This window comes from Pleurodeles waltl, chromosome 8 (genome assembly GCF_031143425.1).
Source record: "Pleurodeles waltl isolate 20211129_DDA chromosome 8, aPleWal1.hap1.20221129, whole genome shotgun sequence".
Lineage (NCBI taxonomy): Eukaryota > Metazoa > Chordata > Amphibia > Caudata > Salamandridae > Pleurodeles > Pleurodeles waltl.
In genome coordinates this window covers 580662488-580950845 of record NC_090447.1, presented here as the reverse complement: position 1 = coordinate 580950845, position 288358 = coordinate 580662488, and positions in this window count along the sequence as shown.

Sequence of the window (288358 nt, the reverse complement as noted above, 5' to 3'; positions counted from 1 at the left end):
CACCCTATCACGAATTACACAGGCAGGACCTCAGACTAGCAGCCAGAAAAGGCAGACCACCAGTGGCGCAGTGTCTTGGAAATAGGTGGTCTGACCTCCAGCGCCAACGGCACAGCGACCAACCACTGACCATATCACAAGCACAAAGTTGCCATGATGGTCAGAACCACAGCGGTCCCCGGTCAGCAAAGTGATACACAATGGCACATTTCAAAACAGCACATCTGATACACATTGCCACACTGGACACACCTGCAAAGGACACTATAAAACACAGCTTTGCACACACCACAATCCTTTGCATTTTAACAGAAAGACTCACCAAGACAGAGCATTTACTAATCCACACACCATAAATTATGCACCCCTTTTTTACTATCACATACAACACACTTCACTCTATTCACATCCTAGTTCACTACCCCTGTTAGGAAGTCACTTTCATCTGTTTATATAATTTCTTTCCACCATGTCATGTTTAAAACCTCACAAATGAAGTGTACTCACCTGGAGGGACAACATGTGGATGGTGTGTGTAGTAAAGGGACTGACATGAATGAAACTCCCAGGAGGGTCTGATACTGTTACCCCAAGCACCAGCATAGTGTCCCCCTCTCAAAATACCCTTGTTTGGTAACTCCCAAATTAAGTTCACTCACCTGGAAGGGTGACGCATGTATAATGTGTGTAGTACAGAAAGTGATCGAAATGCAAGGCACAATAGGCCCTGTTCCAGTAACTCCAAACACCAGCACAGTGTTCCCTTGTCCAAAAACCCCTGTTTGCAACTCACAAATGAAATTTAGTTACCTGAGGGGCTGACATTGGTCAAGTGTGTGAAGTAGATCGAATAACCCAACTGCAACTCCCAGGAGACACTGTTTCTCTGACTACAAATGCCAGAACAGTGTACATTCAAACAAAGAACCCGGTTTGGCAAATCACAATGTAAGTTTACTCAGATGTGAAGGTATTGTTTGTAAAGTGTGTGTAGTACAGGGAGTGACCTCACTCCTAAGGCAGGGAGGCTCTGTATCTTTAATTCCAGACACAAGCCCAGGGTCCATATGCCCCAATAGTCATGTCTGTGAAATCCCAATTGACATTCACTTGCCTGAGAGGATACCAGATGCAAAATGATGGGAAGTAGAGGGAGTGGCCATAATGCAAATCCCATTTGTCCCTATTTCCCTAACGTCAACAAGAAAACCATTTTAATTCCCCAAATCTATCTAGTAGAGAACTCCCAATTGTACTCTACACACCTGGGAGGATGAAAATTGTCAAGTGTGAGCAGTAGAGATAATGACATGACTGTAACTCCCAAGAGGCACTGTTTCCTAAACTCTAAACACTGCCCCAGTGGTCACTTGATCAAATATCATTGCCTGCTAAGCCTGATTTGAGGTTTTCTCATCTGAGAGTGTCAGGATACAGATCAATCCCATCTCTGAGATGTGTCAAGCTACCTAGCTCCATCTTGACCTGCTAACCCAAGAAAAAACTATGAAGGACAGGCAGGAAAGCCTACCCGGTGTGCAAAACAATGATCCCAAAGGCCTCAAGATGCATAATCATAATGGTATTGGTAGCAGACACATTCACAATGCACTGACCCTATGATAGCTTCTGTCACATGTTACAACTCCTGGGTCTCCCTGCATCACATTCGACTAGGCCTCAAAATGGGCCAAAAATCTACATTGCCTAGTCACAGTTTAGCCTGTACTGATGGTAAGATGACATTCTCAGGCTTACACCCCAACGGACAATGACTTGCACATCTCAGCAGCTGTTTCAGGCAAGGAGATCTGGCATGTTTCACAAATCTCATGTCAATAGAACAGATGCCATGTGTACATGTCACAAGAGGATTACCTGCAAAACAACTATATACAAGGTATTTGCAAAATGTCTCTGAAAACATTTGGAGGTAGGTGTCACAATACAAACAGTGACATTGTATCTTTCAAATCAGCAGGTCGAGCTGCCACTGGCCACACAGAGGCCACTGAAGAGACTACCCCTGTGGGTAAAGCCCTTAGTGATGAAGGTACTCCTTGACATCTGGACGTGGAGGACAGTTCTGGCCCATCTGGGCAACATGGGCAGACACCAATAGTGAGTCTCATTGTGGGCACTACATCACCTCCCAGCCTGGTTGCCTCCACATCATGGGCAACCATGAGCCCCTGTTACCTGTGTCCCTAACATGGTGTTACCATTGTGGGCCCCAGTCCAGGATCCTGAGTCGTAGCACAACACCTCTGACAATGATGGTCCAGTAACCAGTGGGAGAGGGCACCCTGGGGAGGGATGCTTTGGGCCAGCGGGGTGAGGCCACTGTGTCTGATCTTGGCCAATACACTGTCAGCCACATCTTGGGGGTCTTAGGAGTCCCAAGGTATGATGGAACTTTAAGAACACCAGGAATTGAAGTAGCTGCAGAGGGGCTTCCATCTGTAAATGCCTGAACAGTAGGAGGCTCACAATGCCAACATTGCCTCCCTAAAAAGGGTGCTGAGGGACATTAACACCACCCTGAGTAGGGATCGGCAATAACAATGTACCCCTTCTTTTGGTGTATCTACATGAGGTCCTTCATCGGTGCCAGCAACTGGAAGGGAGGCGCTGTCAGGGAAAGAACTTGCTTCAGACACCCCTGCATCTATAGCAGCAGGTCCCCCCAGGCAATTGTGGACATCCAGCAAGGAATCCAGGAGGTGCGGATGGCAAGACACTCAGCAATGCCAGAAATTGACCTCTTCCGAAATGACCTCCTTTGTGTGCCACATATTCACTCTGTTGACGGTTCTTTAACCACCTTCCATTTCTAATGAGAGGAGTGCACTGTACCTTGGACTGCCAATGGTGTGGCATCTACTCCAATGATTTCATCCACCATGACTGAAACCTTCACTTTTCTGTTCCATCAAGCAACAATGTTTTGTTTCATCTCACATTTTCACTAAATCCCCCTCTCACAAAGTCATTGTCTGCTTGCCTCTGTTCCACCTTTTTTCTATGTAGAGATGTAAGACCAAGTGAAGCAAATGAGGAAGACACAAGATACTAATGCAAGGAGGGATATATTATAGGTACAGTGTCCTGCTAAGTATTACTACCAACACACACAAATGCATTGCTACAAGTGCCTGGTCACACCAAACATTTTATTGCACTGTACAGCACATAGGCTGTAGAAATATGTGGAGTGTCATAGCCAAGAATGGCTGACTCACATTGAGGTAAGCTACACATACCAAGGTACAGCCCCTCAGACCAAGGAAGGAAGGGCCTCGTCACACATTGCTTGTAAAAGAGGCAAACAGAAAAGTGGATAGTGTCACCAGGTTGAGCCTTATCACATACCACACCAGAGTAATCCACCATCACATAAACCAAAGTACAGACAGAGGGCTTTACAACAGTCCCTTATCACAGGCCCATCATTATCAAATGACCATGCATCTGGTGGTATGACACAAGCATATGTCAGTGTTGTGAAACAGGCACTGCGACCTGCAATGAAGAAATATATCTACAGCTAAATACAGGTGACACAAGAAGATTATTTAGCCAATGTGAAGGGTGAATGCCTTGCTTGTAATTGTGGACTACATATTTCATGCCCACATGATGACACACATGATGCAATTGGCCCAACACAGCACACAAAACATGTCAAAACTGTACTTCAGACCTTCCATCCAAACATTGTGCAAGCTGCCTAGGCTCAGGTCGCATACACCCCAAAACTGTGACCTGCATTACCTGAAAAAATCCATGTCCGCTCTGTGTGTCAGAACAGCATCAGATACCTGAAAATATCACAACTCTGATATGGCCACATGAGCATGTCATGGTGCAGGATCCTATACAAAGACAGAACAAAGAATATAGGCTTGAAAAAATACCTATAACACAAATCACATAGCAAGCATCTGGAAAGGAGATTACATTGTAATAGGTTTGACACAAACAAAGCAGGATCATCAAGGTGGGGATATGTAAAAGGCTAACTCTTCAAACAGCTTTTGCCTAAGTATCAGCTCCCTGGTTGTTGCCAAAACACTCAACTCCACACGACACTTTCTCAGACTTACAGTACATTGTACAGTGACAGTCATTACATCACATTACATACTTACACTCATGAAAAGTAGCTGTTGAAGAGACCTTCGAGCAAGTCAGCTCCTTCCCCTTCATCACTGTCATCCTCACTTGGCACTTCAGGAGTCTCACTCGGGGACCCTGCAGACTTCCCCTCCTCTGGGGTGCACAGGATATGCCTCCCCAGGACCAGGTTGTGGAGCATGCAGCATGCCAGTGTCTGACTCACTTTTCCGAATGAGTAGAGGAGGGCTCCACCGGTCTGGCCCAGACAACAAAATCTGGCCATCAGGAGCCCAAAAGCCTGCTCTACTACCCACCTTGCTCTTTCATGGGCCTCATTGAAGCGGACTTTCCCTGGCATTGTTGGATTTCTTATTGGCATCAACAACAAAGGATGGTTTGAAATGCAGATTCTCCTGTTAAATAATGATACATTTGTGCAACAATGAGTCACTCACTTCATGATTGTAGCACCAGGCATTGCAAGCACACAATCAGGACAGATGTGACTAACCAACCAGCGAGACCTTCTCAGGGTACAGTTGTGACATCAGCTGGGGTATGGTGCTGTTCTGCATTATGAAGAAATCATGGGCTGAACCTGGAAAATGGGCACACACCTGTGAAATGTATGGATCTGCCAAACAGACAACTTGCATGTTGATGGAATGGAAGTTCTTTCTGTTGTGCTATCATTGTTCATTTACCTGCAGTGGGACCAAGCAAACATGTTTGCCATTAATGGCCCCCACCACATGTGGGATGTGTGCAAAACCATAAGAGTCAACTTTCACATGGGCTAAATCCTCACCTCAGGGAAACTCAATATATTTTTCCAGGTGTTTCAACATTGCTAAGAGGACATCCTTTAACACCAGACTGAACATAGGTTGGGACAGGCCAGCTGATAGGACCACTGTATGTTGGAAGGGCTCTCAGGTCTGGCTCCAACTTTCGACATAAGTCAGATTCAAATGGAAGTGCAAGATTATGTGGCATTCTTCCATGGTATGAAGGTCTGGCAGTGGATAGTAGACAGGATGTTGTCACCTCTTCCTGTGTACCTATGTATGACAAGAAATGATTTCTAGCATTAGTCAGTGTGTCCACAGCAACATGCACAATGCATTCCAATGATATCATGTGAGAAGGTATTTTTAGAATGGATAAACATGGCAACATGTAAACATCATAGCTGCAAATAACACAAGGGTCACAAGTGGCCAGCATGGTGTTCCACACATGTGGTCACAATATGGATGTGGGCCACACTCAAAGATTTACATCACAATTGCCCCTCAAAATGTGACTGGATATTCCTACATCTGAAAAGACTGTCAACAGTGGTTGACTGTGCCCCACTGTAAAAAGCCATCTGTGCTCTGCAACATACTACAATGATGTTAGAATAGTAGGACCTACATGACAAGACAGGATAAGCCTGTTTGTGAGGTCAAAAATACATTTTCACAAGTGTGATGCCATTTATATAGCCCAGTACAGAATTTCAGGCTGCCAAACTGGCGGCTTTCTGATGGATACAACTACCTGTGGATTCCTCACCTCATGAATACTCCCATGGCGCCAGCATTCTACGGAAATCTTCTTACTAGTCTCTGCACGTCGACGAGGACGTCACTGTCTCGCACGCGACGCCGTCTGACGTCATACAGGCAATAAGAGGTCCTCGACGACGTGCGGACGTCAGTTCCCTTTTTTCCGTGCATTCGAAACGGTTATCTTCGAGGGAGCAACTGTTACTCTTGCGGTTACAGTGTATATCTTGCTGCGTACTCTTTCTCTGTGGAAATAATGTCGCAGAGAAAGTCTGGATTTAAGCCTTGTCGTGAGTGTGGAGGCAAGATGTCGGTGACGGATCCTCATTCCGATTGCCTTTGGTGTTTGAGCTCCGACCACAACGTCTCGACTTGTGATTCGTGTCAGCACATGAATCCGAAGGCCATTAAAGAACGCGAGGCGAAGCTGTTTATGGCCAAGTCAAAGGAGAAGCATCACAAGAAAAAGTCTTCTCCAAGACATCGGCGTCATCGAGACTCCCGGCGCCGTAGAGAATCTCGGCGTCATTCAAGGGAGGCTCGTTCCAGGTCTCCGGATCGGCGCCGGAGGACATGGGAGGTCAGCCCCACGGTGACGCCGCATCCTTCGACGCCGTTGCTCTCTCCGACGTCTCCAACTTCGCCTGGACAGGCGTCGGTGATTGAGGTATTGGAGCCTCAGGTGTTTTCTCCGGCGCAGACGCCGAGGCCGGCGTCGGGGTCGCCTCTGAGTCAGGCACCCCAGTATCCGGCTTTTCCCACCCCTGGAGCCGATAGTTCCGCATTCTTGAATGCGATGTATGCCATCTTCCAACAGATGGCTCCAGGGGGTGCTCCGGCTGGGCCTTTGGCCTTTTCTTTGGGTGATCCTGCGCCTCTTCGGCCGGCACCCTTTATGCCCTTTCTCCCGTTTGGGAACGTGGGCTCGGCGCCAGTGTCGGCGCCGGTGGCCGCTCCGATGGCTTCGGAGGGATTGGCCCCAGGGATTTCCATCCCGTCGACGTCGAGATTTCGGCCTGTGACTCCGGTGGGTCCATCCGTTTCATCTGCTCTTCAGTCGGCGCCGAAGTTACCTGTGGCGCCGGATGCGGCGTCGGTGGCTTCGGAAGATCGGCGCCGATCTCCGACTTCGGCGGAGGTGTTGTCGACTCCGCGGATTGAGCAACGACTGCATTCAAGGAGGCGTGCTCTCCGGGTACTAGAGGAGCAGGAGTACCAACGAGCCCTAGAGGAAGGAGAGCTAGAGGACTCGGGTGATGGGCTGCGTGGACTGGAGTCGGCCAGTGGGCTGGACACTTCCCCTGAGTGGGACCTTTCGTCCCCGGGGGAATATACCGAGGAAGCTGCTTCCTTTCATACAGTGGTACGGAAGGCAGATAGTTTTTTGGACCTGCCTTTGCCGGTGGTGGAGGCGAAACAAAACCTTTTGACAGAGGTGTTGCATCCGGCCTCAGCCGCGGCGGAGCCTCTATTACCTTTTAATGACGCTCTGCTGGATCCGGTTTTAGAGGTGTGGAAGAAGCCGGCATCTTCCCCAGCAGTTCACAGAGCCGTGGCCAGGAGGTATCGGACGGCTCCAACTGATCCTGGTTTCCTATCTAGGCACCCTACGCCGGAGAGCTTGGTTGTGCAGGCCTCCTGTTCGTCCAAATCAGCGCCTGGTTCTTTCCCGACGGTGCCTGGGGACAGAGACTCAAAAAAGCTAGAGGCGCAGTCGAAGAAGATTTTTTCGTCCTGCAGTCTGGCGTTAAAAGCCACTAATGCGACCTGTATCCTGGGGAGGTATATTCATGCTCTGATGGATGACATCTCCTCTTCGTTTACAGAGCTTCCCCAGGGTCTTTTGGATCTTGTCTCTGATGCCCAGGCTGCTGCGACCCAAATTATCCAGACGGGACTGGATACCACCGACTCGGTAGCCAGAGCAATGGGCACAACTGTGGTGGAAAGGAGACAGGCCTGGCTACGTAACTCGGGCTTTTCGGCAGATGTACAGTCCACATTGTTGGATCTCCCGTTTGATGGGGACAAACTGTTTGGGGCTAAGGCTGATTCGGCCTTGGAACGTTTTAAGGAGAGCAGGGCCACGGCTAAGTCGTTGGGACTCCAAGCTCCTTCTTCCACGGCCTCTTCCAGATTCTTCAGGAGGTTTCGTGGATTTGGGCGTGGCTCTTCCTCCTCTTCCTTTCGGGGAAGATATCAGCAACCTGCCTCTTCCCATCCCTATAGATCTTTTAGGGGGAGGGGTAGGGTCCGCACCAGGGGAGCCTCTCAGCAGCACTCTGCCTCTTCCTCATCCTCTGGCGGGGTGCAGCAGGGGAAGCAGCCTTAGGCTTCCACCATTTCCCACTCACTCCTCTCCTGTAAGGGGAAGATTACAGCATTTTCTCACCAAATGGGAGACTGTTACGTCGGACACTTGGGTTCTCAGTGTTGTGGGAAAAGGCTACACCCTTCCCTTTCGGGAGTTTCCGCCCCTCATCCCGCCCCGCCCTTCGTATTGTTCACAAGAACACCTCCTGTTGCTAGAACAGGAGGTAGAAGTCCTCCTTTTAAAGGGCGCGGTGGAGTTGGTCCCGGAGCAGGAAAGGGGTCAAGGAGTTTACTCAAGGTATTTCCTGATTCCCAAGAAGGATGGTCGTTTGAGACCAATTCTGGACCTGAGGATTTTGAATTGGTTCCTCAAGCAGGAAAAGTTCAAGATGCTGACTCTAGCACAGGTGCTTTTGGCGTTGAACATGGAAGACTGGATGGTGTCTGTCGACTTGCTGGATGCTTACTTTCATATCCCGATACTCAAGTCACACAGGAAGTATCTCCGGTTTGTGGTGGGATCGCAACACTACCAGTTTGCGGTCCTTCCGTTTGGTCTTACTTTAGCACCTCGAGTCTTCACGAAGGTGATGTCGGTGGTTGCGGCAGAGCTCAGAAGGAAGGGGATAGCAGTATTCCCTTACTTGGACGATTGGTTGATCAAAGCCAAGTCCCCGGAGCTTGTGTTGCGTCATCTGCAGTCAACAACCCAGTTGTTGTTCGACCTGGGCTTTTCGGTGAACGAGCCCAAATCTCACCTGGAGCCCTCTCAGCGCCTCCTGTTCATAGGGGCAGTACTGGATACGACATTGGGTCGGGCCTTTCCTCCGCCTCAGCGGATTCAAGATATTCAGGATTTGGTTCCAATGTTTCGAAATGGAGCGGTAGTTCCAGTCCTCAAGGTCCTTCGTCTGCTCGGTCTTTTTGCCTCCTGCATTCTGTTGGTCACGCATGCTCGCTGGCACATGAGGGCTCTTCAGTGGTGCCTCCGAAGGCAGTGGTCTCAACACAGAGGGGATCTAGAGGGTACTGTCAAGATCTCCAGAGATGCTGCTGTGGATTTGAAGTGGTGGATTGCAAGCAACAATCTTTCACAAGGAAAACCGTTCCAGCAGTCGCTACCAGTGGCCACAGTCATAACGGATGCTTCCACTCTAGGGTGGGGAGCTCATCTGGGGGATCTGGAGATCAAAGGTCTTTGGTCTCCAGAGGAACAGATTTTTCACATCAATCTGTTAGAGTTACGGGCTGTACGTCTGGCTCTCAAGGCCTTCCTCCCTTCCCTTCGTGGTCAGTCGGTACAGGTCCTAACGGACAATACTACCACGATGTGGTACATAAACAAGCAGGGAGGACTGGGGTCGTACCTTCTCTGCAGAGAAGCTCTTCGACTATGGTCCTGGGCAAAGGACCATCGGATTTGCTTGATAGCAAACCATCTGGCCGGAGTCTTGAACGTGCGTGCGGACAGTCTCAGTCGCCACTTCTCGGCAGACCACGAGTGGCGTCTCCATCCAGATCAAGTCCGTTTAATCTTCCAGAAGTGGGGGTTTCCTCGGGTAGATCTGTTCGCCACTCGAGAGAACGCGCATTGTCCGTTGTTCTGCAGCCTTCAGTATCCGATGCAGGAAGCATTGGGGGACGCGTTTCAAATGACCTGGTGCGGCCAGTTGCTTTACGCGTTTCCTCCCATACCCTTGATTCCTCGAGTATTGAGGAAGATTCGCCAAGACCGGGCTCTAGTAATCGTAATAGCTCCGGATTGGCCAAGGAGGGTGTGGTACTCCGACCTTCTCCAACTCTCAACATGCCCGCCGCTCCGTCTCCCTTTCAGGGCAGACCTCCTCTCGCAGTCGCAGGGGCAGGTTCTACACCCCAACCTCCAGAGTCTGCACCTACATGCCTGGAGATTGAACGGGGCAACCTGAGTTCCTTCTCTCTCCCGCCTGAGGTAGTGGATGTTATATTAGCGGCCAGGCGACACTCCACTAAATCTATCTACGCTAATAGGTGGTCTAAATTTGTTGCGTGGTGTGGAGAGAGGCAGATTGATCCTTTACAAGCTCATCTATCGGACGTTTTGTCTTTTGCTCTATCTCTGGCGCAGAAAGGTTGTGCAGTGGCTACCATTAAAGGTTATTTATCGGCCTTGTCAGCCTTCATATGTCTTCCAGACCAACCATCTTTATTTAAATCCCCTATTGTTATCAGATTCTTGAAAGGTCTTCTAAATCAATATCCTCCAAAGCCATTCGTTATGCCGCAATGGGATTTGTCCTTAGTCCTGACTTTCCTTATGGGGTCCCCTTTTGAACCTATGCATTCTTGCCCCTTGAGGTATTTGTTTTTAAAAACAGTCTTCCTGATAGCTATAACATCAGCAAGGAGAGTGAGTGAGTTGCAGGCCTTATCAGTAAAACCCCCTTATACAACTTTTTATGGGGATAAGGTGGTGTTGAGGACCAAGGCTGCTTTCCTCCCGAAGGTTGTTTCACCCTTCCATTTGGCTCAGGCAATTACTTTGTCCACGTTCTATCCTCCGCCTCATCCTTCCAAAGAGGAAGAAAGACTGCACCGTCTGGATCCAAAGAGAGCGTTGAGTTTCTTTATCGATAGAACAAAGGATTTCAGGCTGGAGGATCAGCTGTTTATTGGATACGTGGGCAAGAGGAGAGGAAAGGCAGTCCACAAGAGAACACTATCCAGGTGGGTTGTTCTTTGCATTAAAATATGTTACTCTTTGGCAAAGAAGGATCCTCCTGAGGGCATTAGAGCTCATTCCACCAGAGCTAAGTCGGCCACTTCGGCCTTAGCCAGAGGTGTTCCTGTGGTCGACATCTGCAAGGCCGCAACTTCGTCGTCCCTTCACACTTTTGCAAAACATTACTGTTTAGATTCTGAGGTTAGAAGGGACGGCCATTTTGCACGGTCAGTGCTGCAGGATTTCTTGGTTTTACCATTTAGGCACCCACCGCCGGGCGTGGTACTGCTTTGGGACTCTATTCATGAGGTGAGGAATCCACAGGTAGTTGTATCCATCAGAAGAACGAGTTACTTACCTTCGGTAACGACTTTTCTGGTGGATACATTAGCTACCTGTGGATTCCTCACGGTCCCACCCGCCTCCCCGTTGCCTTTATGGTCTTGCCAAGTAATCCTTGAGGGCGCTCCTCTTGATCTTTGAGGGTGCAATAGATGTATATATATAATATGTTTATATATATATATAGGTATATGTGGATATATCTTTATGTATATACTTGGTGTGTGTATATATTTTTAAAAGAAAGAGTTTTATATATATATATATATATATATATATATATATATATATATATGTACATAAAAAAAAATAGATTTACAGTTATTCATACAATGTGGTGTATTTTTACAATATAATGGATGTTGCTTTGTTCTTTCATTGCATTGCCTGGTTGTTCTCATGCACGTAAAAAATGATTGGTACTGACGTCCGCACGTCGTCGAGGACCTCTTATTGCCTGTATGACGTCAGACGGCGTCGCGTGCGAGACAGTGACGTCCTCGTCGACGTGCAGAGACTAGTAAGAAGATTTCCGTAGAATGCTGGCGCCATGGGAGTATTCATGAGGTGAGGAATCCACAGGTAGCTAATGTATCCACCAGAAAAGTCGTTACCGAAGGTAAGTAACTCGTTCGTCTGGCCTACTCCACTGGACATAAGGAACCGCCCGTGACTGCTGGCGGAAGTCATCATAGCAGTAGCCGGTTGCAACTATGGCAGACACATCCATAGACTAATGTTGTGTATGGCTTTGTCTGCCGTCAGTGACAACTGTGTAGACTGTGATTGTGACTGCCATGTTCTGCAAATTTACTTACATGACTTCTGACACTGCTGCCAGCAACACCTCCATGACCTGAGCTGCTGTGTGCTGCCTCTGGGAGCAACTGTGCCACATCCCGTAGGTGATAGGATCCCTACCTACTCTCTAGAGGAGATGGAGAGGCTAGTGATTGAGGACCTCCCCCTCTATGAACAGCTCTATGACTGAACAGTAGAGCAGGTAAGTCCCTCAAGTGCACAATTTTCTCTGTACTTCACCATCCTTTACCTCCTCACAGGCTAGAATGTGCCCATCTGTGCCACTATGACAATTCATGTGCCTGCTATTGAAGTCTGTGTAGCATGAATGGGAGGGACAATGTGAAGGTATTAATAGACAGAGCCATATGTTAAGTTCAGTGTGTTATGTGAGGTTGTTGATCCTCCTTGTGTTTGATGCACATAACTAGGTGAGGAGACATTACTGCCATCAACTGACATCTCTTTCCTCATGATTTGTGTAAATGTCAGACAACATGCATGTGTGTGACAGCATTAGCTGTGTATGCATGCTGGATTAATCAGTTGAGAGTCATGTGAGCAATGTGTAAAGTGCCACAGATATTGCAAACCACATCTGCCCTTGCTAAAGTGTTGTTAGGAAGGCATATCATGACTCACTGTGCCCTTCAGGTTTCCACACACAAAACATGCCAAATTGATGTTGGCTACATGATGTACAGTCATGCATGGAAGTGATGGGAATGGAGTGTCATGTATGTCATGTCAGCTCAGTTTGAAGAGACTAGGGCCTGTCACATGTATCTCCCAGCATGGACCTAGGCCAGCCTGTGGGAGAGCCCATGTAGCTATGCAACTGTGGTACTGTGCCCACTCTTTGTACCCCAGCATATCCTGTCATGTGGCCAATATGAGGCTCTGATGACAAAACCTGCCTTGAATGCCCCCTTTCTTAGACTAAATTAGGAATGTGAACAGAGGTAAATTATTGACCTAGTCCGTATGTGCACTTCGCATCATTTTCAGTGTGTGTCTCACACTTAGGACAGGTCCCTTACTCCCACTGCTCTGCTGCCACCTTCCCACAGGTTATATTGTTCCTATACTGGTTTGTTGCATAACTGAAAGTCCTGCAGTGCAAACAGTGTGTTGATTCCTGGGAAGTCATGACATGTGGCTCAGTAGCTTGGTCACATAGCAAAAACTGTACAGTGCTTGCCTTGTTTGTTGAATGCCAGCCCATATGTCTAAAGAAATGTCCTGTGGTGCAGTTATGTACCACAGGACACACACCCTCGTGTGGGATTAGTCTGCTTTTGTTATTCCACATGTCCACACGTAGACAAGGATTGCACTTTCTGTGCCCACTGTGCCAGTCCCCTTCATTGTTACTCATGTGTGATGTTTGAGATTGTACTATAGGGACTGCATGCAGTGAGTCATTCTCACAGAGTGATGAATGTGTTGGCCCAGTCATGCCTAAGGAGAGTAGCCTTCAGAAGCCACATAGGTGTGTACAGTTTCATAGTGGCTCACATCACAGTGCAGGTTGCTAGAGGATGGGCTACCTGATGTCAGTAAGCTTGCTAAGTCACCGTAGGCCACTAGCTGAGTAGTGGGGAGTCTGCAGATGGAAATATATGTATATGTGTAGTTATGTCACTGTACTTATTGGTGTGTGTGTGTCACATTTGGGGAGTATTTAAAAATAGAAAAGTCTTAGCTTAATGTTACTGACATGCATGTGACTCACCCATTTGTGATGCATTTGTGATCATGATCTCTTGATTTGTCTTTTGCATCTATGCTGGTCAACACCCATCAAAAGAAGGCACTATGTAGAGCCATTGCCCGGAAGGTGTGGACCCTGGGGGTTTACAGCCGGCGGGTGCCCACTGCAGGAAAACGTGGGAAGACCTGAGATGCTGGGCCAGGAAAATCACTAAGGTCCATCTGGGGATGTCCTCCCAAAGTTGGCAGGGTGCCCATCGGACCAATACCCCCTATTGGCCTGCATTCTGACAGTGGGCTATCCAGAGCTTGATGGGCATTTGAGGGCAGCAGAGAAGCCACAAGGGGCAGGGTACAGGGCCTATATCTGCCTGTCACATTGCTAAGTGAATGTGTTAGGTTCTGACAGCTGACCCTGACAATTAGGGATGAGCCATGTGTAACACAGTAGAAGAGTGATTGTGTAGACATGTCATGTGTTGTATATTGATGTGCCTTGCCTTTTGGCTGAGAGACGTAGGACACAAGTGTGTATAATCCACAAACAACTTGCTCTCCAGGGATGACATAGGGCTCTGTACAATGATCTACAAAGTCCTATTTGTTGTTGTAGTGTGTGTAACCTCTATGCAAAAGACCACTACTCCTCAAAGTTACAGGCCAAATGTAAGTAAGTGATGGATCACTGTCCTCAGCCTTGTGTCTGGATAAATGAGTATAATGTCATATGCCACCCAGAGGCTAGTTGTCTTCAGTGTATGATGAGTGCCGGTGCCTCACTGCAGTCTGTAATGTGAAGATGGGCATCACACATGTGGCAGAGCCTACATTGCACTTTTGGTGCAGCTACCGATCAATAATTTCCCTTGGTAAGTGGGGAATGTCCATTGACATGATTTCTATGCCATCACTGTTCCCAACAATCCATGTACCTGCATGTCAGCATGTGTCCCTATTTGTTTTGGCGAACATTTGGAAGCTGCTGTTTCATGCATGGTCTACCTATGTTGATGGGATGATGTCAGTATTCCCCCACATATATGGGCATGTCAAACTGTGTGTGGACTAACCCATTTATAATGTGGGTACATTTCATGTTGTGCCACATATAGGTTTGTGTCACCATTGTTTATTGCCTGACACGTTCCCTCATGTGTCATAGCATGTAATTTGCCATTTACAACCACAGTAGCAATGAGGAACATGACAGGTAGGCCTAGAGGTTTGAGACACAATGTGCATTTCTATGCTCTTGATGTGGGAGCATGTGGAAAGGTACACTGCACATATGTAAGGTAAGGTTTATGATCTACCTGTTGGCATGCATCATGGAGTGACTTACAGTTATGTTAAAATCACATGTGTTCGGGTAGAAGCATTCATCCACAGACAGACATCTGGGTCTGTATGAACATATGGACATAATAATATAGCTTCTAATTGGGCAACATGTTGAGTGTTTTCAACAAGTACTTGCAAATCTCTGAGCCTTTCCAACATCCATGGGACTAATGGGGTCTACTGATGGGGTCAGGCTATGTCATTGTAAAGGGTGCCAGACATTAGTGGTGTTACACCTGACAGCCTTAGGGTGGTCACCCCTAACTTTCTGCCTGCCTCCCTCAACTTTTTGCATACTGTTTTTGGAGGTTTTAAGACTGAGCACTTTACCACTGCTAACCAGCACTAAAGTGCAAATGCTCTCTCTCTTTAAACATGATAACATCGGATCATACCCATTTGGATTATTTAATTTACTCATAAGTCCCTAGTAAAGTGCACTATATATGCCCAGGGCCTGTAGAATAAAAGCTACTAGTGGGCCTGCAGCATTGATTATGCCACCCACATAAGTAGCCTCCTAACCATGTCTCAAACCTGCCTCTGCAGTTCCTGTGTGCGCAGTTTCACTGCCACTTCGACTTGCCATTTAAAAGTGCTTGCCAAGCCTTAAAAACTCCCCCTTTCCTACATATAAGTCACACTTAAGGTAGGCCCTAGGTACTCCACAGAGCAGGGTGCTATGTAGGTAAAAGGCAGGACATTAACCTGTGTGTTCTATGTGTCCTGGCAGAGTAAATCTCCTAAATTTGTTTTTACACTGCTGTGAGGCCTGCTCCTTTCATAGGATAGGACTGGGGCTACCCTCCTATACTGTTTGAGTGGTAGATCCTGATCTGAAAGGAGTAGCCAGGTCATATGTAGTATGGCAAGAAGGGTGATACAAAATCCTGCGTAATGGTGAAGTTGGATTTTATATTACTATTTTAGAAATGCTACTTTTAGAAAGTGAGTATTTCTCTACACTTAAATCCTTCTGTGCCTTCCAACCCACATCTGGCTAGGTTTAGTTGACAGTTCCCTTGTTCATTCACTCAGACACACCCCAAACACAGGATACTCAGCCTCACTTGCATACATCTGCATTTTGAATGGGTCTTCCTGGGCTGGGAGGGTGGAGGGCTTGACACTTACATGTCAAAGGACAGCAGCCTGCCCTCACACAAGGACTGCCACACCCCCTCCTGAGACCCTGGCAGACAGGATGGAACTGAGAGGGGACCTTGTGCACTTCTAAGCCACTCTATGAAGTCTCCCCCACTTCAAAGGTGCATTTGGGTATTTAAGCAGGGTCTCTGACCCTATCAATTGAGACACTTCTGAGGTAGACACTTTACCTGACAAAACACTTCCTGGAGAAGAGAACCTGAACCAGAATCTGCAACCTGCCCAGACGAACTGCCTGGCTGCCCAAAGGACTCACCTAACTGCTTTCTGTGAAGGACTGCTGCTTTGCTGTTGCCCTGCTTCCTTGCTGCTCTCTGGCTGTGCTGAGAAGTGCTCTCCAAGGGCTTGGATAGAACTTGCCCCCTGTTCCCTGAAGTCTCAGGACCAAAAAGACTTCATCTCTGCAAGAAGGCCTCCTTGTGTGGTGAAAATCAACGCACAGCCTGACAGAAATGATGCACAGCCTGCATTGTGGTGAAAAAATCACTGCACGCCGAACTGGAACGATGCAGCCTGACTTCGTCACGAGAAGATCGATGCAGCGCCAGTGTAGCGACTGGAAATTCGACACACAGCCCACTGGATCAATGCACATCCAAGCTGGAAAAACGCAGCCCGACTACCAAAGAGGAATCAACGCAGTGCCTGGCGTGCGGTAGAAATTTTAATGCAACTCCCACTGGAACGACGCAGCCCCTGTGACTTCTTCCTGTCAGCATCGGAATCCATGCATCGTCCCTGGGGCATCCGAAAACCCAACTACCTGAAGAAGTTCTAAGACCGAGCACCGGAAATCGACGCAAACCCTTCCCTGCTTGAAAACTAAACGACACATTGCTGTATGCGGCCCGGGAAATTAACCCACACCTCCCTGTTTTCCACGTATCTCTTCCTCTACAGTTCTTTGCGGAGATTTTGAACACAAACCAGGTACTTTGTGCTTGAAATAGACATTTATTGCTTTTCAGAGACTAAAAGACACTTTATATCATTTTTACAGTGATATTTCAACATATACTTATTGCATTTTAATCGTTTTGACCTGCATCTTATCAGATAAATATTATGTATTTTTCTAAACACTGTGTTGTGTATTTTTGTGGTGTTCTACTGTGTTATTGCATGATTTATTGCACAAATACTTTGCACATTGCCTTCTAAGTTAAGCCTGACTGATCAGTGCCAATATACCAGAGGGTGGGCACAGGATCATTTGGATTGTATGTGACTGACTCTGACTAGAGTGAGGGTCCTTGCTTGGACAGGGGGTAATCTGACTGACAACCAAAGACCCCATTTTTAACAAGTGGTTATTACACTGCGGCTTGCTGATTCATTGTGTTGTAGATTTTGGGGACATCTCTCCTTGATATATTGCACATGATGTCCACAATATCCATTTCCATGCCACATGTGTGGCCTATCTGAGCAACATTAATACTACCTCTATGACTCTACGGAGACAAATATCACTTGGTGAAATGTGCATTGTTGTCATGTTTCCAGGGTGACATGAGTATTTCCATGTCATCTCCTCCAGGCTTTTTCACTTTTGTAATCAAAAGAGCAGGATTTTGGAGCATAATTTCTTATTGTTGGGCCATTATATACATGATAAATAGATGTATGCATGACCCTGTATGGGTTCTGTGCTAATGCATTTGGCATTGGGCTACTATTGTATGACAACAGGTAACTGAGGTCTGCTCCATGGGGCAAAGCTTTGAGGGTGTTGAGGTCTACTACTTGTTGAATGGTTACTGTGATTGCACAACTTCAGCCATGCAATTGTAGTTGTCTGTGATCCTGATTCGTCTGTAGGCAACTGTCGACAATTCAGATGGCATGCATACATATGGTATGGCACATGTATGGGCCAATTAGGTGGAGTTTGTTGCAGTGCCCTACTTGATATCATGGTAATGTTTCCTAATCAGAGCTGTTGATCAAGTGTGATCAAGGACATGGGGTGACCCTATTTCTCTTTGTGTTTGCAGCATCAGCACTAGCAAGCAAAGGAGGCAGAGCGCAGCCAAGTGGGGAAGCATCTGGCCATGGAACCTCTGGTCAAGACACCACTGACACAGAGGTACCCAGTGGCTCAGAGGGTGAAGGGAGGGCCACAGGGGAGACGGAACATCCTCTTCATCATCAGATTCTTCCTCCAGTGGACACTCTCTAGTGGTGGCGGACCCATCAGGGCATCCCCCATGCCATCTTTGTCTCCCACCCCTGTTCTATCACCCCTCCTCCCTGTTGCTCCCCACCCAGTTGGCCGTGTCTGCTCACCCAAGAGGGTGAGCCTCTTCTTTACCGCAGGCACTTAGGCCCCAGCTCCTGTTATCCCTGTTGCCCTCGGTGAGGAGTCTATTAACCTCCTGGGAAGTATCTCTGTGGGCCAGAAAACCATTCTGAATTCCACCCAGGGATTGGCAAGCCAGCTGAAGTAAACAAATGCATTCCTGGAAGGCATTCATGGTGCAATGTCTGGCCTATAGAGATCTTTTCAGGCTCTGGCCTCCACATTGACAGCAGCCAGTCACCCCCCACCTTCTGTCTCCCTCTTACCAATACAAATCCTGCCTTCCCCTACCTACCTAAAGCACACAGACCGATCTGCATGCATCTAGAGCAACACACAAGAGCAGCATACACAGACACAAGCACCACAAAACACACCGGCATGCAAGCTATTAAAAGACAACCACAGACACAACAGTCACCACTTTCCCAGGCACCTCTGCCTCCCCAGCATAACACACACAACATCAAGCATACCCACAGACACCACCACAACAGTCAGTTACACACCCACCATACCCACCATACCAGCAGACACCACTCCGATAGACACCCAAACATCCATCACACTAAGCATACCTGCAGCCACCACACACAGACATGTACACATCCACCACTTCATCCCTCAGCGCATCCACCTTCCAGACCCCCAAGACACACAAACACACTCACTCACCTATGCAACAGACACCACCCAAACACAAACAGACCTCCCAGAAGCACGCACCCACAACATCCACATCAACTCAGCAGACGACCACTCCCTTGACCTCCAAATCCTCATTCCCTTATGCTGACCGTTCCCGTGTACCTTAGATGTTTGTTTGTTTGACCTTGTCCTTTCCTCTGTTCCCTCCAGCCTGTCCCAAACCATAGAGGCACCCAACCACCTCATAAGCCCTCCCATTCACCTCCCAGTCCTCCACTGCCCCCCCTGCAAGCACCCATACGCCTCCCCCCAAAAAGAAGCCCACCCCTCCCGAAAAGCAGTCCACCTCTCAAACCCAAGACCAAACGACCCTCCTAAATCCGACTCCCCAAAGATGATCCCTGAGGTGATTCCCTGTCCACTTGAGGTCCCTTTTTGTGGAGGTTCCCTGACTGTTGGGAGTCAAGTGACAGAACCACGATGTGCCTGTGCCAAAGCATATGGACTGGCCAATAGCCTTGGACTTTTGGAAGTTGATTAAAAATAAACCCAAACAGTTGTTTTTTCTTTGGGTATACATTTGCCCTGCAATTCCTCTTCTACCTTTATATTGTTCCTAAGTGACTTGTGTTTGGTGCCTACAGTTGTGTGTGTTTTAGCCTGCTTGCTGATCATTTGCTGTTGTTTGCAGTGTCTGACTTTGTGGGCAGTGCTGGTGTCCCCCCAGACAAGGGTATATGTTACCGATATCAGTATGTGGGTGCAAATGGAATGGTGCTATAATTGCATTGTGTTCTGTTTGTTATGGTAAATATTGCATCTTGGGTTGTCCAATGTGAGCATGTATGGTGTTAGACTTGTCCCCATGATATGGATTATGTATTCATCTAATGTGTGGGAGCTTGAGTTTTGTTTGTGCAGACATGGAGTGTGTTCAATTGTGCTACCTTGGTTTGCATTTGAGTGTGGATATGTCCATTTAGCTCTGTGTATCTAGCAGCTACTTCATGTAGCGGTATGTCCCATGCAGTTGGAGTTGTATGTGTTTTGTTGACTTGCCCTTCCACATTGTGCAAATAGGTATGTCATTTGGATCTAGTATTGTTTGCTCCTGAGATACCTGGAAGGCCATTTCCTGTGCAGATGTTGTTTTAGGGCTTTACGTAAAGTGATATGTGGGCCACTGCAGCCTCCTTGCTTAAGTGTTCTTGCTGGCCTCATTCCTATTGTGCAGGTATTGTGTGCATAGTGAGCTTTGTATATTTATCTTTCTAAATATTGCCCATTCCATTGCCCTTCCATTGTGTTGCACTGTGTGTGATATATGTGTCCATTGCAGGGCTATTTACGGGGAGTGTTGTTTATGTTCCATGCCACATCCATACATATGTGTATTGAATGTGATGACACTCCATGGTATGTGTGCAATGTGAATGTGTGAGTTTTATTTCTAGATATAGGCCCTCATTACAACCCTGGTGGTAAATCCCGCTGGCCTCCATCCCGTCGGCCGCCAATATACCATGTCCGCGGCGGAAATCTGCTACGGGTATTATGACCCACAGTTAGAAATCCTCCACTATACAGACACCCACACAAGTCCGCCACACCAAAGGTCAGTAATAAACTGGCGGTGCCAAAACCCAAACTGTTACAACAATAGGAATACGCCAACACTATCACGACCCACGAATCAACGCAGCAGTCTTTCAACCACGGTAAACCATTGGCGGTACACACTGCCACACTCAAAATACACGCACACTTACAAAACACAACCACATTGGACAATTCAAAATACACACCTGACACACATACACACACCACACACCTACACCACTATAATACACACACCCACATTACCCACAACCCCTTACAATTACATTTTTGGAAGAAGCAGAGAGACAGAAAAGCTAAGAAAACACCAGCATCCAGAGGCACACAACAGCATCACTCATACACCATCCATGCACAACACACCACACACCCCAAAACATCACCCCACACATCACAACAACCATCACCTCACACATCACCCACACCACATCATGGCATCTCAAAGACACCCCAGGTTTTCTGAGGAGGAGCTCAGGGTCATGGTGGAGGAAATCATCCGGGTAGAGCCACAGCTATTCGGTTCACAGGTGCACCAGACATACATTGCTAGAAAGATGGAGCTTTGGTGGAGAATTGTCGACAGGGTCAACACAGTGGGACAGCATCCAAGAACACTGGATGACATCAGTGTTAGAAATGGGGTTTTTGATTGGCAGTCAGGTTACCCCCTGTCCAAGCAAAAGCCCTCACTCTAGTCAGAGTAAGTCACACACAATCCAAGATTATCCTGTGCCCACCCTCTGGTAGCTTGGCACGAGCAGTCAGGCTTAACTTAGAAGGCAATGTGTAAAGTATTTGTGCAATAAATCATACAATACCACCATATAGCACCACAAAAATACACCACACAGTGTTTAGAAAAAAATATAATATTTATCAGGATAATTGTAGGTCAAAAAGAATAAAGTTTGCAATGGGAAATTGTAGAGATATCACTGGAAAGTGATATAAAGTGTCTTAAGTCTTTAGAATATAAACAAAGTCTCTTTCAAGCACAAGTACCTGGTTTAGAGTGGAAAAATCTCCTCAGAGGGCCACAAAAGAAGAGGTGCGTGGAAAAAGGGTGTGTGCGTCGATTTCTCCCCAGCACACACGGACTTGCGTCGTTATTTTCCACGCGGGGAAGTCGTGTGTCGTTTTCCAGCGCGCGGACAGTCTCTTTTCGTGGATCGCGGGGATTACCAGATGTCCCGGGTCTGTGCCTGGATTTTCCTGCTTGTTTTCCGGCTGCGCGTCGTTCTGCGGGGCTGCGCGTCGAAATTACGATCTCACGGCAGGCGTCGCGTCGATTTCTCCTCTAGAGGTCGGGCGGCGTTGTCCTTGCGAAGCCGTGCGTCGGATTTTCGGTCGTCCCAAGAGCGTTGCGTCGATCAGCGTCGGTGTGCAGCGTTTTTCTCGCCGCGGAACAAGCTGTACGTCGAAATTTTCGGGGCACGGAGCGTCCAAGTGAAAGAGGGAAGTCTTTTTGGTCCTGAGACTTCAGGGAACAGGAGGCAAGCTCTATCCAAGCCCTTGGAGAGCACTTCCACAGCCAGACAAGAGTTCAGCAAGGCAGCAGGCCAACAGCAAGGCAGCAGTCCTTTGTAGAAAGCAGACAGGTGAGTCCTTTGAGCAGCCAAGCAGTTCTTCTTGGCAGGATGTAGTTTCTGGTTCAGGTTTCTTCTCCAGCAAGTGTCTGATGAGGTAGGGCAGAGGCCCTGTTTTATACCCAAATGTGCCTTTGAGGTGGGGGAGACTTCAAAGAGTGGCTAAGAAGTTCACCAGGTCCCCTTTCAGTTCAATCCTGTCTGCCAGGGTCCCAGTAGGGGTGTGGCAGTCCTTTGTGTGAGAGCAGGCCCTCCACCCTCCCAGCCCAGGAAGACCCATTCAAAATGCAGATGTATGCAAGTGAGGCTGAGTACCCTGTGTTTGGGGTGTGTCTGAGTGAATGCACAAGGAGCTGTCAACCAAGCCCAGCCAGACGTGGATTGTAAGGCACCGAAGGATTTAAGTGCAAAGAAATGCTCACTTTCTAAAAGTGGCATTTCTAGAATAGTAATATTAAATCTGACTTCACCAGTCACCAGGATTTTGTATTACCATTCTGGCCATACTAAATATGACCTTCCTGCTCCTTTCAGATCAGAAGCTGCCACTTCAACAGTGTATGAGGGCAGCCCCAATGTTAACCTATGAAGGGAGCAGGCCTCACAGTAGTGTAAAAACGAATTTAGGAGTTTTACACTACCAGGACATATAACTACACAGGTACATGTCCTGCCTTTTACCTACACAGCACCCTGCTCTAGGGGTTACCTAGGGCACACATTAAGGGTGACTTATATGTAGAAAAAGGGGAGTTCTAGGCTTGGCAAGTACTTTTAAATGCCAAGTCGAGGTGGCAGTGAAAGTGCACACAGGCCTTGTAAGGGCAAGCCTGAGACAAGGTTAAGGGGGCTACTTAAGTCGGTGGCACCACCAGTGCTGCAGGTCCACTAGTAGCATTTAATCTACAGGCCCTAGGCACATGTACTGCACATTACTAGGGACTTATAAGTCGATTAAATAGTCCAATCAGGTATGATCCAAAGTTACCATGTTTAAAGGGAGAGAGCATATGTACTTTAGCACTGGTTAGCAGTGGTAAAGTGCGCAGAGTCTAAAAACCAGCAAAAATGAGGTCAGAAAAAGAAAAGGAGGAAGGCAAAAAGTTTGGGGATGACCCTGTCAAAAAAGCCAGGTCCAACATGACCCCCTCCCAGCCTAAAGCCAGGGTAGACTAATCAACACTCTGATGGACTTCCCTGCTTAAGGCGATAGAACATGGACAATGGCCCACTACTGCAGGGGCACTCGCCAGTTCTACGCCTTTCTGAACTCAGTGAGGCTTCTTTGTCTATACTCTCTGGGGCCACTGATCTGGCCCATGGGGAACCCTTCTCATCACCTGAGGACCCCATCTGTACAGCTCCTAACTTTAATTTGCTTACAGATGCATCCCAGTATGCAGACAGTATCACCATGGCAAAAAAAGTGATGTGGCCCATTCCATTCCTTGGGTCTGACTTCTGTCCCCAACCCAAGGAAAACTCTGCCCACAAGGACAGAAACCAACAGATGCCACTGACAGCTGTCAGTGTTATGAGCCAGGCCCCTGACCATCCACTGCTAGGTGGAGACCCTGAGGGGGGCCGTTGGCTGAGCTTCTCCTCCAACTGGGGGACTGGTAGGGAGCTCCCAAGGGATTCGTGTAGCATCCCAGAATGGGGGATATTAACCCCAGGGGTCTTGCACCCCTTCTCCACTCTCACCAGGTCAGGGGTGGGTCCCTGATACTGGTCCCTCAGCCCAGGGTCTGTACTCTGAGGCTGAACAGAGGACAGGGGTGAGTCCTTCCTCCCCGTGCCTCCCCATCGGGGCTTACATACCCTCCTCTGGGGAGTGGTACTGCCAGACATCTGAACTGTTAGGGCACCCTTGGGGGTTGGCCCTCTCAGCTCTCCTGACACTAAGGGAAACTCATTCCCCAGAATGCAGTCAATGGGCAGCTGGGGACTAACTATGACCCGCCTCTGGGTCACCTCCCCACCCCACTCTAGGGACACCCGGGCCATGGGGCGGAAGAAATCTTCCCCAATGGCTGGAGTCACTCTACACACCTGTCCGGTGTACTGCTCTGGTGACACTAGTCTCTCCACCATCATGGTAAGACTAGCCCCTGTGTCTCTCAGAGCGGTGACTGGGATCCCATTCACTCCCACCTGGTGGAAGTGACGGCTCCCACCCTCAGGGATCACCAGTTTACCCTCTGAGTCCACCTCCCAACTAAAGGAGATGAAGGCATGGTCTACGACCTGCCCCTGGGGACTACATTCCCCTAAGGCCACATGGGCCACCCCTGTAGAGGTCCCAATACTGGGTGAGTTCTTTGGACAGACAGAGTCCCCCTTCCTGTGTCCTATCTGGGAACACTCAAATCAGCGGGGTTGGGAATGGGATGCTTTGGGCCACTGCCCACCAGAACCCCCACCCTGTTTCTCAGATGAGGTATGGGAACCCTTTCTTCCCCCCTTACTCTGGGACTCGTCTGGGTCATTTCTAACCTCCCCCTCACTTTGTTGGGGGGAACCGGAACTACCCTTTTCGGGGTCAGTCCCAGATACCTTTTTAGACACTCTGGTGCTTGCCCAGAGGTCCGCCTCCTCAGCAAGCTTCCTGGGATCAGTCAGCTTACTATCTACCAAGTGCTGGCGCAACTCTGTAAAAGTAGTATTAAGCATATGCTCTCTCAGAATCAAGTCATATAACCTTTTATAATCATTTACTTTGTTGCCCCGCACCCATCCATTCAGTGCCTTACTGGAAAAGTCAAAGAAATCTACCCATGTTTGTGTGTTTTGTTTGGTGCTGTCCCTGAACCTCTGACGGTATCCCTCAGGGGTCAGCCCAAACTTGGCAAGTAAAGTGGCTTTCTGAAGTGGGTATGTGTTTTGATCCGGTTGATCCAATGTGAGAAGTGTGTCCCTCCCCAATGGCGGCACATAACCCCACATAGCTACCCCCCATTGCCCTTCAGGAACCTCATGAGCCCTTAGTGCAACTTCATAAGCAGCTAACCATTTATCTATGTCATCTCCCACCACAAAACTGGGCACCACATTTTTGGGTATACAAACCTTCTTTTCTCCAGCAGGTCCTGTCTGTATGCTGCCACCATTATTGCTGGATTCAGACTGTCTCGCCTTGATCTCCAGCTCCTTGAGACTCAGTTCATGAGCCAACAATAGTTTATTTTCAGCCAAAGCTCTTTCAGCTTCCACCTGTTTGGCTGCTCTTTCAGCTTCCGCTTGTTTGGCTGCCCTTTCAGCTTCTGCTTGAATCTGTTTGGCTGTTCTTTCAGCTTCAATCTGTTTGGCTGCTCTTTCAGCCTCAGCTTTTTTGGCTTCTCTCTCTGCCCTTCTCTCCTCCTGTTGAGCCTCAATTTTCAGTTTTGCCATTTGCAATTGGAACTCCCTTTCCTCTCTCCTTTCCTCTGCGGTCAGGCTTTGCATAGAGACACTGCTCCCTGGTCTGGAAGGGGGCACAATTGCAGTGGTAACACCATCCACAGATAGTGAAAATTCCTCTGAGGTGCCATTTTCTGACTCCTCTTCCTCATCATCCTCTAAATGGGCTTCTGCCCAGGCCCTCAGCGCCACTTGAAAGTCCTCCTTTCTGGAGGCCCCTTGGGTGGGTACCCTCAATGCCCTGCAGAATCCTCTTAGTTGTTTGACCGTATATGTATCCAACTGGACTAGGTCAAAGTCCCCTATCTGGGACCCAGTCAGAGACATGTTGAGTGAGGATTTAGTTTTTGAAAATTGTCAGGAAAAAACAGATTTGCAAAAAGAGATAAAAAGCCAAGTTGACCTTCAACTGTGGGTAGGTAGTGAAATACTTAGCTACTGTATGTCACTGCACAATACAAGTCCTATCCTCACCGCTGATCACCAATGTTAGAAATGGGGTTTTTGGTTGGCAGTCAGGTTACCCCCTATCCAAGCAAAAGCCCTCACTCTAGTCAGGGTAAGTCACACACAATCCAAGATTATCCTGTGCCCACCCTCTGGTAGCTTGGCACGAGCAGTCAGGCTTAACTTAGAAGGTAATGTGTAAAGTATTTGTGCAATAAATCATACAATACCACCATATAGCACCACAAAAATACACCACACTGTGTTTAGAAAAATATATAAGATTTATCAGGATAATTGTAGGTCAAAAAGAATAAAGTTTGCAATGGGAAATTGTAGAGATATCACTGGAAAGTGATATAAAGGGGGTCATTCTGACCTTGGCGGTAAAAGGGCCATACTGCCGGTCAGAACTCCGCCATACTACCGCCGCGGCCTCGGTAAACCACCACGGTCATTCTGACCACCAACTGTGAATCCGACAAAAACCCGACATCCAAGGAAGGCCGCCTCATCAGCGGGCCGCGGAAAACTGGAGATGACCAAACCTCCACCGCCACGCCAACACAAACACGCCCATGCCATTCTGAACCACCAATCCACGCGGCGGTCTTTCAACCGCGGTATTCCATTGGCGGTACACACCGCCGCGGTCAAAATACACACACAGCTCCAAAACACTGCCACATTGGGCAATTTGAAATACACACACCTGACACACATACCAACAACACTCCCACACATCCATACAACTATAAAACACACACCCACATCACCCACAAACCCCTACGACCGAAGATCACAGACGAAGGAGAGAGAGACACATCACAGAATAGAGAGCTACATCACACAGAGGCACACTACACCATCACACACACCACATAGAAGCACAAAGCACCACACACCAACACACTCATCACCATATACACCACCCCACACTTCATCCACACCACCCCATGGCACCCCAAAGGCACCCACGCTTTTCGGACCAAGAACTCCGGGTCATGGTGGAGGAAATCATAAGAGTTGAACCGCAGCTCTTCGGCTCACAGGTGCAGCACACCACTATAGCCAGGAAGGCTGAGCTAAGGCAGCGGATCGTGGACAGGGTCAACGCGGTGGGACAGCATCCCAGAAATCGAGACGACATCCGCAAACGCTGGAACGACTTAAGGGGAAAGGTGCGCTCGATGGTCTCGCGACACAACGTCGCAGTGCAGAAGACTGGCGGGGGACCCCCACCCACTCCACCCGAATTCACAGCATGGGAGCAAGAGGTACTAAACATCCTGCATCCTGATGGCCTCGCTGGAGTACACGGAGGAATGGACTCTGGTAAGTACAATCTCAACTACTTCACCCCAACCCAGCATGCTAACCCCCACCACCACCCTCACCCCCAACCCCCCATCACACATCCTCCCTGAGAATGTCTCTCCAGCACAACCCACCCAACACCAACCCCTGCATGCCCCCACAAACTATGGACACCCATCACCCAAGCATGACCACTGCACATACCCCCCCCCCCCAAAACACCCCCACAACACCTCCCCCAAGGGAATGGCAGCACTGGGGGACAAGGGCACCAATCAATGGCACGCAATAGCACACACAGAAACAATAACCATACTCTCTTACCCCATGCAGGACCCGAACGCCAACACACCGGCCAGGAGGGTCCAGAAATGTTCATCCCCCCCCGGAAGAGGCCCCCAGTGATGACAGCAGCTCTGTCGACCTGGAACCTGATGACCAGCCCGGACCATCGGGGACCTCTGGACAGTCGGTTCCCCACACACAGGCCACAGCAGACCCAACCCCCTCTGGGAACAACAGCACAGCTCCCACCCAGGTGGGCCCATGCCTCTGTCTCTAGGACAGGTCAATCAGCGGTGTGTCTGCCGCTACAGGGCACCCAGGCTAACCCACCACCCCAACAACAACAGGGACCTGGGGGCAGTGGTAGTGGGCACACCGTCCAGGGGACAGAGGCCGGGGGAAACAGGGCAACTCGGAGGGCTGCTGTGCGACAGGGGGGGAGGAGAGGCCCAGGGAACCCACTCTCCAAGAGGCCCTCACCACCATCATGGCAGCCTACCACCACTCCCAAGAGACGATGGCGACGGTACTGGCCAGGTTCCAGGAGCTCCAGGCACAGCAGGAGGAACGGTACATGGGGTTCACCAATCAACTCACCAACATCTCTACCGCTATGGGGAGCATAGTCCAGGCCCTCAACCGGATAGAAGACACGTTGCGGACCATGTGGCACCACACAGGGCCCCTGTCACTAGCCAGGAACAGCCTACCACCTCCGCCGGCGCTAGTGGACAGGAGGCCCTACCACAACGACAGGCCACCAGAACCCCACCTCCTGCTGAAGAACAACCACCCCGCAAGAGGAGCCTGAGATCAAAAAAATCGACAGAGTAGGATGTCAAGACCACCGCCAGCTTGAGACACCCCCTGAAGTCATCCCACTGTCCCACATTGCCACCATGTCCAACCTTGAACTGCCCCTGCTCCATCCTTCCACAGGCATATGGACAATGCACCTGTGAGACTGAGAACTGGACTCTGCCATGGCCATTACTCCACCCCCACCCATCACTGTGTTTATATCATGTACCATTATCTAGCACAAAAAATAAATCACTCAATGCACTGAAATCAAACAGGAGTCAGGCTGTATTATTTACAAATGTATAACACATTACCGATCAATTATGTTCTGTTAACTTTGTGCTGAACACATACCGAGATCAATAAGCATTAGCCCATGGGCTAACCAAGCAGTAGTCACGGAGTGGGTCATACAGCACTGAAAAGGGAAGGGAAAATCAAACATCAGTTTAAAAGAACTGGGGGGTCATAGACAAAGTTGAGAAGCAGGAGGCTTGCTGGAAAAGTCAAATGGCGTGGTTGATTCTTACCTGTGTGCTACTGAAAATACTGTTGGATAACTCTGTCCCTGTTGTCTGTGTCGTCCTCTGAGTCTTCCTCCTCTTCACTCTCCGCAGGCTCCACAGCTGCTTCAACACCACCATGTGGACCATCCTCCTGCAGGAAAGGCACCTGACGTCGCAATGCCAGATTGTGAAGCATACAGCAGGCCACGATGATCTGGCACACCTTCTTTGGTGAGTACATCAGGGATCCCCTTGTCATATGCAGGCACCTAAATCTGGCCTTCAGGAGCCCAAAGGTCCTTTCTATGATCCTCCTAGTTCGCCCATGGGCCTCATTGTACCGTTCCTCAGCCCTGGTCCGGGGATTCCTCACTGGGGTCAATAGCCAAGGCAGGTTGGGGTAACCAGAGTCACCTATTAGCCACACACGTTGTCTCTGTAGCTGTTCCATCACATAAGGGATGCTGCTATTACGCATCACATACGCGTCATGCACTGACCTAGGGAACATGGCATTCACATGGGAGATGTACTGGTCAGCCAAACAGACCACCTGGACGTTCATAGAATGGTAACTTTTCCTATTTCTGTACACCTGCTCATCGTCTTTTGGGGGGACTAAGGCTACATGGGTCTCATCAATGGCACCAATGATGTTGGGAATATGTCCAAGGGCATAAAAATCACCCTTCACAGTGGCCAAATCAACCTCCTCAGGGAATATAATGTAACTCCGCATGTGTTTCGTCAGGGCAGACAACACTCTAGACAAAACTTTGCAAAACATAGGCTGAGACATTCCAGATGACATGGCCACTGTTGTCTGGAATGAGCCACTTGCAAGAAAATGGAGGACTGACAGAACCTGCACCAGAGGGGGAATTCCTGTGGGTTGGCGGATGGGGGACATCAGGGCTGGCTCCAGCTGGGCACACAGTTCATGGATAGTGGCACGGTCAAGTCGGTATCGTAGTATGATGTGGCGTTCTTCCATTGTCGACAGGTCCACCAGCGGTCGGTACACGCGAGGATTCATCCTTCTCCTCGCAAGTCCCAGCGGACGGTGCCTAGGAATGACAACATGGAGCACAGAGTCAAGCCAATCACTGGTACGTTCACCACAGCTTGCATAGCACACGGTTAACTATGTTTTGAAAGGCGTGTATGTGTGGCAATGCAAGGCCTAGGCCTGTGTGTCGCAGTAGAAATTATGCCATGTGGGCCCTTGAAATGGCGGCTGCCTGACCTGTGAAGTGGGACAATGGGATGTGAGGTCAATGCGCTGGCGGAGCACACCGTGGCGGTAGGCGGTCGAAGACCGCTACACGGAGCCGCATTGGTTAACATTGAATGCTATGGGTTTCAGGAGCCAATGACGATGTGCGCCGGCGGTAGCGGTACGCACCGCCGTGGTACGCACCGCCGCGGGCGTGACCGCCATTTTCTATCTGCCTAATCACTCGAGACCTGATCATCCACAGGAGAGGACCTATACTGCAAGTGCTGCTGTGACCTCGGTCTGGAAGTGACAATGGCTGCTGCGACTGGGGAAAGGGCCCCTGCCTTCACGTCTGAAGAGTTGGAGAAGCTCGTGGATGGGGTCCTCCCCCAGTATGCGTTACTCTACGGTCCTCCAGACCAACAGGTAAGTACACCGGGTGCACATGGAATGGGCGATGCCTGTGTGGAGTGGGGTGGATGTAAGTTGGTGGGGTGGGGGGCGAATGATGAGTGCAACGCACGACAGATGAGAGCATGTGCCATATGGCAAGGTTGGGGAGGAGGGGCCAATCACATCTAACATGCAGTAAGTTGATGAATGTTTCCTTCCCACCCTGTACATGTCACATAGGTCAGCGCCCATCAGAAAGTCGAGATTTGGCGTGCCATCGCCAAGGAAGTCCGGGCCCTGGGGGTCCACGTCAGACGGGGCACCCACTGCCGCAAGAGGTGGGAGGACATCCGCCGCGGAACCAGGAAGACCGCCGAGTCACTGCTGGGGATGGCCTCCCAACCTAGGAGGGGTGCCAGTCGTACCCTGACCCCCCTGATGTCCCGGATCCTGGCGGTGGCCTACCCGGATTTGGATGGGTGCTTGAGAGCATCACAGCAGACACAAGGGGGTGAGTATCAGCACATTCTGCTATCTTTCTGCGCAGTGGAGGCGTCTGGGTGGGGGAGGAGGGTTGTGGGTGACATTAGGCCAGGGCGCTTTCTGTAGTGTAGTCCTCTCCCTTAGGCATGGCCCTGTGCTCCCGGCCCCCACCTCTGTAGGGTGACAAGTACAGCTATTGATGGTCTGGCCTCACACATCTGCGCGTTTGTCCTCTCTTGACCTGTTGTCTTAGTCAGAAGTACTGAGTAGTGTACCCCGAATGCGCGGCTTAGTGCATGAGGCTCCTGTGTCTGTCCTCTCCGCCAACGGTGTTGACATTGCATGCACTCAACCTGGTCTTCTTTTTACTCCCCCCCACTTCTTCTTCATCTTCTTGTGCATGTGTGCATTAGCATCATCAGGCGGAGGAGATTTGGCATCGGAGCACGAGGGAGCTGCAAGTCACAAGGCCCCGGTGGGCCCAGGAACAGACACCGAGGGCACCAGTGATCCGGAGGGCGAGGGGAGCACCACAACGGGGACCGGTGGTGAGAGCAGCGACACAGACACGTCCTCGGATGGGTGCTCCCTAGCGGTGGCGGAAACATCCGGGACCCCCGCCTCTACAGGTACAGCCGCCACCCAGCGCACCAGCCCCACCCTCCCTGCAGCCCCTCAGCCTACGCTCCGTGCCCGCTCGCCCAGGAAGGCGGGCATCTCCTTCGCCCCAGGCACCTCAGCCCCTGCCCCTGTCACCCCTGCTGCCCTCAGTGCGGAGCTCATTGACCTTGTGAGGACGCTCATTGTTGGGCAGACTACCCTTTTGAATGCCATCCAGGGGGTAGAAAGGGAGGTGCATCGGAGCAATGCCTACCTGGAGGGCATTCATTCGGGTCAGGCTGCCCATCAACGATCGTTCACTGCTCTGGCCTCAGCACTGACGGCAGCCATTGTCCCTGTTTCCAGCCTCCCTCTTCTGACTGCCTCCAGCCTGTCTCTGTCTCCTGTTCCTCAGCCTATCCCATCCACACCATCTGACCAGCCTGCACACACTTCAAAACCCAAGGGCAGCTCATCCAGACACAAGCACCACAGATCCCACAAACACTCACCCAAGCAACACCCAGATGCAGACATTCCAACAGTCACTGCCACCCCTGTGTCCCCCTCCTCCTCGTCTCCCTCCTCCCTCCCTGTGACGTCTACACTCACACCTGCATGCACACCAACATCAGCCAGTGCTTCCATCACCACCACACCCTCCTGTACAGTCCGCACGCATGCAGTCACCACCCCCACTGCCATTTACACGTCCCCTGTGTCCTCTCCCACTGTGTCTGTCACCCCCTCTTCCAAGACACACAAACGCAGGCAGCCACCCACCCAACAGCCATCCACCTCACGACAGCAAACAGCACCAGCACCTTCACCCAAGGACAGCACACCTGACTCTCCTACAACCACATCCTCTTCGTCCACTCCCATCACCACTTCTCCTACCCTTTACCTTGGCCCTAAAAAAGTTTTCCTGGCTAATCTTAACCTCTTTCCCTCCGATGACCTACTCCCTCCATCTGCAAAGAGTCCCAAGAGCACCACAGCCACCACCAGCCCAGCTTCGGGTGTCACTGTTGTGCATGGGTTCTGGAGTCCACCCTTTGCCAGCAGTGACACCTCCATCAGCAGCAAGGACACATCCAGCCCCCCCCCGGCAAGAGGACCAGGAAACACAAGGGCCGCGTGCGAGGACTGACACAGCTGCCCCCAAGGAGCAAACTTCGCCCACTTCACCAGCCACATCATCTAGGGGAGGCAAGGGCCCGAGAGCCCCATCTAAGGAGCGTAAAGGCAGCAGGGCGGAGAAGTCAGGCAGCAGGAGCGCGGAGCAGGTGGGCCCCACATGCCACATCCCAGCTGGAAAGGAGGACACCAAAGGGCCCAGGACTCCGTCCCCGAAGGGTCCAGAAGCATCACGGTCGGAGGGCGACTGAGCAGGGAGTCCAGGCCAGGTCTGGCTCCCTTGACCTACTGGATGTGCACCGCTGAACAGGGCCCGCCGTGGAGAAGAGCACCGCTGAACAGGGCCCTGCCGTGCAGAAGAGCACCGCTGAACAGGGCCCGCCGTGGAGAAGAGCACCGCTGAACAGGGCCCGCCATGGAGAAGAGCACCGCTGAACAGGGCCCGCCGTGCAGAAGAGCACCGCTGAACAGGGCCCGCCGTGCAGAAGAGCACCGCTGAACAGGGCCCCGCCGTGCAGAAGAGCACCACTCCACTGTGCCCTTCCTGTCAAGCACCGCTCCGCTGGGCCCCGCCGTCTCAAGCACCGCTCCGCTGGGCCCCGCCGTCTCAAGCACCGCTCCGCTGGGCCCTTCCTGTCAAGCACCGCTCCGCTGGGCCCCGCCGTCTCAAGCACCGCTCCGCTGGGCCCCGCCGTCTCAAGCACCGCTCCGCTGGGCCCTTCCTGTCAAGCACCGCTCCGCTAGGCCCCGCCGTCTCAAGCACCGCTCCGCTGGGCCCCGCCGTCTCAAGCACCGCCCCGCTGGGCCCTTCCTGTCAAGCACCGCTCCGCTGGGCCCCGCCGTCTCAAGCACCGCTCCGCTGGGCCCCGCCGTCTCAAGCACCGCTCCGCTGGGCCCTTCCTGTCAAGCACCGCTCCGCTGGGCCCCGCCGTCTCAAGCACCGCTCCGCTGGGCCCTTCCTGTCAAGCACCGCTCCGCTGGGCCCTGCCGTCTCAAGCACCGCTCTGCTGGGCCCCGCCGTCTCAAGCACCGCTCCGCTGGGCCCTTCCTGTCAAGCACCGCTCCGCTGGGCCCTTCCTGTCAAGCACCGCTCCGCTGGGCCCCGCCGTCTCAAGCACCGCTCCGCTGGGCCCTTCCTGTCAAGCACCGCTCCGCTGGGCCCCGCCGTCTCAAGCACCGCTCCGCTGGGCCCCGCCGTCTCAAGCACCGCTCCGCTGGGCCCTTCCTGTCAAGCACTGTTTATGGTTCACTGTGCCCACCATGCCTCCTCCTTGAGCAGTGGACACTGTCATCCACCAGATGGACTGTGGCTTTGCACTCCCCAGGATGGTGAAGTGGGCAACCCACCCACTGTAGAGACTTGAGAGACTGTGGCTTTGCACACCCCAGGATGGTGAAGTGGGCAACCCACCCACTGTGGAGACTTGAGAGACTGTGGCTTTGCACTCCCCAGGATGGTGAAGTGGGCAACCCACCCACTGTGGAGACTTGAGAGATTGTGGCTTTGCACTCCCCAGGATGGTGAAGTGGGCAACCCACCCACTGTGGAGACTTGAGAGACTGTGGCTTTGCACTCCCCAGGATGGTGAAGTGGGCAACCCACCCACTGTGGAGACTTGAGAGACTGTGGCTTTGCACTCCCCAGGATGGTGAAGTGGGCAACCCACCCACTGTGGTGACTTGAGAGACTGTGGCTTTGCACTCCCCAGGATGGTGAAGTGGGCAACCCACCCACTGTAGAGACTTGAGAGACTGTGGCTTTGCACTCCCCAGGATACATCAATGGGCATGGTGGCCCCTTCGTGGATCTGGCGTCGTGGACTCATGTGGCTGTGGTGCCTCCCCCTTCCCTTCCCCCTGAGGTGCCTGTAATTTTTTATCAGATGCCCCTGCAGTGTTCTCTCCAAAGGACTCAGGTCTCCTGTGTGGGCTTTGCCCTTGTGTCGCTACACTGTAGCCCACGGACTGTTCCATTTAACTTTCATGTACAGGACTAATTGCCTCGGCTCTCCATGCCAGTGTATATAGTATCATTTTGTTATGGATATTTTGCGTAGTTGACCGCTCCATATCAGAGTCTATTTTTTATATAAATTTTTCGTCCCAATTTATTTCTGTCTTTGCATTCTTAAGGGGGGTTTGGGTGGTGTCACTGTGCATTGTTGCTCTGCATTAGTGTGTACATAGTTTGGGAGGGCGCATATGTGTGTGCCGTAAGCTTCCCTCCTCCCCCCTCCCGTGTGTCGTAGGTGCAGTACTCACCGTTGTCGTCTGCGCCGAAGTTCGTACTCGTGGTAGATGAGAAGGTAGATGAGAGCAGGTAGGATGTTTAATTCGGGTTCCATGCTGTCCTCCCTCCTCGTGGAGTGTGTTTTGGTGCGCGTTTTCCCGTTCGTAGTCTGTTTCCGCCGTGTTTTTATCGGCGGGGCTCCCGCCCCAGAAAAGGTGGCGGATTGGTGAGTTGTGATAGTGTGGGCGGTACATTGTCTGCCGCCTGCCTGTTGGCGGTGACCGCCACGCTGTTTGTCTGCACCGCCGCGGCGGTCGGAGTGTTAATGTGGCGGGGTGTGTTGGCGGTTCCCGCCAGGGTCAGAATTCCATTTTTTTGACCGCCGGCCTGTTGGCGGGTTGGCCGCCGCTTTATCACCGACCGCCAGGGTTAGAATCAGGCCCAAAGTGTCTTAAGTCTTTAGAATATAAACAAAGTCTCTTTCAAGCAAAAGTACCTGGTTTAGAGTGGAAAAATCTCCTCAGAGGGCCACAAAAGAAGAGGTGCGTGGAAAAAGGGTGTGTGCGTCGATTTCTCCCCAGCACACACGGACTTGCATAGTTATTTTCCACGCGGGGAAGTCGTGCGTCGTTTTCCGGCGCGCAGACAGTCTCTTTACGTGGATCGCGGGGATTACCAGATGTCCCGGGTCTGTGCGTGGATTTTCCTGCTTGTTTTCCAAGCCCTTGGAGAGCACTTTCACAGCCAGACAAGAGTTCAGCAAGGCAGCAGGCCAACAGCAAGGCAGCAGTCCTTTGTAGAAAGCAGACAGGTGAGTCCTTTGAGCAGCCAGGCAGTTCTTCTTGGCAGGATGTAGTTTCTGGTTCAGGTTTCTTCTCCAGCAAGTGTCTGATGAGGTAGGGCAGAGGCCCTGTTTTATACCCAAATGTGCCGTTGAAGTGGGGGAGACTTCAAAGAGTGGCTAAGAAGTTCACCAGGTCCCCTTTCAGTTCAATCCTGTCTGCCAGGGTCCCAGTAGGGGTGTGGCAGTCCTTTGTGTGAGAGCAGGCCCTCCACCCTCCCAGCCCAGGAAGACCCATTCAAAATGCAGATGTATGCAAGTGAGGCTGAGTACCCTGTGTTTGGGGTGTGTCTGAGTGAATGCACAAGGAGCTGTCAACCAAGCCCAGCCAGACGTGGATTGTAAGGCACAGAAGGATTTAAGTGCAAAGAAATGCTCACTTTCTAAAAATGGCATTTCTAGAATAGTAATATAAAATCCGACTTCACCAGTCAGCAGGATTTTGTATTACCATTCTGGCCATACTAAATATGACCTTCCTGCTCCTTTCAGATCAGAAGCTGCCACTTCAACAGTGTATGAGGGCAGCCCCAATGTTAGCCTATGAACGGAGCAGGCCTCACAGTAGTGTAAAAACGAATTTAGGAGTTTTACACTACCAGGACATATAACTACACAGGTACATGTCCTGTCTTTTACCTACACAGCACCGTGCTCTAGGGGTTACCTAGGGCAGACATTAAGGGTGACTTATATGTAGAAAAAGGGGAGTTCTAGGCTTGGCAAGTACTTTTAAATGCCAAGTCGAGGTGGCAGTGAAAGTGCACACAGGCCTTGTAAGGGCAAGCCTGAGACAAGGTTAAGGGGGCTACTTAAGTGGGTGGCACAACCAGTGCTGCAGGTCCACTAGTAGCATTTAATCTACAGGCCCTAGGCACATGTAGTGCACATTACTAGGGACTTATAAGTCGATTAAATAGTCCAATCAGGTATGATCCAAAGTTACCATGTTTAAAGGGAGAGAGCATATGTACTTTAGCACTGGTTAGCAGTGGTAAAGTGCGCAGAGTCTAAAAACCAGCAAAAATGAGGTCAGAAAAAGAAAAGGAGGAAGGCAAAAAGTTTGGGGATGACCCTGTCAAAAAAGACAGGTCCAACAATCAGGAAGAGATGGAATGACCGACGGGGAAAGGTATGTTCCGTGATATCCAGACACCAGGTAGCTGTACAGAGGACTGGCGGTGGACCCCCACCTCCTCTCCCACAACTAACAACATGGGAGGAGCAAGTCTTGGCAATCATGCATCCTGAGGGCCTCGCAGGAGTAGCAGGAGGACTGGACTCTGGTAAGTCATATCTCTACTAATATATCCCCCACCCTACCTGCATGCCATCACAAACTCCTACCCCTTCCCTCACCCCCATCACTCCACCACCTCACATATACCCCACTATCACAATCCGCACATCCCAATACCAAGCCCTGCATGCAACACCAATGCCTGGACACCCATCACAGACCTGCATGGACACCCATCACCAAAGCACGTCCAAGGGAGAGACTCACCCAGGGCCAATTATCACCAATCACACAAGGGCCAAGGTGATAATGCAAGCACAGTAGTAGAGGGACACAAACCTATTGCACAAGATGGCACACACAGATACAATAACAATGCATTTACACCCCAACAGGACCCCTACCCAGCGTCAACGTCACTGGACAGAAGGTGCCAGACATATCCAGTCCCCCCACAGAAGAGGCCCAGAGTGACGACAGCAGCTCTGCACGCCTGGATCAAGATGACCAGCCTGGCCCATCAAGGACCTCTGGACAGTCGGTTACCCTGCCACAGTCCCAAACCACCACAGAACTTCCCCCCTCAGGAAACACCACCACACCACCCACCCAGTGGGCCCATGCCACTGTCCCCAGGACACGTCAATCAGCAGTGTGTCCACCACTACAGGGACTCCAGGCAACCCCACTAACACAGGATGATCAGGGACCTGGGGTCAGTGGCAGTGGACACACGGTTCAGGGGACAGAGGCACAGGATAACAGGGAAACTGGGAGGACTGCTGTGCAACAGGGGGAGGACAGGCCTAGGAAACCCACTCTCCACGAGGCACTCTCCAACATCATGGGAGCATACCACCATTCCTAGGAGACCATGGGCATGGTACTGGCCAAGTTTCAGGAGACCCAGCGGCTGCAGGGGGAACAGTACCTGCGGATCAGGGAGGACTTGAAGTCCATTAACACCACCCTGGACACCATTGCAGGGGTGCTGGCAGACATGGCCAACACCATGAGGCAGACAGTGGCAGACCACCGGGCCCCTGACACCAGCCCGAACGATGAACAGCCTTCCACGTCAGCCGGTGCTAGTGGACAGGAGGTCCCACCACAGGAACAACAGGCCACCAGCACCCCACCCCCTGCAGAAGGAGAACCACCCCGCAAACAGTCCCCGCTATCCACGCACAAGACAAAGAACATTGCCAAGACTCCCGCCAGGAAAGAAGACCCTCCTGATTGTCACCCTTATGTTCCACTCTGTCACCCTGTCCACCATGAACTGCCATTGCTCCCATTCCTATGCCCAATTGGACAATGCACCTGTGATACAAAGAGACTGGACTCCACCATGGATATTCCTCAACCATCACCCCAGCCCATTGCACATCCCCTACTACTACTTATTAGCACTTAAATAAACACACTTGAATCACAAAACAATCTGGAGTCAGTCTGCACTTTCACCAATGTGTTATTACAAACTCTTAGACAAATATCAATATAAATGTTCATTTGCACATACCAAAGTATAACAGTTTTTGGGCAGCAGTAAACATAGCAGAAGGCAGAATGTGGTACCCAGATCTGTGAAAAGGAAAGCCAAAGTGAACTGTCAGGGTCCATACACAGAGGTTAAAAAGGCTGACTCATACAATGTCCTACAGTAGTCAGATATGAGATGAGCTGTGCCAGGCTCCTACCTGTGTCTCACTGGAAGTACTGCATGATGATATTTCGTTTGTCATTATCTTCTTCCTCTGCCTCATCTTCCTCACTGTCCACAGGCTCAACAGATGCCACAAGACCAACATCAGGGCCATCTTCCTACAGAAAAGGCACCTGGCTGCGCAATGCCAGGTTGTGCAACATGCAGCATGCCACGACTATCTGGCACACCTTCTTCGGTGAGTAGTATAGGGAGCCACCTGTTAGATGGAGGCACCGGTATCTGGCCTTCAGGAGGCCGAAAGTCCGCTCAATAATCCTCCTAGTTCGCCCATGTGCCTCATTGTAGCGTTCCTCTGCCCTTGTCCTAACATTCCTCACTGGGGTCTGTAGCAATGAGAGGTTGGGGTAAATGCTGAGGAATATCTGTTAGACATACACCAACCCTTAGGGACTACCCCATACCCAGACACCTATTCATACTGTGTGGGGACCTTGGGCTCACCTATTAGCCACACACGGTGCCTCTGGAGTTGGCCCATCACATAAGGGAAGCTGCTATTTCTCAAAATGGAAGCGTCATGCACAGAGCCAGGATACTTGTCATTCACATGAGAGATGTACTGGTCTGCCAAACACACCATCTGCACATTCATTGAATGGTAGCCTTTTCTATTTCTGTACACCTGTTCATTCCTACGGGGGGATAAATGCCACATGTGTCCCATCAATGGCACTAATGATGTTGGGGATATGTCCCAGGGCATAGAAGTCAGCTTTCACTGTGGGCAAATCCTCCACCTGGGTGAAAACGATGTAGCTGCGCATGTGTTTCAGCAGGGCAGATAGCACTCTGGACAACATGTTAGAGAACATTGGCTGAGACATCCCTGAAGCTATGCCCACTGTTGTTTGAAAGGAACCACTGGCCAGGAAATGGAGCACTGACAGGACCTGCACTAGAGGGGGGATACCTGTGGGATGGCAGATAGCAGACATCAGGTCTGGCTCCAATTGGGCACAAAGTTCTTGGACTGTGGCACGATAAAGTCTGTAGGTGATAATGATGTGTCTGTCTTCCATTGTCGACAGGTCCACCAGGGGACTGTACAACGAAGGATGCCGCCATCTCATCAGCTGCCCTAGCGGATGGCCCTATGGAGGAGAATGGTGAGCAGAGGGTCATGTACCACATAGGTAGCGCAGGTGTTTTTGCACTAATGTGAGTAAATCCATGGTTGGGGTTGTCTGTCTATATTGCTTCCCAATGTGCTGTGACGCAGTTAGGTGCCATGCCATGTGCCACCCTGAAATGGCAGCTGCCTGACCTGTAAGGAGGGACAAGGGGAAATGAGGTAACTGCGCTGGCATTGTGCAGCTTTGCGGTAGGCTGTCAAAGACCGCCGCGCAATTCAGCATTGGTTCTCATTGGGCCCTATGGGTTCCGGGAGCCAATGAAGATGTACGCCGGCGGTGACGGTACGCACCACCACGGACGTGACCGCCATTTTATATCTGTTCACTCACTTGATACCTGACCTTCAACAGGAGAGGACCTACACTGCAAGTGCTGCTGTGACCTGAGTCTGGAAGCGACAATGGCTACTGTGTCTGGGGAAAGGAACCCTGCCTTCACTTCGTAGGAGTTGGAGAGACTAGTGGATGGGGTCCTCCCCCAGTACACGCTACTCTACAGTTCTCCAGACAAACAGGTGAGTACACTGTGAGCATGATGCATGGGACATAAATGTATGGAGTGGTGTGGATGGAAGAGACATGTTGGGGGGGTTGCTGAGTCCTGCATGTGAGGATGGTGAGGGTATGTGTGTCAGGGCATGGGTGAAACTGGTGGGCAATGAAGATGACGGGCCGTACGGGAGAGTAATTTCCTTTCCTTCTTTACCTTTCCTCTAGGTCAGCACCCACCAGAAGAAGGGTATTTGGCGTGCCATCGCCAAGGAAGTGCGGACCCTGGGGGTCTATCATAGACGGAGCACCCACTGCCGCAAGAGATGGGAGGACCTGCGCTGCTGGAGCAAGAAGACGGCGGAGGCCCAGCTGGGGATGGCTTCCCAACGTGGAAGGGGTGCCCGTCGCACCATTACCCCCCTCATGTTCCGGATCCTAGCGGTGGCATATCCAGAGTTGGATGGGCGCTTGAGGGCATCACAGCAGCCACAGGTGGTGAGTACAGTCTCATTCAGCTGACACAGCGCTCTTTACGAAGTATCTGGGTGGGGAATGTAGGCTGTGGGCTCCCCTAGGCCAGGGCGAACTTGCTAGGGTAGGTCCCTTGTTAGGCTGGCTCTGTGGCACTCCAACCCCAAAAGTGGTAGTGGCCATCTACAACTAGTCAGGCTTCTTTGGGTTCCAGGTGTGCAGCTAATGGAGTTTGGCATATTCCCCCATGGGCAGGTGATTTTCCTAAGAACTGTTAGTGCATGACCTAGTGCATAGGGCTGCTCTGTGTGTGTTGTGTCCGCCAACGGTAGTGGTGTTGCTGGCATTGACCATGTGTCTCCTCTGTCTTTCCCCCATTTCTTGTTTTGTCACCCTGTCCTTGTGTGCATTAGCATCATCTGGTGGAGGAGCAGTGGCACCGGAGCAGGGGGGAGCTGCAACCCACATGGCCCAGGAGGGTGAATGTATGGAGTCTGAAGGCACCAGTGGGACGGAGGGTGCGGGGAGCTCCACGAGGGGGACAGGAGGGGACACCCGTGACAGTGACTCCACCTCTGATGGGAGCTCCCATGCGTTGGCGGGCACCTCTGTGCCCACTGCAACAACAGGTACAGCCGCCACCCCACCTACCAGCACCGCCCTCCCAGCAGCTTCTCAGCGTGTTCCGGGGCCCAGTGACCCAGGAGGGTGGGCATCTCCTTTGCCCCAGACACCTCAGGCCCTGCCCCAATCAGCCCTGCTGCCCTCAGTGAGAAGGCTATTGACCTCCTGAGATCCCTCACTGTTGGGCAGTCAACCATTTTGAATGCCATCCAGGGTGTCAAGAGCCATTTGCAGCAAACAAATGCATACCTGGAGGGCATTCATTCTGGCATGGCAGCCGAACAGAGAGCATTTCAGGCTCTGGCCTCAGCACTGATGGCAGCCATTGTCCCTGCGTCCAGCCTCCCCTTCCAACTTCCACTTCCCAGACCCAATCCCCTCTACCTCAGCCTATCCCAAGCACACCTACAGACCAGCATGCACACACATCAACACACAAAAGTGGCTCAGGCAAACATAAGCACCACACCTCCCACAGCCACTCACACAATCACCATCCCCATGCAGACACACCAACATCCACTTCCTCCACTGTGTCCCCCTCCTCCACGTCGTCCACCTCCCTCCCAGGCTCGTCTCCACTCACACCTGCATGCACTACATCCTCAGCCACTACCACCATCACCAGCACGCCCATCACTACACATGTGCAATCACCACCCCCACTACCATTCACACGTCCCATGTGTCCTCTCCCAGTGTGTCTGTGAGCTCTCCTCCCAAACTACACAAACGCCGGCACACACCCACTCAACAGCAATCTACCTCACAATAGCCTCCAACCCATGCACCTTCACCCAAACTCAGCAGATGTACACCTCCTACAACCACTATCTGTTCCTCCATTCCTAAACCCCCTCCATCTTCCCGTCCTAGTGTGTCCAAAAACTTTTCCTAGCTACCATTGACCTCTTCCCTAAACCTCCCCCCCATTCTCCCCTAGGGCCAGGTTGTCTAGAGCCCAGACCAGCGCCTCAGCCACCAAATCGTCGTCCACTGTGGTCCCTGCAAGTCCGGGAGGATTGAAGGAGGCACCCATCAGGGCTGCCAGTGTGCCCTCACCTGAAGCCAAGGACCACCCTATTCTGCCACCTGCCAAGCTAAAGAAGGGGCCGGCATGCAGGAGAGAAAAGCCACACCACCCACGCAGCAAGGCCTCCTCCAGAGCAACAGTTGACAGTGCCAAGGTCCCAGCAGTGACTGCCAAGGTGGGGAAGGGACACAAGAGCAAAGGAAAGTCACCTCAGGGCACGGAGCCTCCGGGTGAGGGACTGGTGACCCCCATTTCTCCAGACAGGCCAGCAACCTCTACCGTTGTGGGCATCGCCACAACTGCCACCTGCCCCGCCACCAGCACTGCCACCAGCACCGCCACCTGCACCGCCACCTGCACAGCCGCTGCCACAACTACAGTCACCAGCATCATCCTCAGTGGGCAGCCTTCCGAGGCTGCAGGAGACGGCCTGGTGTCTCCCTCCACTACTACCTACACCTGCACCACGTGCACCAGTGGCAGCATCTCCGCGCAGACACTGCCGCAGACTTGCCCAGCCAGTGCCACTACAGCGAACATCAGCATCATCCCCAGTGGGCAGCCATCCGAGGCTGCAGGAGACGTCCTGGACCCTGCACACACTACATGAGGCACCACCACCAACACTGGCACTACCAGCAGTTTGCAGCCTAAGTCGTCGCAAGGTGGAGTGTGACTCTGCCTCCATGGGGTATCATGCTACCTGTTACTCGAAAATCTCGTGGCTCAGACACCCAGGTGAGGGAATGGGACCTGCCACACCCCTGGTGCTGCAACACTGGGCACAAAGCCCCCTCCAGAATCAGTGGAGAAAAGCATCCACTCACCTTATCCTTGGCAGGATGAAGCACTCTGGGCACAAAGCCCCCTCCAGAACCTGTGGAACATGTCACCCACTTGAAAGACTGTGGCTTTAGACTCCCTAGGACCAAACAGTGGGCAAACCACCCACTTGAGAGACTTGAGAGACTGTGGCTTTGCACTCCCCAGGACCAAACAGTGGGCAAACCACCCACTTGAGAGACTGTGGCTTTGCACTCCCCAGGACCAAACAGTGGGCAAACCACCCACTTGAGAGACTCGTGAGATTGTGGCTTTGCACTCCCCAGGACCAAACAGTGGGCAAACCACCTACTTGAGAGACTTGAGAGACTGTGGCTTTGGACGTCCTAGGACCAAACAGTGGGCAAACCACCCACTTGAGAGACTGTGGTTTTGCACTCCCTAGGACCAAGCAGTGGGCATGGAGCACCCTTGTGGAGTAGTGACGTTGTCCCATAATCCGGCTGAGTGCCCCCTCTCTCCTTCCCTCTGAGGTGCCTGTTTTTTTTTTCAACCTGATGCCCCTGCAGTGTTCTCTCCGTTTTGAGGCAGGTGTCATGTGTGGGCTTTGCCCATGCTTTTTGGGACCAATGATCCACGGACATGAAATGGGACAGTGTACGGACTTGTGTATCTGCTGTTAATATTTGTATATACTGATGATTTAAATTTATCTTGCCATATCTGATTGTTCGATTATTATACTGGTTAGACTCATTTCATGTGGTCCTTGCATTCTTCCAGGGGTGACGGGCGTATCTGTGATGTGATTGGATATGTATGCGTGTTGTTGTGGGTGGGGGTGTTGCATGCGTGTGTCACTCTCTTTTCCCTCCTCCCCTCCCCGGTGTGCTAGGTGCAGTACTCACCATCGTCGTCGCCTCCGTCTTTGATGTTCCTGGTAGATGAGGAGGTAGACCAGCATTGGCAGGACCTGTAACTCGGGCTTCATGGCATCCTGGTTGTTCGTTGAGTGTCGAGAGGTGAGTGGTTTCCCTTCTGTGTACTGTTTCCGCCGTGCTTTTGATGACGTTGGTACCGCCCAGGAAAAGCTGGTGGATTGGTACCTTGTTATAGTGTGGGTGGTACATTGTCTTCCGCTTGTCTGTTAGCGGTTACATCGCGGTGTTTGTTTATACTGCCGTGGCGGTCGGAGTGTTAAAGTGGCTGTCTGTGTTGGCGGTTTCTGCCATTGACGTAATTCCATTTTTGTTACTGCCGGCCTGTTGGCAGTATTACCGCCGCTTTATCACCGACCGCCAAGATTGTAATGAGGGCCATAGTGTTGGTGTGTTATGGGTGTTGTGCAAGACAATGTTGTGTACCCTTCACTGTCCCTATGTCTGAGATGAGTAGACATGCGTTTTGTGTAGTGTTGTGGTGTAGTGTGAGTGACCTGTACAAATGAGGCGTTTTGTGACTGTGCATGTGTCCTTATTTTTGTCTGATTATGACCCAGGAAACAATGAGAAGTTTACTTGGTGCCTGTGGCATGATCTCCTTATGTTGTGCCTGACAGTGCGACAAATTGTTGTTACCATTCATCATACAGGTAGGTGTGTGTACTTACGGTTGGTTGTGTCTATGGCGGTGTGGATTTTGGGCTCCTTTGATGACCAGCAGCAGCGGCAGGACGAGCGTGATGGGCTCCATGGTGGCACCGGACTTGTAAGGCTACCTTCAAGTGAATGTCTCTCTTTATACTCCTCGTTTCCCTCTGCAGAAATGTGGTGGTTTGACAGCCACAGTCACATTAGCGGTGTGCAACCTCATAATGCCACCATGACAGTCCATGGACCACCAAACTCGTAATGAGGACCTATGTTCTGTTCACATTCATTGTCAACCTCGTTCTATCAAACTCAACTGCACTCTTCATATAAAGAATAGGAGCATCCCGTCCAGGACAATAAGGGCCTGATTACAACTTTGGAGGAGGTGTTAATCCGTCCCAAAAGTGACGGTAAAGTGACGGATATACCACCAGCCGTATTACGAGTCCATTATATCCTAGGGAACTCGTTATACGGCTGGTGGTATATCCGTCACATTTGGGATGGATTAACACCTCCTCCAAAGTTGTAATCAGGCCTAAATGTCTTGCCCAACATTTTGAATTCAGTTACATCGCTTAGGTTACCTGAAAGTGTTCTTTTTGGCATCTATGTTGCCTCAACCAACCTTTTCAGAAAAATGCTTAGTGAAGTACAGAAGTTTTCTTTCTAAGTCAGGCTGCCTCCAAAAAGATTGAAAGTGGGAATGCATCTTTTTTAGGATGATCTGCTTTTCTAGTGGGAAAATAAAAATGAATCCCACACAAATGTATTGCAATGTTCTCTTGTTGGTTGCCCTGACTAATTTGTCCCTGGAATGCAGTTTTTTCCAACTATGAGCCACTGAGAATTAAGGCTATTGGTCATAGATCAGTCATAGATGTGAAAACGGCAGTGGTAGGGCAGGCTAACATTTGTAAAAACAAACAAAGAAACAACATCATCATCATGTGATGTCGCCCTATGAACAACACATTAACCGGAACATCTTACCCATGTTTCTTGCTATTTCAATAACCTTTACTGTCCACAGTATAAGATGAATCTGTTATGTTAAATTATGCATGTGTAGCATATAATAGACAACTCACTAAACAATGCTTTAGACAATGTCTGCAAGTTAACTGTAGAGTGCAGATCTTGCACGTTGGGGCACACTCAGAAATAACCTCAAAGCTAGTACTTTCAATATCAGACTTTCCCACACATCACTACCCCAGTCACACAAAGATCCATGGACATGGGATATGGGTGATAAAAACAGACTACTCAGAAATTGGTCCGAAATAGCATGATCGTCTGCTGTAGGCTCCGATTCAAAAGCTCCGAATTACTCCTCGCTTAAACTGTAGTTAAAAAGGGGATTTACCTAAACTGTATCAGGGCACATATGTGACAGACACACTCTTGGAGAGAAAGGTGGGCTGTGTAAAGGGGTCCCTGGACACCCATGCCTCTCATGCAATCGATCAGACTATGAGGCTTAAACAAGGTTAAACGGAAGAACTACCTGAGCATAGTTCCTAACCCTATCAAAACCAGTGATTAATATAAATTCATGGGGGCACCACTCTAAGGATATCCCGAGTCCCTATCAATATGCGTGCAGGAACACCGGGATAAAGGGAGACCATGGCTACCACTGGCCTTGGGTAGGAGTCCAGATCCTACTGATAGGCCTTGGAAACTCCCCTCTAGCACTCTCAGAACTGATCATCTGGCCGAAACTCAAATGCAAGGAACTCATGACTGAACTTTCCCTTGTGGCCCATGCAGTATTGCAGGTAGAAGTCGCTCCCCATGACCACCACTCTCAGAACCGCAAGTGAAGCAGCTCCGCCAGCAGAGCACGCACAGGAGGCAACAGAAGCAGTATACTGATGTCATACCATCTTATCATCAATACATTAAGAAGGGCAACATGTTCCAAAGTAGGCACACAGTGACCACAATAGGAAATACAAACATTTCCTTCCCTCATTTCTGCCATAAAATTATCAAATATAGTTTTAAACACTAATGTGACCGCATCATAATGTAATATGCACATTCATCTAACAAATTTAATTTTATGAGGCTGGTCACAAATTGTATTGAACAAAACATTAAATGCATACATCATGAGCTGCCATAGAAGCAAAGGTGACTGAAAAAGTTTTGTTACTAACACCAACAGATCAACAGCAATCACCACAAATATGTAATGACTGCAGCGCTGCACACATCTCGGAGGTCCTTCCAAGTCACTGGGTTCACAGTGAGTGTGAGAGCGGCCTGCTTGCCAATCAGACTTGCTGTTGAAAATGCGAACACATGTCCCCTAGACAGCAGTAACGAAGTGCTAGACCCAACCAGACTGGAAGAGAATGGGAGAAAAACAGTTACTGAGGGGGAAAGCAGGGATGAACAAGAAGCTGCCATGCTGTGTGATAAAGCACAGTGGCCGTGAAGCAGCCGAGAGCAAGTGTGTAAATAAAGCCCTAGGGCAGGGGGTAGAAGAAATAGTACCTGATCAAAGCATATGGCCACTAATTAAAGGGAATTAATCTGTAGTTGAATGGTGGTCCTCAGCCACAAATGGAAGTGATGTATCGGGTGCACCAACCAATCAGGAGACAGGAACATGAGACAACATTATATCAGCCCTGTAAGAGAAATATTAGATAATTTACGATAAGCTAAAGAATGTTTGAATTACGCTACGCATTACTACTTCATATCATCAAATACAAAACCAAAAAATTATAAGAAATCATTCCAGCAAATTCTATTTAAAGCTGAAGAGAAGCAAATAAGAGAGAAGAAACAGAAAAGACAGGAACATGATCATCATTTTGATGAATTAACTGATGCAGCAAAGTCCATATTTCCCATCCTCTGAGTTGCAGGAAAGTATCTTAAGTGAGCTAGATCTTCATTTGTTGCCATCTTGTTATTAAATGTGACTCTAAAAATACAAGAGTAGAAAAGCCCAAAACGTGCTCCAAGTGAGTGCAGAATTGGTTGCATGTTTAAGATATCTCTCCATCAGTCTGCAGTGATTTTAGCATAGTCCTGAAAGAAGAAAAGATCATGCCCAGAACAAGAGATATGTTTGATTGGTCTGGCAGCCGAGGTGATCTGCTTTAGTTCTGTGTACTCCAGAAAATACAGTATGACTTCTCGAAGTTTTTTTATAGTTGGTCAGAACTTTGGAGGAATGACCTAGTCTGTGAACCCACTGAATATTCAGTGGTGGGTCATCAGGTAATTTCAAGATCCGTGGTATGAATGTTTTGAAAAAAGAGATAGGATTTGTTCCTTCTGTGCCTTCAGGTAGACCATAAAAACAAAGATTATTTCTTCTATTGTGTTTTTTTAAAGATTTAAACCGGTTTGTGTAGAGGAATGACCTGCTCTTGAGTGGAATTTACTTTAGAGGGAGTGTGTTTGAAGTCAGAGATGTGTTGCCTTTTATTGGATACTGGCTCGTCCATAAGAGTCCATCTATTTGTAAGATTCTGTAATTTGCCATTAGTTACTTCGAAGAAGGGGCTTAAAACTCTTATTTTCTCCAATAATAAGTCAAAAGAGATGGTAGGTGGAGACTTGGTGCGTGATGTTGGGTCTTTCTTAAGTCTTTCAATTGATTCTTTACCATGTTGGATTGTAAAGCATTGGTGGGCGAAGGCGAGGAAGAAGAAGCGTTAGAAATGGGGTCTTTGGTTGACAGTCAGGTTACCCGCTGTTCAAGCAAGGCCCTCCCTCTAGTCAGGGTAAAAGAGAATCACCCTCAGCAACCCCCTGCTCACCCCCTTGGTAGCTTGGCAGAGCAGTAGGCTTAACTTCAGAGTGCTAGGTGTAAAGTATTTGTACCAACACACACAGTAACTTAATGAAAACACTACAAAATGACACACCACCAGTTTAGAACAATAGGAAATATTTATTAAAACAAAACAAGACCAAAACGACAAAAATCCAACATTCACAAGTAAAGTTATGAATTTTTAAAGATTAAACTCAAAAATAGAGCTTAGAAACACAAAATGCATCGATGAGGTGTTAACACGGCATCGTGATTGAGTCGTTCCCAACAAGCCGACACCAGCGGCGCCGGACATGGAGTCGCATATACCCCCAAGTACAGTACTTTTGGTGAAGAGTGAAAACAAGTCGATGCGCGAAGTCGGGGATCACGACGTCTGTGTGAAACGTGGAATCAACGCACTTCGAGCGGCGTCGGTCACGACGTGGTGAAGCGACTTTGGAGTCGGTTGCAGGCGACGTCACCGGATTCAGCAGCGGCATCGGTCTGAAGTCATCCGAAGTCGATTTCTATGAATTTCCATCAGCTTTCCTTTCACGGGCCCATGGACTGGATAGGGCACCACTTGTCAGAGCAGGAGTCTCTCCAGAGACTCCAGGTGCTGGCAGAGAGAAGTCTTTGCTGTCCCTGAGACTTCAAACAACAGGAGGCAAGCTCTAAATCAAGCCCTTGGAGATTTCTTCACAAGATGAAAGGCACGCAAAGTCCAGTCTTTGCCCTCTTACTTTGGCAGGAGCAGCAACTGCAGGATAGCTCCACAAAGCACAGTCACAGGCAGGGCAGCACTTCTCAGCTCTTCAGTTCTTCTCCAGGCAGAGGTTCCTCTTGATATCCAGAAGTGATCTAAAGTCTGTGGTTTTGGGTGCCCTTCTTATACCCAATTTCTCCTTTGAAGTAGGCCTCCTTCAAAGTAAAGTCTTGTTTGAATGTGAAATCCTGCCTTGCCCATGCCAGGCCCCAGACACTCACCAGGGGGTTGGAGACTGCATTGTGTGAGGACAGGCACAGCCCTTTCAGGTGTAAGTGACCACTCCTCCCCTCCCTCCTAGCACAGATGGCTCATCAGGAAATGCAGACTACTCTTCAGCTCCCTTTGTGTCACTGTCTAGTGTGAGGTGCAACCAGCCCAACTGTCAAACTGACCCAGACAGGGAATCCACAAACAGGCAGAGTCACAGAAATGGTATAAGCAAGCAAATGCTAATTTTCTAAAAGTGGCATTTTCAAACACACAATCTTAAAATCAACTTTACTAAAGATGTCTTTTTAAATTGTGAGCTCAGAGACCTCAAACCCCACATGTCAATCCGCTCCCAAAGGGAATCTACACTTTAATCAGATTTAAAGGTAGCCCCCCTGTTAACCTGTGAGAGGGACAGGCCTTGCAACAGTGAAATACGAATTTAGCAATATTTCACTGTCAGGACATATAAAACACATTACTATATGTCCTAACTTACCCTTACACTGCACCCTGCTCTTGGGGCTACCTAGGGTCTACCGTAGGGGTGTCTAACATGTAAGAAAATGGAAGGTTTAGGCCTGGCAAGTGGGTACAATTGCCAAGTCGAATTTACAGTTAAAACTGCACACACAGACACTGCAGTGGCAGGTCTGAGACATGATTACAGAGCTACCTATATGGGTGGCACAACCAGTGCTGCAGGCCCACTAGCAGCATTTGATTTGCAGGCCCTGGCACCTCTAGTGCACTTTACAAAGGACTTACTAGTAAATCAAATATGCCAATCATGGATAAACCAATCAACAATACAATTTACACAGAGAGCATATGCACTTTAGCACTGGTTGGCAGTGGCAAAGTGCTCAGTGTTCAAAAGCCAACAGCAACAGGTCAGAACAAATAGGAGGCAGGAGGCAAAAAGATTGGGGATGACCCTGCATTTGCAAAAAAAGTCCAACAGGAAGCATTGGGGCTTTGGTGCACTAAAGAACCTTCCATTTTGTTAGACGTTGAGGGCACAGGCGAATGTTTAAAAAGCCTACATGTGTGGAGTTTAGAAAGGTATTTTTGATTCTTTAGTCTGCCCATATACTGTAGTAGAAACAATGAAAAAATGCATGAGTATCACACAATCCACCTATGTAAAGAAATTCAGTTTGCAGAAGTGAAGTATTTCATTTGAAGAGGATGTTTAAAGTTGCTCAGAATTCCAGCTATTAAGTGCCATTGATTGACCAAAATATAAGAATCAAACATTACTTACTGGTTGAAATGCGCTCAAATGTCCTCAGTCAAGTTCACCACGCACCACTCACAAACAGGAGCAAACAAAAGTATGTGTGAGGGGGAAAGACGTGTTACAGTGTCTATCTATCAGCACCACATCTTGAAAAATCAAAGATGTACGGAGAAGACAGTTTGCTGGAAGTGAAGGCAATATAGTTGAAGAGGATGTGAAGTTTCCTCAAAACTTGCCAGAGCGCAGAAATGGCATAAAATCGGAGGAATTGCAAGTCAATGAAAACATGAACTTACCTTCTTTTAACAAGGGCTAACATTGTATCTTATATAGTGCAATTGGAAAAATACTTGTTTGCTGTAACGTGCTTATAAGTGCTCCATCATGTTCACCGCTCATCTCTCCGGAACGGGAAAAAATGGTGGTTACGTATGAAGGAGCAGCAACGTGTTGCCAACAGTCAAGTAAATTCTCACTCCTGAGGTATGAAAACGCAAAATGTGGCATCGGCCTTACTTCAGAAGTGTTGATGAACCGTTAGAAATTGTTACATGGGGAGGAAGTCGCATTTCAAACGATGCTTCAGTTGCCGTCCTTTGGAGCGTCAGCGGTGCACCACCATCTTCTCCAGTGCCAGGCCATGCCCCTATGCCCTATTCTTCTCATGCTCTACTCTAATAGGAATTGGGCACAGTTGGTCTAATCTCCTTGTCAGTGGAGGCTGGGCTTTAAAGCGTAAGGCAAGAGTATGCCAATATGTTTGACATTTCATTCCTGTACAAAGCTAAAATTATCCAATACATGCTACAGGTGCCTGCAGCAAACCATGTTCATACATTAGAGGTTAGAATATGTATATCCTGCCCCTACTACTGGAAATCCACAGATTGTACTCATTATTCCTTCCACATCTTACAATTACTCTGCACCCGCATGACTTCTCTTCTAGGAAGAACACTTTGAACTGGCTTACACATCATTTATCTGTATGGCAAAAAGGCTCATTAAAAACAATGCACAATTTTGACATATTTGTGTGCCCACACACATATGAATTCTAGTAAGGCCAACTCAGACTTTTAGCTCTATAAAATGTGGACAAATTCATTGACATTAGACTGGTTAACAATACCACCTCATATTTAAAGAGCTTAGAAATGGCAAAACTAAAACATTAAGGAGAATCATTACCCTCATCATCCTCACCTTCCTGATCATCATCATAGATTTACATAGCACTAAACAAATCAGTAAAAACAGCCCCATACTCCACACAACAACATGAGCAAATTAAAAAGGCTATCTTTTTTATTAAACATCAAGAGAATCAAGTCTATCTAAAAGATGCAGGAAGAGCATTCCTCAGTTTTGCCAACAGGAGTGACATTCAACAGCCACTGGTTTGACTTCAATTAACTGTTGAGGAATAACTTTTTTTGAAGAGAAGGCTCGAGTTAGAGAATACACGGTTAACTAGTGTTTTAGGGACAATAGTCTTAAGTTTCTATCAGATCTCATTGCTCTTTATGTTTCAGAGCACCCTTTGTGATGCTGACCTCAGGGCCTATTGACAATCCAACACAGTAGAAAAACCCAATGTGGTGGAAGATCGTTTGAAGTATTAAGGCCTTTTCCATTGAATATCCTTCCTCTGTTGTTGCTATCGATACATGATTCAACTAGCGTCAGGAAATTTTAACACACTAATTTCTGGTAATTGTGAATATTTTTGGAGACATAGGACCTCATTTACAAGCCCTTTGCACCACCACTGCATCTTTTTGTTTTGATGCAGTAGTAGCTCTAGCGGTGCACTACACTGCTCCTTACTTACAAACTAACACATTGGGCCCAATGCGTCAGTTTGTAAAGCCCTGCCTCACATTATACCTCCAACAGGTAGAATGCATGCAGGGTAGGCATTCCCACCGGGAAAGCCTTGCAGAACTGATACAGTGAAAATTACATCATTTCACTGCATTATTCTGTGACTTCAGTGTGTTAAAATTTTACTGCCTGCTCGAAGCAGGCATAAAATTGATGCAGGGCTTTTTCCTATAGGAGATTCCTCACATTGCTGGAGTTGCTTCAGTTTAACGACACTACTCCAGCAATACCTGAGCAGCTTAGCACCAACAGATGGTTCAAAATTTCTGATGCATCTGTGAAAACAAGCGCCATGGAGCTCTGTATTGTAAATGCAGCGATCCATGGAGTTGTTAAGAGATGTGCAGGAAGCACAAGAAATCTGATGCATCAGATTTTTGTAAATGAGACTCATGGTGTTACCATATTCCCCATGATTTCTCTGGTGACTGTTGTGCTTTATATGTAAAAAAAATACCATAATTCCCCACTTATTAGAGGGGAAAAAATAGCAGAATTATAATTTCTTCTGTCTCTAGTGCAAGCTGTCTCGTTCAGCTGTTTTCATGGCTGTCAGACGTCTCCAGCGGGTGCAAATATGAGCCACCTTGACTTGTCCCTTGCCAACCTTGGTGCTGTCTTTTCGACCGCTGGCCCCAAAGATCACAAAAGCAGTGCCAAAAACAAAAGGAGGCTGAGACTGTTATAAACCATGCTCGCTTTCTACCGCTCTACAAGAACAATGTAGTATAAATCGGTAGTGTGGGAAACACTTCTGAATATATTTATTTCCCAAACTAAATACATTCTAAAGTGCCTGGGATGCACATATTGCTGAATTAAAATGTCACCCTGCTGTTGGTGGTGGGGAGCATTACAAAAACTATTTTATTTCAGGACTGCCCTACCCCGAACTGTGCGCTGCTTGCCCCTTGGTTTGAACATGGTTTATTTTGCACAAATCGTACAGGCAAGCACCCGTATGGTGAGCAAAATGCACAAGTGCAGTGAGGTTTTCATTATAACTGGCCTGCAAATGCCCCTGGAATTTTGGGCCAGGTATAATGATGCCTTTACTTTTGCATATGGTGAGGCTTGATCTTCAATGAGAGAAAAATTTGTGGGCATGAACTTTGCAGTGCTTCTTTGAAGGTAGGACCTATTGTTTTAATGAGCGAAACATTGCTACACAGAGAGTTACATAATTAAATGCATGTTGGGGCGCCTATTTAAGGAAGTTAGGTCCGTGTACATTTTTAGATCGATTTTTCTGTAGTCAGATGCACCAATGAAGCTAAGAACCTCCGTTCAAGGTAGACGTTAGCTGTGCTCTCAATTCATGAACCAAGATCACAGTTTCTGTGCATAAGAAGGACCAATAAAGTAATTGCTGCTTGTTCTAAGAAGACCTTTTAAATCAATTCTTAAGGCCAAACCATGTCGTCATTTTAAGGATGCTGTAACAGACAAATGATATAAAATCATGGAAATCAATGTAGTTTGAAGCATGTCACCAGAAAATTCATGGATTGCATTGAAGAATTAGCTCAACTTTGTTCTTACTCTGGACCTCACATGCTGCTTGCAAGTTATTTTTGATTATTTCCCGTGACAAAAACTGTTTTTGTTCCCTTGACTTTTCAGGCCAGACTTACCAACATTTTGTACTGTGGTTGCATCACAAAAGTGACGTAAACCAGCATAATTTTTTGGGATTATTTACTTTTCTGCACAAAACCTGTTTTGCACTGGAAGGTTTCCTAAAAGTAACACAATGCAGCATTGAGCAAAGTTTGCGTTACTTTGCATCAAAGGGGTGGTTCAAGGGTGGTACATGGGTGTTCTCATGCACAGCACCCATAGTTTTTAACGCAAAAGCTTTTTACCAAACATTTGAGACAGGGATTTGGGTCAAAAATTAATACCACTTAAAATCAGGCATTGAAAAGAGAAATGTTTTCATTTCTCTTTTCTGACTTTGCGTGTGTGCTGCGCTGTATAGAACACATGCAATGTAGAAAAAGTTGTCTAAGCATAGTGTTTTATACTTTAAGGCTACCCTTCGGGACAAAACCTATGCTATACTCACACACACACACACCCTTGCACTATGGCACAAATGTGTGCGTGACACTCATCAGGAAAATTCTGTGCCGGCTTTAGGGAGACAGGAGGTTAGGACCATCTCTCTGTATGCTCTGTAGGTGTGATGCTTTCCTCATCTCTTCCTGTAACGCAACGCAGTGCAGCATTTTTGGCTGCTGCTAAGAGTTAGGTGACACTACGGTAAATCTTGCCATTCATGTGAGGAATAAAATAAATGTATCTACTTCAGTATCCCTTGTGGTATTTCATTAATCTTGCAATTATTGTATGCTTGTTAATCTTAATGATGTAATTCATGTTGTCATCAGTATAGAAGTTCAGAAGATATCAATACCTGGGTAGATATTGGGTTGCGAGATGCTATTCCCTTAAGGTCACTGGGGTCAAGCGAAGTGTGCGGTCACGTCTTCTATCCCTGGCATTGGATGAATCTTCACGCTTGTTATCCTTTTTTTATTTCTATTCAGGGATTGATTTACTGCAGCGTACATACACAATGGATGAGGAGTGGTTCATAAGAGTTTAATTACTGTTCAGAATTGCATTAGAACATATCCACATTGACACAGTCCACATTAACACATTTTAGAATCAGACGTGCTTTATGTACTCAGTTGTAACTGTTCTGCTACAGAATAAATGTTCTGCACAGGCCACTACTGGGCTTTTCAGTTATACCTTGTCCCTAGAGGTCGCATTTCGTGAACAGGAATATTTTTTTGTACTTCTAAATGTCTTGTTTCCAGTCCTGCACGTTTTGATAATACAAGGAACTGTGTTATAGTATTATGTTTTTTTTTAACATACAATTACAATTCACTGATGGACTCAGGCTCCTGAAAGCCGTTGAAATCTCTGGGTGAAACCACAGAATGAACTGAAGATTTTAGTGTGAACTTTCACACATAATTGCCAATCCCACTATCAAATTCCTCTATCAAAATTCCTCCTTTCTCGTGACAACAGGGTTCTACCATGCAATCCCCATTATTATTGAACGTCGGGTTTACTAATCACTCAGGTATGGGTAACATCAGAAGTCAGACTTGACAGAGCCAGTAAAAACCAAACCATAAGTCGATACTCAAGCAATTACAGACATGCAACAAACTTACAGACCTGATTATTCCAAATATTTAGGATTCTCTCAACCATAAACAGCTTATGATTGTTATCATAAACATGAAATAAAGAGACCCTGTTATCATTTCTGGTGTTACACAAAAACATCTAGCTTGCTTCATTGCCAAATACGTTTTGCAAGGTCTTATCTTTGTTGAGTTCAAAACAGCCTTTAAGCAAGACATTGATAACAAATATTAGAGTTCGAAGTTTGTTCTCCCTAATGACTTGACTTTTAGAATTTTTCTCTGTAATACAGTGTAGGAAGGTGGCTTTCTTCTAGCATGGTTACCCCCATTTTGGCCTGTTTGTCAGTGTGTTTTTACTGTCTCACTGGAACCCTGCTAGTCAGGACATCAGTGCTCATAGTTTGTGGCCTATATGTTAGTGTGTTTTATTGTGTTGTCAGTATGCTTGACAGTGTCACTGGACCTCTGCTAACCAGAACTCCAGTGCTTATGCTCTCTTTTGTTTCCAAATTTGTCACTATAGTCTAGTGACTCCATATTCCAATCCAGATTAGCACACTGGGCGTCCCTTATAAGTCCCTAGTATATGGTACCTAGGTACGCAGGGCATTGGGGCTCCAGCAGATCCTCATGGGCTGCAACGTTTTTTTTGCCACCCAGAAGGAGCTCATACAAACACTCCTTCAGGACTGCCACTGCAGCCTGAGTGAAATAGTTCACACACTATTTCACAGCCATTTTCCCTGCACCGGGTAACTTATAAGTCACCTATATGTCTAGCCTTCAGTTAATGAAGGCTAGGTGCAAAGTTATTATGTGTGAGGGCACCCTTGCACTAGCAAAGGTGCCCCCATATAGTTCCGGGCCAATCCCCCGGACTTTGTGAGTGCGGGAACGCCCTTACACGTGTGCAATACATATAGGTCAATACCTATATGTAGCTTCACAATGGTAACTCCGAATATGGCCATGTAAGGTGTCTAAAATCATGGAATTATCCCCCATTCCAAGTCTGGTATTGGGGAGCCAATTTCATGCATCCTGGGGGCTCCACCATGGACCCCCAGTACTGCCAAACCAACTCTCTGAGGCTTGCAATGCAGCTACAGTTGCTGCCATTTTACAGATATGGTTCTGCCCTCCTGGGTTCTGAGCAGCTCAGTTCCAGGAAGGCAGAACAAAGCAATTCCTTTGGGAGCAGGGTGTTACAGGCTGGGGATGGGTAGCTTCCCCCAGCCTCTGGAAATGCTTTGAAGGGCACAGATGTGCCCTTCTTGCATAAGCCAGTCTACACCGGTTCAGGGACCCCCAGTCCCTGCTCTGGTGTGAAACTGGACAAAGGAAAGGGGAGTGACTACTCCCCCGTCCATCACCACCCCAGCGGTGGTGCCCAAAGCTCCTCCAGGTTGTCCCAGACGTCAGCCATCTTGCTTTGCAAGGTGTGGGGGCACTCTGGAGGCTCTGAGTGGCCAGTGCCAGAAGGTGACGTCAGAGACCACTCCTGATAGGTCCATACCTGATGAGATAGCCAATCCCCCTCTAAGGGCTATTTAGGGTCTCTTCTGTGGGTTCTCTTTGGGTTCTACTTTCAAGTTTCCAGCACAAATCCTCTGCAACTACTACATTATCCTCGGACCTCAGATCAACCGCAGACTGCTCCAGTAACCGCTGTAACAGCATCAAAGTATCTAGAAGGGCTTCTTTTCCACTGCAACTTCAGCTCCAGCCAACAACTGTAACAGTTTCCATGGTGTGCATGCTCTGAGGACTCCCTGTCTTCACCCTGCACCAGAAGGACTGAAGAAATCTCCCATGGAGTGATGGAGTCACTCCCCTGCTCAAGGAGGCACCTTCTCAGTTGACGACCGGTTCTCTTGGACTCCTCTCCTGGCAATGAGTGTGCTCCTTGGAACACAGAGGGTGAACCTCATCGACACAAACTGTCCTGAGGTCCAACTGTTCCAATTTCAAGGAGGTAAGACCTTGCCTTCCCCAAGAACGACAGTACCCCAGTGCACTGCACCTTCTTAACCTCCTGAGGCCTCTGTGCACTATTTACAAAATTCCTTCATACACAGCCTGGCCCAGGTCCCCAGTACTCTATCCTGCGACACTCAACTTGCTAAGTTGTTCTCCGGCGGTGTGGCACCTTACTTTGTAGTGCTGCACCAACCACATTTTGCACCTCCTTTGTCACCAGTCCTGGGACTCCCGTGGTTGCTATCTGGTGTTCTGAGGGATCCCTAAAGTGCTGAGAGTCCCCTCTTCCTCCTCACACAGAGTTAAGGCCCCTAGGTCCCTCTTGGGTCCAGATAGTGCCAACTTGACACAAAATGTAACTTTCTCAGAACCAAGGCTTGTTGGAGGAATCCAGCAGCAAAAATCACCTGCATCCAACTTCTCTTCGTGGAACATCCAGTGCATCATGCAGAAACCAGCTGACATCTTTCTTGGGTGCATTTCTGCAGTCATCGTCCAACCTCTTCTGGGTTGGCAGGGGCTCCTGTCCTTTCTGGAACTTCTTTCGACTTTTGGACTTGGTCTCCTTCCTTTTCAGGTCTTCAGGTCCAGGAATCCACCATTTGTTGTTTGCAATCTTGCTTGGTTCTTGCAATAACTCCAATAACGTCTTGGAGTGTGTCCTAAGGAAACTTTCAGTGCTTTACTCCTGCTTTTCTGGGCTTTGGGGTGGGGTAATTTACTTACCTTTGCTGTATTTTTACTCTCCCAGCGATTTTCTACATACTACACTTGTCTAGGGGGGAATTTGTGATTCGCATTCCATTTTCTTAGTATATGGTTTGTGTTGCCCCTAGACCTATTTTCTCCCATTGCATTCTATAGCATTTCCTATTGTTTGCCCTATCCTATGGCTAATTACTTACCTTATTTTGGTGCCTAGTATATATATTGTGTATAATACTGACCTCCAGAAGGAGTATTGCCTCTAAGATATGTTCGGCCTTGTGTCATCCAAATAAACTACCTTTATTTTTGGTAACACTGAGTATTGTCTTTACTTGTGTATAAGTACTGTGTAACTACAAGTGGTATTGCAGGAGCTTTACATGTCTCCTAGTTCAGCCTAAGCTGCTCTGCTACAGCTCCCTCTATCAGCCTAAGCTGCTAGAACACTACTACATTTCACTGATAAGGGATAACTGGACCTGGTATAAGGTGTAAGTACCCAAGGTACCCTCTACAAACCAGGCCACCCTCTTTCACGGTCCAACAGTCAGAAGCTGAAGCAGAGGATATAGAGGAGTCCTGGTGGAGTCTTGCAAACTGAATCTGAGGAAACACCCAGAGAAGAGACCGTAAATAGTCCTAAGAAGGGGATTGGCTACCTAACCAGGTACGCACCTATAAGGACGGGTCTCTGACGTCATCTGCTGGCACTGGACACTCAGATGCTCCCAGACGGTCCCCACACCTTGCTATCCAAGATGGTGAATGTCTGGGATACTCTGGAGGAGCTCCGGGCACCACCCCTGGGTGATGATGGACAGGGGAGTAGTCACTCCCCTTTCCTTTGTCCAGTTTTGTGCCAGAACAGAGAGTGAGGGTCCCTGAACCAGTGTAGACTGGATTATGCAAGGAGGGCACCGTTTGTGTTCTTCAAAGCATTTCCAGAGGCTCTGGGAGGATACCCCTCCCATGCATGTACACCTATTACCCATGGGAGAGGGTGTAACACCCCTCCCCTAAAGGAAATGCATTGTTCTGCCTTCCTGGGATTGAGCTGCTTAATTCCCAGGAGGGCAGAAACCTGTCTGTAAGGTGGCAGCAGCTGAGGCTGCAGTGGACACCTCAGAGAGCTGGTTTGGCAGTACTGGGGGTCCATGGTGGAGCCCCCAGGGTGCATGGAATTGCCCCCCCAATACCAGAATTGGATTGGGGGTACAATTTCTCAGTCTTAGACACCTCACATGGCCATACTCGGGGTTACCATTGTGAAGCTGCATCTATGTATTGACATATATGTAGTGCACGCTTATAATAGGGTAACATGCCAAAAAAGATTGTACTTTCCTACAAATCGACCACAGACTGCTTGAGGAACACTGTAACTGCAACAAATTATCTAAGAAGGCTACTGTGACCCTGCAACTTCAGCTCCTGCCAGCAACAGCAACAGTTTCCAGGTTGTTCACACTCTGAGGACTGCCTGTCTTCATTCTGCACCAGAAGGACCAAAGGAATCTCCCGTGGAGTGAGGGAGTCACTTCCCTACTTCAGAAAATCAGGCCACCTTCTCACATATGAATGTCTACTCACCAAAATTGTAGGAAGATATTGTTCGTCCAACCTGAGTCACAGAATCCATGAAGCAAGGGTCCTGGCTTTAGCAACATAACAACTCCATTGCCAAGCAAATATGCCATGAAACACAAGGAAAGTTATGCCCAGCGAAAAAAGATGACTACCATCTGCAATCCTCATGAGATTTTGGTGACTCCTGAGATCTATAGTTCTTTGTCTAATGGCATCAGGTAGTATGGCCGCCAGAAGCGCCAATCCTAATATCAGGTCACAATGCTCCATACACACTTCCAGCTGCTCTACGGGTAGAAAGCACTTAGGGGCATATTTATACTTGGTTTGAGCTGAGTTGGCGTCATTTTTTATGACGCTAATTGAGCGCAAACCTAACTCATATTCATACTTTGGCGCTAGACCCGTATGGGCGCAAAAGTTATGGAGTTAATATTATTTTCTAGACGTGGAAACCTACCTTGCATCAATGAGATATACCATGCAGTAAATGACGATATGGCCCTAACGCCATATTTATCCCCTGTGCTAAAATCAAGCACAGGGGGATGGGGGCCTTCAATAATGACACTGAGCTTGCTTAGTTCCATTATTTAACACCTGGTTATGGGCAGGCATTAGGGGACCTGTCCCCATGTTTCCATGGTCAGAGGCCATGGAAGGAGCCCGCAGGTGCCCTTCCCTGTCCCCAAAGACACCCCGCACCCACACCAGAGGGACACCACAGGATGGGGGACCCATCCCAGGTAAGTCCTGATAAGTATTTATTTTTTTTTTTTTCCCCTCTCGGGCCATTTCTTGGTGCCCCCTGCATGGCACTGGCCCCAATGGGATAGTGGTCATGACTCCTGTCTTTAGTAAGACAGGAGCCATGTCTATGGGGGGTTGTGCACCAAGAAATGCCATTACTCTGCTTAGAGGCATTTTTAGCCTCTAAACATTGTAGCGGTATAATTCTGCGCACAACCTACGGTTTCCCCTACACCTCCCCCACCCAGTTAGCGTAATTTACAATGACGATAACAGGGCATTACCGTCGGCTAACGCCTTTCCATAAATATGGTGCCGGTCCGGTGTCCAGGAATGGTGCTAGCCAGCGGTATACTTTTACAAGCAAAGCAGTTTTGCGTGTAAAATTATAATTATGGGCCTTGGTGCAGGTGGGTGTGAAATCCTGCATCTGCACATTCTCGAAATACCTAACAGTAATCCCGGCATTCTGACACAGATGGAGCCAACACATAAATGTGGTATTAGTCTTGTGGCAGCCTGTTATGATAGTCTGTGCCTCCAAGAAAATAGAAGTGAAATGGCAGCACACAACAGATCAGCTAAACTACGACCATGAAAACTGATTAAATACTTGATGGAATGAATAGTGAGTGAATTATTTACAGTCCCTTATTGATCAGTGAATAAAACATGTATTTTCCTGGTAAATGTGGAAGATGGTATTTATGAAGACAATCTAAAGGTATATCACTATGTCAAGGGACCATAAAGCATGCCTCATCACAACAAAGGAACAATTATTTTCCTACATTGGTATTAAAATACTTAATACTGAAAAAGAAAGTTTAACAAAGTATTGACAGAATTAGAGTATTTACGCCCTCATTACAACCCTGGCGGTCGGTGATAAAGCGGCGGTAATACCGCAAACAGGCCGGCGGTAACAAATATAGAATCATGACCACAGTGGAAACCGCTCAGACAGACAGTCACTTTAACACACCAACAGCCAAGCGGAAGACAATGTACCACCCACTCTATTATGACCAGCCTATCCGCCACCTTTTATGGGGTGGAACCAACGACATCAAAAGCCTGGCGGAAACAGATCTCAGAAGTCAAAGGACTCACCTGTGGAGACTCAGGGAACAACCTCAACGCCATGGAGCCCGAGCTGCAAGTTTTCCCCATGCTCATCTACCTTCTGTTTCATTATGAACACCAATACCGGCGAAGACGACCACGGTGAGTACTTCCACCTAGCACATAAAGGGAGGGGGGAGGAAAAAGAGAGTGACACACACACGCAACACACACACACCCACTCCCAACACCATACACACAACCAGAAGCAGCAACATAACATATCTACCTCGTACCCCTTCAGGAATAATGCAAGGAAAAAATGATTTGAAGAAATTGAGTGTAATACAATAAAATACTATGAATAAGTGTATCAAACTTCAAACGTATATACATATTTACAAATGTAGGGACACTGCCCAGTCATCAGTGTCCGTGGGCCACAGGGCCACGACACATAGGCCAAGGCCCCATCTCACTCCTGCAACAACATGGAGAGAACACTTCAAGGGCATCAGGTCGAAAACAGACAGGCCCCTCAGGGGGACGGGGAATGGGAGGCACCTCAGCTGGAAGATGGTACAACACCACTGAAACCTGGAGGGGGCAACATGCCCTGTGCGCTATCCTGGGGAGTGCAAGGCCACAGTCTCTCAAGTGGGTGATTTGCCCACTGCTTAGTCCTGGGGAGTGCAAGGCCACAGTCTCTCAAGTGGGTGGTTTGTCCACTGCTTGGTCCTGGGGAGTGCAAGGCCACAGTCTCTCAAGTGGGTGGTTTGCCCACTGTTTGGTCCTGGGGAGTGCAAGGCGACAGTCTCTCAAGTGGGTGGTTTGCCAACTGCTTGGTCCTGGGGAGTGCAAGGCCATAGTCTCTCACCTGGGTGTCAGACCCACAGGATTTGTAGAGGCCAGGTCGCACAACAACCCATGGAGTCAGGACTACACACTGTCGGCCGGTGGTGACGGCTGCTCAGTGGTGGCAGTGGTGCTGGTGGCGATGCTGGCAGTGGTGGGGGAGGCTCCAGCCCTTCCCCTGCAGCCTCGGCTGGCTGCCCACTGGGGCTGCTGCTGCTGGCAGTGGTGCTGGTGGTGCTGGTAGCGGTGCTGGTGGCGGTGCTGGCAGTGGTGAGGGGAGGCACCAGCCCTTCCCCTGCAGCCTCGGACGGCTGCCCACTGGGGCTGCTGCTGGCAGTAGTGCTGGTGGCGGTGCTGGTGGCAGTGCTGGCAGTGGTGGGGAGAGGCTCCAGCCCTTCCCCTGCAGCCTCGGATGGCTGCCCACGGGTGCTGCTGCTGCTGGTGGCGGTGCTGGTAGTGGTGGGGGGAGGCTCCAGCACTTCCCCTGCAGCCTCGAACAGCTGCCCACTGGGGCTACTGCTGCTGTCAGTGGTGCTGCTGGCAGTACTGGTGGCGGTGCAGGTGGCAGTGCTGGCAGTGGTGGGGGAGGCTCCAGCCCTTCCCCTGCAGCCTCGGACGGCTGCCCACTGGGGCTGCTGCTGCTGGCAGTGGTGCAGGTGATGGTGCTGGTGGAGGTGCAGGTGGCATTGCTGGCAGTGGTGGGGGGAGGCACCAGCCCTTCCCCTGCAGCCTCGGACGGCTGCCCACTGGGGCTGCTGCTGCTGGCAGTGGTGCTGGTGGCGGTGCTGGCAGTGGTGGGGGGAGGCTCTAGCCCTTCCCCTCCAGCCTTCGATGGCTGAACCACCATGGTTGGTGGTGGGGGCTCCGAATGAGTCCCAGCACCAGGCCTTCTGTCCTTCCTGCCTGCTGGTGCAGGCCCCTTGCCCTTCCTGTCAGCAGCCAGGGATTGCTCCTTGCCCTTCCCTGTAGCAGCTGGGTGTGCCTCCTTGCCCTTCCCTGTAGCAGCTCAGGGTGCCTCCTTGCCCTTCCCTGGTGCAGGTGGGGGTGCCTCCTTGCCCTTTCTTGAAAAAGCTGTGGGTGCCTCCTTGCCCTTCCTTGATGCAGCTAGTGGTGCCTTCTTAGCCTTCCTTGCAGCACCTGGTGCAGGCACCCTTTCATTGTGGCTGCCTGCTGCCCGGTATCTTCTCCCACCTGGAGTAGATGTCCACACTACTGTGGCCGTGGACTGGGTGGCTGAGGTGCTCGTCTGGGTTGTGACCACCCTGGCCTGACATGAAGGATGGGGGGGAGTGGTAGGGAAGAGGTCAACAGTGGAGAGGAAAAGCTTCTGAGGGACATTGGGGCAGGAAGAGGGTGAAGGTTTGGGAGTGGAGGAAGAGGAAGTGGTTGTAGGAGGTGTCTGGCTGCTGATTTTGGGTGCAGGTGCATGGGCTAGATGCTGTTGTGAGGTGGATGGCTGTTGGGTGTCTGAGTGCTTGCGTTTGTGTACTTTGGGAGGAGGGGACACAGACACAGTGGGAGAGGACACAGGGGACGTGTGCATGGATGTGGGGGTGGTGACTGCCAGTGAGAGGCGTGTAGTGATAGGAGTGATGGTGGGAGTGGATGAGGATGTAGTGCATGCAGGTGTGATTGTAGACGCAACTGGGAGGGAGGTGGACAACGAGGAGGAGGGGGACACAGTGGAGGCAGTGAATGTTGGTATGTCTTCATCTTGATGGTGATTTTGTGAGTGCCTGTGGGATGATGTGTGGTGTTTGTGTTTGCTCAAACCACTCCTGTGTGTTGTCTTGTGTGCACGCTGGTCTGCTCGTGTGCTTGGGATAGGTTGGGGTTGAGGGCAATGGGATTGGGTAGAGGAAGTTGGAGAGGGAAGGCTAGAAACAGGGACAATGGCTGCCATCAGAGAGGAGGCCAGAGACTGGATTGACCTCTGTTGGGCCGCCATGCCAGTGTGAATGCCCTCCAGGAATGCATTTGTCTGTTGCATTTGGGCTGCTAGCCCCTGGATGGCATTCACAATGGTTGAATGCCCAACAGAGATGGATCGCAGGAGGTCAATAGCCTCCTCACTCAGGGCAATAGGGCTAACGGGGGCAGGGCCTGAGGTGCCTGGGTCAAAGGAGATGCCCACCCTCCTGGGTAAGCGGGCATGGGAAACACGCTGAGGGGCTGCTGGATGGGCGGTGCTGGTACGGGGGTGGCAGCTGTACCTGTAGTTGGGGTGGGCACAGAGGTGTCAGCCACCACCAGGAAGCTTCCATCGGAGGTGGTATCACTGTCCGAACTGACCCCTCCAGTCTCCACCGTGGTGCTCCCCTCACCTTCCTTCCCACTGGTGCCCTCACCGTCAGTGGATTCGGCCACCTGGGGCCTGTGGGATGCAGCTCCCTCCATCGCCGGTGCCTCTGCTCCTCTGCCCCTCTGCCAGATGATGCTAATGCACATAAGGACAGGGTGACAAAACAAAAAGGGGGGGAAGAGACAAAGGATACACTTGGTCAATGGTGGCAAAAACACCACATTTGGCGTACATGACACACACACACAGGGAACAGTCCTACTAGGCAATGCACTACCAGTCACAATGCTAGTCACCAGCCCATGGACACCTAACGCCAATTGCAGCGTACCTGAGACCCACAGACCCCTGCCCAGTAGTGGATGCCTACTAGCTTGGTTGGAGGAAGTTTACATCAGACCCTGCCCAAAATGGGACCTACCCTGCAATGTCCGGCCTGGCCTAGGGGCACCCACAGGCCCACATCCCCCACCCGGATACCACCCCACCACGCGCAAGTAGTATATTGGGGCACTGTACTCACACCCTTGTGGCTGCTGTGATGCCCCCAAGCGCCCATCCAGCTCCGGATAGGCCACCACCAGTATGCGGGCCATCAAGGGGTCAGGGTTCGACGGGCACCCCTTCCTCGTTGGGAGTCCATCCCCTGCTGGGCCTCCACCATCTTCTGTGCCCAGCGTTTCAGGTCCTCCCACTGTTTCCGACAGTGGGTGCTCCGCCTGCCGTAGACCCCCAGGGTCCGCCCGTCCTTGGCGATGGCACACCATATACCCTTTTTGTGATGGGCGCTGACCTGCAGAGAAATACACATAGGCAAAGGTATCAGTCAGACCGTCTGGCCTGTTACACTCATGGCCCACCATAGCCCTTCACATCCCTTTATGCACAGACATGGCCAAACGTGCATGCAGCATGCTGCCCAGGGCCCTTCCACCAACCTCCCTCTACACGAGGCCTTCACACGCATGCATTTATGCCCCATGCATCGTGCGCACTGTGTACTCACCTGTTGGTCTGGACGCCAATACAGCATTTGGTACTGGGGTAGGAACCCATCCACCAGTCTCTCCAACTCTGCCGCGGTGTAGGCAAGGGCCCATTCCCCAGTGACACGAGCCATGGTCGATTCCAGACACAGGTCCCAGCAGCACATGCAGTGTAGGTCCTCTCCTGTTGAAGGTCAGGTAGCAACTGAGTGAATAGATAGTAAATGGCGGTCAGGTCTGCGGCGGTGCATACCGGCACCGCCGGCTTACATCACCATTGGCCACTGTAACCCATAGGGCCCAATGATAACCAATAAGGAGCTGCACGGCGGTTCTCAACCTCCTCCTGCAATGATGCACAATGTCAGCGGAATTACCTCATTTCCACATGTCCCTCCATACAGGACAGGCGGCCGCCATTTCAGGAGAGGAGCAGGCCATGGCATCTAACTGTGTCACAGTACACATAAGCACCATTTGGACCTATTCAACAATATACTGTTACAATCACAACATGCAATGACGTGTAGAAATATGAGATACTGACCAGCTGCTCACCCTTTTGCCCCATAGATTGCAACCTCTGCGTATGAATAAGAGATGGAGACATCCCTCTGTGTACAGACCCCTGGAGGACTTGGAAACAATGGAGGACAGGCACATTATCCTCACCTATAGACTGGACAGGGCCACAATCACATAGCTGTGTGCCCAATTGGAGCCTGACCTGATATCTGCTATCTGTTACCCCACCGGGATCCCCCCTCTTGTGAAAGTCCTATTTGTGCTCCATTTCCTGGCAACTGGCTCCTTCCAAGTGACAGTGGGCTTAGCAGCAGCAATGTCACAGCCAATGTTATCAATATTGTTGACCAGAGTGTTACCTGCCCTGATTAAACACATGCACAGCTATATCGTTTTCCCCCAGGTGGAGGATTTACCTACAGTGAAAGCTGATTTCTATACAATGGGACATATCCGCAACATTATTGGGGCAATTGATGGTACACATATTGCATTTGTCCCCCCTCCCCGGAGAAATGAACAGGTGTTGAGAAATCAAAAGAGCTTTCACTCATTGAATGTGCAGATAGTGTTCCTGACGGATCAGTGCATCTCCCATGTCAATGCAAAGTATCCTGGGTCTGTGCATGATGCCTTTATCCTGAGGAATAGCAGCATCCCATATGTGATGGCACAACTCCAGAGGGACTAGGTGTGGCTAATAGGTGAGCCCTGGTTCCCAGCCACTGGATGTTGGTGTATGGGTATGGTGTGGGCCCGAAGAGTTAGTGTGTGTCTAACAGGTGTCCCTCGATATTTGCAGGTGACTCTGGTTACCCCAACCTCTCACGGCTACTGACCCCTGTGAGGAATCTCAGGACAAGGGCAGAGGAACGTTACAATGAGGCACATGGGTGAACAAGAAGAATTATAGAGAGGACATTCGGCCTCCTGAAGGCTAGGCTTCGTTGCCTCCAACTCACAGGTGGTTGCCTATGCTACTCACCCAATAAGGTCTGCCAGGTCATCGTGGAATGATGTTGCACAACCTTGCCTTACGTCGCTAGGTGCCTTTTCTGCAGGAGGATGTGGCTGGAGATGGCCGTGTGGCAGCAGTGGACCCTGTGGACAGTGAAGATGAGGAGTCAGAGGATGAGGATGAGGATAACAGAAGTGCATTAATTCGTCAATACTTCCAATCACACACAGGTTAGACAGTGTAACTTCACTTTTAATTGACAGTTTTGTGTTTGACATTTTCACTGGCAGGCTGGTATTCCCACTTCTATGGCCACTCACTGTAGTCTTTGGTATCTCTGTTTGTAGATATTTGTGCCCCACTATCGCTCCTGGTGTGTTGACTGCAGCCAACTACAGGTCATTCCTATGTATACATTACTGTACAGTTGTATTGCAGTGTTTATACTTTGTTAAACAAATACATAGTTAAATCATTTGACATACTCCATACTTGTATTTTTTTCAAAAGGAGTTTATTTAAGTGCTAATAAGTAGAGGGGGATGTGCAATGGGCTGGTTTGATGGTGGAGGAAAGTCAAGGATAGAGAACCGTCTATGTGGATCACAGGTGCATTGTCCAAGGGGGCGTAGGAAGGGGAGCAATGGCAGTTCAAGGTGGACAGGGTGACAGTGTGGGACACAAGGGGGACATTCTGGAGAGCCGTATTTCCTGGCGAGGGTCTTGGCAGTGGTCTCTGGCTTCTGCCTGGATCGCAGGGAACGTTTGCGGGGTGGTTCTCCTTCTGCAGGGGGAGGGGTGCTGGTGGCCTGTTGGTCCTGTGGCGGGGCCTCCTGTCCACTAGCAGCAGCAGAGTTGGAGGGCTGTTCATCGGTTTGGCTAGTGGTGTGCCAGTGCATCCCTCATAGTGTTGGCCATATCTGCCAGCACCCATGCAATGGTGACCAGGGTGGTGTTTATGTCCTTCAAGTCCTCCCTGTTCCCCAGGTACTGTCCCTTCTGCAGCCGCTGGTTCTCCTGCATTTTGTCCAGTATCTTTCCCATCGTCTCCTGGGAAAGTTGGTATGCTCCCAGGATCGTGGTGAGTGCTTCCTGGAGAGTCGGTTCCCTGGGCCTGTCCTCCCCCTGGTGCACAGCAGTCCTCCCAGCTTCCCTGTTGTCCTGTGCCTCTGTCTCCTGAACCGTGTGCCCACTGCCACTGACCCCAGGTCCCTGATCATCCTGTGTTTGTGGGGTGGCCTGGGGTCCCTGTAGTGGTGGACACACTGCTGATTGACATGACCTGGGGACAGAGGTATGGGCCCGCTGGGTGGGTACCGTGCTGTTGTTTCCTGAGGGGGAGGCTCTGTGGTGGTATGGGACTGTGCCTGGGTAACTGACTGTCCGGAGATCGCTCATGGGCCAGGTTGGTCATCCAGATCCAGGCGTACAAAGCTTCTGTCATCACTGTGGCCTCTTCTGGGGGGGACTGGATGTTGCTGGCACCTCCTCTCCTGCGACATTGGCTGGTGGACCTGTGGGGATGTAAATGCAGTGTTATTGTTTCTGCATGTGACATCTTGTGCATGGGTGTGTTGCCCTCTAAGTTTGTTTTTGCCCTGGCAGCTTTGCCTTGTGTGAGTGTTATTTGGTGGGCTATATGTTTCCCTCTAGTGTGCATGCTTTAGTGATAGGTGTCCATGCAGGTCTGTGATGGGTTTCCATGCATTGGTGTTGCATGCAGGGCTTTGTATTGGGATGGGTGGGTTGTGATGGTGGGGTGTGTGGGAGGTGGTGGAGTGATGGGAGTGAGGGTAAGGGTAGGGGTATGTGATGATATGCAGGTAGGGGGTGATAGTAGTAGAGAGTCCAGTACTCCTCCTACTCCTGCCAGGCCCTCCGGATGCATGATTGCCAAGACTTGCTCCTCCCATGCTGTTAGTTGTGGGGGAGGAGGTGGTCCACCACCAGTCCTCTGTACAGCTAGTTGGTGTCTTGTTGCCACTGAACGCACCTTCCCCCGTAGGTCGTTCCACCTCTTCCTGATGTCATCCCTTGTTCTGGAGTGCATTCCCACGGCGTTGACCCTGTTCACGATTCGCCGCCATAGCTCCATCTTCCTAGCAATGGATGTCTGCTGCACCTGTGATCTGAATAACTATGGCTCTACCTGGATGATTTCCTCCACCATGACCCTTAGCTCCTCCTCTGAGAACCTGGGGTGTCGTTGTGGTGCCATGGGTGTAGTGTGAATGGTGTGGGTGAGGGTGTGTTGGGTGATATGTTGGGGTGTTTGATGTAAGGTGCGTGGATGGTGTATAGGTGATGGTGGTGTGTGGCTCTGGTCTTGTCTGTGGTCTTGCTATCTCTCCTGTGGCACTTGTTTGTATTCATAAAGGGTTGTGGGTAATGTGTGTGTGTGTTTTATAGTGGTGTGGGTGTGGTGTGTGAATGGGTGTCAGGTGTGTGCAGTTTGAATTGTCCAATGTGATGTTGTTTTGTATGTGTGTGTGTATTTTGAGCGCAGCGGTATGTACTGCCAATGGTTTACCGCCATTGAATGTCCACCGTGGTGATTCGTGGGCCATAATGTTGTGGGCGTAGTTCTGTTGGCGTTACAGTGTGGGTTTGGATACCACCAGTTTATCACCAACCTTTGGGCTGGCGGACTTGTGTGTTTGGCAGTCTAGTGACTGATTGCTATGTTTGTGTCATAATATGGGTAACGGTGATGTGCCGCGGCAGTGGTATGTTGGCGGCAGTCAGCATGGCGGTAAGCGGTACTTACCGCCAATGTCATAATGAGGGCCTTATTATTGATCCACACCTGGTATTGTTAGTAAAGAAGCACAACTTGGACACTGCTGCAAAGTACAGGCATGAATAAATGGCAAGCTGATGAAAAAAGAAAAAGATAAAATTATAGCTACGACTGGTATGTCTTCTGAACTTGCACTTAATCGTTTATACCACCAAAATGTGTGGAGATCTTGAAAAGATGATGTCAAAAAAGGAAGGCCACCAAGCCCTTGCATGCCATTTTTCTTGTGCTAAAAGACCACATCACATGCCAGTGTTTCCTAACTCAGCTGGCTAAATATGTAGATGAACGAGATAAACACAATTACACAGAGAAGTAAAGTATTGGACTGTGTCATTAAAGCAACATTTATGCACATTTGTATGTACTATTGCTATAAAGCAAATTTGGAATCAAGTTGGTGGATCGCTTTACATGTTCAAAGACAAGTATAAAGTTAATTGGGTAATAGGGTATGTAGCTGGTTTGTGGACGCAATGCATTGTGATGTAGTGTTCTTTGAAAAGGTGCTTCTTCAACTAATTCTTAAATTGCAGCAGCATTGTGGCAGTCCTGATGCATATGAGGATGTTGTTCCATGTTGTGGGTGCATAGAGAGAAAAAGCATGCTGACCCTTTGTTCATTTTTAAGACTTCATAGTCTACAGTCTGATGGCGTTCTGGCTGCAGGTGTGCTGAGAACCACACAAGATGGTGAGCTTCTCTGCAAAATAAGTGGGGTTGCTGGTCTTGATGTCTTTGTAAATTATTGTTGTTTGGGGACTGCTAGGTACAACTAAAATGGAAATGGAGGTTAATTATTTGCCAGTAACTTCGTTTAGTCAATTTATCAATTTCAGCACAAACCGTTGAAAAAAGAAACTGACATGTCTTTTGGCCCTCAACAAATTTATTTCCACTGTTTCTTGTCAGAGCACAATCCTCAAAGATAATAGACCAAACACATCTGTCATTCATCCAGTCGTTGTCTCTCTACATCCACTAGTCTGCCAGGATCTAAATCAAGCCTGAATTCCTCTACTCCATTGGTTTTCTTCTCTCTCTGCAAACCAGTCCTGTTGGGTGCAGACCCCGATTTCCTCTGGTTCCATTAATGTTGGTGCAGCTCTCCCCCCTGTGCTGGAATAGCCTGTTCCTGTTTGGCATCCCACTCGCCTGTGTCAGCATCAGCTGGTTTACAACAATTCAGTTGGTCATTTCTCTTTTTGTCCTGCTCGTCTTTACTTGTTCTTTCCATCTCCAGATGCTTCTACATTAGCCCTTTCTCTCTTTCTGACCTCTTTCTGTTTCTTGAATGTGCTGCATTGTCACTGAGTTCGATCAGGTTGGGGGTGATGTGATCATATTTGTTCAGATATGCTGCATCATGTAGGATGTCCTCAAGGGGTGCAAGAGTGGGGGTTGAGCCAATCCTCGTGCAAGAGTATGAGAGCTTGAACATTACTTCTGAGTTGCTTTCTGAAAGAGCATATTGACGATTCTTGAAACAGTCATCAGTGAATAGATACCAAGAGATCCCATGTAGAGGTTGAACCTGAAACGGCACAATATAGAGCCCTGGAAGACTCCACAAGTGATAGGATTCTTTTGGGGCCCAGAGGTACTCATGAAAACAAACTTGTGTTGGTTAGAAAGGTAGGAGGAGATCCCAGTGAAGGGCATTATTAGTAAATCCTATTGAAGGTCCCTGAGGGCATATGAGGGTGTACGTGTTGACTGTGTACAAGACAGCTGAGTGGTCATGCAATCAGGAAGAAGGGGTCATGTTTAAGGAAATCCTCTATGATGTGTACTGTAGCTTTCTCCATGCTGCAGCATGATCTAAGTCAGACTGGTAGTCATGCAGGAGAAGCTCAGCAAGGCACAGAGAAGGACGTTCTCCGTTGAGGCACCTTGTAAAGCTCTAGGTTTTACTTATCCCAAATAATATTTGATGCTTCTAACCATACAAGCCATACACAGGAAGGGTGATAAAGAATGTTGAAACAGCTGTTATAAGGAATTTTCAATTCAGTGGGAATTTTGGAACAGTGATTATGTCTCACATGTAACAATGCATAAGTAGCAATGTGCACAGTTACTACATGTGGAACTATAATATAGATATTTCTATAAGGAAACGCTGGTGTGGATTATGCTAAAAGATTGAAAAACCTCCTTGATTTGCTACAGAGCTCTCCAAATGTAATGCTGCAGGCCTATGTACTGTTGGGACACCAGTTCCATACAAACGTGATGTGCTGGGCTGCAAAGAAAAGATCTACAGTCGCAAACCATTTGATTAGCATCTAATGTCAGGAATATGTAGAGCGCAACAAAAGTGGAGCAAAACAATTTTAATGCAGGAAAACGCCTCAGTTCTGAGTTTGCCAATATAAATGTTTATCTCACATGCAAGCTCAGTGTTGTAACCGGACCTCGGAATGATTCTCCAAAAGAAATGCAATGGCTGTACCTCTCTACAATGAATCAAGTGCTTAGGGGTCAGAAGAAAGTATATGGACCCAACGTTTGTGAGTTAGAACTGTAAAATAACCAGTATTTAATTATTCTGCAATCTGCAATCTGAGAATTTTATCCTTGGCCTGAATGAACTTGTTAGACACACTTAAACGAAGATACAAATATTGCCATGACAACCTGGTGTAAAGTCTACGTAATTGCAGATCAGTTGAAAACGTTTAAGTACCTTATTTTCCTGTTTGCATGGTATGCTAGCAGGGTCGGACTGACCTGAAGGGCAATCTGGCAGGTCCAGATAGGCCAATCTGACAGGTCAGTGTGTGGGTTGGTTTTGTGACTGTGGGGGCCGGTTTTGTAGCTGTGTGTGTGTTGGTGTTGCCTTTAAATAAAGTGTAGGCGGCAGTAGCAATCAGTACTGTGCAGGCTGCGCATGCAGTTGTCATATATCATTCAGCGTGGATGAAGCAATCACTCCTAGTGTGTAGAGGAGCAGCGATGTGTCAATGTATTTATTTTTTGATATGGAAGGAATATGGGGAATTTCACTCACATGTCTTCAATGTTAACACTCACATTGCCCAACATTGCCTGTGGTTGTCCACCCCTCAGAAACCACCCAGGCAGCATGTTATGAAAAAGTCCAGTTACAACGTGGCCCACTTTTTTTACTAACTAGTTCATAAATCTGGGCCATTTTTTATCTTGGTGCCTAGCCTATATGCTGTCCCAGTTCCATCGTGCCTGGCAGCTGCAGCGAAATACTACTGAAAAGGATAATTAGTTGGTAGCTGCTGGCAACTGAAGAATTCGGTTAACAAAGCAGGAGGAACATGGGATGTAGTCGTTTACTTAGCTTGGCAACCGACTGTCAGTAAATGCAGTCAGGGCACACGTTTTCGGAAAAATAGAATAGGTGTGATAACCGAAGCTTACCTATTTTACAATTGCTGGGAAGTAAGTAGTACCAATTTAATATCGAGTCCAGTCCTGACCTAATTGACACTCTAAACCAGTGGTTCCCAACCTTTTGACTTCTGTGAACGCCCCCCCCCCCCCCCCCAACTGAACATTATTGGAATCCGGGGGGACTCCCAATGGGTCATTACTGAAAGCTGGGGACCTAATCTGTTAATAATATTAGATTTTCTAAGCAGTTGCGGACCCCCTGAGGAAGATTCGCGGACCCCCAGGGGTCCTTGGACCAAAGGTTGGGAACTACTGCTGTAAACAGTAGATCTACAGCAGCAGTATTTTATCACCTTGGGCAGTACCAAAGGTCTGTTTGTTAATGCAAGTATAAGGGAATGCTCTGGTTTTGTCTGAAAATGTAGCAACATTTGCTGACATATGTGAGGTACTTATTGAGCACAACAGAACTCAATATAATAACATTATTTAAAGCGTAATAACAAAAAATGGATCAGTGAACAAAAATTCAAAACAGAATGCAACACAAAAGCACAGTGCAATACCAGCACAAACCACAACACGTAAAACACAATTCATTACCATGGCAACAAAATGCAACACTGCAAATATGTACAACTATTCCTATCACATATTTCCACTTCACATATCACATAGAAATCGGTGACACAGCCTTACTTATCATCAAGAACAGGACTGTCATTTGAGTCCAATGTGTATTCTGTTTGATTTAGAGACCCCTATTCCCCGCTTTCCAATAACCCTGCCTGTTTTCACACCTCTCATCATCTTAGAGATTCATAGTCAACAATCTAAATTTGCACTGTTCAAGAAAACCCTCCAAAGCCTGGTTAGTCTTGTAGGATTAATCTCATACTCCTTCTTGAGGCACTATTGCTGAGCAGTAGGACACCCTTCTTAGGGGAATCGTCACAATTTGCATATGTCAAACACAAAAATAACTTGCATATTTGATCTTGAAGGAGTCCTTTCCTTATTACCGTGAACAACATCGGCTGCCTCCTTAAGCAAGGCAGATATGGAAATTGTTTAACTGCAATATTAGCGTATCTAAATAATACAGTCTTCGATAGATCGTCAAAATATGTCTTTGTCTAGATATATATTGGGTCACTCCAAATCAAATGTACTTGCACAGCACCAAAGGCACGTACCATAGTTTGATACTTGCCTGGCACTTATTTGATTATAAAGTAAGGAGTCTTGTCAGCACAAGACTCTATAAAAAAACATAGTCATGGGGAAGTCATCTTAGAAAAAGCTCACAGCATTCTTTCAGCATGATCACCATTTTACCTTACCTTACTTTGGAAGAACTCTCTAATAACAGGTCCTGCTGCCAGAGGGTATCTCTGAGTAATGTCATCAATGATGCCAACAAACCTAAAAAACACTGAAATTAGCCAGTCATAAGAAGAGTGACAATAACTTGTGTCACCATCATTCACTACTTATAGCATCACTCGTCACTTGTTAAATGCCATCATAGATGAGATCTCAAATGACATCATTGATAATCATGACATAATTAATGACTTCATCCATGATATTTCTGTTACGATTACTTATGATTTTTCTAATGATGTGAAAGATGAATTTAGATATTTAAATTAAATTTATTATGACCTAAGTCCTTTTTCATAGGATCTTTAATAAGTATATATGTTTCTGTATGCTACATGATAATAGAGTGTATGATGCTACCCAAGCTCACACTTATAGCCTCACTTCCAAGCCTCTAGTGGAACACTGTGCCACCGGAGCATCATTTTTATGATACTCTGGAGGCGCAGTGTGCCCGCACATATTTACAAGGCCACACAAAGCCTCCTTGCATGGCTTTTCATAGCCTTGTAAATATGGCCCCCTTTCATGCATGACTGCTTGAAAGGGGCATACCATGATTGTTGCTGTGGGTGTTTCCACACAACACCCATGGAATCTGATGTATTCTCAGATTTACAAGGCTGGGAATGCATCAAATTCCTACACCACTTCAGGGTTGAGTTGAGGTGGTACAATGGGGAGCAATAACATTATTTCTCCCATTTTTTTCCTCTTACTATGTGTGCTGCATTGTGCAGCACACATAGAAAAAGGAAACACCATTAATGGTTGTTTATGTGCAGTAAAGGTTTCCCATTCCCACACATAAACAATCATTCCTGCAATGCAGACACCCTTCCACCATGGCACAAGGTTTCCTGCATTGGCACGGGGCAGCAGTTTGTGCGCCAGCATAGATGAAAGTACAGGGGTGCATCCTATTTCTGTAAATACGATGCATCCCAGCATTTTCAAAATGACGCTGGTTTGCAGTGCCATGCTGCGTTATTTCTTTGTAAATGAGCCCGTTAGTGTTGTGATATTCACCGTACATCTTACAGATGTTTTCTAAATGGGATAATGTTCCCATGGTCAGTGTAGCATCCTCCCTAGCGTGGAGGCTCTTAAATGAAAATGCTACACATGGAGTTTGGTCTTAAACATCTTTATCCTTCTGCGTCAAGTACAAACTTAACATTCTAAACGAGAAATCCAGTCAACACACTCAAACACTTATTTCACAGTTCTACTGAGTCCAAGAGGAACCAAAAGAGTCCTGTCATCACTCCTCACACAATACTACAGTCACTGTTCTGAAACAAGTTTGAAGAGGTTTCTTTTTAAAAGTGCCCCTCCTTCTGGAGAGCTAGCACATTCTTTGTTGACAGCGATGACTCTCACAGCAGTGATGATGCTGCCTCTGAATGGGAGCACCCAAAACATAAGCAAAATAAAGTGTGAAGGCTCTGGGCCTAGATGTCATCAGCCTTCTGGAGTCGCACGCTGGGCAAAGACAAAGGGCCAGACTCTGTCACAATTTCATCTGCATAACAAAAAAGCCCCCCCCTCTCGTTTAGCCATACACATCATTAGTGGCAGTCATCAGCCCTTTCTACCAAATGTCACTGTCAAAAGCAGCCCTGTCTCCGTTCTCTCAGATGTTATTGTCTGAGGCTATGCCCTACTACTCTGCAAAGCAAGCAATTCATTATCTCTGTCTTTGGAGCTTACCCACAACTTTCTTCTTGTGCCATGTTTTATCAGTGGCATGCCAAATTGATCCTGCTAGTTTCTGAAACCACACACACACACAAATATTAGCAATTAAAAAAACAGTACACTGCCAGCAGCACTTAATGTATATGTTCCATGACATGAACGGTAGTCTCATATCAACTAGAGTGTTCTTCGATCGCCCTCTCAGACCTCAGAGCGAGGCCCTGTCTCTCATTGCTAGTTACAAGGCCTAGGCCTCAGTACATGTAGGATTATCACATGTACTGGCCATAAAATGTCAGGGACCAGATAACCTACTGCTGGGAACACACAGGGCATGTGTGCAGATCTGTTATACCACACAGTGGTCATTCTTTCCCAATAGATTCTAAAGGACCTGTTAAGGAGAATGGCCTTGGCAGACTGTATTCCTTTCCATTGGCCTGTAGTGCCTAGGGAAGCTATGGTTCTGGAAAGTTGTCCAGCTATGCCCATTGTTGGACCTGACCCTTTCTGGATGGTCATCCCAAATGTTTTGTCCTTCTCTTCCTCTTTTTCTGACCTTGTTTTTGCTGGAATTATGACTAGGGGCACTTTACCAGTGCTAACGTGTATGTGTGCTTTTCCTAAAACATTATAACATTGGCTTATTCACAACTGGCATATTTAATTAACTTGAAAATTCCCTAGTAAAGTGTACTTTTCTATGTCCAGGCCTGTAAATTAAATGCTACTAGTGAACCTGCGGCCATGATTGTGCCACCCATTTAAATTAGCCCTTTGAACATGGCTCAGTCCTGCCATTTCAGAGCCTGTGTGCAGTTTTAAACTGCTGTGTTGACCTCGCAAGTTAACCCTGTTGCCAGGCCCAAACATTCCTTTTTAATACATATATGTCAAACCTAAGGTACCTTAGGTTTGACATATATGTATTAAAAAGGCACCTGAATGATCTGTGCCTGTCCCCACACAAAGGGGCATATTTATACTCTGTTTGCACCGAATTAGCGTCATTTTCTTTTTACCCTAATTCAGTGCAAAACTAACTCCATATTTATACTTTGGTGCTAGACCCGTCTAGCACCAAATTTATGGAGTTAAAGTCATTTTCTGGATGTGGAAACCTACCTTGCCTTAATGAGATTCAAGGTAGGTGTTCCCCTGCAAAAAATGACTCTATGGCCTTAACGCCATATTTATACTCCCGTGCAAAAAAGGTACACGGTAGGAAGAAAGGGTCAGAAAATGGTGCAAAGCTTGCTTTGCCCCATTTTTTAATGCCTGGGTCAGGGCAGGCGTTAGGGGACCTGTGGGCCTATTTCCATGGTCGAACACCATGGAATAAGTCCACAGGTGTCCTCCCCATACCCCAGGGACACCCCCACCCACACCAGAGGGACAGCGGAGGATGGGGGACCCCATCCCAAGTAAGTACAGGTAAGTTTTTCATTTTTTTTTAAAGTGCCATAGGGGGCCCTGAAATAGGCCCCCATGCATGGCACAGGGTGCCAATGCCATGACCAGGGGTAGTGGGCATGACTCCTGTCTTTTATAAGACAGGAGTCATGTGGTATGTATGGCTTTGCGTCAGAAAATGACTCTAGGCAGGATAGAGTCATTTTTTTTACTCTAACCTGCCTAACGTCATTTTTTTGTGCAAAACCCCCTTCTCCCATACTGCCAGCCCCACCCGACTAACGTCATTTTTTTTAACACTAGCCTACCCTATGCACGGCTTGCACCATTCCATAAATATGGTGCCTGGCTGGTGCACATAAATGGTGTAAGCCGGTGCTAAACTTTTTGGTGCAAAACTGCGTTAGGCCAGTTTTGCACCAAAAAGTATAAATCAGGGCCAAAGTGAAACATACTCCCGTGTAGTGAGTCCAGAGCAAGGGGATGAAGGGCAGGGACTTTGTGCAGTTCAGCGGCCCCTCTTGAAGTCTTCCCCACTTTAAAGCACAACTGGGTAGAAGTACAGGACCTGAGACACCACCAACTCAGTGCGTTTCTGGACCTGAGGACATTCTGCCAGGAAGAAGGACTGCTGGGCTGCTGAAAGGACTGTCAATCTGCCGGACTCTGCTGGACTTTGCTGGACTCCTGCTTTGCTGTTTCTGAACTGTTGTGTGCTGCCCTCCTTTCCTGGGTGTGAGAAGGACTGGACCTGCACCTCTATATCCCCATAACAAAAGTGACTTCAAAGGCTTGCCTCCCCTTCTGATGTCTCAGGGGGCATCAAATACTTCTCATAACCCTGCTACACCTTCTGGACTCTGTCATCTGTGAATCCGCCCTGCCAAGTGGTGGCAATCCAGCCCTGGGTCGTTGGAAGTAAGTTTACTGGTTGTTTCCCAGCATAATCCATGCATTTCCGTTGTTGTGCCAGTCAGAACTGATGCATCACTTTTGTCCCCTGTTGGAAATGGCCCTTTTCTGCAGGGTCATCCTCAGACTTTTGCCTACCTCCTCCTCTTTTTCTGACCCTTTTTTTGTTGGCTATAGGACTTTGTCCACATTTTCACTGCTAACCAGTGTTAAAGTGCATGTGCTCTGTGTTTTAAACATGGTAACATTGACGTCTCCATGATTGGCATATTCGATTTACTGGTAGGTCCCTAAAAGAGTGCACTATGTGTGCCCATGGTCTGTAAGTCAAATGTTACTAGTGGACTTGCAGCACTGGTTTTGCTATCTACTACGACGGTAGCCTTTCAAACCTGCCTTAGGCCTGCCATTGCAGAGCCTGTGTGTGTAGTTTGAACTGCCATTTCAACCTGGCAAGTGTACCCACTTATCAGGAGCAAACCCTCTTTTAAGTTTGCATTTCCAGGCAGTGAAAATCTCTTAAACTCATTTTTTCACTATTGCAAGGACTTTCTCTCCCATAGGCTAGTATGGAGGTTGCCTTAAAACATATTATATGTATAATTTCCAGTTTGGAAAAGATAGACAAATGTAGTTTGGCGTCACTGGACTCACAATTAAAAAACACATCTGTGACAACAGTGTTTTTTAAATTGCAGGTCTGAAAATGTCACTTCTCGAAAGTTGGTATTTTCTACCTTTAACTATCCTGTGCCTTAGCCTGCAGCCAATTCACATCTGGACTGTGTAGAGTTTGAGGACAGCTACCTTTGGGCATTCTATTCAGATAGACATAAATACAGAACACTCAGCTGTCCCTGTTTTCCATCTGCATACTGATGGATCTTCCTGGGTCGGAAAGTTGGAGGGGCTCTCACGTATGCTTCAAAGAGGAGTGGCCTGACCCCACAGAAGGGACTGATAACCTCCAATAGACCTCCTGGCAGACAGGACTGGGCTAAAAAGGAACTTGGGCACCTCAAAACCACTCTTCGAAGTCTCCCACACTTCAAAGGCACATTTGGGAATAAATACTGGGTCTCTGAGACCATATACTCGAAACACTTCTGGACTGAAGACATTCTACCAGGAAGAAGGACCACTGGGCTGTCAGGAGGGAGTGCCACTTTGCTGATTGCTCTACTGCATTGGCCTGATGCCTGCTACTTCTTGCCTGGGAGTGAGACGACTGGATCTAACCCTCTACATCCAGAAATCTAAAGTTTCTTGAAGGACCTGACTGAGATTGTTCCTGTTTCTGAAGTTCAAGGGATAGCAAACACTTCACCTGCACCTTGCAACCAGCACCTGGGCTTCTCTACTGTGAGTCCTGCTTTTCCAAGTGGTGCCAAATCGTGTCCTGAGCCCTTGGAGGTGAGTGTGGTGCTGCAACACAAAACCCTACGCAACAACACTGGTGTGCCACTAGGAACTGATGCATCCCACTGCAGAAACGCCACTTTTGCCACTGCCTGCACCAAAGCCATGCACACTGCTGATGACTGTGTGATGCAATGACCCTCACTTACAATGCAGCCCCAGCTTGGCTGATGCAGCACCAATGCATCAGAACCAGTTCTCCTCGCTTCTGGACCTCGACTCATCACCGACGTTGCCTGATCAGAAAGTGATGCATTGTCTGGATGCACAATGCATCCCCTCCTTGGATCAACGCATCATCACTGAGCTTCAACACAACCGAGGTACTGTCAGCAGGTCTCTGTGACTCTTGTAGCTTGCCCATGATCCATCGTGGTCAAAATCAACTGTTGGATTTGGCCCAGTTCAGCAAGACCAGATAGCTCTGGTTGGGGCTGTTGTCTTCTAAGCACTGCATTTTAATTTAATCTTAGAAAATTCCAAACTTGACTGGTGTATGTTGGATTTTTTTTTTTTTTCTTGTTTGACTCACATAAATATTAGCTATTTTTTAAAACTGGTGTTGAGTCCTTTTGTGCTGTTTTCAATGTGTTACTGTGTGTGTGCACAAATATTTTACAGATTGCCTCTTTAGTTCAGCCTGAATGCCCTGTGCCAAGCCACCAGAGGGTGAACATAGGCAAACTTTTAGTGTGTATCTCACTTGCCCTGAATAGGATTGTGGTCCCTATGTGGAAGGAGTGCAAACCTCTGCCTAATAGGACCTGATTTCTAACAACGCCGCTGCTGGAGACATCACATTGCCTCTTGTGCAGCTCAGCAACAATGCATCATCTGCACCTAAGGGGTTCGCCATCAACGCATCTCTGATTGCACGGCTCAGAACTGGTGCATCCCCTCCACCACTAGGATTGATGATGATGCACCAACACCGCTGCTCCTCGCATTGCTCCTCAACATCAATGCAACTCCAACCAAAGGTACTGACTTCAGCGAGTAGAAGTTTGGTCCCTGTATCTTACTCACACTGCATTGTGGTCAGCCTGCCTTTTCAGATTTCACCTGGTCTAGCATGGCCAGATGGCCCTGGACGTTAGTTTATGCTTTCAAGCACTATGTTTGCAGATATTCTTTAAAAATGAATAACTCAACTTCTAGTTATTGGATTTTTGTCATTTTTGTCATGTTGTGTTCATTAGAGTAAGCTCTATTTTTCTACCCTGGCATGGAGTTTTCTGTGTGGTGTTCAAACTGTTTTACTGTTTTAAGTGTTGTGAAAATATTTTACACATTGCCTCCTAAGTTATGTCTGCTTACTCTGGTCCATGCTACCAGAGGGTGAACACAGATACATTTATGGTGTGTATCTAACTTACCCTGACTAAGAATGTAATTCCTGCTTGAACAAAGTGCATATCTCTGCCAGCCATAAACCCAATTTCTAACACCTATGTTGGTGGTAAAAGGACTCTTCTTATCTTTAACCATCTACAATTTCAAACAAGTGGACCACACAGATATCACTTAATGATAGTCTTTGATATTTCATTTCCGTGAAATGTATCCCTGTGAACCCTGTTCTCAGTTGTCATGACATCAGTGGCAGGAACAATGACCAAATAGAACATTCAACGGTTACATACTGCTTTTTTCAACTCCTTGCTATTAATTTAGCTCCTACAAACCAAATACAAGACATTGGCTTCGCCAAGAGTAAGACAAAATGGTCAATCCAGTTATGCTATCTGGTGTCAAAGGATATGTAATTTTACTACTACTGGCATTTTGATGAATTGACATCCATTATGGACCCCACAGTAACAACTGTGGAAATTAGAGTTGAGTGGAAGGGTAATGTCTCCCTGAAAAAAGAAATGATCCAGTGGACCTTCAAGCATACCCTTTAGGGTGTGTGTAACCCCCGGTACATCCTTGATAGTTTGAAAGGGTAAATAGCACACATACAAATTTGGTTCTTATGGATGTGCATCACAATCATCTGATTTCTCTTCTCGCAATGTTAATACCAGCAGAGGACTCCATCAGTTACAGAGAGCCTAATTATATTGAGTGGTGTAAAGCTGCCTGGCGAGCATTTTCATTTCTTCAGATGTTCATGAGTTTGGAAGAATTGAATGCTAAAACTGTTGACTATGGACCAGCCTCCTATGCGGTGGGTATTGTTCTGTGAAATTGGACAGGTAACAAATGTTTGATCAGTGTTTGACAAGATTGAGCAAGGTGGTATGCCACCTATGTTCAGTATGATCTCTTAGATTTGACATAGAAAATGTTAGAAATGTATTTACCCATTAATATTTGCTTTCAGTAACTCCTTATTGAAAACAATAACAATTAGACCCTGATTATGATTTGGTGAGGAATGAGAGGTTTATTTAGCGCTCCCATCAAATATTGGCACTGCTTGGTCACACATTTACCAAGTGCAGTAAATACTCTCTATAATACATTTTCGTTTGGCAAGCTTCTTACAGAGTTGGCAAGTTCTTCACCGAATTCAACGTGTATGATGCTTACCACAAATCTATGAATACTGATCCCAGAACAAACAGGGGTTTGTGAAGGACTGGAAATTGTATCCCCGTCTCACTTGTACATAGGGCTTTCATGACATTCCTCTCCTTCCCGGCTTGTAGAAGGGAAATTATTTTAGGACGATTATTATATAAAAGCCATTTCTCATCTAGAGAGAAAAAAACTACTCATCTTGTCTACTTTACACATTCCTTGTCATTTGTGACTTCCATTATGCTTTTAGCTCCTCTTCTGTCTCTAAACTGTGTGCAAGGACAATATGATGTTTTGACAACATCTTTGTACATAATATGTGCAGTGCTTATGGTTTAATCTATTTTTTAATGTTCCTACATTTTATATAATGTTATGTAGCGTAACTGCCAATATTTGAAGAATTACGTTCCACGTCCTAAAGAACTGAAATAAAAACTATGGATTGACAGTATTACCTTTCAGTGTCAAAAACATGCAATTAACTAGTCCAGCTAATTGTTCCAAGGGCTACACCAAAAAACAAAGTTGACAGTGCATGCTGCTTAACCACGCACGCGTACTAATGTTAATTGCTCCCCCGATCAACCACCGGCTACTGATTTGGATCACGACTACATTCCACTGCAGCACTGTAAATGTGCTGAGTGGTTTTGTTAAGGAAGCTTAATTTCAGATGGGTGACTGATTAAGTCTACGGTTATAATTAGTTTAGGAGATAATGTCACATTATGCTAGAATAACCTTTGCAAGGACATTAAAACTAGATTAATCTCTGGTTATAATGTAGGCGCTCCACCAGTTAGTGTACGTGTGCAGCCCACACACAAATGCTAAGTAGCATCTATGCATTGACTGCATTGCACAGTGATCGCACACGTGCATTCTTATGGGAAACCTTGACTAGTTTATTATGCTAAATCAATATCATGTACCCTAACTGCTCAATGTATGTTAAGGAACTGCTACGAATTTTGAAATCCTCTAATGTGCATTGCTATTTTTCGAGGTAACCATTTTATTTTGCTACTGAAGAAAGAAGGGTTCATACATTTTTATAAAACTAGAAGTAACACGCTGCAAAACAAATTTCTAGGAAACTTACATGCATAGCAAGATTTTGTTATCCTATTTTACATGACAATGTATAATTGGCGAATTAAAAAGAAGGATCGTGAAAGAGATTAAAATAGAGAAAATAGTTTCCATAGAAATGGAGATAAAGACCTAAGGAAAAATAACGTTACAGATCTTTTTATGTGCAAGGACTGTACTGCTGTGCGCGATCATTACTTTTGTCTGAACATGCAGCTGTGTGCTGATTATTAATAAGAATTGATTAACACTGTCTTTATACGCATTGACTGCAAACTCAACCAGTATCCATTAGGAGCCCAAAGAGGACAACGATATTTACAACACTAATGCAAAATAAATTAATCAACATCAGCCAGCAGTGATTTTGTTCTGCTATCATTAAACAACATCAACAATATTGAATATTGTGATTGCTCCATTATTTCTAAGACAATCGTCTTGCTTGTGAAAAGAGGTTAAAACATTGCATCTTTCTCAACTAATTTCCTTATGTTGGAAAGGTAGAGTGTCGAGCAGTGCAAATGGTTACAACAATTTAGTTGTGTGATGCATTGGCTGATATTTACAATAACAAAACACTATTTTTATAAAGCGCCTCAAACAACGTTTCTTTTATAGATGCTGTAAATAATACTTAGATATTTAACTTATCAATGTAATAATAAAGAATTTAGTGACTTACAATGTAATAGTAAGGAATTTAGTGACTTACAATGTATGGAATGCTTAGTTGGCCATGCTGGGATTCAAATTTGTAATCTATACGTCCAGCGAGTATTTAATAATAGTTACTTTTCTATCACTCCTCTTAACACATTATGGTTGCTCTAACTAACAGGGGCCGTGTCATTATAATATGTTCATGTAGGCATAGACATGGAACACAGCTTTGGGTGCATTCTTTTTTCTTGACATTATTCCACAGCTAGTTCATGGATAGCTTCATAAAACAGCTGAGGAACAGACATCACTGTGAGCAATATGGCCATTTTGGGTCTGTCCTTCGCAAGACCTTTTAATTTTACTAAAATTATACTTATAATAATATACTTACTTGTAGGATTTGACAGCAAGCTTTCCACAGTTATTAGTATGTTATTTTCTCATTCACATTGTTCTTCGAACAGCATACAGAATAGGGCTGTGTCCACATCTGCCATTTGGCTAACTTCAGTGTGAGTCATGTCATTCTCCCCTTTCACAAGGAATACATCCACCCACAAAGTAGTTCCCTTAAGTGTCATCGACGACTATGGTAGTGTGACCTTTTGAGACCAAAACATATGGTTGCTTTTACTCAATGATTTTTTTCAGAACGACAACGAGCTGGCAACTTCCTTAACAATAATGCTTTGCAAAAACCACAAGAAAACAAAGCAAGCATTAAAAAAGTCAAAAGGCTAGTAACCAAATCCAGGCCTATCTACTTTGTCAATGCTTGCTTTACAAAATAGCTATGAAGCAGCACAGATTCTTATTCTGATAAAACTGGCAGACTCCTTTATTCTGTGCACACAACATCTTTAAAAATGTCCCAGTCTTACTATTACCCAGTTTAACATCACTACCTTTGAAGGCTCTAAGTCTTTTATACCGGCCCAGATTCCAACTCATATCCCTTAGATCACATGCTATACCTAGCATGACAATAAATGATTGAGAAGGCAGAAAACATTGATCGAGGAATAGTTGCTTGTCCTAAATTTTCTTCTCTTTTTAATCACCAATGTCTCCCTATTGGCAGCATTGGTTAGAAGCCTTGCCCATTAGTTTAAGACATATACAGACAATACTTAAAATCTGGTATGTCTGAACACTTCTTGGGTTCTTATCACAGGTCAATTCATAGCTGGCTTTGCCACCATTGATGAGTGGAAGTCTTAAAATCTTCATTCTGACAAGATGGAGAGTCCTTTCCTGAATGACTCTCTCTATCAAGTCTACTAACTAGTGTGGCATCAACCCTCACTCAGTCCTGTGCTTGCTTTGGGGAACGTGCTTTAGTCCACTGAAGCTTTCCATTTCCATACTGAAGGCTGCTTCATGGTCATTGGGTTGTAATTGCCTTATGGCTAGACTATGAGAAATCCATGCATTTGAGATTGTCCAGTGCCTCTTAAAATGATTCCTGACTGGCCAAAACATGGAAGCTTATCTTCTCCTCTACCTAAAGAGAAATCCATTGTCACTCTTCACCATGCCCAACAGCACTAGCTTCTTGTCATCAAAAGAATTGTATTTAAGACACTATCTGCATCACTAGCAAATCATGCTGTGGCACCATGTACTTAGACAGTAAATTAGTGCCATACATACATCTTCACATATGTAGATCCTCTATTAAAGCCTCCTTGGAGATTGCCCATTTTAATCATTCTTGCGCAGGAGATGCCATTCTCCCACTGCACTGAAGTCCTCTGGAACACACTCACAGTTACACAGTGCTGCACATGGGCTCTTCCTTCCTTCTCTGAAGATTCTATGTCTACCTTCATACTCCTCACTTTTCATATTGTTTGACTTGGATGCCCAGCACCAGGACACGTTTCGCTAACTGTGGTCTTTAGCGGTCCAAAATGCATTCATTCATTGTTTCACAGACTGTCTTGTGTATTGTCACTTCAAACCATTTTTCTCCACCTGTTAAACTCCTAGATTTGTTAGTTAGATTTGTATTAAAGAAATCTTCCAAGAACATTAACTAACACAATGAAAGAACTTCATTTCTGTGAGTGAAATGTTGTTTGACCATAATTTGTAGGTACTTTCTCTGGAGAATGAACAAGAGTGCCCCATTTTAAAACGGAACATGAAAGCCCGCTGCTCTTTTGTATATTGTTTGTTCTGAATATTTCTCTTTATTTTCAAACCAGCTGTTCAGAGTGGTAAATTGTTGGGAGCATTACTTTTTTTATAATAATTGCCTATGGTTTATGCAACAAGGATAGGAAGTCCTAAATATTATAGTGATCTCATTCTGTATGTAAGACTTGTATTACTTTATATTGGATTACGTCTTACATATACTCACAACATGTGTCTAGATGTCCATGTTTATGTGATCAAGATTATGGCCTTCGACCATGGATCTGTTGCATGTTTAGCAGAGCACTCACCTGCTCCAAAGGTTCCTCCCAACAACCCCTATTCTTTCTTCCCTCCCTGACAGCGTGTCAGCCTGACTGCAAATCACGTTGATGCCTTAGGCAAGAGACTGAGAGCAAAGCACTTCATTCCTTCTCCCACCTCAAAAGTGTGATTTATACGAAATCTCATTTTTACTCATGCTCGTGCATTGAAAAGAAGAAGATTGTGGCATTAGTAGCATCAGCTGAATTAAAGGATCTTCTCTTAAGCTAGAACTTTGTATAAGCCTGCAGAGCTAAGCCTGGGTTTATCACTAAGTGGAGTTGCTGTTTTTTTAAGCAGACAAATAAGAGTGAGGACAAGAAGTTACTGCGTTCCTTCCTGACCGTGCCCAGACACTACATTGGGAACCCAGAAGCGTGGAGAAGTCAAGGAGAAAACCAGGGAGGAAGCCATGCTGGAGACACTTACAGGAGACATCCATAGGAATGTACATGTGATTTAACTGTCTGCTCATGCACAAATGGTATTTTGCTAGTGGCACGGCTTCTTTTGACTCAGTGTCGCCTCATAGTTCCAATATGGTGAACTGTAAGGCTGCTGTCTTTCATGCAGTGTGTTGCTGCAAATGCCACAAGTACCTCTATATACTGTATGTTAGGGAGGGAAGTGCGCATCATCAGCAATAAAATAGCCCCTACCGAATGAAGGCTATCTATTAGCCTAGGCTCTGCTCCTACTAATGAGGTTGCTAGCAGTAGCTCTTCTGCTCCAGCACACCCTTCCAACTCTTCTATCATTGTACCAGACTCAAGCCCATCTTTGATGGCAGTAAATACCACAAGCCCTGGATCCCCAGTTAATTGGTGTACTAAGCGGGGGGAGAAAGGTGTTCCATGTAGAGTAGTCTAGCCAGGAGAGGTTTGACTTGGACATCAACTCCACACAGTCTATTACAAAGGATGTTGTGGAGGATTGCTGTAGAAGATTTTCAATTACTCTCCAAGCAGAATTATTGCCTATTCTTGACAGATTGAAAGATTGAAAGTAATTGAAAGCCAGATCACGACCCTCCCTCCACATAACAACACTGCAATCTCCAGGAATGTTTTGCCAAGGTCAGATCAGGGACAGGATTTTGAGCTTGGATGTAACACTGAGTCTACCTGCTCTTTCACCTAATGTAGGATGTTGGGTAAAAGGACTCCCTATGCTACCTCTTACTCCACAGTCTTTGGGGGTTGGAAATTCCAGCCAGAGGGTAGCTTTTAGCAACACCCTCTCTTGCTGTATGGCTATTTCATTTATCACTTAGAACAGTCAGGGTGATACAGACCAGTCAGGAGGCCCTTGAAGTGCAACTTCTCTTGGTAGGTGTTTTGCATATTCCTCAAACTTAGGGCCTCATTTACTCATCAGCTCCGATGCATCACTTTCCTTGTGTTGCCCTGCGCCCCATGACGACACCTTGGTGGTGTTGAATTTATAATTTGTAATACAGTGCACTAAGGTGCTCATTAGCACAGCTTTATCAAAATGTTTGATGTACTTGTGGTGCTTTGCTGGACTAGATTCAGAAACTTTGAGGCTTGTCCAGCAAAGCTCAGGTAGGCCCATTAAAAAAGAGCCTAGCATCAGTTTACTAAAAATGACGCTAAAATGGCGCAGTGAAATCTTGTACATTTCACTGCGCCGTTTTTTTAGCCTCCCTGCGGGGGAACCCCTCCCTTGCATACATTATATCTGGCACAGGTATATTGTGGCGCAAGGGTTTACAAACTGGCACAATGGTGACATTGTGCCAGTTTGTAATTACAGCGTGTGGTGGGGGATGTTTGGGCTGCCGTAGCATAAACGAAATGATGCTACAGTGGTGCAAGGAGCTTGTAAATGAACCCCTTAGCTCCTGTGAAACTCCTCCTGGAAGCATGTCCTTATGTGGTAATTCTTATAGGGGCCGTACAACTTCTACATGGTCAATAAAAAAAATTCTAACTTACCCGTCAAGAATTTTCAATTCTATTAAGGACACGGAGGCGAGGATTATGCTTTCTCTTTCTTTACTGACTTAAACAGCAGCCAATTAAATACAAGTAAACAGAAAAACTAAACATCCTATGAAGCCTAACATCTCATCACATGGTCCAATCACTAAGCATGACCTCTGTCCATAAGTCCTTTGACCCTTGAAGTCACTTCCTCTTTCTTTTGTCAAAACAGATAAGTTCAACATGAAATCGAAACTTCTTACGCCATCTCGAATAACAGGAGTCTGGAACATCCCCTCCTACTGGATAATCATAACCTGAAGAGCTCAACACCAGGGAAACCATCCCAGGAAACCGCTACACACAAAACTTTTCCATGAAGCCATGAATCTTCAGGAATTCTTCTGATCAGGACCTGTATGCAACAAACAGGCAGGTAATATTCAAAAGGAATTGAAAACGTATCAATAAAATTATATTTCTATAAATGACAATAAAAATGGGAGGGTAATATAACAATAGATCATAAACATCCACATTAATTGATATTCAATTTGTTATTGTACTTAAGAGAGGGATAATCCTCGCCTCTGTGTCCTTAATAGAATTGAAAAATCTTGACGCGTAAGCTAGAATTTCTTTTTATTCTATGTCAGGACCGGAGGCTCCGATTATGCTAGTTTAAAGCTGTTCCTTTACTACAGTAGCAACGTCCAAGACTGGTTTGTGATAAAACGTACGAAAAGTATTTCCTGAAGACCAATCTGCTGCCTTCATAATGTCTTCTAAACGGGAACCCAAGGCAAAAGATTTAGAGGCCATAGCTCCTCTAGCAGAATGAGCCCCAAACAGAGAGGTATCAATACCTGCTTCCTTCATTAACCATCTCATCCATCTGGCTAACGTAGCTGATGTAACTGGTTTAAAAGGTTTTTGCAAAGAAATTAACAGTTGACCTTTAACATCCTGTCTAAATTCTTCTGTGACAACTTCATAATCCTTTAAACATTGGACTACACATAATTTAGAATTTTCAGTATATACTGGATAAAATACTGACCTGTAATTTGTTTTAGTCCTTCTTGTCACCGAAAAAGTGACCCCATCCGGGGAATAAGCTCTACCAGCTAAATCCAATGCTCCGACATCTGAAACTCTTTTATAAGAGATAAGACATAAAAGCATGGTCAGTTTAGCTGAAAGCTGCTTGCGAGATGAATACCTGTTGGCAGACCAAGAGTCTAAAATTTTTAGAATAATATTAACATCCCATAATGCAGAATATTTAGCTTGAGGAGGTTTAGAGAGACGTATACCCCTCAAAAGTTTACAAATTAACGGATGTTCTCCAACGGGTTTACCTTCTAGATGAGAGTGTCCTGCTGAAATGGCTGATCTAAAGTTATTGATCGTCCGATAAGCCAAACCAGAACTCGCTAATTCTGCTAAAAAGTTAACAATCAATTCAATATGTGCCTCCACTGGATTGGCACCTCTTCCATCATACCAACGAGACCATCTGCGCCAAGCTGAGGCATATCTTTTATGGGTACTACCGGCCCAGGCCTGTTTAATGTATTCCGCAGCTTGTTTTGAAACGTCTGGGGGACTCCATCTTGACCTGAAATCAACCAGGCTAACAGAGTCACCTTCCCAGACAAGATCAGTGGATGTTGAAGGCCCTCCGGACTCAAGAGAAGATTCCGACGAGGCGGAATGAGAAGAGGAGAGGCACAAGCTAAATGTAGAGCTATGGGGAACCAAGGTTGTGTCCTCCAAAAGGGTGTCACCAGAACAATCTCTGTCTTCTGTCTCCGAACCTGAGACAAAACCCTGGCAATCATCAGGAATGGTGGAAAGGCATAACCCCGAAACTGGGACCAACCCTGAAGAAAAGCATCTGTCTTTATCGCACAAGGGTCTGGGCGCCAACTGTAAAATTTTGGTATCTGGAAATTGAGTCGAGAGGCAAACAGATCCACTTCGCAATTGCCCCATTTCTTGACTATCTGAGAGAAAATCAGAGGATCCAGTTTCCAGTCACTGGAATCCGACAGGTATCTGGAATTCCAGTCTGCTATAATGTTCTGGTCCCCAGGAAGGTATTCCGCTATGACCACTAGGCGTTGTGTTAGACAATAATGCCAGAAATCCTTGGCAATCTCTGCCAAAATTCTGGATTTCGTGCCCCCCAATTTGTTGACATACCTCACTGCTGAGACATTGTCCATCCGTAAAAGTATGCAACAGTCTGTCTTCTGAGGGGAGAGACTCTTTATGGCAAATGAACCCGCCAGAAGTTCCAGGCAATTGATATGTAAAGTTTGTTCCCATTCTGACCATCTGCCCCCCTTCACTAGGGAGTTGCAGCGTGCTCCCCAACCCCATCTGCTGGCATCGGATTCTATCACCACTTCTGGGTGAGACCCGAAAATCGACCTGCCATTCCAGGCTTCCATATGATGAAGCCATCATTGAATCTCCGATCTTACTTCAGCAGTCAAAGGAATCTGTTCCGAATAACTCAGACCCTGTTGTAGATGTCTGATCTTGAGTCTCTGCAGGGCACGATAATGTAGGGGGGCAGGGAAGATCGCCTGAATAGACGAAGCTAACAAGCCCACTATTCTGGCTATATTCCTCAATGAGACGGTCGGGCTGGTCAGAACCGATCTCAATTCCCTCTTGATGTTGCGGATCTTTTGAGAGGGAAGAAGGAGCTGACATAGAGTAGAATTTACCTGAAACCCCAGGAAATCTATCACCTGAGTGGGTTTCAACAATGACTTCTGCACATTGATAAGGAAACCTAAATCTTGCAGAAGACTGATGGTCCAATTCAAGTGAGATAGGAGGACTTGAGGAGATTGGGCATCAGAAGGATGTCGTCCAGATATATGATTAATCTGACTCCCCTGGCTCTTAGCCATTCCAACACAGGTCTCAGAAGCTTCGTGAAGCACCAAGGAGCTGATGACAGACCGAACGGGAGAGCAAGAAACTCCAAACACTGACCTTTCCACTGGAATTGAAGAAACCTCCTGTGAGGAGGAAAAATCGGAATCGACAGATAGGCATCCTTTAGATCTAGTCGAACCATCTAATCTCCTTCTAACAGGATATCTCTTAACATGTGGATGCCCTCCATCTTGAAGTGCCTGTATAGAATCCAATGATTGAAATCCTTTAGGTTCAAGACTAAACGGTGTCCTCCTCCCTTCTTGTCTACTACGAATATAGGGCTGAGGAAACCGTAAGGATGAGGGGAAGCAAACTGGACGGCTCCTTTGTCTAATAAGGCCTGAACCTCTTTGTCTATAACATTTTGATTTGCTAGGGAAAAACACACCTGTAACGGAGGAGAGAGTTGTCTGGGAGTACTGATAAAATCCAGGCGAAATCCCCTGACCGTTTGGAGAATCCATGGATCTCCGGAGATCCTTTCCCAATTTACCAAAAACAATGCCACTCTGCCCCCAAGTTTGACCTGAGAGAAATGAATAATGCTCACCTGTGAAACTTGTGTCCTGTATGGCTCCTTGTTGCCCCCTGCGATAATCTCTGAGGAAGCGAGGACGTCCTTCTCTGGGGCGAGTGGGATAGAAGGTGGGGTCTTGTTCACTGTACCAACCACCTCTTCCTCTGGGATAATAGTTTTGGGGACTATTGAATGTTCCTCGGCCGGGCATACGTCCCCCGTCACGACCGGCCCTGACAAAAAGGCCTCATCCAAAAACCTTCTTGAGAGACATTTGGGCTTTGTCTAGCGAAGAAAAGGTAGATCAGAACTTAGCCAAGACTTTAATAAAAGATGATCCAAAAAGAAGTCCCTCGGCCGAAGGACCCGCTTCCGAAGTTGCTAGATCCGACAACTTTGGGTCAATTCGCATGAGAATACATTTCCTGCGTTCTGCAGAAATAGCACAATTAGAGTTTCCTAGCAGGCAAATGGATCTTTCGGCCCAACCGATAAGAACATCTGTGTCCACAGGAGATCTTGATTCCTTAGCTACATACGCCATCTCAAGGATCTTGGTCAGAGGTCCGGAAAGATCCAAAAGCTTGTCTTGGCAATTACGCCAGGATCGATCCAGACCTTTTTTGGGGTCCTTCGCAATCTTTCTCATGAAAGTGACCATGGTAGGGTCTATTTCTGGGGTATCAGAAACCTTGCCCTCTAAGTCTGTTCTGGGACAGTCGGCTTTTAATCGTGACCGGACTTCCTTATCAAAACTTTTCCTTAAGTTAGATTGAACATATTGAGCCACTTCAGGAGGAGGAACCCAATTGGAAGCTCTGGGGTGTATGATTTCTGTGGGGTCAAAGTCCAAAACCTGGCACGGAGGGGCAGCTTTTTTAGCTCTTTTACTAGGAATCGGAATATCCGAATCTTCTGAAACTTCAGAAGAAGAGTCTTTATCAGAGGAAGAGGGGAAGAAGGAGGCTTCCTTCTCAGAGCTATAATTATGTTCCCCACTATGTTTCTTACGCAGTTTTTCGAATGCGTCAGCATGAATACCGCTAACCTCGGCTCTAGACTCCAAATTTTTTGTCTTATCTTTTACTTTTTTACCTTCGGGTTGGGGTTGTTGTCCTTGCACCCAACCCTGTGACCGAGCGTAATCAAAAAGTTGCCCAGAAAAGGGGCCCAAGGCTCTCACCAGGGCATCATTTACAGATTGCTGGACCCTGGTATCAAGGGCTTCCACTAAATCTACTGTATTGCCCAACTCCTCAGTATAATATTCTGCCTCTTGGTCATCCCACTGAGCCATGACCAGAATGTTAAAGTACAAAAATCTTTAAATAAATTTCAAATATCTTTGACAATGTTTTGGAATCAAGGGGGAGTGCAAAAACCCCAAATCAGGCAAAGTAATAAAGTGCCCTTAAATAAAGTGTGGCGGGAGCTGCCTGATGGCACTCTCATCAGAAGCCTTGTCAAAATTTTACAACCCAGTCTATTATTTTAGCTGGGCGTCAGGGAGCACAATCTTTAATGACTGGACACACCCAAACACAAGCGCCGGTAATCCCACGAGCCGATCGATTTCAGAGAGGAAAAAAGACCGTCTTGTTTAGATGCGCGCGCGCTCGTGCAGGATGAAGAAAAATAGAAAGGAGACTGCGTAGATCACGCAGCTCTGCTCCCGCTCCACTAGAAAACGGGCATGAAATTGGCAGCAAGCCGAAATAACACAAAGCGCGAGAGCGCTTCAGAACATACAATAAAAGCGCGCTGAATCGCGACGCCTAATAAATCTACCGTAAAATATAAACAATGTTATAAAATGCAACAAATGGTAGAGAGAACAATAGAGTATACTTATCTGCTGCAAAGTAGCAAAGAAAGAGGAAGTGACGTCAAGGGTCAAAGGACTTATGGACAAAGGTCATGCTTAGTGATTGGACCATGTGATGAGATGTTAGGCATCATGGGATGTTTAGTTTTTCTGTTTACTTGTATTTGTTTGGCTGCTGTTTAAGTCAGTAAAGAAAGAGAAAGCATAATCGGAGCCTCCAGTCCTGACATAGAATCTCAGACGAGTGAACAACTTACCAATAAGGTTCTAAACTGGTTAGATGAATACAAGGGTTTATAGTTGTGATAACCACCACATATTATTATGACACACAGGGTGTGTTTTATCAGTGCGTCCCCAAAGAACAATGAGGAAGATTGTGTGATTATCAGTTTTAGGTCCCCGGTACTGGCTCACAAATTACTGGCTTATGATCCTTGCTGAGATCACAAAAAGACCAACATTGCAAAGATGTCTTTATAAACCTTCATCGTGGCCATGTTAACCCTATCTTTGCCCCAGTAACAAGTAACCCTTTAGTCTCCCTATTCCAACCCAAAGCCTGTTTCTTATGTGGGTACTAACAATGTTGCGGATTTAGTGGGCCTACTCACAGATGTCCCATCAACCAATCTCTATGGGGTTTTATCCACTTGTACTTAAATTGAGTGACTTAATTTTCCTTCTTTACGTTTAATAGGCGGGTCTGCTACACACTCCTCCTGTGTAGAGTTAAATCTTTCCAGTTCTGGAAGGCACTTTAGTAAGCCCGCAATTTCTTTTTCATTTTTTAGTTGGAATACTGCATGTATCAGCCCCAAGATTGGTAATCTGGACTAGATGGTTATTATTCACTGAATAACACTAAACCTTTCCAAGAGACCTGGGCTACAAATCCTTTATCATACATGAGGTCTTTGCTTGCTTCTCAATTGTTGCTACTCACTCTTCTCAATGGCGAGCTAAGGGAGGCTGCTCTATCTGGGTTAATCTATAGCTTAAATTTTCTGTGGTTGAACTGGATACTGATGACTCCATCTTTCAAGCAGTATTAATTAAAGATTCTAACAGTTCTTTTGACTTATATTTGATTAATTTTTCAAACATTTCTTTTTTCTAACATACCTTCTTGTAGTTTTGCCAAATTATTCTCCTTCTTAGTGGAGCTTAAGAATCCTTGTTATGGGGGAATGGCCCAGCTGGATTGTATCATTTGTAGTGACTTTAATGCTAAGTTAAGGAGAAACACTAAAACTTTGAGGGAATTGATCATGTGAAATATCTGTAATATAGAGGTTCAGAGCTGGGATTATATGTAGCAGCAGGTGATTTTGTCAATGTTATTAAACAAAGGTGGACCTGCTTGTGCCACAGTACAGAGGTAGGGGCCACCCCTCCACTCTTGGTTACATTTTTTCCTCACATAACTTGTTCTTTACTTTTCTGAGGGTTACACAGTAAAAACAAATGTGGACTACTATAATGCCTTGGTTGCAGTAGGACATTTTTGAATAAAAAAAGAGGCTCACCCTCACTCCATCCTCTTCTAACGATGTCCGTAGGCTATGCTGGTTTTTACCATCTCCAGACGCTTTTCCTGTCTCCCTCATTGTTGAGAGAATTGGGGTTTTTCAGGCATATGCGGTTGCTCCAATCCTACAGCACTCCAAATTGAGGAAATCTGAGGTGCAGATGCCTCTTGTGTGTCCCACCTGCCAGCTCACACAATATCCTGCATTCAAAGCTGGCATTGCAGTAGCACTCTGGCTGAGTATGTCTGGCTCCACTGAAGCTCTGGTATCTGTATGGATCTCTCAGGAAGCAGGGTTGAACAGGGAAATCATTTGTTATGTTTTTATTTGAAGGTCTTCTGCCATCGCTATGTAGCCACATGTTCTATGTGGAACGCTGAACATCAGAGGGAGACAACGGCACAACTGCACAGGGTTGGACGTGTATGAGAAGGTTCCAAACATTAAAGTTGAGTTCTTTCACATGTAGTGTGTAATTATTTTAACACAACATCATTTAAGATTGCTTATCCTGTGAGTGTGGGTGGAGGTTACCACGGCAAGCCTATCTGAAGGATTCTTGAAATGAGATAGGTTTTCGTTAATTTGTAGACACACCAAAGTTTATTTTCTAGAAAGATAAACGTCTGATAAAACTCAGATACTTGGAGTATAGTCAATCTAAGAGGCTTAAGGATGAAGCAGCCAAATGTTTAGTTAAGGATTGTATTCACCTTTGGGGAATCAACTAATCTACCTTTAACTCCGTGGGAAAGGTCCCTGCTTTTCTAGTTATGGTCAGGTCAGTGTGGCGTTGATAATGTTGTCATCTTGTGGCAGGCTTGTACAGTAATAACTGGTCACTGTGATGATGGCGTCTTCTCAATCATTGTTACAGTGTATGTTTTTTGTAAATATTTTAGGCTGTATTCTAACTTGCATATAAACCCCCTTTAAAAAAAAAAAATATCACCCAGACAGTACCGAACAGCCTTACTTTATCAGCATCATTTAGATAATGCAGAGGTATGTGTCAGGGTTAGCAGCTTTTTAAAAGCATGTAGAAAGACAATAGAAATTCCTTTGATGGTGTTGAACGGTGAGTTTATTATAATAACAAACCCATGACACAGAGCGGCATAGAAGGCTAGACTTGTCCGGTCAGCAGCTCCAAACCAACTGCCTCCCATGACAACCCCAACCTTCCAGAACGCTTCTATGTCATGGAATGTACACAGCTTAAAAGAACACAATACATTTATTAACATACTACAAAGCAGCAGCGAGAGAGCGCAAATCAATAGAAGGCTAATTGCTTTCAGCATTTTCTTATATTATATTCTCTATGTGTTCTAAATTGTTATTTGTATATTGCATTAGCATCTTTGTAACTGTTTCTTAGGCTGCTTCTCTTTGCACACTAGACATATACTTTACTATGACTTGAGGAACTCCATTTTATAATATTAATTATGGTATGCTTGTGATTGTACTTTTATGACTTTATCTAAAATCATTTGATTGATTGCTAATATATCAATCTCATACTCTATGTAACATTTTTATTAGTTCCGATTGGATTAAACCTTTCATAACCTCATAACGTGTCTAAGTTTCAATGTTTAGGCCTTCATCCATGGATTATGACACCATTTCGCCAGCCACACGAAACCTGGTTGAGTGTGCATTTGGAAATACTGAAATCTAGATATCATTGTTTGGATCAGTCCAGAGGTAGAAGGCTGTGCACCCCACCCATAGTCTGCCAGATGATTCTCGTGTGTGCTATGCTACACACTATATACATCCAATTAAACACTATCAAAGCTTCATGGGCTTATGAGACTCGTGAAACAGTAGAGGAAGATAATGGTCAGGAAACTGATGACATTAGTGAGTCCATTGAAGGTGGTTCACATCAGAGTCATTTGGTGGAACAATTACTTTTGCAAGATTAGACAAAGAACAAAATTATTATGTGTATGTCAATAGAAAAAAACTGATAGTAAAAAGATGCTTCATGTTGTTGAAAACTACGTCATTTAACCTTGTATAAAATATTATTCATGTTTTAGTTATTTCATGACTGACTGTGTGCCACACGTAATTATAATCAAATACGTCCATGTCAAGAATAAGAAACTAGCATTCAAGTATGGATATATAAAAAAACCTGCTGTGCCTTATTATGCGTGTGATGTGTACTTCTTTAATGCTTCTTGAGTGGCATCATCTAAGATGCCCCAATATACATTATGCTACTATTGTGCTTTGTTAAAAAATAAAAATAGGACAATCATGTCATTGGAGTCTGACTGCAGAAGTTGTCTGTCATTTTAGTGATGAAAGGTGGCACAGTGTGAAACTGGCACATACTCCATATTCCTTGCTCCACCCATGGAACACCTTTCCAGTGTGTTACTGTGGATGTACTGAACCACAGAAAGTTAGGCAAGGTGGCTTACAGTGGCTTACTAAATCCCTGTTAAGGACTTGTGTTGGATTGGGACAGCCCATATCACGTAAGTATAAAGCAAGCCCTTAGTAAATCTGGGGCGCTAGGTTCTAAAAGTACTAAAATGTTACTCACAATGACACCTTTGGATCTCAATCCACATACATATGTCACTTTCAGTCTTTCCCCCCTTGTATGCATAATGAAAAATCTGCAGGCTAATGGGCCCTAATGTGTATATAGTGGAACACATCACAGAATGTCAAATTCATCTGTTATGAAATCACAAATGTCTATACATGATGTACTATCAACACAAAAGACAGCATGTCTTCTTTTTAAATCAGTTTTATTAGCAATTAGAAATTATTATTTCTAACATACACTAATTCCTAAACCTTAAATTAAAATAAAGCATACTATTTCTAACAACCTACCTACTTAACTAATGCTAAATGTATCATAATTAAACATCAATCCCTCCAACCTTTATATTACACAACATGAATCAACAATACACATGCTAATTTAAACACATTAGAATATCTAAACACATAATAACATACAAATACACTACATATAAACATCAATTCCCTCCCGAATAATGTCCGAAGAAAATATAACATAAGATCAACAACACTATCCTGAACTAGTATTGAAATTATCTGAACACTACTCTAATTTCACTAATCTATTTGCACAAACACCACACCAATTTGAATATTAAATCAAACATTTCTGAATCATATAGAAAGATAAAATTCTCCATAAAGTAAGCAATACCATTTATTAGTGTTGGAAATGGCCCTTTTTGCAGGGTCATCCCTAAACATTTTGACTCCTTCTTCACTGTTTTTCTGACCAGTTTTTGTTGGCTTTAGGACTCTCTGCACTTTACCACTGCTAACGAGTGCTAAAGTGCATATGCTCTTTGTGTAAATTGTATTGGTGACTGGTTTATCCCTGATTGGTATATTTGATTTACTGGTAAGTCCATAGCAAAGTGCATTAGAGGTTCCCAGGGCCTATAAATGAAATGCCACTGGTGGGCCTGTTGCACTGGTTGTGCAACCCACATTTGTAGCCCTGTAAACATTTGTCAGACCTGCCACTGCAGTGTCTGTGTGTGCAGTCTTGCACTGCCAATTCGACTTGGCAAGTGTACCCACTTGCCCGGCCTAAACCATCCCTTTTTAAACATGTAAGACACCCCTAAGGTAAGACCTAGGTAGCCCCATGGGCAGGGAGAAGTGTATGTTAAAGGTGGGGGATGTACTGGTGTGTTGTACATGTCCTAACAGTGAAATACTGATACATTTGTTTTTCACTGTTGCAAGGCCTATCTCTCTCATAGGTTAACATGGGGGCTGTCTTTAAATATTATTGAAGCGCAAATTTCCTTTGAGAGCAGATAGACATGTGGAGTTTGGGGTCTTTGAACTCACAATTTAAAAATACATCTTTTAGTGAAGTTGTTTTTTAGATTGTGTGCTTGAAAATGCCACTTTTAGAAAGTAGGCATTTTCTTGCTTAAATCATTCTGTGACTCTGCTTGTTTGTGGATTCCCTGTCTGGGTCTGTTTGACAGTTGGGCTGTTTGCACCTCTCTCTAGACAGTGACACAAATGGAGCTGGGGTGTAGCCTGCATATCCTAATGAGCCATCTATGCTGGGAGGGAAGGGAGGAGTGGTCACTTACACCTGAAAGGGCTGTGCCTGCCCTCACACAATGCAGTCTCTGACCCTCTGGTGTGTGTCTGGGGCCTGGCCTGGGAAAAGCAGGATCTTACAAATAAGAGAGACTTTTCTTTGAAGTAGGCCTACTTCAAATGGAGAAAGGGGTATAAGAAGAGTACCCCAAACCCCAGACTTTAGATTACTTCAAGGATTCAAGAGGAACAGAGTCATGTGTTTTCTCCTGACGAGCATTTGGGTAAGCCACAGACCTGGTTGTTTCCAAATACATTTATGTTCTATAGTCAAGATTTTATTGTGTAATACATATGTGAAAATGTTACATATGGCTGAGTACATCATGGCAACTCTTTATTTTTTATGTGCCATTTATTATCTATATCATGTATGAAGTCTATTACAAGACACAGCTACATTTGCATATACTTGCATATAGATTTCAACAGAAACAACTTACACAGATAAGTGGTAATCATTCCATTCTCCCATTAGACCTTTCAGTTTGCAATGGGGTACTTGATCCAATATCTGTACATGATAAATAAGATCCTCATGTTAGTCTTCAGAGATGCATAGTTTTGCAGAATAAGTCAACTTATATTTTATGTTTTGCATGCCACTCATATCATCATGTAGCATTTACTATAACACACTACAATGACGCAGTTAATGAATGGCCAGGACCAGTAATGAAATTGTTGCCATCCCTCGAACATGCAACTCTGCATATTTGTTTGTGTTTCTATGCATAGAGGTAGGCAGAAAGGTCCATGTATTAATACATATGTGAAGATTCATCTGGACACCTTTCACACAAAGCCACTGCAAATTTGCTTTGTGTCTGGCATTGCATTTCCATTATTTATTTATTGAGCCACTTGTAGTGTTTGGCACATAACTGCTGCATATCTTTCACATACATGTTGAAGGCTGCACCAGCATGTTATGTTGGTTTAAATATGTATAGTTGAACCTCAGTACATTACATACTTGCTGCATATTTATATTATGTTTTTTTCATAGTGACCTTCTTAGATTAAAGGTTGATGAGATGTGCATGTGTTATTAGACATTACCTTTCTGAAACACAGAAAGTAGATTTGTGTATACAATATCATTCACTGTTCAAGGATGAAGGTGTGTCTAAACAGTTGAATCGGTTATTTCTGTATACAATTATATACGTTTACAAACCACTATTGGTCCAATAGCATATGTAAAACACTTTCCCTAGGATAAAAGAAACTTGCTTTATTTTGTACAGTGCTAAATACGTGTTATTTTATATGATTTAAATGTGTATTTGTAATCATATTGAGCTGTATGGTAGGACACAGGATTCCATTCATGTCCTCAACTTTATCAAAGTGGAAAGCAAGTAAAGTAACAGAAAGCATTATTCATACATTAGTAAAATCATTGTTTCTTTAACAAAATATTTAACCAATGGAAATTACCAGTAGTTGAAAAGGATGATTCATGACAAGAACAGAAGAATGAAATAATCAGCACAACAACAACTGAAGACTACTGTAGAATGTGAGTTATACAGCATTGAGAAAAACACATGACTAAATAGATGCCAGTCAAAATGCTCATCTCAAAGTTCTTGTGCTGAAACTGGGGAACCCTACATCTTTAACCTCTGAAGATTGTGATGATTCCTCTGTACGTGGTTGTGCTACCAGTGGAGGCACTGCCATTGTTTTGAATGGCTGAAATGCACAATCGCCAGAGGTGGAAGACGGAGGACCCAGTTTTGAAAGAACGTTAGTGATTGTCACGTAGGCTGCATGGTAATCCCCAGCAAGGATCTGCTGATTTTGCAGTACAGCAAACACGTTGCTGTTTAGTGCACTCAATGTTTGCATGTGGGAGTCAATCTTTGGCCTCCATTTAATTACGCATCCCCAATCCCTGACTTAAGGACTGGATAGATTAATTTATGGTTCCTAACTGAGTGACAACATCACTAGTGCTTGATGAAGAAGGCTGTTTTTATTTGCTCTTCTCCATCACAACACCAGCAATGTCTGCTATGCAGACATCAGTTCCATTGAGTCAAGAATGGGTCTCTGGATAGCCATAGTGAAGGATTTATTGGGGCAGAAACACATCCGACTCCTTTTAGAGTGCCTGATAAGGTCTCCATCCACAACTTAACGTCTTCCAACATACGCTGCTGTACATCAAAGACTTTCTGTTCAAAATAAACTTGAACACCCTCATGATCTTTGGGAAGTGGCTGTGCATTAGCTCCATGTGAAGCAGTTTCAGTCTGTTCCCTTAGAGACACAACAACATCTTCTTCCCTTGCCAAGATCTGAGGAGAAAAATCCTTAGATTCCAGGTGTTGGGTGAAGGTGTCTTCATCATGGTTGGTATCTGCATCAGTGACAGGCTGTTGTTTGGGGGACCTTGGTCTTTCCTTTGAAGCATAAAATTCACATAAGCTAAGCATCAAAGCTTAATGAAATGCATGCATATATAAAGTAATGTTTGCTGCAATAAGAAAGGGACAATGATAGGACATAAAGGATCAATGTTACTCCACCTATCACTTTTATAGCATTCTAATCTAGTCAACAAATAATATTATTCTGGAGTCAGATTTATTAAAATAAATACTTAAATCTTTATGTTGTACTGTTTGTATTTAAAACGAACAAGGGTACAAGTTGATAATCCCAGGGATTTCAGATTTAGAGATAGATCATTAGCTCTTTTCTCTACACAATGTAAGATTTATGTGAGAAACCAGTGACAATAATATTTACAAATTGAAATTACCATTAAAGCTATTTCACATGAATCTTGGCATGAATACACACAACTGTATTTCAAACTCTTTACATTCTTAAAGAGTACAACTCTAGATTTTGTATAAAGTTCAGAAGGTTGACCATCTGACACATGGCTACTTCAAAAATTATTACTTATCAAGGATATTTTCTGTTTTCATGTGTACTACTTTTTCTGCCGTACAGATATGAAAGACTATGGCCCTCATTACAACCCTGGCGGTAAATCCCGCGTTCCGACGTGCTGAAGGCCGCCAACATACCGTGGCAGCGGTAGAAATCCGCTACAGGTATTACGACCCACATCTCGTAATCTGCCACAATACAGACACCCACACAAGACCGCCACACCAAAGGTCAGTGATAAACTGGCGATAGGATAACCCACAAGAATACGGCCACACTATCACGACCCACGAATCAATGCAGCGGTCTTTCAACTGCGGTAATCCATTGGCGGTACACACTGCCGCGCTCAAAATACACACATATTTACAAAACACAACCACATTGGACAAATCGAAATACACACACCTGATACACATACACACACCACACCCACACACCCACAACACTATAAAACACACACCCACATTACCCACAAACCCATACAATGACATTTTTGTGAAGAAGCAGAGAGAGAGAATAGCAAACACTACACCAGCATCCACAAGCACACCACACCATCACTCATACAACATCCACGCACCTTAAAGAACACACCCCAACACAACAATTCACACAGCACAACAAACATCACCTCACACATCACCCATACCACATTATGGCACCTCAAAGACACCCCAGGTTTTCTGAGGAGGAGCTCAGGGTCATGGTGGAGGAAATCATCCGGGTAGAGCCACAGCTTCCAGTGCTAAGAAGATGGAGCTATGGCGGAGAATCGTCAACAGGGACAACACAGTGGGACATCATCCAAGAACACAGGATGACATCAGGAAGAGATGGAATGACCTATGGGGGAAGGTGCGTTCAGTGGTATCCAGACACCAGATTGCTGTACGTAGGACTGGCAGTGGACCTCCACCTCCTCCCCCACAACTAACAACATGGGAGGAGCAAGTCTTGGCAATACTGCATCCTGTGGGCCTCACAGGAGTAGCAGGAGGACAGGACTCTGGTAAGTCATATCTTAATTAACATACCCCCCACCCTACCTGCATGCCATCACATACCCCCACCCTCACCTCATCACTCCAACACCTCACATATGCCCCACTATCACAACCCACCCATCCCAATACCAAGCCCTGCATGCAACACCAAAGCATGGACACCCATTACCAAAGCATGTCCAGCACAGATACCCATACAGACCCCAAAACACTAATCACACAATGGCAAACACAACAATGCAAGCATAGGAGTAGAGGGTAAATCACCCAATGCACACTCAGATACAATAACTATGCATTTACACCCCAACAGGACCCATACCCAACGTCACCGGACAGGAGGTGCCAGACATATCCAGCTCTCCACCCCAGAAGAGGCCCACAGTGACGACAGCAGCTCTGCACGCCTGGATCTGGATGACCAGCCCGGCCCATCAGGGACCTCTGGACAGTCGGTTCCCCTGCCACTGTCACAAACCACCACAGAGCCTCCCCCCTCAGGAGACACCAGCACAGCACCCACCCAGTGAGCCCATCCCTCTGTCCCCAGGACATGTCAATCAGCAGTGTGTCCACCACTACAGGGACCCCAGGCAAACCCACCAACCCAAGACAGTCAGGGACCTGTGGTCAGTGGTAGTGGGCACACGGTTCAGGGGACAGAGGCACAGGATAACAGTGAAGCTGGGACGACTGTTGTAAGACAGGGGGAGAACAGGCCCAGGGAACCCACTCTCCATGAGGCACTCTCCAGCATCGTGGGAGCATACCATCATTCCCTGGAGACCATGGGCACGGTACTGGCCAAGTTTCAGGAGACCCAGAGGCTACAGTAGGAACACTACCTGGGGATCAGGGAGGACTTGAAGTCCATCAACACCACCCTTGGACAATGCACCTGTGAGACCATGAGACTGAACTCTACCATGGACATTCCTCCACCATCACCCCAGCCCATTGCACACCACCTCCACTTATTAGCACAGAAATAAACACCCTTGAATCACAAATCAATCTGGAGTCAGTCTGTACTTTCACAAATGTGTTATTGCAACCTCTCTCTATTGACCTCCTGAGATCCCTCACTGTTGGGCAATCAACCATTTTGAATGCCATCCAGGTTGTCGAGAGGCATTTGCAGCAAACAAATGCATACCTGGAGGGCATTCATTCTGGCGTGGTAGCCCAACTGAGAGCATTTCAAGCTCTGGCCTCAGCACTGATGGCAGCCATTGTCCCTGTGTCCAGCCTCCCCCTCCAACCTCCACTACCCAGACCCAATCCCTTGTACCTCAGCCTATCCCAAGCACACTATCAGACCAGCATGCACACTCATCAACACACAAGAGTGGACCTGGCAAACATAAGCACCACACATCCCACAGGCACTCACACAAGCACCATCCCCATGCAGACACACCAACATCCACTGCCTCCACTGTGTCTCCCTCCTCCATGTCCTCCTCCTCCCTCCCTGTCTCGTCTCCTCTCACACCTGCATGCACTACACTCTCAGCTACTACCTCCATCACCATCACACCCATCACCACACACCGCTCAAGTGCACTCACCACCCCCACTACCATGCACACATCCCGTGTCCTCTCCCAATGTGTCTGTGAGCCCTCCTCCCACAGTACACAAACGCAGTCACACACCCACCCAACAGCCATCCATCTCACAACAGCTTTCGGCCCATGCACCTTCACCCAAATTCAGCAGATGTACACCTCCTACAACCACTACCTCTTCCTCCTCTCCCAAACCCCCTCCATCTTCCCGTCCCAGTGTGTCTAAAAAACTTTTCCTGGCTAACAGTGACCTCTTTCCTACACCTCCCCCCGTCCCAGCCCAGCACCTCAGCCACCAAATCCTCCAGCACTGTGGTCTCAGCAAGTCCTGTCACATCGCGGGCGGCACCCATCAGAGCTGCCAAGGTGGCACCTAGCGAGGCCGCCACCTGCCAAGGTGAAGAAGGTGCCCACATGCCAGAGGGAAAAGCTGCACCAATCACCTAGCAAGGCCTCCTCCAAGCCAAAAGGGGACAGTGCCAAGGGACCAGCAGCGACATCCAAGTTGGGGAAGGGACACAAGGCTAAGGGTGAGTCAGCACAGGGCATGGACCCTCCGGCTAAGGGACTAGAGTCACCCCATCTGGCAACTAGAACAGCAACCTGTATGGCGGTGGACACCGCCACCTGCACTGCCACCTGCACGGCCACCTGTACTGCCACCTATACTGCCACCTGCACGTCTGCTGCCTCAGCAACAGTCCCCAGGATCATCCCCAGTGGGCAGCCATCCGAGGCTGCAGGAGATGTCCTGCTGTCTCCCTCCACAGATGCTGACACATTCACCACCGGCAGCATCTCTGCCACAGACACTGCCGCAACCACTGCCACCAGCCCAGCGACGTGCTCGGACAGTGCCATCACAGCCAACATGGCAAACATTCCCAGTGGACAGCCGTCCGAGGCTGCAGGAGACGGCCTGGACCCTGCCCAGCGTCCATGAGGCACGACACCCAGCACTGTTAGCACCAGCAGGTGGCAGGCAAAGTCGCAGCAGGGTGGAGTGTGTCTCTGACTCCATAGAGTATCATGCTACCTGTTCCCAGGCAATCTCGTGGCACACACACCCAGGTGGGGGAATGGGACCTGCCACACTGCATGTGTAGCACTCTGGGCACCAAGCCTCCTCCAGAACCAGTGGAGAACAGCATCCACTTGAGGGACTGTGGCTTTGCACTCCCCAGGACCAATCAGTGGGCAAACCACCCACTTGAGAGACTTGAGAGATTGTGGCTTTGCACTCCCCAGGGTCAATCAGTGGGCATGGAGCCCCCTCGTGGAGCAGTGGTGTCGTCCATTCATCTGGCTGAGGTGCTCCCCTCCCCCTCAGGTTCCTGTTTATTTTTGATCTGATGCCCCAGCAGTGTTCTCTCCGTTTTGAGTCAGGTATCATGTGTGGGCTTCGCCCATGCATTTTGGGACCACTGGTTCACGGACAATGATTGCAACACTATCCGGACTTGTGTAGTTGCTGTACATATTTGTATATACTGATGATTTTAAGTTATCTTGGCCTATCTGATTTTTCGATGATTACACTTGTTCAATCATTTCATTTTGTCCTTGGGTTCTTCCAGGGGGTGACGGGGTGTAAATGTCATGTTGCTGCATGTATTTGTGTGTATGTTGCTGTGGCTGAGGGTGGGGGTGTTGCGTGTGTGTGTGTCACTTTCTCTTTCCTCCCCCCCCCTGTGTGCTAGGTGCAGTACTCACTGTGGTCATCTCCGACGTCTTTGCTGCTCCTGGTAGAAGAGGAGGTAAACCAACATGGGCAGGACCTGTAAGTCGGGCTCCATGGCGTCCTGGTTCCGCGTTGGGTGTCGAGAGGTGAGTGGTTTCCATTGCAAGTCCTGTTTCCACCATGCTTTTGATGGCGTTGGTACCGCCCCGGAAAAGGTGGCGGATAGGCCTGTTGTAATACAGTGGACGGTACATTGTCTTCTGCCTGTCTGTTGGCGGTTACCGCAGCGGTGTTTGTTTCTACTGACGTGGCGGTCGGAGTGTTAAAGTGGCTGTCTATGTTGGCAGCTTCCGCCATTGTCGTGATTCCATTTTTTTAACCGCCGGCCTGTTGGTGGTATTACCGCTGCTTTAACACTGACCGCCAGGGTTGTAATGAGGGCGTATGACTCAAGCTATTGTTAGTTCCGGATGCTGTACCATCCTACAAACAAACTATTCAGCACACAACACCATAGACAGATGACTATATTGGTTGTGTACCTGTGTTGGTAATATCCAGCACAGTATTCCAGCACAGAGAGAGAGTAGAATTGTACCCATATATTTAAAAAAATGACTTATTATGTTTTTTACTTTCAGCCCCTTCAGCACAACAAATTCCCTTGTTGTGGCCCTTTCCATGTAAGCATGCTACACCTGCCTCATAGCGCACATTAGTTGCCTTTCTTTTCACACTACATGGGTTATGACCTTCCTGAGTTGGCTTTTAAGTGAATGAGAGAGATCATCGATGCTCCATATTTCTGAGGAGATGTTGCTTTTTAAATTTGTTCTTGGTCTAGCTGACTATGTCTTTGATCTGAGCAACACAGGCACAGTAGCACAATAGTTCTAATGAAGCAGCATTGTACATCTGAAATACAAAGACCAGTAAGTGAGGAGTACCAGACAATGTTTTCTTCATTAAACTTAATCCTCTGTGTGTGGGTTGTAAATAAAACATTTTATACGGAAGGAAAGATTGAGAAACACCAACATTTAGATAAATCTCTGAGGTAGGTACAATATTTATACATAAAGTAATGTTGTTAAATTGCATGATATATGGCCTTTTAATTTCATAACTGGATGCGTGGAATGAGACATACAGGACACACATAACAGTTGGAGAACTCAAAGTAATGAAATAAATTATTAAGGGTTGCAGTAAAGTACCTTAGGCCTGATTTAGATCTTGCAGAATTGGTCCCACCATTGCTTTTCGATCAGATAATCTGTATGCACACAAGGCAGTCTGCCTGCTCTCTTTAGATGTTGGTGGGTATATGAACAATAGGCCCCTGGGGTCCCGCCATCTCTACCAGGATTTTAAAACTGAGTTGATGGCACCATAGGCAAAAGTGGCTGTCGGAAGGACCACAGCCAATTTTTCCCTCGGGCCACTCATGAAGTGGCTTCCTGCCAAGGTAGTTGTGGCAAGGAAACCTCCACATCTGAGTTGGTGGCTTTAAAAGGATATAAGGTAGATACCTACCTTTTTTGCCTTTTACACTTCCGTTTTCATCAGGAACCCAATTGTCCAAGTCCTGCCTTTGCTGTTGCCACTTGACCTCAAAGCAAATTGACCCTATCATCGCCAGACTTGAAGTTGAGCATGATTGTGTTAATGTGGTGGTTGGTGTGATTGAGATGCATGTGGGTGTAGTGTCAATAGTGTGTGTATGTTGTGTGTTTGATGGTGTTTCTTTCTGGATTTTAAACAGGAAGATGTTGTTCTGTAGTAGAATGGCTATGGCTCGTGATCTGAATGGAGTGTGTTGTACAGTGTGGCATGCAGGTGCACACATTTAGCCACAGTACATCAGGTGTGTGCTGCTAGCATTCATTCCATATCCACAGGCATAGCACAATGTTGAACACATCCCACAATGGACTCCCTCAATCAGGAATCCGCTGCTAGAGCAATGCCAACACAACTGTGAAATCTAAATATGCTCAGCGCATCCTGACAGCGACAGAATAGTGTTAGCCATCATAGGAGTCCACTGTGCCGGCAGTGGGAAACTGCTTACGGATGGGCTACACTCTGTCAACACAGATGGAGGTTCAGCCGCTATAAGTCTAAATGCGGTGGTCGAACTCCGTCAGCTTGATGGAGTACTTGAAACCACCAGCATGGAGGGATTATGGAAATCCTGTCAAGATCTAAATCAGGCTCTTTGTATAGATTACACATAACAACCCAAACTTAAAATGTTGCCAATCCATAGTAAAGATCAAACAAGATTAATGTTTAGACAGCAAGAAAAGCATATTGAACGTGTCTGACAGACTTTGGAAAAAATGTATATGGTTGAAGTGTATGAGTAATATTTTGGTTGACATGTGGCCTTGGTGTAATGCAGATATGGTAGAGTGATGCATACACCTTTGCCCTATGATGATAAGGTGTGTGGAAGGCAAACAGTACCATCAATGTGCACAGCAATTGTGACATAACAAGATAATGGTCAATGTTAAGATTTAATGACCTTTCATGCTGAAACAACTTGACAAAAGACATAATCACAAGTTGCCTAATGATGTGAGTGTTATAGTATTGTGGTGGGAATGCAGCAGTGTCTAAGTTCTATACACAGACTGTGAAAAGCCAATATTCACCTATGTGTACTTACATTTTATGCTAATGTTATTGACTTTTATTTTTTATGTTGCCCATACACAGTTTTAAAGTTAAATTAATACTTTTTGTCCTTATACTGTGCAATTGCAACATCTTCGATGCCAGCAGTATCCATACCCTTGACTCCAGCAACCAACTCTGTTGAGTGATGCCACCTGCTCCTAAATTTGGTTCAACCCCTCCTGGATCTGTGGTCCTCCTTCTGTTCTCATTGATGCCTTCAGGTTCCAGGCCAGTTTCTCTTTAGTCCAACGCTTATGACCATGCCATCTTTTTTTACATTCCACTAGAGTCCTTTTAGTTGATGCCACACAGTTTATCTTGTCCACTAATGCTTGCCATAAAGCATCCTTTTTATCTAATGTTAATTTTGAGGTCACAAGAAAAAGTTCATTTTTTTGTGACCTGAGACATCAACATTTGCCTTCCCTCCTCAGTAAAGTTTACTTTTCTTTTCCTCTTAGACTGCATGGCAGCCCTTTCTTCCTGGTAGGTGACTTCCTGGCATGTTGAAACTTCCATGACTTCAAAAGGGTGAGGCACAAACAAATGTTTGGTGATGTGTGGTATTTTGAACTCTTCTGGCATATATTTCACTCTTGCGTGATGCATAGATGACTTGTGTCACGTAAATGTGACTTGCGGCATGCAATACAACTTTGCATCACATATGTAGGACTGTAATGCTGCATTGCACTAGAACTACAATTTTGCATCATCCTGTGTGACGCTTCTCTTATCCTTGCATCATGGTGCACTGTATAGTAAATATGGTGCAACCGTGACACAAAAAAGCAACAGAACGCTGAACATCTTATTCTGACACAATGCAATGCAAAGCAACGCTGCAAGTAAATTTGGGTCTAGGTATTATTAATATCTGATGAATTCTGGGTTTGTAGGTGAGCACGAATATCCTGCATTTCAGAAAGTCCCAGTTCTAAGGCTTTGATGTGGGCAGAGACCACTTCAGTAAGACTGGTAGAATTGTTAATCACGGAGTGTATGAAAAATTTGCTCTAGTTTTCAATGTTTTAATCTCCTGGACTTAATGCTTAATGGAGCAGTTGTTGAAACAACTGGAATATTTGAAAATTGGTGGTGGTTTTAACACAGTTTATTGACAGCCTCAAGCTCATCACTGATTTCTTTATGTGGTTGGTGTTAGACTAGGCATCCTTGGCGTGGTCTCCCCTAAGTTTTGGCTGCTGTTTCCCAGGTTGTGTATGTGTGCTGGGCTCTGTTTTTGCTGTTTTTGATACTCTGGGATCTTTACCACTGCTATCCAGTGCCAAAATGCAAGTGCTCATATGTAAAATGTGTGTGTAAAAGACTTTCCATGATTGGCATATTTGATTTACTAGTAAGTCCCTAGTACAGTGCACTAGAGGTGCCCAGGGCCTGTAAATCCACTGCTACTAGTGGGACTGCAGCACTGGTTGTGCCACCCACATTAGTAGCCCTGTAAACATGGTTCAGACCTGCCACTGCAGTGTCTGTGCATGCAGGTTTAAACTACCAATTTAACTTGAAAGTGTACCCACTTGCCAGGCCTAAACCTTTTCTTTTCTTACATGTAAGGCACCTGTAAGGTAGGCCCTAGGTAGCCCCATGGGCAGGGTGCAGTGTATGTTTAAGGTAGGACATATACTAAGGTGTTTTGTATGTCCTGACAGTGAAATTCTGCCAAATTCGGTTTTCCCTGTGCACGGCCTACCTCTCTCATAGGTTACCATTGGGGCTGCCTTTAAATATTATTAAATTGCAGATTCTCTTTGGGAGCAGATTGAAATGTCGAGTTTAGGGTCTCTGGACTCACAATTTAAAACTACATCTTTTGGTAAAGGTTGTTTTTAGATTGTGTGTTTGAAAATGCCACTTTTAGAAAGTAGGAATTTTTTGGCTCAAACCATTCTGTGACTCCGCCTGTTTGGGGATTCCCTGTCTGGGTCAGTTTGACAGTTGGGCTGTTTGCACCTCTCCTCTAGACAGTGACACAAATGGAGCTGGGGTGTAGCCTGCATATCCTGATGAGTCATCTGTGCTAGGAGGGAGGGGAGGAGTGGTCACTCACACCTGAAAGGGCTGTGCCTGCCCTAGCACAATGCAGTCTCCAACCCCCATGTGTGTGTCTGGGGCCTGGCCTGGGCAAAGCAGGATCTTACAAACAAGGGAGACTCTCCTTTGAAGTTTGCCTACCTCTAATGCAGAAAGGAGTATAAGTAGAGGACCCAGAAGCCCTGAAAATTAGATCACTTCTGGAATCAAAAGGAACATCTTCCAAGGAGAATAGCTGAAGACCTGAGGAGAAGAGGTGCCCCTGCCTGTGTCTGTGCTTTGTTGGGCTAACCTGCAGTTGCTGCTTCTGCCTGTGAAAGGGGACAAAGACTGGACTTTGTTTTGCATTCCTGCTTGAGAAGAATCTCCAAGGGCTTGAACTGGGCTTGCCTTCTGGTGTTGAAGTCTCAGGGGCATCAAAGACTTCCCCTGCCAGTATCTGCACTTTCTGCTGAGACTCCTGTCCTGCCAAGTGGTGCCCTACCCAGTCACTTGGCCCTGGACAAGAATTGAAAATCCACACACAGAACACTGTGCAGGGACATTTACGATGCACCTTCCACGACACGGCTGATAAACAACGCACTGCCAGCTTTGCAGCTGAAATTGATGCTCCACCTGCATCATGGCTGGGAGATCAATGCATCGTGGGTAGAAAAACGACATGCAACACATGCTCACAGAGGCTGATAAAGATGCAAACTCCATGCAGCGTGGTTTTCTAACACAGTGCACCCGGATTTTCAACCCATCATCCCTGGGCGTCCTAGTCAACCCAACTCTGCATGGATCTGAGGTGCCCCATCTGGAAATTGACACATTGCTCTCTTACAAGGGAGAAAAATGACCCATTGCTTACCCAACCAGAGAAGGAAACTACAAATGGCCTCACTTGCAAGTAAGGAATCGACACATCGCTGACTTTTCTGACGCACGCTCACCCGTGCGGCTTTATTTTTTACATTAACCAGGTACTTTGTGTAACAACAGCATTCTCACTGTTTTCTAAGGATTAAGACTTATTATTTTGAAAATTCATATCTTGACTTGTGTATGTTGGATTTTTGTCATTTTGGTTAGATAAATATTTCCTATTTTTCCAAACCTGTGTTGTGTAAGTTTGTTCACTGTATTACTGTGTGTGTTGGTAAAAATACTTTACACATTGCTTCTGAAGTTAAGCCTGCCTGCTCGTGCCAAGCTACCTAGGGGGTGAGTGGGGGTTAACTGAGTGTGATTCTCCTTTACCCTGACTAGAGTGAGGTTCCTTGCTTGGATGGGGGTAACCTGACTGCCAACCAAAGACACCATTTCCAACAGTTGGGATCATAATAAGGTGGATCCTTTTGTGTTTCTAGCATTGTCACCCGGGTGTTCTGATTGAGAAGCTGTTGTGTAGCGAGATTTACAGCACGTATTTCTGGCACTATAGGCCGTTATAAGTTAGAGTTTTCCCTGAGGTGCCTAAGACCATGTCTTTCTACATAATTCCCAGTTGGAATAGAGCTTAATGATTTAAAGCTTTTGCATAGCAGGCAGAATTATGTTCTGTCAGGGTGCTATTTTGGTTTGGGGCTGATACTGATCAAGTAACCTTCTGTCATCTGTGATTCAGACCTCTCATGAAGCTTTCTATCGTTTTGCCCTCTGAATACAACTCATCCGATACACTTCTCAGGGCTCTTGTATTCTGTTTTGCAGTGGATTGGGGTCTGAGGTGGCATCTACTATTTCCTCTAATGGAGTAGCTAGAGTCGTGGCTCAGAACTAGGATCTATAGAACTATGGTGTTTCACGTTGACATACACATTTTGTACATGTATGCAACAACGAAGAGTGCTGCCATCCCTTGGTGGTACTACCAACCTCAGGTTTAGGCTGCATATCCCATTTCCTCTAATGTGACATATCTTTTTTGTTGACTTGTGTTGCAGAATTCTTGTACATAGCTGAAAACCACCAAGAAGAGATTAACGCTCCCCATCAACTTCTTTCGCTAATCATCTGGAATCAAACAGCACTGTTATTGTAAGTGGAAAATTCAAAACACAATGAAGTTGTTAATCCATCCTTTGAGTCAGCACAGAACACTTAGGGAAAGAGCAGCACCATGGATAAGTCGTAAGTATAAGGGTAGAAATGAGATCTCAGTGGAGAATCTGGCTTGTGCACGTAAGTAGTCACATTGGGGCATATTTCTACTCTGTTTGCGCCAAATGTGCGTCAAAAATTTTTACGCACATTCGGCGCAAACACTGCCCCATATTTATACTTTGACGTCCGACCCCGCGGGCGTCAAAGTTCCACCATGTGCGTCATTTTTTAGAAGGGTGAACCAGCCTTGCGTTAATTATATGCAAGGTAGGCGTTCCCTTCTAAAAAATGACTTTAAGGCCTGTGCCCCATATTTATACTGTGACGTCATTTTGACGCACAGGAGGGGGCAGGCCTTAAAAAACGGCACCCAGCCTGATGGGCGCCGTTTTTTAACACCTGGGTCAGGGCAGGCGTTAAGGGACCTGTGGGCTCAGAAGGAGTCCAGAGGTGCCCTCCCATGCCCCCAGGGCCACCCCCTGCCACCCTTGCCCACCCCAGGAGGACACCAAAGGATGGAGGGACCCATCCCAGGGAAGTTAAGGTAAGTTCAGGTAAGTATATTTTTTCGATTTTTTTTTGTGGCATAGGGGGGCCTGATTTGTGCCCCCCTACATGCCACTATGCCCAATGACCATGCCCGGGGGACATAAGTCCCCTGGGCATGGCCATTGGGCAAGGGGGCATGACTCCTGTCTTTGCTAAGACAGGAGTCATTTCAATGGGGGTTGGGTGAAAAAAAAAATGGCGCAAATCGGGTTGAGGCCAAAGTTTTGCCTCAGACCTGACTTGCCCCATTTTTTGACACCCAAGCTCCATTTTCCCCTACGCCGGCGCTGCCTGGTGGGAGTCATTTTTTTTTACGCACACCAGTCCGCAGCGCCGGCTAACGTCATCCAATAAATAAGGCGCCCGCATGGCGCTTTGGAATGGCGTTGACCGGCGTTAAAATTTTTGACGCACAACTGCGTTGGCGCAGTTGTGCGTCAAAAAGTATAAATATTGGCCATTGTTTCAAAGATATTGCAGAGTTCCCACACTCATGAAAAATGATTTTGCGTCTCAGCGATCTGCACTTTATTATAGATGCTGTAAAATGCCCCCACCTTACTAAATATAGGGATAGCATTTTTAGGGGCATATTTATACTTGTTTTGCACCGAATTTGCATCATTTGTTTGATGCAAATTCGGTGCAAAACTAACTTTATATTTATACATGTGCGCTAGACCCATCTAGTGCCACATTTATTGAGTTAAAGTCATTTTTTGAACGTGGAAACCTGCTTTACGTCAATGAGGTGCAAAGTAGGCGCACCCGTGCAAAAAATGATTCTATGGCCTTAGTGCCATATTTATCCCCCGGTGCTAAAACTATGCATGGGAGGAAGGAGGGGTCAAAAAAATGGTACAAAGCTTGCTTTGCCCCATTTTTTAATGTCCTTGTCAGGGCAGGTGTTAGGTGACCTGTGGGCCTTTTGCCATGGTGGAACACCATGGAATAAGCCCAAGGGTGCCCTCCCAAGGCCCCAGGGACACCCCCACTCACATCAGACGGACAGCGCAGGATGGGGGACCACATCCCAGGTAAGTATAGGTAAGTACAGGTAAGTATTTGTTTATTTTTTTTTAAGTGCTATTGGGGGCCCTGAAATGGGTTCCCCTATATGGCACTGGGTGAAATGGCCATGCCCAGGGGACCCTGGTCCCCTGTGCTGGCCATTGGGGTGGTGGGCATGACTCCTGTCTTTTCTAAGACAGGAGTCTTGTGGTATGGATGGTTTTGTATCAGAAAATGACTCTAGGCATGTTAGAGTCATTTTTCTTTTTACTCTAACCTGCTTACTTAATTTTTTGGTGCGAAACCCCCTTCTTCAATACCGCCAGCCCCACCCAACTAACGTCATTTTTTTTACGCTAGCCTACCATTTGCACCGGCTTGCACCATTCTATAAATATGGTGCCCGGCTGGTGCACAGAAATGGTGTAAGCCGGTGCTAACCTTATTGGTGCAAAACTGCGTTAGTGCAGTTTTGCACCAAAAAGTATAAATCTGGGCCTTAGTTTCTCAAGTGAACAATTAGGGGTTCAACTTACACTATGTCCAAAAGTAATTTTCCATTGTCTCGATAGAAATGTGTTAACAAAACATGGTCACCTAGGTTTTTTTTATAGTTATTTTCAGTTTATAGTTATTTGTATCGCCCAGTCTCAAATGACTACTCTAAGGAAATTCCTCGTTCCCCCTACGTTTAACCAAAAGCACAATAAAATGGTTAAGATTAGTATACTATAATAGGCTCTATTTGGAGAAGTATTTATATCACAAAATGTGGTGACTTTACCATTAAGATGCAATGTTTATTGATTACTCGTGTAATATGTGTAAACATCATGCTAGCGTTACATATTGATTTTACATTTATGTAATCTCATACGATTCTTTACCTTTTTGTGGACTATGTAATTTTCTGCATTACCCAAATAAATACATAAATACATAAAACTACTTCTGTAAGTGTGTTTGCATTCATAAGAGCCAACACCCAATGTCGTTTCACATTCCAATTGTTATGAATAAGAGAGACACACTGATTGCACTCTGAAGAAAACTGACCCTATCACAGAGCTTGAACTACACTTAATTTCAGATGAGACCATTTTACCCATCTTCCTACATAGCTTATTCTTTGTGTTCTAGTGTAACACCAAGCGCTCTTTAGTTGTACATATCCACACACCAAACAATGACGGGCTTGAAAAGAAATTCGCACACAGTTTAGACGCAGCTCTTGTTGGAGCTGCCATATATACAAGTATTGTTCTCAAAGAAAGAAATGTTGAAAGACTGGATTTTTCAGAGACGATTTATACAGGTGGAAAACACAGGAACTGAATGTATTCCCTGCTACCACATTGCCACTTTGATCTAGAAATCTATCCTTAGAATACACTATTTTGAGATTCCAGAAAGCAGTTCTAGAAAAGAGGGCTCTAGCAACCACTGAAATTAGGGGCATATTTATAATATGTTTGCACCGCATTTGAGTAATTTTTTTATGCAAATGTGTGGCAAACTTAACTCCATTTTTATATTTTGACGCTAGACACGTCTAGCGTCAAAACATTGAAGTTTGCGCCATTTTTTGAATGCGTGAACCCACCATGCGTCAATGAGATGCAAGGACAGCGTTCCCATCCAAAAAATGACGCTATCCCCATAGCGCCAAATTTATCCCCCATGCTAAAATAACTCACAGGTCGTAGGTGGACTCAAATAAAAGCACTAAGCTTGCGTACCGCCATTATTTAACGCTTGGATCAGACCAAAGTGCCCACAGCAAGCCCCAGGAACACCCCCACCCACACCAGAGGGGCACCTGAGGATGGGGGACCCCATCCCAGGTAAGTATAGGTAAGTATTTGTAAAAAATGTTTTAAGTGCCACTGGGGGCCCTGACATGGGGCCCCCTGCAAGGCACTGGGTGCAATGGCCATGTCCAGGGTACACTGGTCGCCTGTGCTGGCTTCTGGGGTGGTGGGCATGACTCCTGGCTTTTATAAGACAGGAGTCATGTGTTATGGATGGTTATGTGTCAGGAAATGACGCTAGACATGTTAGCTGCATTTTTTTTGCCTCTAACAAGCCTAGCGTCATTTTTGATCCTCAACCCCAATCTCCTCTACCGCCACCCCCACCCAGCTAGGGTCTTTGTTTTCAACCCTAGCCCAAGCTTAACACCGTCTTGCGCCATTCCAGAAATTAGGCACCCAGCTGCAGCTTTGGAATGACGCAAGCCAGCAGTATACTTTTTGACTCAAATCTGTTTTAGTGCAGTTTTGCACCAAAAAGTATAAATATGCCCTTTAGTTTTTTCTAGAATTCTACAGAATGCTGTATATATCTATTTTTAAATATGGACCTGTTTCCAGAGCAGTCAACCTGGAAGCTTTTCTGCCTTCTGCAACAATTTTTTTCCCAAATATGACAGCCCATTCCAAATAATCAGTCCTGGCAGTTGTACGTCAGAATATCATGAATAGAAATATTGTCTGACAGAAATATTGGATCAGGTGTACTAGGAATTAATTTGCACAAATGCGTCACAGTTGCACACTGACTTTTTGCAAATTGATTCTGATTCTTGATTGATCTATGTACTATTAGGTCAGTTCTCAAAATCACCATTCTGAGTGGGTCACAATATGACCTACCTCATTTCTGTTCAAAAGATAGGTCACCAATTGTGATTTACTCTGACTGGATGATGTCATAGGAAAGGTGGCCTGCTGGTCAGCAGACCACTTTGTCTGTGATCGCATTTAATAAAGGTTTTATTAAATGCAGCCTGTTTTCTTCAGAGGAAATGGGGCTTATGTAAAAGTACTCTTTTAAAAAAAAGTTTATGTAAGAGTTTGAAATGGTCCTCTGGACAAATGCCCACTCTCAAAACAAGTGATTGAAAACCTTCAGTGTTCTTTATACATCTGGTTCACTGTGCCCTAAATATTGCTTATAAAAATGTTGTTGCATTGGGTGTACTTATTCTGCTTATGTCAGAATTATTCTAGTGCCACGTCTTAGTGGGTCTTCATTTGTTGTTTTAGAAATATGACTAGAAGTGCATCAAGCCAGCAATATCAGTCTCAAGAGTAAGGGGTTTAAACACCAAGGTGTTACTGGTAATAAAGTAAATACAAAGTAGAATATTTAAAAGCCTCTAGCGCCTCCTTGCGCCACATTAGTGTAATTTTTGTACGCTATTGTGGCCCAATGAGGCCAAAATCACAGCACCATACTTACAAAGTGGAGCAATGCTTGCATTGCACCACTTTGTAACCCTTTGTGCCACATTATGCTTATGCCAAGATTTTGTTGCATCATTTTTTCTGCATTTTTAATGCCTGCTCAGAGCAGGTGTTAAAAGGGAGCAGGCCATTGTTTTTAATGGGCCCCTATGTACTGGTCAGGATTGGTGTTAACCCTGAACAGTACATCAATAGCGTCAGAAATTTTGACACTATAGCCCCCTGCCCTGCGCCATGGTGTGCCATATTTTAACTATGGCGCACACATGGTGGCAGTATGGGAGTGCAAGGGGCTGCAAGAAACGTGGTGCTACTTGTAATGTAGACATGTATTGTAGCACCACTTTTCTTAAATCTGTCCGGAAGTACCATAGCAAAAGTTGGAATGATTCCCAAGAGTGGCACACAAACTGTTCCTATAAACCAAGGACTGGACGCCACAGTACAAGACACCTTTTTAATGACATCATGTGCTTCCATTCACCACCATAGCTCATTTATCTCTACTCATTTTGTAATCTCTTCACTTTCTGTCTTTCCTCTCTCTATCCACTTCCTTTATCCATCTCTGCTCCCTCTATTTGCACTCAATTTTCTGTCACTCATCTTCTCCCACTCCTTTCTTCTCAATTACTGATTCTTTGATAACTTGTTTGCCCTCTCACCACTTCAATCCACTCTGTTATGCCTTTATTTGCATTTTTGATTATTGTTCTCTGACCCTGCTTTGCACCCCTTGTTCCATGCAATTTTTCTTTCTTTTGAAATGTGTTTCTTCCCCCTTTGTCTTATCTAGGCTGGCAAAAGTACTTACTGTGATACCGTGGAGACCAGCAGCGTCCCTTTGCAGGCCGCATTCAGATCGGCGGTCTGCGTCCCGGGCGACCGGCTCTCCCGTGGGCCGCTTTTTGGGCCACAACCTGTTTTTTGGGCTGCGGCGTGGTCTGAGAGTCCTCTCTTGGGCTCTGGGTCACGCTGCGCTCATTTGCGGCCCCCATAGTTGCTCACCTGCTTTCTGGATTTCTTTTTCTTCTTTCTTTTTCTTTTCCTTTTTTCTCTTTTTCCTTGGCCATATTTTCTTCTTCCCAGTCATCTGTGTTTCCTTCCCTGCATGCATTGCTTGCCACCTTTTCTCCTACTACTTTTCTACCTTTTCTACTATGGTTATTTTTTCATTCACCTGTATGTGGCTTTCCCAATCCAAGATGGTGTCTTTAGCATTTCCTACATGTCACTTCCTGTTTGTCTGTATAAAAGCACAGAAGGTCATCTGTTCTTTGCGTTGCAAACACTTCCGTCCTGGTGGTGCTCTTCGCTCCCGCTTCCCGTGATTTGGATCTATCCAGTTCTTGCCTGTAGCTTTGTTGTTCCTGGTTCATTATTTTTTTTCAGTTTTTCTTCCTTTTGCCTCTTTTCAGGAGTTCCTGTGATCTGAGGTTTTTTCCCAATACTGGGTTTTACCACTGGGACTCCTTCTGGAGGTTACGGCCTGCTAGGTGTTTTACTAACAGCAGCACCGTGGCTACTGGAAAGGGTCGCCCTTATCTTGGGCAATCCAGAACAAGCAGAAACCATGTGGTGCCCCGGGACTGGCAGATAACAGCGATAAGAAGCATGCAAATCGTTACCCTTACAGACAAGCGAAGGATAAAAAAAAAACAAGGGGGTGGTTTCACCCTTCCCTTTCCCTGGCCATTATGGGAAACATCACACAGTACTTTAAAGTACATCATGCCAGATCTGCTTCATGATTTGCTATTCATGTAGTGATATCCATACAGCTATACCATGTTCCCAAATGAATGTGTGGTTCACTCAGTTACTGAGGGGGTCATTACGACTTTGGCGGTCTTTTCTTCAGACCGCTGAAGATGCCGGCACCACAATACCGCCAGTGCTGGTGGTTTGCGTGGCTGGCCCAATAGAAAAGTCACATCAACATTGAAGCCGACTCGTAATAGAGCCGGCGGCAAAGTTGATGTGCAGCGGGTGCAGCAGCACCCGTCACACATTAAATGCGCGATGGGGCTGTGCCTGGGGGCCCCTGCACTTCCCATGCCAAGTGCATGGGCAGTGCAGGGGCCCCCAGGGCACCCTAGTCCCCCTTACCACCAGCCTTTCCATGGCGGTGATTACTACCATGGACAAGCTGGCGGATGGGGACTCATTTCGCCACAGTCATAATACGCCTGGTGGACACCGCCAGCCTGTTGATCCCCTGAGTGTCCATGAAAGTGAGGATTGAATAAATAACATTCATGCCTTTACTCCATGAATCACTCAATCATACATTGAGTCATTTTGGCATTGAAATCCCTGATGCCAATTTGGCTAATGTTTCTATTATGTATTACAGCATCTGAAATAAATGCAAGTGACTCCATGAAAATAATGTCATATTCTGCAATATAATCTTGCATGAAAATGCTTTTGAACGGTAGAATTTGAAAAGGAAGTTTCATTCAGGTCATGAACCTCTAGCTGTTTATAATGATTTATGAATGTTGCATTATTCCTGCCACTGATTTCCCTATATTCATTCTCCACTGGGCCTGAGGCTCTCAGTGGTATGACTGGATGTCTCATCAGTATTTCCTCCAATGATCTTCTTCAAGAAAACCTCCTATACTTTGTCCATCAGCACCTACTGTCAATGTAATGGTTGTATAGAGTCTATGATTATACGTTGCTATTCAGACACAGTATGACAGTGAAACATTTCCCTCAGTACTGTACAGCATAAAATGTACCCCTATGGGAATAACAAAAAGTAGACAACCGTGCATGCTTTAAAGCAACACAATTATGATTTTCCAAATATGTTTTTGTTTTCAATTGGGATATTAGTTTTTCCTATCGGAAACCTCACGCTTATTCATCCTCATAAAATGTGAAGGTGTTTCCTCCATATTCAATAATTGAAACACACTCCTACTTTTAACATGGCAAGCCTATTGGAGTGTTTCGTGATTAGAACCTATCTACAAGGGTTATGTGAATAATACAAAATACAAGGTTGTGGTTGCCCCCCTAATTTTGCTAGTTGACTCACAAACGATTGTCATGACACTACTTTTAATCCTAACCTTATGAGTGCTGCATTTTCATTATACTGGCAGAATATCAACATTCAATAATTGAACCTTCAACAGTTTAAGTCCATTTCGTTGATTTATTAGAATATTGATGTTTTTCAAAGTGTCATGAAGCCCTACGAGGCGTATATACACTTAAAAAAAATATTGTTAACATTAAATGCAAAACATGACAGAGGTGTCTAGGGAAGTTAGGAGGTGTTGTGCTCACCATACTATGACATGCAGTTCTTAAGTTCTGTATGGAAATTTGACAGTTAATCAAAGCACAATTACATCAGTTGTTAGCTCTGAAATGAGACACTAGAAGAGAACACCAATCACACTACCAAAAAAAGTGAAATCATTCTATAGGCCACATTTAGAATTAGAGGTGATGTACAATCGTATTACTCTTGTTAAAGATGACATATCCAGTATTACCAATAATACAGCCAGTGAGATTAATGTTGGCATGGTGGTGTAATTTTCGCAGGCAGTAATGCTACTTTTCAGTAAGCAAATTTGGGGCATATTTACAATGGCATTTTGGAGTATGTGCAGAACTACTCCATTAATACTCTTTAGGTACTGTTACATGACTATGAACTAGACTCAAGACACATAAAATGGAAATATTGATATAGAAATAATACAAACAGTAGAATCATCTTTTTAATAAGCAGTTAGATATTGTTGGGGTTGATTTAGAAATGAACATATTAGTGCTTAAAGAATTTGTCAGAACACAGTATGTTCAGTTGCACTAACCTGTCATATGATCCAGACACAGCAGGAGCGATGTTTGTAGACTGTCTGACCATACCCTCTAAAGCTACGCGGACCACATTACTGCTAGCCTGGGTTGCAATAAAGGGAATGGGGGAATGGGACACAATAATAAACAAGATCTGATCCACTGCTTCAATGGTCACTCTCGTCTGGCGTTATTGGATAGATGTCGTCCTCATCTGTGTTTGTCAGGTGGCTTTGAGGATATAGGCCCTCATTACAACCCTGGCGGTCGGTGTTAAAGCGGCGGTAAGACCGCCAACAGGCCGGCGGAAAAAAAATGGAATCACGACCATGGCAGAAACCGCCAACATAGGCAGCCACTTTAACACTCCGACTGCCACAGTGGTAAAAACAAACACTGCGGCGGTCCAAAAGACAGGCGGAAGCAATGTACTGCCCACACTATTATAAGAGGCCAATCCGCCACCTTTTCTGGGGCGGAACCAACGCAAACAAAAACACTGTGGAAACAGGACTTGGAAGGGAAAACACTCACCTCTACACATTCCACGAGAAACCAGGACGCCATGGAGACAGAACTCCAAATACTCCCTGCGATGGTATTCCTGCTCCTCTGCCAGGAGCACGAAAGACGGCGGCGACGACCACGGTGAGTACTGCACCTACAACACAGGAGAGGGAAAAGAGAGTGACACACACACGCAACACGCAACACCCCTACCCCCACCCTCACCCACAACAACATACACAGAAATACATGCTGCAACATTACATTTACACCCCCCCCCATCCCCCCTGGAAGAACACAAGGACAAAACCAAATGAGTTGAACGATTGTAATAAATAAAAATCCATTAGTCAAAACTTGAAATACAGTATAAACAATTATGTATACCAACTACACAAGTCTGCATAGTGCACCATTCATAGTCCGTGGACCACTGGGCCCAAAATGCATGGGCAAGGCCCACACTCGATACCAGACTCCAAACGGGGAGAACACTGCAGGGGCATCAGATTGAAATGAAACAGGCACCTCAGGGGGGAAGGGAAGGGGGGGCACCTCAGCCGGATGAGTGCACGATGCCAGCTCCACGAGGGGGCCCCATGCCCACTGCTGTATCGTGGGGAGTGCAAAGCCACAGTCTCTCAAGTTTCTCCACTGGGTGGTTTGCCCACTGTATTTTCCTGGGGAGTGCACAGCCACAGTCTCTCAAGTCTCTCCCGTGGGTGGTTTGCCCACTGCTGCATCCAGAGGAGTGCAAAGCCACAGTCCGTCAAGTCTCTCCAGTGGGTGGTTTGCCCACTGCTGCATCCTGGGGAGTGCAAAGCCACAGTCTCTCAAGTCTCTCCAGTGGGTGGTTTACCCACTGCTGCATCCTGGGGAGTGCAAAGCCACAGTCTCTCAAGTCTCTCCAGTGGGTGGGTTGCCCTCTGCATTATACTGGGGAGTGCAAAGCCACAGTCTCTCAAGTCTCTCCAGTGGGTGGTTTGCCCACTGCTGCATCCTGGGGAGTGCAAAGCCACAGTCTCTCAAGTCTCTCCAGTGGGTGCATTGCCCACTGCATTATCCTGGGGAGTGCAAAGCCACAGTCTCTCAAGTATATAACAGTCTCCACTGATTCTGGACGGGGCTTAGTGCCCAGAGTGCTTCATCCTGCCAAGGACTGAGGTAGTGGATGCCTTCCTCCACTGGTTCTGGAGGGGGCTTTGTGCCCAAAGTGCTTCATCCTGTCAAGGACTGAGGTAGTGGATGCCATTCTCCACTGGTTCTGGAGGGGGATTGGTGCCCAGAGTGCTTCATCCTGCCAAGGACTGAGGAAGTGGATGCCTTTATCGACTGGTTCTGGAGGGGGCTTGGTGCCCAGAGTGCTTCATCCTGCCAAGGACTGAGGAAGTGGATGTGATACTCCACTGATGGTGGTGCAACAAACAAGCTGCCCAGGCTCCTGGAACTGAACACCAGCCTTGTACAAATGACCACTGGGGATGGCAGCCATGTCTGCGGTGGTGCCACTGGCTCAGGATGTTGCGGGGCTCCTGGTGGTGCTGGCGGTGGTGTCAGTGGCATCGGTGCTTGCGGCGGACTCTGTGGCATCGGTGCTGGCGGCGGCCTCTGTGGCATCGGTGCTGGTGGTGGGCTCAGTGACTGCGGTGCTGGTGGCGGTGCTGGTGGCCGTGCAGGTGGCCGTGCTGGTGGCAGTCTTGTCCGCCATGCAGGTTTGCATTGACGTGGACCTGCCCTTGATTTTCTGGCCCTTTCCCACCTTGGATGGTGACTCAGCTGTCTTGCCACTATCCACTTTTTATTTTGCCTGAGCCCTTGGTGGCAGGTGTTTTTGCCTTCTCCCTCCATGATGTGGGCAACATTTTTACTTTTGGAGGTGGCGGAATGTCCTTGCCCTCGCTCCGTGGAACACTGGCAGCCCTGTTGCTTGGCGCACTCCAAAAGCCCGCAGTTGCTGGCACCACTGTGCCCAGTGATGTGGTGGCTAAGGTGCTGGGTTGGGACCTGGAAAGGCGGGCCCTAGGGGATGGACGGGGGAGAGGTGTAGGGAAGAGGTCAACATTAGACGGGAAAAGCTTTTTAGACACACTGGGATGGGTAGATGGAGGGGTTTTGGGAGTGGAGGAAGAGGTAGTGGTTGTAGGAGGTGTACCTTTGCTGACTTTGGGAGAAGGTGCATGGGCTGGAGGCTGTTGTGAGGTGGATGGATGCTGGGTGGGTGTGTGGCTGCGTTTGTGTTGTTTGGGAGGAGGGCTCACAGACACACTGGTAGAGGACACAGGGGATGTGTGAATGGTAGTGGGGGTGGTGTTAGGGTTTGTGCACAGCAAAGAGCATGTCCCCTCTCACTGCACTAGTGGGTTCTGTAATAGCTCCCTTTTAAACTTACTATTGAAAGCCTTTCTTGTTATCTCACCTTCCCCCCCCCCCAGGCTTCTGTGTATGTTGTTTAATGTGCTGTTTTGTTTACACATTGGGCCTTGCTTTTACCAAGGCTTCTTTAAAACACTCCTCTCTAGGCCATGTGTTAATTTAACTCATTTGCATAATAACTGAAACTCTGCACACGTTTCAAGAACATGTGCAGCATGTGAGGACCACACCCAGCTCTTCAAACCACACCCAGCTCTGCACACCTTTCAAGAACATGTGCAGCATGTGAGGACCACACCCAGCATTGTCTATAAAAGGCAGCCCTCGAGCCTCGCCCAGTGCTTGTGCTCGTCTACCTCCCGCTTACCTGAGGACAGATCCCTCGGCGCTGGCACTCCTGCTCTCTACAGACTTTCATTGGCTTCAATGGGCGCAGCTGCTGGCTCTTCCTTCTTCCGGTTTCCGGTTCCTCCTTGCCTCAGCCTCTCTCCTACAAGCAACCTGCAAAAGAGAAAGAAGACAAGGTTAGACTGATCAGTATCTCTTGCCAGCAACAAGTAAGTGCAAAACTTTTATTACCTGAAAGAACTTTGACAACAATTTCTGGATTCGTGTATAGACAATTTGAAACAAGATACCTTCCACGAACATTGTGATTCAAACTCTTTGTTACAACAATACTTTGCAGAACTTTGTGAAGCAAAAATTTTTTATGGAACTTTTAAGAATCGAACCGTGGAAACCATTAACAGCAAGGCAAACAGTAAATCAAGGACTTGCACAAATTACATGCTGTATTTTGACGTAAAAGTACAGTATTTGTTTTATAAAAGATTCTGGAAATATGGGAAAAGTGAGTCTGCTATTGGCAATTTAGGCTTTAGTTATATTAAGATGAATGTTTGATATTGATAATTCTGATAACGGTATTTGTTTAATGTTTTAGAAGCTTTAGAGTAATAGAAAGCACATCCCAGAGCAGTAACACATTCCAAACCTGGAAACTAGAGACCAGGATCCAAGAGGTACTTTTAGAAGAAAATTTCTAATAAATAAAGGGATAGTCAGGAACCCAGTTAGGAATAGGATGTACTTATCTGTTCTTTGTTTATGTTTCATTAGGCACCAGTTTCTACCGAAGTCAGAGAGGGCCGCAGATTTGTGCAGCACTTCAACAGTGGAAACGCAAGAACGCTGTTGTCTCTTTATTTTATTTTATCCACTTCCCCCCTTCCCTTGAGCTTCTGTTCTTAGTGCACTGTTTTAAAAAACTAGTGTGCTGGAACAAGCAGTTTCAGGGTGGGGTCGGATTGTCTTCAACCTCCATCAGAACTGAACAAGGACTCAGGTGAGCTGGGCTTTGACAGAAGCACAAGCCTTAAATAAAAATAAAAAATTCAGTTCTGGTGGACGATGAATATCGGGGAAGAAATAGAGGGCATTGACGTCACGGATATGCCGCAGGCCCTAAATGAGGACTTGGCTCATAATGAATCAGTGTCTGGCATCTTGCAACATATGCAAGAGGAAATAGAGAGATTAAAGATGGAGAATACCTCTTTAAAACAGGATTTAAGCAGGTATAAATTTAGGGTATCTCAGTGGAACACAGCTTTTACGCCTTTGTTTAAAACCTCCTCAGAGACAGGGGCGCCATCAAAACATACAACTTTGCCTCCCCCAGTTGAGGTCACTGTTAATGTTCCTAATGCTGTGCCCTTAGCAGCACCTGAACGTTTTCATGGAGATAGTAACAAATTCCATGTTTTTATCAATCAATGTCAATTACACTTCGTTTCTAAGCCACAACATTTCCCTACTGATGCTACGAAAGTGGCATTCGTCTCGTCTTATTTGGGTGGCACAGCAACCAATTGGTCAATTCCTTTCGTGGAGAGAGATGATCCCATCCTCCATAATTGGAATCAATTTAAACGTACCATGACCAGCCTTTTTGCAAAACACACTTTCATGCAGGCAAGTGATAATGAGCTTTTAAATCTTAAACAAGGTAACAAGGATTTATTGACCTATCTCACTAGTTTTAATTGTTACTACCCAAGTGAGGCATTCTCTCCCTGTCCTACTGGACTCAGGGGCGACAGGAAATTTTGTAGATAATAAGTTAGCTGAAAACTTAGGACTTCCTATGTGCCTAAAGCCTTGTCCAGAAGCAGTATGTGCAGTGGATGAGTCAGAATTGACCTCTGGATTAATCACAAAACAAACAAGTCCACTTGTTATGGTCTGTCAGAACGGGCAAACAGAGGTGATTAGCTTTGATCTGATAGATACTCCTAATTTTGGTTTGATTCTCGGGGTACCCTGGTTAACAACTCATAACCCAAAAATTGATTGGGTGAATAGAAATGTTACTTTGGATTCCTCTTTCTGTAGAACCAATTGCTATCAAGAAGCAGGTACAGAACAGAGCACAGTATTACACTGTGCTAGTGTTATACAAGATGATCCAAGTCTCCCTCCTGAATATTCTGACTTTAAAGACGTCTTTGATCCAGTAAAGGCTAGTGTGCTGCCCCCACATAGGTCTTATGACTGTCGTATAGATCTTATCCCAGGGGCCCCTTTACCTAATAACAGAGTATATGCTTTGACTGACGAAGAAACCAAATACTTAAGAACCTACCTAGATGACCTACTACAGTCTGGGTTCATCCGTCATTCCACATCTCCGGTGTCATCTCCACTCTTTTTTATCCCGAAGCCGGATAAATCCCTGCGCGCGTGTATCGATTATAGAGGACTAAATAAGGCTACAATAAAGAATAAATATCCTCTTCCTCTAATACCTGTGTTGTTGGATCAGTTAAGACATTCTACTGTATACACTAAACTAGATCTGCGGGGAGCTTACCACCTGGTCCGAGTAAAAGAGGGGGATGAGTGGAAGACAGCTTTCAAGACAAAGTTTGGTTTATTTGAGTACACAGTAATTCCCTTTGGGTTATGTAATGCCCCTGCGGCCTTTCAGTTCTTTATAAATGAGGTCCTACACGAATTCCTGGACGTTTGTGTCATAGTATACATAGACGACATCCTCATTTACTCTAAGAACTCAGAAGAACATACCCAACATGTTCGTGCAGTATTATATTATTGACCCAAGGGTAGGTCGCTCCCCCTGCCGCTGCAGCTCCTCCAAGTTCCCGAGTTCCTGTGTTCCTGAGACCCACCTAACTGTAAGTACCCCCCCCTCCCAGCCCCTCGCCCTGCCCCGCGCCACTCACCTTCTCTCCTGCTCCTGCTTCTTTTCCTCCTCTCTGGCTCTTCCTCCTCGCCCCCCCCTGCAATCTTCTTCTGTGTTCTTCTGTTCTTCTCTTCTGTTCTTCTGTTCTTCCCTTCTGTTCTTCTGTGTTCTTCCGGTCTTCTGTGTTCTTCTTCTCTGTTCTTCTCGGTGCTTCTGTGTTCTTCTTCTCGGTTCTTCTGTGTTCTTCTCTGTTCTTCTCTGTTCTTCTGTTCTTCTGTTCTTCTGTCTTCTGCTCTTCCGGTCTTCTGTTCTTCTGTCTTCTGTTCTTCTGTCTTCTGTTCTCCTGTCTTCGGCTCTTCTACCTCCTCCGTCTTCTTCCCCCGAGCCTGCCCTCCTGCTCCTTCCTCATCCCCCTCCCTCACTCGCCTCCCCCTCTCTCACCCCTAGCTAACCCGTTCGCTATCTACCTCCCTCACTCCTCCTATCTTCCTATCTCTCTAGCTCCCTATCTCACTATCTAACTCCCCCACTCTCCACCTCCTCCTACCTACCTATCTGTCTATCTATCTATTTCCCTATCTATCGACTTCTCTATCTATTTTCTCTATCTATTTCTCTATCTCTCCCCCCCTCCCGCCACCCCCTCTACTACCTATCTCCCTATCCTCTCACTCTACCTCTCTCCCTCACCCACCTCTACAACCCCCCCTCCCCTATCTTCACAACCCTACTCCTATCTCTCTCCCTAATCTCCAAACCTCCTAACACTCACCCTCCTCCACCCTAAACCCCCTCCCCCAGCTCCTCTCACTCTACCTGTCCCCCCCCCCTCCCTCGCGCTTTCCCGCCGCGACCTCCTGCACGCCCCCGCCCCCCCCGCTCCCATTCGCCCCCAGCTGACCCCTCCCCCCCCTCCTACCTCTTATGGCGGCCGCTGCGCGACAGTGGTAGCGACCCTTGACCCAAGGGTAGGTCGCTCCCCCTGCCGCTGCAGCTCCTCCAAGTTCCCGAGTTCCTGTGTTCCTGAGACCCACCTAACTGTAAGTACCCCCCTCCTCCCAGCCCCTCGCCCTGCCCCGCGCCACTCACCTTCTCTCCTGCTCCTGCTTCTTTTCCTCCTCTCTGTCTCTTCCTCCTCGCCCCCCCCCTGCAATCTTCTTCTGTGTTCTTCTGTTCTTCTCTTCTGTTCTTCTGTTCTTCCCTTCTGTTCTTCTGTGTTCTTCCGGTCTTCTGTGTTCTTCTTCTCTGTTCTTCTCGGTGCTTCTGTGTTCTTCTTCTCGGTTCTTCTGTGTTCTTCTCTGTTCTTCTCTGTTCTTCTCTGTTCTTCTGCTCTTCCGATCTTCTGTTCTTCTGTTCTTCTGTTCTTCTGTCTTCTGCTCTTCCGGTCTTCTGTTCTTCTGTCTTCTGTTCTTCTGTCTTCTGTTCTCCTGTCTTCGGCTCTTCTACCTCCTCCGTCTTCTTCCCCCGAGCCTGCCCTCCTGCTCCTTCCTCATCCCCCTCCCTCACTCGCCTCCCCCTCTCTCACCCCTAGCTAACCCATTCGCTATCTACCTCCCTCACTCCTCCTATCTTCCTATCTCTCTAGCTCCCTATCTCACTATCTAACTCCCCCACTCTCCACCTCCTCCTACCTACCTATCTGTCTATCTATCTATTTCCCTATCTATCGACTTCTCTATCTATTTTCTCTATCTATTTCTCTATCTCTCCCCCCCTCCCGCCACCCCCTCTACTACCTATCTCCCTATCCTCTCACTCTACCTCTCTCCCTCACCCACCTCTACAACCCCCCCTCCCCTATCTTCACAACCCTACTCCTATCTCTCTCCCTAATCTCCAAACCTCCTAACACTCACCCTCCTCCACCCTAAACCCCCTCCCCCAGCTCCTCTCACTCTACCTGTCCCCCCCCTCCCTCGCGCTTTCCCGCCGCGACCTCCTGCACGCCCCCGCCCCCCAGCTCCCATTCGCCCCCAGCTGACCCCTCCCCCCCCTCCTACCTCTTATGGCGGCCGCTGCGCGACTGCGCAGCGGGCGCACGCAGCGGGCATGCCGCTGGCGCGCCGGAGGCGCGCCAGAGGCAAGCCCGTCTGCGCCCGTCCGCGCCTGGCCCGCGCCCAGCGCCACGACCCCTGGTCCCCAGCTCCCCCAAGCCCCGCTGATCCGCTACGACCCCACCACCCTCCACGCCCTCAACCCAGGGCGCTCCAAAACCTGCTTCCTAGCTCACCCCAAACGCACCCATGGACCCTTCGCCTGCAACTCCTGCAAACGCATCTTCCACCACGCAACTACCACGACCACAAGCCCACGCGCCATCAACCACCTCAAATGCATCCTGATCAACGCTCGTTCCGTCCACAAGCACGCCGTTGAACTTTGGGACCTCCTGGACTCCACAGCCCCGGACGTCGCCTTCATCACGGAGACATGGATGAACGCCTCCTCTGCTCCAGACATCGCTACTGCCATCCCCGAAGGCTACAAGATCTCCAGAAAAGACCGCACCAACCAAGTAGGAGGAGGTGTTGCCATCATCTTCGAAGACTCCATCAGCGTCACCACCTCCACCGAAGACCCCCCCCTCGCCGCTGAACACCTGCATTTTCAGATTCGCACCGACCCAAGGACCACCCTCAGAGGATCCCTCGTCTACCGTCCTCCCGGACCTCGCGCCTCTTTCAGCGACGCCATCGCCGACTTCATCTCCCCGCACGCCCTCGCCTCACCGGACTACATCCTCCTAGGCGACCTCAACTTCCATCTGGAACAAAACAACGACCCCAACACCACCACCCTGCTCGACAACCTCGCCAACCTCGGCCTCAAACAACTGGTGAACACCGCCACCCACATCGCCGGACACACGCTCGACCCTATCTTCTCCGCCAGCAAACACGTCTTCTTCAGCCACACCTCTGCCCTACACTGGACCGACCACAGCTGCGTCCACTTCACATTCCGACGCGAGACCTCCCACCTCCGCACTCAACCCATCCCTCATCGACAGTGGAACAAGATCCCTGAAGAGCAACTCTTCTCCGCTCTCGCCGCCAACCAACCCACCCTCACCACCGACCCCAACGACGCAGCTCTCAACCTCACAAACTGGATCTCCAACTGCGCTGACAACCTTGCTCCCCTCAAACGCACGCATCGACAGACCAACACCAAAAAACCTCTCTGGTTCTCTGACACCCTCAAAGAATCAAAGAAAACTTGTCGTGCCCTTGAGAAGGCCTGGCGCAAGGACCACACCGCTGACAACATGACCGCCCTCAAGAACGCTACACGCGAACACCACCACCTGATCCGCACTGCCAAAAGGAACTTTTTCACCGACAGACTAGACAAAAACAGCCACAACAGCAGAGAACTCTTCAGCATCGTCAAAGAGTTCTCCAACCCCAGCGCCAGCGCCAACGCCGTCATGCCCTCACAGGATTTGTGCGAATCCCTCGCCACTTTCTTCCATCGCAAGATCAGCGACCTCCACAACAGCTTCGGACACCAGACCCAACCATACACCACTGAACCCGCTTCCCCGGACATCACCCTCAACAACTGGACCCACATCAACACGGAAGAAACCAAATCCATCATGAACTCTATCCACTCCGGCGCCCCTTCGGACCCCTGCCCGCACTTCATCTTTAACAAAGCCGACGACATCATCGCCCCGCACCTCCAGACCGTCATCAACTCTTCTTTTTCTTCTGCTACCTTCCCCGAATGCTGGAAGCACGCTGAAGTCAACGCCCTACTAAAGAAACCTACGGCTGACCCAAGCGACCTGAAAAACTTCCGCCCCATCTCTCTTCTACCTTTCCCAGCCAAGGTAATAGAAAAGACCGTCAACAAACAGCTGACCACCTTCCTGGAAGACAACAACCTGCTCGACCCTTCACAAACCGGATTCCGAACCAACCACAGCACGGAAACCGCCCTCATCTCAGTCACAGACGACATCAGAACCCTGATGGACAACGGTGAAACAGTCGCCCTCATTCTCCTCGACCTCTCGGCTGCCTTTGACACCGTCTGTCACCGCACCCTAATCACCCGCCTACGCTCCACCGGGATCCAAGGCCAGGCCCTGGACTGGATCGCCTCCTTCCTCGCTAACCGCTCCCAAAGAGTTTACCTCCCTCCGTTTCGCTCAGAACCCACCAAGATCATCTGCGGCGTACCTCAAGGCTCATCGCTCAGCCCGACACTCTTCAATGTCTACATGAGCCCCCTCGCCGACATCGTACGCAAGCACGACATCATCATCACCTCCTACGCCGACGACACCCAACTTGTACTCTCCCTCACCAAGGACCCCGCCAGCGCCAAGACCAACCTACAAGAGGGTATGAAGGACGTCGCAGATTGGATGAGGCTCAGCCGCCTAAAGCTGAACTCTGAAAAAACGGAAGTCCTCATCCTCGGCAACACCCCGTCCGCCTGGGACGACTCCTGGTGGCCCACGGCCCTCGGCACCGCACTGACCCCCGCAGACCACGCCCGCAACCTCGGCTTCATCTTGGACCCTCTTCTCACCATGACCAAGCAAGTCAACGCCGTGTCCTCCGCCTGCTTCCTCACTCTCCGCATGCTCCGTAAGATCTTCCGCTGGATCCCCGCCGACACCAGAAAAACCGTGACCCACGCCCTCGTCACGAGCCGCCTGGACTACGGCAACACCCTCTACGCCGGGACCACAGCCAAACTCCAAAACCGCCTGCAACGCATCCAAAACGCCTCGGCCCGCCTCATCCTCGACGTACCCCGCAACAGCCACATCTCCGCACACCTGAGACACCTGCATTGGCTCCCAGTCAGCAAAAGGATCACCTTCCGTCTTCTCACCCACGCACACAAAGCCCTCCACAACAAGGGACCGGAATACCTCAACAGACGCCTCAGCTTCTACGTCCCCACCCGCCGCCTCCGCTCCGCTGGCCTCGCACTTGCTGCCGTCCCTCGCACCCGCCGCTCCACGGCGGGTGGGAGATCTTTCTCCTTCCTGGCGGCCAAGACCTGGAACTCCCTCCCCACCAGCCTCAGGACCACCCAGGACCACTCCGCTTTCCGGAGACTCCTAAAGACTTGGCTGTTCGAGCAGCGATAACCCCCCCTTTCCCCCCTAGCGCCTTGAGACCCGCACGGGTGAGTAGCGCGCTTTATAAATGTTAATGATTTGATTTGATTTGATATCAAAGTTAAAAGAAAATCATCTTTTTGCTAAGTTAGAAAAGTGTACTTTTAATGTCAGTAAGGTGGACTTTTTAGGATACTGCCTGTCACCTCAAGGAATAACTATGGATGTAAAGAAAATCAGTGCTATTGCTGATTGGCCAGAACCATCCTCTGTAAAAGATATTCACAAATTTCTGGGTTTCGCCAATTTTTATAGGAGGTTTATTGCACATTTCGCAGACATTGCGGCCCCAATAACTACCTTGTTGCGGAAAGGGCAACGATTTCTTTGGACTGATGAGGCGGCACACGCCTTTCAACTCCTAAAACAAAAGTTCACTTCAGCCCCAATTCTGAAACATCCTGATCCTGACTTGCCTTTTTTTGTTGAAGCGGATGCTTCACAAGTAGCTTTAGGAGGAGTTCTCTCTCAACGAGATGCAGTAGATGGCCAGTTACATCCTATAGCCTTCTATTCCAAAAAGTTATTACCAGCTGAACAAAATTACACTGTGGCTGAAAGGGAACTACTAGCTATCAAAGTAGCCTTTTCAGAATGGAGGCACTATTTAATGGGAGCCAAGTACCCAGTTACAATCTTTTCTGACCATAGGAACCTACAGTTTTTTGGATCACTTAAAGCACTAACACCACATCAGATGCGCTGGTAATTTTTTTTTAGCACATTTGACTTTGTAATAACCTATAGACCAGGAGCACAACAAATTCAATCTGATGTGTTATCTAGATACGGACATACTTCAGGCATGAAACAAGATAAAATAGGAGAACCCATTATTCCTCCCCAAAAGTTTTTGGCACCAGTACAACAGAAGGATTTCATCACAGATCTATATAATGCACACATGCAAATAGCACCTCAGGATTGGTTAAAAGATTCCCATAACACAATACAACGAGGTTTATTGTATCACGACAACATGCTGTTAGTGCCCACCTCTGAATTACAAACACAGGTGATAATTTGGCATCACGCCTCACCGTTGGCAGGTCATCCTGGTTGGGTAAAAACCCTGGAAAATGTGCAAAAACACTTTTGGTGGGACACTATAAGAAAGGACATTAAGCAATTTGTCACTACCTGTCCAATTTGTGCAAGACATAAATCTTCTCATAAGGCCCCTGACGGTTTGTTAATACCAATGCCAACACCCAAGCAACCTTGGCACACTGTGAGCGTAGACTTTATTGTAGGTTTACCACCTGTAAAATCTTTCACAACAGTGTTGGTTATAGTGGATTTTTTATCTAAAATGGCACATTTTGTACCATTACGGAAATTACCCACAGCGGCAGAATTTGCCGATATTTTTATAAGGGAAATTGTGCGTTTACATGGTTTGCCAAGCAAAGTGGTGTCAGACCGAGGGAGCCAGTTCAACTCTAAATTTTGGAAAAAATTATGTAAAAATCAGAAAATAGATGTGGCATTATCCACTGCTTTCCACCCAGAGACAGATGGACAGACTGAACGACTGAACCAAACCTTACTTCAAACGCTACGTTGTTTATTGGCTGATTATTCTAGTGAATGGTTGGAAGCTCTCCCTGTAGCGGAGTTTGTTTATAATAATACTGAGCATTCAGCTCTTCTTTGTTCACCATTCTATTTCTTGCAGGGGTATCATCCAAGAGCTATACCCATTTTGTTAGAAGATTCTCTGTTACCTACAGTAACGGATAGACTAACAAGGTTAGGTGACATACAAGACAAAGCCAGGAAACATTTATTAAAGTACAAGGAAAGCATGAAAAGACAAGCAGACAAACACAGATCTGAGGCCCCAATGTATAAAATCGGTGACAAGGTATGGCTCTCCACAAAGAACCTAAACATAGAGGGATCCCGAAAGCTGCAACCACGTTTCATTGGACCCTTTAGTATAACTGCCATAGTAAACCCGGTAACAGTAAAATTAGATTTACCAAAAGAATATCCAGTACATACTACATTCCATGTGTCCTTGCTTAAGCCGTACAATCCAAAAACCCGACCTGAACCACCACCTCCACCCATACCAATTAAGGGAAATCCAGAATATGAAGTGAAAAGCATAAAAGACTCAAAAAGAATTAGTGGACGTCTGTTTTATTTAGTAGAATGGAAAGGATATGATAAATCTGAGAATTCATGGGAACCAGCATCATATGTACATGCCCCACAGCTGATTATACGGTTTTATTTAAAAAATCCAGGAAAACCCCGTCCTGTAGGAGGGCCTTTGAGGGGGGCAACTGTTAGGGTTTGTGCACAGCAAAGAGCATGTCCCCTCTCACTGCACTAGTGGGATCTGTAATAGCTCCCTTTTAAACTTACTATTGAAAGCCTTTCTTGTTATCTCACCTTCCCCCCCCAGGCTTCTGTGTATGTTGTTTAATGTGCTGTTTTGTTTACACATTGGGCCTTGCTTTTACCAAGGCTTCTTTAAAACACTCCTCTCTAGGCCATGTGTTAATTTAACTCATTTGCATAATAACTGAAACTCTGCACACCTTTCAAGAACATGTGCAGCATGTGAGGACCACACCCAGCTCTTCAAACCACACCCAGCTCTGCACACCTTTCAAGAACATGTGCAGCATGTGAGGACCACACCCAGCCCTGTCTATAAAAGGCAGCCCTCGAGCCTCGCCCAGTGCTTGTGCTCGTCTACCTCCCGCTTACCTGAGGACAGATCCCTCGGCGCTGGCACTCCTGCTCTCTACAGACTTTCATTGGCTTCAATGGGCACAGCTGCTGGCTCTTCCTTCTTCCGGTTTCCGGTTCCTCCTTGCCTCAGCCTCTCTCCTACAAGCAACCTGCAAAAGAGAAAGAAGACAAGGTTAGACTTATCAGTATCTCTTGCCAGCAACAAGTAAGTGCAAAACTTTTATTACCTGAAAGAACTTTGACAACAATTTCTGGATTCGTGTATAGACAATTTGAAACAAGATACCTTCCACGAACATTGTGATTCAAACTCTTTGTTACAACAATACTTTGCGGAACTTTGTGAAGCAATCATTTTTTTATGGAACTTTCAAGAATCGATCCGTGGAAACCATTAACAGCAAGGCAAACAGTAAATCAAGGACTTGCACAAATTACATGCTGTATTTTGACGTAAAAGTACAGTATTTGTTTTATAAAAGATTCTGGAAATATGGGAAAAGTGAGTCTGCTATTGGCAATTTAGGCTTTAGTTATATTAAGATGAATGTTTGATATTGATAATTCTGATAACGGTATTTGTTTAATGTTTTAGAAGCTTTAGAGTAATAGAAAGCACATCCCAGAGCAGTAACACATTCCAAACCTGGAAACTAGAGACCAGGATCCAAGAGGTACTTTTAGAAGAAAATTTCTAATAAATAAAGGGATAGTCAGGAACCCAGTTAGGAATAGGATGTACTTATCTGTTCTTTGTTTATGTTTCATTAGGCACCAGTTTCTACCGAAGTCAGAGAGGGCCGCAGATTTGTGCAGCACTTCAACAGTGGAAACGCAAGAACGCTGTTGTCTCTTTATTTTATTTTATCCACTTCCCCCCTTCCCTTGAGCTTCTGTTCTTAGTGCACTGTTTTAAAAAACTAGTGTGCTGGGACAAGCAGTTTCAGGGTGGGGTCGGATTGTCTTCAACCTCCATCAGAACTGAACAAGGACTCAGGTGAGCTGGGCTTTGACAGAAGCACAAGCCTTAAATAAAAAAATAAATTTCAGTTCTGGTGGACGATGAATATCGGGGAAGAAATAGAGGGCATTGACGTCACGGATATGCCGCAGGCCCTAAATGAGGACTTGGCTCATAATGAATCAGTGTCTGGCATCTTGCAACATATGCAAGAGGAAATAGGGAGATTAAAGATGGAGAATACCTCTTTAAAACAGGATTTAAGCAGGTATAAATTTAGGGTATCTCAGTGGAACACAGCTTTTACGCCTTTGTTTAAAACCTCCTCAGAGACAGGGGCGCCATCAAAACATACAACTTTGCCTCCCCCAGTTGAGGTCACTGTTAATGTTCCTAATGCTGTGCCCTTAGCAGCACCTGAACGTTTTCATGGAGATAGTAACAAATTCCATGTTTTTATCAATCAATGTCAATTACACTTCGTTTCTAAGCCACAACAGTTCCCTACTGATGCTACGAAAGTGGCATTCGTCTTGTCTTATTTGGGTGGCACAGCAGCCAATTGGTCAATTCCTTTCGTGGAGAGAGATGATCCCATCCTCCATAATTGGAATCAATTTAAACGTACCATGACCAGCCTTTTTGCAAAACACATTTTCATGCAGGCAAGTGATAATGAGCTTTTAAATCTTAAACAAGGTAACAAGGATTTATTGACCTATCTCACTAGTTTTAATTGTTACTACCCAAGTGAGGCATTCTCTCCCTGTCCTACTGGACTCAGGGGCGACAGGAAATTTTGTGGATAATAAGTTAGCTGAAAACTTAGGACTTCCTATGTGCCTAAAGCCTTGTCCAGAAGCAGTATGTGCAGTGGATGAGTCAGAATTGACCTCTGGATTAATCACAAACAAGTCCACTTGTTATGGTCTGTCAGAACGGGCACACAGAGGTGATTAGCTTTGATCTGATAGATACTCCTAATTTTGGTTTGATTCTCGGGGTACCCTGGTTAACAACTCATAACCCAAAAATTGATTGGGTGAATAGAAATGTTACTTTGGATTCCTCTTTCTGTAGAATCAATTGCTATCAAGAAGCAGGTACAGAACAGAGCACAGTATTACACTGTGCTAGTGTTATACAAGATGAACCAAGTCTCCCTCCTGAATATTCTGACTTTAAAGACGTCTTTGATCCAGTAAAGGCTAGTGTGCTGCCCCCACATAGGTCTTATGACTGTCGTATAGATCTTATCCCAGGGGCCCCTTTACCTAATAACAGAGTATATGCTTTGACTGACGAAGAAACCAAATACTTAAGAACCTACCTAGATGACCTACTACAGTCTGGGTTCATCCGTCATTCCACATCTCCGGTGTCATCTCCACTCTTTTTTATCCCGAAGCCGGATAAATCCCTGCGCGCGTGTATCGATTATAGAGGACTAAATAAGGCTACAATAAAGAATAAATATCCTCTTCCTCTAATACCTGTGTTGTTGGATCAGTTAAGACATTCTACTGTATACACTAAACTAGATCTGCGGGGAGCTTACCACCTGGTCCGAGTAAAAGAGGGGGATGAGTGGAAGACAGCTTTCAAGACAAAGTTTGGTTTATTTGAGTACACAGTAATGCCCTTTGGGTTATGTAATGCCCCTGCGGCCTTTCAGTTCTTTATAAATGAGATCCTACACGAATTCCTGGACGTTTGTGTCATAGTATACATAGACGACATCCTCATTTACTCTAAGAACTCAGAAGAACATACCCAACATGTTCGTGCAGTATTATCAAAGTTAAAAGAAAATCATCTTTTTGCTAAGTTAGAAAAGTGTACTTTTAATGTCAGCAAGGTGGACTTTTTAGGATACTGCCTGTCACCTCAAGGAATAACTATGGATGTAAAGAAAATCAGTGCTATTGCTGATTGGCCAGAACCATCCTCTGTAAAAGATATTCAGAAATTTCTGGGTTTCGCCAATTTTTATAGGAGGTTTATTGCACATTTCGCAGACATTGCGGCCCCAATAACTACCTTGTTGCGGAAAGGGCAACGATTTCTTTGGACTGATGAGGCGGCACACGCCTTTCAACTCCTAAAACAAAAGTTCACTTCAGCCCCAATTCTGAAACATCCTGATCCTGACTTGCCTTTTTTTGTTGAAGCGGATGCTTCACAAGTAGCTTTAGGAGGAGTTCTCTCTCAACGAGATGCAGTAGATGGCCAGTTACATCCTATAGCCTTCTATTCCAAAAAGTTATTACCAGCTGAACAAAATTACACTGTGGCTGAAAGGGAACTACTAGCTATCAAAGTAGCCTTTTCAGAATGGAGGCACTATTTAATGGGAGCCAAGTACCCAGTTACAATCTTTTCTGACCATAGGAACCTACAGTTTTTTGGATCACTTAAAGCACTAACACCACGTCAGATGCGCTGGTAATTTTTTTTTAGCACATTTGACTTTGTAATAACCTATAGACCAGGAGCACAACAAATTCAATCTGATGTGTTATCTAGATACGGACATACTTCAGGCATGAAACAAGATAAAATAGGAGAACCCATTATTCCTCCCCAAAAGTTTTTGGCACCAGTACAACAGAAGGATTTCATCACAGATCTATATAATGCACACATGCAAATAGCACCTCAGGATTGGTTAAAAGATTCCCATAACACAATACAACAAGGTTTATTGTATCACGACAACATGCTGTTAGTGCCCACCTCTGAATTACAAACACAGGTGATAATTTGGCATCACGCCTCACCGTTGGCAGGTCATCCTGGTTGGGTAAAAACCCTGGAAAATTTGCAAAAACACTTTTGGTGGGACACTATAAGAAAGGACATAAAGCAATTTGTCACTACCTGTCCAATTTGTGCAAGACATAAATCTTCTCATAAGGCCCCTGACGGTTTGTTAATACCAATGCCAACACCCAAGCAACCTTGGCACACTGTGAGCGTAGACTTTATTGTAGGTTTACCACCTGTAAAATCTTTCACAACAGTGTTGGTTATAGTGGATTTTTTATCTAAAATGGCACATTTTGTACCATTACGGAAATTACCCACAGCGGCAGAATTTGCCGATATTTTTATAAGGGAAATTGTGCGTTTACATGGTTTGCCAAGCAAAGTGGTGTCAGACCGAGGGAGCCAGTTCAACTCTAAATTTTGGAAAAAATTATGTAAAAATCAGAAAATAGATGTGGCATTATCCACTGCTTTCAACCCAGAGACAGATGGACAGACTGAACGACTGAACCAAACCTTACTTCAAACGCTACGTTGTTCATTGGCTGATTATTCTAGTGAATGGTTGGAAGCTCTCCCTGTAGCGGAGTTTGTTTATAATAATACTGAGCATTCAGCTCTTCTTTGCTCACCATTCTATTTCTTGCAGGGGTATCATCCAAGAGCTATACCCATTTTGTTAGACGATTCTCTGTTACCTACAGTAACGGATAGACTAACAAGGTTAGGTGACATACAAGACAAAGCCAGGAAACATTTATTAAAGTACAAGGAAAGCATGAAAAGACAAGCAGACAAACACAGATCTGAGGCCCCAATGTATAAAATCGGTGACAAGGTATGGCTCTCCACAAAGAACCTAAACATAGAGGGATCCCGAAAGCTGCAACCACGTTTCATTGGACCCTTTAGTATAACTGCCATAGTAAACCCGGTAACAGTAATATTAGATTTACCAAAAGAATATCCAGTACATACTACATTCCATGTGTCCTTGCTTAAGCCGTACAATCCAAAAACCCGACCTGAACCACCACCTCCACCCATACCAATTAAGGGAAATCCAGAATATGAAGTGAAAAGCATAAAAGACTCAAAAAGAATTAGTGGACGTCTGTTTTATTTAGTAGAATGGAAAGGATATGATAAATCTGAGAATTCATGGGAACCAGCATCATATGTACATGCCCCACAGCTGATTAGACGGTTTTATTTAAAAAATCCAGGAAAACCCCGTCCTGTAGGAGGGCCTTTGAGGGGGGCAACTGTTAGGGTTTGTGCACAGCAAAGAGCATGTCCCCTCTCACTGCACTAGTGGGTTCTGTAATAGCTCCCTTTTAAACTTACTATTGAAAGCCTTTCTTGTTATCTCACCTTCCCCCCCTAGGCTTCTGTGTATGTTGTTTAATGTGCTGTTTTGTTTACACATAGGGCCTTGCTTTTACCAAGGCTTCTTTAAAACACTCCTCTCTAGGCCATGTGTTAATTTAACTCATTTGCATAATAACTGAAACTCTGCACACCTTTCAAGAACATGTGCAGCATGTGAGGACCACACCCAGCTCTTCAAACCACACCCAGCTCTGCACACCTTTCAAGAACATGTGCAGCATGTGAGGACCACACCCAGCCCTGTCTATAAAAGGCAGCCCTCAAGCCTCGCCCAGTGCTTGTGCTCGTCTACCTCCCGCTTACCTGAGGACAGATCCCTCGGCGCTGGCACTCCTGCTCTCTACAGACTTTCATTGGCTTCAATGGGCGCAGCTGCTGGCTCTTCCTTCTTCCGGTTTCCGGTTCCTCCTTGCCTCAGCCTCTCTCCTACAAGCAACCTGCAAAAGAGAAAGAAGACAAGGTTAGACTGATCAGTATCTCTTGCCAGCAACAAGTAAGTGCAAAACTTTTATTACCTGAAAGAACTTTGACAACAATTTCTGGATTCGTGTATAGACAATTTGAAACAAGATACCTTCCACGAACATTGTGATTCAAACTCTTTGTTACAACAATACTTTGCGGAACTTTGTGAAGCAAACATTTTTTTATGGAACTTTCAAGAATCGAACCGTGGAAACCATTAACAGCAAGGCAAACAGTAAATCAAGGACTTGCACAAATTACATGCTGTATTTTGACGTAAAAGTACAGTATTTGTTTTATAAAAGATTCTGGAAATATGGGAAAAGTGAGTCTGCTATTGGCAATTTAGGCTTTAGTTATATTAAGATGAATGTTTGATATTGATAATTCTGATAACGGTATTTGTTTAATGTTTTAGAAGCTTTAGAGTAATAGAAAGCACATCCCAGAGCAGTAACACATTCCAAACCTGGAAACTAGAGACCAGGATCCAAGAGGTACTTTTAGAAGAAAATTTCTAATAAATAAAGGGATAGTCAGGAACCCAGTTAGGAATAGGATGTACTTATCTGTTCTTTGTTTATGTTTCATTAGGCACCAGTTTCTACCGAAGTCAGAGAGGGCCGCAGATTTGTGCAGCACTTCAACAGTGGAAACGCAAGAACGCTGTTGTCTCTTTATTTTATTTTATCCACTTCCCCCCTTCCCTTGAGCTTCTGTTCTTAGTGCACTGTTTTAAAAAACTAGTGTGCTGGAACAAGCAGTTTCAGGGTGGGGTCGGATTGTCTTCAACCTCCATCAGAACTGAACAAGGACTCAGGTGAGCTGGGCTTTGACAGAAGCACAAGCCTTAAATAAAAAAAAAAAATTCAGTTCTGGTGGACGATGAATATCGGGGAAGAAATAGAGGGCATTGACGTCACGGATATGCCGCAGGCCCTAAATGAGGACTTGGCTCATAATGAATCAGTGTCTGGCATCTTGCAACATATGCAAGAGGAAATAGAGAGATTAAAGATGGAGAATACCTCTTTAAAACAGGATTTAAGCAGGTATAAATTTAGGGTATCTCAGTGGAACACAGCTTTTACGCCTTTGTTTAAAACCTCCTCAGAGACAGGGGCGCCATCAAAACATACAACTTTGCCTCCCCCAGTTGAGGTCACTGTTAATGTTCCTAATGCTGTGCCCTTAGCAGCACCTGAACGTTTTCATGGAGATAGTAACAAATTCCATGTTTTTATCAATCAATGTCAATTACACTTCGTTTCTAAGCCACAACATTTCCCTACTGATGCTACGAAAGTGGCATTCGTCTTGTCTTATTTGGGTGGCACAGCAACCAATTGGTCAATTCCTTTCGTGGAGAGAGATGATCCCATCCTCCATAATTGGAATCAATTTAAACGTACCATGACCAGCCTTTTTGCAAAACACACTTTCATGCAGGCAAGTGATAATGAGCTTTTAAATCTTAAACAAGGTAACAAGGATTTATTGACCTATCTCACTAGTTTTAATTGTTACTACCCAAGTGAGGCATTTTCTCCCTGTCCTACTGGACTCAGGGGCGACAGGAAATTTTGTAGATAATAAGTTAGCTGAAAACTTAGGACTTCCTATGTGCCTAAAGCCTTGTCCAGAAGCAGTATGTGCAGTGGATGAGTCAGAATTGACCTCTGGATTAATCACAAAACAAACAAGTCCACTTGTTATGGTCTGTCAGAACGGGCAAACAGAGGTGATTAGCTTTGATCTGATAGATACTCCTAATTTTGGTTTGATTCTCGGGGTACCCTGGTTAACAACTCATAACCCAAAAATTGATAGGGTGAATAGAAATGTTACTTTGGATTCCTCTTTCTGTAGAACCAATTGCTATCAAGAAGCAGGTACAGAACAGAGCACAGTATTACACTGTGCTAGTGTTATACAAGATGAACCAAGTCTCCCTCCTGAATATTCTGACTTTAAAGACGTCTTTGATCCAGTAAAGGCTAGTGTGCTGCCCCCACATAGGTCTTATGACTGTCGTATAGATCTTATCCCAGGGGCCCCTTTACCTAATAACAGAGTATATGCTTTGACTGACGAAGAAACCAAATACTTAAGAACCTACCTAGATGACCTACTACAGTCTGGGTTCATCCGTCATTCCACATCTCCGGTGTCATCTCCACTCTTTTTTATCCCAAAGCCGGATAAATCCCTGCACGCGTGTATCGATTATAGAGGACTAAATAAGGCTACAATAAAGAATAAATATCCTCTTCCTCTAATACCTGTGTTGTTGGATCAGTTAAGACATTCTACTGTATACACTAAACTAGATCTGCGGGGAGCTTACCACCTGGTCCGAGTAAAAGAGGGGGATGAGTGGAAGACAGCTTTCAAGACAAAGTTTGGTTTATTTGAGTACACAGTAATGCCCTTTGGGTTATGTAATGCCCCTGCGGCCTTTCAGTTCTTTATAAATGAGGTCCTACACGAATTCCTGGACGTTTGTGTCATAGTATACATAGACGACATCCTCATTTACTCTAAGAACTCAGAAGAACATACCCAACATGTTCGTGCAGTATTATCAAAGTTAAAAGAAAATCATCTTTTTGCTAAGTTAGAAAAGTGTACTTTTAATGTCAGCAAGGTGGACTTTTTAGGATACTGCCTGTCACCTCAAGGAATAACTATGGATGTAAAGAAAATCAGTGCTATTGCTGATTGGCCAGAACCATCCTCTGTAAAAGATATTCAGAAATTTCTGGGTTTCGCCAATTTTTATAGGAGGTTTATTGCACATTTCGCAGACATTGCGGCCCCAATAACTACCTTGTTGCGGAAAGGGCAACTATTTCTTTGGACTGATGAGGCGGCACACGCCTTTCAACTCCTAAAACAAAAGTTCACTTCAGCCCCAATTCTGAAACATCCTGATCCTGACTTGCCTTTTTTTGTTGAAGCGGATGCTTCACAAGTAGCTTTAGGAGGAGTTCTCTCTCAACGAGATGCAGTAGATGGCCAGTTACATCCTATAGCCTTCTATTCCAAAAAGTTATTACCAGCTGAACAAAATTACACTGTGGCTGAAAGGGAACTACTAGCTATCAAAGTAGCCTTTTCAGAATGGAGGCACTATTTAATGGGAGCCAAGTACCCAGTTACAATCTTTTCTGACCATAGGAACCTACAGTTTTTTGGATCACTTAAAGCACTAACACCACGTCAGATGCGCTGGTAATTTTTTTTTAGCACATTTGACTTTGTAATAACCTATAGACCAGGAGCACAACAAATTCAATCTGATGTGTTATCTAGATACGGACATACTTCAGGCATGAAACAAGATAAAATAGGAGAACCCATTATTCCTCCCCAAAAGTTTTTGGCACCAGTACAACAGAAGGATTTCATCACAGATCTATATAATGCACACATGCAAATAGCACCTCAGGATTGGTTAAAAGATTCCCATAACACAATACAACGAGGTTTATTGTATCACGACAACATGCTGTTAGTGCCCACCTCTGAATTACAAACACAGGTGATAATTTGGCATCACGCCTCACCGTTGGCAGGTCATCCTGGTTGGGTAAAAACCCTGGAAAATGTGCAAAAACACTTTTGGTGGGACACTATAAGAAAGGACATTAAGCAATTTGTCACTACCTGTCCAATTTGTGCAAGACATAAATCTTCTCATAAGGCCCCTGACGGTTTGTTAATACCAATGCCAACACCCAAGCAACCTTGGCACACTGTGAGCGTAGACTTTATTGTAGGTTTACCACCTGTAAAATCTTTCACAACAGTGTTGGTTATAGTGGATTTTTTATCTAAAATGGCACATTTTGTACCATTACGGAAATTACCCACAGCGGCAGAATTTGCCGATATTTTTATAAGGGAAATTGTGCGTTTACATGGTTTGCCAAGCAAAGTGGTGTCAGACCGAGGGAGCCAGTTCAACTCTAAATTTTGGAAAAAATTATGTAAAAATCAGAAAATAGATGTGGCATTATCCACTGCTTTCCACCCAGAGACAGATGGACAGACTGAACCACTGAACCAAACCTTACTTCAAACGCTACGTTGTTTATTGGCTGATTATTCTAGTGAATGGTTGGAAGCTCTCCCTGTAGCGGAGTTTGTTTATAATAATACTGAGCATTCAGCTCTTCTTTGCTCACCATTCTATTTCTTGCAGGGGTATCATCCAAGAGCTATACCCATTTTGTTAGACGATTCTCTGTTACCTACAGTAACGGATAGACTAACAAGGTTAGGTGACATACAAGACAAAGCCAGGAAACATTTATTAAAGTACAAGGAAAGCATGAAAAGACAAGCAGACAAACACAGATCTGAGGCCCCAATGTATAAAATCGGTGACAAGGTATGGCTCTCCACAAAGAACCTAAACATAGAGGGATCCCGAAAGCTGCAACCACGTTTCATTGGACCCTTTAGTATAACTGCCATAGTAAACCCGGTAACAGTAAAATTAGATTTACCAAAAGAATATCCAGTACATACTACATTCCATGTGTCCTTGCTTAAGCCGTACAATCCAAAAACCCGACCTGAACCACCACCTCCACCCATACCAATTAAGGGAAATCCAGAATATGAAGTGAAAAGCATAAAAGACTCAAAAAGAATTAGTGGACGTCTGTTTTATTTAGTAGAATGGAAAGGATATGATAAATCTGAGAATTCATGGGAACCAGCATCATATGTACATGCCCCACAGCTGATTAGACGGTTTTATTTAAAAAATCCAGGAAAACCCCGTCCTGTAGGAGGGCCTTTGAGGGGGGCAACTGTTAGGGTTTGTGCACAGCAAAGAGCATGTCCCCTCTCACTGCACTAGTGGGTTCTGTAATAGCTCCCTTTTAAACTTACTATTGAAAGCCTTTCTTGTTATCTCACCTTCCCCCCCCAGGCTTCTGTGTATGTTGTTTAATGTGCTGTTTTGTTTACACATTGGGCCTTGCTTTTACCAAGGCTTCTTTAAAACACTCCTCTCTAGGCCATGTGTTAATTTAACTCATTTGCATAATAACTGAAACTCTGCACACCTTTCAAGAACATGTGCAGCATGTGAGGACCACACCCAGCTCTTCAAACCACACCCAGCTCTGCACACCTTTCAAGAACATGTGCAGCATGTGAGGACCACTCCCAGCCCTGTCTATAAAAGGCAGCCCTCGAGCCTCGCCCAGTGCTTGTGCTCGTCTACCTCCCGCTTACCTGAGGACAGATCCCTCGGCGCTGGCACTCCTGCTCTCTACAGACTTTCATTGGCTTCAATGGGCACAGCTGCTGGCTCTTCCTTCTTCCGGTTTCCGGTTCCTCCTTTCCTCAGCCTCTCTCCTACAAGCAACCTGCAAAAGAGAAAGAAGACAAGGTTAGACTTATCAGTATCTCTTGCCAGCAACAAGTAAGTGCAAAACTTTTATTACCTGAAAGAACTTTGACAACAATTTCTGGATTCGTGTATAGACAATTTGAAACAAGATACCTTCCACGAAAATTGTGATTCAAACTCTTTGTTACAACAATACTTTGCGGAACTTTGTGAAGCAAACATTTTTTTATGGAACTTTCAAGAATCGAACCGTGGAAACCATTAACAGCAAGGCAAACAGTAAATCAAGGACTTGCACAAATTACATGCTGTATTTTGACGTAAAAGTACAGTATTTGTTTTATAAAAGATTCTGGAAATATGGGAAAAGTGAGTCTGCTATTGTCAATTTAGGCTTTAGTTATATTAAGATGAATGTTTGATATTGATAATTCTGATAACGGTATTTGTTTAATGTTTTAGAAGCTTTAGAGTAATAGAAAGCACATCCCAGAGCAGTAACACATTCCAAACCTGGAAACTAGAGACCAGGATCCAAGAGGTACTTTTAGAAGAAAATTTCTAATAAAAAAAGGGATAGTCAGGAACCCAGTTAGGAATAGGATGTACTTATCTGTTCTTTGTTTATGTTTCATTAGGCACCAGTTTCTACCGAAGTCAGAGAGGGCCGGAGATTTGTGCAGCACTTCAACAGTGGAAACGCAAGAACGCTGTTGTCTCTTTATTTTATTTTATCCACTTCCCCCCTTCCCTTGAGCTTCTGTTCTTAGTGCACTGTTTTAAAAAACTAGTGTGCTGGGACAAGCAGTTTCAGGGTGGGGTCGGATTGTCTTCAACCTCCATCAGAACTGAACAAGGACTCAGGTGAGCTGGGCTTTGACAGAAGCACAAGCCTTAAATAAAAAAATAAATTTCAGTTCTGGTGGACGATGAATATCGGGGAAGAAATAGAGGGCATTGACGTCACGGATATGCCGCAGGCCCTAAATGAGGACTTGGCTCATAATGAATCAGTGTCTGGCATCTTGCAACATATGCAAGAGGAAATAGGGAGATTAAAGATGGAGAATACCTCTTTAAAACAGGATTTAAGCAGGTATAAATTTAGGGTATCTCAGTGGAACACAGCTTTTACGCCTTTGTTTAAAACCTCCTCAGAGACAGGGGCGCCATCAAAACATACAACTTTGCCTCCCCCAGTTGAGGTCACTGTTAATGTTCCTAATGCTGTGCCCTTAGCAGCACCTGAACGTTTTCATGGAGATAGTAACAAATTCCATGTTTTTATCAATCAATGTCAATTACACTTCGTTTCTAAGCCACAACAGTTCCCTACTGATGCTACGAAAGTGGCATTCGTCTTGTCTTATTTGGGTGGCACAGCAGCCAATTGGTCAATTCCTTTCGTGGAGAGAGATGATCCCATCCTCCATAATTGGAATCAATTTAAACGTACCATGACCAGCCTTTTTGCAAAACACACTTTCATGCAGGCAAGTGATAATGAGCTTTTAAATCTTAAACAAGGTAACAAGGATTTATTGACCTATCTCACTAGTTTTAATTGTTACTACCCAAGTGAGGCATTCTCTCCCTGTCCTACTGGACTCAGGGGCGACAGGAAATTTTGTGGATAATAAGTTAGCTGAAAACTTAGGACTTCCTATGTGCCTAAAGCCTTGTCCAGAAGCAGTATGTGCAGTGGATGAGTCAGAATTGACCTCTGGATTAATCACAAACAAGTCCACTTGTTATGGTCTGTCAGAACGGGCACACAGAGGTGATTAGCTTTGATCTGATAGATACTCCTAATTTTGGTTTGATTCTCGGGGTACCCTGGTTAACAACTCATAACCCAAAAATTGATTGGGTGAATAGAAATGTTACTTTGGATTCCTCTTTCTGTAGAACCAATTGCTATCAAGAAGCAGGTACAGAACAGAGCACAGTATTACACTGTGCTAGTGTTATACAAGATGAACCAAGTCTCCCTCCTGAATATTCTGACTTTAAAGACGTCTTTGATCCAGTAAAGGCTAGTGTGCTGCCCCCACATAGGTCTTATGACTGTCGTATAGATCTTATCCCAGGGGCCCCTTTACCTAATAACAGAGTATATGCTTTGACTGACGAAGAAACCAAATACTTAAGAACCTACCTAGATGACCTACTACAGTCTGGGTTCATCCGTCATTCCACATCTCCGGTGTCATCTCCACTCTTTTTTATCCCGAAGCCGGATAAATCCCTGCGCGCGTGTATCGATTATAGAGGACTAAATAAGGCTACAATAAAGAATAAATATCCTCTTCCTCTAATACCTGTGTTGTTGGATCAGTTAAGACATTCTACTGTATACACTAAACTAGATCTGCGGGGAGCTTACCACCTGGTCCGAGTAAAAGAGGGGGATGAGTGGAAGACAGCTTTCAAGACAAAGTTTGGTTTATTTGAGTACACAGTAATGCCCTTTGGGTTATGTAATGCCCCTGCGGCCTTTCAGTTCTTTATAAATGAGGTCCTACACGAATTCCTGGACGTTTGTGTCATAGTATACATAGACGACATCCTCATTTACTCTAAGAACTCAGAAGAACATACCCAACATGTTCGTGCAGTATTATCAAAGTTAAAAGAAAATCATCTTTTTGCTAAGTTAGAAAAGTGTACTTTTAATGTCAGCAAGGTGGACTTTTTAGGATACTGCCTGTCACCTCAAGGAATAACTATGGATGTAAAGAAAATCCGTGCTATTGCTGATTGGCCAGAACCATCCTCTGTAAAAGATATTCAGAAATTTCTGGGTTTCGCCAATTTTTATAGGAGGTTTATTGCACATTTCGCAGACATTGCGGCCCCAATAACTACCTTGTTGCGGAAAGGGCAACGATTTCTTTGGACTGATGAGGCGGCACACGCCTTTCAACTCCTAAAACAAAAGTTCACTTCAGCCCCAATTCTGAAACATCCTGATCCTGACTTGCCTTTTTTTGTTGAAGCGGATGCTTCACAAGTAGCTTTAGGAGGAGTTCTCTCTCAACGAGATGCAGTAGATGGCCAGTTACATCCTATAGCCTTCTATTCCAAAAAGTTATTACCAGCTGAACAAAATTACACTGTGGCTGAAAGGGAACTACTAGCTATCAAAGTAGCCTTTTCAGAATGGAGGCACTATTTAATGGGAGCCAAGTACCCAGTTACAATCTTTTCTGACCATAGGAACCTACAGTTTTTTGGATCACTTAAAGCACTAACACCACGTCAGATGCGCTGGTAATTTTTTTTTAGCACATTTGACTTTGTAATAACCTATAGACCAGGAGCACAACAAATTCAATCTGATGTGTTATCTAGATACGGACATACTTCAGGCATGAAACAAGATAAAATAGGAGAACCCATTATTCCTCCCCAAAAGTTTTTGGCACCAGTACAACAGAAGGATTTCATCACAGATCTATATAATGCACACATGCAAATAGCACCTCAGGATTGGTTAAAAGATTCCCATAACACAATACAACGAGGTTTATTGTATCACGACAACATGCTGTTAGTGCCCACCTCTGAATTACAAACACAGGTGATAATTTGGCATCACGCCTCACCGTTGGCAGGTCATCCTGGTTGGGTAAAAACCCTGGAAAATGTGCAAAAACACTTTTGGTGGGACACTATAAGAAAGGACATTAAGCAATTTGTCACTACCTGTCCAATTTGTGCAAGACATAAATCTTCTCATAAGGCCCCTGACGGTTTGTTAATACCAATGCCAACACCCAAGCAACCTTGGCACACTGTGAGCATAGACTTTATTGTAGGTTTACCACCTGTAAAATCTTTCACAACAGTGTTGGTTATAGTGGATTTTTTATCTAAAATGGCACATTTTGTACCATTACGGAAATTACCCACAGCGGCAGAATTTGCCGATATTTTTATAAGGGAAATTGTGCGTTTACATGGTTTGCCAAGCAAAGTGGTGTCAGACCGAGGGAGCCAGTTCAACTCTAAATTTTGGAAAAAATTATGTAAAAATCAGAAAATAGATGTGGCATTATCCACTGCTTTCCACCCAGAGACAGATGGACAGACTGAACCACTGAACCAAACCTTACTTCAAACGCTACGTTGTTTATTGGCTGATTATTCTAGTGAATGGTTGGAAGCTCTCCCTGTAGCGGAGTTTGTTTATAATAATACTGAGCATTCAGCTCTTCTTTGCTCACCATTCTATTTCTTGCAGGGGTATCATCCAAGAGCTATACCCATTTTGTTAGACGATTCTCTGTTACCTACAGTAACGGATAGACTAACAAGGTTAGGTGACATACAAGACAAAGCCAGGAAACATTTATTAAAGTACAAGGAAAGCATGAAAAGACAAGCAGACAAACACAGATCTGAGGCCCCAATGTATAAAATCGGTGACAAGGTATGGCTCTCCACAAAGAACCTAAACATAGAGGGATCCCGAAAGCTGCAACCACGTTTCATTGGACCCTTTAGTATAACTGCCATAGTAAACCCGGTAACAGTAAAATTAGATTTACCAAAAGAATATCCAGTACATACTACATTCCATGTGTCCTTGCTTAAGCCGTACAATCCAAAAACCCGACCTGAACCACCACCTCCACCCATACCAATTAAGGGAAATCCAGAATATGAAGTGAAAAGCATAAAAGACTCAAAAAGAATTAGTGGACGTCTGTTTTATTTAGTAGAATGGAAAGGATATGATAAATCTGAGAATTCATGGGAACCAGCATCATATGTACATGCCCCACAGCTGATTAGACGGTTTTATTTAAAAAATCCAGGAAAACCCCGTCCTGTAGGAGGGCCTTTGAGGGGGGCAACTGTTAGGGTTTGTGCACAGCAAAGAGCATGTCCCCTCTCACTGCACTAGTGGGTTCTGTAATAGCTCCCTTTTAAACTTACTATTGAAAGCCTTTCTTGTTATCTCACCTTCCCCCCCCTAGGCTTCTGTGTATGTTGTTTAATGTGCTGTTTTGTTTACACATAGGGCCTTGCTTTTACCAAGGCTTCTTTAAAACACTCCTCTCTAGGCCATGTGTTAATTTAACTCATTTGCATAATAACTGAAACTCTGCACACCTTTCAAGAACATGTGCAGCATGTGAGGACCACACCCAGCTCTTCAAACCACACCCAGCTCTGCACACCTTTCAAGAACATGTGCAGCATGTGAGGACCACACCCAGCCCTGTCTATAAAAGGCAGCCCTCAAGCCTCGCCCAGTGCTTGTGCTCGTCTACCTCCCGCTTACCTGAGGACAGATCCCTCGGCGCTGGCACTCCTGCTCTCTACAGACTTTCATTGGCTTCAATGGGCGCAGCTGCTGGCTCTTCCTTCTTCCGGTTTCCGGTTCCTCCTTGCCTCAGCCTCTCTCCTACAAGCAACCTGCAAAAGAGAAAGAAGACAAGGTTAGACTGATCAGTATCTCTTGCCAGCAACAAGTAAGTGCAAAACTTTTATTACCTGAAAGAACTTTGACAACAATTTCTGGATTCGTGTATAGACAATTTGAAACAAGATACCTTTCACGAACATTGTGATTCAAACTCTTTGTTACAACAATACTTTGCGGAACTTTGTGAAGCAAACATTTTTTTATGGAACTTTCAAGAATCGAACCGTGGAAACCATTAACAGCAAGGCAAACAGTAAATCAAGGACTTGCACAAATTACATGCTGTATTTTGACGTAAAAGTACAGTATTTGTTTTATAAAAGATTCTGGAAATATGGGAAAAGTGAGTCTGCTATTGGCAATTTAGGCTTTAGTTATATTAAGATGAATGTTTGATATTGATAATTCTGATAACGGTATTTGTTTAATGTTTTAGAAGCTTTAGAGTAATAGAAAGCACATCCCAGAGCAGTAACACATTCCAAACCTGGAAACTAGAGACCAGGATCCAAGAGGTACTTTTAGAAGAAAATTTCTAATAAATAAAGGGATAGTCAGGAACCCAGTTAGGAATAGGATGTACTTATCTGTTCTTTGTTTATGTTTCATTAGGCACCAGTTTCTACCGAAGTCAGATAGGGCCGCAGATTTGTGCAGCACTTCAACAGTGGAAACGCAAGAACGCTGTTGTCTCTTTATTTTATTTTATCCACTTCCCCCCTTCCCTTGAGCTTCTGTTCTTAGTGCACTGTTTTAAAAAACTAGTGTGCTGGGACAAGCAGTTTCAGGGTGGGGTCGGATTGTCTTCAACCTCCATCAGAACTGAACAAGGACTCAGGTGAGCTGGGCTTTGACAGAAGCACAAGCCTTAAATAAAAAAATAAATTTCAGTTCTGGTGGACGATGAATATCGGGGAAGAAATAGAGGGCATTGACGTCACGGATATGCCGCAGGCCCTAAATGAGGACTTGGCTCATAATGAATCAGTGTCTGGCATCTTGCAACATATGCAAGAGGAAATAGGGAGATTAAAGATGGAGAATACCTCTTTAAAACAGGATTTAAGCAGGTATAAATTTAGGGTATCTCAGTGGAACACAGCTTTTACGCCTTTGTTTAAAACCTCCTCAGAGACAGGGGCGCCATCAAAACATACAACTTTGCCTCCCCCAGTTGAGGTCACTGTTAATGTTCCTAATGCTGTGCCCTTAGCAGCACCTGAACGTTTTCATGGAGATAGTAACAAATTCCATGTTTTTATCAATCAATGTCAATTACACTTCGTTTCTAAGCCACAACAGTTCCCTACTGATGCTACGAAAGTGGCATTCGTCTTGTCTTATTTGGGTGGCACAGCAGCCAATTGGTCAATTCCTTTCGTGGAGAGAGATGATCCCATCCTCCATAATTGGAATCAATTTAAACGTACCATGACCAGCCTTTTTGCAAAACACATTTTCATGCAGGCAAGTGATAATGAGCTTTTAAATCTTAAACAAGGTAACAAGGATTTATTGACCTATCTCACTAGTTTTAATTGTTACTACCCAAGTGAGGCATTCTCTCCCTGTCCTACTGGACTCAGGGGCGACAGGAAATTTTGTGGATAATAAGTTAGCTGAAAACTTAGGACTTCCTATGTGCCTAAAGCCTTGTCCAGAAGCAGTATGTGCAGTGGATGAGTCAGAATTGACCTCTGGATTAATCACAAACAAGTCCACTTGTTATGGTCTGTCAGAACGGGCACACAGAGGTGATTAGCTTTGATCTGATAGATACTCCTAATTTTGGTTTGATTCTCGGGGTACCCTGGTTAACAACTCATAACCCAAAAATTGATTGGGTGAATAGAAATGTTACTTTGGATTCCTCTTTCTGTAGAACCAATTGCTATCAAGAAGCAGGTACAGAACAGAGCACAGTATTACACTGTGCTAGTGTTATACAAGATGAACCAAGTCTCCCTCCTGAATATTCTGACTTTAAAGACGTCTTTGATCCAGTAAAGGCTAGTGTGCTGCCCCCACATAGGTCTTATGACTGTCGTATAGATCTTATCCCAGGGGCCCCTTTACCTAATAACAGAGTATATGCTTTGACTGACGAAGAAACCAAATACTTAAGAACCTACCTAGATGACCTACTACAGTCTGGGTTCATCCGTCATTCCACATCTCCGGTGTCATCTCCACTCTTTTTTATCCCGAAGCCGGATAAATCCCTGCGCGCGTGTATCGATTATAGAGGACTAAATAAGGCTACAATAAAGAATAAATATCCTCTTCCTCTAATACCTGTGTTGTTGGATCAGTTAAGACATTCTACTGTATACACTAAACTAGATCTGCGGGGAGCTTACCACCTGGTCCGAGTAAAAGAGGGGGATGAGTGGAAGACAGCTTTCAAGACAAAGTTTGGTTTATTTGAGTACACAGTAATGCCCTTTGGGTTATGTAATGCCCCTGCGGCCTTTCAGTTCTTTATAAATGAGATCCTACACGAATTCCTGGACGTTTGTGTCATAGTATACATAGACGACATCCTCATTTACTCTAAGAACTCAGAAGAACATACCCAACATGTTCGTGCAGTATTATCAAAGTTAAAAGAAAATCATCTTTTTGCTAAGTTAGAAAAGTGTACTTTTAATGTCAGCAAGGTGGACTTTTTAGGATACTGCCTGTCACCTCAAGGAATAACTATGGATGTAAAGAAAATCAGTGCTATTGCTGATTGGCCAGAACCATCCTCTGTAAAAGATATTCAGAAATTTCTGGGTTTCGCCAATTTTTATAGGAGGTTTATTGCACATTTCGCAGACATTGCGGCCCCAATAACTACCTTGTTGCGGAAAGGGCAACGATTTCTTTGGACTGATGAGGCGGCACACGCCTTTCAACTCCTAAAACAAAAGTTCACTTCAGCCCCAATTCTGAAACATCCTGATCCTGACTTGCCTTTTTTTGTTGAAGCGGATGCTTCACAAGTAGCTTTAGGAGGAGTTCTCTCTCAACGAGATGCAGTAGATGGCCAGTTACATCCTATAGCCTTCTATTCCAAAAAGTTATTACCAGCTGAACAAAATTACACTGTGGCTGAAAGGGAACTACTAGCTATCAAAGTAGCCTTTTCAGAATGGAGGCACTATTTAATGGGAGCCAAGTACCCAGTTACAATCTTTTCTGACCATAGGAACCTACAGTTTTTTGGATCACTTAAAGCACTAACACCACGTCAGATGCGCTGGTAATTTTTTTTTAGCACATTTGACTTTGTAATAACCTATAGACCAGGAGCACAACAAATTCAATCTGATGTGTTATCTAGATACGGACATACTTCAGGCATGAAACAAGATAAAATAGGAGAACCCATTATTCCTCCCCAAAAGTTTTTGGCACCAGTACAACAGAAGGATTTCATCACAGATCTATATAATGCACACATGCAAATAGCACCTCAGGATTGGTTAAAAGATTCCCATAACACAATACAACAAGGTTTATTGTATCACGACAACATGCTGTTAGTGCCCACCTCTGAATTACAAACACAGGTGATAATTTGGCATCACGCCTCACCGTTGGCAGGTCATCCTGGTTGGGTAAAAACCCTGGAAAATGTGCAAAAACACTTTTGGTGGGACACTATAAGAAAGGACATAAAGCAATTTGTCACTACCTGTCCAATTTGTGCAAGACATAAATCTTCTCATAAGGCCCCTGACGGTTTGTTAATACCAATGCCAACACCCAAGCAACCTTGGCACACTGTGAGCGTAGACTTTATTGTAGGTTTACCACCTGTAAAATCTTTCACAACAGTGTTGGTTATAGTGGATTTTTTATCTAAAATGGCACATTTTGTACCATTACGGAAATTACCCACAGCGGCAGAATTTGCCGATATTTTTATAAGGGAAATTGTGCGTTTACATGGTTTGCCAAGCAAAGTGGTGTCAGACCGAGGGAGCCAGTTCAACTCTAAATTTTGGAAAAAATTATGTAAAAATCAGAAAATAGATGTGGCATTATCCACTGCTTTCAACCCAGAGACAGATGGACAGACTGAACGACTGAACCAAACCTTACTTCAAACGCTACGTTGTTCATTGGCTGATTATTCTAGTGAATGGTTGGAAGCTCTCCCTGTAGCGGAGTTTGTTTATAATAATACTGAGCATTCAGCTCTTCTTTGCTCACCATTCTATTTCTTGCAGGGGTATCATCCAAGAGCTATACCCATTTTGTTAGACGATTCTCTGTTACCTACAGTAACGGATAGACTAACAAGGTTAGGTGACATACAAGACAAAGCCAGGAAACATTTATTAAAGTACAAGGAAAGCATGAAAAGACAAGCAGACAAACACAGATCTGAGGCCCCAATGTATAAAATCGGTGACAAGGTATGGCTCTCCACAAAGAACCTAAACATAGAGGGATCCCGAAAGCTGCAACCACGTTTCATTGGACCCTTTAGTATAACTGCCATAGTAAACCCGGTAACAGTAAAATTAGATTTACCAAAAGAATATCCAGTACATACTACATTCCATGTGTCCTTGCTTAAGCCGTACAATCCAAAAACCCGACCTGAACCACCACCTCCACCCATACCAATTAAGGGAAATCCAGAATATGAAGTGAAAAGCATAAAAGACTCAAAAAGAATTAGTGGACGTCTGTTTTATTTAGTAGAATGGAAAGGATATGATAAATCTGAGAATTCATGGGAACCAGCATCATATGTACATGCCCCACAGCTGATTAGACGGTTTTATTTAAAAAATCCAGGAAAACCCCGTCCTGTAGGAGGGCCTTTGAGGGGGGCAACTGTTAGGGTTTGTGCACAGCAAAGAGCATGTCCCCTCTCACTGCACTAGTGGGTTCTGTAATAGCTCCCTTTTAAACTTACTATTGAAAGCCTTTCTTGTTATCTCACCTTCCCCCCCCTAGGCTTCTGTGTATGTTGTTTAATGTGCTGTTTTGTTTACACATAGGGCCTTGCTTTTACCAAGGCTTCTTTAAAACACTCCTCTCTAGGCCATGTGTTAATTTAACTCATTTGCATAATAACTGAAACTCTGCACACCTTTCAAGAACATGTGCAGCATGTGAGGACCACACCCAGCTCTTCAAACCACACCCAGCTCTGCACACCTTTCAAGAACATGTGCAGCATGTGAGGACCACACCCAGCCCTGTCTATAAAAGGCAGCCCTCAAGCCTCGCCCAGTGCTTGTGCTCGTCTACCTCCCGCTTACCTGAGGACAGATCCCTCGGCGCTGGCACTCCTGCTCTCTACAGACTTTCATTGGCTTCAATGGGCGCAGCTGCTGGCTCTTCCTTCTTCCGGTTTCCGGTTCCTCCTTGCCTCAGCCTCTCTCCTACAAGCAACCTGCAAAAGAGAAAGAAGACAAGGTTAGACTGATCAGTATCTCTTGCCAGCAACAAGTAAGTGCAAAACTTTTATTACCTGAAAGAACTTTGACAACAATTTCTGGATTCGTGTATAGACAATTTGAAACAAGATACCTTCCACGAACATTGTGATTCAAACTCTTTGTTACAACAATACTTTGCGGAACTTTGTGAAGCAAACATTTTTTTATGGAACTTTCAAGAATCGAACCGTGGAAACCATTAACAGCAAGGCAAACAGTAAATCAAGGACTTGCACAAATTACATGCTGTATTTTGACGTAAAAGTACAGTATTTGTTTTATAAAAGATTCTGGAAATATGGGAAAAGTGAGTCTGCTATTGGCAATTTAGGCTTTAGTTATATTAAGATGAATGTTTGATATTGATAATTCTGATAACGGTATTTGTTTAATGTTTTAGAAGCTTTAGAGTAATAGAAAGCACATCCCAGAGCAGTAACACATTCCAAACCTGGAAACTAGAGACCAGGATCCAAGAGGTACTTTTAGAAGACAATTTCTAATAAATAAAGGGATAGTCAGGAACCCAGTTAGGAATAGGATGTACTTATCTGTTCTTTGTTTATGTTTCATTAGGCACCAGTTTCTACCGAAGTCAGAGAGGGCCGCAGATTTGTGCAGCACTTCAACAGTGGAAACGCAAGAACGCTGTTGTCTCTTTATTTTATTTTATCCACTTCCCCCCTTCCCTTGAGCTTCTGTTCTTAGTGACCTGTTTTAAAAAACTAGTGTGCTGGAACAAGCAGTTTCAGGGTGGGGTCGGATTGTCTTCAACCTCCATCAGAACTGAACAAGGACTCAGGTGAGCTGGGCTTTGACAGAAGCACAAGCCTTAAATAAAAAAAAAAAAATCAGTTCTGGTGGACGATGAATATCGGGGAAGAAATAGAGGGCATTGACGTCACGGATATGCCGCAGGCCCTAAATGAGGACTTGGCTCATAATGAATCAGTGTCTGGCATCTTGCAACATATGCAAGAGGAAATAGAGAGATTAAAGATGGAGAATACCTCTTTAAAACAGGATTTAAGCAGGTATAAATTTAGGGTATCTCAGTGGAACACAGCTTTTACGCCTTTGTTTAAAACCTCCTCAGAGACAGGGGCGCCATCAAAACATACAACTTTGCCTCCCCCAGTTGAGGTCACTGTTAATGTTCCTAATGCTGTGCCCTTAGCAGCACCTGAACGTTTTCATGGAGATAGTAACAAATTCCATGTTTTTATCAATCAATGTCAATTACACTTCGTTTCTAAGCCACAACATTTCCCTACTGATGCTACGAAAGTGGCATTCGTCTTGTCTTATTTGGGTGGCACAGCAACCAATTGGTCAATTCCTTTCGTGGAGAGAGATGATCCCATCCTCCATAATTGGAATCAATTTAAACGTACCATGACCAGCCTTTTTGCAAAACACACTTTCATGCAGGCAAGTGATAATGAGCTTTTAAATCTTAAACAAGGTAACAAGGATTTATTGACCTATCTCACTAGTTTTAATTGTTACTACCCAAGTGAGGCATTTTCTCCCTGTCCTACTGGACTCAGGGGCGACAGGAAATTTTGTAGATAATAAGTTAGCTGAAAACTTAGGACTTCCTATGTGCCTAAAGCCTTGTCCAGAAGCAGTATGTGCAGTGGATGAGTCAGAATTGACCTCTGGATTAATCACAAAACAAACAAGTCCACTTGTTATGGTCTGTCAGAACGGGCAAACAGAGGTGATTAGCTTTGATCTGATAGATACTCCTAATTTTGGTTTGATTCTCGGGGTACCCTGGTTAACAACTCATAACCCAAAAATTGATAGGGTGAATAGAAATGTTACTTTGGATTCCTCTTTCTGTAGAACCAATTGCTATCAAGAAGCAGGTACAGAACAGAGCACAGTATTACACTGTGCTAGTGTTATACATGATGAACCAAGTCTCCCTCCTGAATATTCTGACTTTAAAGACGTCTTTGATCCAGTAAAGGCTAGTGTGCTGCCCCCACATAGGTCTTATGACTGTCGTATAGATCTTATCCCAGGGGCCCCTTTACCTAATAACAGAGTATATGCTTTGACTGACGAAGAAACCAAATACTTAAGAACCTACCTAGATGACCTACTACAGTCTGGGTTCATCCGTCATTCCACATCTCCGGTGTCATCTCCACTCTTTTTTATCCCGAAGCCGGATAAATCCCTGCACGCGTGTATCGATTATAGAGGACTAAATAAGGCTACAATAAAGAATAAATATCCTCTTCCTCTAATACCTGTGTTGTTGGATCAGTTAAGACATTCTACTGTATACACTAAACTAGATCTGCGGGGAGCTTACCACCTGGTCCGAGTAAAAGAGGGGGATGAGTGGAAGACAGCTTTCAAGACAAAGTTTGGTTTATTTGAGTACACAGTAATGCCCTTTGGGTTATGTAATGCCCCTGCGGCCTTTCAGTTCTTTATAAATGAGGTCCTACACGAATTCCTGGACGTTTGTGTCATAGTATACATAGACGACATCCTCATTTACTCTAAGAACTCAGAAGAACATACCCAACATGTTCGTGCAGTATTATCAAAGTTAAAAGAAAATCATCTTTTTGCTAAGTTAGAAAAGTGTACTTTTAATGTCAGCAAGGTGGACTTTTTAGGATACTGCCTGTCACCTCAAGGAATAACTATGGATGTAAAGAAAATCAGTGCTATTGCTGATTGGCCAGAACCATCCTCTGTAAAAGATATTCAGAAATTTCTGGGTTTCGCCAATTTTTATAGGAGGTTTATTGCACATTTCGCAGACATTGCGGCCCCAATAACTACCTTGTTGCGGAAAGGGCAACTATTTCTTTGGACTGATGAGGCGGCACACGCCTTTCAACTCCTAAAACAAAAGTTCACTTCAGCCCCAATTCTGAAACATCCTGATCCTGACTTGCCTTTTTTTGTTGAAGCGGATGCTTCACAAGTAGCTTTAGGAGGAGTTCTCTCTCAACGAGATGCAGTAGATGGCCAGTTACATCCTATAGCCTTCTATTCCAAAAAGTTATTACCAGCTGAACAAAATTACACTGTGGCTGAAAGGGAACTACTAGCTATCAAAGTAGCCTTTTCAGAATGGAGGCACTATTTAATGGGAGCCAAGTACCCAGTTACAATCTTTTCTGACCATAGGAACCTACAGTTTTTTGGATCACTTAAAGCACTAACACCACGTCAGATGCGCTGGTAATTTTTTTTTAGCACATTTGACTTTGTAATAACCTATAGACCAGGAGCACAACAAATTCAATCTGATGTGTTATCTAGATACGGACATACTTCAGGCATGAAACAAGATAAAATAGGAGAACCCATTATTCCTCCCCAAAAGTTTTTGGCACCAGTTCAACAGAAGGATTTCATCACAGATCTATATAATGCACACATGCAAATAGCACCTCAGGATTGGTTAAAAGATTCCCATAACACAATACAACGAGGTTTATTGTATCACGACAACATGCTGTTAGTGCCCACCTCTGAATTACAAACACAGGTGATAATTTGGCATCACGCCTCACCGTTGGCAGGTCATCCTGGTTGGGTAAAAACCCTGGAAAATGTGCAAAAACACTTTTGGTGGGACACTATAAGAAAGGACATTAAGCAATTTGTCACTACCTGTCCAATTTGTGCAAGACATAAATCTTCTCATAAGGCCCCTGACGGTTTGTTAATACCAATGCCAACACCCAAGCAACCTTGGCACACTGTGAGCGTAGACTTTATTGTAGGTTTACCACCTGTAAAATCTTTCACAACAGTGTTGGTTATAGTGGATTTTTTATCTAAAATGGCACATTTTGTACCATTACGGAAATTACCCACAGCGGCAGAATTTGCCGATATTTTTATAAGGGAAATTGTGCGTTTACATGGTTTGCCAAGCAAAGTGGTGTCAGACCGAGGGAGCCAGTTCAACTCTAAATTTTGGAAAAAATTATGTAAAAATCAGAAAATAGATGTGGCATTATCCACTGCTTTCCACCCAGAGACAGATGGACAGACTGAACCACTGAACCAAACCTTACTTCAAACGCTACGTTGTTTATTGGCTGATTATTCTAGTGAATGGTTGGAAGCTCTCCCTGTAGCGGAGTTTGTTTATAATAATACTGAGCATTCAGCTCTTCTTTGCTCACCATTCTATTTCTTGCAGGGGTATCATCCAAGAGCTATACCCATTTTGTTAGACGATTCTCTGTTACCTACAGTAACGGATAGACTAACAAGGTTAGGTGACATACAAGACAAAGCCAGGAAACATTTATTAAAGTACAAGGAAAGCATGAAAAGACAAGCAGACAAACACAGATCTGAGGCCCCAATGTATAAAATCGGTGACAAGGTATGGCTCTCCACAAAGAACCTAAACATAGAGGGATCCCGAAAGCTGCAACCACGTTTCATTGGACCCTTTAGTATAACTGCGATAGTAAACCCGGTAACAGTAAAATTAGATTTACCAAAAGAATATCCAGTACATACTACATTCCATGTGTCCTTGCTTAAGCCGTACAATCCAAAAACCCGACCTGAACCACCACCTCCACCCATACCAATTAAGGGAAATCCAGAATATGAAGTGAAAAGCATAAAAGACTCAAAAAGAATTAGTGGACGTCTGTTTTATTTAGTAGAATGGAAAGGATATGATAAATCTGAGAATTCATGGGAACCAGCATCATATGTACATGCCCCACAGCTGATTAGACGGTTTTATTTAAAAAATCCAGGAAAACCCCGTCCTGTAGGAGGGCCTTTGAGGGGGGCAACTGTTAGGGTTTGTGCACAGCAAAGAGCATGTCCCCTCTCACTGCACTAGTGGGTTCTGTAATAGCTCCCTTTTAAACTTACTATTGAAAGCCTTTCTTGTTATCTCACCTTCCCCCCCCAGGCTTCTGTGTATGTTGTTTAATGTGCTGTTTTGTTTACACATTGGGCCTTGCTTTTACCAAGGCTTCTTTAAAACACTCCTCTCTAGGCCATGTGTTAATTTAACTCATTTGCATAATAACTGAAACTCTGCACACCTTTCAAGAACATGTGCAGCATGTGAGGACCACACCCAGCTCTTCAAACCACACCCAGCTCTGCACACCTTTCAAGAACATGTGCAGCATGTGAGGACCACACCCAGCCCTGTCTATAAAAGGCAGCCCTCGAGCCTCGCCCAGTGCTTGTGCTCGTCTACCTCCCGCTTACCTGAGGACAGATCCCTCGGCGCTGGCACTCCTGCTCTCTACAGACTTTCATTGGCTTCAATGGGCACAGCTGCTGGCTCTTCCTTCTTCCGGTTTCCGGTTCCTCCTTTCCTCAGCCTCTCTCCTACAAGCAACCTGCAAAAGAGAAAGAAGACAAGGTTAGACTTATCAGTATCTCTTGCCAGCAACAAGTAAGTGCAAAACTTTTATTACCTGAAAGAACTTTGACAACAATTTCTGGATTCGTGTATAGACAATTTGAAACAAGATACCTTCCACGAAAATTGTGATTCAAACTCTTTGTTACAACAATACTTTGCGGAACTTTGTGAAGCAAACATTTTTTTATGGAACTTTCAAGAATCGAACCGTGGAAACCATTAACAGCAAGGCAAACAGTAAATCAAGGACTTGCACAAATTACATGCTGTATTTTGACGTAAAAGTACAGTATTTGTTTTATAAAAGATTCTGGAAATATGGGAAAAGTGAGTCTGCTATTGGCAATTTAGGCTTTAGTTATATTAAGATGAATGTTTGATATTGATAATTCTGATAACGGTATTTGTTTAATGTTTTAGAAGCTTTAGAGTAATAGAAAGCACATCCCAGAGCAGTAACACATTCCAAACCTGGAAACTAGAGACCAGGATCCAAGAGGTACTTTTAGAAGAAAATTTCTAATAAATAAAGGGATAGTCAGGAACCCAGTAAGGAATAGGATGTACTTATCTGTTCTTTGTTTATGTTTCATTAGGCACCAGTTTCTACCGAAGTCAGAGAGGGCCGCAGATTTGTGCAGCACTTCAACAGTGGAAACGCAAGAACGCTGTTGTCTCTTTATTTTATTTTATCCACTTCCCCCCTTCCCTTGAGCTTCTGTTCTTAGTGCACTGTTTTAAAAAACTAGTGTGCTGGGACAAGCAGTTTCAGGGTGGGGTCGGATTGTCTTCAACCTCCATCAGAACTGAACAAGGACTCAGGTGAGCTGGGCTTTGACAGAAGCACAAGCCTTAAATAAAAAAATAAATTTCAGTTCTGGTGGACGATGAATATCGGGGAAGAAATAGAGGGCATTGACGTCACGGATATGCCGCAGGCCCTAAATGAGGACTTGGCTCATAATGAATCAGTGTCTGGCATCTTGCAACATATGCAAGAGGAAATAGGGAGATTAAAGATGGAGAATACCTCTTTAAAACAGGATTTAAGCAGGTATAAATTTAGGGTATCTCAGTGGAACACAGCTTTTACGCCTTTGTTTAAAACCTCCTCAGAGACAGGGGCGCCATCAAAACATACAACTTTGCCTCCCCCAGTTGAGGTCACTGTTAATGTTCCTAATGCTGTGCCCTTAGCAGCACCTGAACGTTTTCATGGAGATAGTAACAAATTCCATGTTTTTATCAATCAATGTCAATTACACTTCGTTTCTAAGCCACAACAGTTCCCTACTGATGCTACGAAAGTGGCATTCGTCTTGTCTTATTTGGGTGGCACAGCAGCCAATTGGTCAATTCCTTTCGTGGAGAGAGATGATCCCATCCTCCATAATTGGAATCAATTTAAACGTACCATGACCAGCCTTTTTGCAAAACACACTTTCATGCAGGCAAGTGATAATGAGCTTTTAAATCTTAAACAAGGTAACAAGGATTTATTGACCTATCTCACTAGTTTTAATTGTTACTACCCAAGTGAGGCATTCTCTCCCTGTCCTACTGGACTCAGGGGCGACAGGAAATTTTGTGGATAATAAGTTAGCTGAAAACTTAGGACTTCCTATGTGCCTAAAGCCTTGTCCAGAAGCAGTATGTGCAGTGGATGAGTCAGAATTGACCTCTGGATTAATCACAAACAAGTCCACTTGTTATGGTCTGTCAGAACGGGCACACAGAGGTGATTAGCTTTGATCTGATAGATACTCCTAATTTTGGTTTGATTCTCGGGGTACCCTGGTTAACAACTCATAACCCAAAAATTGATTGGGTGAATAGAAATGTTACTTTGGATTCCTCTTTCTGTAGAACCAATTGCTATCAAGAAGCAGGTACAGAACAGAGCACAGTATTACACTGTGCTAGTGTTATACAAGATGAACCAAGTCTCCCTCCTGAATATTCTGACTTTAAAGACGTCTTTGATCCAGTAAAGGCTAGTGTGCTGCCCCCACATAGGTCTTATGACTGTCGTATAGATCTTATCCCAGGGGCCCCTTTACCTAATAACAGAGTATATGCTTTGACTGACGAAGAAACCAAATACTTAAGAACCTACCTAGATGACCTACTACAGTCTGGGTTCATCCGTCATTCCACATCTCCGGTGTCATCTCCACTCTTTTTTATCCCGAAGCCGGATAAATCCCTGCGCGCGTGTATCGATTATAGAGGACTAAATAAGGCTACAATAAAGAATAAATATCCTCTTCCTCTAATACCTGTGTTGTTGGATCAGTTAAGACATTCTACTGTATACACTAAACTAGATCTGCGGGGAGCTTACCACCTGGTCCGAGTAAAAGAGGGGGATGAGTGGAAGACAGCTTTCAAGACAAAGTTTGGTTTATTTGAGTACACAGTAATGCCCTTTGGGTTATGTAATGCCCCTGCGGCCTTTCAGTTCTTTATAAATGAGGTCCTACACGAATTCCTGGACGTTTGTGTCATAGTATACATAGACGACATCCTCATTTACTCTAAGAACTCAGAAGAACATACCCAACATGTTCGTGCAGTATTATCAAAGTTAAAAGAAAATCATCTTTTTGCTAAGTTAGAAAAGTGTACTTTTAATGTCAGCAAGGTGGACTTTTTAGGATACTGCCTGTCACCTCAAGGAATAACTATGGATGTAAAGAAAATCAGTGCTATTGCTGATTGGCCAGAACCATCCTCTGTAAAAGATATTCAGAAATTTCTGGGTTTCGCCAATTTTTATAGGAGGTTTATTGCACATTTCGCAGACATTGCGGCCCCAATAACTACCTTGTTGCGGAAAGGGCAACGATTTCTTTGGACTGATGAGGCGGCACACGCCTTTCAACTCCTAAAACAAAAGTTCACTTCAGCCCCAATTCTGAAACATCCTGATCCTGACTTGCCTTTTTTTGTTGAAGCGGATGCTTCACAAGTAGCTTTAGGAGGAGTTCTCTCTCAACGAGATGCAGTAGATGGCCAGTTACATCCTATAGCCTTCTATTCCAAAAAGTTATTACCAGCTGAACAAAATTACACTGTGGCTGAAAGGGAACTACTAGCTATCAAAGTAGCCTTTTCAGAATGGAGGCACTATTTAATGGGAGCCAAGTACCCAGTTACAATCTTTTCTGACCATAGGAACCTACAGTTTTTTGGATCACTTAAAGCACTAACACCACGTCAGATGCGCTGGTAATTTTTTTTTAGCACATTTGACTTTGTAATAACCTATAGACCAGGAGCACAACAAATTCAATCTGATGTGTTATCTAGATACGGACATACTTCAGGCATGAAACAAGATAAAATAGGAGAACCCATTATTCCTCCCCAAAAGTTTTTGGCACCAGTACAACAGAAGGATTTCATCACAGATCTATATAATGCACACATGCAAATAGCACCTCAGGATTGGTTAAAAGATTCCCATAACACAATACAACAAGGTTTATTGTATCACGACAACATGCTGTTAGTGCCCACCTCTGAATTACAAACACAGGTGATAATTTGGCATCACGCCTCACCGTTGGCAGGTCATCCTGGTTGGGTAAAAACCCTGGAAAATGTGCAAAAACACTTTTGGTGGGACACTATAAGAAAGGACATAAAGCAATTTGTCACTACCTGTCCAATTTGTGCAAGACATAAATCTTCTCATAAGGCCCCTGACGGTTTGTTAATACCAATGCCAACACCCAAGCAACCTTGGCACACTGTGAGCGTAGACTTTATTGTAGGTTTACCACCTGTAAAATCTTTCACAACAGTGTTGGTTATAGTGGATTTTTTATCTAAAATGGCACATTTTGTACCATTACGGAAATTACCCACAGCGGCAGAATTTGCCGATATTTTTATAAGGGAAATTGTGCGTTTACATGGTTTGCCAAGCAAAGTGGTGTCAGACCGAGGGAGCCAGTTCAACTCTAAATTTTGGAAAAAATTATGTAAAAATCAGAAAATAGATGTGGCATTATCGACTGCTTTCAACCCAGAGACAGATGGACAGACTGAACGACTGAACCAAACCTTACTTCAAACGCTACGTTGTTCATTGGCTGATTATTCTAGTGAATGGTTGGAAGCTCTCCCTGTAGCGGAGTTTGTTTATAATAATACTGAGCATTCAGCTCTTCTTTGCTCACCATTCTATTTCTTGCAGGGGTATCATCCAAGAGCTATACCCATTTTGTTAGACGATTCTCTGTTACCTACAGTAACGGATAGACTAACAAGGTTAGGTGACATACAAGACAAAGCCAGGAAACATTTATTAAAGTACAAGGAAAGCATGAAAAGACAAGCAGACAAACACAGATCTGAGGCCCCAATGTATAAAATCGGTGACAAGGTATGGCTCTCCACAAAGAACCTAAACATAGAGGGATCCCGAAAGCTGCAACCACGTTTCATTGGACCCTTTAGTATAACTGCCATAGTAAACCCGGTAACAGTAAAATTAGATTTACCAAAAGAATATCCAGTACATACTACATTCCATGTGTCCTTGCTTAAGCCGTACAATCCAAAAACCCGACCTGAACCACCACCTCCACCCATACCAATTAAGGGAAATCCAGAATATGAAGTGAAAAGCATAAAAGACTCAAAAAGAATTAGTGGACGTCTGTTTTATTTAGTAGAATGGAAAGGATATGATAAATCTGAGAATTCATGGGAACCAGCATCATATGTACATGCCCCACAGCTGATTAGACGGTTTTATTTAAAAAATCCAGGAAAACCCCGTCCTGTAGGAGGGCCTTTGAGGGGGGCAACTGTTAGGGTTTGTGCACAGCAAAGAGCATGTCCCCTCTCACTGCACTAGTGGGTTCTGTAATAGCTCCCTTTTAAACTTACTATTGAAAGCCTTTCTTGTTATCTCACCTTCCCCCCCCTAGGCTTCTGTGTATGTTGTTTAATGTGCTGTTTTGTTTACACATAGGGCCTTGCTTTTACCAAGGCTTCTTTAAAACACTCCTCTCTAGGCCATGTGTTAATTTAACTCATTTGCATAATAACTGAAACTCTGCACACCTTTCAAGAACATGTGCAGCATGTGAGGACCACACCCAGCTCTTCAAACCACACCCAGCTCTGCACACCTTTCAAGAACATGTGCAGCATGTGAGGACCACACCCAGCCCTGTCTATAAAAGGCAGCCCTCAAGCCTCGCCCAGTGCTTGTGCTCGTCTACCTCCCGCTTACCTGAGGACAGATCCCTCGGCGCTGGCACTCCTGCTCTCTACAGACTTTCATTGGCTTCAATGGGCGCAGCTGCTGGCTCTTCCTTCTTCCGGTTTCCGGTTCCTCCTTGCCTCAGCCTCTCTCCTACAAGCAACCTGCAAAAGAGAAAGAAGACAAGGTTAGACTGATCAGTATCTCTTGCCAGCAACAAGTAAGTGCAAAACTTTTATTACCTGAAAGAACTTTGACAACAATTTCTGGATTCGTGTATAGACAATTTGAAACAAGATACCTTTCACGAACATTGTGATTCAAACTCTTTGTTACAACAATACTTTGCGGAACTTTGTGAAGCAAACATTTTTTTATGGAACTTTCAAGAATCGAACCGTGGAAACCATTAACAGCAAGGCAAACAGTAAATCAAGGACTTGCACAAATTACATGCTGTATTTTGACGTAAAAGTACAGTATTTGTTTTATAAAAGATTCTGGAAATATGGGAAAAGTGAGTCTGCTATTGGCAATTTAGGCTTTAGTTATATTAAGATGAATGTTTGATATTGATAATTCTGATAACGGTATTTGTTTAATGTTTTAGAAGCTTTAGAGTAATAGAAAGCACATCCCAGAGCAGTAACACATTCCAAACCTGGAAACTAGAGACCAGGATCCAAGAGGTACTTTTAGAAGAAAATTTCTAATAAATAAAGGGATAGTCAGGAACCCAGTTAGGAATAGGATGTACTTATCTGTTCTTTGTTTATGTTTCATTAGGCACCAGTTTCTACCGAAGTCAGATAGGGCCGCAGATTTGTGCAGCACTTCAACAGTGGAAACGCAAGAACGCTGTTGTCTCTTTATTTTATTTTATCCACTTCCCCCCTTCCCTTGAGCTTCTGTTCTTAGTGCACTGTTTTAAAAAACTAGTGTGCTGGGACAAGCAGTTTCAGGGTGGGGTCGGATTGTCTTCAACCTCCATCAGAACTGAACAAGGACTCAGGTGAGCTGGGCTTTGACAGAAGCACAAGCCTTAAATAAAAAAATAAATTTCAGTTCTGGTGGACGATGAATATCGGGGAAGAAATAGAGGGCATTGACGTCACGGATATGCCGCAGGCCCTAAATGAGGACTTGGCTCATAATGAATCAGTGTCTGGCATCTTGCAACATATGCAAGAGGAAATAGGGAGATTAAAGATGGAGAATACCTCTTTAAAACAGGATTTAAGCAGGTATAAATTTAGGGTATCTCAGTGGAACACAGCTTTTACGCCTTTGTTTAAAACCTCCTCAGAGACAGGGGCGCCATCAAAACATACAACTTTGCCTCCCCCAGTTGAGGTCACTGTTAATGTTCCTAATGCTGTGCCCTTAGCAGCACCTGAACGTTTTCATGGAGATAGTAACAAATTCCATGTTTTTATCAATCAATGTCAATTACACTTCGTTTCTAAGCCACAACAGTTCCCTACTGATGCTACGAAAGTGGCATTCGTCTTGTCTTATTTGGGTGGCACAGCAGCCAATTGGTCAATTCCTTTCGTGGAGAGAGATGATCCCATCCTCCATAATTGGAATCAATTTAAACGTACCATGACCAGCCTTTTTGCAAAACACACTTTCATGCAGGCAAGTGATAATGAGCTTTTAAATCTTAAACAAGGTAACAAGGATTTATTGACCTATCTCACTAGTTTTAATTGTTACTACCCAAGTGAGGCATTCTCTCCCTGTCCTACTGGACTCAGGAGCGACAGGAAATTTTGTGGATAATAAGTTATCTGAAAACTTAGGACTTCCTATGTGCCTAAAGCCTTGTCCAGAAGCAGTATGTGCAGTGGATGAGTCAGAATTGACCTCTGGATTAATCACAAAACAAACAAGTCCACTTGTTATGGTCTGTCAGAACGGGCACACAGAGGTGATTAGCTTTGATCTGATAGATACTCCTAATTTTGGTTTGATTCTCGGGGTACCCTGGTTAACAACTCATAACCCAAAAATTGATTGGGTGAATAGAAATGTTACTTTGGATTCCTCTTTCTGTAGAACCAATTGCTATCAAGAAGCAGGTACAGAACAGAGCACAGTATTACACTGTGCTAGTGTTATACAAGATGAACCAAGTCTCCCTCCTGAATATTCTGACTTTAAAGACGTCTTTGATCCAGTAAAGGCTAGTGTGCTGCCCCCACATAGGTCTTATGACTGTCGTATAGATCTTATCCCAGGGGCCCCTTTACCTAATAACAGAGTATATGCTTTGACTGACGAAGAAACCAAATACTTAAGAACCTACCTAGATGACCTACTACAGTCTGGGTTCATCCGTCATTCCACATCTCCGGTGTCATCTCCACTCTTTTTTACCCCGAAGCCGGATAAATCCCTGCGCGCGTGTATCGATTATAGAGGACTAAATAAGGCTACAATAAAGAATAAATATCCTCTTCCTCTAATACCTGTGTTGTTGGATCAGTTAAGACATTCTACTGTATACACTAAACTAGATCTGCGGGGAGCTTACCACCTGGTCCGAGTAAAAGAGGGGGATGAGTGGAAGACAGCTTTCAAGACAAAGTTTGGTTTATTTGAGTAAACAGTAATGCCCTTTGGGTTATGTAATGCCCCTGCGGCCTTTCAGTTCTTTATAAATGAGGTCCTACACAAATTCCTGGACGTTTGTGTCATAGTATACATAGACGACATCCTCATTTACTCTAAGAACTCAGAAGAACATACCCAACATGTTCGTGCAGTATTATCAAAGTTAAAAGAAAATCATCTTTTTGCTAAGTTAGAAAAGTGTACTTTTAATGTCAGCAAGGTGGACTTTTTAGGATACTGCCTGTCACCTCAAGGAATAACTATGGATGTAAAGAAAATCAGTGCTATTGCTGATTGGCCAGAACCATCCTCTGTAAAAGATATTCAGAAATTTCTGGGTTTCGCCAATTTTTATAGGAGGTTTATTGCACATTTCGCAGACATTGCGGCCCCAATAACTACCTTGTTGCGGAAAGGGCAACGATTTCTTTGGACTGATGAGGCGGCACACGCCTTTCAACTCCTAAAACAAAAGTTCACTTCAGCCCCAATTCTGAAACATCCTGATCCTGACTTGCCTTTTTTTGTTGAAGCGGATGCTTCACAAGTAGCTTTAGGAGGAGTTCTCTCTCAACGAGATGCAGTAGATGGCCAGTTACATCCTATAGCCTACTATTCCAAAAAGTTATTACCAGCTGAACAAAATTACACTGTGGCTGAAAGGGAACTACTAGCTATCAAAGTAGCCTTTTCAGAATGGAGGCACTATTTAATGGGAGCCAAGTACCCAGTTACTATCTTTTCTGACCATATGAACCTACAGTTTTTTGGATCACTTAAAGCACTAACACCACGTCAGATGCGCTGGTAATTTTTTTTTAGCACATTTGACTTTGTAATAACCTATAGACCAGGAGCACAACAAATTCAATCTGATGTGTTATCTAGATACGGACATACTTCAGGCATGAAACAAGATAAAATAGGAGAACCCATTATTCCTCCCCAAAAGTTTTTGGCACCAGTACAACAGAAGGATTTCATCACAGATCTATATAATGCACACATGCAAATAGCACCTCAGGATTGGTTAAAAGATTCCCATAACACAATACAACGAGGTTTATTGTATCACGACAACATGCTGTTAGTGCCCACCTCTGAATTACAAACACAGGTGATAATTTGGCATCACGCCTCACCGTTGGCAGGTCATCCTGGTTGGGTAAAAACCCTGGAAAATGTGCAAAAACACTTTTGGTGGGACACTATAAGAAAGGACATTAAGCAATTTGTCACTACCTGTCCAATTTGTGCAAGACATAAATCTTCTCATAAGGCCCCTGACGGTTTGTTAATACCAATGCCAACACCCAAGCAACCTTGGCACACTGTGAGCGTAGACTTTATTGTAGGTTTACCACCTGTAAAATCTTTCACAACAGTGTTGGTTATAGTGGATTTTTTATCTAAAATGGCACATTTTGTACCATTACGGAAATTACCCACAGCGGCAGAATTTGCCGATACTTTTATAAGGGAAATTGTGCGTTTACATGGTTTGCCAAGCAAAGTGGTGTCAGACCGAGGGAGCCAGTTCAACTCTAAATTTTGGAAAAAATTATGTAAAAATCAGAAAATAGATGTGGCATTATCCACTGCTTTCCACCCAGAGACAGATGGACAGACTGAACGACTGAACCAAACCTTACTTCAAACGCTACGTTGTTCATTGGCTGATTATTCTAGTGAATGGTTGGAAGCTCTCCCTGTAGCGGAGTTTGTTTATAATAATACTGAGCATTCAGCTCTTCTTTGCTCACCATTCTATTTCTTGCAGGGGTATCATCCAAGAGCTATACCCATTTTGTTAGAAGATTCTCTGTTACCTACAGTAACGGATAGACTAACAAGGTTAGGTGACATACAAGACAAAGCCAGGAAACATTTATTAAAGTACAAGGAAAGCATGAAAAGACAAGCAGACAAACACAGATCTGAGGCCCCAATGTATAAAATCGGTGACAAGGTATGGCTCTCCACAAAGAACCTAAACATAGAGGGATCCCGAAAGCTGCAACCACGTTTCATTGGACCCTTTAGTATAACTGCCATAGTAAACCCGGTAACAGTAAAATTAGATTTACCAAAAGAATATCCAGTACATACTACATTCCATGTGTCCTTGCTTAAGCCGTACAATCCAAAAACCCGACCTGAACCACCACCTCCACCCATACCAATTAAGGGAAATCCAGAATATGAAGTGAAAAGCATAAAAGACTCAAAAAGAATTAGTGGACGTCTGTTTTATTTAGTAGAATGGAAAGGATATGATAAATCTGAGAATTCATGGGAACCAGCATCATATGTACATGCCCCACAGCTGATTAGACGGTTTTATTTAAAAAATCCAGGAAAACCCCGTCCTGTAGGAGGGCCTTTGAGGGGGGCAACTGTTAGGGTTTGTGCACAGCAAAGAGCATGTCCCCTCTCACTGCACTAGTGGGTTCTGTAATAGCTCCCTTTTAAACTTACTATTGAAAGCCTTTCTTGTTATCTCACCTTCCCCCCCCCTAGGCTTCTGTGTATGTTGTTTAATGTGCTGTTTTGTTTACACATTGGGCCTTGCTTTTACCAAGGCTTCTTTAAAACACTCCTCTCTAGGCTATGAGTTAATTTAACTCATTTGCATAATAACTGAAACTCTGCACACCTTTCAAGAACATGTGCAGCATGTGAGGACCACACCCAGCTCTTCAAACCACACCCAGCTCTGCACACCTTTCAAGAACATGTGCAGCATGTGAGGACCACACCCAGCCCTGTCTATAAAAGGCAGCCCTCGAGCCTCGCCCAGTGCTTGTGCTCGTCTACCTCCCGCTTACCTGAGGACAGATCCCTCGGCGCTGGCACTCCTGCTCTCTACAGACTTTCATTGGCTTCAATGGGCGCAGCTGCTGGCTCTTCCTTCTTCCGGTTTCCGGTTCCTCCTTGCCTCAGCCTCTCTCCTACAAGCAACCTGCAAAAGAGAAAGAAGACAAGGTTAGACTGATCAGTATCTCTTGCCAGCAACAAGTAAGTGCAAAACTTTTATTACCTGAAAGAACTTTGACAACAATTTCTGGATTCGTGTATAGACAATTTGAAACAAGATACCTTCCACGAACATTGTGATTCAAACTCTTTGTTACAACAATACTTTGCGGAACTTTGTGAAGCAAACATTTTTTTATGGAACTTTCAAGAATCGAACCGTGGAAACCATTAACAGCAAGGCAAACAGTAAATCAAGGACTTGCACAAATTACATGCTGTATTTTGACGTAAAAGTACAGTATTTGTTTTATAAAAGATTCTGGAAATATGGAAAAAGTGAGTCTGCTATTGGCAATTTAGGCTTTAGTTATATTAAGATGAATGTTTGATATTGATAATTCTGATAACGGTATTTGTTTAATGTTTTAGAAGCTTTAGAGTAATAGAAAGCACATCCCAGAGCAGTAACACATTCCAAACCTGGAAACTAGAGATCAGGATCCAAGAGGTACTTTTAGAAGAAAATTTCTAATAAATAAAGGGATAGTCAGGAACCCAGTTAGGAATAGGATGTACTTATCTGTTCTTTGTTTATGTTTCATTAGGCACCAGTTTCTACCGAAGTCAGAGAGGGCCGCAGATTTGTGCAGCACTTCAACAGTGGAAACGCAAGAACGCTGTTGTCTCTTTATTTTATTTTATCCACTTCCCCCCTTCCCTTGAGCTTCTGTTCTTAGTGCACTGTTTTAAAAAACTAGTGTGCTGGGACAAGCAGTTTCAGGGTGGGGTCGGATTGTCTTCAACCTCCATCAGAACTGAACAAGGACTCAGGTGAGCTGGGCTTTGACAGGTGGTGAGTGCACGTGAGCGGTGTGTGGTGATGGGCGTGCTGGTGATGGAGGTAGTGGCTGAAGATGTAGTGCATACAGGTGTGAGTGGAGACGAGACAGGGAGGGAGGATGGAGACGTGGAGGAGGGGGACACAGTGGAGGCAGTGGATGTTGGTCTGTGTGCATGGGTATGATGCTTGTGTGAGTGCCTGTGAGATGTGTGGTGCTTATGTTTGCCAGAGCCACCCTTGTGTGTTGAGGTGTGTGCATGCTGGTCTGATGGTGTGCTTGGGATAGGCTGAGGTACAGGTGATTGGGTCTGGGTGGAGGAAGTTGGAGGGGGGAGGCTGGACACAGGGACAATGGCTGCCATCAGTGCTGAGGCCAGAGCCTGAAATGCTCTCTGTTGGGCTGCCTGGCCAGAATGAATGCCCTCCAGGTATGCATTTGTTTGTTGCAAATGCCTCTCAACACCCTGGATGGCATTCAGAATGGTAGACTGCCCAACAGTGAGGGATCTCAGAGGTCAATAGCCTCCTCACTGAGGGCAGCAGGGCTGACTGGGGCAGGGCCTGAGGTGCCTGGGGCGAAGGAGATGCCCACCCTCCTGGGTGAGCAGCCACGGGACACACGCTGAGGGGCTGCTGGGAGGGCAGTGCTGGTAGGGGGGGTGGCGGCTGTACCTGTTGATGCGGGGTGCACAGAGGGGCCCGCCACCGCAAGGGAGCTCCCATCAGAGGAAGAGTCGCTGTCACTGATGTCACCTCCTGTCCCCGCCTTGGAGCTCCCCTCGCCCTCCGTTCCACTTGTGGCTTCAGACTCTGTTGTCTCGCCCTCCAGGGCCATGTGGGATACAGCTCCCTCCTGCTCCGGTGCCACTGCTCCTCCGCCTGATGATGCTAATGCACACAAGAACAGGGAGACCACAAAAAAGGGGGGGAAAGACAGAAGAAAGATATGTTCAGGCATGCAATACCACTACCGTTGGCTGACAGTACGGGCACAGCAGCCCTCTGCACTACGCCATGCACTTAGAGTTCCCTAATTAATCACAGGGACATGGGGTACAAGGCCTATGCCCGATTGCTGCACACATGAAAGTCACAGGAGCCGGCCATATTACAACTGTTCTTGACCCTACCCCTTGCAGCTGGTCATCTATCCTGTCTAGATGCTGTATCCATATACCTTGAGAAATTAGAAATAACCTGCCGGCAACACAGTAGCAAACAAGTCTTTCTTAGGTTAGTCTGCATGCATGGAGGTCACTGTCCGGGTACACTTTTAAAAGACTGGCAGGACTGATATTGTAATGCCCTTAATAAGTTGTAACAGTGAGGCACGCTGTTCTTGTAGTGAGACGAGTGACCTGTCCTCTGTCCAGAAATGCCCACAGCGGTGCATGCCTTACTGTGGTCTTTGTCCTCTCTCTTGAGTCCGTATGCAGGTAGTATTGGAGTCAGTAGGAGTGCCAGGCTCAACCGAAGGTGCTGTCCTGAAGGCAATAAGCCGCTTGCCTGGCCGAGTGCATAACACTGAATGACCCGATGAGCTGTGGTGCAGCTTGAAGTCCCAATTGCCTAGGAAAGGGGTGCAACCAAGGTGTGGCTATTTATAGACTCAGTCTTGCAAAGATGGCAGCTGACAGCTAATAATCTTGTGCCATGATTGTTTAGTGATCAGGCAACCACCTGATTGTTTAGTCATCAGTCAACCTTCTGATTTCTTAGTAATCAGGCAACTCATCAGGTAACCTCCTGATTTCTTAGTCATTAGACAACCTCCTGATTGCATAGTCATCAGGCAACTCATCAGGCAACCTCCTGATTGCTTAGTCATCAGGCAACTTCCTGATTGTTTAGTCATCAGGCAACCTCCTGATTTCTTAGTCATCAGACACCACAAGCACATTGAGAACATAGCGCTATACATACAATTTCATGTGCTAGCACTACAAACAGACTCTTACTGGTAGGTTTATCTCATGTATAGATGCACACATTAAATCATGTGTGTGGAAATGCACAGCATCCATGAAGGGACTACGTTGGTCCAGGAATTAATGGCATGAATTACTCTTGTAATACCTTTTCCCATACTTAGAAATGATTTCCGGATTCAGCCACCTAGTATCATGATGATACCTAAATAAGACATATGGCCTGATGTAGATCTTGGCAGTAATACCACCAAGTTGTGTTGGCAGTGGTCAAGAGAAGACAATCAAGTTGACAGTGTTCCACCCACCATACTTCGATGTTACAAGTCTGCAAGCGGAGAACTGGTGATGAATTGCTGATGGAGGGAGACGGCAGTGGGACCCAATGGCTTTTCGTACAATGGCTATAAAATAGAGGTAAGTAACACACACACATACACTGTACCTTAGCCATATGTGTCCCCTGCACTGCGCTCCACACAACACACTGCATACACAACATCATCCATTACAATTCCAACACAACACAACCCGTACATACCAAAAACACACATTGACATACATCCATGACACAACATACACATACCATTGACACACTGCACCCACCCACAACAACACCACAACAACCAACACAACTACACACTCATGTACACACACAAGCACAACTATACACATCAGAACAGCGTCTGCTACACAACAACACTTACCTGAATGTGTCACATGGCAACAAAACATAAACAACATTGGTCTCACATGCAACTGAAACACATACAGACACAACCACATCACCCACTCCTACTCCCTCCACCTTGACCAGCCAATTCACACACACACACACACACCTACACATACTGACTCACATACACAACAAATAGCACAAACCTACCTGTACAAGTCCCCTTGCAATGTGCACATATGGCCACCATTGTCCAGTGTGAGTGTGCCATCATTGTGGTGCCATCATTCATTTGGCAATGAATGATGACACGATAGTGACAGTTGTGTATGTGTGTGATATGCTTGTTGTTCCAGTGTGCCCCCAGCCATGGGTGACACAATTGTCTCCACAACATATTCTTGTCACAGCGATTTTAAACAAAGGCTGTGACCTGTATATGCCTGCAGTGGTCCTGACCTCCTTTGCAGTGCCCATCCAACATATCCCAGCAATGCTGGTTCCCTACCTTTGAGCCTGGTCAATGGGGGGGTCATATTTACTCCTTGGGTAAGTGGCAGCAATGACGGCAGGTGTTGTCCAGTTATGTCCAGTCGAAGACGGAGGTCAGTTGGGGAAAAAAGGTGAGTTTTCACTCCTTTCCCCCCCAATCCACCAACTCAGAATTTGAGGTCGGACTGCCACGTTTTTCTTGGCAGTAAGGCACATCCAAATCTGCACAGCAGGAAGGTGTCACGATCTACTCGTTGTCTGTGTCTGTGGCCCACTCGAAGTGTGGCGAGGTTCTTGTTCTTATAGGTTCTGCCTTGGCCCAAATAGGGGTGACCCTTTCTGGTAGCCACAGTGCTGCTGACGGAGGGAATGCCAAAGGCATTCCGTGCCCTCTAGAAGGAGTCCCCAAGGGAAAAAAAAACAAAAGGGGAAAAAACTCAAAAAAAGGAACTCCTGAAACAAAAAACAAAAGGAAAAAAATAAATCCGAACAAAAAGGCAAAAATGACAAAGAAAAAGCTGGAACAGGCTCAGAAAATCAATATCTGACGCAAATGAACATGAGCAAAGATCACCACCCAAAGGAAGTGTTGCAGCGCAAAGAGGAGAGGATTCACACACCTTATATACCCAAACAACAGGAAGTGACCGGCGGGAAGTAAATGTCACCATACTGGATTGGGAACATAGCATAGAATTCCATAGGAAAGGTACCATATTAATTAAGGCTCCAAAGCGTGCAGGGAAAAGGAAGGCACGCTGGGAAGGAGAAGGGAATGGGTAGGAAACAAAGGCATAAGTTAGGAAGAAAACGAGGATGACAGAAAAGAAGGAAAAAGAAACAGAAGGTAAGTGGGGAAGAAAAGGGAGAGTGGGGAGAGACAGGAACTAACGGGGCGTGCCACGCCAATGCAGTAGCAAGGCCCCATGCCCAATTTGGGGCCTCAACAAAGATGAGAAAGTGTAGGGGCGCGGCGTGTCTTACTGCTGCGCACTGTGTCCCGAGCCGAATGTTAGGTGAAGCCCCTGGTTTGTGCGGAAACAGCAGAAAAAATTGACGAATCATAAGAGGGGCGTGAACAGAAGAGGCATCTTCCCAAGAACATTCACTAAGCGGATAGCCTTTCCAATGAATAAGATACTGAAGATGGTTCCGGAATATACGAGAGTCACATATTTCATGTACTTCATATTCAGGTTCATCATCCACCAACAAAGGGGGAGGACATGTGTAATGTCGGAAAAAAGTATCAGGTGTATAGGGTTTCAACTGAGAGACATGAAAGAGTGGATGGTTTTTCCAGTTTCGAGGTAAACGGAGACGGAAAGTTACAGGATTAATTTTCTGAAGAATACAAAAGGGGCCGTAGTACTGAGGCTTAAACTTATATTGGGAAAGACGTGGGGGCAAAAATTTTAAAGACAGCCAGACTTTATCTTGGATATGATAAGCTGGAGCCTCACTGCCTTTCTTATCAGCCAGTCTTTTCATGTATTGTTTAGTGACTAATAGATTAGATCAAATCAGTCTTTCAATTCTATGCAGTCTTTTGGAAAGAGAGGTGATAGCAGGAAGAGTAGAGGAGGTCTTAGGAGTAGTAGGAAAAGAAGTGGGATGGAATCCATATGAACAGAATAAAAGGAGTGACCTTGGAGGCACTCTGGACAGTATTATTGTAAGAAAACTCTGCAAGGGGAAGATAAGTGCTCCAGTTACTCTGAGTGGAGTTACAAAAACCACGAAGATATTGCTCAAGTCCCTGGTTGAGACGTTTGGTCTGCCCATTGGTTTGGGGATAAAATCCAGGTGATAATGCTACATTGATGTTCAAGATCTTACAGCAGTGTTTCCAGAACTGTGATATGTATTGAGGTGCCCTGTCTGACACAATGCTTTGGGGGAGACCATGGAGGCGGAAAATTTGTTGAATAAAGATCTGACTCAATTCTTGTGAGGTGGGTAATTTCTTCAAAGCAGTGAAATGAGCCATATTAGTAAAGGAATCTACCGTCACCATTATAACTCAGTTTCCTGCTGATGGAGGTAATGAGCACCTAAAGTTGGTTGATATCGTGTGCCAAAGAGCTGGTGGAAGTGGTAATGGTTGAAGTAGTCCTGCGGGCCTTATACGGGGTACTTTCACTTGGACACAAATAGGACAAGATTTTACATATCTTCCGGTGTCTTGTTTCAACGTAGGCCACCAAAGGAGCAAAGAAGTAATTCCTGCGTGGCCTTAATACCCCGATGACCAGCTACTGGGGAATCATGACACATCTGAAGTGCCTTTTCTTGCACTTTTTTAGAAGGGAGAAATAAGATGTCCTTGTAATAGTAGTATCCTTTATGTTTGCGTATCTTGGGACGCAGATCCTTTAGCTCTTGAGTATTCAGATTGTACTTCATCTAGGAATGACTGGACTACACCAATTATCTTGTCTGGTTCAAGTAGATATCAGGCAGAATGTTTTGAGATCCTGGAATATAGGTAACATAGAAATCGTACTGACTAAAGAAAAAGGCCCAACGAGCCTGTCGACTGTTTCGACACTGAAAATTATGGAAGCATTGCAGATTACGATGGTCCGTTCTTACTTCAAAAGGCTCCTTAGAACCCATGAAGAATTGTCTCCACTCTTGGCAGGCAGTCTTTAGAGCCAACAGTTCCCTTTCCAGTACTGAATAATTTTGTTCAGAATCAGAGAGCACATGGGATAGAAAAAAGATCAGATGTTCAAAACCATCGTCGCCTTGTTGTTGTAGGAATACTGCCCTTATGGCTCTTTCTGAAGTGTCCGTAACAACAATAAATTGTTTATTGGTGTCCGGATATTTCAGTATGGGTGCTTGGGTGAAGGCCTGTTTTAGGTTTTGAAAAGCAGTCTGTCCAGATTAACCCGTTTCGCAGACTCTCTTTTTTGAAAGTTTATGTAATTTGACGTTTTTTTTCTCGCAAAGTTCAGGATAAATTGACGGTAGAAGTTGGCAAGCCCTAAGAAACATTGAGCTTCCTTGATTGATGAAGGGGATGGCAAATCTACAGTAGAATGGCTTGAATGTTTTCCGGATCCATAGAGATACCAATTGGACTGATATGATAGCCTAAATACTTCACCTCAGTCTTGTCAAGTTCGTATTTCTCCGGTTTACAGTAAAGTTGATGTTGCCTGAGTCTATTTAAGACTTGCCTAACGTGTTTGGAATTAAGTTCAGGGCGTCTGGAATATATGAGGATATCGTCCAAATAAATCACTACAGTGTGGTTTAACAAATTAGAGAATATGGAATCCATAAATCTTTGAAACACTGAGGGGGCGTTAGTTAAGCCAAAAGGCATTACCTTATATTCATAATGTCCAAAAGGAGTCCGAAAGGCAGTCTTCCACTCATCTCCCTCCTTAATGCGCAAGAGAAGATAGGCTCCGCGAAGATCTAATTTTGTGAACCTTTGTGCCCCTCTGACAGCCTCCAGAAGGTCTTTGATTTGGGGTAGTGGATATCAATCTTTTATGGAGATTTTATTTAATCCACGGAAGTCTATACAGGGGCGAAGATCTTTCGTCTTTTTAGGTACGAATAAAAGGGAAGCCCCCGCTGGAGAAGAAGAAGGTGTGAAAATACCACTGTGTAGATTTTCTTGAAGATAATCTTTGAAAATCTTTCTTACTGGTTCAGTGAGAGAATACATTCTCCCAAAAGTAAAAATTGCTTCAGGTTCCAGGGGAATAGTACAATCATAGTCTCTGTGCGGAGGTAGCATGGGCTTTGATGATTTTTGAAATACGTCTAGAAATTCCAAATATTGGCTTGGTACCTCCTGGACTGCATTTATGGAAAGTCCTACATTTGGTTCTGAGGTTATTATCTTTCTGGGAGACCAATAGGTGTCTGAGGCATAACAATGATTGTGACAGAACTGAGAAGACAAAGAAATGGTTCTGGTTTCCCAGTTAATATACGTATTGTGTCTTATGAACCATGGAATTCCTAGGATTATAGAATGTTTGGGGGAGGAAATTAAATCAAATAAGACATGTTCCTGATGTTTCCCAAAGTGTAGACCTAAAATCGAAGTGGTATTCATAACAGGACCGGAGGATAACAAGGATCCACCTACAGTATGCACTTGTTCTGAAACATCTTTAGGCAGTATTGGAATTTGTAGTGTTTTAGCCCAGGTCATATCCATATAAATACCACTAACTCCACAATCTAACAATGCCAGGGTTCTTTCTTCACGACCGTCAGGTAATTGCAGGATAACAGGTAACATAAATAGAATAGTGGCATTTTCCTTGGAAGAACTTATGGAAGGTATTGCAGAAGATCCCGTCCCCTCCCTTCTCACAGACGACGGGAAGAAGCATTTCCCGAGGTCTTCATAGGATGAACTGGACAAGTACGGAGCAGATGACCAGCGGCACCACAATAAAGGCACAATCCTCTTCTCCGTCTGTCTTCACGTTCGCTGGTTGAGAGTGGACCACGAGCAGTATCTGTGGAATCAGGTCTCAAGTCTGATAGGGAAATATAATTTTTTCTAGGCGACTGAAATTCTGATTTCTGTTTACATTACATTTGTGCTTGTGAATGCAGTGTTATTTACTCATCTATCTAATGTTTTGTCTCATTTGTCAATGCTTCCTATATTTATGAGGGACACAATATGGAGTTAATAACCAAAATCCTTCAACGCTGTCATTATTACAATATAGAGGGTACGTGGGCTAGCAATACTATGTGGGTTGGGCACTAACTGAGATTAATTTGAGACTGAGCATTACTAGAGAGGTAATGCATCTATTCAATGGACTGGTTGTGAATTAGGCTGATTTTGATGTAGTTATGGAGGAGGTTTCTTTTGTGTTCTGATTGTCAAAGAAGAAAAATAAGAAAAAGATAAAAAAAATAACTTTGTTGAGTCAGTCTGATCATGATTGTTAATTGGATTTTATATGATATTCATCAGTTTCACTTGTAGCTTTAATATGGCGTTGGGTTTGATGTTGTTTATTTTATAAGCGAAGTTGTGGATGGTTACCGATATATTGAAGCAATCGCTAGTCCGCTTTCTCTTTCCATGATTTTACTTAATCAGTTTCACTTGTAGCTTCAATATGGCATTGGGTTTGATTTTGTGTATTTTATAAGCGAAGTTGTGGATGGATACCGATATATTGAAGCAATCGCTAGTCCGCTTTCTCTTTCCATGATTCTACTCTAGTAGTGCAATCGGAAGTTCATTTAGCTTCCGCTGTCATTACGCGTTACAGCGGAGTCGCGTACTCGCGGTTTAGCGTTTCATTGACACGTGTAAACGCTGCTCTCACAATATTGCAATACAGCTCTGTAAGTGCCGGATTTGGGTCTTATGGGGTGTCTTACCTTTTTTCACTCTTTAAGCACTGTCTGGCTCTGATAAGAGAGTCATATTGGAGCTCCTGTTTATCAGGATTGAATGTCAGCAACCTGTGTAATATTTACGTTGTAGCACACCGATATTGTCAAACGAACACGGGGAGTTGCTGTGATATCAGAGGATTCTGGATTAAAGGTACTTAACTTGGGGGTCTTTTGGGGCTCGCATGGTTTAAATTGTTGGCTGTACTATGTAGCCGATATTATGTGTTAATGGATCGTATTCCTTTTTTCTTTTTATTTGTTAGATCTGGAAGTTTGGCTTACAACACAAACACCAGATAATGCTCGACAAATATGGTCGATTGTATTGTGGATTTGGAGGATAAAATTAATTAGGAGGTACTACTGAGGATTCTTGCAAACATGCTGGTTGACAGAGGTTTTTTCTTGCATGGATTTGAGTCTTGTGGTCAGCACTGGTGAACTCATATCCTCTGAATATGATGGATGTTTGTTAGATCTAATGAGCTTCAGTGGTGTGTGTGGGGTACACTGGTTTAGTATATACCTTTCACCGATTGTTTTTACATGGTTAGGTAAAATATGATTTTAAGGGTTACTGCACCAGTTTTGCATGAGACTCTTGCACTTAAGGCCTAGTTTCTGGGATCTTCACTCTTTTATTTACTTTATTTAAATTTTCAACGACGAAGTTTGAGTATTTTGGTTTTCAACTCAATAAATATATTTATAATTTTTTTTAGCCCTGAAGAAGTCGTTCGGGATTTGAAAAAGAATTTCCCATGACAAAACACGTGTTGGCTTCAATTGTACTATCATGAAGGGATAGTCAAACATTTGAAGAAGTTATATCTGGACCTTTGGATTTGATTGGACATTTCAAAACTTATATTAAAATTGGACGCTTAATTTCCTCAAGATTACTTATTTGGGTCATATGTCTATTGTAACTGTGTATGATTGGTGTGCCGCATACTGTATCATTTGTTGATTGGGTTTGTTACAAACCTGTAAGGGATGGGTGTTTTCCCTTGTGCGTGCACCCTTTTTTCAGATGTTTAATTTTTATGCTACTTAGGTTCCTGAGCGCCTTTACAACCCTAACTTTCCACCCCACTAGCGAAGTCACGAGCAGTATCTACCTGCATAGGTTCTCCTTCTGTCTCTCTAGATGTAGGTTGAGGTTCTTCAGGACAATGTACAAAGACAAGTGAGGTGCTTGACTGGGAAGGTCCACGATTCTTTCTTTTCTACACATGGTGTTCTTGGAGATGGTATTCTATAGAGAGAGCTAAATCTATCAGACCTCGAGGATCTTCTACTCTGGTAGAGTGTACTAATTCGTCTTTAATTTCTTCTCGCAACCCTCTGTAAAAAAGAGTTACCAGAGTACACTCTACCCATGTTGTCTCGGCAGCCAACTGTCTGAAGCGTGTGATGTATTGGAGAACCTCTTGAGTGCCTTGTTGAATATCACAGAGCGCTTCTTCAGCTGATGCTTCCAATCCTGGGCATTCAAACATTTGTTTGAATCTGCTCACAAAGACTGAGTAATCAGACAACACCGGCTGGTTGGAGGCTACTACCCGAGTCGCACAGGCCAAGGCAGGGCCTGACAATGCACTGATGATATAACCCACCTTTGTTTTATCTTGTGAAAATTGTGTGGGTCTGAAAGCAAAGTAGACAGTCAGAGCATCCAGAAATTCTCGCAGCTTGTTTGGGTCTCCTGAAAACCGAGGATTCGGTGTAGAGACAGTAGGAACATCAGTACTTCGGGATGCCAAGGCTCGTCTTAAAACCACATTTTCATTTCTTAATTGCTGCAGTTCCTGGGCCTGTTGCTGAATAGTTACGAGTAGGGACTAGTTAGGGTCTGCAGCCACCGTTGCAGTATCTTCCATTCTGCTTGACGAGGTCTGGTTCGTTATGGGCATTGCAATCTGTCACGATCTTCTCGTTGTCTGTGGCCCACTGGAAGTGTGACAAGGTTTTTGTTCTTATAGGTTCTGCCTTGGCCCAAATAGGGACGACCCTTTCTGGTAGCCACGGTGCTGCTGATGGAGGGAACGCCAGAGGCAGTCCGTGCCCTCCAGAAGGGGTCCCTGAGGGAAAAAAAGGAACTCCTGAAACAAAAAACAAAAGGTAAAAATAAATCGGAACAAAAAGGCAAAAATTACAAAGAAAAAGCTGGAACAGGCTCAGAAAATCAATATCTGACGCAAATGAACAGGAGCGAAGATCACCACCCAAAGGAAGTGTTGCAGCGCAAAAAGGAGAGGAATTACACACCTTATATACCCAAAGAACAGGAAGTGACCGGCAGGAAGTAAAAGTCACCATAATGGATTGGGAACATATCATAGAATTCCATAGGAAAGGTACCATATTAAATAAAGCTCCAGTGAATGCAGGGAAAAGGAAGGCATGCTGGGAAGGAGAAGGGAATCATGGGTAGGAAAAAAGGCATAAGTTAGGAAGAAAACAAGGACGACAGAAAAAAAGAAAAAGAAACAGAAAGTAAGTGGGTAAGAAAAGGGAGAGTGGAGAGAGGCAGGAACTAAAAGGGGCACGCCGTGCCAATGCACTAGCAAGGCCCCATGCACAATTTGGGGTCACGACAAAGATAAGAAAGTGTAGGGGCGCAGCGCGTCTTACTGCTGTGCGCCACGTCCCGAGCCGAATGTTCGGCTCATGCTGCGGGTGGCTGGGGTCCCAGCATTATCCACTTTTCCCTCTCCCGGCATTGACAAGGGCACTGTTTCTTAGGGGAGATCGCAATTCTAATGTGGGCTTTCATCTATGGAACCACCAACATCTAAATACGGTGGGCGGACTGCCATGACTGTGGACAGGTTTTAAGTCAAAATGTCAACAACAGGACCGTTACCACCAACATCTAAATCAGGCCCATAGTGTCTGGAAACAAAATAAACTCATGAAGGGACATAAACAGGGCTACTGAATTGAAAGGCTTGTGAAGATGCTTTATTTGGCATATACCTAGAAAAATCTTTGATACACATGGGTAATATATTTGGAACATTGTCCAATCACGAGGGGATGTAGATGACCTAGTTCTCCCAGAACCCTTCCATTCAACTGTCTGGCATCTCAGAACATCAAATGTAATCTGAATGCTCAAATGTTTTGCAAACAATCACCAACCATAATCCAACCTCAATAATGGTAGTAAGATTAGGGGCCTGATTTAGAATTTGATGGAAGGGTTACTCAATCACAACGGTGACAAATGTACCATCTGCCAAAATCTAAATCCCATTGAATAGATTGGGATTTTGATTTTGGCAGACGGGATATCCATCACTTTTGTGATGGAATAACCCATCTGCTGAGTTCTAAATCAGCCCTTAACATAATACAATATGTTTCTGAATAATTTGGTGTGATGAATATGGCATAGCTGCTTGTACTAGAGCAGGATAAGAAGTTAATTTTACTAACCAATGTCAAAGTTATTGTGTAATTATGTGCAATTAGGAAAGACCATCATATTAATAACTTACTTATCCACATATAAATACAACACTTCATGTAGAAGCACAAGGGTGGTGAACTTAAATATAATTAAAAGAAAAGAATGTGTATCCAAAATAATAAAAACATTTCAAAGTATTGGCCATAAACATCTCTGGGATAAGAATGAACAACATTGTTAATTTATAAACCAACACTATGTAAAATCACTGTGCCATGTATATCAGGCAGGGCAGTAAAAATAAACAACAAAAAAACAAGCTAATGAAGGACCACAATGAAAAAGTTAAAACAAAAGTAGAGAGGAAAAAGTATGGTTCAGGTAGGAAGGAGAACATTAAAATGGAACAACAGTGAATTATCTAATATTTTATATGCATCATCAGCAGTCAATATTGTGTAAATTTCCCATTTCATTTTTCTATTTCCATTTCATTTTGTGTGAGACCAGTTTAGCGCAGCCAAAGAAAGTGACTTTCCACATTTTTCTTCTCATGAGAATTTCTATTACTCGATACGAAAAAAAAACAGCTGAATAAAATTACCCCAAACTTGAAATAAAAGTAGAACTTTACTCATGCAAGTACCTTTGCTTGGTTTGGTATGAATCCATTTGGTAGGTTTCAAGAAATTAGCATTTGTAAAGTGTTCTGTTCTGGGCATAAAAGGGGTAAATTATAGAGATATCTCTAATGTTAATTTGTGGATCCCCTGTGGATTTGTGAAGCCATGGAGAATTTGGAATTCCAGTTAAAACAATAAAGGCTATATTTTTAATATCCAACATACCAGTGAGCTAAGGCCACATTGCAGCACAGATGGTGTTAGGCCTGACATCCTTGGCGTGGTCTCCCCTGTCGTTTTCGTCTCTGCTTCCTCAGTTTTGACTGGGTGTTGGACTTTGTTTTTGTTGGTTTTGTACTCTGGGCACTTTACCACTGCTGACCAGTTCCAAACTGCAAGTGCTTTCCGTATAAACTATATGTGTAATTGGCTTTTCCCTGATTAGCATATTTGATTTACTAGTATGTCCCTAGTAAAGTGCACTAGTGGTGCCCAGGGCCTGTAAATCAAATGCTACTAGTGGGTCTGCAGCACTGATTGTGCCACCCACATGAGTAGCCCTGAAAACATGGCTCAGACCTGCCACTGCAGTGTCTGTGTGTGCAGTTTAAACTGCCAGTTTGACCTGGCCAGTGTACCCACTTGCCAGGCCCAAACCGTCCCTTTTTGAACATGTAAGGCACCCCTAAGGTAGACCTTAGGAAGCCCCTTGGGCAGGGTACAGTGTATGTTAAAGGTAGGACATATACTGATGTTTTGCATGCCCTGACAGTGAAATACTGCCAAATTTGGTTTTCATTGTTACAAGGCCTACCCTCTCATAGGTTAACATGGGGGTTGCCTTTAAATATGATTAAAGCATAGATTCCCTTTGAGAGCGGATAGACATGTGAAGTTTGGGGTCTCTGAGCTCACAATTTAAAAATACATCATTTAGTAAAGTTGATTTTAAGATTGTGTGTTTGGAAATGCCACTTTTAGAAAGTAGGCATTTTCTTGCTTAAACCATTCTGTGACTCTGCCTGTTTGTGGATTCCCTATCTGGGTCAGTTTGACAGTTGGGCTGGTTGCACCTCTCTCTACACAGTGACACAAACGGAGCTGGGGTGTAGCCTACATATCCCGATGAGCCATCTGTGCTAGGAGGGAGGGGAGGAGTGGTCACTCACACCTGAAAGGGCTGTGCCTGTCCTCACACAATGCAGTCTACAACCCCCTGGTGTGTGTCTGGGGCCTGGCCTGGCAAGGCAGGATTTCACAAACAAGAGAGACTTTCCTTTCAAGTAAGCCTACTTTAAATGCCAAAATGGGTATAAGAAGGGCACCCAAAACCACAGACTGTAGATCACTTCTGGACATCAAAAGGAACCTTTGCCTGGAGAAGAGCTGAAGAGCTGAGGAGAAGTGCTGCCCTGCCTGTGACTGTGGTTTGTGGACCTATCCTGCAGTTGCTGCTTCTGTCTGGTGAAAGGGGACAAAGACTGGACTTTGTTGTGCATTCCTGCTTGTGAAGAAATCTCCAAGGGCTTGTCCTGAGCTTGCCTCCTGTTGCTGAAGTTTGAGGGCCATCAAAGATTTCCCCTGCCAGCACCTGGACTCTCTGCCCTGCCAAGTGGTGCCCTATCCAGTTCCTGGGGCCTTGACAGGTGAAGCTGGCAGACCAAGATTGAAAATCCACGCACAGACCACTGTGCGGGGAAATTTCTGATGCAACCTCTGAAACGCAGCTAAAGAAATCAACGCACCGCCTGCAGCATGGCTGGAAGATCAATGCACGCGGCTGGAGAAACGCCACATTGCTAACGGAGGCTGGGAACATCGCAACCCACACAGCGCGGTTTTGCTGATACCGTGTGCCAGCATTTTCTATGCAAACCTTGCCGGGTGCGGGAAAATGACGCAACGCCTGCCCGGACCCGAGTGCTTGCCTGGATCGACGCATCGCTCTCCTGTGGAGAGTAATAACGACGCACACCAACCCGAACAGGGAAGGAGAAATGATGCACGGTCTTGCTTGCGGATGACAAATCGACGCATCACTAACCTTTTTCGACACCCCCTCGCCCATTCATGTTATTTTGACACTACTCAGGTACTTTTCAACGCTAACAGTGTTTTTACTGTTTACAAAAGGATTTAAGACCCTTTTGCTTTTCAAATTAATAACTTGACTTTTGTATGTTGGATTTTTGTCGTTTTGGTCTTGTTTTGTTTAGATAAATATTTCCTATTTTTCTAAACCTGTGTTGTGTCATTTTGTAGTGTTTTCACTTAGTTACTGTAAGTGTTGGTACAAATACTTTACACCTATACTCTGAAGTTAAGCCTCCCTGCTGGTGCCAAGCTACCAAGGGGGTGAGCGGGGGTTATCTGAGGGTGATTCTCCTTTACCCTAACTAGAGTGAGGGTCCTTGCTTTGGCAGGAGGTAACCTGTCTGCCAACCAAAGACCCCATTTCTAACACGGAAAAATGCTACATAGCCAAGACATCCATTAACTATCTTGGTTATGTCATTGAGAAAGGGCTCATTAAACCCTAGTTGGATAAAGTAAAAGCAATCAGACCTACACTGTTTTCAAAAAGCAAACACTAAATGAGGGCCTTTTTAGGGATGGTGGGTATTATGGGCAATTCATACACCATTATTCCACCCAGGCCGCTCCCTTAACAGACCTTTCAGAGAAGGCCTGACAGAAGAAGATAACCCAGTTAACCTAAGAACAGTATAGGAGCTATCAGACACATAAGAAACTCTTGAATACTAAACCCGTCTTACAATGTCCCGATTTTAACAAACCTTTTCCCATTCAAACAGATGCCTCCAACCAAGAGCTGGGGGGTGTCTTTTCACAGGACGATGATAAGGGACACCCTTACCCTATAGTATACATCAACAGGAAATTATTCCCAAGGGAGAAGCCCTACCCTACCCTGGAAAAAGAGTGCTTAGCTATCAAATGGGCTGTTGAGGCTCTACAATACTACCTGCTAGGTAGACCTTTTTTGCTTCTCACAGATCATGCCCCTCTAACCTGAATGGCTCAAGATAAGGATACAAATGCTATGGCTCTAAGGTGGTTTTTATCCCTCCATCCCTTTATGTTTCAGGTATGTCATACCACTGGATCCTTATTGACCAATGCTGACTATTTGTCAAGACATCCTGCCGACTTGTGGCTAAAACAGCCACTCTCTGGGGTGAGCGAGTGAAGCAGGGCACATGCACGAGAGCAACCCGCCCGATGTTTGGGTCACCCAGGGGGACTCCAACAAGAACAATGGATGCATGGACCGAGGACCGTTCATGCATCATTCGTACAGAGCCGTCATCGGATTCAGAGAGAGAGAGAAAAAGGATAGGGGGACGAGAGGAAGAGGCCGTCGTTGGGGGAGGAAGGAAAGCCGGAGAGGAAGGAGGAGCGGAGGGAGGAGAAGAGACCAGCATGGACAAAGACGAGAAGGAGGATCACAAACCCAACCCTGGAGCAGACACAGAAGAACTGAGGAGCTGCGGAGAAGAGCAGAGGAAGCGAGAAAGCCAGCCACATCCCTGGAGGGACGTGGCTATACCAGGTACGTGACCGCTTGCACGGTCAGGTTACAAGGCTGGCAGGGAGGGTCGGGAGGAGACAGGGTGGAACAAACAGCAGGCGGAAACCTTCAAAATAACACTGGGCACTAACAATGTAAGTAGCACAAAACAAGAGCACTAAACCCTATAGTGGCACGAACAAAAGAAGAAAAAAAGAGAAAACAATATGTAAAAGGAAAGAAAAGAGAAACTAAAAAAACACTTTCTATCACTTTACTACTTGAATTGATTTCTCTGCATTCACGTGTGTACCACTCACTTGGGTGAACCCTTTATTCCTAAACCACAGAACGAATCCTCCTCCTCCCTACCCAGTCCCCAAGTGCATGAAAACAACAACATGAGAGAACACTCACTTGGCAATGGCTTGCTCTTTTGTTTTCCTCTTCTTTTGCTGGCTACCTGAGGGCTAGAAAAAGAAGAAACCCGATGCCCTAAGGAGACAAAAAGGAGTAAAAGAAATCGTCAGTCCAAGAAGAGACTCCTGTAGGTTTACAGAGACACACCGCAGACTATATTGACAGAGAGAGAAAAAAAAAACAATCAAATAAAGGCCGTTTACGTTCAATCCCCTTAGTGTGAGCCATTACTCAGGGTAAACGAGACAGTCTTGGTGACCTCCCTGGAGAAGCCCTACCACAGGGTACCAACCCCATTTCAATGTATTTAGAAGTACCTGATACTACCCGTGAAAGTGGGGGAAAAGGAGGGCCTATATGGGTGAATTAAAAACACATATATAAGTTGTACTATGTTTTCTGTGATACAGTGTGTAGAATAAAAAATATTTACAAGTTGTACTGCTCCCTGGAATGCGGAAGTCTTCTAGGCAAAAACTGTGGCAAGTAATACATGTTATGGAAAGGCTCCTTAATTAGGATAAAGGGGTTTCTTGTTATATAGTGTGTATTACTCTTGAATTGTAGGAGATGATAAACCACTGTTGTGGTTATGTGATCTGTAACCATGTTTCATCATCATTCAAATGTTGAATGTAAGTTTTGAGTTGACTTACCCAGCTCTGTTCCCTATTATGTAGCACCTGGAGATAATTGTTCTGTGGGTGAATGGACATTGTTTCAAAGACCACCCATCTTATGTCATCTTCCATATTATTGTGTAGGAAATGATTAGTCATCTTTGTCGAGCTAGTTTTATATCTTATATTACTCCTGTTTTCATTGATCCAAATACGGACCTTGTGTGATGTCATCCAGATGTACCTAAGCTCATAGTTACATGTGATCATGTACACCACATTTTTTGCCATTACAGTTAGTGTGATTATTAATGATCCAAAGGTGATTGTCACAATATCAATCTCGTTGTGAACTTTGGTAAATTTGCATACGTAACACTTTCCTCATTGAGTAAAGGGGTGGACCCTATAATGTCACGGTGTTAGTTAACCCAGCGCGATGTGTTTAGTGTAAGCTTGATAATCCTTAATATTAGTGCCCCTTTTAAACAAAAAAAAAAAGACGGGGTCCCAGTTGTTGCCTGTATTCTGTATGATGCTCAAATGTTTTGAAGTGATCTTTTTAACTTTATTTGAACAAGTGGAAAAAGTATTCACGCATGTTAGTCTATCCAATTGGAGCTTAGGAAAGGACCCTATAAGGAACTCCCTGTTGTTGTTACATGCTTGTATTTTGCTTTCATTGTTATTTTTTTTAGGATACAGTCGAGCTGTAAGCTTATTACTTAAGACACTAGCATGATCCTTTAAAGGCGTAAATATCGGAGCAGTTTTGTCCAATACGAAGATATTGTCAGAATGGGAGATTCTATCTCAGTGACCTGGGGTGAAAGCTATTAAATTGCAAGAAGTCCTTCTTGTCGAATGGTTTCTCAAAAACTTTTGTAGCAAATTTGCCATTATTTAATTCTATGTCAAGATCAAGAAAGGTAATGTGACTGAGGTTGTGGGTGAACACCAGGTAAGGATCCCAGTTATCAAACCGTGTAGTGAACTTAAGGACACAGGTTTCATCACATTTTCATATGATGAAAAAGTAATCCATGTATCTACTATTAAATTTATTATAATGTGCAAAATGAATTGTTGGAGGGTAAATGTAGTATCATTCAAATCAATAGACATATAACCATACCAATTTGAGGGCAAAAGGGCTGCCCATCGATGTCCCCTGTTTCTGATGATAAATGTTTCACTTAATTTGAAAAAAATCTCGATCAGTGCTATTCATGCACATTCTATCACAAATTCAATAGGAATAATAGTGTATTTATTTGTCTGTTTAATTGTGGATTCTGCTATCTTGAAGGTATTCTCTTGGGATATGCCAGTAGATAATGACTCAATGTTTCTGGTAATCAGGAGATGGTTGGTCACCTCAATATTTAGATCTTTCAGTAAGACACACACATCCTTGGTGTCCTCCAAGTAGCAGGGCATCCTATTAACCCAATCGCAAAACTGTGATAAAGGCTCTAAAACGGCGCTGATGCCTGATGCTACACGTCTACCTGGAGAGGGAAACCTATTTGTGTGAATTTTAGATAGAATACAGAACTGGGCTGTGGGAATCTTTTGATAAAAGGAAGTACGCCTAGTGCGCTGTGAACCAGCCCAGAGACAGCTTCTTCAGTCATGCTGTGTCGTCTATTAAGAGACGGATACATTCAGCTTCATACATTTCCCTACTCATAACCACAATGGCACTTCCTTCATCAGCCGGTTTTATAACTAAGGGATATTTGCTTTCTATTGTGTTCCTTTTTGGAGAAGTTATCAATTGTTTTCGCCTTTCTAATGTCAATTGACTTGATTTCCTGAATGACTGACTTTTGAAAGTCAAGTACTCCTGAGGATTCTTATTAAGGGGGAAGCTGGAAAGTAGATTAGATCCTGAGGCCTGTGTTAATATCAGTTTCAGTAGTGCCTTGTTCAAGGCTATTCTGAACAAAATCTTTTCAGTTGGACGTTTCTCAAAATGTATGGTAAATCACACCGAAGATTGAGCTTATCTGGCTGTGGGGTGGGTATGAATCCCAACCCCTTGTTCAGAACTTGCATCTCCGTTTCAAAGTAATCAAGCTTAGGTTGACCACTAGGTAGTTGTCTGGCTGGGCCTTGGCTGGTTGTCCTTCCCCCAGCTTTTGTGTCACTATATGTGACTCGTCTGTTAACTGGACCCTGGTGCTGTCCTTTTCTCTCCTTTCCTGTGTCCTCTACTTCTCCTTAACCCCTTTGCTGCCAGGCCTTTTCCCCTCCTGTGCCAAGCCTTTTTTTGGCTATTTGGGGCAGTTAGCGCTTAGGCCCTCATAACGTTTTCTCCTCATAAGCTACCCATGCCAAATCTGCATCCTTTTTTCCCAACAACCTAGGGATTCTAGAGGTACCCAGACTTTTTGGCTTCCCCTGAAGGAGACCAAGAAATCAGCCAAAATACAACAAAAATTTAGTTTAAAAAAAAAAAAAAAAGGGAAAAAAAGGCTGCAGAAGAAGGCTTGTGGTTTTCTCCCTGAAATGGCATCAACAAAGGGTTTATGGTGCTAAAATCACCATCTTCTCAGCTTTCAGGAACTTGCAGACTTGAATTAGAAAACCCATTGTTTTAACACAATTTTGGCATTTTACTGGGACATACCCCATTTGTACTATTTTTTGTGCTTCCAGCCTCCTTCCAGTTAGTGACAGAAATGAGTGTGAAACCAATGCTGGATCCCAGAAAGCTAAACATTTCTGAACAGTAGACAAAATATTGAATTCAGCAAGGGATAATTTGTGTAGATCCTACAAGTGTTTCCTACAGAAAATAACAGCTTAAATAAAAGAATATTGAAATTAAGGCAAAAAAACATCAGTTTTTCTCAATGTTTTACTCTGTAAGTTTTCCCTTCAATGTCAGGTTGTTAAAAGCAATATACCGTTACGTCTGCTGTACTCCTCTGGTTGCTGGGATATATATGGCTTGTAGGTTCATCAAGAACTCTAGGTATCCAGAGCCAATAAAGGAGATGCACCTTGCAATGGGTTTTCATTGTATACCGGGCATAAAGCAATTAATTTGGTGAAATATAAAAAGTGAGAAATAGGTATCAAGAAAACCTTTGTATTTCCAAAATGGGCACAAGATAAGGTGTTGAGAAGCAGTGGTTATTTGCACATCTCTGAATTCCGGAGTGCCCATACTAGCATGTGAATTACAGGGCATTTCTCAAATAAACGTCTTTTTTGCACACTGTCTTCAATTTGGAAGAACAAAATGTAGAGAAAAACAAAGGGCAATAACACTTGTTCTGCTATTCTGTGTTCCCCCAAGTCTCCCGATAAAAATGGTACCTCACTTGCGTGGGTAGGCCTAATGCTCCCGACAGGAAACACAACATGGACACATCACATTTTTACATTGAAATCTGACGTGTTTTTTACAAAGTGCCTAGCTGTAGATTTTGGCCTCTAGCTCAGCCGGCACCTATGGAAATCTACCAAACCTGTGCATTTATTAAAACAAGACACCTAGGGGAATCAAAAATGGGGTGACTTGTGGGGCTCTGACCAGGTTCTGTTACCCAGAATCCTTTGCAAACCTCAAAATTTGGCCAAAAAAACACTTTTTCCTCTCAGTTCGGTGACAGAAAGTTCAGGAATCTGAGAGGAGCCACAAATTTCCTTCCACCCAGCGTTCCCCCAATAAAAATGGTACCTCACCTGTGTGAGTAGGCCTAGCGCCCGCGACAGGAAATGCCCCAAAACACAACGTAGACACACCACATTTTCCCAAAGAAAACAGACCTGTTTTTTGCAAAGTGCCTAGCTGTGGATTTTGGCCTCTAGCTCAGGCGGCACCTAGGGAAACCTAGCAAACCTGTGCATTTTTTAAAACTAGACACCTAGGGAATCCAAGATGGGGTGACTTGTGGGGCTCTGACCAGGTTCTGTTACCCAGAATCCTTTGCAAACCTCAGAATCTGGCCAAAAAAAACACTTTTTCCTCTCATTTCCGTGACAGAAAGTTCTGGAATCTGAGAGGAGCCACAAATTTCCTTCCACCCAGCGTTCCCCCAATAAAAATGGTACCTCACCTGTGTGAGTAGGCCTAGCGCCCGCGACAGGAAATGCCCCAAAACACAACGTAGACACACCACATTTTCCCAAAGAAAACAGACCTGTTTTTTGCAAAGTGCCTAGCTGTGGATTTTGGCCTCTAGCTCAGCCGGCACCTAGGGAAAACTAGCAAACCTGCACATTTTTGAAAACTAGACACCTAGGGGAATCGAAGATGGGGTGACTGTGGGGATCTGACCAGGTTCTGTTACCCAGAATCCTTTGCAAACCTCAAAATTTTGCTAAAAAACACTTTTTCCTCACATTTCGGAGACAGAAAGTTTTGGAATCTGGGAGGAGCCACAAATTTCCTTCCACCCAGCGTTCCCCCAAGTCTCCTGACAAAAAATGGTACCTCACTTTTGTGGGTAGGCCTACTGCCTGCGAAAGGAAATGCCCCAAAACACTATCTGGACACATCAAAATTATCAAATACAAAACTACCCTTTTTTGCGGGGGTCCATCTGCGTTTTTGGTCCTGGGGTCAGCAGCCATCTAGGGAAACCTACCATACCCAGACATTTCTGAAAACTAGACACCCGAGGGAGTCCAGGCAGGTGTGACTTGCGTGTATCCCCCAATATTTTCTTACCCAGAATCCTCAGCAAACCTCAAATATAGCTAAAAAATCAAATTTTTCCAACATTTCTGTGTGGGATCACCGCACCGGGACAAATACCTACCACCCAACGTTCCCCTCAGTCTCCCGGTAAAAATGATATCTCACTTGTGTAGGTGGGTCATGTGCTTGTGACAGGGAAGAGCCAAAAACATGTTGAAATTGAGGGGGAACCAAAGAGGGTCCAAAAGGGCAGTTTGAAAAAAAAACATTTTTAGGCTGACAAGTGCAGCAGAATTTTTATCGGTATAGATGAGACAATGCTGGGTGGTAGGAATTTTGTGGATTCCTGCAGATTCCGGAAGGTTCCATGACAAAAATGTGGAAAAATGTGTGATTTGCAGCAAAGCTGGAGGTTTGCTGGGCATTGTGGGTAAGAAAATGGTGCGGGTGCATGTGAAGAACACCACCCTGGAATCACCCAGATGTTTAGTTTTCAGATGTGTCTAGGTCTTGTGGATTTTTCTACATGGCAGCGTCCCAAAGTCCAAAAAGTGCAGCCCTCACCGTTCCAAGTGGGGTGATTTTGAGAGTTAGCCAAGCTCTCATAGCCCAAAGGTAAAACCAAAACCAAAAATAATCAAATGTCCTCTTGCTTGCCATTGAATAAGATGTTTTAGTGTGCGGGGGAGAGCTGAAAGACTGTTACCCCCTTCAGTTGGGGTGGGGGCACCACCCCACTATTTTTTTTTTAATTCCCTGGCATCTAGTAGACTTTCTGCCCCCTGGGGTGAGGATCAGGGGTAATTGCCCCATCTGCCCACTGGTGGGCAGAACAACTTTGGCCCCATTTATTTGGGGTGGGGGTATGGCCATACCTCCACCCTCTTATTTTGGAAGAAAAAAAATCTTCCCTGGTCTCTGGTTGGCTTTCTGCCCCCCTTGGGGGCAGATGGGCCTTCCAAAAATCAGCCAATTTGCCCCCAAGGGGGGCAGATATGGCCAACAGTAATGTGCCCCCATGGGGAGTGACCTTTACCCAAGGGGCTGCCCCCCAAACAAAACCACACATGCACACACACCAATCCCTGGTGCCTAAGTGGTTTCTGCCCCCCCGCCGGGGGCAGATCGGCCTAATAGAAATAGGGCGATCTGCCCCCAAGGGGAGCAGAAATGGCCTAAGATAAATTTTTCCTCCCAGTGGAGCGACCCTTGCCTAAGGGGTGGCTCCCCTTGCATGAAATTGGCGAGAAAAAAAAATCCCTGGTGCCTTGTGGTTTCTGCCCTCCTTGGGGGAGATCGGCCTAATAAAAATAGGCTGATCTGGTCCTAAGGGGGGCAGAAATGTCCTAAATACAATTCCCCCCCCCCCGGGGAGAGACCCTTGCCTAAGGGGTCACTGCCCTTGAGTGAAATTTGCCTTAAAAAAAAACTCCCTTGTCTCTAGCGGTATGTGCCCCCTTGGGGGCAGATTGGCCTCATAAAAATAGGCTGATCTTCCCCCAGCAGGGGCAGAAATGGCCTAAATATAATGTGCCCCCTAGGGGAGCGACCCTTGCCTAAGGGGTCCCTCCCCACCTCTAAAAAATAACAACAAAAAAACAGAAGAAAAAAAAATGATTCCTGTGGCCTAGAGGTTTCTGCCCCCTCCTGGGGGCAGATCGGTCTAATAACAATAGGCCAATCTGCCCCCAGGGGGGCAGATCAGGCCTTGAAAAAATTGCCCCCCTGGGGAGCGACCCTTGCCTAAGGGGTCGCTCCCCTTATGCCAATTTCCATTTGGAGAAAGATCTCTGGTGTCTAGTGGGCATTTCAGCAGCCAGATCGCTTCACGATCCGGCTTCTGAAATGCTTTGAAAGACTTCAAAGGGAAGAAAATTCCTTTCCTTTGCTTTGCATTTCTCCTCCGATCGCGCTGGAAGCTCATGTGGAGGTGGCCTCTGATGAGGTCAGCACACGATCGAGCGCTGACGTCATCAGGCGTCACCGGGGGGGAGGTCAGGGTGGCCAGAGGTGGAAGGGGAAAGGCTTCCCCTTCCAACCCTGCCTTGGGGGGTGGGAGGGAAGCCCACTCACGTCCAAGGACATAATGGTTACGTCCTCGGCACAGGAGCACTGTGCCTGTGGACGTAACCATTACGTCCCCGGCACAGAAGGCGTTAAAAAAGGGCATCTGTTTGGTTGGAAGGGGAACCTGGGTGAAAACTGCTGGTAGGAATTGGGCCCAAAAAAAAAAAAATACCCTCGCTGTGTTGCCACTGGAGATAAATATGGTTTGTAATTATCCCTTTCACTCTCGTCACTGCTACTGTTCCAGTCATGTGAGCTAAATGACTAATGTTGGGGTGATGCTCATCATCTCAAGTTTTGTTTTAGTGCCAATAGGTGGCTGTTACTCATAGTGTAGTATTCATCAGAAGTGCAGGAAAAGGTTGTAGCATGACTATATTTTTTTATAAATCTGCTTATTAATTTCAGATAACATATTCAATAGAAAATCTACTTGAGTGGCAGAAAGAAGCAGGGCCCTTTTGCACTCCGTGTGAAGCCATTCGTGCTGATTTTACAGTGCAGGAGAAACTCCTAGCTCTAAAAACCAGCTCGAACAGCACGACATACCGGACTCCACCACTTGTGGAACTCCACATGGCGTGGCAGAGTTTTTTCAGCACTTTGCAGAATGCTTCTACATGAACTCCACCCAGGCCTAATGATTTGTGCATTGTGTATGTGACAGCGAGATACTGAAATGTACACATGGTTGTGTCCTGCTATCTTCCTCCAGAGATGTAATGCAGAGAGAATGACATGCTCTGAAGCCCTCCAGAACAGCGGATTGGAAGAGCCAGGACCTGGTCCACACGAATGTCATTGCTGTCGGCGCCTCATGCCATCTAATCCATCTCAGTGATTGGTGCCAGGCAAACAGAGTTGAACAGGGGGCCGGGCGTAGGGTTGTGGGAACTGAACAGCCATGGAGCAAATTGAGGGTGCCATGGCACTCTAATTCTTTGAGTTCCACTGCTATGGTGGGGTCCCATCATTCAGTGAGTATGAATCTGTGATGGGGAGAATATGGCTGTCCCAATATTATAAGTGAAGGTCAGAGAACCCCAGTCTACCTTTCTATGGGTGTAGAGCACACTTGCGGAGGGGGATTTATGGCAGGCTGCCAGCTCAGGTAAAACGTGTCACTTCAGATTGTAGTGTATGGAAGAAGAAAGGGCATTGGGGTAAGGGTAGTTCTGTAAGTTGTAAAGGAATCTCGGTAGCAAGAATATTTTGCATAATGCACTTCTGTCGGCCACATTAAGAGGTGAAGTGGCCCAGTGGGCCCTATAACTTCTGGCCACAGCAACAAGAGTCAGGATGTTAAGGTACCAAACCTGCTGCTGTGCGAAGATGATCTGTATATCCAAGTAGCAGAAGTGACCTGTAGACTATTGAAACAGGGCTATGGCCCACATGTCTTCATGAAAGTTCTAGAACCATTGGCAAAAACCTGTAGCATGTGCAGGAGGGAGGTGATTGAGGTCTGGTGGCCACTCACATAGACAAGCAAGTCGTCTACATAGAGCAAGACCCTGTCCCCATGCCCACCAGGCCATCAGAAGCCACAGTGTTGTGCATAGCACTGGATCTATTCTGCCAGTGGTTCATTGGTGAGTGCAAATAAAAGGGGCGAGAGAGGGCAGTCTTGTTGTGTGTGCCACTCAAATGATGTGATCTAAGAGGTCTCACCATTGACCTGGACCTTGGGCTCTAACAGAAAGTTTGGACCCAGCAGCAAAAGGGAAGACCAAAGTTAATCCGCTTCCACAAGCAAAACAAGAATTGCCATCAAACCGAGTGGAAGGGCTTCTCAAAGTCAATTGAGACAAGGGCTTGACTGTCCATTATGCTATCAGAGAGGGCCACTGCGTTGGGTACCCAGCAAGGGCAATGACAAGTGCTGTGTCCTGGCATAAAGCGTTTCTGGTGTGGATAAAAAAGGGAAGTGATGACCTTCTCTAGTTAGTTTGCCAGTACTTGGGCCAGAATCTTAGATTCCATATTTATAATGGAAATGGCCCTATAAGGCCCACAATTCTCGGGGGACTTCCATGGTCTGAGGATGAGAGAAATCATGGTACCACGAAGATGATAAGGAAGCTTACCTACCGTCTGTGTTTCCTCGTACATTGCAGGAAGGAGAGTGGCTTGTAGGAAGGCATTTAACTTCTTCATTTCCCCCCAATGGGAGTTGTGATTTCAGCTGCTGTGATGGGTTCGCCCAGTCCTTTAGAGGTGGGTGAAGTAACGGACAAATTTCTGGGCTATTAAATCTGAGTCAGATAGAGCTCGACCTGACCCCGTAACAATGGAAGGGATCATATAGAAGGCTGGGGCTCGGCTCGCCAACCAATGTTGAAGCTTCTTAACTTTATTCCCCACTTCATGGGCCCGGCCCTGTGAGGCAAGGTGGGCAGAGGTCCCAGTGTCCAGCTGGTTCTGCCTGAGTGCAAGCCTTTTAGATTGACTGCATGTTTCAGTTGGGCCTTGGGGTTAGCGGCGTAGGCTTTGTCGGCCATGCGGAGATCATGTTCGAGGGTCTACACCTCCTTAAGTGTACGGTAGTGGGCGACTGATTGGTAGGAGACTATCTAGCCATAAAGGGTAGCAGGCAGAGCATGTGTTAGTGTTGAAGTATTATGAGATTTGCTTCTAAAGGAAATCCACAAAATCAGAGTCAGTGACACACCATGCACTGAGGTGCCAGCGGCTGAGCTACTAGTGTCTGGAGGTCCTGAGGTCAAGGATGACAGGGATGTGGTCTGACAGTGCACATGACAGTGTCAGTGAAGGGTATAAAGAGATAATCAAGCCTGGCATGGGATTTGTCAGGGTGGGAATAGAAAGTGTATTCCCTGCCCTGGGAATGAAGTAGGTACCAAAGAGAAGGCCTAAGCAGCTAAATCATATGTATAATGAGCAGAGTGTTTACTCAAGACTAACAGAGGATCTGCCACAAAGTTAAAGTCAGCCCTAGAAGGGTGGGGCAAATGTAGGAGGTCCAGGTATCCCTTATTAGTAGATTAGTAGTGTTCTAGCAGCTTAGGCTGATAGAAGTAGCTATAGCAGAGCAGCTTAGGCTGGACTAGGAGACATGCAAAGCTCCTACTATGCCACTTATGTCATATAGCACTATATCATAAGAAACACAATACTCAGAGTTACTAAAAATAAAGGTACTTTATTTTAGTGACAATATGCCAAAAGTATCTCAGAGGATATTCTCCCTTAGGAGGTAAGTAATATACACAAATTATACACACAAACCAAAATCAGGTAAGTAAAACACTTAGAAAAGTAGTGCAAACACTGTAGAATACAAAAGAATGCAATAGGAGAACATAGGCCTAGCAGCAACACAAACCATATACTCCAAAAGTGGAATGCAAACCACGAATGGACCCCAGGCCTAGTGTAGTGTGTAGAGGGTTGCTGGGAGTGTAAGAAAACACTAAGGGTGTCCAAGATACCCCACCGCAAGACCCTGAAAAGTAGGAGTAAAGTTACCCTACTACTCCAGAAAGACAGTAAAGTTGAGATAGGGTATTCTGCAAGGACAACAACTGACTGCAATGCACTGAAGACGGATTCCTGGACCTGAGGACCTGCAAAGGAAGGGGACCAAGTCTAAGAGTCACGCAAGTGTCCAGGGGGGCAGGAGCCCACTAAACCCCGGATGAAAATGCGAAAGGGCTGCCTCTAGGTGGAAGAAGCCAAAGATTCTGCAACAACAGAAGGTGCCAGGAACTTCTCCTTTGGTCAGAAGATGTCCCACGGCGTGCTGGAGGATGCAGAGTTGTTTCCATGCAGAAAGACCGCAAACAAGCCTTGCTAGCTGCAAGAGTTGCGGTTGAGGATTTTGGGTGCTGCCAGGGCCCAGGAAGGACCAGGAGGTCGCCCCTTGGAGGAGACAGAGGGGGAGCTCAGCAACAGAGAGACCCCATGCAGAAGCAGGCAGCACCCGCAGAAGCACCTGAAGAGGCGTTCAGAAGATCTGAGCATGGCAGTCGTCTCAGCACAACAAAAGAGGGTCGCATGAAGTTGGAGTCCAACTCAGCGAGTTGGGCAATGCAGGACTGACTGCTGGGGACCTGGGCTGTGCTGTGCACGAAGGAAGTCTTGCAAAAGTGCACAGAAGCCCTAGCAGCTGCAGTTCATGCAGTACACAGGATTACTGTCTGGCGTGGGGAGGCAAGGACTTACCGCCAACAAATTTGGACAGAAGGGCCACTGGACTGTCGGGGACACTTGGATCCAGCTCCTGTGTTCCAGAGACCACGCTCGTCAAGATGAGAGGGGACCCAGTGGACCGGTGATGGAGAAGTTTGGTGCCTGCATTAGCAGGGGGGAGATTCCGTCGACCCACGGGAGATTTCTTCTTGGCTTCCAGTGCAGGGTGAAGGCAGACAGCCCTCAGGGCATGCACCACCAGGAAACAGTCGAGAAAGCCAGCAGGAGTAGGCGCTACAATGTTGCTGGTAGTCTTCTTGTTACTTTGTTGTGGTTTTGCAGGAGTCCTGGAGCAGTCAGCGGTCGATCCTTGGCAGAAGTCGAAGAGGGAAGTGCAGAGGAACACTGGTGAGCTCTTGCATTCGTTATCTGGTGAGAAACCCACAGGAGAGACCCTAAATAACCCTCAGAGGAGGATTGGCTACCTAACCAGGTAAAAGCCTATCTGGAGGGGTCTCTGACATCACCTGCTGGCACTGGCCACTCATTCAAGATGGCAGAGGTCTGGGACACACTGGAGGAGCTCTGGGCACCACCCCTGGGGTGGTGACGGGCAGGGGAGTGGTCACTCCCCTTTCCTTTGTCCAGTTTCACGCCAGAGCAGGGGCTGGGGGCTCCCTGAACCGGTGTAGACTGGCTTATGCAAGGAGGGCACAATCTGTGCCCTTCAAAGCATTTCCAGAGGCTGGGGGAGGCTACTCCTCCCCAGCCCTTAACACCGATTTCCAAAGGGAAAGGGTGCAACACCCTCTCTCAGAGGAAATCCTTTGTTCTGCCTTCGTGGGACTAGGCTGCCCAGACCCCAGGGGGGCAGAACGCTGTCTGAGAGTTGGCAGCAGCGATAGCTGCAGAGAGAACCCCAGGGAGCTAGTTTGGCAGTACCCAGGGTCCATGGTGGAGCCCTGGGGATGCGTGGAATTGTCCCCCCAATACCATAATGGTATTGGGGTGACAATTCCATGATCCTAGACATGTTACATGGCCATGTTCGGAGTTACCATTGAGACGCTGCGCATAAGTATTGACTTATATGTAGTTCACACGTGTAATGGTGTCCCCGCACTCACAAAGTCCGGGGAAATTGCCCTGAACAATGTGGGGGCACCTTGGCTAGTGCCAGGGTGCCCTCACTCTTAGTAACTTTGCACCTAACCTTCACTAAGTGAAGGTTAGACATATAGGTGACTTATAAGTTACTCAAGTGCAGTGTAAAATGGCTGTGAAATAACGTGGACGTTATTTCACTCAGGCTGCAGTGGCAGTCCTGTGTAAGAATTGTCTGGGTTCCCAGTGGTGGCAAAAGAAATGCTGCAGCCCATAGGGATCTCCTGGAACCCCAATACCCTGGGTACCTAGGTACCATATATTAGGGAATTATAAGGGTGTTCCAGTGTGCCAATCAGAATTGGTGAAAATGGTCATTAGCCTGCAGTGACAATTTTTAAAAGCAGAGAGAGCATTAACACCGTGGTTCTGGTTAGCAGAGCTTCAGTGATACAGTTAGGCACCACACAGGGAACACATACTGGGCACACTTATGAGCACTGGGGTCCTGGCTACCAGGATCCCAGTGGCACAAGCAAAAACAAACATGCATATTAGTAAACAAATGGGGGTAACATGCCAGGCAAGATGGTACTTTCCTTCAGCAAGGGAGGGATTGTAGACGCATGTGAGCTGGATCCTGTAGTGTACACCAACGTTGGAAGGCATAAATGAAGCAATCATACAGTGGACACCTCCATGTCACCCTCCACCAGGATAAGGTGACCAAGAACGTTGAGAGAGGCAGAGGGTTCATTGCGGCCCATTATGACCCACACAATAATAACCAGGGAGGAGTCGTCCTCTGATATAAGTGGCCCAGCCAACATGCCAGTGCGACATCGAGGTGAAGGGGGATACAGCAAGGAGAATACATACAGGCCATCAGCATCAGTGGTGCTCCAGCCTGGCCTGCTTGCCCCCCCTGCTGGGCTGAACAGGAAAGAAGGGGGGCAAAAAGAGCAACCAGGAGAAGTCCAAAGAGGTAATTATAAAGGTCATCAGGAGAGGCAGTGTGTAATGTCTCCCACATGAGGGGCAAAGTTCAGACTTCAAAGTGGGGGAGTGAGGCAGGGAGAGCAGAAGCCCTCCAAGAGTCAAGTAGTGGGGAAGCCTGGCATGTCATGTGTGCCAGCAGTCAGTGGAAGGAAGGATTATTGAGGATAGACAGTCTTGTGGTGCTACCAACAACCCCTTGCTGCATGGTGTCCACATTCTCTGTACCTCACCAGTGTGACCATCATTAAGAGAAGTCCCCCAGTGCCCCTGCACGGCAAATGCTAAATTCCATCCCCGATGTGGGGAGAAGCACAAGGTGCTGCCAGCATTGGGTAGGTTGCACAGTCTGATCTGAGCTGTCCAGCTGTCTGCTGCTGCAAAGTCCCTGCATGGGACAAAGCCATGCCACAGCCTATGTGGTCAATGCTCCCCTTGTGGCCCCAGTGCAGCTGGGAGTATCAGTTATTAAAGCCCCTCATTGGAGGTGCCACAGAGCCTCATCTTCTCTCACCCGGCGCCCGGTGTGTTCGTGTCCCAAATAGAAGTCAGGGACAGTGATGAGGGGCCTGCCTTCCGATGGATAGGAGATGGCCTCAGGTACACCTGACACAAATCAGGGCCATGGCAGGCCAAAAAGAATACAGATCAGGGCAAAGTTCTCCCACCAGTGTGATAGAGTGCAAGGAAGAGTGAATGCACTCCGGGGCGCCACCAGCACCAGGAATTGCAGTCGCTCTGGAGTGAGATCGTGGGGAGCTCAGAAAAGAGCAGTCACCATCTTAGCCTGGTTGGTCACGCCCCCATGACTACATTTTTTTATGTCCTTTTGGAGTTTGTTGATTTTTAACTGAGTGAATAATTCTTTGTTATGCCATTTCCTCATTCATTTCCTCCACCTACTTTTTATATGATGTTACCTGCATGGTTTTAGTAAGGTTATTTTTACTCATCTGATTCTGTACGAGCATTTCATTGGCGATCCTTTTGGCCATGTTAATTATTAACACTAACCAAACCCTTGTACACTTCCAAGTGATATATTACGGCCGGTAAAAAAGTTAAGGAAGAGCTGCTCTTCATTCAGCACCAGTAGCACATACTCTGTTATATTGGCACCATGTAGCACTTTCATTATTTGTGTTTGAGCTGGGAAAAGGTTTCCTAATCACTCAGCTGAGCCAGGAATTATGTGTCATTAATGGACAGGCAGAGTGACTGGAAAATTGGGAATGCTTACAAATAAGGGAGGTCAAAGGGAGGCCTAGGGTGGTGTTTAGGGAGGGATATGCACTTTCACACAAACAGAGTAAGACCTTACTATTTACAAACTACAATTCCATAATTACCTCAGGCAGGAAGGACCCAAAACAGTAGTAAATGTCTGAAGTAAGTCCAGCACCTTAAATGGCCACCCATAGTTACTGACCCAGCCCTTCGAAGAAAATAATGCAGGAAGGGATCTAAACTAAAACTTCAGAGGACACAATGCTAAATATATTAATTCATTTACACTTTTGAAAATTATGTATAACATTAATAATATTGAAAATGAAGTATAAGCCATAGGTATATATTATTTTATTTAAAATATTTTTCGGTCATTTTTTAAAGTAAAAATAAATGTAACTTTAATTTTGGAAGACATCTTTAGATTAAATTACATTAATTTTATACCTAGCTTTTATTATGTTTTTATAATTATTATTAAATAAATATAAACATTGCATTTAGGTGGTTGTTTTAAAAAATAATTTAATTTAATTGCAATTTTAATTAAAAATTTAATAAACAGTGCATATAAAAAACATTCTGCTGCTAACATACATGCATACAATTAACACAAATATATTTCCAATCTTTAATTAATTTTTCAAAATTTCCCTAGAATTTACCATAGGGTGATCTCCTTTTGGATTGCAGAGATCTCTGCCAAATGTACACAAAGTCAAATGCACTCATAAAGTCACTAATAGTAACTTTATGGTGATTTATGTTTTTACTGACTTCATCCAATGTTTCACAGGGTAGGGACATAAGTCTACACTTTTTATAAAATGGTGAATAGCCCAAAGTAGTTAAATTATTCAGAAGCGCAAGAGTAAATTTACACATGTAGATTTACTCACATGTAAATTTACTTTTGTGAATAGGCCCTTAGTCTTTTCATTCATACATTCAAATAACCCAGCCTTTATGATGCTGTGTCTCAAAATTACCTTTTCCAGAAACGAATGTTCTAGAAGTTTGCAAAAAATATCTTAATGTGTTCAATGCCAAAAGAACCGATAAGCTGCCACCGAACAGAGAATACAACACTGTCATTGAATTAATACCAGAGCCAATGATCTGCATTATCATGTATACTCCTAAACCAAGGAGGAAGATGTTCTTCTGAAATATCTTTCTGAAAGATTAGAAAAATAATTCACTCATCATTCCACCACACCAGCAGGCTTGTCTAGCTTTGTTGCATCAAACAAATAAATGCAAATTCAAGTGCTATATTGACTCTCAAGAACTGAATGTAATAACAATATGAAATCTTCATCCCTTGCCATTGATCTCAGTACAGTTGGATCAGAATAAAACTGAAAAAGTATTTTCAAAGCTCGCCCAAGGAAGAGCATATAGTCTTGTCCTGTTTAAACCTGGAGATGAATGGAGAACTGCATTTATCTTTCATTATTGTAAATTTTGGAGGATTTTGGTGGCCGTTTCATAGTTGCAGCATCCACGCAGCATTTTAATATCTTATGAATGGCATATCATCTGCATGTAGAGAAATCAAAATAGGTCTGCTCATGTACAACAGAACAAACTGGGAATGTTGCTGCCAGACCATAGTGACCAACACCTCCATAGCTAGGACGAAGATGAGGGGAGACTGGGGACACCCCTGCCTCGCACTTCTGGTGATCGCCAAGTGAGAAGAATAATAACTATTTATCTGAATCTGTTCCACTGGAGCAGTGTTTAGCTGTATCCAGTCAAAAAAAAAACATGGGTATGCTCATCCTGCCAACACCAGGAATAGATAATCCTATTCAAAAAAATAAAACACCATATAGGCATCTAAGAAGATAGCTGCAGTGGCCAGAACAGGATTAATGTCCTGTAGGACAGCAAATAACATACGCAGTTTGTGGTCTGTAGAGCATCCTGCAACAAAACCAGCCTCTTAGGGCATACCAGCTCAGGGAGGCGAGGGGTCAGTTGCCCAGTTTTGCTAAAAATTTCATATAAAATTTTATGTGACAAATGTTCTGTCAAGGCAGGCACATTCTAGGATTGGGCAAGGATGTTCACTGTCCTATTGGCCCCGCTTCTCACAGGTAGCGTATACATGTCACGATATAAAAAAGAAGGGGTTGCCTAATGCACTGCTGCTGTTTCTGGTGGGACTACAGATACCAGGTTACCATGCGGGACTCCATCCTCTGCCATCTTCGTGCCAGGAGGTGTTGGGTCATTAGCAGCACAGTGCTCCCGCAACAAGGGCTGCTAACACACTGCTGCTGTTTCTAGCTGGACTACAGATACCAAGTTACCATGTGGGACTCCACCCTCTGCCATCTTCGTGCCAGGAGGCGTTGGGTCATAAGCAGCACAGTGCTCCCATGCTGCAGGTTGTCTAATGTGCTGCAGCTGTTTCTGGGGGGGCTACGGATACCAAGTTACCCTGCGGGATTCCCTCCTCTGTCACCTTCACACCAGAAGGCATTGGGTCATAAGCAGCACAGTGCTCCCACACCGCTGGTTGGCTAACACCCTGCTGCTGTTTCAGTCAGGACAACAGACAGCAGGTTACCCCGCAGGACTCTGCTCTCTGTCATCTTCATGCCAGGAGGCATTGGGTCATAAGCAACACAGCACTCCTGCACCGCAGGATGTGCCAGGGCACGTGACCGGGTGAAGCCTGGGCCAGGAGCTTGCCCATCTGTGCAATCAGTGGCCAATTGAGTCTGGGCTGGGCTACCCCTCTTGGTTCTGGTTTTCCTATGCTGTACCGGGTTTAGGGTGGAAGAAGCGATATTGTAAGAACTGGTTGGACTGTGCATAGGAGTGATTAACTTTTTTCATGTGTGTAGCTGATCACGGACAATGGTATATCTGTGCTTCTTATCTTCTGCTGTGGGGGCCGAGTAAAAAATTATTCAAGGGTTGTGTGAATTAGCGCAGCGTAATGGAGTTACTGTGCTACCTAGAATCCATTTTAAGCACAGCTGGGCCTGCCTGGAACCTGGTTACTGTGAAAGCCCAGAGTCCATAATGGGGTGCATCAATGGTGTTTTGAATCTGGGAGTCTCAGGCTCTGAGATAGGAGGTGAACCTATGTCCCTGGCCCGAAAATGGAAAAAGAGAGATGGTCGCGATCAGGACAGGGAGAGTGGGTCACAATCTACGATGAGGTCCAAAAGGGGAAAGAAGCCGCCGGAGGATTTGATTAACAGTCAAATTCAGTCATGCTTAGACTCTATATTCTAGGCTTGATCGTTGAATCAGGAGATTGTTGGACCCCTTAATACTTCATTGTAACAATACTGAACAAGCTGTTTTGTGTATTAATGGAGGTTCTTCTACAGGAGTATCAGTGCCCGTGGTAGGCACGTTGTCAACATCCTTCTAGGGTATTGTACTAGATAAATCTAGGGAGGGCAGATACGAAGAGGCCCCGATTAGCACACAAGGTAAGTGCAGGCCGACCCTTATGCCTAATACTATAGTAATATACTAACAGTAAATGTCCTCACTAAGGAATTATTTCAGCGGATCAGAGCGCAGGGACTTATAAAGATAAGTCATGTATAGACTTGAAGAGGGAGATCTCTTCCGTGTAAGGCCCTCACAGTCCCTGGGGGAGCCTCTCTTAAAATCTAGTACATCGGGTATACCTACTAACAATCTCCTCCCTGAAGCCACCCCATATGTAATGGTTCTTGGTAGTGTCCCACCTTTATCTATTAATCATCATGAATCATTTGCAGAGTTGGAGAACAAATGCTTACTGCATTTTGTACTAACTGTAGTTGTTGAATGAGTAAATTAGCTGCAGCAAGATAAATAGTGTTGTCATAATTGAGACTTGACTGCAAAATATATTTAATACTGGCATGTGAAGTGTATTTTGCAGAGAGGAAAACAAGATTTGGAATATACTTATTTGCCCAAAACAGCACTGAGTACATGATTTTTCAAAAAACGATCTGAGTCAATAACGATCCCTAGAACACACACTGATTTTGAAATAGATGGATACACCCTCCTCTCCTGAGACCAGTCCAGTAAACTAGATTCTTGTACAGCACTGGGGGCAAGCAACATTTCCATTTTAGATGGGTTCAATTAAAAAAATAATGTTGCATTCATCTAGTATAGCAGAGGTTATTATTTAGATCACTACAAAAGCCAAAATGTAAACCTTGTGCTATTGTCAGCCTAAACTTAAATTGTGTATCATCTGTACAAATGTAAAAAGCTACTCCCATATAATGGACTACTGATGCCAGAGGACGCACATAAATATGAAACAAGAGAGGGATGAAATCAACCCTTAAGAAATGTCTCACTTCAGATTTAGAAAAGGACTGGAAGGTTGGAAGAGCTTCTAGATGACTTCTATTTTTCAGAAAGTATATTAACCACTTTGGAGAAGTGCCACTAGTGCCAATTTCTTCCTAGTCAGGGATCAAAGTAGAAAGGTCTATGGTATCAATTGTGGTGTAGAGGTCAAGGAAAACTAAAGCTCAAACCTCTCCATTGTCTACCACTCTCCTGAGACCATCAAGGGTAGATGTCATAATCAGCTCTGTAATACTTTCAGACTGAAACATGGCCTGATGATGATTGAATAGTTTATGTCCTTCAATATTGTCACGCACCTGAACCCATTTTTCAATATCTGCCCGAAAAACGGTCAGAGGTAAATAAGACTATGGCCTTCATTAGAACCCTGGCGGTCGGTGTTAAAGCAGGGGTAATACCGCCAACAGGCTAGTGGAAAAAATATTGAATCACAACCATGGCGGAAACTGCCAACATAAACAGCTACTTTAACACTCTGACCGCCATGGCGGTAGAAACAAACACCGCAGCGGTAACCGCCAACAGACAGGCGGAAGACAAGGTTGCCCACTGTATTACAACACGCCTATCTGCCACCTTTGTGTGGATGTGAATCTCCACTGGTTCTGGAGGGGGCATTATGCCCAGAGTGGTTCATCCTGCCAAGGACTGAGGTAGTGGATGTGAATCTCCACTGGTTCTGGAGGGGGCTTTGTGCCCAGAGTGCTTCATCCTGACAAGGACTGAGGTAGTGGATGTGAATCTCCACTGGTTCTAGAGGGGACATTGTGCCCAGAGTGCTTCATCCTGCCAACGACTGAGGTAGTGAATGTGAATCTCCACTGGTTCTGAAGGGGCATTGTGCCCAGAGTGCTTCATCCTGCCAAGGACTGAGGTAGTGGATGTGAATCTCCACTGGTTCCGGAGGGGGCTTTATGCCCAGAGTGCTTCATCCTTCCAAGGACTGAGGTAGTGGATGCAGTTCTCCACTGGTTCTGGAGGGGGCTTTTTTCCCAGAGTGCTTTATCCTGCCAAGGACTTGGGTAGTGGATGCAGTTCTCCACTGGTTCTGGAGGGGGCTTTGTGCCCAGAGTGCTTCATCCTGTCAAGGACTGAGGTAGTGGATGTAAATCTCCACTGGTTCTGGAGGGGGCTTTGTGCCCAGAGTGCTTCACATGCAGTGTGGCAGGTCTCATTCCCTCACCTGGGTGTGTGTGCCACGAGATTGCCTGGGAACAGGTAGCAGGATACTCCATGGAGGCAGAGACACACTACACTCTGCTGCGACTTCGCCTGCCACCTGCAGGTACAAACAGTGCTGGGGGTCATGCCTCATGTACGCTGTGCAGGGTCCAGGACATCTCCTGCAGCCTCGGACGGCTGGCCACTGGGGATGATTGCCATGTCAGCTGTGGTGGCACTATCTGAGCACATCGTGGGGCTGGTGGCGGTGGTTGCGGCAGTGTCTGTGGCGGAAGTGCTGGCGGTGGTGCATGTGTCTGCACCTGTTGAGGGACACAGCAGGACGTCTCCTGCAGCCTCGGACGGCTGCCCACTGGGGGTGATGCTGGGGACTGTTGCTGAGGCAGCCGACGTGCAGGTGGCAGTGCAGGTGGCAGTGCAGGTGGCGGTGCAGGTGGCGGTCCACCGCCGTACAGGTTAATGTTATGGTTGACAGAAGGGGTGACTCTGGTCCCTCAGCCGGAGCCTCTGTGTCCTGTCCTGGCCTGCTCTTCGGCTTGTGTCCCTTCCCCACCTTTGGTGTCGCTGCTGGTGCCTTGCCACTGCCCCCTGTTGGCTTGGAGGAGCCCTTGCTTGCTGGTAGGTGCAGCTTCTCCCTCTGGCATGTGGGCACCTTCTTCATCTTGGCAGGTGGTGGAATGGCCTGCTCCTTGGCCTCGCTAGGTGGCACACTGGCAGCCCTGATGAGTGCCGCCCACGATATGACCGGACTTGCTGAGACCACTGTGCTGGAGGATTTGGTGGCTGAGGTTCTGGGCTGGGACCTGGACAGCCTGGCCCTAGGGGAAGGACGGGGGGGAGGTGTAGGGAAGAGGTCAATGTTAGCCAGGAAAAGTTTCTTAGATACACTGGGACGGGAAGATGGAGGGGGTTTGGGAGTGGAGGAAGAGGTAGTGGTTTTAAGAGGTGTACGTTTGCTGAATTTGGGTGAAGGTGCATGGGCCGGAGGGTGTTGTGAGGTGGATGGCTGTTGGGTGGGTGTGTGCCTGCATTTGTGTACTTTGGGAGGAGGGCTCACAGACACACTGGGAGAGGACAAAGGGGACTTGTGAATGGTAGTGGGGGTGGTGAGTGCACGAGAGCGGTGTGTGGTGATGGGCGTGCTGGTGATGGAGGTAGTGGCTGAGGATGTAGTACATGCAGGTGTGAGTGGAGACGAGACAGGGAGGGAGGAGGAGGACGTGGAAGAGGGGGACACAGTGGAGGCAGTGGATGTTGGTGTGTCTGCATGGGGATGGTGCTTGTGTGAGTGCCGGTGGGATGTGTGGTGCTTATGTTTGCCATTTCCACTCTTGTGTGTTGATGAGTGTGCATTCTGGTCAGATGGTGTGCTTGGGACAGACTGAGGATTGGGTCTGGGTGGAGGAAGTTTGAGGGGGGCCTGGACACAGGGACAATGGCTGCCATCAGTGCTGAGGCCAGAGCCTGAAATGCTCTCTGTTGGGCCGCCTGGCCAGAATGAATGCCCTCCAGGTATGCATTTGTTTGCTGGAAATGCCTCTCGACACCCTGGATGGCATTCAAAATGGTAGATTGCCCAACAGTGAGGGATCCCAGGAGGTCAATAGCCTCCTCACTGAGGGCAGCAGGGCTTACTGGAGCAGTGGCTGATGTGCCTGGGGTGAAGGAGATGCCCACCCTCCTGGATGAGCAGGCATGGGCAACTTGATGAGGGGCTGCTGGGAGGGCGGTGCTGGTGGGGGGGTGGCGGCTGTACCTGTTGATGCGGTGGGCACAGAGGTGCCCACCACCGCAAGGGAGCTCCCATCAGAGGAGGAGTCGCTGTCGCTGGTGTCTGCTCCTGTCCCCGTCGTGGAGCTCCCCTCTCCCTCCGTCCCACTGGTGCCTTCTGACTCCGTTACTGCACCCTCCAGGGCCATGTGGGATGCATCTCCCTCCTGCTCCAGTGCCACTGCTCCTCCGCCAGATAATGCTAATGCAGGGTGACAAAACAAAAGAGGGGGGGGAGACAGAGGAGACACATGGTCAATGCCTGCAACACCACTACCGTTGGCGGACACAACACACAGGGAGCAGCCCTATGCACTAAGCCATGCACTAACAGTGCAGGGGAAAAGCACATGCCCAAGGGGGACTCTGCCTAGACCCATTTAATGCACAGCTGGAACCCATGGGAGCCTGACTACGTGTAGAGGGCAAATACCACCTTTGGGGTTGGAGTGGGAATGAGCCTGCAAATCAATGGATCTACCTTTGCACGTCTGCCCTGGCCTAGGGGAACCCACAGCCCACCTCCCCCACCCAGACACCTCGTCAAGCACGCAGTCAGCTGAATGAGAGTGTACTCACCCACTTGTGGCTGCTGTGATGCCCTCAAGCGCCCATCCAACTCAGGATATGCCACCGCCAGGATCTGGTACATGAGGGGGGTCATGGTGCGATGGTCACCCCTTCCACGTTGAGAGGCCATCCCCAGCTGGGCCTCCGCCGTCTTCTTGCTCCAGCGGTGCAGGTCCTCCCATCTTTTATGGCAGTGGGTGCTCCGTCTTTGGTAGACCCCCAGGGTCCGCACTCCCTTGGCGATGGCACGCCAAATACCCTTCTTCTAGTGGGCGCTGACCTAGAGAAAAAGTGAAGTTAGAATGGATGTTACTCTCCCGTACAGTTATTCCCACACATTGCCCACAAACCTCCCACCCTGGCCCAGACATACATACACACACCATCCTCACATGCTGGCCTGTCTCCCCCCTCTCTCTTACATCCATGACACTCCATACAATCATGTGCCATCCATCATGCACACAGTTGACTCACCTGTTTGTCTGGAGGACCGTACAGTTGCGTGTACTGGGGGAGGACCCCATCCACCAGTTTCTCCAACTCCTCCGCAGTGAAGGCAGGGGCCCTTTCGCCAGACACTGTAGCCATTGTCGCTTCCAGACACAGGTCACAGCAGCACTTGCAGTGTAGGTCTTCTCCTGTAGAAGGTCAGGTATCAAGTGAGGGAACTGATAGAAAATGGCGGTCACGTCCGCGGCGGTGCGTACCGTCACCGCCAGCGTACATCGCCATTGACTCCTGGAACCCATAGGGCCCAATGATAACCAATGCTGAATTGCGCTGCGGTCTTCGACCGACTACCACGACGGTGTACAACGCCAGCGCAGTTACCTTATTTCCCATTGTCCCACCTTACTGGTCAGGCAGCCGTAATTTCAGGGGGCCACATGGCAGGCCAAATAACTGCATCACACCTATTTAGGCCAGGAATACGGACAGACAAAGGCACATAGAGAAAATGTAACGTTTGTGCTAAACAGCCTTGCGATACCTAAGTGTTGTATGACCCTCTGCTCACTGTTCTCCTCCATAGGGCACGTCAGCTGGGGCAGGTGATGAGATGGCGGCATATTCTGGTGTACAGACCCCTGGTGGACCTGTCGACAATGGAAGACAAACACATCATTATCACCTACAGACTTGATCGTACAACAATCCAGGAACTGTGTGCCCAGTTGGAGCCTGACCTGATGTCAGCTATCCGCCATCCCACAGGAATACCCCCTCTAGTGCAGGTCCTGTCTGTACTCCATTTCCTGGCCAGTGGGTCTTTTCAAACAACAGTAGCCATGGCATCAGGGATGTCCCAACCACTGTTCTCTAACGTGTTGTCCAGAGTGTTATCTGCCCTGCTGAAACACATGTGCAGCTACATCGTTTTCCCTCAGGTGGAGGATTTGCCCACAGTGAAAGGTGACTTTTATGCCCTGGGACATATCCCCAACATCATTGGTGCCATTGATGGTACACATGTGGCATTTGCCCCCCCCCGCAGGAAAGAACAGGTGTACAGAAACCGGAAAAGCTACCATTCTATGAATGTGAAGATGGTGTGTTTGGCAGACCAGTATATCTGCCAAGTGAATGCCAAGTATCCTGGCTCAGTGCATGACGCTTACATTTTAAGGAATAGCAGCATCCCTTATGTGATGGGGCAACTCAAGAGGCACTGTGTGTGGCTAATAGGTGAACCGAAAGTCCCCACACAGTTTCATTTGCTGTCTGGGTTTGGGAGATTCCCTAATGTTTGGAGGATGTCTAACAGTTGTCCCTCGATATTTGCAGGTGACTGGTTACCCCAACCTGTCATGGCTACTGACCCCAGTGAGGAATCCCAGGACAAGGGCAGAGGAACGCTACAATGAGGCACATGGGCGAACTAGGAGGATAATAGAGCGCACCTTCGGCCTCCTGAAGGCCAGATTCCGGTGCCTCCATCTGACAGGTGGATCCCTATACTAATCACCGAAGAAGGTGTACCAGATCATCGTGGCCTGCTGTATGTTGCACAACTTGGCTTTGCGACGCCAGGTGCCTTTTCTGCAGAAGGATGGGCCTGATGCTGGTCTTGTGGCAGCTGTGGAGCCTGTGGACAGTGAAGAAGAGGAGGGAGAAGAAGACATCCAAAACAACATCATCATGCAATACTTCCAGTGAGACACAGGTGAGAGGATGGAACTGCTTCCCACATCTCATACTATTGTGGGACCTAGCATAAGTCTGCCTTTTTAACTCTGTGTCTGGACCCTGACTTGTCACTTTGGCTTTCCATTTCACACATCTGGGTCCCAATTTGTGCCCTCTGCTATGTTTACTCCTGGCTTACAGCTGTGTAACATTGGTATGTGAACAAGTACATTTACATTGCTGTATTTCAGAGATTTTGAAATTACACATTTGTGAAAGCACAGACTGACTCCATGTTGTTTTGTGATTCAAGGGTGTTTATTTCTGTGCTAATAAGTGGAGGGGTGTGTGCAATGGGCTGGGGTGATGGTGGAGGAATGTCCGTGGCAGAGTCCAGTCTCTTGTTCTCACAGGTGCATTGCCCAATGGGGCATAGGAAGGGGAGCAATGGCAGTTTAAGGTGGATAGGGTGACAAAGTGGGACAGAAGGGTGACATTCAGGAGGGTCTTATTTCCTGGAGGGGGTCTTGGAAATGTTCTCTGTCCTGTTCCTGGATCTCAGGGACCATTTGCGGGGTGGTTTTCCTTCTGCAGGTGGTGGGGTGCTGGTGGCCTGTTGGTCCTGTGGCGGTGCCTCCTGTCCACTAGCGCCGGCGGAGGTGGAGGGCTGTTCATCGTCCAGGCTAGTGTCAGGGGCCCTTTTGTGTCCAACTGTGTCCCTCTTGGTGTTGACAAGGTCTGCCAGCACACCTGCAATGGTGACCAGGGTGGTGTTGATGGACTTCAAGTCCTCCCTGATCCCCAGGTAGTGTTCCTCCTGCAGCCGCTGGGTCTCCTGAAACTTGGCCAGTACAGTGCCCATGGTCTCCTGGGAATGGTGGTATGCTCCCATGATGTTGGAGAGTGCCTCGTGGAGTGTCGGTTCCCTGGGCCTGTCCTCCCCCTGTCGCACAGCAGTCCTCCCAGCTTCCCTGTTATCCTGTGCCTCTGTCCCCTGAACCGTGTGCCCACTGCCACTGACCCAGGGTCCCTGATTTTCTTGGGTTGGTGGGTTTGCCTGGGTTCCCTGTAGTGGTGGACACACTGCTGATTGACGTGTCTTGGGGACAGAGGGATGAGCCCGCTGGGTGGGTGCTGTTCTGGGGTTACCTGAGGGGGGAGGGTCTGTGGTGGCTAGTGACAGTGGCAGGGGAACCGACTGTCCAGAGGTCCCTGATGGGCTAGGCTGGTCATCTTGATCTAGGCGTGCAGAGCTGCTGTCATCACTGTGGGCCTCTTCTGTGGGGGGACTGGATATGTCTGGCACCTCCTGTCCGGTGACATTGGGTATGGGTCCTGCAGGGGTGTAAATGCATAGTTTTAGTATCTGTGTGTGCCATCTTGTGCATTGGGTGAGGTCCCCTTTGCTCCTGTGCTTGCATCATTGTGTTTGCCCTTTTGCGGTAGTTGGTTTGGGGTCTGTGTGGGTATCTGTACTGGACATGCTTTGGTGACGGTGATCCATGCATAGGTGTTGCATGCAGGGCCTTGGTGTTGAGATGTGTGGGTTGTGATAGTGGGACATATGTGAGATGATGGAGTGATGGGAGTCAGGGTAAGGGTGGGGTATGTGATGGCATGCAGGTGGGGTGTGGGGGATATGGTAGTAAAGATATGACTTACAAGAGTCCAGTCCTCCTGCTACTCCTGCGAGGCCCTCAGGATGCAGTATTGCCAAGACTTGCTCTTCCCTTGTTGTTAGTTGTGGGGGAGGAGGTGGGGGTCCACCGCCAGTCCTCTGTACTGCTACCTGGTATCTTGAACCACAGAACGCACCTTCCCCCGTAGGTCGTTCCACCTCTTCCTGATGTCATCCCGTGTTCTTAGATGCTGTCCCACTGCGTTGACCCTGCCGACGATTCTCCGCCATAGCTCCATCTTCCTTGCAATGGAAGTGTGCTGCACCTGTGACCTGAAAAGCTGTGGCTCTACCCAGATGATTTCCTCCACCATGACCCTGAGCTCCTCCTCAGAAAACCTGGGGTGTCTTTGAGGTGCCATGATGTGGTGTGGGTGATGTGTGAGGCGCTGTCTGTTGTGATGTGTGGGGGGATGTGTTGGTGTGTGTTGTTTGAGGTGCGTGGATGTTGTATGGGTGATGGTGTTGTGTGCCTGTGGATGCTGGTGTTGTGTTTGCTAATCTCTCTCTCTGGGCTTCTTCCAAAATTTTCGTTGTAAGGGTTTGTGGGTAATGTGGGTGTGTGTTTTATAGTGTTGTGGGTGTGTGGGTGTGGTGTGTGTATGTGTTTCAGGTGTGTGTATTTTGAATTGTCCAATGTAGTTGTGTTTTGTAATTATGTGTGTATTTTGAGTGAGGCGATGTGTACCGCCAATGGATTACCGCGGTTGAAAGACCGCCACGTTGATTCGTGGGTCATGATAGTGTGGGCGTATTCTTGTTGGCTTGACGGTGTAGGTTTTGATATCACCAGTTTATCATTGATCATTGGTGTGGCGGACTTGTGTGGATGTCTGTATTGTGGCGGATTCCGAGATGTGGGTCGTAATACATGTAGCGGAATTCCGCCGCCGCAACGGTATGTTGGCGGTCTTCAGCACGGCGGAAAGCAGGATTTACCGCCAGGGTTGTAATGAGGGCCTATATTTCCTAATCACATTTGGATGTAGATTTAAAAAAAAATTATGTGCACTAACCACTACCTATTTACAGATGTTGGTACTAGCTATACTTTAAACTGTTGTTAAATAAAGACAGAATAATCTAGAGTTTTGTAGATCTGAAGGATTTAAGCCATCAAGCCGTGGCAGGGGCATTTGGGGAGGCTGAAGGGAGCATAAACTCTAACTCTTTCAACTGGGTTCTTACAGAGTTAGCAGTTAGGGGAAGGGAGGGATTGACATCTGATCAATTGGCACTCCAGTTGATCCCCAACAGTTATGGCCCATACAGACCTTCTAATTTAATTGAAGATCAAAAAAGAAATGCCACATTTCTTTTAGACTAAAATATAAATCATTAGTGTTTCACTGTATTTATACTTTGGTGATAGCTGTACAAAATACTAGTTTTGGATTTGCTCAAAAGAGTGGAATATTTGAAGTGACTTCCTATGTTTAAAAAGGACCTAGATGCAAATAACATATTAAATTGGCCATATTTGTACTCCTTCCTGCTTTTTGCATTTTTTTGTATGATCAAGTACTAATGACACTTAGATTTTGAACTGCCATGCTGGGTTAAGTTAATTACTTAGCTGGCCAAGCAGTTTAAAGCCATTCCATGTCAATAAGCCCACTTGTGTGGGATTAGCTTTCTCCTGGCAGAGGAAGGACAATTAGATAGGGTAATTAACTGATATTAACTGACAAGAGGCAGCCTGCCCTTTTCATAGTGATATTGTGAGAATAGACAGAACTCTGGCACAAATCACACTAGGTGTTTTGTAGTGTCATATAGGAATGGAGATAAGATACAGGAACACTCTTGCAGACCACAACATGAATCTGACAAAATTAAAATTTCAAGATGTGTTATAGAGGTTGGTCCAGCCTGTGGGTTGTTTCTAGGAAGTATCTATAATGGGAGGAGGTGTGATTTGACATCTCTAGATCGGGCAGAAATGGCGACCTTCTAGATGACTCTAGGCCTATTTTTAAAACCCCCACAGAAGGGCAGAAACTTGAGAGAAGAGGGATTTACAGTGTGTGGATGAACTCTGCCTGAAGAGCACTCCCGTTTTTTACTTTCTATAACTTGGTAACAACTGCAGGGCCAGTGGCAACTTCTTCTAGGTAGAGTAGTGGGTTGACTTGCTGGGGACAATGAAGGGTGGGGTTCTGTTGGACCTTTGTAGTCCAGTTTAGGCTGACAGTGCCTAGGAAGACATATCCTGACTCCTGCAAGATGCAAATGTTACTTGGAAGTAGCTCATAAGCTGTGGCTCTTGTGGAAAGCTGGAAGGCAGTGCAACTTGTTCTGAAGAAAAAGGGGTTCTGCTGTAGAGAAACCTCAGGTTTGGAGGTTACTAGAAGCTGATGGGCAGGAGGGTAGGTTCCTGAGAATTTACGCAATGGTAGGAGAGAAGGTTGAACAAGCTCCAGAGGATTACCAACAATGTAGAAGTCAAGGTGCCCCAAACAAGCCTTCCTAGGGTATGCAGTGCATCACCAAGCATCCAAAACAAAACTAAAAAAATCTAGAAAGTCCAAAAAGAGCTAGAGAAAGCACATTCATTGGGCCATCTCATGTAGGGGCTGTTTGACAGGCCCCCTGGCTGCAAAGTCAAGAAAATCTGTCCCACATCCAGTAGTTCATAAAAGGATTACCTTAGGACGAGCAGTACTTTGGGAGACTAGCAGAAATATCAAGTACATTGAACTCACTACAAAAATATTACTCCAAAATTAAAGGTTTTTGCTGTCCCCAGCAAAGACAGTGGGGCAGAGGATCCCACTAGTAATGCCTTACTGGCTCTGTAAGCAAGAGGCTCTCCCAAATTAAAAGTGCAAGGATGCACTGCCTCCTTCCCTGATTCCACTCTTCAAAGCAAGAACACGCTGGAGCTCAGCGAGAGGTGGAAGGTGAAGAAAGAGGCCATCTCTATGCTGGCACTGGAGATAACACTGTTGGGCATGATGGGAGCAGGCTGGACATCAAGGGCTTCAGGCTCCCACAGGTCCTCCATGCCTGACCACACAGTGCCCCACAGAAGGATATGAGCACACACTCTCTGATTCAAGTCTGCCTGTTCCTGAAAGCTGGGAAGATGGTGATTTTAGCACCACAAACCTTTTGTTGATGACGTTTTCAGCCCTTTTTTCCCTTTTTAAAAAAAATGAAATTTTCACTGTATTTTGGCTAATTTCTTGGTCTCCTTTAGGGGAACCCACAAACTCTGTGTACCTCTGGAATCCGTAGGATGTTGTAAAAAAAGGATGCAAATTTGACATGGTTAGCTTATGTGGACAAAAAGCTATTGGGACCTAAGCGCAAACTGACCCAAATAGCCAAAAAAAGGCCTGACACCTGAGTACGGAAAAGGCCTGGCAGCTAAGAGGTTAATGTACAGGCCCTGCATATATGTAGTACAATATACTTGGGACCTATAAGTAAATTAAATGTGCCAATCAGATGAGTGTCATTTTTGCCATGTTTAAAGAGGAGAGCATGCACACTTTACCACTGGTTGGCAGAGTCTTAATGCCAAGGGTCCCCATTTAGTTCTTGGCAGAGGGAAATACTCCATCACAAATGCGACGGATATCCCATCCCCTGTATTATGATCCCCATCAGATAGTTTTGAGTTTACATTTATTTTAATAGTTAATAAAAACCATAAAAAATAAAAAGAAAGACAGTAAAAATTCCAGTATGGCAATAATATCAGTCAGACTAAAAACAACAAGATCCGCTCCGCTCCGATATCTTCTTTTAAACAAAGCAGCAGATAAGTTTAACCAAGTATATAAGAGAAACTAATCATGAGCTTGAGCAAGGTACAGTTGTGGCTGGCTACCCCAATTAAGATGAGGCTTTATGTAATAACCAAATTATTATGTGGAAGGCGCATATTATTCCTTCTTCATAGAGGACAAAATATCAGAAACTATTGAACTTTAAATTGAATTAACTCTAACTAAAACAACCCAGCACTGGCCCATCCTCAAATTTCATTCACAGGCAGTTGTAATGTGCAAAATTAGACAAGGGGTGCATTTCATTTAATTAATTTAAGCACATGTGCCAATTATGTTTGGAATAATTCGACCGCATCAAGTATTCCGCCACTGACCCATCTTCAGTTTTCGATATTAGCAAATGTAATGTGTTAAATTAGACATAAAGTGTATATTCCGTGTTAACGCTTTCGCTAGAAGATATGTGCAAAAAATGCTTAATAATTCAACCTTATAAGAGCCCAATATAAATACGTTCATAAGTAAATATAAATTGCACAACAGAGAGGCAAAGAGCATAAGGTTCCATCAACATAGAAACCAGATTTTGTAGTATCTTAAATTTAGACCCCATATTATTTGCAAGCATGCCCTAGTGCCAGCTGAACTCCAGTACTCAGTGCTAGCATGGTGTGCTGGGGATGTACGTTGTTTGCGCTTCATGTGCCAAGTCAACGTTTAACCCCTTCTGTGCCGCGGACGTAGTGGTTACGTCCCGCGGCACAGTGCTGCTGTGCCGAGGACGTAACCACTACGTCCTCGGCACACAGCCCAGAGGGAGCGCTCTCGCTCCCTCTGTGTGCTTCCCCCCCACCCCCCAAAGTCAGGGATGGAAGGGGAAGCCCTTCCCCTTCCACCCCCGATCCCCCCACCCCATTTGCTTCCTGTGCGGCGACGAGAGAAGTGAGTTCCTCTTCCCGGTGGGTGGGGGGTTGGGGCTAAAGAGGCACAGGGGAAAAGGAAAGGCTTTTCCTTTTCCCCGGTGTCTCTTTGAGCATTCCTGCTGCCCGATCGCATTGCGATCGGGCAGCAGGAATGCCCACTAGACACCAGGGATTTGTTTTTGTTGTTGTTGTTGTTTCCTGTTTTTGGCACGCGGGGAGCGGCCCCTTGGGCAAGGGTCGCTCCCCTTTAGGGGGCAATTACTACGGCCATTTCTGCCCCCCTTGGGGGCAGATCTGGCTACTTTTTAGCCAGATCTGCCCCCAAGGGGGGCAGAAAACACTAGATCACCAGGGATTTATATTGGTATGTGCATTTATGTGTGGGGGGGTGCCCCCTTGGGCAAGGGGCGCCCCCCCCAAGGGGGCAGAGAACTGTTGGCCTTTTCTGCCCGGCCTATTTTTTTTAGGTCCATCTGCCCCCAAGGGGGACAGAAGCCACTTAGGCACCAGGGATTGTGTGTGTAGTGGATGGGGGGGCGCCCCCTTGGGCAAGGGTCGCTCCCCTTTGGGGGGCATGTCTTTTAGGGCCATTTCTGCCCCCCTTGAGGGCAGATTGGCTACTTTTTAGCCAGATCTGCCCCCAAGGGGGGCAGAAAACACTAGATCACCAGGGTTTTTTATTTTTATGTGTATTTATGTGGGGGGGTGCCCCCTTGGGCAAGGGGCGCCCCCCCCCAAGGGGGCAGAGAACTGTTGGCCTTTCCTGCCCCCCTTGGGGGCAAATCGGCCTATTTTTTTTAGGTCCATCTGCCCGAAGGGGGGCAGAAGCCACTTAGGCACCAGGGATTGTGTGTGTAGTGGATGGGGGGGCGCCCCCTTGGGCAAGGGTCGCTCCCCTTTGGGGGGCATGTCTTTTAGGGCCATTTCTGCCCCCCTTGAGGGCAGATCAGCCTATTATTTTTAGGCTGATCTGCCCCAAGGGGGGCAGAAACCACTAGAACGCCAGGGATTTTTTTTAATGTGTTTATTTTTGTGGGGGGGCGTCCCCTTGGGCACGGGGCGCCCCCCCAAGGGGGGCATTGACCTGTTGGCCATTTCTGCCCCCCCTGGGGGCAGATGGGCCTATTTTTGTAGGCCCACCTGCCCCCAAGGGGGGCAGAAGCCACTTAGACACCAGGGATAGTGTGTGTGTGTGTGTGTTAGTGGATGGGGGGGGGGCCTTGGGCAAGGGTCGCCCCCCACTTTGGGGGCACATGTACCCAGGCCATTTCTGCACCCCTTGGACACAGATCAGCCTATTATTTTTAGGCTGGTCTGCCCCCAAGGGGGGCAGAAACTACTAGAACGGCAGGGATTTTTTTTTATTTGTTTATTTTTGTGGGGGGGCGTCCCCTTGGTCACGGGGCGCCCCGCCAAGGGGGGCATTGACCTGTTGCCCATTTCTACACCCCCTGGGGGCAGATGGGCCTATTTCCTAAGGCCCACCTGCCCCCAAGGGGGGCAGAAGCCACTTAGACACCAGGGATAGTGTGTGTGTGTGTGTGTGTGTGTGTTAGTGGATGGGGGGGGCCTTGGGCAAGGGTCACCCCTCACTTTGGGGGCACATGTACCCAGGCCACTTCTGCACCCCTTGGAGACAGATCAGCCTATTATTTTTAGGCTGGTCTGCCCCCAAGGGGGGCAGAAACTACTAGAACGCCAGGGATTTTTTTTTATTTGTTTATTTTTGTGGGGGGGCGTCCCCTTGGTCACGGGGCGCCCCTCCAAGGGAGGCATTGACCTGTTGGCCATTTCTACACCCCCTGGGGGCAGATGGGCCTATTTTGTTAGGCCCACCTGCCCCCAAGGGGGGCAGAAGCCACTTAGACACCAGGGATAGTGTGTGTGTGTGTGTGTGTTAGTGGATGGGGGGGGCCTTGGGCAAGGGTCGTCCCCCACTTTGGGGGCACATGTACCCAGGCCATTTCTGCACCCCTTGGAGACAGATCAGCCTATTATTTTTAGGCTGGTCTGCCCCCAAGGGGGGCAGAAACTACTAGAACGCCAGGGATTTTTTTTTATTTGTTTATTTTTGTGGGGGGGCGTACCCTTGGACACGGGGCGCCCCCCCCAAGGGAGGCATTGACCTGTTGGCCATTTCTACACCCCCTGGGGGCAGATGGGCCTATTTTGTTAGGCCCACCTGCCCCCAAGGGGGGCAGAAGCCACTTAGACACCAGGGATAGTGTGTGTGTGTGTGTGTGTGTGTTAGTGGATGGGGGGGGCCTTGGGCAAGGGTCGCCCCCCACTTTGGGGGCACATGTACCCAGGCCACTTCTGCACCCCTTGGAGACAGATCAGCCTATTATTTTTAGGCTGGTCTGCCCCCAAGGGGGGCAGAAACTACTAGAACGCCAGGGATTTTTTTTTATTTGTTTATTTTTGTGGGGGGGCGTACCCTTGGTCACGGGGCGCCCCCCCAAGGGGGGCATTGACCTGTTGCCCATTTCTACACCCCCTGGGGGCAGATGGGCCTATTTCTTAGGCCCACCTGCCCCCAATGGGGGCAGAAGCCACTTAGACACCAGGGATAGTGTGTGTGTGTGTGTTAGTGGATGGGGGGGCCTTGGGCAAGGGTCGCCCCCACTTTGGGGGCACATGTACCCAGGCCATTTCTGCACCCCTTGGAGACAGATCAGCCTATTATTTTTAGGCTGGTCTGCCCCCAAGGGGGGCAGAAACTACTAGAACAAAAGGGATTTTTTTTTATTTGTTTATTTTTGTGGGGGGGGGGGGTCCCCTTGGTCACGGGGTGCCCCCCCAAGGGAGGCATTGACCTGTTGGCCATTTCTACACCCCCTGGGGGCAGATGGGCCTATTTTGTTAGGCCCACCTGCCCCCAAGGGGGGCAGAAGCCACTTAGACACCAGGGATAGTGTGTGTGTGTGTGTGTGTTAGTGGATGGGGGGGCCTTGGGCAAGGGTCGCCCCCCACTTTGGGGGCACATGTACCCAGGCCATTTCTGCACCCCTTGGAGACAGATCAGCCTATTATTTTTAGGCTGGTCTGCCCCCAAGGGGGGCAGAAACCACTAGAACGCCAGGGATTTTTTTTATTTGTTTATTTTTGTGGGGGGGCGTCCCCTTGGTCACGGGGCGCCCCCCCCCAAGGGGGGCATTGACCTGTTGCCCATTTCTACACCCCCTGGGGGCAGATGGGCCTATTTTCTTAGGCCCACCTGCCCCCAAGGGGGGCAGAAGCCACTTAGACACCAGGGATAGTGTGTGTGTGTGTGTGTGTGTGTGTGTTAGTGGATGGGGTGGGGCCTTGGGCAAGGGTCGCCCCTCACTTTGGGGGCACATGTACCCAGGCCATTTCTGCACCCCTTGGAGACAGATCAGCCTATTATTTTTAGGCTGGTCTGCCCCCAAGGGGGGCAGAAACTACTAGAACGCCAGGGATTTTTTTTAATTTGTTTATTTTTGTGGGGGGGGCGTCCCCTTGGTCACGGGGCACCCCCCCAAGGGAGGCATTGACCTGTTGCCCATTTCTACACCCCCTGGCGGCAGATGGGCCTATTTTGTTAGGCCCACCTGCCCCCAAGGGGGGCAGAAGCCACTTAGACACCAGGGATAGTGTGTGTGTGTGTATGTGTTAGTGGATGGGGGGGGCCTTGGGCAAGGGTCGCCCCCCACTTTGGGGGCACATGTACCCAGGCCATTTCTGCACCCCTTGGAGACAGATCAGCCTATTATTTTTAGGCTGGTCTGCCCCCAAGGGGGGCAGAAACCACTAGAACGCCAGGGATTTTTTTTATTTGTTTATTTTTGTGGGGGGGTGTCCCCTTGGTCACGGGGCGCCCCCCCCAAGGGGGGCATTGACCTGTTGCCCATTTATACACCCCCTGGGGGCAGATGGGCCTATTTTGTTAGGCCCACCTGCCCCCAAGGGGGGTAGAAGCCACTTAGGCACCAGGGATAGTGTTGTGTGTGTTTTTTTTTTTTTTTTTTGAGGGCTGTCCCCTTTGGCAAGGGTCGCTCTCCATGGGGACACACTACTAAAGGTATTTTCTGGCTTCCTTGGGGTAGACAGGCCTATTTTATTAGTAGGCCCATCTGCCCCTATGGCAGAATCCACTTAGGCACCAATTTCTAAATGTTTGATGGTGGGGTGTTTGTCAACTGATGAAGTCTTTGCATTTGTGATAAAGAATGTTTTCCTCCTTTTTGCTCTAGTTCAAAGCTTTTGCTTTATTTGCTGTGGCTGCTTGCGGTTTTGGCGGTGGTTGACCTGCAGTTTGCACAGTTGCATGTTTTAGGTAAGTAAAAACAATTTTCTCCAAAGGAGTATTGTTGCCATGCATGAATGACATGCTTGTAGGGGGTGTACTAAATGCAGGATTGTGTGTGAAATTGTCCTTAGGTTTGTGCACAATGATATTTGTTTTGTCTTATTTCTAATTTGCCTTTCTTTCTTTATTTTTAGTGGGATATCATTGGTGATTGCTGTGTAGTAGCTGGTGAATCAAGCTTTTTCAGGCAAGTGAGCGGTATAGTTTTTGAGTTTATAACTCTTACTAACAAAGCTACACTTTGTTACTTGTCTTACACATTGCTGGTTGTTGGTGGTGAATTTGTCCAGTTAATTTTAGCAGGAGAGATCATGGCTAGCCGCAGGATGACCGCTCAGCAGGTGGTTGGTATGCTTTTTGAGTCACAGTCTGATCATGACTATGAGACGGACTCTGCATCTGAGGCAGAGGAGGAAGTCAGAGATTCTGGCAGTGATGTTTTTCTTGGAGGGGAATCTTCGGATGATGAAGCCACACTCAGTGCAGATGAAGGGCCTGTTTTAGAGGAGGACATTGATGTGCCAATAGTGCAGCAACCTGGGGCTGAAAGGTTCCCCGTTATAAGACCTGATGTCTGGGTTGCCCCAAACATGGAGCAGCCAGAGTTGCCTGCCTTTACCGGTCTCCCGGGGTGTAACGCCAATACAGAGAACTTTATGCCTATCAATTTCTTTGAGTTATTCATGGATGATGTGTTTTTGGGAGAGATTGTTGAGCAGACTAATTTGTATGCGGAGCAGCATTTGAGGGACAACGCTGCTAGACTTAGGCCACACTCTAGAGCTGCCCAGTGGATTCCCACAAATTTGGAGGAGTTAAAAAAGTTTTTGGGTTTGACTTTTTTGATGGGGTTGATAAGGAAGCCGTCACTGGCTTCTTATTGGTCTACTAGTCCCTTGATGGCAACAGCTATATTTCCAGCGACCATGAGTCGTAATCGGTATGTGCTTCTTCTTAGGATGCTGCATTTTGTTGACAATGCATTAGCCTTGCCACGAGATCACCCAGATTCTGACCGTCTTTTTAAGATTAGGCCTGTCCTTGATCATTTTGTAAATCGGTTTTCGGAGGTCTATGTTCCAGGCAAAGAGTTAAGTGTGGACGAGTCTTTGGTCCTCTTCAAGGGTCGTTCGGTTTTTAGGCAGTACATTCCTAGCAAAAGGGCACGATATGGAATTAAATTGTATATGCTGTCTGAAAGTAGGACAGGATATGTGTATAGTTTCCGTGTGTACACTGGTAGGGATTCCAATATTGACCCCCCTGGTTGTCCTCCCACTTTTGGAGTTACTGAGAAAATTGCGTGGGATCTTGGTAGACGACTGTTCAACAAAGGTCACCATTTGTATGTAGATAACTTCTACACTGGTGTACAATTGTTCAAGGAATTGTTTAGAGTGGACACAGTTTCTTGTGGCACAATCCGTTCTAACCGGAAAGGCTATCCAAGGGAGCTTGTCTGTAAAAAACTTGAGAGAGGACAGTGCTGTGCCTTGCGGAACGAGGAGCTGCTAGCTTTTAAATTTTCAGACAAGAGGGATGTCTACATGCTAAGTACCATCCATGATGAGAGTACTTCCCCTGTGACTGTTTGGGGCCAGGTTGCTGAAGTGCGCAAACCTGTGTGCATTTTAGATTATAATAAGCACATGGGAGGTGTAGATAGAGTTGACCAGAGGTTGGAACCTTATACTGCTATTCGTAAGTCTTACGTTTGGTATAAGAAGTTAGCACTTCACCTCTTCCACTTAGCAACCTTCAATGCTTTTATTGTGTTTAGGGATAGGTCTCCAGAGTCAAAGATGACATTTGTGAAATTTCAGGAGTCAGTGATAGAGAGCCTTATTGTGGTGGAACAGGCCAGAGTTCCTAGAGGAGCAGTGGTGGAGGATGTGGCTAGATTGAAAGATCGCCACTTTGCTGAGCACATTCCTCCCACACCCAAAAAAGACTTTCCAGCTAAGAAATGTAGAGTGTGTTTTCGAAGAGGTATCCGGAGGGAGACTCGAATGTACTGCCCAGATTGTCCTTCAAAGCCTGGGCTGTGTGTCGGTGCTTGTTTTAAGAATTACCACACCCAGAAGAATTTCTGGGAACAACCATGAGTGTAAACTCATGTCTGTTTTGTATTTTCATGTGTTTAGTTTCATGGTTAGCATTTCTGTCATGTTCTTAGTTGGAGTTTTTGTGTTTGTAGTTTTGTAATTCTTTCTACTTAGTTAGGGGTTCCTCTGTTAAAAAAAATAAAAATAAAATGATGCCATTGTGGGTGGAGTGGGGCTTGGCTGAGAGTGTACATATTGACTTGCTGTTGGCTACTGCAACACACTGCCAGCCAAACACCAGTCCACACACTCCCATCAGCTGGTGTGATTGTTGTATCAGGCATGTGGGCATATGTAAGTGATGGGCCCTTGAGTGGTGCTGTCTGTCGATGTGAGTGTTGTAATGTGCTGGGCCCATGGCTGGCGGTGTGAATGGCCTTGTGTGTGTCATGTATGAAAGTTGTGTGAATGGACTGTAAAGCGGTTGGTGCCTTGTCGCGGCTTTACAGCTCACGAGCTGTGAGTCATTGGTTCAGTTTTTTGCCTTTCAGTTACTAACAGTGCATTTCATTTTTGTGAAAGCTCTTGTTAGTAAAATTTGATCCACTGAACCATCACTCACCCTCGTGCCAAATCCACCAGTATGTGTGGTAAAAATGACAAAACCTGCTCCGCTGTAATCAGGCGTCGCAGCACACCTGTGACACGCTAGGTGCCTCAGGTGGGACCCCGATGATGAAGCATGCCACAAACTTGGTTGGTGGGTGAGGGGTCTTTTTCACATAACCTAACTGTGTTTCTTTTCAAAATGTTAGTGTTTGGCACATCACGGACGTATGTGGGCACATCAAAACGATATATTACAAAACTACCTGTGTTTGGGGGGGAGAGGGCACCTATGTTTTTGGTCCTGTGTGTGGCCTTCATCTAGGGAAACCTACCAAACCCAGACATTTTATAAAACTAGACACCCCAAGGAGTCCAGTGAGGTGTGGCTTGCGTGGATCCCCCAACATTTTCTTACCCAGACTCCTCTGTAAACCTCAAAATGTGCTTAAAAAAGCATATTTTCCTTACTTTTCTTCGTAGGATCACCACTCCAGCACAAAATTCCTACTCCCCAGTGTTCCCCTCAGCCTCCCAAGTAAAATGACACCTCACTTATGTGGGTCCCCAAAGCATAGTCAGTCTAAAGATGTATAAAAGAATATGTCCTTATAAACTTGCTGTGCTATCCCCTCTATCTCTACAAGTTTTGGGCCTTATTCTGTTGCAGGCACCTGGCCCACCCACACAAGTGAGGTATCATTTTTATCGGGAGACTTGGGGGAACGCTGGGTGGAAGGAAATTTGTGGCTCCACTCAGATTCCAGAACTTTCTGTCACCGAAATGTGTGGAAAATGTGTTTTTTTAGACAGAATTTGAGATTTGCAAAGGATTCTGGGTAACAGAACCTGGTCCGAGCCACACAAGTCACCCCATCTTGGATTCCCCTAGGTCTCTAGTTTTCAGAAATGCACAGGTTTGGTAGATTTCCCTAGGTGCCGGCTGAGCTACAGGCCAAAATCTACAGGTAGGCACTGTTTTCAATGAAAAAATGTGATGTGTCCACGTTGCGTTTTGGGGCATATCCTGTCACGGGCGCTAGGCCTACCCACACAAGTGAGGTATCATTTTTATCGGGAGACGTGGGGGAACGCTGGGTGGTAGGAAATTCGTGGCTCCTCTCAGATTCCAGAACTTTCTGCCACAGAAATGTAAGGAACATGTGTTTTTTTAGCCACATTTTGAGGTTTGCAAAGGATTCTGGGTAACAGAACCTGGTCCGAGCCACACAAGTCACCCCATCTTGGATTCCCCTAGGTCTCTAGTTTTCAGAAATGCACAGGTTTGGTAGGTTTCCCTAGGTGGCGGCTGAGCTACAAGCCAAAATCTACATGTAGGCACTTTGCAAAAAACACTTCTGTTTTCCTTCACAAATTTGGATGTGTCCACGTTGCGGTTTGGGGCGTTTTCTGTCGCTGGCGCTAGGCCTACCCACACAAGTGAGGTATCATTTTTATTGGGAGATGTGGGGGAACGCTGGGTGGAAGGAAATTCGTGGCTCCTCTCAGATTCCAGAACTTTCTGCCACAGAAATGTGAGGAACATGTGTTTTTTTAGCCAAATTTTGAGATTTGCAAAGGATTCTGGGTAACAGAACCTGGTCCGAGCCACACAAGTCACCCCATCTTGGATTCCTCTAGGTATCTAGTTTTCAGAAATGCACAGGTTTGGTAGGTTTCCCTAGGTGGCGGCTGAGCTACAGGCCAAAATCTACAGGTAGGCACTTTGCAAAAAACACCTCTGTTTTCCTTCACAAATTTGGATGTGTCCACGTTGCGCTTTGCGGCGTTTCCTGTCGCGGGCGCTAGGCCTATCCACACATGTGAGGTATCATTTTTATCGTGAGACGTGGGGGAACGCTGGGTGGAAGGAAATTCGTGGCTCCTCTCAGATTCCAGAACGTTCTGCCACAGAAATGTGAGGAACATGAGTTTTTTTAGCCAAATTTTGAGGTTTGCAAAGGATTCTGGGTAACAGAACCTGGTCCGAGCCACACAAGTCACCCCATCTTGGATTACCCTAGGTCTCTAGTTTTCAGAAATGCACAGGTTTGGTAGGTTTCCCTAGGTGGCGGCTGAGCTACAGGCCAAAATCTACAGGTAGGCACTTTGCAAAAAACATCTCTGTTTTCCTTCACCAATTTGGCTGTGTCCACGTTGCGCTTTGGGGCATTTCCTGTCACGGGCGCTAGGCCTACCCACACAAGTGAGGTATCATTTTTATCGGGAGACGTGGGGGAACGCTGGGTGGAAGGAAATTCGTGGCTCCTCTCAGATTCCAGAACTTTCTGCCACAGAAATGTGAGGAACATGTGTTTTTTAGCCAAATTTTGAGGTTTGTAAAGGATTCTGGGTAACAGAACCTGGTCCGAGTCACACAAGTCACCCCATCTTGGATTCCCCTAGGTCTCTAGTTTTCAGAAATGCACAGGTTTGGTAGGTTTCCCTAGGTGGCGGCTGAGCTACAGGCCAAAATCTACAGGTAGGCACTTTGCAAAAAACACCTCTGTTTTCCTTCACCAATTTGGCTGTGTCCACGTTGCGCTTTGGGGCATTTCCTGTCACGGGCGCTAGGCCTACCCACACAAGTGAGGTATCATTTTTATTGGGAGACGTGGGGGAACGCTGGGTGGAAGGAAATTCGTGGCTCCTCTCAGATTCCAGAACTTTCTGACACAGAAATGTGAGGAACATGTGTTTTTTTAGCCAAATTTTGAGGTTTGCAAAGGATTCTGGGTAACAGAACCTGGTCCGAGCCACACAAGTCACCCCATCTTGGATTCCCCTAGGTCTCTAGTTTTCAGAAATGCACAGGTTTGGTAGGTTTCCCTAGGTGGCGGCTGAGCTACAGGCCAAAATCTACAGGTAGGCGCTTTGCAAAAAACACCTCTGTTTTCCTTCACCTATTTGGCTGTGTCCACGTTGCGCTTTGGGGCATTTCCTGTCACGGGCGCTAGGCCTACCCACACAAGTGAGGTATCATTTTTATCGGGAGACGTGGGGGAACGCTGGGTGGAAGGAAATTCGTGGCTCCTCTCAGATTCCAGAACTTTCTGCCACAGAAATGTGAGGAACATGTGTTTTTTTAGCCAAATTTTGAGGTTTGCAAAGGATTCTGGGTAACAGAACCTGGTCCGAGCCACACAAGTCACCCCATCTTGGATTCCCCTAGGTCTCTAGTTTTCAGAAATGCACAGGTTTGGTAGGTTTCCCTAGGTGGCGGCTGAGCTACAAGCCAAAATCTACATGTAGGCACTTTGCAAAAAACACCTCTGTTTTCCTTCACAAATTTGGATGTGTCCACGTTGTGGTTTGGGGCGTTTTCTGTTGCTGGCGCTAGGCCTACCCACACAAGTGAGGTATCATTTTTATTGGGAGATGTGGGGAAACGCTGGGTGGAAGGAAATTCGTGGCTCCTCTCAGATTCCAGAACTTTCTGCCACAGAAATGTGAGGAACATGTGTTTTTTTAGCCAAATTTTGAGGTTTGCAAAGGATTCTGGGTAACAGAACCTGGTCAGAGTCACACAAGTCACCCCATCTTGGATTCCCCTAGGTATCTAGTTTTCAGAAATGCACAGGTTTGGTAGGTTTCCCTAGGTGGCGGCTGAGCTACAGGCCAAAATCTACAAGTAGGCACTTTGCAAAAAACACCTCTGTTTTCCTTCACAAATTTGGATGTGTCCACGTTGCGCTTTGCGGCGTTTCCTGTCGCGGGCGCTAGGCCTATCCACACATGTGAGGTATCATTTTTATCGTGAGACGTGGGGGAACGCTGGGTGGAAGGAAATTCGTGGCTCCTCTCAGATTCCAGAACGTTCTGCCACAGAAATGTGAGGAACATGAGTTTTTTAGCCAAATTTTGAGGTTTGCAAAGGATTCTGGGTAACAGAACCTGGTCCGAGCCACACAAGTCACCCCATCTTGGATTCCCCTAGGTCTCTAGTTTTCAGAAATGCACAGGTTTGGTAGGTTTCCCTAGGTGGCGGCTGAGCTACAGGCCAAAATCTACAGGTAGGCACTTTGCAAAAAACATCTCTGTTTTCCTTCACCAATTTGGCTGTGTCCACGTTGCGCTTTGGGGCATTTCCTGTCACGGGCGCTAGGCCTACCCACACAAGTGAGGTATCATTTTTATCGGGAGACGTGGGGGAACGCTGGGTGGAAGGAAATTCGTGGCTCCTCTCAGATTCCAGAACTTTCTGCCACAGAAATGTGAGGAACATGTGTTTTTTTAGCCAAATTTTGAGGTTTGCAAAGGATTCTGGGTAACAGAACCTGGTCCGAGCCACACAAGTCACCCCATCTTGGATTCCCCTAGGTCTCTAGTTTTCAGAAATGCACAGGTTTGGTAGGTTTTCCTAGGTGGCGGCTGAGCTACAGGCCAAAATCTACAGGTAGGCACTTTGCAAAAAACACCTCTGTTTTCCTTCACCAATTTGGCTGTGTCCACGTTGCGCTTTGGGGCATTTCCTGTCACGGGCGCTAGGCCTACCCACACAAGTGAGGTATCATTTTTATCGGGAGACGTGGGGGAACGCTGGGTGGAAGGAAATTCGTGGCTCCTCTCAGATTCCAGAACTTTCTGCCACAGAAATGTGAGGAACATGTGTTTTTTTAGCCAAATTTTGAGGTTTGCAAAGGATTCTGGGTAACAGAACCTGGTCCAAGCCACACAAGTCACCCCATCTTTGATTCCCCTAGGTCTCTAGTTTTCAAAAATGCACAGGTTTGGTAGGTTTCCCTAGGTGGCGGCTGAGCTACAGGCCAAAATCTACAGGTAGGCACTTTGCAAAAAACATCTCTGTTTTCCTTCACCAATTTGGCTGTGTCCACGTTGCGCTTTGGGGCATTTCCTGTCACGGGCGCTAGGCCTACCCACACAAGTGAGGTATCATTTTTATCGAGAGACGTGGGGGAACGCTGGGTGGAAGGAAATTCGTGGCTCCTCTCAGATTCCAGAACTTTCTGCCACAGAAATGTGAGGAACATCTGTTTTTTTAGCCAAATTTTGAGGTTTGCAAAGGATTCTGGGTAACAGAACCTGGTCCGAGCCACACAAGTCACCCCATCTTGGATTCCCCTAGGTCTCTAGTTTTCAGAAATGCACAGGTTTGGTAGGTTTCCCTAGGTGGCGGCTGAGCTACAGGCCAAAATCTACAGGTAGGCACTTTGCAAAAAACACCTCTGTTTTCCTTCACCAATTTGGCTGTGTCCACGTTGCGCTTTGGGGCATTTCCTGTCACGGGCGCTAGGCCTACCCACACAAGTGAGGTATCATTTTTATTGGGAGACGTGAGGGAACGCTGGGTGGAAGGAAATTCGTGGCTCCTCTCAGATTCCAGAACTTTCTGCCACAGAAATGTGAGGAACATGTGTTTTTTTAGCCAAATTTTGAGGTTTGCAAAGGATTCTGGGTAACAGAACCTGGTCCGAGCCACACAAGTCACCCCATCTTGGATTCCCCTAGGTCTCTAGTTTTCAGAAATGCACAGGTTTGGTAGGTTTCCCTAGGTGGCGGCTGAGCTACAGGCCAAAATCTACAGGTAGGCACTTTGCAAAAAACACCTCTGTTTTCCTTCACCAATTTGGCTGTGTCCACGTTGCGCTTTGGGGCATTTCCTCTCACGGGCGCTAGGCCTACCCACACAAGTGAGGTATCATTTTTATCGGGAGATGTGGGGAAACGCTGGGTGGAAGGAAATTCGTGGCTCCTCTCAGATTCCAGAACTTTCTGCCACAGAAATGTGAGGAACATGTGTTTTTTTAGCCAAATTTTGAGGTTTGCAAAGGATTCTGGGTAACAGAACCTGGTCAGAGTCACACAAGTCACCCCATCTTGGATTCCCCTAGGTATCTAGTTTTCAGAAATGCACAGGTTTGGTAGGTTTCCCTAGGTGGCGGCTGAGCTACAGGCCAAAATCTACAGGTAGGCACTTTGCAAAAAACACCTCTGTTTTCCTTCACAAATTTGGATGTGTCCACGTTGCGCTTTGCGGCGTTTCCTGTAGCGGGCGCTAGGCCTATCCACACATGTGAGGTATCATTTTTATCGTGAGACGTGGGGGAACGCTGGGTGGAAGGAAATTCGTGGCTCCTCTCAGATTCCAGAACGTTCTGCCACAGAAATGTGAGCAACATGAGTTTTTTTAGCCAAATTTTGAGGTTTGCAAAGGATTCTGGGTAACAGAACCTGGTCCGAGCCACACAAGTCACCCCATCTTGGATTCCCCTAGGTCTCTAGTTTTCAGAAATGCAAAGGTTTGGTAGGTTTCCCTAGGTGGGGGCTGAGCTACAGGCCAAAATCTACAGGTAGGCACTTTGCAAAAAACATCTCTGTTTTCCTTCACCAATTTGGCTGTGTCCACGTTGCGCTTTGGGGCATTTCCTGTCACTGGCGCTAGGCCTACCCACACAAGTGAGGTATCATTTTTATCGGGAGACGTGGGGGAACGCTGGGTGGAAGGAAATTCGTGGCTCCTCTCAGGTTCCAGAACTTTCTGCCACAGAAATGTGAGGAACATGTGTTTTTTTAGCCAAATTTTGAGGTTTGCAAAGGATTCTGGGTAACAGAACCTGGTCCGAGCCACACAAGTCACCCCATCTTGGATTCCCCTAGGTCTCTAGTTTTCAGAAATGCACAGGTTTGGTAGGTTTCCCTAGGTGGCGGCTGAGCTACAGGCCAAAATCTACAGGTAGGCACTTTGCAAAAAACACCTCTGTTTTCCTTCACCAATTTGGCTGTGTCCACGTTGCGCTTTGGGGTATTTCCTGTCACAGGCGCTAGGCCTACCCACACAAGTGAGGTATCATTTTTATCGGGAGACGTGGGGGAACGCTGGGTGGAAGGAAATTCGTGGCTGCTCTCAGATTCCAGAACTTTCTGCCACAGAAATGTGAGGAACATGTGTTTTTTTAGCCAAATTTTGAGGTTTGCAAAGGATTCTGGGTAACAGAACCTGGTCCGAGCCACACAAGTCACCCCATCTTGGATTCCCCTAGGTCTCTAGTTTTCAGAAATGCACAGGTTTGGTAGGTTTCCCTAGGTGGCGGCTGAGCTACAGGCCAAAATCTACAGGTAGGCACTTTGCAAAAAACATCTCTGTTTTCCTTCACCAATTTGGCTGTGTCCACGTTGCGCTTTGGGGCATTTCCTGTCACGGGCGCTAGGCCTACCCACACAAGTGAGGTATCATTTTTATCGGGAGACGTGGGGGAACGCTGGGTGGAAGGAAATTCGTGGCTCCTCTCAGATTCCAGAACTTTCTGCCACAGAAATGTGAGGAACATGTGTTTTTTTAGCCAAATTTTGAGGTTTGCAAAGGATTCTGGGTAACAGAACCTGGTCCGAGCCACACAAGTCACCCCATCTTGGATTCCCCTAGGTCTCTAGTTTTCAGAAATGCACAGGTTTGGTAGGTTTCCCTAGGTGGCGGCTGAGCTACAGGCCAAAATCTACAGGTAGGCACTTTGCAAAAAACACCTCTGTTTTCCTTCACCAATTTGGCTGTGTCCACGTTGCGCTTTGGGGCATTTCCTGTCACGGGCGCTAGGCCTACCCACACAAGTGAGGTATCATTTTTATCGGGAGACGTGGGGGAACGCTGGGTGGAAGGAAATTCGTGGCTCCTCTCAGATTCCAGAACTTTCTGCCACAGAAATGTGAGGAACATGTGTTTTTTTAGCCAAATTTTGAGGTTTGCAAAGGATTCTGGGTAACAGAACCTGGTCCGAGCCACACAAGTCACCCCATCTTGGATTCCCCTAGGTCTCTAGTTTTCAGAAATGCACAGGTTTGGTAGGTTTCCCTAGGTGGCGGCTGAGCTACAAGCCAAAATCTACAGGTAGGCACATTGCAAAAAACACCTCTGTTTTCCTTCACAAATTTGGATGTGTCCACGTTGCACTTTGGGGCGTTTTCTGTCGCGGGCGCTAGGCCTACCCACACAAGTGAGGTATCATTTTTATCGGGAGACGTGGGGGAACGCTGGGTGGAAGGAAATTCGTGGCTCCTCTCAGATTCCAGAACTTTCTGCCACAGAAATGTGAGGAACATGTGTTTTTTTTAGCCAAATTTTGAGGTTTGCAAAGGATTCTGGGTAACAGAACCTGGTCCGAGCCACACAAGTCACCCCATCTTGGATTCCCCTAGGTCTCTAGGTTTCAGAAATGCACAGGTTTGGTAGTTTTCCCTAGGTGGCCGCTGAGCTACAGGCCAAAATCTACAGGTAGGCACTTTGCAAAAAACACCTCTGTTTTCCTTCACAAATTTGGCTGTGTCCACGTTGCGCTTTGGGGCATTTCCTGTCACGGGCGCTAGGCCTACCCACACAAGTGAGGTATCATTTTTATAGGGAGACGTGGGGGAACGCTGGGTGGAAGGAAATTCGTGGCTCCTCTCAGATTCCAGAACTTTCTGCCACAGAAATATGAGGAACATGTGTTTTTTTTAGCCAAATTTTTGAGTTTTGCAAAGGATTCTGGGTAACAGAACCTGGTCCGAGCCACACAAGTCACCCCATCTTGGATTACCCTAGGTCTCTAGTTTTCAGAAATGCACAGGTTTGGTAGGTTTCCCTAGGTGGCCGCTGAGCTACAGGCCAAAATCTACAGGTAGGCACTTTGCAAAAAACACCTCTGTTTTCCTTCACCAATTTGGCTGTGTCCACGTTGCGCTTTGGGGCGTTTCCTGTCGCGGGCGCTAGGCCTACCCACACAAGTGAGGTATCATTTTTATCGGGAGACGTGGGGGAACGCTGGGTGGAAGGAAATTCGTGGCTCCTCTCAGGTTCCAGAACTTTCTGCCACAGAAATGTGAGGAACATGTGTTTTTTTAGCCAAATTTTGAGGTTTGCAAAGGATTCTGGGTAACAGAACCTGGTCCGAGCCACACAAGTCACCCCATCTTGGATTCCCCTAGGTCTCTAGTTTTCAGAAATGCACAGGTTTGGTAGGTTTCCCTAGGTGACGGCTGAGCTACAGGCCAAAATCTACAGGTAGGCACTTTGCAAAAAACACCTCTGTTTTCCTTCACCAATTTGGCTGTGTCCACGTTGCGCTTTGGGGTATTTCCTGTCACGGGCGCTAGGCCTACCCACACAAGTGAGGTATCATTTTTATCGGGAGACGTGGGGGAACGCTGGGTGGAAGGAAATTCGTGGCTCCTCTCAGATTCCAGAACTTTCTGCCACAGAAATGTGAGGAACATGTGTTTTTTTAGCCAAATTTTGAGGTTTGCAAAGGATTCTGGGTAACAGAACCTGGTCCGAGCCACACAAGTCACCCCATCTTGGATTCCCCTAGGTCTCTAGTTTTCAGAAATGCACAGGTTTGGTAGGTTTCCCTAGGTGGCGGCTGAGCTACAGGCCAAAATCTACAGGTAGGCACTTTGCAAAAAACATCTCTGTTTTCCTTCACCAATTTGGCTGTGTCCACGTTGCGCTTTGGGGCATTTCCTGTCACGGGCGCTAGGCCTACCCACACAAGTGAGGTATCATTTTTATCGGGAGACGTGGGGGAACGCTGGGTGGAAGGAAATTCGTGGCTCCTCTCAGATTCCAGAACTTTCTGCCACAGAAATGTGAGGAACATCTGTTTTTTTAGCCAAATTTTGAGGTTTGCAAAGGATTCTGGGTAACAGAACCTGGTCCGAGCCACACAAGTCACCCCATCTTGGATTCCCCTAGGTCTCTAGTTTTCAGAAATGCACAGGTTTGGTAGGTTTCCCTAGGTGGCGGCTGAGCTACAGGCCAAAATCTACAGGTAGGCACTTTGCAAAAAACACCTCTGTTTTCCTTCACCAATTTGGCTGTGTCCACGTTGCGCTTTGGGGCATTTCCTGTCACGGGCGCTAGGCCTACCCACACAAGTGAGGTATCATTTTTATCGGGAGACGTGGGGGAACGCTGGGTGGAAGGAAATTCGTGGCTCCTCTCAGATTCCAGAACTTTCTGCCACAGAAATGTGAGGAACATGTGTTTTTTTAGCCAAATTTTGAGGTTTGCAAAGGATTCTGGGTAACAGAACCTGGTCCGAGCCACACAAGTCACCCCATCTTGGATTCCCCTAGGTCTCTAGTTTTCAGAAATGCACAGGTTTGGTAGGTTTCCCTAGGTGGCGGCTGAGCTACAAGCCAAAATTTACAGGTAGGCACTTTGCAAAAAACACCTCTGTTTTCCTTCACAAATTTGGATGTGTCCACGTTGCACTTTGGGGCGTTTTCTGTTGCGGGCGCTAGGCCTACCCACACAAGTGAGGTATAATTTTTATCGGGAGACGTGGGGGAACGCTGGGTGGAAGGAAATTCGTGGCTCCTCTCAGATTCCAGAACTTTCTGCCACAGAAATGTGAGGAACATGTGTTTTTTTTAGCCAAATTTTGAGGTTTGCAAAGGATTCTGGGTAACAGAAGCTGGTCCGAGCCACACAAGTCACCCCATCTTGGATTCCCCTAGGTCTCTAGTTTTCAGAAATGCACAGGTTTGGTAGGTTTCCCTAGGTGGCGGCTGAGCTAGAGGCCAAAATCTACAAGTAGGCACTTTGCAAAAAACACCTCTGTTTTCCTTCACAAATTTGGCTGTGTCCACGTTGCGCTTTGGGGCATTTCCTGTCACGGGCGCTAGGCCTACCCACACAAGTGAGGTATCATTTTTATCGGGAGACGTGGGGGAACGCTGGGTGGAAGGAAATTCGTGGCTCCTCTCAGATTCCAGAACTTTCTGCCACAGAAATATGAGGAACATGTGTTTTTTTAGCCAAATTTTGAGTTTTGCAAAGGATTCTGGGTAACAGAACCTGGTCCGAGCCACACAAGTCACCCTATCTTGGATTACCCTAGGTCTCTAGTTTTCAGAAATGCACAGGTTTGGTAGGTTTCCCTAGGTGGCCGCTGAGCTACAGGCCAAAATCTACAGGTAGGCACTTTGCAAAAAACACCTCTGTTTTCCTTCACCAATTTGGCTGTGTCCACGTTGCGCTTTGGGGCGTTTCCTGTCGCGGGCGCTAGGCCTACCCACACAAGTGAGGTATCATTTTTATCGGGAGACGTGGGGGAATGCTGGGTGGAAGGAAATTCGTGGCTCCTCTCAGATTCCAGAACTTTCTGCCACAGAAATGTGAGGAACATGTGTTTTTTTAGCCAAATTTTGAGGTTTGCAAAGGATTCTGGGTAACAGAACCTGGTCCGAGCCACACAAGTCACCCCATCTTGGATTCCCCTAGGTCTCTAGTTTTCAGAAATGCACAGGTTTGGTAGGTTTCCCTAGGTGGCGGCTGAGCTAGAGGCCAAAATCTACAAGTAGGCACTTTGCAAAAAACACCTCTGTTTTCCTTCACAAATTTGGCTGTGTCCACGTTGCGCTTTGGGGCATTTCCTGTCACGGGCGCTAGGCCTACCCACACAAGTGAGGTATCATTTTTATCGGGAGACGTGGGGGAACGCTGGGTGGAAGGAAATTCGTGGCTCCTCTCAGATTCCAGAACTTTCTGCCACAGAAATATGAGGAACATGTGTTTTTTTAGCCAAATTTTGAGTTTTGCAAAGGATTCTGGGTAACAGAACCTGGTCCGAGCCACACAAGTCACCCCATCTTGGATTACCCTAGGTCTCTAGTTTTCAGAAATGCACAGGTTTGGTAGGTTTCCCTAGGTGGCCGCTGAGCTACAGGACAAAATCTACAGGTAGGCACTTTGCAAAAAACACCTCTGTTTTCCTTCACCAATTTGGCTGTGTCCACGTTGCGCTTTGGGGCGTTTCCTGTCGCGGGCGCTAGGCCTACCCACAGAAGTGAGGTATCATTTTTATCGGGAGACGTGGGGGAATGCTGGGTGGAAGGAAATTCGTGGCTCCTCTCAGATTCCAGAACTTTCTGCCACAGAAATGTGAGGAACATGTGTTTTTTTAGCCAAATTTTGAGGTTTGCAAAGTATTCTGGGTAACAGAACCTGGTCCGAGCCACACAAGTCACCCCATCTTGGATTCCCCTAGGTCTCTAGTTTTCAGAAATGCACAGGTTTGGTAGGTTTCCCTAGGTGGCGGCTGAGCTACAAGCCAAAATCTACAGGTAGGCACTTTGCAAAAAACACCTCTGTTTTCCTTCACAAATTTGGATGTGTCCACGTTGCGCTTTGGGGCGTTTTCTGTCGCGGGCGCTAGGCGTACCCACACAAGTGAGGTATCATTTTTATCGGGAGACGTGGGGGAACGCTGGGTGGAAGGAAATGTGTGGCTCCTCTCAGATTCCAGAACTTTCTGCAACCGAAATGTGAGGAACATGTGTTTTTTTAGCAAAATTTTGAGGTTTGCAAAGGATTCTGGGTAACAGAACCTGGTCCGATCCACACAAGTCACCCCATCTTGGATTCCCCTAGGTCTCTAGTTTTCAGAAATGCACAGGTTTGGTAGGTTTCCCTAGGTGGCGGCTGAGCTAGAGGCCAAAATCTACAGGTAGGCACTTTGCTAAAATCAGCTCTGTTTTCTGTGATGTGTCCACGTTGTGTTTTGGGGCATATCCTGTCGCGGGCGCTAGGCCTACCCACACAAGTGAGGTATCATTTTTATCGGGAGACGTGGGGGAACGCTGGGTGGAAGGAAATTCGTGGCTCCTCTCAGATTCCAGAACTTTCTGCCACAGAAATATGAGGAACATGTGTTTTTTTAGCCAAATTTTGAGGTTTGCAAAGGATTCTGGGTAACAGAACCTGTCCGAGCCACACAAGTCACCCCATCTTGGATTCCCCTAGGTCTCTAGTTTTCAGAAATGCACAGGTTTGGTAGGTTTCCCTAGGTGGCGGCTGAGCTACAGGCCAAAATCTACAGGTAGGCACTTTGCAAAAAACACCTCTGTTTTCCTTCACAAGACTTGGGGGAACATAGAATAGCAAAACAAGTGTTATTGCCCCTTGTCTTTCTCTACATTTTTTCCTTCCAAATGTAAGACAGTGTGTAAAAAAGACATCTATTTGAGAAATGCCCTGTAATTCACATGCTAGTATGGGCACCCCGGAATTCAGAGATGTGCAAATAACCACTGCTTCTCAACACCTTATCTTGTGCCCATTTTGGAAATACAAAGGTTTTCTTGATAGCTATTTTTTACTCTTTATATTTCAGCAAATGAATTGCTGTATACCCGGCATAGATTGAAAACCCACTGCAGGGTGCAGGTCATTTATTGGCTCTGGGTACCTAGAGTTCTTTATGAACCTATAAGCCCTATATATCCCCGCAACCAGAAGAGTCCAGCAGACGTAACGATATATTGCTTTCGAAAATCTGACATTGATGGAAAAAGTTACAGAGTAAAACGTAGAGTAAAATTGATGTTTTTTTCACCTCAATTTCAATATTTTTCTTTTTCAGTTGTTATTTTCTGTAGGAAACCCTTGTAGGATCTACACAAATTACCCCTTGCTGAATTCATATTTTTGTCTACTTTTAAAAAATGTTGTGGTTTCTGGGATCCAGCGTTGGTTTCATGCCCATTTCTGTCACTGACTGGAAGGAGGCTGAAAGCACAAACAATCGTAAAAATGGGGTATGTCCCAGTAAAATGCCAAAATTGTGTTGAAAAATTGGGTTTTCTGATTCAAGTCTGCCTGTTCCTGAAAGCTGGGAAGCTGGTGATTTTATCACCGCAAACCCTTTGTTGATGCCCTTTTCAGGGAAAAAACCACAAGCCTTCTTCTGCAGCCCATTTTTCCCATTTTTTTGAAAAAAACAAAATTTTCACTGTTTTTTGGCTAATTTCTTGGCCTCCTTCTGGGGAACCCACAAAGTCTGGGTACCTCTAGAATCCCTAGGATGTTGGAAAAAAAGGACGCAAATTTGGCGTGGGTAGCTTATGTGAACAAAAAGTTATGAGGGCCTAAGCGCGAACTGCTCCAAATAGCCAAAAAAAGGCTCGGCACAGGAGGGGGAAAAGGCCTGGCAGCGAAGGGGTTAAAGACTGAGGGTTGACAAATATCAAATGTAATTAACAGTTTTGCACCGAATATCTTCTCAGCATTTCACATTACTAGCCCAATTTCAGTCTTCGTTAATGATTAGTTGATGGAACAAGTGTGATGAAACTTTCCAGAAACTGGAAAACCTTAATAATCAACATTTCATTCTTTGGATCAAAATACTCAATGAGGGATGGTCTACAGGCTCTGATCCCCAATACATTAAGGGCCATATTTATACTCTGTTTGCGCCGGATTTGCGTTGTTTTTTTTACACAAATTCGACGCAAAACGAACTCCATATTTATACTCTGGCGTTAGACGTGTCTAGCGCCAAAGTTCATGGAGTTTGCGTCATTTTTTAGCGTGGACACCTACTTTGCGTTAATGATATGCAAGGTAGGCGTTCCCTTCTAAAAAATGACTCCAAGGCATGTGCGCCGTATTTATACTCCCGGGCAAAAAGGACGCCCGGGAGTGGGTGGGTCAAAAAAAATGACGTCCAGCCGCTTTTGCGTTGTTTTTTAGCGCCTGGTTAAGGGACCTGTGGGCTCGGAAGGAGCCCAGAGGTGCCCTCCCATGCCCCCAGGGACACCCCCTGCCACCCTTGCCCACCCCAGGAGGACGCCCAAGGATGGAGGGACCCATCCCAGGGAACTTAAGGTAAGTTCAGGTAAGTATTTTTTTTTGTTTTTGTGGCATAGGGGGGCCTGATTTGTGCCCCCCTACATGCCACTATGCCCAATGACAGAAGTCCCCTGGGCATGGCCATTGGGCAAGGGGGCATGACTCCTGTCTTTGCTAAGACAGAAGTCATTTCAATGGGGGTTGGGAGTAAAAAAAAATGGCGCAAATCGGGTTGAGGCAAAAATTTTGCCTCAGCCTGACTTGCCCCATTTTTTGACGCCCAAGCTCCATATTCCCCTACGCCGGCGCTGCCTGGTGTAAGTCTTTTTTTTTTACGCACACCAGGCAGCTCCGCCGGCTAACGTCGGCTAACGTCATTGAATAAATACGGCGCCCGCATGGTGCTTCAGAATGGCGTTAGCCGGCGTTAGATTTTTTGACACACAACTGCGTTGGCGCAGTTGTGCGTCGAAAAGTATAAATATGGCCCACAATTCCCTTTTCAGCAGTTTTCTTCTCTGATTAGCCAGCGCTAGACTTACACAGGCAACATGCAGCAATGTTTCCACAGCCACAGGGCATAGGCAACATTCCTGATTCCCACTTTGAATGTCCTCCCTCAGTTTAGGTAGAAATTCTAATAGTGGAATATCTTGAAGTTCTAACATTAGGAAACTCTGCTTTATTTTCAAGGAATAAGGGACAGCGAAAATGGGTGATTTCTTACATGCTTTAGGAGATTTTAGCACTAGCCACCACTGTGACCACTTAAATAACTCCTCCTTGTCTTCTATCCTGCTCTGGAGCTTAGTTGACTTATTAACTGCTTCCCTAAAAGCCAGACCAGGCATATTGTAATCCCACAGGTCTCCCAGATCCAGCTGCTTTATGCTTTTTTCCAGATCGTTCTTATAATTACTATTGCCCCTCTGAAGATTAATTTCCAGCCAAATTAGATTTGCTAATGTTCCTTCAGGGGATTGCCACAACTTATGACAGCATTTTACAAAAGCTGCAGGTCTAGCAAGTGACTGTCTAACTAGCATAAATTCCAGTCTGACTTGGGAGGGTGAAGTTGACCTGGGTAACCGGAACGCTTGCTTATATACTTTTACTATTAATTTGTCTAAAGAGTGCTCTCCGCACCCCTCATTATTTCTGTGCCATCGGAAAGCATGGGTAGTAACTTAGCTCTTATAACTGATACCAATGGATTGAGGGTGTGCCCATGGATAGTTCTTGCTAACATGACATAGGCATGGTTGAAGGCCTTAGCTTTATCCTTTATCACTTCCCTGTGACATGCACACAAACATCTGTAGTCTATCTTGACCCCTTAATATAAATATGTGGGCATTTCCTCAATTACCTTTCCATTTAGGTGCCATTTATGCAGGTGGAAGGTCTATAATTAAAAACTGTCACTTTTGTTTTGCTTTGATTTATTTCCAGACCATTGATCTTAGTAAAACCCCCCTAGACTGTTCAATAATCTTCATAAACCTATTCTGGAATTGCTAAGCAGCAGATCATTTGCATATAACAGGTTGGGCAGTTGACGACCCCCAAGGGTAGGTGGAAATGCTAACTGGCTGTCTAAGCCTGTAGAAAGATGAGCAATATATGAATTAAAAAGAAGTGGAGCTAAAACACAGCCTTGTTTTAGGTCGGAGGTTGTTTTAACTGCCCTTGACAAATGGGCACCCTCCCTGAGCTTTATTTTTACCCAGGTATCAGAGTAGAGCAGACTAATTGCGTTCAGGATATTCAAAGGTAGTCCCCGTCGCTGTAATTTTGCCCGAGGATCGCCCCGGGGAACATAATAAAAGGCTGCTTTAAGATCAACAAATCACATATAGAGTGGGGTCCCAGTTGCCTTTGCACTATCAACTATCAAACCCAACACCAAAAGTTTAATTAATGTACCTTGATTCTTAATAAAAAAGATTAATGGGTAATCTGCCATTATCTACAACCCATGGCTCTAGATCTTGCAGTAGGCACATGGAAAAATCCAAAAGTGCAATTAATTGATAGTTACTTGGCGAGGAGGTCATGACACCCTTGTAAATGGGGTGAATTTTTGATCCCTTCCAACTATCTGGAATGATGCAAGTTGACAAAATCTGGTTAAACATTGCTGCAAGGAAGATTGCCCACCTTAACATTGATTGTTTAAACAGCGCTTGGAGTAATCCAATGGTACCGGGTGCACAATCAGATTGTGAGTTTCCAATTATCTTAATTATTTCTGACAATGTAACAACAGAGATATTCTGTTCCTAAGGAATCCAGGGGTTCTCTCCTGTAACCTGAGGTGTTTTCTTCCACTTTACTTTCTTTGTAGGGTGATTTAAAAAATCCACTCAAGCTTCCTCACTTATGTTGGCATTATGGGCCACTCTTGAACACTTTTCAATGTTATTAAAACGTTTTCAGAAGCGTTTTGAATCCGCAGATGCTGATGCGTGCTGCAATTTAGACCATAATGTTTCCTGCTGTTTTTTTTTAAGGACCATATCACCCTTTTTAATAACTTCCTTTGTTCACAGAGATTACTTAATGGCTTTTCATCCTATGGGAATTTACGCAATTGCCTCAACAGTTTACCCACAGCAGATTTTCTCTTCCACACTGAGCATGGCATGGTTATTCTATTACATCGCCCTAAATGGGCTCCCTAATTCACTCTCTCAGATGAACCTTGGTTTGTTAATTCAAAGACCTCAAACAGAGATATCAGATTAGTATTTTCACTGGCCATGCACTCCAAACTGGCCACTGCCTCTTCTGCTTGGGTCTTAACTGTGTGAGAGCTCCATTTGAGTCGCTTTATGTTTTCAGTGACAATCTCCCTCTTAAGGGCTGATGCTGTTACCTGCTTACATATTGTTGCCTATACCTTAATTATCTGGAGATTATGGTCACTCTCCTCATGATTGGAGACCCTAAACTCACTCATGTGCTTATATAATAAGAAATTTACCAGTGTGTGGTCTACATATGAAACTGCACCTCCCGAGGCTCTTGTTCATGTTGGTGGGATGTCAGCTGGATTCTGACCATTCAATGTAAATAGACCAGATAGCTCACATGCCTATATTAATTTCTCTCCGATCTTATCTTTTCTCACAAAGGGTGGCATGCTTTGGCTTGGAATAGATCCAGCTATTTGTACATGTTCCTCTCTCGGATTATGATATAGTTTGGGATTGAAGTCACCTGAGAGTAACCAATATGCCGGACCAATAATTTTTTTTAGACTAAGCAAGCATGTTATAAAATTATCGACTTCAACTATTTTTCTTTTTGGATTAATGTATGCATTAATTAGGATGAGAGATTCATGTATATTCTTTGCCCAGCCATCTAAACGGACGGACAAGAAGAGCTGGTCGTCCATGTGAAGTTCTGAGATCTTAACAGAGGCGTTAATGTTGATATAAATCGATAAGCCACCTTTTGCCCTTCTGAATATGCAGGTTTTTTCTGGAGGCTTATTGAATTCTTCATGCCCAATAAGGGGTATACTCGCTTGCGCCCATGATTCTTGGATCATTATGATATCAAATGAGCCTAGGAATTGGGTGACTGTTGGATCTTCCACTTTTGCCTGCAGACCCTCTATATTCCATGAGTAGATGTTCAGTTCCTCCTGTGGAATTGGGGGTCTGTTGGCCTGCTATTCAGCTTTTATGGGGCATTCCATGTGAGCAACCAGTTCCAATTATCGAGAGCGTCATGTCTTGTTTGAACCTTCCTGTGCTCCTCTCTCGAGATTTGAACTCTCACATTAAACTAGGTTTTCAGCTCCTTTGTTGACTTCCCCAGAGTTAAATTTCCTATTGGTCCCTTGTAGAACAGACCATGGAATATCTTTTTCCTTATTAGGGCTTTGATTCGCTAATAATGGTTATGGATATCTATCTCCTCGATAAGCAATTATCTCAATGCCAATGCTTTCAGAAGCTTTTACCTTTCCAGGATTTGATCCGGGAGATCTGGAGCCGAGAAAATGGCTAAAGTTGGATCTGATTGCTGATTCCCTCTTGCTTGTCTGAATTTTATGGCCAGGATATCTTCAGAGGCCACATGGTTTAGGCCAGGAAGAGCCTTTATTATTTTAAAAATACTTGAGCGATTAAGCACATCCTGAGGTCCTCTTGATTTGTATTCAGGAATTCAAAGTAACTGATGCCCATGCTCTGGATCAATCGGTATCTGATGGTTTACAGGATTCAGATTTTGCTGAGCTGAGTGCCCTCCTCTTAGAGTTGCGGAGCAATTCCGAGATGTGGGATCATCCCCTCCTGCTGTTAGGCCCCCAGGTGTGGATCCTAAGGGCTATATTTATATTTTTGGTGCAAAACTGCACTAATACTGTTTTGCACCAAAAGGTTTAGCACCAGCTTGCACCATTTCAGACCACCAGCCGGGCACCATATTTATGGAAAGGTGCATGCCGGTGCAAAGGGTGGACAGCGTAAGAAAAATGACGTTAGCCAGGTGGGGCTGGCGGTATGGGAGAAGGGGATTTTGAACCACAAAATGACATTAGGCAGGTTAGAGTCTAGCATCATTTTCTGACGTAAAAACATCCACACCACATGACTCCTGTCTTAGAAAAGACAGGAGTCATGCCCACCACTCCAATGGACACCACAGGGGACCAGGATTGCCTGGGCATAGCCATTGCAACCAGTGCCATGTAGGGGGGACCATTTCAGGCACCCAAAGGCACCTTAAAAAAAAAAACTTACCTATACTTTCCTATACTTACCTGGGATGGGGTCCCTCATCCTCCGCTGTCCCTCACGTGTGGGTGGGGGTGTCCCTGGGGCCTTGAGAGGGCACCCGCATGCTTATTTCATAGTGTTCCACCTTGGAAATAGGCCCACAGGTCCCCTAACGCCTGCCCAGGCATTAAATAATGGGCAAATAATGGTTGCACCATTTTTTGACCCATTCCCCCCTGCCTGACTTTAGCATTGGGGGATAAATATAGCGGTAAGGCCATAGAGTCTTTTTTTTTCACAGGAATGCCTACTTTGCATCTCATTAACACAAGGTAGGTTTCCAAGTCTAAATAATGACTTTTAACTCCATAAATTTGGCGCTAGCTGGGTCTAGGTCCAAAGTATAAATATGGAGTTAAAAAAAATGAAAAAATTTTGGCGCAAAACAAGTATGCCCCTAAATGTCCGCTGATCGTGCCTTCCATTACCTTTGTGGATGTGCTTTTATAGGGATCCATGTCCTTGATACTTGCAGTGGCTGAACAGTCGTGATCACACCGTTCAGCTCAGACAAATTAATCCCCGACACGGCAATTACTTGCCAAGAGGGACCCTTTGGCTTTTGCACTATCTTTAACGTCTTGCATTCCTCGCTACCTTCCTCTCTTAGTGGCACCGTTACCTTTGTCGCACTTATGTAACCAAGCTGGGCATTCTTCCTACCATTTCATACATGTTTCCGCTCCCTCATTGTCAATTGCACGGGGAAATGCCTTCCTATTTCCATTGGACCTAGTAGAGAAGCCGAGAGTTCAGATACTCTAGCCACTATTTCTGTGCTTTTATCTGGATCCTCCATTGGAACCAGCCTTCCGGCAAGGCCTTTCCATGCATTCGGCTGACTTTGGTCTGTATACCTCACAGGTAGTACTGCTGGCGTATTACAGATGGCTGGTTGGTCTGTGTGTACTACTGTATATATACTCCTTTGCGGGGGTACCTCGGATCTCCCTTAGTATTCCTGCAAAAGTTGCCGGCAATTGGACTAACCTGTCCACTATCTCCTCACATGAACAGATAGTAAAGTCATTAGGCTGGTTTGTTTGGGCCCTTGTTATCAGAGCATTTTTATGTTTATAGTTCGTCATCAATATCAGAGACAAACATAGCCAATGTATTTAACAAATGTACCTGGACATCCATTTTGTTAGAGTGGTACTGTCGCCTGCATCGAGTTCAGGATTGCTACCCACACCCCAGTCCTGGTGTTTACGGCTGGGGGGTCCCACAAGGGAGTCATCTACCTTTTTCAAGGGGGAAGTCCTTTGAAATCCTACTGAGGTGTCCCAGTCACCTTTAGCTGTCTGAGTCATGTCCCCTTCCCCAAGTCCCTCCTTAAGCCAAGCAGATTTATATTGATTGGTTTCCACCGCTTTATAACTCAATCTGTAAGACGGGAAAGTGTCGAGCTTAGAGCTTGGGCTCCGTAGCAGCTCCAGGTCCTGAATTTCATCAGTTTCAATGTTAACTTCCTCCTCTGACTTGTACAGATTAGACAGATTACATCGAATAAACACTTGTGCGCAGTTTTCTGTCATTACATTTCCTTGTATAATGGTTTCTTGTCCTAAGATTGACATCCCTACCCCCCCACGTTGGCACCATCTCTTGATTCACCTCCCTCCAATCAATTCCACTGAGTTCACCTTATGATCCACCATACAGGAACTGATTTTTCATGGAGAGAGGGAGGTTTTTGGGGAAATTCACTTCTTGCTTCCATACTCCTTTTAGACTGGGGGACCTTGGCCGAAAAAAGGGTGCCATCTGATGTTTGATACTTAGGGCCAATTAATGTCCTGCTATCACCTTGCTTTCTTGGGGCACACAAGTAGTCTGTTAACTTATGGCAGTCCAACAGTTGAGCTACTATTTTCTCCTCCTCCTTCTTCTTATTTTGATGATCCTTCTGCAGGGCTGCTACTACTTCCTGACCCACTCCCATGTCAGCACTACTATTGGTGAACTCCTGTTAGAGGGGCTATTTACACTAACTGCCTCTAATCACCTTGGAGTTGGCTCCCTTTTCCTCTTATTAGAGGTTAAAGGTTTGCCTCTTGTTTTACATGATCTCATTCTTAGTAAATGATCAGGATGCTCAGGTTTTTCAAACATTGCAGGAGACTCAGCTATTCAACAGCTATTCAACAGGATACTCAAGTTTTTCAAAGAATGCAGGAGGCTCAGCTATTCAACATATATTCAATAGTCCAGCAATCCAGCAGTATTCAAAGCATATTTAGGTGGTTACAGTTAGGTTACAGTGAGACATGGCTGGGCTGAATCATACCAATGCACCAGAATATACAAATTACTGGATGTATATTGCAGCTTTGTGCCCTTGCTTTTCAAGGGGGGGCAGGCGTTAAGGGCAGATAGCAAGCCGGACTCACTGTTCACCCCACAAGCCGCACCCAGTCCTAGCAGGGCCACCTCTGTGGGGAACCCAGGAACATACTCAGTGGCAGCTGTCCAAGGCTGCCCCACCTGCGCTGTTCTAGCTAGCCCTTACCGCAACTGTCAGGATGCCTCTACTTCTCAGGCTTCCTCAAGCTTGTGGTCACCCACTGCCCACTGCCTCATGGCTGCCTCACGCCCATGATGGGGGAGGGATACAATGGTATATGGTGGTAGGGGAGGATGCTCCCACGGCAGTAGATGGTGGACAGACAGCAGTCAATGGATGCACACGGCCCGAGCCGCCAAACTGCTGCGCTGCTCACTGTGCGTGCTCACTGCTGCAGAGAGCACTTCCGGGTCTCCTCTCGCCTTCCGGGTCAAAAAGTGAACATGTTGTAAATACAGAAAAGGAATACAAGGAACAAGGATGAAAATAGCGAAGACTCAAGAGAGAAAGAGACAAAAAGCTATTCTTCTATTTTCCATAGGATAGAATGGGATCACAATACGACAGACCTGAGATCCGTCACATTTGTGATGGAGTATTCCTATCTGCCAAGAACTAAATCAGGACCAAAATCTGGTTCAGTTACAAAAGGCAAATTACTTGGGGAATAATACACAAATCATGATCATTCCTTGCAGTAAGTCAGTGGGAGAATTTTTGTGTAAACGTTTTTAAAATGGATCCACCCCTCTGCCAGATACAAGAGATTATGACGTGAGTCAGGCACATCCAATAATACTGTGGAGTAGTCTTAGAATCTGCATTTTGCATGTTGTGGTGTTCCAGAAGGGTAGAGACACCAGAAGGAGCTGAGTGACACAGACTGAGCGCTACCTGAAATGTGAAAGCCATTCATAGGTGCCTCCATGTTAATTTTGAAATTCATCAACTCTATGGGCCTGATTTAGATGTTGGCAGTAACCGTCTGACCATTGCTTCTTCATCATATTTCCCACACACTGGCATGGTGGTCCATTCGCCCTATTTAGATGTTGGCGGGACCGTCAATGAAAGACCACCACAGTCCCATCAACTCAGTCAGGCGTGGGATCCCGCATCAATGGAGTAATGGGAAACGGTGGCTGGTGGTGGGACTGCACCCACTGTTCTTGCAAAGCAAATTCCGATCTGCCTTCCCGCCAAGCCAAGTGTTGTGGAAATATCTCCAACCCAAGGCTGGCAGATTGGGGGAGACATAGAGTGAAAACCCTCCTACTCCCCCCATTTTCTTTTACCTTTTGCGTAGGGACACAACTGGAGGGCCCTTGCCAAAGCTTCTGACAATTGAGCACAAGTGACATCAACCCCATCTTCCCTGAGCACGAAGGTGACCAGTGCATGGAACATGTACATGAAGGGGTGACTCTTTACTATTGAATGTGACCCGACCTTCAACATACATATAAGTATGTTTTTTTTTCCCTTGGGGTTGGAATATGTGTTGACATAGGTTGTCGCGTACATTGTAACACACCTATATCAACACATGTATCCAATGGGAGACTCGCACTCCATCGCTAAACTGTCGCCATCACACCGCTAGTACAGCAAGAACATCTAAATCAGGTCGGAGATACACCGCCAGCCTGACAGTGGTGGAGTACAACCGGCCAACAATAACAAACCGCTGCTACTGTGGTTTGTTTCCCAGCCACTAACATCTAAATACTGTGGGCGGGGGACCACTGGGGTAACAGGCTTTTTGGGCCCGCCGCCAACGTGACTTGGCAGTAAGACTGCCAACATCTAAATCAAGCCCGATGTCTCCCGGATATTAGCATGGTTGACTCCTAAAACATTCCAGTTCATTTCAAACACATCTGAGGCTGGAGCTTTTACCTAGAGTCTTTGAGATGTATGGACCTCTGTTACTTAATGCCCTTTCTACAACTTAAGGTCTAAATTATGATCCCTTTCTGATGTCTGATGCACAGGCATCTGAAAGTTTTGTGATAAATGTTACATCCTCTCTGTTTTCCACTGATAGATTCCAGCACACCAAACCTACTAACATTTTTTAGGGCAATGGCCCAGAACAATGGTACAACATGCTGAAATTGTTAAAAACAGGGTTGATGTTATGTTTTTCAAATTGAAATTTCAAATTAGGAGCCATTGAGCACACCTGGTAAATAACTCCATTTGGGATAATGGCATTTACCACATTTGATAAATATTCCACTCTACTTAGCAAAACTTGCAATGAGGACATATTACGGAAATGCATATGTTTTTTTATTGTTGTTCACAAATAATATGTAAAATCTCTGCATATACCTAAATAGGTACTCTGAAAAGTTTTCAGTATTGAAATTTGATAAAGGCTTATGTTTTGCGTTTTGATCATTATAGTGACACCATTTGCTTGATGCAACACCATAAGTGGCAAAGGGTATGCACATACTTGGGTGTTTTGCTCACTGTAGTCTATTTAATTTCACCTTCTGTTTAGCACATCCTCTTTGAAATTTATTTATTGATACACAATTATTTCAATCACAGTCATAGTTTTGCTTCCAGCCGCACTGTGCAGACCTTCACAGTGCTGTAAAGTGCATTTTCTCAATACATCACCCTAAATTTGTGTGTTGGAGGCTGGGCACCACAGTTGATCCATCCCAGTATCTTGATATTCCAGTAAAGTTAATAACAAAAGACACAAGGGTAAATCTTCTCTAGGAACTTTATTGCTGTTTTATTCAATCAAACAAACTTAAAATGTGCAGGTAAAAATAGCTCCCAATGCATTTCAATTTTACCCGGCCTATCACTCAGGGGAGTATTACATTTCCAGGTGGTAGGGAAAACCATTGTCCTCTACAGCCTGACAAAACCCATTGGCTACATGCTCGCTGTCCCACATGATCCACGATATACCTCACAGACAAGACCTAATAAGGCTGTAACTGGTCTATTGTTGCCTGCATTCTCATCTGAGGGGGCCTAATTTGGCAGATTAGTATAAACTGTTCCCATGAGTAGCAGGGTCAGTAATGATTTGCAAAAGTCATACCTCTGTGTAGAGTGACATTTTGGGCAAAAAAATGGGTTGGAATGCTACTGCCAGTGGTTTTACTATTGCAAGCATTCTTACCATCACCTTTTAGATGCTTGATATAACTCCCTAAGTGGCCAATTGTAGGTCCATACTTTGGTCCCTTTCTCTCTGTGCCACAGGATCCATGCTCTACTTCAGTGACCAGGCCTAATAAGGCCAAGACTGGTCTGGGGTTGCTTGTGTTAGCATCTGTAGGGGGTCTCGCTTGGCAGTTCAGGATGGACTGTTCCCATGACTAGTAAGGTCAGTACTAATTTATACAAGATGGGCTTTAATGTAGTGTGACACACTGGGTGAAACCAATGGGATGGAATGCTACCTCAGGCGACTGCCAGTGGTTATACTATTTGCAAACATTCCTCCCATCACAACTTGTGAGCTTCATACCTTGACAAAGCCGGTAGATCTTCCTGTTAATAATGCACTCTTCCTCCAGCTACGAACTCACAAAGTTCAAGTAATTCCCCCAAACTTACATTTGGGAGTACATTTGGGGAGTACTACTTCACCCCTGTGACCTTTCTATGTTGTGTGTTTCCTGTAGGTTAAGAGAACCTTTAGACAGTGTCCACAGAGATACTTCCTCCTGCCATTGTCAATGCATTTATTAATTTGCTTGTAAGACCTAGTTTTGTGTGTAATAAAGTACTTTCCTTTTTTAAGAACATACTAGCTGGACGTTGACTTATTGAGTGTTTTTTATTGCATTCCTTCTTTCTGAGACTCTAGCTAACCTCATCTTCCATGAGTAAACCTTAGGCTGCTCTATCTTGATGCCCAGAGGGTCAAGTGCTAAACAAGAGGTACTCAGTTCTCAGTTTGGAAGCCTAGAATATAGGGGCCCCAAGACACCAGAAAGGAAAAGCAGCTGTCACAGTTGTGACTCAATGCCTTCCGATTGCTAAGGAATAATCAGACTAGGAATTCTCACAAAGACATATTTGGGCACTTAAGCATGATTAAATCAGTTCAGCAGGGTGCCCCCAATAAATATTGTTCATATGGTTGAAGGTGCCACGATCCCAAGCAGTTTCAAGGGATGTGTTGTAGGCTTGATAAATTCTTTTATAATGTGTTGGAAAATGGGTTATTGGTAGGGCAGGTAGGTACCTACACCTAGCAACAAGCCACAAACCTCCACATAAGTACAGTTAGGTCTCAGTAAATTAATCCCAGCTCTACCCTTGGTAGCTTGGCATCGAGCGTCAAGGCTTAACTTAGGAGACAAAGTGTAAAGCATTCAAATATCACAAAACAGTAATTAAATAAAACACAGGAAACAGTTTAAAAATCCAAAACCAATTTATAAAAATAGCTTATATTTTTATCTTTAAAATGACACAAAAACGATTAAAATCGGTTCAGGGGAACCGGAGATATGAATTTTTAAAGTATTATTATTTTCTAGCGCTTAGAAACAAAAAGCGCCAATCGGGTCATCTGGTTGCACCAGGACCGGGGCAAAGTCAAACTTTCAGGCCGACCGCGATGGAGCCCTGCTCGGCTACAAGTCGCGGGAGGCCTCGGTTAAAAAGTTACCTTCTGACTATGGGGGTCATTCTGACCCTGACGGGCGGCAGAGGCCGCCCGCCAGAGTTCCCCCCTCTGAAATACCGCTCCGCGGTCGAAAGACCGCGGAGGGTATTCTATGTTTTTCCCTGGGCTGGCGGGCGGTCGCCAAAAGACCGCCCGCCAGCCCAGGGAAAAACTCCCTTCCCACGAGGATGCCGGCTCGTAATCGAGCCGGCGGAGTGGGAAGGTGCGACGGGTGCTGTTGCACCCGTCGCGTATTTCACTGTCTGCCAAGCAGACAGTGAAATACTCGTAGGGGCCCTCTTACGGGGGCCCCTGCAGTGCCCATGCCAGTGGCATGGGCACTGCAGGGGCCCCCAGGGGCCCCACGACCCCCCCTACCGCCATCCGGTTCCCGGCGGGCGGACCGCCGGGAACTGGATGGCGGTAGGGGGGGTCGGAATCCCCTCGGCGGCGCAGCTAGCTGCGCCGCCTTGGAGGATTCAAAAGGGCGGCGGTACACTGGCGGAGACCGCCAGTGTTGCCGGTCTGACCGCGGCTTTACCGCCGCGGTCAGAATGCCCTGCGGGGCACTGCCGGCCTGTCGGCGGTGCTCCCGCCGACCCTGGCCCCGGTGGTCTAAGACCGCCGGGGTCAGAATGACCCCCTTAGTCTCTTTTTTGATGTTTTTCTTCCCCGGGACGAACCTGCCAGTTGGATCCGACCTCCTGGAGCCCTTGTCCAGATACGCGAAGTCGGTTTCCTCGGTGGTGATTTTTACCTTCGGACTTAGTCGTTTTTTCGAGATGAAAATCCTTCGACCGGGGTAAACCTGGATCTTGATCCGACGTCCGTGGAGCCCTTCTCGGATACGATGGCTGGAAGGTCCCGGTCAACTTTTTACGTTCGGACTTAGGGCCTCATTATGACCCTGGCGGTAGAGAACCGCCAGGGCCAACGGGGGCGGGAGCACCGCCGACAGGCCGGCGGTGCTCCCTTGGGCATTCTGACCGCGGCGCTTTGGCCGCTGTCAGAAAGGGAAAACCGGCGGTCTCCCGCCGGTTTTCCACTGCCCCTAAGAATCCTCCAAGGCGGCGCAGCTCGCTGCGCCGCCGAGGGGATTCTGACAATCCTTACCGCCATCCTGTTCCTGGCGGCTCGCCCTCCAGGAACAGGATGGCGGTAAGGATTGTCGTGGGGCCCCTGGGGGCCCCTGCAGTGCCCATGCCAATGGCATGGGCACTGCAGGGGCCCCCGTAAGAGGGCCCCGCTAGTATTTCACTGTCTGCGTAGCAGACAGTAAAATACGCGACGGGTGCAGTAGCACCCGTCGCACCTTCCCACTCCGCCGGCTCGATTACGAGCCGGCATCCTCGTGGGAAGGGAGTTTTTCCCTGGGCTGGCGGGCGGTCTTTTGGAGACCGCCCGCCAGCCCAGGGAAAAACTCATAATACCCTCCGCGGTCTTCTGACTGCGGAGCGGTATTATGGAGGGCGGCATCCTGGCGGGCGGCCTCCGCCGCCCGCCAGGGTCGTAATGAGGCCCTTAGTCTCTTTTTTGGATGTTTTTCTTTACCGGGACGAACCACAAAGTCAGGCCGGGTCGCGGTTGAGGCAAGCCGGCTAGAATTTCCGCGTCGGGTCGGTCACTTTATGGAGCTTTTTTAAAAAAATTCTCCAATCTTTTCAAAACTTCTGGGGCTTCACCCAGATGTTCTTTTAAGGTTCTTTTGGGGTCCACAGCTCACCCCAAGGGTCCAGAAGTTCTGTGATGGTCCTTGGGAAGTGCGGACTTCAACTCCCAGAATGCACCTGGCGCAAACTCCTTTTTGGCCACTGGACAGTGGTCAGCTGGTCACTTTTTCAGGAGTTGGTGCAGGGGACTCTGGATAGCAATTTTTCACCTGTAGCAAACAGGGAGTCCCTCCTTGAACCAGTGGAAGCCAGGCAAAGTCCTTCTTGTGGTGAAGCCCAAGTGTGCAGCTGGTGCAGTCTTTCTGAGTGCAGGGTCCAGGTGCAGGCCAGGGGTCCAGCAGGGCAGTCCTTCTTCTCCTTGTAGTTCCTTCTTCTTGAAATTTGGTGGGGATCTGAGGTGTGGGGGCAGGTCTGCCAGTTTTATCCTTGCTCCTGGGTGAAAAGCAGGGGGGCCCTGGTTCTCCAATCAGGGACAGGGTCGTCCCCCTGTGATGACCACTTCCTGGGAAGTGTGGCAAAAATCCATCCCAGAAGGCAACAGTCTCTAAAAATCCAACATGGATGAATCTGATTTTTGGAGGAGAGATCTGGCTGAGCCCACCCACTGGTGTGGCTAAAAATCATAAACACACCCCTCTCCTGCCCTCTCCTAATCTAATCAAGGGGGCACCTAGCTGTCTGGGGTTGCAGGATGTGGGGGTGTTGCTGGGTGCTCCAGATGTCCTTCTCTGCCTTTGAAGACCAGTTTGGCAGCCCTCCCCCTTCCTGCCTCACCATCTGCTGAGGGGAGATTCTCTCCCCCAAGCACATTCCTTTGTGTGAAGCCAGGCCACTTCACACCTCATTAAAGTAGCCTGGCAGAAGCTGCTGCAGGCTGGCCAATCAGAGCACAGCAGCAAAAACAATGCAGAGCTGAAATTGGCAACTTTTTAGGTAAAGTCTAAACTTTTTACCTGAACTGGTTATATTAAATCCAACAACTGGAAGTTGTGGGATTTATTATAACAATCAATTTGATACCAAATTCTTGGTATGTAACATTTAAGGAGACTTTAAAATTTAAAATAAAGTCTGCCCATTCTAGCCTATGAAGGCCATTTACTTCAATGAGGGAAAAACGAATTTGGCTGTTTTTACCTCACCAGGGCTTATAAATCTATTTTTATAAAGTCCCTGTTTATAGTTACATGGCACCCAGCCCTAGGGGCACATAGGGCACACCTTAGGGGTGACTTATATGTAAAAATAAGGTAGTTTAAGACTTTGGAAGTACCTTTAATTCCAAAGTCGAATTTGCATATAACTTTATTTTAAAAGCAGCCAGCAAGGCAGGCTTGCTTTTAAAATGACACTGGGCACCTCAGCAATGCACCTAGGTGTGCACCACCTATGCTGTGGTCCCTAAACCTACATGCCCTACCATATACTAGGGACTTATAGGTAGGTTAACTTAGCCAATTATAATTAGCCTAATTTGCATATCCATTTTACACAGAGCACTGGCCCTGGGACTGGTAAGCAGTACCCAGGGCACAGCCAAGAGTCAGTAACCACCAGTACCTATCCAGAAAGAGTGGGGGTGATCAGGCAAAAAAAAAGGACTTTCCTACATAATGCAAGCAAAATATTGTGTAATTCCAGTGTGATACAGAACCATCATTGTGGGCATAATTACAATGTCACTGGCATTTGGCCATATCCCTAGAGCCTGGCTTCAACCCTTGAGCAGATGTCCAAGGGTCAACAATGCTTCTGGTCCTGGTTGCCATCAGCCCTGAAATTGAGGTCATGGGGGCTTCAACTGAGTCTTCTAGTATAAAAGAGAGTGATCAAGAACAATCAGATGTGGGGTAAGAACGCAGGGAGGCTGAGAGGACAGGTTTGAAGAAAATAAGAGAAGAGATAAAGAGTGCAAAGGAGGAGAGGAAGGTTAGAGGGAGGCTGGAGGAGATGCAAAGAGCATGAAGGAGGAGGGGCCAAGCAAGAGCGGGACCAGAGGTGAGGAGGAGAGCATGAAGGAGAAGAAGATAGGCAAGACAGACAAAAAAGACAAGACAAAGAATGTCAAGGAGGACAGGAGAGCCAGGAAGGAGACCAGAAGAGAGACAAGGAAATAAGTTGGGGTAAGGGGTGAATTAGAGGCAAAGAAGAGAGATAAAGAAAAAAGTGACATGGAACTGAAAGGGAAAGACCATTGTCCAGTACTGCTAAGAGGAATCATCTACCTACAGAGAGGGGCTTTGTATACCCTTTTGCCAGGGCACTAAGGTTTGGCATTGGCTGGGGACATTTGCGGGGGAAGTCTTGGTTTTGGTTCAACACTTTACTCACTGACAAAAATGCATGTAATATCACACTGAACTACTGGGAAGGCTAAGATAACTCTATTACATTGTAGTAAGGCAATACTCTCCTTCCTTTACCTCAGGGGTATAAGCAGATGCACCACGAGGAGAAAGCAATCTAGTTTTGGTGAGAATAGGGTGAGTCTTTGTTATGGAGTTACCAATCAATCCAGGGCTAAAACATGCCTGCCCCAGCTTTTTGTTTGTATTTGAGGGTGAAAACGCAGTGAACATCTCAGAGGTAACATACCGAATCCTCAACAGATGGCAAATGAGACCTAAGAAAGAACACGGGTTCTAGAGACACTTTTAAAGTTAGAAGCAAGAGCTCTCTCACATCCAATGGATGGCATGCTTCATCATAGGGCTAGCTCTTTGTCGGACTGATGCTGCAGTGTCTGACGGGCCCCACAAGGGGGCTCTTTGCCGGAGATCTTGATTTGAAGTGTATGCTGTGATTAAAGTAGAAATACATTTAAACTTAACATCAGGGAAGAGCAGGAGAAAGGGGGGTTAAAATAGGCTCAAGAACCTCAAAACAATGTGTTTTAATAGGCATTGAGGCTCTCAGTCAACGTTAAAAACACAAGGAAGTGGAATACAAATAAAGTTCCACCACTATTCTAACACCAAAAAGCTAATAGGGATTATCTCCCTTTAGCTGTTAGATGAGGTAGACATTAGAGCTCCGAGGAGAGGCCTTTAATTCCCCTAAGTGGACATATCTTTTTCAAATATGTGCTACCAAGTATGAAGTATATAATATTTATTGACTACATATTTACCAGTTTCTTTCTCTCTTTGTGTAATGTAACTATTGATGCTTCTATGACCCACACAGAGTGACATTAGTCCATTGGCTCGCACTTTCCCAAGGAACCCAGTCCTTAATATAAGAGGGTAAGGAGTTTTTCATTGTGAGTTGTGTCACATTCTGCATGGCAGCACATCAACATGCAGTGTCACAACACTATTATGTGTGTCATACACTTTGATGATTCATACTGTATTGTAAACATACTTTGTGTTGCATTTTCTTCTGCACAGGTTCCCACCTATTTAGGCAACAAGTTGTGTAGCATTCCATGTAAGTTACTTTTTTACCCTTCAGACCTTTAATTTTAACTAGATTATGTCGGGTAGCCTAGGAGACATTTGTTTTGGTCCTGATGAAGCGCCACGTGATTCGTATGGACTTCAAAGGCGCGAAACATGTCGACCTCATATAACAGTTAAAGGGAGATTGTCCCTAATAGCTTTTTGGTGTTAGTAGAGTGGGGGACCTTTATTTCTATTCCACTCCCTTGTGTTTTTAACATTGACCGAGAGCCTCAATGCCTATTAAAATACATTGTTTTGAGGCTCTTGAGCCAATTTTAACCTCCTTTTCTCCTGCTCTTCCCTGATGGTAGGTTTAAATGTATTCCCACTTTAATCACAGCACACACTTCAAATCAAGATCTCCGGCAAAGAGCCCTCTTGTGGGGCCCGTCAGACATTGCAGCGCCAGTCTGACTAGGATCTAGCCCTATGATGAAGCATGACATCCATTGGATGTGTGAGGGCTCTTGCTTCTAACTTTAGAAGTGTCTCTAGAATCCGTGTTCTTTCTTTCTCCTTTTTGTTTGGAACAGTGTACTCTTTTGATTTACATAACGTTTAGGGAGGCTTACACTGGATGTCGTTAATCTCCCTGTCCCCCCCACGTTTGATAAATGAGAGTTAAGACCTAGCATTTTGTGTGCCCTAAAGATACTTACAATAAACATTTAGTGAATTCTACATTCCATATCCTGACTTTTGATATTTGTTACATTCCATTTCTGAAGTTCGCCTAGCATACGTTTTGGTTAATTTCCGTTTGTCTGTTAAAAATTAAATATGTGTATATTTTGCAGTGGCAGGCAAGTGGTTTGAGCAAATAGATGTCTTATGGGACCAGTGAAACATCTATGTGCAGTGGGTGCAAAACATTTATTTTTTAATCATCTCTCACTGGTATGTCGAGTGACTTTTGTGAGTGAGATATGCGCTCACATATAGTTTTGACTGGATATCTTAGCCAAATTTATGTCACAAAATATCTTTGGGGCATATTTACAAGAAGCTTGTGCCACAGCTGTGTCATTTTTGTTGGCGCAGCAGTGGGACATTTAGAGCTCCATATTTAGAAAGTGACGCTAGAGGCCTCTAGCATCATTTTTCTCACTCCTACATACATTTTTTCTACTACTGGATCCGGCTGCATCAGATAATGAGAATGATATGCAAGGTAGGTGTTCCGTCTTTAAAAGCCATGCAGAACTGAGGCAGACATGTCAACAAGGAAATCGCAAAATGGTGCTTCTTTGGCAAAAGACACGCAGGTCTCAGTAGCCTCAAAAAATGAATGCTTTGTGATACCAGGCATAAAAATGACGCACTTGCACTGGTGAATAAAGAGAACATACTCTAATCACTCTGGCAAGCTCTACAACACCATGGACCTACTCCTACTGAAGCTTGGAGCCCCACAAAGACCACCACCACCACCAGCAACACCTCCACCATCACCTCCACAATCAGCACCCCATCACCACCATGTGCACCATAGAGACAGCACAGGAGAAGGGAGCGGACATACCAGCAGAGGATTACCCACACTGGCCTCAGGGAGGACGAGGTCATTGCCCATTAAAGGCTTAGCAGGGAGTCCATTGTCCAGCTCCTGCACCAGATTGCACCAAGGCTGCAGTCAACATCGAAGAGGTGAACCAATATCCTTCCACAGATCAAGCTATTGGCTGTACAACACATGCTAGCATCTGGAACATTCCAACCCACCACAGCCAGAATGGAAGGAGTATTCCAGCCATCCTTCTCGACATTCCTCCTCTCCATCTTCGATGAAATCAGAAGCCTTACACCCCAGTGCTTCATGTTGCCCAACACATTGCAGAAACAACAGGAAAACAAGCAAGGCTTTTATGCCATTACAGGATTTTCACATGTTTTGGGAGCAATGGACTGCAAACATGTACAACTGGTACCTCCTGCATCTGCAGCCCACCTGTACCGCAATTGGAAGCACATGCATTCCATGAATGTGCAGGCAATTTTGGACCATCAGGGCCTTCATCAATGTCCTTGCAAAGTACCAGGGAAGTGCTCATGATTCTTTCATCTTCCGAAATTCCATCAACAATTAGCGATTTCAGAATGGGCGATATAGGAATGGCCTACTGGTTGGTAAGTACATCTCAAGCACATGACTAACCTAATAATAGTAAATAACTAACAAAATAGTCATCTCTGTGTTTGGTCAATGAGACAGTGCCTAAATAGCAGGTATTGGCCTAGATACTTGCACTATATTACATGGTATGTGTACAACACAACACAACACAACATGTCACACATGTTGAGACTGCCTACACCCCTGTAGGCCTCATGTACAAGTGGACAGCGCTGCTGCAGCATCAATGTTCATTACGCTCTGTTGAAGCAGGTCCCCAATTCATATCTATGGGTCAATGCAAAGTCAGCCTACGTGCCCTTGCATGGCCTCATGGATATGGAGTAAGACAAGCCAGACCAAAGTGCACCGCTGCCTCATCCTACATCAAAGATGTGTTCCATTGGCCAACACTAATGAAGATCTTACAAATTTTCACAGACCCAAGGATAAGTGACCCTGAGACTGTTTGCAATTAGTGTGCCTCCCAAGGGGAGGTGTAATGAGGAGAAATAATGACATATCTCCTCGTCATTACCAATTTCTATCTGTGCTACATTCCGCGGGACAGTTAGAATGAGGAAATTGCATAGCTTGTTCGTTTTTGGTGCAGGAATCTGTCCCTTAAAATGAAAATTATTTCAGCGTACAACACTGACACACGTGCACTATAGTGCAAGGGTGTGTGTGTTGGTGATAGTCATCAATATGTGGTAGTGCGTATGCGGACAGACCATGGATGTGCTGTATGTTAATAATATGGCAAATTCCAGCCCTTTCCTTTTCTATGCAGAGCACACAGCCAAGTGACATACTGTGCTGCCCTGTGGCAACAACTGCTAAATGAGGCCCTGTGTGTGCATCCAAATGTTCGAAAGATCCTCACTAAAGTTGAATTATGTGAAATGGTGTGTCCAAACACCCTGATGAAGGAAGGGACTCCCCGTCTGTCATATGTGTGTCCACAGGTAACTCCCATGTTCATGAGGAGATGTGTGATTTATCCAAGACCTGTGCAACAGAGAAATATAGGACCAGATGTAGCAAAGAAACATTTTGCGACTTGCAAATAGCGAGTCATAGCGACTCGCTATTTGCAACTCGCAAAATGTTATGCAGAACGGTGTCTCAGACACCGTCTGCGAGTCGGTATGGGGTCGCAATGACCCACCTCATTAATATTAATGAGGTGGGTCGCAAATTGCGGCCCCATACCGACTATGGGCACTCTCAAACATGGAGGCCTGCTGTAGTCAGCAGACCTCCATGTTCGTGACTGCTTTTAAATAAAGCAGTTTTTTTTTTTTTTTAAGTGTAGCCCGTTTTCCTTAAAGGAAAACGAGCTGCACTTAAAAAAAATCCGAAACCTTTAGTTTCGGTATTTTTTCAGGGTAGGTACTGGTCCCTTGGACCACTACGTGACCTGAAAAAATAATTTGGGGTCCATTCACAAAGAGGAAGGGGTCCCATGGGGACCCCTTCCAATTTGCGAGTGGGTTACTATCCACTTGAAGTGGATGGTAACTGCGACACCATTTGCGACCGCATATGCGGTAGCAAATGGTATTGCATACGACTAGGAATCGCAAATAGGAAGGGAACACCCCTTCCTATTTGCGATTCTGAAATGCATTTTGCGAGTCGGTCCCGACTCGCAGAATGCATTTCTGCATAGGAAAATGCGATTTGCGACTCGCAAACGGCAGTTTTTGCCGTTTGCAACTCGCAAATCCTTTCCTACATCTGGCCCATAGTCCTATTGTAACTGCTGAAGATCTTGTGTATCATGCAAAATGACATTAGTCATCATATACACACATCCCATCCAATGTGCCCATCATTTTGTGGCACAAAAACACTCTATCAGTCGTCCCAGGCTGTGGACTGTGCAGCAAAGTATAGCGTCATGCACTAAGTACATCTCACAGGACAGGCAGTCACACAGTCACCTTGGGAATATTGTGCCTGTCTTGGTGCAATGCTGCACATTGTCTACCAGTGCAGACAGCAAACCGGGGACACTGAATCATGTAGAAAATATGTCCTACAGCCTGGGAAAATATGTCCTACGCTGTCCCCGAGCAGTGTAGCTTTGTAGTATGGTTAGTGTACCAGTTGCATTGCACAGAACAAGACTCCCAGATATCTCAAACCCCTTGTGTACTGTTTAACATAGTGGACATAGGGGCATATTTAAGAAAAGTGGGGCTGCACCCAGTGCAGCCCAACTTTCCTTGCACCTCTTAGCGCCCCCTAACGCCATCCTGTGTGTACCATATTTAACATGTGGCGATGGCGGTAGTTAGGGAACCAGCGTCAACATTTTCAATGGTAGTTTGCTGCTTTGCAGGATTAGCATACAAAAATGTTGACACTAATCCTGCAAAGTACCTAGAGGTCCATTGAAAACAATTGAAGCCTCAGTTTAACGCTTGCTCTGTGCAGGAGCTAAAAATGTCCAAAAATGATGCAAAGAAATATTTTAGATTTCTTTGCGCCACTTTTGCGGCCCCCTTAATGGGGGAACATCCTCCTTGCATACATTATGCCTGGTGCAGGCATAATGTGGTGCAAGGGTTTACAAAGTGGGGCAATGCATGCATTGCTCCACTTTGTAAATATGGCGTGTGGAAAAGCCACTTTAGCGATGCCTTAGCATAAAAAAGCACCCTATGACAGTGCTAAAATGGCACTAGGGGCTCTTAAATATGCCCCTTAGTGCTCTGCCATGTGTACACCATCATGCCCCACATTGACATCCACTCACTGCCCTCACCATGGCAGTAGCTATTGAACAACAGCAACTCCAAATCTCACTGCCAAATATGTGTGAATGAAGTACTCAACATCACCAGCCCTAGCTACAGGTAGAAAAATCTGACATGTGTCACTCCAGAAATGTCAAGAGTAGACATAAACAGAGAAAATAGATGAGTGTGAGAAATTTGTCTCCACAATGGCTAGCTGTCCTTGCTGGTGGCAAATCACTACCTTCATGGTATTGGTGCTCACAAGTATGACAAATAGTAAGTGTATCGCGGAGGACAGTATGCCTGCATGCATAGTACAGGGTCAGTCAAATCTGAATTCAACTTGCGTGTATGCCAAACAATGTTATAGCATGTCTCATACTGTCGACAAAGTGTATGAGTCAATCAGGACACATAACAGAATGTATATGAATGTGGGGCCATCACCTGTCATGACTATTTACTAATTTTACCCCTCCTTTCTTTGCAGCTGATCAAGGATATTGTGTGCAGCCGTGGGTGATAGCTCCTTTTAAACAACTCCATACGGAAGCCCAGCAGAGCTTTAATCATGCCCTAAGCAGGACCCGGTCCATAGTAGAGAGGAGTTTCTGAGTCCTCATGTCCTGCTTCAGGAGTCTGGATATGTCTGGGGGCCGACTGCTCTACTCGCTACCAATGGTATGCAAAATCATACTTGTGTACTGCATACTGCACAATATTTGTGTGCAGACAAATGTACCAAAGCCCGATGCCAATGAGTAGCAGGAAGTGTCAGGCGATAAGGATGAGGAAGATGAGGAGCAACATCAAAACATCCCCTCAGAGCAGCAACACGGCTGAGGGACCATACAGTGCAAACATTTTTCACCAATGCGTGACTTTCTCAATTTCACAAAATCATGGCCAAATGAAATGGTGTACATATATGAAAATAAATATATGAGCACTACCAGTGTGTAAGCAATTTAACTTCATAGTCAGAGTAAACATCTGAACACTCACAGCATACCTGATAGTAATTGCCATACAGAAAATGTATGTAGCTATGTGTGACAAACAGCTTTTAACAACAGCTGGTACATTAAAAATAGTGTGCATGGCAATAATCTGTGCCAAATGGTCCTCCGTTGCCAACCACAATGAATATGGTATGCTAACGTAGATAGTTTGGATGACTGTGTGTGTTTGTTGGACAGCTGGCCATTTGTACGCCCTCATATTTGTGGAGTATAGTAATGTTTAGTCCTATTATGATGACTGTGAAGTGATCCACATACTATGTGCATGGGAACAAAGTACAGCCTTTATAGTCTGTCTCTGCAACATACAAATCTGCAGCCACATATCATATCCATTAGGAGATGTCATATCACACATACTAATGCTAACTACTATACTTTGCCACTACAAGAATGTCTATCTAGTAACAATGCGCCTACATTTGCCCCACTAGGCCAAGATGCCAATGGAAAAAACAGTGATGTAGCCTACCATGTTGATGTGTTGCACTCAGATACAAACAATGACTTCACTCCCATTAGTACAGTCTTAGTGTGAATGTGGAGAGACTACAACAAGATTCTTAGTATGAAACAAGAGTCCATCAGAAATCACAAAACGCAAGGTTCATCCACCCAAGGTGCCAGGCACAGATGCATCCCAAGATATAGTGGTCGACTGTGGCTGGAAATTTGCAAGAGAACATTGTGTCTGATTGCATACACATCACCCAATCTTAAGTAATCACACATTATAGACACATATTGTGATGGGTGCCAATGGCAAACATATTTATGATTGACCTACACCTTACTAGTTGTGGCTCGACAAGCTGGCCTCGCGATCCACAAATTATAGGCTAAGCTTGTTGTTAAAGACAAGGAGCTCCTGCTATGTGAATGTGCAACACATATCCTCCAAAACATAAGATCAAACAGCTGATGTTTGTATAGCACATCATTATGGTGTGTTTTTGAAGGCCTTCTGGTAACTGTTGGTATGCACATATCAATATAGGTCATTAATGCCACCACACATAGCAAATCTAGAGAGCCAGTTTGTCCCCTGCATGCTACTTATACTGTAGAGTGGCTGAAACACACAATGTAAGTCACTCCCAGAGTGGATATACTTCAACCAAAAGGCATTCTAGGATAATTAGTTATACACATATGTGCCTAGGTACCACAGGCAAGTGACTCTGGTGACACACCACTCTTGGCTCAAGCCACTCAACAATATCCATGAGGCCATGCAAAGTCTAGCTGTGTGGCTCATTGTGGAATCATAGCTATAAAGTAGATGAAAGCACCCCGAGAGGCTCCCTAGTATTGCTCTGTGTAATGGGTAGATTGCAGGGACCTTGTTGGTGCTTTATTACTTGACAACCCCCATCGATAATCAGGATGACTCATGTAAACTTACTGATGCCAACCTGGGGTTGTAGCAAAGGCCCGTACCTCAACCCAATCTGCTGTCAACTTGCATTACAGTTCTCTCAACACTTTCCTGGACATAAACCATTCATGGAATACTCCTACATGGCCAATGTGAGCAACAGAATGCAGGGCACATGGAATCAGATGAGCCAAGGTTACATCAATTTGTCCATCTTTATCCAGGATCTACTGGGGACGTCCGACACCGGTGCCCTAATTGATGTCTTTAGATTACATAGCCACTTTTGCCCTGTGATGCAGGTGTGTCTGCATTGTTGACCTAATCGTTCTTGTACATTGAAAGGGCAGCTTCCTGCACATAGAGATTCAATATATGTGTTCTTAATTTCACTGTGTGCAGTGGAATGCACCACACATACAATACTGTTAAACACAAAGATATGTGCAGATGATCCTCAATGTTATACATCCCCTGGCTAGCCATTCTGTAATGAGGCCTTCCATGGTTTACATGCTTTAGTTATTCGGGGAAGGTGCCAGAACACATTCATCTTGTTTGGGGCAGCAATTGCCATGGAAAAAGAATGCCTCCTTGATGTAGAGTATTGCTATGCTGTGCTTTGCACTGGCTTGCCTGACTCCATACCTCTTAATGCATGCAAAGTCATGCAGGGTAGCTTTGCACAGCCTCATATAAATGATTGAGAGGGCTGAGCCACTGGAGCTGTTCTTTTTTATTACACGTCAGTGGTTCATGTCTCATGTAATGAGGCCCAATATATGTTATAGGGGACCCCAGGCACATGTTACTTTATCCACAAATTACCTTTGGGGATGCACAGGACATGTGTGGTCAATGTCTGGAACTATGCAGCACTGACAGATACTGATCTCTGTTAAATGAAGGGACAAGGATGGCTAACGTGTGATGTATATAGTGTGGTCATGTACATGTAAAGAAAAGAGTAAGACACAGTCATTGCTATACTTTGCTGAGTGTGGTCTGTGAGTTATTAGGTATAAAGTGCCATGAAAGTCTACTACCCTTGTAGAATTTAGTAGTAGTGAGTTATTTTAACTAGTTTTGCAATGTGCCCACCCTATCCATGGTTTGGCTCATCATAAGTGTGTACACATCAGCCTGCCTTACTGATGTGTATTATTTAGGCATGTCACATGAGCCATTTGATGTGTTACAACCAGAAGGGTTACATAGCCAATTGCTGTTCATATGTACTGTGCTACACTTGACCACAGTGCATGTGTTCCACAATCACAGTGCAATTTATTATGTATTGTCTTGTAGGTAGACCTGAACATTACACAGCCGGAGAGGTGGAGAGACTCAAGTATTCAGATGTCACCAGTGAGTGTCATCCTAAATGCTTATTGTGTAGTGCAAGGATTGTCTGTGATGTTGAATGCTCTGTGCAATGCCATGTTCAATGTGCATCCCTTACACTAAAAAGGATAAGAAACATAAAGATTTGGACAGAAATGTAAATGTTAGTTGTTGGATGTGCAGACACCTCTGACTAACGTCAAGGTGGATATATTTGCTATCACTGATGGACCACATGATCGATGGTCTGACCGAAGAGCAATGACCACAATGCCATCATTTGTGAACATATGTGGTAGTGGATTCATAGGTGAACATGGCTGGGGATGGGAAAGCTAACAAATGCATTTCAGATGCACAGATCTTCTGTTGTTGCTCACATTGCATTCTCTGTCAGATGTGTATGGCTACTCCACACAGACGGGGGGATTCACACACAGTAATGACAGAGAGACTAGGGGGCTTATTAACAAGACCCTCATGCCACTGGAGTGTCACTTTTAGCAATGCTCTGGTGGCACTTTACCCTTTTCCATATTTGCAAGGCAGCGTTAAGTCACTTTGTGTGGCTTAACACTGCCTTGTAAACATGGGCCCCACAACATAGTTTTCTGTGGCAGAGAGGCTTGCAATTGGTGTTGCTGTGGGCTTTCCTCTGCAACACCCATTGCATTTTGATGCTGCCCCAGATTTTCAAGGATTCATAAAGCTGAGGAATGAGTGGTGTTAGCAGGGTGCAACAAGGAGAAATACTTTTATTTCTTCTTGTTTTTGCATGCCCGCACATAAGAAGAGCAAATTGCCATTAATGATTCTTTATGTATAGGAAGGGACACCTTCCTGCACATAAACAATCATTCCCTGCAATGCAGGCACCCTTGCACTGTGGTGCAAGGGTGCCTGGTTGCTGCTAGGCAGAACATTTCAGCACCACTGCTAGGGAAAACACACAGGTGTGCCGTAGTGTCTTAAATACGGCCTATCCCTGTGTTTCTGAAGTGATGCAGTGTGGTGCTCCCAGATTTAGCTCAGCGCCGCACTTTGCCACTTTTTAGGAAATGAGCCCCTATGTGTCACGACAAGCCATGCTTTATGTAGTCTTTTAGATATGGCCCTGGTGTGAGCGCCGCATGACCCTCACAAAAAGTAAGGTTCTGCTGGAACTGAAGGACTTGTCAATAAGTCCCTAAGTGTGGCAAGGAGAGATGTAAACATTCCTCACATGGTAATGCATTGGAAGGGCTCACTCGTGTTGTATAATGCCCCAAACTCCATGGTGGATACATCAACATTCCTATCCCCTGTCATCTTAACAGGTATGGCAGGGTGTGTTAGACTGGAGGGACGTCTGCACAGCATAATCATCCAACATACCAATGTCCAAATCATCTTCAGACTGTGTTGGTCATGACAGTCTCCAAAATGTCAGAAACAGGATCACACTTTAAACAGCAATAGCTATTTACATTAGACGATACCTGTGCACATGAGATGTAGGGCATGCATGCACACACCCATTGAATGGATGTGCTGAATGGTGGTGTGCAGCAAAGTGATATTAATATCTGACGCATAGGGACGGACACTAGACTGTGCAGTGGGACACATGTAATTACATTGGAAGTATGCAAAGTCATGGCATGGTCCACCATGGACTTAGAGGAGTTCATGTAGGAGATGTTTCATATATCTCTGTGTAATGTGAGTAAGCTATTCACCATTCATTCCATTCCTACATCTAGTAACTGACACATGTGTTCAGCTATGTGTCCTTGCCATATCAGGCACCCAATGTTGTGACACAATACATGTACTTTTCAGACCTTGCTCATCTTACGTTGGGTAATGCCAGTGGAATCAAGGCCATGGCAGGATGCAGAAGGGATACTAATGATCAGTAAAACATGAAATGTGTACCATACCATGGGTACAAAACAGCATTGTTCCTAACTATACTCAGTACTGACAAGGTCATACCTAGATTTGCCAAAGTGGTGCATTTGCCTGGAGCATCATTTGCTTAGCCTTGGTACTTTGGCCGTAGTAAAATAGGAGATGATAGATATTAGGCAGATGTATGTTCACTTTGACCTTCAAGATAATTTTGAGATATAGGAAGTACAACGTGTGATGCTTGGAGACAGAATTAACCTATAATAATTATTGTACCAGTTCCGAGTTACCCTTTGTATGGCAGTTTTGTCTTTCTGATTCAACAGACTACATGACCTCAGGGCAGAAGAGGCAGCACTTTATCCGTGAGGAAACATACCCTCATAACCGATTTGTCAGCAGAGCCTATCTGGCAATGGGCAAGAAATTTGAAAAGGAGAAGGTATCCGGCAAATGGGGTGTCTCCCCACAGGGACCACCTACAGTGGACAGGCCTACCAAAGGCAGTTGCAGCAGACCAAGGTGATTCTGCAGAAATGGTTCCCAGAACATCCACTGACAAGCACCCAAGATCACACGTATGCCACTCTCCGCACACATGGCAGATGGACACATTTATACAGGATATGCCGAGGTACACCTTGGACCTTAAATTCAGAGTAGCAGGACTGGAGTATAAAATGGACAGTGTAATTTGGCTCCTCACTGAAACTAAGCAGGATGTGGAGAGACAATAAAGCCCCCAACAAGCCACAGGGACACTTTCTTCTCTTTACCTTGTACTTAGTTGTTTTTAGCTTATGATTTTGTCATAGCTTAGTTTAGGGTAGTTGTTGTAGAACAGGGTAGTTACAGTAGTTATAGATTTTAGTAGGGATGGGTACAATTTTATGGGTTTGGGGTATTTAGATTTTTTTGTGGGTGGCATGTGTATATGGGTTTAAAAAAATACATTTAAAAAAATCATAAAAAATACATATTTGTTTAGGACTATACATGTAGGTAGTTGATATATAGATGTAGTTTCTGTTGTCTGTGTCTAAAGATTTGTTTTAAGGGGTGTAATGTTTATCATGTTGTGCTAAATGTATAGAGTAAGGTAGGTTAAGTTAAGGTAGTTTTAATAAGTATTTAAGGTAAGGTGGTGTAGATTAGGTTAGAATAGTTAGGATTTGTAGGTTAGGTACTTTTAGTCAGAACAAGTTTTAAGATCTCATTAAATATTATTGTTTGCTACATACAAGTCTAAGGGGGTTATTCTAACTTTGGAGGAGGTGTTAATCCGTCCCAAAAGTGACGGAAAAGTGACGGATTTACCACCAGCCGTATTACGAGTCCATTATATCCTATGGAACTCGTAATACGGCTGGTGGTATATCCGTCACTTTACCGTCACTTTTGGGACGGATTAACACTCCTCCAAAGTTAGAATAACCCCCTAAATCATGATTTAATGTGTAGGAGTTAGCATCTCTGCTCAGATAATGTTAAGGACATGCCTTTGTCTTTGTTAGCAGTGTTTGGCAACCTGTGTGACTAGCTGATTTACCTATGGGCAGGTATCAGTCAGATTGGCCAAGGAATCACATGAGGTATCGGCAAACACTGTTGAGCAGTGTATGTCCCAATCTGGATGTGAATGGATGCACAGCTCAACAAAGGTATTCACATATAGTTGCTCTGTGTGGGTAAGACATACAACATGCTTTGGAAGGATGTTGTTTTCAAAGCATTCTCCCTAATCCAAGGATTTTTAACTCACACACTGATGCCTGCCCCTTATACACTCACATTTGCATCATTTGTTTGTCACAGCATTATTTCTTGGTTGCTATTATCCATGGATAGACCAGCCACCTATGGTGTGACTCAAATCACCTTTAACAATGACTGATACCTGTTGCACTTCATGCTTGCGAGCTTGAGTACCTGCTTGTTAGTCAATATATGCATTGTGTTAACCAAATATGTTTCACTCTGTCTGTGTAGCTTTGTCCCAGGCTCCAATTCATCCATATGCCTTTGGCAAGTATTTGGTGTATTCGCCTCACACAATGTACCATGTTCAACTTAGTCTGACTCAAACACACATCATACACACTTGTTGTACTACAGGCTTTTCTTTACGTGTGCAAATAATTAGGAGGTGCACAGGAACAATTCATAGGACAACAGCCCCAAAAGATGTAAAGAGCCAATGGAGGTCCAGACAGAGTCCATGGTGGGAACATGTCATAGAACATATGGAAGAGAGGAGTGTTTCAGTAAGGAGAAGGACCACATTGCCTTTAGGGTAGTGAACCCACATTGACAGTCCACAAATGTGTGAGGTCAATAGGAAGAGAATAAAATTGAGGACAGTGCCATTTGATTTTACACTGACATTTTCATAAACACAGGGCAAAGGAGAAACTAGGTATGTGACACAGAGAAATGCTACTGGGCACTTCTGTGGGTGAAAGATGTGCAGTCCATATCTTCCTCCTCTGATGGGTGCGGTGCCTCCCATGAGAGGGGTAGTGTAAGTGCCAGAGTAGAGGAAGGCACAGGCATATCAGGGGCTGAAGATATGTATCCAGTGACCACAGCAGCATTTCTCTGTGGCAACACATAAGGCAGCACAACAGCAACAATGTTCTGCAAGTTTTGCACACAGCAGCAACACCATAGTGGTAGACAGGCATGGTAGCAATGAAGGAATCCTGCTTCAGCTTCAAGGACTCCAAAGTGGTTCTAATTGCCCCTAGCTGGTTGGCAACCTCACTGGTGACACATTGGAAGGGCATTTGCTCATGCCTCTGCCTCAAGACACCAGCGGTGTCAGCCAGGGACTGCTGGAGGTCATCGAGCAGAGAGTAGGTGCCTCTAGTGGCTGCAGAGTTGTCCTTCTTGGGACTGAGGCACCTACGGACTCCATCTAGGGTACCCACAATGGTCTTTATCCCTGCCCGCACTGTATCTGCCAGCTCCCACTGGACTCCTACAGTAGACTGTGGAAATTATATTTGTGGGTCCTCAGAGTCCTGGGCTCTGGCTGTCTGTGGCAAATGGTATCTGTTTGATGGTAGGCAGATCATTTGGGGACACCACAATGCTGTTGACCATTCCCATGAATAAAGACGGTGTCTCTATGGAGCCCAGAATTTGCTGAAGGCTGTCTGTGTTTAGGGTTTTGAGCTCATCATCCACATCATTGCTGAAATCCGGGACAGTGCCAGTCAGGAGGTATGGGTTCATCTTCTGCAATGAGATAAAGAAATGGTAAGGGTGGTCTCTGTTAGATGTTGACATGAGCAATCAAGTTGACAATCAAGATTTCAAATTAGGCACTTTCAGTTCAACAGTGATGCATAGGATACCTGTTAAGCGTGGGTATTTTTGGTAAATTGCACTGTAGTTCCCTTACAGATGGCGGTATCTCTGCATTGTTCTCGCAAGCGCTATGGCCCTCATTACAACCCTGCCGGTCGGTCATAAAGCGGCGGTAATACCACCAACAGGCCGGCGGTAAAAAAAATAGAATTATGACTATGGCGGAAACCACTCAGACAGACAGACACTTTAAAACTCTGACCGCCATGGCGGTAGCAACAAGCACCACGGCAGTAACCGCCAACAGCCAGGCGGAAGACAATGTACCACCCACACCATTACAACAGGCCTATCCGCCACCTTTTCTGGGGCGGTACCAACGACATGAAAAGCACGGCAGAAATAGAACACAGAAGTCAAAGGACTCACCTCTGGACACTCAGGGAACAACAATGACACCATTGAGCCAGAGTTGCACATTTTCCCCATGCTCGTATACCTCTTCCTGCATTACGAGCAGCAATGCCGGCGAAGACGACCACTGTGAGTACTGCCGCCTAGCACACAAGGGAGGGGGGAGGAAAAAGAAAGTGGCACAGTCACGCAACACCCCCACCCCCAACACCACACACAACTAGATGTATTACAATAAAATAGCATAGTAAGTGCATCAAAATACTAACTGAGATACATATTTACAAATGGAGGGATACTGCCGAATCCTCAATGTCCATGGACCACATGGCCACAACACATTGGCCAAGGCCACACCTCATTCCTGCAACAACACGGAGAGAACACTGAAGGTGCATCAGTTCAAAAACACACAGGCATCTCAGGGGGATGCGGAATCAGGGGGCACATCATCCGGAAGATGGTATAATGCCACTGGTCCTGGAGGGGGCTACATGCCCTGTGTGATGTCCTGGGGAGTGCAAGGCCACAGTTTCCCAAGTGGGTGGTTTGCCCACTACTTGGTCCTGGGGAGTACAAGGCCACAGTCTCTCAAGTGGGTGGTTTGCCCACTGCTTGATCCTGGGGAGTGCAAAGCCACAGTCTCTAATGTGGGTGGTTTGCCCACTGCGATGTCCTGGTGAGTGCAAAGCCACAGTCTCTCAAGTGGGTGGTTTGCCCACTGCTTGGTCCTGGGGAGTGCAAAGCCACAGTCTCTCAAGTGAGTGGTTTGCCCTGGGGAGTGCAAAGCCTCAGTCCCTTAAGTGGGTGGTTTGCCCACTGCTTGGTCCTGGGGAGTGCAAGGCCACATTCTCTCAAGTATGTGGTTTGCCCACTGCTTTGTCCTGGGGAGTGCAAGGGCACAGTCTCTCTAGTGGATGGCTTCTCCACTGGTGCTGGAAGGGGTCTTGTGCCCAGTGTGCTTCATCCTGGGATGGATGGGGTAAGTGGATGGCTTCTTCCACTGGTTCTGGAGGGGGCCTTGTGCCCAGTGTGTTTCATCCTGGGAAGAGTGGGGTGAGAGGATGGCTTCTTCCACTGATTCTGGAGGCGGCCTTGTGCCCAGTGTGCCTCATCTTGGGAAGGATCCTGGGAAGGATGGTGTGAGTGGATGGCTTCCTCCACTGGTTCTGGAGGGGGCATTGTGCCCAGTGTGCTTCATCCTGTGGAGGATGGGGTGAGTGGGTGGCTTCTTCCACTGGTCCTGGAGGGGGCCTTGTGCCCAGTGTGCTTCATCCTGGCAAGGATGGGGTGAGTGGATGGCTTCTTCCACTGGTTCTGGAGGGGGCATTGTGCCCTGTGATGCAGATCTTGGTGAGTGCAAGGTCACAGTCTCTCACCTTGGTGTCACACCTACAGGATATGCAGGGTCCAGGACGCAGTATACCCCATGGAGGCAGGACTCCACACAGCCCGCCGGCAGTGACGGCTGCCCAGTGGTGGCAGTGGTGGTGCTAGTGTCGGGGCTGGCAGTGGTAGGGGGAGGCTCCAGCCCTTCCCCTGCAGCTTCAGACAGCTGCCCACTGGGGCTGCTGCTGCAGTGGAGGAAGAGGAAATGGTTGTAGGAGGTGTCTGTCTGCTGTGTTTGGGTGCTGGTGCATGGGCTGGATGCTGTTGTGAGGTGGATGGCTGTTGGGTGTCTGAGTGCTTGCGTTTGTGTACTTTGGGAGGAGGGGGCACACACACAGTGGGAGAGGACACAGGGGACATGTGCATGGATGTGAGGGGTGGTGACTGCCAGTGAGGGGTGTGTAGTGATAGGCGTGCTGGTGATGGAGGTAGTGGATGAGGATGTAGTGCATGCAGGTGTGTGTGTAGACGCTACTGGGAGGGAGGCGGAGGAGGAGGAGAGGGACACAGTGGAGGCAGTGGATGTTGGTATGTCTGCATCTGGATGGTGTTTGTGTGAGTGCCTGTGGGATCATGTGTGTTGCTTGAGTTTGCCTGAACCACTCCAGTGTGTTGTCCTGGGTGCATGCTGGTCTGCCTGTGTGCTTGGGATAGGTTGGGGCTGAGGGGAATGCGACTGGGTAGAGGAAGTTGGAGGGGGGAGGCTAGAAACAGGGACAATGGCTGCCATCAGAGAGGAGGCCAGAGCGTGGATTGATCTCTGTTGGGCCACCATGCCAGAGTGAATGCCCTCCAGGAATGCATTTGTTTGTTGCAAATGGCCTGCCAGCCCCTGGATGGCATTCACAATGGTTGACTGCCCAACAGAGATGGATCGCAGGAGGTCAACACTGAGGGCAGCAGGGCTAACTGGGGCAGGGCCTGAGGTGCCTGGGGCGAAGGAGATGCCCACCATCCTGGGTGAGCGGGCATGGGAAACTCGCTGAGGGGCTGCTGGGAGGCGGTGCTGGTACGGGGGGGTGGTGGATGTACCTGTAGTTAGGGTGGCCACAAAGGTGTCCGCCACCACTATTGAGCTTCCATCAGAGGAGGTATGTAAGGAAATGCCTCCTTGGCATGGTTGCCCCCTGACTTTTTGCCTTTGCTGATGCTATGTTTACAATTGAAAGTGTGCTGAGGCCTGCTAACCAGGCCCCAGCACCAGTGTTCTTTCCCTAACCTGTACTTTTGTATCCACAATTGGCAGACCCTGGCACCCAGATAAGTCCCTTGTAACTGGTACTTCTAGTACCAAGGGCCCTGATGCCAAGGAAGGTCTCTAAGGGCTGCAGCATGTCTTATGCCACCCTGGAGACCTCTCACTCAGCACAGACACACTGCTTGCCAGCTTGTGTGTGCTAGTGAGGACAAAACGAGTAAGTCGACATGGCACTCCCCTCAGGGTGCCATGCCAGCCTCTCACTGCCTATGCAGTATAGGTAAGACACCCCTCTAGCAGGCCTTACAGCCCTAAGGCAGGGTGCACTATACCATAGGTGAGGGTACCAATGCATGAGCATGGTACCCCTACAGTGTCTAAACAAAACCTTAGACATTGTAAGTGCAGGGTAGCCATAAGAGTATATGGTCTGGGAGTCTGTCAAACACGAACTCCACAGCACCATAATGGCTACACTGAAAACTGGGAAGTTTGGTATCAAACTTCTCAGCACAATAAATGCACACTGATGCCAGTGTACATTTTATTGTAAAATACACCACAGAGGGCACCTTAGAGGTGCCCCCTGAAACTTAACCGACTGTCTGTGTAGGCTGACTAGTTCCAGCAGCCTGCCACACCAGAGACATGTTGCTGGCCCCATGGGGAGAGTGCCTTTGTCACTCTGAGGCCAGTAACAAAGCCTGCACTGGGTGGAGATGCTAACACCTCCCCCAGGCAGGAGCTGTAACACCTGGCGGTGAGCCTCAAAGGCTCACCCCTTTGTCACAGCCCAGCAGGGCACTCCAGCTTAGTGGAGTTGCCCGCCCCCTCCGGCCACGGCCCCCACTTTTGGCGGCAAGGCTGGAGGGAACAAAGAAAGCATCAAGGAGGAGTCACTGGCCAGTCAGGACAGCCCCTAAGGTGTCCTGAGCTGAAGTGACTAACTTTTAGAAATCCTCCATCTTGCAGATGGAGGATTCCCCCAATAGGGTTAGGATTGTGACCCCCTCCCCTTGGGAGGAGGCACAAAGAGGGTGTACCCACCCTCAGGGCTAGTAGCCATTGGCTACTAACCCCCCAGACCTAAACACGCCCTTAAATTTAGTATTTAAGGGCTACCCTGAACCCTAGAAAATTAGATTCCTGCAACTACAAGAAGAAGGACTGCCTAGCTGAAAACCCCTGCAGAGGAAGACCAGAAGACGACAACTGCCTTGGCTCCAGAAACTCACCGGCCTGTCTCCTGCCTTCCAAAGATCCTGCTCCAGCGACGCCTTCCAAAGGGACCAGCGACCTCGACATCCTCTGAGGACTGCCCCTGCTTCGAAAAGACAAGAAACTCCCGAGGACAGCGGACCTACTCCAAGAAAGGCTGCAACTTTGTTTCCAGCAGCCTTGAAAGAACCCTGCAAGCTCCCCGCAAGAAGCGTGAGACTTGCAACACTGCACCCGGCGACCCCGACTCGGCTGGTGGAGATCCAACACCTCAGGAGGGACCCCAGGACTACTCTGATACTGTGAGTACCAAAATCTGTCCCCCCTGAGCCCCCACAGCGCCGCCTGCAGAGGGAATCCCGAGGCTTCCCCTGACCGCGACTCTTTGAATCCTAAGTCCCGACGCCTGGGAGAGACCCTGCACCCGCAGCCCCCAGGACCTGAAGGACCGGACTTTCACTGGAGAAGTGACCCCCAGGAGTCCCTCTCCCTTGCCCAAGTGGAGGTTTCCCCGAGGAATCCCCCCCTTGCCTGCCTGCAGCGCTGAAGAGATCCCGAGATCTCTCATAGACTAACATTGCGAACCCGACGCTTGTTCTAACACTGCACCCGGCCGCCCCCGCGCCGCTGAGGGTGAAATTTCTGTGTGGGCTTGTGTCCCCCCCGGTGCCCTACAAAACCCCCCTGGTCTGCCCTCCGAAGACGCGGGTACTTACCTGCAAGCAGACCGGAACCGGGGCACCCCCTTCTCTCCATTGAAGCCTATGTGTTTTGGGCACCACTTTGAACTCTGCACCTGACCGGCCCTGAGCTGCTGGTGTGGTGACTTTGGGGTTGCTCCGAACCCCCAACGGTGGGCTACCTTGGACCAAGAACTGAACCCTGTAAGTGTCTTACTTACCTGGTAAAACTAACAAAAACTTACCTCCCCCAGGAACTGTGAAAATTGCACTGTGTCCACTTTTAAAACAGCTATTTGTCAATAACTTGAAAAGTATACATGCAATTTTTATGATTTAAAGTTCCTAAAGTACGTACCTGCAATACCTTTCAAATGAGATATTACATGTAGAATTTGAACCTGTGGTTCTTAAAATAAACTAAGAAAAGATATTTTTCTATACAAAACCTATTGGCTGGATTTGTCTCTGAGTGTGTGTACCTCATTTATTGTCTATGTGTATGTACAACAAATGCTTAACACTACTCCTTGGATAAGCCTACTGCTCGACCACACTACCACAAAATAGAGCATTAGTATTATCTATTTTTACCACTATTTTACCTCTAAGGGGAACCCTTGGACTCTGTGCATGCTATTCCTTACTTTGAAATAGCACATACAGAGCCAACTTCCTACAAGGTATCACTGTTCGAACTGTCCCCTCCTGTGTCCGCCGTGGTGCTCCCTCACCCTCCCTCCCACTGGTGCCCTCACCGTCGGTGGATTCGGCCTCCTATGCATTGTTGGATGCAGCTCCCTCCGTCACCGGTGCCTCAGCTCCTCCGCCAGATGATGCTAATGCAAAAAAGGGGGGGGAGAGACAAAGGATACACTGGGTCAATGGCTGCTCCAACACCACAGTTGGCGTACACTACACACACACACAGGGAACAGCCCTACACATTAGGCAATGCACTACCAGTCACAATGCTATTCACCAGGCCATGGACAGTAATACCTAACGTCACTAACAGTATACCAGATACCCACAGACCCCTGCCCAGTAGTCAATGCCTACTAGCTTGTTTGGAGGTGGTTCACATCATACCCTGCCCAACATGGGAACTACCCTGCAATGTCCGGCCTGGCCTAGGGGCACCCACAGGCCCACATCCCCCACTCGGAGACCACCCCACCACGCGCAAGTAGTATATTTGGAAACTGTAGTGACCCACTTGTAGCTGCTCTGATGCCCTCAAGTGCCCATCCAGCTCAGGATAGGCCTCCACCAATATGCAGTCCATCAGGGGGGTCAGGGTTCGATGGGCACCCCTTCCTCGTTGGGAGGCCATCCCCAGCTGGGCCTCCGCCGTCTTCCGTGCCCAGCGTCTCAGGTCCTCCCACTGTTTGCGACAGTGGGTGCTCCGCCTGCCATAGACCCCCAGGGTCCCCATGTCCTTGGCTATGGCACGCCATATACCCTTTTTCTGATAAGTGCTGACCTTCAGAAAAATACACATAGAAAAAAGGTATCAGTCAGACCATCCGGCCTTTTACACTCATGTCCCACCATAGCCCTCCCATCCTCTTACGCACAGACATTGCCCACCATACTTGCAGCACGCTGCCCATGACCCTTCCACCAACCCCCCCCTACACAAGGCCCTCACACACAGTACACCATGCATTCATGCCCCATGCATTGTGCTCACAGTGTACTCCCCTATTGGTCTGGAGACCCATACAGCATTCGGTACTGGGGTAGGAGCCCATCCACCAGTCTCTCCAACTCCGCAGCGGTGAAGGCAGGGGCCCTTTTCCCAGTGACACGAGCCATGGTCGGTTCCAGACACAGGTTACAGCAGCGCTTCCTGTTGAAGGTCAGGTAGCAAGTGAGTAAATAGATAGAAAATAACAGTGATGTCCACTGCGGTGTGTACCGTCACCGCCGGCGTACATCACCATTAGCCACTGTAACCCATAGGGCCAAATAGGATCCAATGAGGAGTTGCACAGCGGTTTTTGACCGCCTCCCGCAACGGCGCACAACATCAGTGGAATTACATCATTTCCACATGTCCCTCCATACAGGACAGGTGGACGCCATTTCAGGGGGAAGGGCAGGTCATGGCACCTAACTGCGTCACAGTACACATATGCACCATTTGGGCCTATAGAACAATCTTGTGTTACAGTCACAACATGCAATGCAGTGTAGTGTTTTGAAATATGGGATACTGACCAGCTACTCACCGTTTGCCCTCTAGATTGCAACCGCTGTGGATGAATCGGAGATGGAGACATCCCCGGTGTACAGGCCCCTGGTGGACTTAAAAACAATAGAGGACAGGCACATTATCCTCACCTACAGACTTGACAGGGCCACAATCACAGAACTGTGTGCCCAATTGGAACCTGACCTGAAATCTGCTATCCGTCCCCCCACTGGGATCCCCCTCTTGTGCAAGTTCTATCAATGCTCCATTTCCTGGCAAGTGGCTCCTTCCAATTGACAGTGGGCTTGGCAGCAGGAATGTCTCAGCCAATGTTCTCAATAGTGCTGACCAGAGTGTTGTCTGCCCTGACTAAACACATGCACAGCTACATTGTTTTCCCCCAGGTGGAGGATTTTGCCACAGTGAAAGCAGATTTCTATGCAATGGGACATTTCCCCAACATTATTGGGGCAATAGATGGTACACATATTGCATTTGTCCCCCCCCCCCTCGAGAAACCAACAGGTGTTCAGAAATCGAAAGAGCTTTCAATCCATGAATGTGCAGATAGTGTGCCTGGCGGACTAGTACATCTCCCATGTCAATGCAAAGTATTCTGGGTCTGTGCATAATGCCTTTATCCTGAGGAATAGCAGCATCCCCTATGTGATGGCTCAACTCCAGAGGCACCGGGTGTGGCTAATAGGTGAGCCCTGGTTCCCACCTATTGGTTGTTGGTGTATGAGTATGGTGGTGGCCCTAAGGGTTAGTGTGTGTCTAACAGTTGTCCCTCGATATTTGCAGGGGACTCTAGTTACCCCAGCCTCTCATGGCTACTGACCCCTGTGAGGAATCCCAGGACAAGGGCAGAGGAACGTTGCAATGAGGCACATGGGCGAACAAGAAGAATAATAGAAAGGACATTCGGCCTCCTGAAGGCCATGTTTTGTTGCCCTGTACTACTCACCCAAGAAGGTGTGCCAGATTATCGTGGCATGTTGTATGTTGCACAACCTTGCCTTACGTCGTCAGATGCCTTTTCTGCAGGAGGTTGAGGCTGGAGATGGGCGTGTGGCAGCAGTGGACCCTGTGGACAGTGAAGATGAGGAGGCAGATGATGAGGATGAGGACAACAGAAGTGCTATTATAAGACAGTACTTCCAATGACACACAGGTAGGACACTGTAATTACACTTTACATTGACAGTTTTGTATTTGACATTGTCACTGGCAGGCTGATTTTCCCCCTTCTATGGCTACTTTCTGTACCCTTTGGCATCTCTATTTTCAGATATTTGTGTCCCACTATTCCTCCTGGTGTGTTGACTGCAGCCAACTACAGGTCATTCATATGTATACAATACTGTACAGTTATACTGCAGTGTTTAAAGCTTGTTAAACGAATACATGGTTAAATGATTTGACAGACTCCATACATGTGTTTTTTTCAAATGGTGTTTATTTCAGTGCTAATGATTAGAGGGGGATGTGGAATGGGCTGGGGTGATGGTGGAGGAAAGTCCAGGATAGAGTCCAGTCTATTTGTATCACAGGTGCATTGTCCAAGGTGGCATAGGAAGGAGAGCAATGGCAGTTCAAGGTGGACAGGGTAACAGAGTGGGACACAAGGGTGACATTGAGGGGAGTCCTATTTCCTGGCGGGGGTCTTGGCAATGTTCTCTGGCTTCTGCCTTGATCGCAGGGACCTTTTGCATGGTGGTTCTCCTTCTGCAGGGGGAGGGGTGCTATGGCCTGTTGTTCCAGTGGTGGGGCCTCCTGTCCACTAGCATCAGTGGAGGTGGAGGGCTGTTCATCGGTATGGCTAGTGTCAGGGGCCCAGTGGTGTGCCACTGCCTCCCTCATGGTGTTGGCCATGTCAGCCAGACCCCCTGCAATGGTGGCAAGGGTGGTGTTACTGTCCTTCAAGTCCTCTCTGATCCCAAGGTACTGCCCCTCCTGCAGCCGCTGTGTCTCATGCAACTTGTTTAGTATCTGGCCCATTGTCTCCTGGAAATGGTGGTATGCTCCCAGGATGTTGGTGCACAGCAGTCCTCCCAGCTTCCCTGTTTTCCTGTGCCTCTGTCCCCTGAACTGTGTGCCCACTGCCACTGACCCCAGGTCCCTGATCATCCTGTGTTTGTGGGGTGGCCTGGGGTCCCTGTAGTGGTGGACACACTGCTGATTGACGTGTCCTGGGGACAGAGGTATGGGCCTGCTGGATGGGTACTGTGGTGGTGTTTCCTGAGGGGGGAGGCTCTGTGGTGGTATGGGACTGTGCCTGGGTAACCGACTGTCCGGAGATCCCTGATGGGCCAGGTTGGTCATCCAGATCCAGGCGTCCGGAGCTGCTGTCATCACTGTGGGCCTCTTCTGGGTGTGGACTGGAAGTTGCTGGCACCTCCTCTCCGGTGACGTTGGGTGGGGGACCTGTGGGGATGTAAATGCAGTGTTATTGTTTCTGTGTGTGTCATCTTGTGCATGGGTATGTTGCCCTGTATGGTTGTAATTGCCCTGGCAGATTAGCCTTTGAGTGAGTAGCTATTTTGTGGGTTAGGTGATTCTCTCCAGTGTGCATGCAGTATTGATAGGTGTCCATGCAGGCCTGTGAGGGGTGTCCAAGCATTGGTGTTACATGCAGGGCTTGGTATTGGGATGAGTGTGTTATGATGGCGGGGTATATGGGAGGTGGTGAAGTGATGGGAGTGAGGGTGAGGGTTTGTGATGCCATGCAGGTGGGGGGGGGGGTGATAGTAATAGAGAATTGACTTACCAGAGTCCAGTCCTCCTCCTACTCCTGCCAGGCCCTCAGGATGCATTATTGCCAAGATTTGCTCCTCCCATGTTGTTAATTGTGGGGGAGGAGGTGGGGGTCCACCTCCATTCCTCTGTACATCTAGTTGGTGTCTTGCTGCTGTGGAACGTACCTTTCCCCGTAGGTTGTTCCACCTCTTCCCGATGTCGTCCCTTGTTCTGGGGTGCTGTCCCACAGCGTTGACCCTGTCCACGATTCTCCACCATAGCTCCATCTTCCTTGCAATGGACGTCTGCTGCACCTGTGATCCGAATAGCTGTGGCTCTACCCGGGTGATTTCCTCCACCATGACCCTTAGCTCCTCCTCTGAGAACCTGGGGTGTTATTGCGGTGCCATGGATGTATTGTGAGTGGTGTGGGTGAGGGTGTGTGGGGTGCTGTGTACAGGTGTGTGATGTGGGGTGTATGGATGGTGTATAGGTGATGGTGGTGTGTGTCTGTGGTCTTGTCTGTGGTCTTGCTATCTCTCTTGTGACACTTGTTTGTAATCGTAAAGGGTTGTGTGTAGTTTGGGTGTGTGTTTTATGGTGGTGTGGGTGTGTGGGTGTGGTGTGTGTATATGTGTCAGGTGTGTGTTGTTCAAATTGTCCAATGTGGTGTTATTTTGTTAGGTTGTGTGTATTTTGAACACAGTGGTATGTACCGCCAATGGTTAAGCGCCATTGAATGTCTGCCACAGTGAATCATGGGTCATAATGTTGTGGGCGTATTTCTGTTGGCGTAACGGTGTGGTTTTGGATACTGCCAGTTTATCACTGACCTTTGGGCTAGCGGACTTGTGTGTGTGGCTGTATAGTGACGGATTGCTATGTGTGGGTCATAATATGGGTGGCAGTAATCCGATGCGGCGGCGGTATATTGGCGGCAGTCAGCATGGCCCGTAAGTGGGATTTACCGCCAATGTCATAATGAGGGCCTATGTGTCTACTCTGAGGTGATGGGCCCTGTCCTACTGGGCAGATTACAATCACTGACATTCATCCTATTTTATCATGATCAGAGTTGGTTATCTGCAGTGTCCCATGTCATTTGACACCCCACTGTATGTGTACATGCCTCTTCTGGTTACCCACTTTTGGGTCCTGGAACACAAGTTGGTACCAAACAGTGATGCTACCCAGATCATACATTCACTCTCATGTGCCAACAACACACAGATTAGGCAAGATCATATCCCACGGAGCTACATGTTGGGTTGTTATTGAGATCTATGGGTCAGGCATCACCTTACATGGAAGTTGTGCTGGAAATAGTGCCAAGTACCTACCTAGGTTTCCCACATCATTAGGCCTACCGACTCGGACCTTCCATGACTCCTCTCATTTGTGTGGCTAAGTAGTTCTTACTAGCCCTTGTCAGATCCCTGACACATCCTCCAACTTATATATGTGACACTATGAGATAATTTTGCATCAGACTCCCTCTTGGCACATGTTACATCTTCCCTCAGGTCCACATGACATGTAGGATGTAGTACCGCAATGGGCTGTTGTCTGCCATCCATACACAGTTGAGACACAAGGGTGGCACAGTCAGACACAGCAGTACATGTGTATTGGTAGGGCTACCTTGCAGGACACATGTCCATTCTCACCTCCCTGGTATGCACAGTCTTCCCATTTAAACAGAGTGGCAGTTTTACATGCACAGCTAGTGCCTACAATGCACAGTATTGGCAGGGACCCACTAGGCCCACACATCTAAATTATTTGGGACGCACATGGTCCTCTGGTGTGCATCTCTTACATTTCCCCCCACACCCAGTCTGATTTAGTAGATGCGAGGAGGTCAGGTGGTCCCTTCCACAGCAACTGACATCTGTATGCTCTCACCCAGCATGGAAGGTCACATGGGTACAAAATAGGTTCATGCAGGGTTCTATAGACCTTCTGGCCAGCGTCTGTTGCCCTCCCCAGTGCAGCTCCTCTTGGTGCTGCCTCTGCTTTGGACGAACTGAGAGCCTGCCTGACTCTCAGGTGGAGGCCCAACTCCGCCTCATCCCTGGTGGTCTAGTGGTCATCTGCAGGTATCTTCTGTCTCTCTTTGCTCCTGCCTTTTACTTCTGCCTTTATTTCTGTTTTTTACTTCTGTTCCTTTTTCTGTCTCTTTTTTATTTTTCTCCCTCTTGCCTCTTTCTCCCTCTAGTGTTTTGCCCCGTGCTGCCCCTGCGGCCCCACCCTGGCCCCCTGCAAAACACTTGTCCCGCCCTTCCATCTCTCAGCTGACCAGACCCCCCGCCTTCCTCCCCTTCTTAATGGAGGCCACAGCGTGGCCACACAGTAGACGTGCAACTGGTGCGCTGAAGTCACGCCAAAGGCAAGCCCGTCTGTGCCCGTCCATGCGTGGACCACACTCAGCGCCACGGAGCCTGGTTCTCACCCCATCTGCCAGTTTGGCAACAGCACTCTACATGCCCTCAACCCAGGGAAGATCATCAGCCTGCCGCCAACCCCAGGAACACCCATGGACCTTTTTTGTGCTGCGCCTGCTCCAGCACTCTCCAAGGACCACCTCATGATCCCGCACCAAGCATGGACAGCCACCTCAAGTGCATACTCCTCAACATATGCTCCCTCGTC